The sequence below is a fragment of the Thamnophis elegans genome, chromosome 3, assembly GCF_009769535.1.
Source record: "Thamnophis elegans isolate rThaEle1 chromosome 3, rThaEle1.pri, whole genome shotgun sequence".
NCBI lineage: Eukaryota > Metazoa > Chordata > Lepidosauria > Squamata > Colubridae > Thamnophis > Thamnophis elegans.
In genome coordinates, this window is record NC_045543.1 from 119752337 (window position 1) to 120040694 (window position 288358).

The 288358-nt window shown below is 38.6% G+C and overlaps 4 protein-coding genes across 6 annotated transcripts; 2 read left to right on the forward strand and 2 right to left on the reverse strand.

The window, feature by feature from the left end:
• Positions 1–8857: 8857 nt before the first annotated feature.
• Positions 8858–114297, reverse strand: ZSWIM6 (zinc finger SWIM-type containing 6). The gene is given in 15 exon segments (XM_032213644.1): positions 8858–11319; positions 15686–15724; positions 15727–15766; positions 19361–19524; positions 23369–23526; positions 35275–35410; positions 38994–39254; positions 40498–40644; positions 43182–43328; positions 43575–43751; positions 45400–45579; positions 63162–63312; positions 65850–65998; positions 72641–72997; positions 113582–114297. Coding segments are annotated over 15 exon segments (3684 nt in total). The 5' UTR covers position 114297; the 3' UTR covers positions 8858–10456.
• Positions 114298–165634: 51337 nt separating this feature from the next.
• On the forward strand, positions 165635–170993 carry SMIM15 (small integral membrane protein 15). The gene is made up of 3 exons (XM_032213516.1): positions 165635–165682; positions 168700–168761; positions 169392–170993. The coding sequence occupies exon 3, from the start codon at positions 169420–169422 to the stop codon at positions 169645–169647; it is 228 nt and encodes a 75-aa protein (XP_032069407.1). The 5' UTR covers positions 165635–165682; positions 168700–168761; positions 169392–169419; the 3' UTR covers positions 169648–170993.
• Positions 170270–217648, reverse strand: NDUFAF2 (NADH:ubiquinone oxidoreductase complex assembly factor 2). The gene is given in 6 exon segments (XM_032213515.1): positions 170270–171691; positions 171693–171880; positions 182375–182401; positions 182404–182417; positions 190946–191035; positions 217390–217648. Coding segments are annotated over 6 exon segments (492 nt in total). The 5' UTR covers positions 217517–217648; the 3' UTR covers positions 170270–171645.
• A 398-nt stretch (positions 217649–218046) lies between these two features.
• Positions 218047–248426, forward strand: ERCC8 (ERCC excision repair 8, CSA ubiquitin ligase complex subunit). 3 transcript variants are annotated; one of them, XM_032213960.1, is made up of 12 exons: positions 218047–218175; positions 220619–220714; positions 222427–222528; positions 223809–223932; positions 227431–227512; positions 228431–228499; positions 229570–229636; positions 233199–233302; positions 234771–234895; positions 244295–244492; positions 246931–247020; positions 247650–248426. In XM_032213960.1, the coding sequence occupies exons 1-12, from the start codon at positions 218099–218101 to the stop codon at positions 247719–247721; spliced, it is 1206 nt and encodes a 401-aa protein (XP_032069851.1). In that variant the 5' UTR covers positions 218047–218098; the 3' UTR covers positions 247722–248426. The 3 variants fall into 3 exon arrangements, with proteins under 3 accessions (XP_032069851.1, XP_032069852.1, XP_032069853.1); XM_032213961.1 differs by having other exon boundaries at positions 244295–244309; XM_032213962.1 differs by lacking the exons at positions 218047–218175; positions 220619–220714; positions 222427–222528; positions 223809–223932 and adding an exon at positions 224681–224709.
• The last annotated feature ends 39932 nt before the right edge of the window (positions 248427–288358 follow it).

Consider the following 288358-nt stretch of genomic DNA (forward strand, 5'->3'; position numbering starts at 1 on the left):
CTTTCTCTCTATCCATCCGTCTATCTGCCTGCCTATCTGTCTATCTAGTTATGGTCTCTCTCTCTCTCTCTCCCTCTCCCTCCCTCATCTCATTATCATCTATCTCAGTGTTTCTCCACATTTTTATAAAAATATTTTTTTTATTTTTTTTTTGTTACATAGACGACACATACCCACAACAAGCAAAACAAAACAAAACAAAAAGAAAAAAACCCATCATCACATATAACATGTCGTTTGGTTACAAGTGTTTTAACATTTATCATTCTTATACATTTATTATTTCATTTAATAGGTTATAATATACAGTTTGGGTTGCTTTGTTTACCATCCCTTCCTCCTGTTATAACACCACCTTATTTTCCCTTTCTTTTCTCCCTTCCTCCCTTCTCTACTTTCTTCCTTCCTGCTCTCCTTTCCCTTCCTTCTTCCTGTACCTTTCTCCTACTCCTGCTCTTCCTCATCCCCTTCCTACCCTCTCTCCTCCTCTTTCTCTCCTTTCCATCCTCCTCTCCTTACCTCTTTCTTTTCACCCTCTCTCCCTTCTCTACTTTCTTCCTTCCTCCTCTCCTTCCCCTTCCTTCTTCCCTTACCTCTCCTTTGCTCCTGCTCTTCCTCTTTCCATTCCTACCCTCTCTCCTTCCTTTTCTCTCCCTTCCATCCTCCTTTCCTTTCCCTTTCCTTTCTCCCTCCCTCCCTTCTCTACTTTCCTCCTTCCTCCTCTCCTTCCCCTTCCTTCTTCCCTTACCTTTCTCCTACTCCTGCTCTTCCTCTTCCCCTTTCTACCCTCTCTCCCTCTCTTTCTCTCCTTTCCATCCTCCTCTCCTTACCTCTTTCTTCTTTCCCCCATCTTCCTTTCATTCTCTCCTCCTTTCTCCCTTTCTCCCAACTCCCTTTCTGGGAGTTGAAGTCCACACACTTCAAGTCTCCAAGGTGGAGAAAGACTGATCTATCTAATTAATATAATTATTTCTCCCTCTCTTTTTCACTCTCTCTCCAGCGCACACACGCAAATGCATAGGGCAGCCCACCTCACACACAGGTAACTCCGGGCGGCTTACGGGAAGAGGACAGCCGACCACTCACCCACGCAGGGGGGGGGGCAGGATTTCGCCAAGAAAAGTTAACTTTCCTGCGAAAGGGGCCGGCAGCCTCTCAGCTCTTCCCGGCCGGGGAGACCTCCCCCCACTTCCACTCCTGCGACCCTCCTCCCGCCTCCTCGGAGCTTCAAGCAAGCTAACTGGGAAGGCCGGGGAAGAAGAAGAAGCAGCGGCGCGAGGTCAGCGGTCCTTGGGGGCGCGGCGGAAGCCCTGCCAAAGCGCACCTTTCCCGGCCCGGCTGCTGCTGCTGCTGCTCAGGGTGGAAGGGGAGGAGGAGGAGGAGGAAGATGAAGTGGTGGGGTGGTCCCTGCAGCCGCCAAGGCGGGAAAGTGCGGTGGAAGCCCTGCCAAAGCGCACCTTTCCCGGCCTAGGTGCTGCTGCTGCTGCTCAGGGCGGAAGGGGAGGAGGAGGAGGAAGATGAAGCGGTGGGGTGGTCCCCGCAGCCGCCAAGGCAGGAAAGGTGCGCTTTGACAGGGCTTCCACAGCGCGGTGGAAGCCCTGCCAAAGCGCACCTTTCCCGGCCCGGCTGCTGCTGCTGCTGCTCAGGGCGGAAGGGGAGGAGGAGGAGGAGGAAGATAAAGTGGCGGTGTGGTCCCTGCAGCCGCCGAGGCAGGAAAGGTCTTCTTGGGAGGGGGAATGGGCTGCGCTCCTGGTTCTGGGGATTTCCCCCCCCCCAAAAAAGACCAGCTGCCCATCTCTCCAAATCCTTTTCAGGGGCTAGGAGCTAGGAACCTGGAAGTTAATTACTTCCGGGTTCACTGACGAACCGGATCGCAAGAACCGGTGTGAACCGGGAGGAACCCACCCCTGATACCCAGGTATTCCATGTCTATAAAATACTGTACATCATTTAAAAGATGTTGTGGTAGGACAGCGGCATCATTGATTTCTAGCCTGCTAATATCAGCTGAAAATATCATTTTCCTAAATAATAGGAAAAGGAGTCTTTCCTAAATGCCATACCGGAAATGCATCACTGCATCACTGAAAGCAGCCACTGGACTAGTAGCAAGAACCGTTTTCTCCTTCGGAACAAAAGCAACAGACATTTGTAGGAGGGATCACTGCTTCCCATTTGGCTGCTGCTTAAACAAGTTTGGCACAGGTTTTCAAAACCCTGCATTGTTTTAAATGCTTGCAAAACCAGTTTGCATAGGGTAACACCATGGCTAAAGAAATACAGTATGCAACCAGAGTGATAGAAGCTCTTGCAGGCAATTTGGGTTTTTAATATTTCCCCATTTCAAGTAATAAAAGGAGTTCTACCAGGTCTGGCTAAGGAGAGAGATCTTTCGTCTCACATGTCCCTTCTTTATTTGATTAGTTTACACATATACAAAGAGAATACAAAAGCAAATATTAGAGAAATTAGGAAAGGAAAAGGGGAAATGAATAGTGGGGGAAAGGAAGGGAAAAGCAAAAAAAGGCATGGACATGCAACTTCTTTACTGCAGTAAAATAAGGCATTAAGATCTACCTTCAACTTTTTCCTTTTTCATAATAATATAAACTATAGAATAGAATAGAATATTCTAGCATTCTATTCTATTCTATTCTATTCTAATAGAAACTATCCAATTGCAACTATCTAATCTAAATCTATCTAATCAGTAAAACCCAAGGTCAAAGTTTTAACTTTTTCTACCTCTAGCACAAAGTCCAGAAGTGGTTTCCAAGTTGAAGTAAAGGTGTTTGTATTTTTTTTCTTTAATCAGAGCAATCAGTTTAGCCATCTCTGCTAAGGCCCATTCTTTATTCTGAGTTTATTTAGCTTAGCCATTTTAAGATATGTGGATTTCAATTCCCAGAATATTGGCAGGGGACTTCTAAGAGTTGAAGTTTACCCTTCTTAAAAGTTGCCACTTTCAAAAAACACTGATTTAGACTGTGGGTCTGGCCCCAATCCTTGCCTTTGCTCTGAAATGAAATGCACAGCATCTGGTTTCTTTGGAGCTCTGATATTTGATACCCTATAAATTTGTTTTGTTAACCTTTTATATTGGGTTGTCACTATGGTCCTACAATTAAGCAGCCAAACTCTAATGTATATTGTGGGGCTGTAGCTGGAAAAGGTGGGATGATAACATGTTTGTGATTGTATGATCAGGTGTTTTTTGTATATTACCTTGAGTAGAACATGCTTTTGTATATACCCTTGAACTTCTACAGCAGGGTTGTCAAATTCGATTTCATTGAGGGCTGCATCAAGGTTGTATTTGACCTTGGAGGCCAGGTGGGTGTGGCCAGGGTGGGCATGGCCAGCTTGACATCACTTGTGTTGGGGGTGTCTGTGATGACCTGAGCACTCGGTCACACAGCCAGCGAAAACAGCTCCCGAGCTCCATTTTCAGCCACGACAGCCTCCTGCCACCCTCCGCCAGTGAAAATGGAGCTACATGCATGGCCCCCATGAGCTCTGATTTCCCTGGCAGAGAGCAGTAGGAGGCCAGTCCTTTGCTGTTTCTAGGGCAGCCCCATGGGCCAGATCTAAGCATCCTGTGGGCCAGATCCAGGCCTCGGGCCTTGAGTTGTTGTTCTGTTCTACAGAAAACATTCAATATAATTCTAGTGACAAGTTGAAAACAAAACAACTAAATACTACTCCAGAATGGTATATGCTCTATCACCAGTACTATTTCCAGACATAATACTGCCATTTTCAGGCAAAATCTATCCATGCATCTAAACCAGGAGTATCAAACTCACGTCACAGCACGTGACAGATCCAGCCCATGACCCATAAGTTTGACACCCCTGATTCTAAACCATTTTGATCCACAATTCTATTCTCTGGATCTGGATTTTAAGAAACATCCAATGTGGCAGTTTGGAGCACCCATGAACCTGGGTAATTTTGCTTGCCTTTGCTGACTTCTTTCCTCTTCTGACATGTGACAGATGATGTTAAGAAAATCAGGAACTGCATGAGGTAACGGACCAAGCAAAACAGTGGCCAGTATTATTATTATTTTACGAGGTCTATGTGCATCTAGGTTTTCTCAGGAAATAAAAATGAAGAACTACTGCAGCTGAATGTTTTATTTGGATATTGTTTCAGAAAGGACAAAATAGAGGTAGAGGCATCCTTTGCAATGGGAGTAAAGGGAATATCTGACAGCATTTTAATAAATTTTAATAAATGAAAAGAAAATTTAAGAGAGAATCCATAACATATTCCAGTGGGCCTGTGAGTTCATGAAAGGAATTGCTTCAGGATTCTTAGCTATCTTGACCGCTTCTCTGTAATGTAATCCATTTGTCCCACTTTCCATCAATGTGGAAAAGTGTTATAGAGTGATCCTTTGCAATGCGTGGGAGCTTGTTCAAAGCAGTTTCACTTCTTTGTACAGTTGCTTTAGAAGCCACTTAGCCCTGTTGCTGTGTAAATGCTTGCACACCTGCATTGCTAACTGGGAAAGAAAACCCAAGGGCAGAGCCCTAAGAGCTATTGCAAAACCACTGCACAGCTCTAAATTGGAAGCCATTTGGTAGCAGATTTTCCAACCATTTTTATTATAAGCTTTTGTGAGCTGCAACATACTTCATGAAAGCTTATGCATTTTAATAACAATAGTTGGTGGAGGAGATGCTGTGGACTATGTCTAATTAGGTTCTTCTTCTACAATGGCTGCATAACGCTATGCAGTTGTACAGAGCTGACAAAGATTATTGGCCCTTTCTTGTTCCAAAACTGCCAGATGAAGATAAAGAACAGTAAGGTTATTTTATCATCAGGAATTTGCATTTTTTGCAAAGTCTAAATAAAGAAGTGCATTTATAGCAATGGTTGCTTTATTGATTTATTTAATGATGGCATTTTACAGAGCGTATCTACAGATAAGTGAAATGGTTGGATTTAGTGTTTGCATACTGATAAAGGAGAATATTTGTAGCACATGGTTGAAAGGAGAAGTCCTTGGTGCTCTCTGAGCTTGGTTGTTTTCTTGCAGATGTTTCATTACTTGAACTAGGTAACATCATCAGTGTGGAAAACAATATTTCCAGAAATTAGATGCCCACTCTTATTTCCATTGGATTTTCATCTTTTCTTTTAGATCCTCCCAGAATTCACTGGCATGAGATAGGAGAAGAGGTCCAAAAAAGGACAAATATTACACATTACGGTATGTCTTTATCATCTCAGGCTCTTTTCTATTTCTGATGGTCTCCATTGGTTTAATGAGATCCGATACATCAATATTGATTCTCAGTTGTTATTTTATATTGATTTTCAGATAAACATCGTTTTCTGACATTTTTATATTTTGTTTTTGTATAATTCTTGTAAAATGGAGTGAAATCCACATCAGTGGGTATGTTTGTGTGGCCCACTAAAATAGTAGGAATAGTAGGAATGTAATCAAATTGCTTTGGAATATTATTCTAAGGCTTCTCCCCTACAACTGAGAATCAGACAAAAATGTGCAAGTAAAACAGAGTACATATAAGCAAAGCAGTACAACATTTTGGTCTAGGTTTGGAGAAAACATCACATTTCAGGTTCCATTGTTTACAGTGCTGTAGAAGAGAATGAGAAGGAAATTGAAGAGTTCCATTCTAGGTGGGTGAGGTTATAAAAATTGTCAGCAAAGGACTTGTTCCAAGAAGAGAGGGGTAACATTAAGTGGATAAAATGCAGACAAAAGGCAAAAAAAGGAAAAAGAAAATCTGAAACTTTGCCCAACAGAAAGCACTTCAAATCAGATGACAAAGAAGGGTACATTTTGGACTAGTAACCTACAAAGCCAGATAAAGCCAATAGTGAAATTACACGTAGAATTCATGGTAAGCAACGAAGTCAGCTATATTTTGAACCAGTGTCCCTTGTTACTAAAGAGTGTAAAAAGTACCTTTCATAAAGTATGGGAGACAAACATCATTATGAAATACAAAGATTGCCAAGCTACAATTTGTCCCCTAATCTGTTTTTTCCACATCCATTTATCTAACTTTCCAACTACCATTATAATATTTATTTCATGTATTTTGTGTGTCTGTAAATAGGTGCATCTTTGAAATCAGTCTTGACTCCTGGAGACTTCCTGGACAAGTCCCTGCAGTTTTCTTGGCCAGGTTTTTCAGAAGTGATTTGTGATTACCTCCTTCCTAAGGCTGAGAGACAGAAACTGGCCCAAGGTCACCGAGCTGGCTTCCTGCCTAAGGTGAGAGAGAACTGAATCACAGCTCTTAACCTAACATTTTTAACCACTGCACAAAACTTGGCTATCAACATATTATTTTAGATTTGTCCAAGTCATGGTTGGTGACATTTTTATTAGGAACAGTCAAATTAACCCAGAAGACTGTACCATGTTTCACATTACTCAGATTTATTGGTTTTATTTATGCTTTCAAAGTTGGATGGAACTAACATCACCTTTATCCTTTGCAATCAGGTATTATCTTACAAGGACACTAAACCAATTTTGTGTTCAATCTACTGTCTCCATTTCAGCACTTATAAATAGCATGGTTTTAAGTGTCCGAATTTATTTTTTTCTTCACTATGTTGCATAATATTGTGGGCTAATAAATAATTCTTGAGAATCAAGTCTACCCACTCTTTAAATAACAAATAAAACTGAACTATTTTCTGCAGAAACACTGTCAAAACAAAACATTTAGCAATGTAAACTCTTCCAAAGATTTACAAGACTATTGGTTGTTAGTTGGCAGAAAATAAGTGGCTTTTATTCTTTTTAATAAAAAATGTTTTGTTTCCATGTACTATACGGACGTATGCAGGTGAACAGAGGTTTTCAGTACATTGCTACATCTTTCTTGTCATTTTAATTATAACCATATTTATCTTATCAACTCAAGTGGAGAAATCTGGATGAGATTTGTGGGTGCTCGAAATTTCACAAAATTAAATTGGAATAGATGAAAAAGAACTCATTTTTCTTGTCTTGATCACTAACATATAGTATATAGAAAAATGCCCATGTCATTTAACTGTTTTTTTAAAAATGATACAGCAATTGAATCTGAGATTTCGATTCTCAATGTTTCACATGACAATGCTGTGTTCTAAGGCTTAACTGCATCAAAATGTTCAAAAATTTTGAAGTTCCATTGATATGCTTACTCTTGAATTAAGATGCTGCACATTGGATTGCATTGTTAATATTTTTCTTTTCTTGTTTCTTTGAATTAGTGTTGATTCCTGGTGACTGTGTGGACAAATCAACCAATGGAACAGAAGTTGCCTTTAGAAGTTGCGGGAGCTTCATCACTGGAAGCTTTCAAGAAGAGACTGGACTGCCATCCGTCAGAAATGGTGTAGGGTCTCCTGCTTGGGCTTGGACTCCATGATCTACAAGGTCCCTTCCAACTCTGTTAATCTGTACCTGTATCTAAGTCACTTAGTTGGATGTTTGCCTAAAACAGGATTAGAGCTCACATTTTCCTAGCTTGTAGTCTAATGTATTAAACACTAGATCACACTGCTAAGATTTTTCTACCGCACTTGTTTTTATATTTATCTTTATATGTCTGTCCAAGATATATAATATCAAATGAATATCTATTTGAATAAAAATGCGTACATGTAATGTCTGCAATTTTAATTATGGATCTTGTATTTGTCCAATACAGATTTTATTGATAGATGAATTACTTCCCCAATTTTCTAATGCATTTGTGAAGTTCCTCTTTTTGTAATGCAAGAGCAGACTACAAAAACCATGATTCAGGTAAAACCTGGTTTCTATCCTAGAAGCCCTACGCTAGCAGCTTACAAGTATGTGTCTGTGTGTGCACATCATATATGTACTGAATTGATAAGCTATAACTATTTACTTGGTTGCCACAAATGGTGCAAAGTTAAACCTGGGTTCTTTGGCAATTTCTTGTCTCAGTTAACTCTCTTTGCACGTTGGTTTAATGATGGCTTAGAATTTCATCTCAACACAAGTATTGAGGAGTCAAGATTGCTTTCCTAGTAACTATGAAATATTTCATTGGTGATAAGGCTGTGCTTACATGTTATGCTTATCAACTGTTTATGGAACCATGATTTTACACAAGTCATTTTTTTCTGGCTTTCCAAGATATAACCAAAATAAACCACAATAAGTTCATACTACATACTTGGTCAAAATGCACATTACTAACTTGTGATTCTAGTTTCTAACAAAGTAAGGAAAAAGGAAGTGTCCATTCAGAGAAACATTTTCAGTATCCATGCACAAGCAACAGACACATAAAGGAGTCTAAAATCAACTTTCAAAAAACTAATTTTAATCAAAACAAAAGAATTGTTGATCATTAACAAGTTTATAAAACAGTGATTTAGTTACATAAATAAATTGATATCAGTGTATCAAATCTTAATTACTTTCAACTTCATGAGGATGTTTACATGGGTGAGGAAGTACAACCTTTTTTTTCCCTAGTATAATAAATAAAATGGAGAGCATGGAACATTTTTCCCTCTAAATAAAAAAAAAATCTACAAACATACCTCTAGCATGTTCTCTAGTGAAAAGAACAAGAGACACGGGACAACTTTTGCACCAAAACGTTAAAAAAAAAATGCATTAAATGCACAAAGGTACAGAACCATCAGCTAAAGTAAAAGACACTATACTGTAACCAAAATTGGTAATAAGAATATAATGAACAGTTTGGTAGTTAGATCTCCAGTTTGGTTATTTTAAAGCATTAAGACAAGGCAAGATAGAAGGCTGCTTTTCTTCTGAAGTATTCTAGAGGAAATAAAAATACTTCGTTTGTTTGTTTGTTTGTTTGTTTTTAAAAAACTAACTGAAAAGTAGAACAGTCATACCAACTTTCTGTCCTGCACAAGTCAAATACCTATGCAGAATAAGATTAGCTTATTAATAGCTCCTGCAAAGGCGTAATGTATTATGTCAATCATTTGGAAAACACTGCAGGTAGCTACAGACAAGGATGTACTACACGGCTACCACCAATGACGGAAGGGCAACGCACACAAATCACATGGGATAACCAGGCCCTTGCAACAACTGGCTAGATGCCAAAGCCATTTTCAGTATACTGTTGCTTCTGTGATATACTTTATGAGAAGTGGTTAAACAAATCGCTTCAACAAAATAGCCAGGCATTTCAGGGACTGGAACCCAATATAATTTGCATGCATACTGCTAAGTTTACAAGTAGTAACAATGTGGTCCATTATTATCCATAGCCATCCTATGATATGAAAAAAGGGATATTTAAGTTTTCTAGGCTAGGAGGCACAAACCCCAAATCTGGCATACTGTATTCTTAATGCTAAGGCTTGCTGCTCTGGCTGTGTTGTCCCCTCTTTACTAGAGTGCCTGTTACAAGTGCACAAGTGTGTATACATATACATATGCATACACGCATCTGTATAAATATATATATATATATACGTATAATTTTCCCCTAATTTCCATCCAAGAATGCAATCCAAAAGGTGGCTCTGCATAGATGCCCAGCATGTTCAGTTCGTCACTTGAGCCAACCCCTGTAGCTAGAAGCACTTGATCTTTTTCATATGTTTCCTTGTTTTTGTTCAAAACCAAGCTACTGCAGCTTCAAGTATTTCGCATTATAGATTTTTTAAATAAATTAGTTAATGTTATATTTTTTTTCCCAATATTCCGACATATACTATAATATATATATATATACAGTACAATAAATGCTCTCATTCTTTAATTTAATTTTATGTTTTTCAGATAAATCCCTGAGAATGTATGTTGACAGTCGCTAAGTTTCCACATGCGCAAGCGTTGTGTTGTGCCATGCTTCTGGATGAACAAGCACTGCAAAGCCACGTGGGTCAGCCTTTCAAACTATTTGTTATTTGGGTGGTTGGTTCATTTAAATAAGCTGAAATGTTCAGGATGAATTACAAAAGAGTAAAGCTGGAGCCATTCGAGGTACTTATCACAGGATGGAGGTGTTTTTGTTTGGTTTTTTTTTTTAAAGCCATTGCAATATATTTTTTTCTTTTCTCTCTCTCTCTCTCTCTCTCTTTCTTTCTCTCTTTCTCTCTCTCTCTCTCTCTCTCTCTCTCTCTTTTGTTTTGAGGCTGTGGATTAGACAGAAAGAATGGGAGAGCTTGGTGGACTTTTGCCACTTGACAACATAGACTCAGTGTAAACCAAACTTCTCTTTTAAGCCTCTCAAATCTTTCATACAAAACAGAAAAGGAAGGGGGGGGGGGACACACATACTTTCACAATGTGACATTTTAGTTTTGCAAACTTAGTATAGAACTATACACATATAATACCGGTGTGGCTCTGTTTTAAGTTAAAAAGGATACAAAGGCAGGCTCAAGTAAAAATGTATTGCCCTCCCACCCCCTCCCCCATCCATTCACGCTTTTTCTCTTTTTGTCAACCAAATCGTTCGCGGACCAACATCATCAGTTTCTTTTTGCCTTTGTAGATTTGTTTTAGGTTGTCAATGAACTGGGTAAACTGAATGTGTCCATCGTGAGCCATTAAAAAAGTCTCACGGGCCTTACTCAGGAATTCTATAAACTCGCTGTAATGCCGGGGACTGATGTGCGTGAGCCGAGAGTGTGTTGTGTTAATATATGCTCCAATTGTGGCATCTAGGAGTTGCCTTAAGGGGGCTTTGTCCAAGGACATGAGTTTACCAGAGTTCCTCCTTCCGTGAAGTCCCACCAATCCAGGAGTGGTCAAAGTACATCTACGCAAGATGTCTGACAGTACTGTTGCACATTTGACACTTTTGACCACCAGAGGTATTATAGCCGCCAATTCATTTTTTCCAAGGGAGTGGCTAAGTGCACAAGCCCATAAAACATCATTAATGGCAGGGTGTGTATCCTGATTGTAACTCAGGTTGAGATGCGTCATGGCCAACGTGGCCAGTTTATAGGCCCGCACAGGGTAACCACGGTGTTCCATGTATCGTGCTATTGTGAAAAGCTGTGTGTAGCTCATGCCAGTTGCAGCGGCATCAAGAACAATTTGGTAAGCGGTCTCAAAAGCTATGTGATCCTTTTCACATAAGGTCAGTGCGGAGAGGGCGCAGTTCTGAGGATCCTTCATGGCACACTGTAGAGCAAGCGTCCTAGCACTGCTGGCCAGTTTCTCCTGCTGATGGCAGTCTAGATGCAAGCGGACTATAGTGCTGTTGGACATTACTGTGGTAGCAACAATACTAGTAGCTTCAGTTGGAGTGAAAAGTGTAAACCAGTTTTGCATGATGCTATCCAATGCATACACACCTGTAAGACACAGAAAAAAAATATCTGTTACAAAGACTGGCTCAAAAGACTGAAGAAAGAGCTGAATACTTGGGAGAACCACTTACAGAAGCTTCCAACGGTACCTGCACTTTGAAAACACAGCGTGTTCTGCACCAATGATTGAATTCAGCACCAGAGAATCTCATCTTTCTTCTCTAAAATGAAAATATCCTCTACTCCCCCCCCCCCACAAAGCTCCTTTTGGAATATACTGGCAACCCAAACAGCTTCATTTAACATCCCCAAGCCTGCTCAAAATCAAATAGCAAGCTGAAATAAGGTATTTCTATCAAATCAGTGGCTGTCTGAAGAAAAGCACAGCAACTTGAATGGAAAACTTTTTGGTACTACAGAGACAAAGGTGCTGCACCGGCAACATAAACACACATCCCCACCTTCTCTAAAAACGAGTTTGAAAAGAGCAGGGAGAGAAACAGTGGGACCAAGTGGCCAACAGAACTACCTGCTGATAACAGGAAGTGGTATGTCCAGCAACTGCTTCTGCCATCTGTGCCAGCAGATACGGCAACACCCTGTGTATCACAAGGCCAATAGCACTGTTCTTTATGCACTCTACAGTTCTCTCCAATATGCTATGGCATCTGGTGAACTTGCCATCTCTCCCACCTTCTACTCATTTCCCAAGAGCTCAGCTGCCCTCATAATGGATAGGACACAGCTGAAATAATTCACAAAACTCCTCTACCTCTTTGTCTGAAGGATTTATCCTGCAATTTGTCTGGAGAGTGGTACCTGCAAATTCTAATATAATTCTGCCTAAAACATCAAAGGAACATACACTTTAAAAATCAGAACTCAAAAGAACCTTGCCCCCAAACCCTTTCGCCTATTTTTTTTCAGTAATAATTTTCATCATTATTCCTTTTTTTTTCATAATTTTCTTGCACTTTTCATTTTGTACTGTTGAAAAACAAAATTACAGCATTTTGCTTCCCACCCCCATAGTAATAAGTAAATATTTTTAAAAATAACATTCAAAATAAATGTTTTGATCGTTCTGCAAGTATTTCCTTGACACAGCTATGAATAGGAAACAATTTTTCAGCTTCAGAAGGGACAGTTTCAAGAAACATTCCTAAAATGATTTGAACAACCTGTTTTGCACATCCCTCATGCTGATCAATGGGATGTATAAATCAGTCTCAAAGTTGAAGTTGGTAACAGATTCCCCCCCCTCTCTCCTTGCTATCTCCCTGGCCCCCTTTCACCCATCCCGCACCCTCTATCCCATTATTATGCCTATTTCTCACAGGCAAGCCTTGACTTTATTAATAGAAAAGCAGGATTGTAGGAATTCTTGCATAGTAGGTTAAAAAACTTGATTGCTTGAAAGTGAATGTATTTTAACTGTGACATACGCATAATGGATTTATGAAAGGATTTGGATGGGACTTGTGGAAGTGAATTAGGCAAACCATTCCAATTGGGATTCAGACCAGGAAACGGTACTGAGAATCCTAGATCCCTTCATAGCTTTTGATACCATCCACCATACCATTCTTCTATGCTGGCTGAAGTTTTTGTTTTGTGGTCTGCATGCTTATCCATATGTGCCTTCACATGCCATAGGAGGTCCTTGCACCATAGGACGCTTAACCACATATATGGCAGTTGGGCATCGTTCTGCAAATGTTTCCTTGACACAGCTAGAGAGGTTGGGTCCATTACTCCAGAGTGAAGGGACCGGTGGCTGCACCTTAAAGATGAACTGAGTTAAACCATTGAAGCAAGCTTCTTGAAGACCAGCTTATGGAACATTGGATGTGGGAATTGCTTATTTTTGTGGGATAGAATAACAGAACCTTGAAAACCTGTCAGAGTTTCTATCTAACCCAAAGAAAAATCAAGATTGAATTATTCTAACTTTCTTTCCTACCCTTTTCTCTTTCTCAGGACTCCTTTTCTGGAATTCTCCCCTTAACAGCTCAATTAATCCTTCCCCATTTCTGAGACCAAGTCTACATTCCTTCACACCACTTATTGTGGAATACTTTCCCCAATAAGCATGCCTGCTGCAGATCTTATAGAGTTCTCAGTGGCGAGCAAGATACTTTTCCTCTTCCAGGCATTTTAATCAATTTATATGATAATGTTTAGACAGTAGCCATCTACTGCTCTTAAGAGCTTCACCACGGTATACTGGGTAGCGTATATCAGCCTGTTATTTATTTTACCCCATTACGTTGCCTTTGGTTGTTTCTATGGATTGTGAAATGTTTTTCTTCCAAATTTTTATCAGGCAATTTCCCTACGTTGTCCTGAGAAAACACTGATTTCGAAGGCTGGCTAATAATTTTTAAAATAATTTAATTAATCCATCTCAACAGTAACTAGCTTTCCCCCTCTGTTCAAACCTGAAGTTGTTTCAAAATGTTTGCGTTCTCTAAGCAGATATGGCAGCTCTTTCCCAATTGCTCTCAATAGAAAAAGAGCAATTTACAGCCCCAGTCTCCTTGATTTGTCAGAGATTGTTGCTTGTTGCTACTTGAGCCTATTCCCCACTTAATGTTGAAGGCCTCATGTAGATGTGAATGGCTACAGATAAAAAAAAACCTCAAGACTATAATAAACTCTCAATCTAGCACTGCACATTTGTACAAACAAGTCCTAGCATCCGACATATTCCCCAAGGAACTGGCATCCTTTTACACCATTCCATCCCCCAAATAAGACAGAACATGTCTACATAGCACTGAATATAATCTCAACAGGAAAATAGAAATTTGTGTCCTGGCTGAAATACCTTCGCCTATAGTCACAGCCAGATTCCCTGTTTGAAATGAGCTGGTTTCTTTAGTGCCCTTTTGTTGTTCTGTGAGGTCGAACAATGACTGATGGGGGTCTATAAACTGAAGCTTATAGGCAGCTTGAGTGCCTCATTATTGCTTGAAATAATTTGCACACATCTGTGCGCTCAGCTAACCACACCCAAAGGTCCTCATTTTACTCATCTGGGTCCTGTTGTACTATGCGCTTGCATATACATGTACACCTTTCTCCTGCTCCATTCAATTCTTTCCTTCATTTACATAAACAAACACACCCTCATTTATTTATGAGCTTGCGTATGTCTCAAAAGTGATCTTTGCATTGCATCACAGTTTCCTTATGGAAGTGACACATACACACACAACTGTACCACAAAACAAAATTAAGCAATTTGCTTGCCAATAGGATACTGTTAAATCACCAGATATACCTCCTTTGCTATGAAGATTAGGAAAGGCAAATCTTAGAAAGGAGTAACTGAAATCCTAACAAGCTACCATTTTTCAGCCCCAGATTGGTCAACAAGAGCAATTCATTTTAGGGAAAATTTACAGTTACAATTAAAAATTCCTTTACAGTCCAAATGAAATCTGGTCTGATTTGGGCTTCTTAGAAATTACTTGCAGCTGATGGGTCTAAACTATTATGCCTATTAACAAATGTTAAATATATATATATTTATATATATATAAACAAGTAAGTTTTAGGTACATTAATACTATGTTCAGGGGTTTAGACTAGTTAGAAAACTCAGCAGAATGTGTGAAGAGTCCACATCCTTTCTCAAATTAAATTTACTTTAAGAATTTGCCCATTGTTGGGAACACTTCTTTTTCATTAGAACATCAGAGACCTATCTTAAATTCCTCAGTTTACACCCTGGTCCTTATAGCAAATCCAATATTATGTTTTAGGTGTTGTTTTTAAACAAACTATAACAAATAATTCTCCTTATAGCTATAAATGCACTGTGGATAAAATTCTAACAATGGTATCTCAGTACTCAGTCTTATTTGGTTCTGGGAGGTACCATGAGTACCAAAAACAAAGTATCAAACACATTTTTCCATAAGGAATAAGGTAGTGAGTCACAAGTTCTAGCTTGTGCATTGAGTGGCAAACAAACAATGAGTACCAGGACAAAATTTTCACATCAAAAAATGCTGAGTATCAAACTTAGTGAGTTTCACAGTAGTTGAGTGCCAAGGTACCACTGTAGTCTTATGAACTGCATTCCAAGCCATTTCTGCTATCTTAAATAGAAAAGGCACTGGATAATTTCCTTCACGTAATTAAAGAAGTCTAGGGTTACATTTCTGTACAAAATGCTACCGTTTTGTATCCCCAATTTATGTGACATTACTGGACCAAGGCCAAAACATCAAACCAGCATGTTTTTTTTCATGTACTGCTGCTACAATTTTCTCTGGAAATCTATATGACATAATGCAATCAAGACAAAAACACCATGCAAATTCTTATGCACCAGAAGTGATTATATTGTTTACCACACAAATTAAATCAGGATTCTGCAGAGATCAGTGGCAACACATACCTACTTCTGTTGCACATGTCACCAACCACCTCACCATTCCCGCCGCCGCCAATTTAACGTTGACAATGTCATGCGCATCACCTATTAAAAGAGAAATATTTCCCTTGAGACATTTTTGTTGCTTTAGAATATGTTAGCTCTGAATAGCCAACACATTGTGGTGACTATGTATAATTTTTAATCTAGATTAGCTGCAAACCATTATATCTGTAATCAATGTATCTTATGTCATGCATCGGCACTGCAAAAGAAATGAGAAGGAAATAATTCTAATTTTTGTAATTCTTTGTGCTGTATTCTTTCACTTGAGTTATGTAATATTACCTCTTACTTATTTATATTTATTTCTTGATATGGAATCAAAGCAACTCTTACAATTCAGCTTCTAGAATGAATGAGATGGAGATACACCACAAAGTTTAATATCAATTTTTCTTTGATACGATTGAAGCTTTAATTGCTTTAGATCATCCAGACTGGGAAAAACTCAGAAAATGTAGCATACATTCTACAGCAATTTTATATTTTGCTAGATCACACATTTTGTTGCTTGTTCTTCTTAGATGCCATTTTTATGGCTGCTAGGTGGATAGCTTGTGAGTATTTTCCACATTCTGGGTATTATTTGTAAACCTATTAAAAATGCTCTTCTATTTCTGAACTGAAATTACAAACATACACATAACTATTAATGTGCATTGCTATTCATCTATGTTCTCTGTATTAAGAACAGATAATCCTCGATGTATAATCACAACTGAGCACAAAATCTCCATTGCTAAACAAAACAGTTGTTAAGTGAGGTTTGGCTCATTTTAGGACCTTTCTTGCCACAGTTATTAAGTGGATTCTTGCAGTCATTAAGTGAATCTGGCTTCCCTATTGACTTCTGGCTTCCCTATTGACTCCTGAATAGGAGGGAGACGGAGAACCCCTTACAGGGTAAGGCTGAGGAGTATGTACAGTTCTTGGCGGACAAAGTTGCTCGGTTTCGATCGGACCTGGACTCCACTCCTGCAGATCCAGCCGAGACACAAGGGAATGATCTGGCAGACCATCTCTGGGTTGAGTTTCAGGATGTTGCCTCCGGGGATGTGGACAAGGCTATGCGAGCTGTGAGCGCCTCCATCTGTATTCTGGACCCGTGTCCCTCCTGGCTGGTTGCCAACAGCAGTGAGGTGACACGAGGCTGGATCCAGGCGGTTGTTACCACCTCTCTTCGGGAGGGGCATCTCCCCACCGCGCTGAAGGCGGCGGTGGTGAGACCCCTCCTGAAGAAACCGTCCTTGGATCCAGCAATTCTTAACAACTACCGTCCAGTCTCCAACCTCCCCTTTGTGGGGAAGGTTGTTGAGAAGGTGGTGGCTCTCCAGCTTCAGCGTACCTTGGAGGAAGCTAACTATCTTGACCCCTTCCAGTCTGGCTTCAGGCCCGGTTACAGCACAGAAACCGCTTTGGTCGCATTGACCGATGATCTCTGGAGAGCCAGAGATGGAGGCCATGCGTCCATCCTGGTTCTCCTTGACCTCTCAGCGGCTTTCGATACCATCGACCATGGTATCCTTCTGCGACGACTGCGGGAGGTGGGGGTGGGCGGCACTGTTCTGCAGTGGTTCTCCTCCTACCTCTCGGACAGGTCGCAGTCGGTGTTGGTGGGGGGGCAGAGATCGTCCCCGAGGCCCCTTACTTGTGGGGTGCCGCAGGGTTCGGTCTTATCCCCCCTACTATTTAACATATACATGAAACCGCTGGGCGAGATCATTCGGAGGCACGGGATAAAATACCACCAATATGCGGACGATACGCAACTGTATCTGTCCGCCCCGTGCCAACTCAATGAAGCGGTGGAAGTGATGAACCGAGGCCTTGAGGCTGTCAAAGACTGGATGAGAGCTAACAAACTGGTGCTCAACCCGGAAAAGACCGAGTGGCTGTTGTGTTTTCCTCCCAATAATTTGGCTAATGTTCCATCAATCAGGCTGGGGGGACAAAATTTATACCCCTCAGACAGGGTCCGCAACTTGGGAGTCCTCCTGGACCCACAGCTGAGTTTCGACCATCATTTGTCAGCTGTGACCAGGGGGGCATTTGCTCAGGTTCACCTGATGCGCCAGTTGCGGCCCTACCTGAACAGGGAGGCCCTCACAACAGTCACTCGAGCCCTTGTGATCTCTAGGCTGGAATACTGCAACGTGCTCTACATGGGGCTGCCCTTGAAGAGCATCCGGCGACTTCAGCTAGTCCAGAATGCGGCCGCGCGAGTGATCGTGGGCGCACCACGGTTCGCCCACATAACACCGATCCTCCGTGAGCTGCGCTGGCTACCTGTTGGTCTCCGGGTGCACTTCAAGGTCCTACTTACCACTCACAAAGCGCTCCATGGTAGTGGATCTGGCTATTTGAGAGACCGCCTTCTGCCAATTACCTCCCTGCGTCCCATCAGATCGCACAGGGTAGGCCTCCTCCGAATTCCATCCGCCAGTCAGTGCCGACTGGCGACTACGCGGAGGAGAGCCTTCTCAGTTGCAGCTCCGACGCTATGGAACAATCTCCCCGTGGAGATCCGCACCCTCACCACCGCCCAGGCCTTCCGCACGGCCCTTAAGATCTGGCTATCCCGTCAGGCCTGGGATAAAAATCTTAGTTCGTCCCCTCCCGAATGATGAATGAATGTTGTGCTCTATTTTTTAATATTATGTACTGTCTTATGCTTTTTGTCTTTGTACCCCCTTTCCCGTGTTTTTGTAAGCCGCCCTGAGTCCCCTCAGGGAAAAGGGCGGCCTATAAATTATAATAAATCTACAATCTACAAATCTTTGCTTGTGAGATTGTCAAAGACAATCACATGACCCTGGGACAATGCAACTATCGTAAATATATGCCAAGTTGCCAAGTGTCTGAATTTTCATCATGTGACCACAGAGATGCTGTGTGAAAAACTGTCATACATCACTTTTTTCAGTGTGTTGTAACGCTGAACAAATGTCTGTAAGTCAAGAACTACCCATATAATGTTATTTGAATGTCCAAAGCGTGGCATCCAATAAACCCCATTCATCAGCAAGATTTCATCCATGAACATTTCTCCCCTTTACTCTTTCAAACTCTGAACAGGACAGTTGTGTGGAAACTGTCCCATTCCTCTAACACAGTGTTTCTCAACTTCCCCAACATTAAGATGTGTGGATTTCAAATCCCAGAATTCCCAGGTAGTGTCTGGGAAAACAGATCCAATGGGAGATGGTGATCAACTAATCTCATTCATTTCTAGTTTTAAACTCTATTTTATTCTACTGCACAGAGCAGCAACTTATTGATTCAACACAGGTTAAGACAATTTCAGTTCCAAAGTAGGTAGGTAGGTAGGTAGGGGTAGGTGTGTGTGTGCCTAGGTGTGTGTGTGTGTGTGTGTGTGTGTGTGTGTGTGTGTGTGTGTGAAAGATTAATCCAAACAGGTATGATTCTTGCTGCAATATCAGCCAATTATGACTGGCCTCAAAAGATAAGCAGTTTTGGACTTTGGACTAGACAACACCAGGAAACCTCAAAGTTGAAGAGAATTTTTTTTAAAAAAACCCACATATTGAAAGAAAGCAATAGCAAGCCAGAGCTGAATATGTATAAGTATTTGTTTCCCTCTAATTTCAACATTAAAATTCCATGATGGAAAAATACCTGAAGACCCAGCTCCAGAGAGACTTTTAGAAGGGTAATATCCGGCAAACTGTCCATAAGTGTTGCTATTTTAAAAGCATCTTGGGCAAGCTTGAAAATGTGTGATGAGGAGTGAATGTTTTTCTGAATAGATTCTAACACTGTTTCAAGCCTTCGAACATCACCTGCAAGAACAGCAAAAACAAGATGAAATGAATTAACTGTGAACACTACTTTTATGACATGAAAACAAGTGAAGCTGACAGATACTGTAATGTATATTTTATGTACTTATTTCGGAGATTCTGCATATAGTGTATCACTGGTAAATAAGATAGCTCATTATGTGCAGCTAGGGGATCCAGTCCGGAAAAGGGAAATGAAATTAGTAATGAGTGAAGCACGTGTATGAATAAAAAAGGCAACTAATACATGATCTTTACAAATAGATATAAAAGCTTAAATAACCTAGATTTATATTTTCAATTTCTAAACATATACAGTACCTATATAAATCTTGTGATATATGGTGGAAGAGTTACAGATGACTATGACAAAAGGCTTCTTAACACATTTGCTAAAGTATGGTTCAGTGAAAACATGTTCAGTCAAGACTTTTAATTTTACAAAGGATACAATATACCCAACTGTTCTGCAGTGGATCAGTGTGTGCACTACATACAGGTCTGTTATCATTAGCAAATAAAAGGAAAATTTAAGGCTAAGCTGAAGTTAACAAATCAAAAGCTTTCTTAATTCATAAGGTCAATGCACCTTATGAATTAAGAGTATATTTCTTCCTTAATCAAACTTTTTGCATAGAATCTGCAAAAAAGAATTCTGAGGGTATATATGAGGGATACTTTAATGTAAAGAAATTAATACCAAAATATGGAAGGAATGAAGAAATCAATAATGTGCTAAGTAGGTAAATTTAATTACTGCCTCACAGCCTCAGAGATACCAATTCAGGGAACTAGTCTGTTTGCTTTTAACTATTTATTTATGATTGATCATCTATGCCAGGGATGTCACATTCAGAGCCCAAGGGATGGATGCGTCACGCACTGGCCACACCCATGCCCACTTTAGTGAAGGGGGGGAAAAGTCATGATATGTCATATGACACCACTGTGAAGTGAGTTTGACACCCCTGATCTATGCACTCAAATATATCTCTCTTTGAGGGAGATGGGATGTTCAGAAATGTGAAAAATAAACGAATGTACATTCTATCCTGCATAGAAGTAATATTTAGGAATGTCCTAATCTGAACCTTTTGGTTGGAATCTTCTTCCACCCTAATAAAGAGACTGAGAAAGAGAAAGAGTGTTATCCTTGTTAGTTCACAAAATTCACTGCAGAGTCCATCAGGAAAAATCTGCATAAATACTAAAAGAAGTGATAGTGTATTAGCTGACCATAGTTGCTTCCTGGTCAAGCAACAATTTCCAACTAAATAATTTCATTCTTTCTTCATGGACATTATGGATTTGCAAGCACATTTTTTGGCAGTTGTTGTATCTTAAAATTATGAGAAAGAAACAATATGCTCAAAAAAGGTGGATACTTTTATATGAAATGTGGTGAGCGAATGTGGATTGCATTTATTTGTACAAAATATTTTTCCAGTGTTCCCTGATAAATACTAAAATAACTCAAGTCAGAGACAAGATTTTTTTCTTTCTGGTTAGCTTATATATAACTGCCAAATAAAATACATTGCATTCAGGCATGTGTTTGGCTTTTAAATTGGCATATCTGCTGATGTTGGCCTTAACTACCGTATTTTTTGGAGTATAAGACTCACCAAGGTTTTGAAGAGGCAAATTAAAAAAAAAGTAGGTAGGTAGATAGAGGGCTAGAGAGGGAGAGAAAGAGAGAGAAATACAGTAGGTGGGTAGGGAGAGTGAGTAGTTAGGTAGGTAGGTAGATAAAGGGATAGAGAGAGAGAGAGAAATAGAGAGACATAGAGAGATAGAGAAATACAGTACGTAGGTAGGGAGAGAAAGAGAGTGTAGGTAGGTAGCTAGAGGGATAGAGAGAGAAAAATAGAGAGAGAGAGAGAGAGAGAGAGAAATACAGTAGATAGGTAGGGAGAGAGTAGGTAGATAAGTAGGTAGATAGAGGGAGGGAGAGAGAGAGAAAGACAGAGAGAGAGAGAGAGAGAGAGAAAGACAGAGACAGAGAAGGAAATCGCTGACAATCTGCAGCACCTAAAACTTTGTTTCTGCTGGCACAGTACTTGATCAATATAATTCTCATCGATCAGTTAAAGAGCATTCCAAAAGGAAAAAAAACGTTTTTGCACTTTGCAAACCTCCCAAAAATTTCCTGTTTTTCATGAAAACGGCCCATTTTTTAAAAAAGGCATGAATAGGCTTGTGGGGGCTTGCAGAGTGCTCTGGGGGGAGGGCAAAAATGAGCAAAATACTGCCCGTTTTTCACAAAAACGGGCCCGTTTGTCAAAAAAATTGCATGCATAGCCTTATGGAGGCTTATAGAGTGCTGCTGGAGGCTGGGTGGGGGAAATGGGCCGTTTTTTGCTCATTTCTGCCCTTCCCAGCCCCCATAAGAGTATGCACAGCCATTTTGGTGAAGGGGCGGGGCCTCAGGAGGCAAAAAAATGCTGTATTTGATGTATAAGACGCACCCAGATTTTCAGCCTCTTTTTTGAGGAAAAAAGGTGCGTCTTATACTCCAAAAATACGGTAAGTATACTTTTTAAAAAAAGATTCATGTGATAATTAGCCTAAACTATGTTTACAGGGATTTCCAAATTATAGAAGCAACTATCTCAAAGGCTCTCCATGTATTTCTATCAATTGATATGTGACTCTTACAGTTGGGAGTCCAAGTTAGATTAAAACTGAGTGGACTCATATAAGGGAATTAATTTTTTTTTAACAACCCATGCCCAAGTTGTGAAGTGATAAGCAACAATGAATGATGACCAAAAAGAAAAGAAAGAGCGAGAAAGCTGATAGCCATGAAATAAATGGAAGTGGGTAACCCTATAACCAATCTCATTCAGTAATTCAGCTTATTATTGTTTGACTAGTTTCAACTAGCTGAATTTTTTAAATTATAAGGCAGCCCCATTTAGAATGCTTTACAAAACTCCAAAAATGAATTGTAACTAAGGCAGTTGCTACCACAGTAAGATCTAACACCTTTAGGATAAAACAGACTTGGTACACTGAGAAACTGTACAAAAATAATTCACGATTGAAGTTAAGAATGCATTCGAACTGCAAACTTGAATTTTCTAGGGAAAAGAAATCTCATTCAAGATGGTTGAGTTTCTATTCTGAGCTACCTTTGTACTGACCAAGCACCCTGCCATCTTGTTTTGATAAGATGTGCTACTTTTTAGAAGAAAAAACCAAAATGGTTTCCTTGACATATTGATCTTTTGATGTGTCTCTAAACATGCCTTCCTTCAGCTTTGATTGTCTTTTAATGGTTGTTTTTCTTCTGGAATTTAGTTGCGTTTTTTAAATCGCATTTTATGATTGTTTTACTGTATGCTGCCCAGAGTTATAAAGTTTGGCAGCCTTATACATTTCTAAAACAAACAACCTGTCAAAAAACTATGTTCCTTTTGTTTTAAACACATATGGTCTGGCTTGGATGTTATGCAAACTCTCACAACTTTCTTTCCCTTGTCAGAAACTTCTGCTTTAACTTTTTGCCAAGTGTATCTTTTGTCCTGAGTTTACTCCTACCACTATGTCACTTATTTTCAGCTCTGTGATCTGGGAAGAGGAAGCTGAAGCCAGGAGCTACTCATCCTGGTTTATGGAACAAGGCAAATACATCACTTACATACTGCCCTTTATGGTTGAAACATGATAAAATGTGGCTGAATACATATGAAACCTTTTACTCTCTCTGGGGATGCAACAGAAGAAGGGGAAAGCAGACAAACTGAACATTGTTCACACAAAAATTGTTACATTGATCAACTAAATATAATTTACATTTTAGCAAACTAAAATTTCAGATGGTTCATTGTCAGGATTGTACCTTTGGCTGCTGTTAGCATAGTTGATGCTAATTCACACTGCTGAGATTCAATGTGATTCAGAGTGAACCAACGGGGATACCGGTTTGGAACAACTGATGCTATGTGATGAGGACGAGACATATCTCCAATCGGAGCTGTTGATTCCAATACTAGTAACCTGCAAGTAAAAAATATGTAATCTTACTGATCATACAAACGTAGCCTAGTTGATCCCAAGTATGATTTTCCTTCTACAGAAACTCAATATCTAAAGGCCATAGTTTGACCATTTCAGCTTTTTTTTAAAATTACCACAGTTAAAATAGCATGGTTTCTCCTGATATATATAGGAAGGGAAAAGTGAGTGCCTAATGGTTATTCTTAAGACAACAAATTATTATTATGGAGCATCAAAATACAACATTTTTCCTCTACATCTAATCAATTAATTCACTTTAGACAGAAAAACCTCAAACCTCTATAGATCTGATTTTCCTTAATATGATTTTGAACAGCAAGTGTCTACAAATGTCAACATAAACAAGGGACACACCAGGAAACTGTAGAAGTGGTCATTTGTTTAGTTGCCATTCACAAGTACAATGGAACGGAATGAGGAGACTTACAACTGCTCCTCAAAGTTGTGTCCATTGCGGCATCCTCATGGTCATGTGACCATTTGTCAGCTTGCTGCCAATTTGCAACAAGTAAAGTCAATGGGGGAAACCACCCAGAGTTGTTTTTCAGAGTGAGGTGGTAGCATTTAAATTTAATAAATAAAAGATGGTCACATGTCATTGCACCTAACCATTGCCTGGGATTTTCCAAATGGCCGTACCTAGAACTGCAATCTTAAGTCAGCAGAGTCATATGGCATTGCACTTTGTAACTGCTTTGTTAGAGACAGTTTCCAGTCTCAATTACCATTGGTAACTAAGGACAATGCTACTATAAGCCTTTCTATGTATGTACAGCATAAACAAGCCTTGGCAACCTCTTCTTTCTGCAGAGTCCTCATGACACTGCCTTCATATCATCTTCAGGCCACACCTAAGGAAGCACCATCATTAAGAGATTCCTGAATCAAATATTATTTTCCTCCAAAAGAGTTTCGGCCTGGAAACCATTTAACATACCTCACTGACCTGTTTGTTGGTGGGGTAATCAGATGAGCCTTCCCCCACCACCACCAAATGGTGGCATCGTGCCTGGCACTTATTGGGAATGATAGCTTTGTGTGAGCATTCACTTTGATATGAGGCATACTTTTTCATGCTCATTCTACTCTGAGCGGCAGGACAGTCGAGTTCTTTAAAATCAGGATTTCCCCCCCTTGTAATTCTAGGTCTTCAAGCCAATCCTCAGTTTATACTGACAATCTGTGGCAGGGCTGTCAAACCCGCGGCCCGGGGGCTGGATGCATCACGCTCATGTCCAGTTTAGTGAAGGGGGAAAAAGTCCCGATACGTCCAGGGATGGGCTTCAAAAATTTCAGTAATAGGTTCCCAGCCTGGCGTGGCCATGGTCTAGTTAGCCTCCTGCACCATGGCGTTTTGTTTGTGGGGGGGTGCGTTTTCACCTTCCCCAGGCTCTGGAGGCTTTCCTCGAGCCTTGGGGAGAGCGAAAACTGCCTCTCCCAGGCTCCAGAGGACTTCCGGAAGCCCCGTTTTTCCCTCTCCCTGAGCCTCCGCGTGGGCCCTGAACTTACCTCGCATCCAAAATGGACTGCATGGAGACTCCTGGGAGGAGTGGCCAGGGTGGGGAAGGGAGGGGACAGCAAGGGTGGGATTTGGAGGTCCTCCGAACCAGGCATAATGTTAGCTGCGGGTTCTCCCAAACCCGGTTAAACCTGTAACAGTCCACCCCTGGATATGTCACATGACATCGCCATGATGACAAGAGTTTGACACCCCTGATCTGTGGGAAAGGAAGCTTCATGGTGCATCTCTCCCTGACCTTTCCAGTGGTTGATCGGGCTGGATCAACAGTCATTCTTTGGAATAGGAAACCTTGTTACAGGTAGTCCTCGACGTACAACCATAATTGAGCCCAACATTTCTGTTACTAAGTGAGAAATTTGTTGAATGAATTTTGTCCCATTTTATGACTTTCCTTGCCATGAACTGAATTGCTGCAGTTGTTAATTAACAGGGTTGTTAAGTGAATCTGACTTTGATTCTGTTTGTCAGAAGATCACAAAAGGGGATCACACGACCCCAAAACACTGCAACCATCATAAATATGAGCCAGTTGCCAAGCATTTGAATCTAGATGATGTGATCATGGAGATACTGTAATGGTCATAAGTGTGAAAAATGGTCATAAGTTACTTTTTTTCAGTGCCATTGTAACTTTGAACAGACAGCAAACTGTTGTAAGTCAAGGACAGTTGAGAGTTGGGCTTCTTTAGAATATGAATTGAATATTATGGCACTATTCCAAAAAAACCCTTCCCTGAAAGAGCACAGGTTTGGAACACACTGCTGTATCTACCATTTTGGACATGTGACCAATCTCCCCAACCTACCATGTTTCTCCAAAAATAAGACAGGGTCTTATTTTCTTTTGACCCCCCCCCAAAATAAGTGCTTGGTCTTATTTTCGGGGAGGTCTTATTATTTTTGAGGTGCAGGAGGCAGCGAGCTTGGTCATCTCATGGCTGTTGCTGTCTTGCAATATTATCAGGGAGGACTTATTTTAGCACATGCGCTCAAAAGCCCGATTGGGCTTATTATCTAGGGAGGTCCTTTTTTTCAGGGAAACAGGGTATGTATAAAGACTGACAGGTTGAAATTCTTGCAGTGGCATGTGATTTTTGATGAGAGGGAAGGAAACAAAGTTGGAGGGGTTCTCTAATCTCTGATTAATGTGCCCTATATCTAATAAGGATCAATGATCTAATAAGAGACATCAACCTTTATACTACAATTTTTTTCGGTCAGCTCAAGGCCGAGTGGCTATGAGAAAGAACCCGATACTGAGCAAGTTACACAATACAAACAGCCCAACCAAAGAATCTCTGAGACCGCCCCCACTCACATAGACAGGCAAGTCACCAGAATATAAAATGACAGCAAACAGCACTCCTCGCTAGCACTGATGATGTTACCTAATTAGGGTAATGAAACGTCTGCAAGAAACAAGCAAGCTCAGAGAGCACCTCATTTCAATCCTGAGCTACAAATATTCTCCTTTATTGGTACACAATATACTGGAATGTAACCGTAATGCTATGGTAAGGTCCTTATACAATAAATCCTCTGAATTATTCTGTTTCTCTGTGCTTCCTATTCATATTGCACACTAGAAAAAGCTGATAAGACACACACACACACACACACAAAATGTATGTAAAGGTAAACCTGACATACTTCTAAATGGGAGTATTATTAGAGATTTAGAATGTGAATTCTATTCTTAATAATTAATGATGTATTGACCCAGTTCTGCATTTCTATTTTTCTGTACAGTTTTGACATTTGCAACCATATTCTCTGCATTATTTTTTAAAAAGCAAGTATCATCAAATATAATGGGGTTCATTCCCAATGAAATGTACATAAGATTGCCACCTATAAAGATTGACATATTTACTGTATGGGAGTGTCTGTTTACAATAGTATGCTGATATTATTCCTATACATTATTTATTACAAAAATAGTATATCCGCCTGAAGCTTTGTTTATTTTCTCAACTGGCAAGACGTATAATATGTCTTGGTATCTGAATGCAGAAACTCTGATTTTCATCTCTTAGTAAATTTGAAAACGATTATTTGAGAGAAGTAAAAGCATTTATTAGTTTTGTATTTTTTAAAGGATCAGATAAAATATTTTTATTTAGTTACATACTATGTGTTTAAAATGTCATTCTGGTTTTCTAAAACTGAAATTGCATGTGCTTGTATTTTTTTTTAAATTCACAAATCAATGTATTAGCTTCTATATCAGATTTCATGCGAATGGTGCAGCCCCTCTGCAATAATATGCCCTGAGCATCCAGATTTTCAGAGGCATGGGTGGACAATATCTATATAAAACCATCTCACAGTAGGCAGAGAAGTTATCTGAATAACGTTTGCATTCCACCATAGCTATTTTTAGAGATATCAATCCCAACAATTGCGCTGGAACTTTAACAGCTATTTGGTCAAAAGAATTGAGATGTCAAGCAATATTGTCATATTAAACAAATGCTGGTTTAAAATCTCAAAATACAGCCTCTTGAGCAAGCAGCCATTCACTTTGCTTTATTTTACTTGCACAAGCAAGTCTGTCAAAAGTAATTCCGTGCAAGATTAAAAAAAGATAAGTATGAGGACAAGCCTACTTTCAAACAGTGGTTTAAAGAGATACTACAGCTGTACTGAAAATAGTTGCTTTTTGCTGATAAGTTATTTCTATCCCTCCTAAGGGCTATTATTAGAAGAGACTACACTGTAATCTACTTGAATGAAAATAGGATGGTGGATTTTGGTGTTGGGGTTTTTTTTTTTTTTTTGCACATGAGCTTCTTACCATGATGATTCAGAGCAGCTTCAGCACTTGAAAGGTCAAAAGTGATGACACAGGACACTTCCACACAACCAACCTCCCCATTGCTCAAGTTCTCTGATTTCACAATGAAAATTCAGAAAGGCTTGACTGGTTTTTCCCCTCCTATTTAATATCACTAATACACCACAAGAGCAAGCATGTTTACTTTGTGAACTGTGAGATAAGCAGCATATAAATTAGATAAAACATGGATGGATAGATGAATGGATGGATGGGCGGGCAAGCAGGCAGGCAAACTACCACAATCACTAAGAACTGCTGGTCTATCTGAGCTCACTCTTTCTAGCAGGGTGAATTAAAAAAGCCTAGCGTAACCCCAGAGTTTAACACTGGAACAGTAATTCCTTCCTTCTTTGTAGTTTTACAACTTTGTAGTTTTAAAAATTGCAGGCATTTCGGTTGTTCCTCAGGGTGGCAAATTACCAAATGCCTTATTCTGTCTCTACAGTTCTTTTACCAGCCCTGACTTCCTGACACAGGGCTGAGACACTGGGAGTTAGAAGCTGGGACAAGCGCAGCAACCTTGCCCATGACTGTCCTGTCAACATAATCTTCTACAATCACACTGCTTCTGCAGTGACCCACAATGCCTAAAAGCAGAAGTACTTGTACCATGTTTGTAACAAGCCTCTAACTGTAGCTGGAAGAAACTGGAGAAAGGGCAATCAGCAAGTTTTCAGCAAAAAAAAAGTCAGCTAATCAACAGCACCATTCACATTAAACTTGTCCCTACAACTTTCATCTGGAAGAACCCACTGAAAATCAGCTAGAAAAGGAACTTACAAGCCTTTTGTGTTTATTTGGGGAGGACATCACTGTCATTCATATTGATCTCTACAACCAACAATGAAACATTTACATTTAATTCAGGCAACAGATTTTGAAAAATAGTCACAACATTCTGAAATGATCAGAGACACTTTAGAAGACCTTTTCCCATCTAATCAATGTCTTCTCAATTCTGGTAGCCCTTAGCAAATTTGGAAAAGCTCTTTGTGATGGCAGTAGAGAACAAGACCTTTTTTGTGACAGGAGCCTTTTCCAATCTGATGTGTTGATCTGCACTTTCCATAAACTTGCTGGGTGAAGATCAGAGGTGGGATTTAGCCGGTTTGGGCGAACTGGTAGCTCCAACAATCAGCTGGGAGCAAACCGGTTTGCTCCAACTATCAGGTTGGCCCGCCCGCCTGTGTGCTTTACTTACTTATATCCTCTCAGCTGATTCACGTGGCACAGCTGTGTTACTCCACAGAAGTAATGTGGAAGGTAAGTTTTGCTAAAACTGTGCACGCGTGTGGAGCAAAACACGCGATCACCCAGCCGGTTGTTAAACTGGCAGGATCCCACCACTGGTGAAGATCAAAGGAAAATGTACTTCAAACCATACAGACATTACCAGGTTGGGGAAGGCTGAACCAAATAGTCTAAATAGACACATGCATGCAAAGAGAACATTTTGTATTCTAGCTTCAGAACATCTGTTACTGGGTGGAAATATACAAAATGAGAAGCAAGCAATAAAAGGCAAAATAATTATGCACAGGGAAAAAAACATGAATATGCAAAAGCAGCTATCTCAACACTTTGCGGTGCTTAAAAATTCAACTCTTACAAATCCAAAATGTCTGGAAGAGATAAGTGTGGCACTAAAAATATAGCAGTGTGGGAGCCAGGCAAGTCTCCTTTGGGAGGAGAAATTCTACCAACCACTTTGACAATCGGAAAAATAGAAAACTGACTTTACCTGAAAAGAAGCTCCCATATAAGTTGGAAGGCAAGAGAAGATCTCACTGCATGAAAATCTAAACAACTACCCTTTTGTCTTTTCCTCTTTTTTAATATAGTTTTGAGCGAATGATAATTTTATCTAATCATATCAATGCAGAAGAAAAAATTGGACATAAGATTATAGCAGTTAATTGGACAATTTTATATACTAGGACTGTGCAAAACATACCAATGGGTTCACTAATTATATGAGTCTTGAGTAATACAGCAGACATCTCAAGGCATTAAAGCAACTGCTTTAATTTTGTGTGTACATGCATAAACTTTCCTACACAGACTGCCAATGAAGCCAAGTAGCTGCGCGTTTGCGCACAAATGCAGCCAGCCATGAAAAGCCTTCTAGAGGACAGGACATTTTCAGTGCTTTAAAATGCTTGTCACAGCCTGTCTGTAACACTGACATCAGGTAACATTTCTATGCCTCTTTTCAGTTGCAACTAAAACTTAAATTTGGTAGATTTATGCTACCTCAAAGATTTTGAGAGCTATATGCAAAGTCTAGAAGAACACAGAAAGCTGTACAGGTAGTTCTCAATTTAGAGCCGTAATTTAATCTGGCAATTATGGTCGTTAAGTCATGATGGTTCTAAAATGCGTCATCATAGGACCAAAACCAAAATTATGATTTTTGTGGTGGTCGTTTAGGTAGACCCACTGTTTGCTGTAGGATTTCTTTTTCCTGGATACTGTCTGTGAGGCATTGCAAATGGCCATAAATGCAAACTTGCATGGGTTCAGTCATAAGTCAAGGACTAACTCCTCAACTCACAACCATGACAATTTGAATTAAGCCTAGGAAAAAGTCTATAATGACCTAAAATAGAACTTTTGATCATCACCCTGCCTCCATGGTCATGTAATCACAATTCGGACTCTTGGCAACAGTCTCAATTTTTTTTAATACCACCTTTGTTTTTATAAATAACTCAACGTGGCAAACATATCTAATAATCTCCTTCCTATTTTCCCCACAACAACCTTATGAGATGACTTGGGCTATGAAAGAATGATTTTCTCAGCTGGCTTTCATGCCCAAGGCAAGACTAAAACTCAAAGCCTCCTGGTTTCTAGCCTTAATGGGTATAACAAACTGGCTCTCATTTACAATTGGCTACAGCATCCCATGGTCACATGACTGCAATTTGCAACAGCTTTTGCTGATTCCAGCAGAAAACTGGATTCACACTTTTACAATCACATGACGCCACTTAGGACCATGTGATTTGACTTATAATCATGGTAAAAATGGCTGTAAAATCATGTCCGGTTATGTGATGATTCAACTTACAGCCATAATGGCTTAGGATAGAAGTTCCAGTTCCCAGCTGTGGTCGTAAGTTGAAGACTACCTATATCCTAATTCCTAAAATTTCAGTTTTCTTTCTTTTTTGTTTGTTTCTTTAAAAAAGCAGATTCTCAGTTCCTATGGCTTTGAAGGAATATTTGGAATCAATGTGGGCAACACTATTTAAAACCCGGGGCTTATGAATATCTACAGACCCCTCACATCCTGGACATAAATTGTTTCAACTTCTACCCTCAAAACGACGCTGTAAGGCAGTGGTCCCCAACCTTTTTATCGCCGCGGACCAGTCAGCCTTTGATAATTTTACCGTGGCCCGCTGAGCGCGCGCAGGGGTGGGGGTGCGTTGTTCGCGATGACACATTGATTGCGTACCTGCGCGGGGCTCTCTTCCCTGGAGCCTTTGCGCACGGCCCAGGAGCTTTTGCGCACGGCCCAGGAGCCTTTGCGCTTCAGCGATCATGTCCCCCGGCCGCTGCAGCGATCATGGCCCCCGGCCGCTGCGCGGCCCGGTGCCAGGTACTCCACGGCCCGGCACCGGTCCGCGGACCGGGGGTTGGGGACCACTGCTGTAAGGCACTGAGCACCAGAACTAGAAACAAGGAAAGTTTTTCCCTGAATGCTATCACTTTGCTTAACAACCAATTCCCACAACACTGTCAATAATTTACTAAGACTGTATTACTATTATTCTTCTCTTCCTTCCTAGCATCAATCTCTCCCCACTTATGACTATAACCATGTTGTCTGTATCTTTCAATTTATATTGTTTTTATTTGTTTCCTAGTACGATTTTATAGCTTATTAGTAACCTTGACTATCACTAAGTGTTGTATCTTTTTATTCTTGTATTTTATTGTCTTATGTAGACTGAAAGCATATGCACCAAAGACAAATTCCTTGTATGTCCAATCACACTTGGCCAATAAAGAATTCTATTCTATTCTATTCTATTTTATTCTATAAGAGCCTTTGGTACTCTCTAAGAGTGGTTGTTTGCTTGCAAATATTTCACTAATCAACTAATCAACTAAGTAATATTATTAGCGCTAGTGACTGGGGGTTCAGTCCCTATTTATATACAGTAGTTTGCCCTGCAAATGGTTTCTGCTTGATCATCTATATCGGCAACATAGAGACTCATCTGCAATATACAACCTGCCACTATAACAGCCATTAGATAGGAGAGACAGGGAGAAGACTAGCAGAGCACATCATGAATACCAATAAGCAGTCAGAAGTAACCATGAAAACTCCTTAATCTCACAACACAGAGACAGGCTCAACCACAGTTTCATCCAAGAAACTCTGAGCATCCTAGAGTAAGCTAAATCGAAAAACTCTAGGCAATTCCTGGAAGCTTGGCATTCTTACAAATCAGCCATCAATACAAACATAGAGATAAACCACATTTGCACATCATTCAAGAGACAATAAAAAGGCAAAAAGAAGAAACAAACAAACAAAAAGTCCAGATCGAGAGACACCAATTGGTGGTCCATGGACCACTGGTGGACCGCGAGAACATTTTGATGGTCCACAGAAAAATTATTTGCATTTTTTATATTGCACTAAATACTATTTATCCTTTTAAAAAATCATAGTAGTAGTCTGCGGGATTTAAAATTATGAATTTAGTGGTCCCTGATGTCCAAAACGTTGGTGTGGTCCAGATCACATCCTCCTTAGCAGTTAAAACCCAGGTAAGCAGAGATTAACACCAGAGAAACAAGCAGAAAATAATACCCTAATCAAGGAATTACCAAAGAGAAAAATATACCCTCACCAACATTTATTTATTAATTAGACTTATATACCGCTTCATTATACCCATTTGCAGGGCAAAAGTACATAAACGAACAGCCAGCCCCACACTGTCTAGCACTGAGGATATTATATAGTTGGGTAATGAAATGTTTGCAAGTAAACAAAGCTCAGAGGACACCAAGGACTCCACAGTTCAACTCTGATCTACATATATTCTCTTCTATTCTGAAAGCTCTCCAGTGTCCTACACAGAATTGGGTTTCTTCCCAATTTATATAAACAGACTGTTTCATGAAGAAAAATAACACAATTATAAAGTATGACAGAAATAAATACAATTTTTTGCTTGATTTGTGTAATGCTTTCTGGGGGTAACAATCTGGTTAGCCTAATCGCATTTTGTGTATGATGGCAGTGGGGAAATTGATTTATATTTGTGTGCACTCTCTCTCTCTCTCTCAACACATAAACCTTATGTTGTGCAGAACTTTGGATTCCAACTGAGAAATGTTATTTTGTGCCCCCGTAACATCTGCTGGAAACACTTTAAAGCATCTGTGACTTCTCTTCTCCTCCCCCCAGCTTGTGCGGCTGCTCTTCACAGCTGCAACTTTATCCTGGAAAAGATGCATTTGGTTTAAGGCATTTCCAACAAGTTCTCTGTGCATGCCTGTGGAAACTCCGAATGACATTTCTTCCTTTGAGTCTGAAGTGCACTTCAGCTCTAACAGACATGAATACAGACCTAACCATTCAATGAATGCATTATGGAATTCTTCCTCTTGTGATATAAACCTGTACTATACCTACCACTGCTTCAGCTCCAGTGAGAAGTTGACTCTGGTAATGCTTCTTAATTTATTTCAAGTAATCATCCACTGAAGCCAAGGGTATGCATGAGGTGTGTGTGTGTGTGTTTTTGTGTGTGTGTGTGTGTCTGTGTGTCTGTGTGTGATTCAAGAAGGCAACCACAACCATGAAATCAAAGCCCTGTTTTACATGCAATGCAATATCCATAAAAGGGACAAGGCTTTAATCTCAGTTACAGCCGCAATCTTGACTTTTTTTGCACATACCCTGTGCATTCCCTTGGTTCCAAAGGATGATTTTCTGAAGCAAATTATAAAGCATTAGAGAAGGCAGCTTCCCCCAACTCGGCACTCAGTTATGTTGGAAATCACAACTCACAGCCTAGAGAGTACCAGTTCTCCCTTGCTTTTTCAAGAGGACAGATTTCTTTCACAATAGATATACTGAAGTGGTTGTGCCCACAGCTGCCTGCATGAGTAAGCTCAACTGAGATTCAGGATTCCCTTGGGGGCAGCTGAACTCCCAAGTGCTGAAAGAAGGAGGGGGGTCAATCAGCTGTGTTAACAGCATGACACACCTCATTTATTTCCAATTTTCTATCGTGGTTGTCCTATGATGACAGGTAATGAGGCAGACATAAGAACTGGACTGGCTTGTACAGTAGCACAGAAGCTACTGCCTTGAAAATGAAAGGGAAAAGCAACTATGAAGGGTCAGTTAAAATTCAGATTAGATAGTTCTAGGATTTACTTCCAGTTATAAACAGTGCTTGAGAGAATATTCTAATAAAAAACCCTTAATTCTGTGTTTCCAACATTAGAGCATATACTTCAGTCAATCTACATAGGCAGTCCAGTCAAGAGTCAGATATAATTTCCAGCAGCAAGGATGTCAAGCATCTTTTAGAGAGAGGTCAATCTCAGAGCTACTTCTGAAATGATTGAATCTTCAGATGGAGAATTAAAATGAAAGGCTTGGATTAGAAAGACTGTGTGTTACATAAATATAAAAGTCTTGCAATTCTTGCATGTTATTCATTCACCCACATATTACACCCCATGACCAGACTTCCAGGGTGGCACACTTCATATGCAAACTTTTATATCCTCAATTTGATAGTTTCTAAAGGTGTTGAATTTGCAACTTGCATAAATCCCAGGTAGCAATAGACCAAGCAGTCCTCCTCACTTGTTGACTCTCCAATCATGCTGGAACTGCAAGTCCCAGAATTTCCTAGAGCAGCACATCTACGACTAGGAGTGTTGTTCTAAAATACACATAAAAATCAACTGTATAATATGTACTATCAAAATCACTCTGGCAGTGGCTTTCTAAAATTAAAGTTATGGCCCAGTCTTCTAAAAGACAAAGGGTCTCATCTGACAAGAAGAGGCCACCACAAAAAAGATCTTATTCCCCTCCACCATGTTTTTAACCAGTGGTTGGGATTCAGTCAGTTCGCACCACTTCAGGAGAACCAGTTGTTAACTTTTTGAGCAGATTGGTGAACTGGTTGTTGGAAGAAATCATTAGGGCAGAGAACCAGTTGTTAAATTATTTGAATCCCACCACAGTTTTTAACCTCTGAAGGACCACATGTTTGGAATGAGGCCTCTGCAGTGACTTTAGGGATTTGAAGGGAAAACCATGCTGTCAATTGGAATTGGGCTTCCTTTATAAATGTGTTTTAAGGATACGTACCGCATTGCTCTCAGTGCAGTTTTGTATGCTAGTTCAGCATCATGAGGTAGGAGAGAGGTAAAAAGATACTTGGCAAAGGTATGCATTGGAACACTCTCCCGATGGATGATTTCACCTAGACCGCTATAGGGTCCAGCTATTGGAGAGGGGAGGCAAAAGAACAGAAAATCTTATAATGAGAACTATAATTTTACTGAACATAAAATCAAGAAATATCAAAATGCTAGAAATTTTGCACTAATTTTTGCCAAAAAGAAAACATCCACTACAAAGTAAAAACTCTCTCTGGTGAGGAGCCCTCTCAAAAAAACTAGAAGAAAACCAAGTAGAACATATTGTATCAAAGCAAAGAACTGAAGCGTGTATAGCTTTTTGAATCATATTTTAAAATGTGTTTTAACAGAATATAGTTTACAGCTCAGGAAAGTATTTGAACACGAGCAATACATTCCAATGCAAATGTCCCAATTTATGTGGGTTGGATAGTCGCGCAAAATATGTATTTTTCCTCAGAGTGTCATGCCTGCTAAAGCAGGTCACTGTAAGTAATGCCTGAATCCTTCCTTAGACCACTCACCCAAATTCACAGTCCAACTATAACAACAGAACATTTTAGGTGTGGCATATTATATCCTTGGAAGTAGCTATTCCGTGACTCTGTAGGGTCTGTATATATAATGAAGACCTTCTCAAGATCTGCTATCAGAACTGAACATATATGATGCTAGGTATATGATCTACTACTATAATATTGATAGAGAATGGTTGCCCTTAAGTATCAACTTTTATATATAGGAAAGCATTTCTGGTATCTTTGAGAGTTTTAGGAACAGATCTCTATCTTAAATCCTGGGGAATTATTGTCAGTGAGTGCAATTGAGCTCCCCAAACTGCTAGTGTGAATCAGTATAAGCTATTTTTCTATAAATCTTATTTTAAAAATAAAAGGGAGACAATCACCTTTAGAATTAAATTTCATGGAAAACATCAGTTATGACAGATTTTATCACTTTTTACCTATTAATCCCATTACATTTTTTCTGACTTAGGAGAAACCGAAGAGCCTTCTGAAAGGAAGCTAAAAGTAAATGCAAAGAAGCTGATGACCACAGTATCCTGAAAAACTGTAGCAGAAAAATATGAATTATTGTGCTTCAAAGATCCTTAATGAAAATAAACTGTATCTTTTTTATTTTTTTCTCAATGATATCTCCAGAACTACTACTTTATACAAATTAACACTATTTTGCATTTTGAACCATTTCAAGCAGTTTCCTTTTAGCATATATTTAACCGCTTCCACTCTTAGGCAATAAAATAATAGAAAGTATTTTCAGATGTTACAGTTTTAAACATTTAAATATTTGGCATTATAACTGAGGGCTGCTGTATTATTGCACATGACAATTATCTGACAATTATTGTAAAATATCTGGGACTTGTGAAGTGGATAGGTTCTTTGATGGAATGAGTTTAGTCTGCATTTTAAATTTGTGTCCATCCCATGCAGGCACAGTTGAATCTTGGCAAGGATGGGATTCTGTTAAAGGAGGCCTTCTGGATCCATAAAGATTCATTCCATCAGTGCTGATGGGAGTTGTGCTGCCCGAGGCAAAGCAGGAATATTAACAAAGAGTTTTTTGGGCTCATAGTTGTTCATGGAATATGTGTTTAGACTAGGGGTGAGATTGAAAAATTTTAGCAACTGGTTCTCTGCCCGGTTGCTGGGTGGGTGTGGAAGCGTGGCCTAGTCGGCTTCCTGCACCACAGTGGTGGTGGGGAGTTTTCACCCTTCCCAGGCTTTGGAGGCTTTCCTTGAGCCTCTGGGAGGGTGAAAACGGCCTGTCCCAGGCTCTGTTTCCAAACTTCCAAAAAGCCCGTTTTTCACCCTCCCAGAGCCTCCACAGGGGGCCTGCACTTACCTGGCATGAGGGGTGGGAGGGGTCAGCTGATCCTTGTAAATACCGGTTCAGCGAATCAGATTAAAATTAGCATCTGGTTCACCCAAACCAGTCCGAACTGGCTGAATCCCACCCCTGGATTAGACTAAGAAAACCGCAACAAACCATCATCATTTTAAATTTAAGACTTCTGCAATTTGATCTATGAGGCGGAGTGGGGTGTACATGAACACAATCCTGCAGCTGTAGCTGGCACAAAACATAGCTGCCTGCCTACTGAATGGAAAATAACTGGTTTAGTAAAACAACTTCACTGGTTGGCAATAGGTTCCTCAGTCCAATTCAAAGTGCTAATGATCGCTTCTAAAGCTCTGAATGATTTGGGTTCTTGATGCCTTTGGGACAATCTGGACGAAGTAGAATCGGCCTGCCCACCAAGTGGGGTACATGGGTTTTCACCCTCCAAGAGATCAAGCAAGCAACTGCAGCTTGAAAAGACGGTCTTTTGGGCAACAGCTGTCTCACTTTGGAGTATATTTTCCCCAGAGGCCACAATGGCAGCAAAGGCAGTGAAAACTAACCTCTTTTGCAAGGCCTTTGGGATGGAAGCTCCACAATACTGAAGTTAGTTTTGATGTGGAAAATAATCTTGATTTTAATCAAATAATCTTTGGTGTGGATATTTATCTTGTTTTTTTTTAACATACTGGATTTCATCACTTCTATCTTTTTATTATTTATAAATTGCCTAGCAATTTTGTAAATATACAAACAAGACCAAAAAGGACAGAAACCTTGGAAGGTGTGATTACAGCCTAATTCAATAAGATTCATTATATCATTAGTGATTTTAGTGCACAACCGTAGTTTTTGATATTCATCAGGTATAAAAATACTCAAGCAATAAGGCTAAGTAGAACAAATACAGTTCTCAGGGCTCTGCCCTACATTTAGGCAATACTAAGTTTAGGCCAGAGGTCTCTAAAAATTTATACAAGCCCTATCCTTGTTACTGCTCGAGATTCCTCAAAGAAATGTAATACCCGACTTTTGATTCTTCTGCTTATCTAAAATGTTGGGGTTTTGGTTTTTGGGGGAAAAATAAGAAAGATTCCCACTCTTATTTTTACTTGACTTTTTGTATTTGTTATTTTATCCCTGAAGTGACAATGCATTTTAATTCTCACAAAGTTTCAAGTATTATCCATCTTTCTTAGTTTAGATAGTATTTACTTCCAGAAAAACTCCACTAATAAAAGTTACTTTCAAACATTACAAAATTCTCATATACTTCTGGGTGAAGTTCCATATAAGATGGTCATTGAAATGCTTGACTAGAGAAAGAAACTTCTTGGATGAGAAGCAAAATGTTTTCAAAGGAAAAAAAATCTGAGAAAGTCCAGCTGCCTTTTGGAAAAAGCACTTTTGGGACAACTATAACTTGGAAGATTGAGAATCTTCATGATCAGAGAAAGCTTAACTGTATGTGTTTTAAGTGTCAGCTGAAAGTGGTAGCAATGATTGCAAGAATTTCATAATCTCACGTGTGAGATTGAAATTTTCCATGCTCCCCTAAAATAGCTAGAATTATAACAAGATAAACAAACCTATTTTAATTTCCATTCTGTAGAGTCAAGGATAACCATCTCTTCATATGTGCAATATTTAAATACGTAGACTGGGAATAGTTAGAAGCTCTCAAAACAGTCATTAGATTTGCAAGAGCTTGTTGATTATGAAATAAACCTACTTAGGAACCAGCCTTCTACTTTTGTTAAAAGCTGTTAAGAAAGAAAGTTATCATCAATAATCAGCTACCTTCTAATAGGAAGACTGCTTGCTTTTGGAAGATCTTCACCAGAGTGTCATCCAATTCTATTTCATGTAGCTTGGAAATTAGCTGTTCCTCATTTCGACAAACCTTCTCTTGTGCATACAAGCCATCAGGCATTATCCTCTGCTGACCCAATCCTATTAATGCCACTTCCACTGCTAGTGTTAAGTAAGATTCTCCTTCTTCTAAGAATTTGTGAGTAGGAAAGTGGTAGTATTCCAGAGATTTGCATGGGCCCATGTTTTCTGGAACAAAAAGTTACAAAATAAAAACAATAAAGCCACTGAAAATGGTTTCTCTGAAGTTATATGCTTTGTTTATGCCTATTCTTTATCATTCATAAGCTTCCTATAGAGGTAGCAAAAATTGGCATGGTTACATTTTAGGCCTACTTTATACATCACACTAAGCCAAACGTTTGCTTTTGTTTCAGCATTTTCTACGAATATAGCCAATGTAGTTTGTAAATCATGGCTTATGTTGTATAATGTAACATTAATCAAGTCAATTATGTTGTATCCAATAAACCATAGATAAATAAAAGATGGCTTAGGTGTGATATGTGAGTCCTGTCTTACTATATAAGCCACTCAGAACATAAAATTTTGAAACGTACAAAATAGCAAGTAAAATGTATTCATAGTGATTTGAATGGGAGTCAAATGCTGTCTTCTGAAAGCCGAAATATAAAACAGCAAAAGACTGAACAATGAATTAGGAAATCCTTATTTCTGCCATGAGTTCATTACATGGTCTTAAGGAAATCTGTGTTTCATATTCTTTGCCATCCTTCACCTGCAATATGCACGATAACAATACTGACTAAATCACAGCAAAGTAGTAAGAATCATTTTGGGAGCCACCCAGACTTCAATATAAGATGGGCAGCTATGCAAATGTTTAATATAAATAAATTATATTAAATAATTTAAAATGAAAGTAAATTATAAATAATTTATAATATGAACAGTTGAACATGAAATGCAATGTTATTAATATTCTTAATATCAAGTCAGGTAATAAAGACCACATGCTCTGAATTCAGAAAAGGTCCCAAATTCAATCCCAGACATCCTAAATTGAAAAAGAATTTGCTACATACATTCTTCCTCATATTGGTATTCTACAGATTAGCTGAGGTTATAAGTCCCTGAAATCTTCAGCCACATTGGCTGGGTACCGACACATTTGGAAGGCAGCAATTGAGTGAACGTATACCTCTCTCGCTATAAGGCAGATTGATACATTCAGTCAGTAAGATAAACCACTGATCAATCAGAACAAACTTCTGTTTCCTTAATTTCCCTTTCTTAAGCATTTTCAATATCCCTGTTTCAAGGAATGTTTTAATTATGAAACATTTTGGCTCAAACTCATTGCTAACAGTTCCAAAACTAATTCTTTAGTTAACATGCAATGACTAATAAAATGCAACTTGTTTTAAAATGCTGAATGCACATACACGACTGGTACAAGGTAAGATTTTACCTGTGAAATCTGAGAACACATGGAAGCTTTCATCGTCCACTCTGCAGGCTTCCATAAGGCTACTGAAAAGAGTGCCAATTGGGTCCAATGGATGCCCAACCCAACCTTCTAGATTTGTAATAGAGGTAACACCTTTGTGAAGAAGTTCTACATAAAAAAAACAAGAACACATATTGATTGTATGATAACAATTGTATTTATACTGTTTACAGAATTTTAAAATGCAGAATACACGTATTTCTTTTTCTTATCAGTTAGACTTTTCCAAATCAGGAAAACGAAACCTAGGAATGAGTGGCCATAAAGGAGGCAGAATCTGAATTCAGATCTCTAAAATGCCCATCAAAGGGTTCACAATGGATGAAATACGGCAATGCCAGTAGCTGAAATTTTAAATAACTATATAGCATTGCTTAGCTTTTTCAAATTTCAGCAATGAAGAGGAACCCTGGTCAGTTAGAAATAATCAAGATAAAGCAAGGTCTCATTTCCTAGGAATAAAAAATGTTGACTCTACTAACAACAACAACAAAAGCTGTCTAAAGGTTTTACTTGTTGTTGTTGTGAATAGTTTATCCAAACTATCTTTAGGGCTATTTCTACAGAATTTATAAACAGGAAGCATTCTTATGTTATTCACAGAAGAGATATTTTAGTTTCTCCATTTAAAAAAAAAAGGGTCAGTATTTTAATTAAGAATTCTTTACAATTGAAGCCAAGACACTAAATATTTGAATGGGTAACTTCCATGAGAATTTGTGTCACATGGAATAGAGGAGGTACATTATGGATAGTTCACTGCCAGTAAATGAAAACAACCACTTCCTGAGCCCCCACCAATCTTCAGAGGGTTGGCTATCTATTCAAGATTCCAGGAAATACTAACACAAATTTTAATTCTACTTAAAGAGAAGAGAACTAAAGGCAACAGCAGCAAATGGAACAGTAAAAAGGGATACTACAGATAAGTTACTTAGCTCAAGCAGCTCCTATAAATTTTTTGTTTGAGGCTCACAGAATCTATAGAAGAGTTTAGGTGCAGAGAGAATGAAGCCCATGAATACAGCTCCAGCCTTACTGTCTTTAACCACCATGTATTCAGGTTGGAAGTCTGAGAGGTGGATATATTTGTGTTCAGTTTTCTTCATGAGCCAGGTCTGGAATAAAGCTGGTCACACTGCCATATGGACTCATTGCAAGCCAACATGAATACAGATCATTACAGACCTCTCACCTGAATGAGTGGAAGCTAGAGAAAGATACAAAAGCGGCTATGTGCACAGCAAGTACTCTCCCCACTTTCAACTTTCTAGACATTCAAGCAAATGTCTGAATGATCAGCATGTGCTCTATCACTAAAGTCTTCAAGCAAAGCCTTAAGGACTCTGCCTTATGTCTCCAAGCAGTTCCACCCAATGCTGTCCACATTATGGAGGGAGAGGCGGGGGCATTGCAAATGTGAACAGGCCTACAAAAACCACCAGTATATATCTGCCTAATCCTCTGCAGATATGTAAAAATGTAAAGATCGAAGCAGTCGTGGAAGGGCTACATCATATACATCGCTCTATATTTTCTCTGTACCATATTAATAGTATTATACCCACCCTCTTTGGTTTTCAAAGACAGCTTTATTTCCATTTTCCCTATAAACAAGAATCCTTATTTGGTAGCTTTCTGATCCTGTAGATGGGGTGTTATTCAAAACTGAATTAGATCCCATCTCTTGGATTTACTAGGCAAGACCTCACCCAGTGTTGATTGACACTATCTCAAAAAAAAGAGAAAGAATCTATATCTGAACTACAATCAGTACAGAAGCATGGGAATGAGCTTCACAGTTACACATAATACTTTCAGGGAGAGGGCAGAGATCTTATCTTTTCATCCAAGGACACTGGTGTATTTTGTCACCTATGAGTGAGTGAGCAATGTACTAACAAAGACAGTAAACTGTCACAAACCCAGATTTTTAATTTTATTTTTGCTCAGATTACATGAATGTCCCAAAGAGGCTTTTTTCCAAGGGGCAATTGGACTTCCTGGTTTTTCTTTGAAGACATTTCATTTCTCATCCAAGAAGCTTCTTCAAAGTGAAACGTCTTCAAAGAAAAACCAGAAAGTCCAAATGCCCCTTGGAGAAAAGCCTCTTTGGGACAACCATGACCTGGATGACTGAGAATCTCCATAGACAAGTACATGGGGAACTTTCTCAGAACTCATGCGAGAAGCCGTATGATTTATGGATTCAGTCACGTTCCACAATCATATTTTTAAACTGTTAAATGAACAATCTTAACTACCCACCTAAATAAATACATATTTTTTTAAAAAGCCCTGAAGAAGAATGTAGATGGTGGTTCTGCTATTTTACAATTAGATCATTATAAGTAGCTTGTTTCAGGAATATTTTCCCTGTAACATTCTGCACCTTGAATTTAAGATTAAGAGAAGAGAATGAAAGAACTCTTTGTACTGTTGTCTTACTGAGAGATACAGAGGAACAGCTTTATTCCTATCAGACATTTGGCAATGAACTGGCTCTTACCCCCACCCACCCCAGCTACCGTCACTGCAAACCTGCAGTGCTATACGTTCAATCATCACTTGCTTATTCTTAGTCTCATTCCAGACTTTTTCTCACCATGCTGCGTCCTTTGGCCTTTCCTCCTGCCCACATTTACCTTTCTTCTGGAACCGGAACATTTCCTGCTGCTTCTGCTGCTGTCTCCTTAGAGTATTAACAATAGCAATTGCCAGCCGCAGGGCTTCTCTTGGGTAGCCATGAGACCGGAGTGCATCTACTCGTGCACAAGCTGTAGGCACATGCTCTGACAAAGAGAAAGGGAAGGCATTGTTAAGTCTACTGGTGTCTGAAATAACCCCAATACAAAAGACCATTAAATGATTTTAGGAATCTACCGTGGGGGGGGGGGCAACCGAGCAGCCCATCTGAAAGGAAGCTCTGTTGTTCTCACCAGATGTTTCTGTCTTTTCTCTTCAACAACAACAACAACAACAACAACAAAAAGAAAGCATTGAAATCAGGGACATGTATTTCTTGCTAGGCCACTTACCATGCCAGAGGGGCCACCCGTGAGAATCAAAGAGCGAGTTTTGAGCTTCTTCATGGTAACAGTAGTTGGTATACAGATCACTGTTAATAATGTGCTGTAAGTGACTGTCCTGCCAATGGAGATCGCATGCCTCAATAGCTCGTGTGAACACTGTCCGGTGAGACCTGTTTGATGAATCTGCCAACCCAAAGAGTTCAAAGAATTATATATTTTAAAATGTTTATATGGCCCCAAACCTTCCACATTCATTTCCTCCTTTCCATTCTCTCTTATTAACATCATTTTCACATAGATTTCATAACTTTGGATGGAATCAAAGCTACCCTACATCAACTTTCCTCCAAGTGGTTTCCTCCAATGACTTAACTCTCACAATTCCCAATCAACATCTGGGGATCATGAAGCTTGGAATAGTTGCTTTACATAATCAATTCACAAAGCTCAGTTAAGACTGAGCAGGAAAACAATATCCAAGTTTTATTATTATGATACAATTAGTCTACAAATGATTAGTTTGCACCATAGCTTCAAACCACACACATAAACAATGTATATTTAATATTCCATTTCAAGCAGGAACAATTATAGATATACAAGGATAATCATTTCTTTGATAGAGAAGAGGTTGAAGATTAATACCAAGGACACACAGATTTAAATTAATGCAAAAGCTGCTGAGGTACAGAGTTTTCTTTTTACTGTACAATGCCAACTTGGCATTTAAATGCTAACTTGGCATTTGACTGCACCCCTTCATACCACACAACCAGGAATTTGCAATGTGGTTTTAAGTAGCTGGAAGATGCTCTCCCTGCAATTATAATTTTAATCTGTTAGAAACTACAGCAGTACTGTCGACATCCTGAAGCAATTTTTGTTGGGGGTGTTACATAGCAGGGAAAGTTAGCAAATTAAATGAAATAATGTGAGTGATCTGAGAAAAATATATTAAAGAATTAGGGACTGAGTGTTTCAACCCAAATACTACGGTAGTATTGGCAGAAACTGAGAAACAGGGCTGTTTAGTACAACATTTGAACAAGGAAATGACCTATAGGCATTAGCCTCAAACTAACTACTTTCATCTGTTTTTATAAGGCACCAACATATACATTATGATATAAAAATACTGATATTTTATATATTGATTTTGTTTGATTTAAAACATTTTCATGATGCTGCAACCCCAGCAATTTAAATACACACAGTTCCTATTTAGTATAGCCTACTGGGTTTACATTGGAAGAACATCTACACAATGAAAAGCAATTCAGAACTAAATGTCAACCCAACATTCTATTAGCTGAAATACAGTCTTTGAAATGACCAAGAGAAAAATAACATGACTCGCATTACTGAAAATGTCTTGAGGTGTTGTCAGTGACTATACATACTATAGCCAGCAAAGCATGTACACTTCATCTTTTAGTTAATATTTTTCCACCAAAGGCTTGAAAAATCCGGAACACTAGCATTAGGATATTATTATGCTGAGGATGAAGGTTCATTCTCCAAGCTTGTGGGTTTGTTTCCAAACATTTCATTAGCAGGCTAAGTAAAATCTTCAGTGGAGTTAGGGTATGTCAGTGTCAGTATTCCTCTGTTTATAAGGGCTTCAAAGTGTGGGTGTGTCAAGTGAGGGTCAGGTGTGAGTCATCAGAGTCTCTTGTGATGGGTCTTGTAATAGGGAGGTTACATCAGGTCAGGGTCATTGGGAGGTGAGTGGTGGGGGTTGCATGGGTTGGTTGAGGGTCGGTGCTGTTACTATTATTATGCTTTTACAAAATGGTAAAGGTGCAACATCTTCAATTAAATCAAAGTTTACCTTGTATTCCATTTACACCCTGAGGCAGAGCATTGGTTAGACTTGGCAGGTCATTTCCATGGTTCCCGTCTTCCCAGGGACACACATCAACACTGTTCCATTTCTTAAGCTGTTTCAGCCAACTGGCTTTCTGCTCCACCTTGCAATGGGGATTTAATACTATGCACATCCAAAGAGCACCTACAGAGAGACAGACAACATCCAATTCGGCTAGATACCTTGAAAGTTATGAAAAGAACTATACACACAGGTTTTTTTAAATGGATGCATTAACAAAGCTCTGTAACAGCTCATGCAAAAGGCACCCTTGAGAGCTTGCAGGAAATTTTATTTTATTTATCTAATTTATATAACCCCTCCCCACATCTTACAAACAAGTGACCCTTGCCAGCATATAAAAAACCCAAACAAATTAATCAAAAGAAATCAACTTGAAAATAAGCACATTGAAGGAAATCTGTTATGCAAACAAATATAAAGGTAAACAAAGGTGATGATCTCCATATGCAAAAAAAACCGCAATACTTTCAGTTTACCAATAAAAACATGCATTAAATGATTTTCATGATACGTTCAATGAATTTGATCCTTGTGGACTATGCTAAAATAAGTAAATAAAAATAGATAATGTTTGGAATGAATGTTCAATGCAATGTTCTTTAAGTATGGATTATTATTTTCATTTCTTATAAATACATTTTTTCCCAAGCATGTGCCACACAAAGGATCCCCCTACCTGGATGTGCATGTGAGAGATCTCCCCACTAAAACACCCCTTGCAATCATTGCAAGTGAACCACCAACAATTCAAATTTTACATCCCCTCCCCCCCCCCCAACTTGATTAAAATCTCTGAAAATATTTGATTCCCACTGTTGTTCTATATTGATCTATACTTTCTATCAATTCTATGCGGATTTTCTATTTTCAAATCTAGTGTGCAGATGTTCTATACTTCTCTCCATAACACAAGGGAGAATAAGCAACTTCTGGTTTTTTTGCAATTATTTTTTGCCTTTTGTTAACCAAGGACAGAAATATACTTCATAAATACTGCTGCAATTATGTATGAGAAATCCTTCATTGAAATTTACAGATCTAATTTTCTGCTGACATTTAAGTCTGAACCAATCCAGGACCTCTATCTCTGACACTGCATGCTAATCGAGATATGAATAAATCAGGAACTGTTGGAACATTTTTAAATATAAAGATATTGCTCTTAAAATCAGCTATGTTGCAGACTCTTGACAAGCACAGTGAAGACATCTACAAGTACTATTTAGCAACACTTCATTTGTTCATCAAGGAAGAATTTTACATATTACAGAGACCTTCAGAATCTGTTAAAAATGAATGACAGCCTTTCAGAAAAGACATGCATGCAACTGAATATGACGGTAAAGAATGCAAATGGAAATCTGCAACTAAACCACAATCTATGCCAAACGTACTGTATCAAATCTTCAAAAGCAGTTCAAATGATTTTGTTATTTCTCAACAATTTGGAAAGTATTATTTAGTTAGTAGCAGCAAAACAAATCAAGCCAAAAGCTCACACTAGCCTTCCTTTTATTTTATTGTATAAACTGTACAGCATTTGCTTCCCGGAGAAGCTGGTAGATGTTTAACACAGAAAATGCCTGCTATTGTTTCACCGTTGAGAGAGAAATGCATTTACTGAAATATGCATTCAGAGATCTGCACGAAGGCAGGCTGGTTTTGTGCACTGCATGAAGTCTTATTTTTTCTTTAATATTTTGTATGAACATGGCACTGCAGCGGCGGGCAATGAGTAGCTCTAAAATCTGGCTTTTGGAGTCCTCTCTTGCCATTTTGAGTTGACAATCCCATGAATGAGTGAAAATCCTAAATTAGCCGTATAATTAAAACAAAGAAAGCTCTCACATTCACCCCCCTCCCCAAACAATCCTGCCCAAATGTGCAATGTGACCACACTCATCCTGTAACCCAGTGTTTTTCAACCTTTTTGTGCAAAGGCACACTTTTTTCATGAAAAAAATCACGAGGCACACCACCATTAGAAAATGTTAAAAAATTTTAACTCTGTGCCTATATTGACTATATATAAAGTAATTTTCCCACGGCACACCTTACACTATGTCACGGCACACTAGTGTGCCGCGGCACAGTGGTTGAAAAACACTGCTGTAACCAGATCAGTTTTTATATTAAATACTGCAGTTCATGATTTCAAGAGGAATTTCATCAATAAATGATAGCTGTTCAATTTCTGTGCATTTTGACATTTTTAACAAACAAGGGTGCAATGATAAAACTAAATGGTAATTCCTCCTTAATTTTAATATAACTCTGTAAAACCAATTAAAGAGCACAGAAATTTAATCCAGGCCCAAGCTTTGTTATATAAGGCATACACACATACACGGTATGTATAGTTCCTTTTCTTAATATTACTGGAACTCAACCTGCTAAGAGATTTTCCTGGCACAACGATAAGCACATATCATAAATCAATATGCAAATTCCATATTTCCCTGAAGATAATTGGAAGACTCATCATGCTGCAACTGCAATTTGGTATTAATTTCACACAAGAGAAAGACTATTAAAACTGTCACATCTTAGTGAGGTATTGTCAATTCTATTTTCACAATCATTATCTTGCTCTGAATTAGAGGTGGCTTTTCTTCATCAAACTTCTTGTTTCAATACAGACATTACAAAACCTATTCGACACTACTGTTTTATCCCCATCAGACAAACAGAATATAATCAGCAATCAGCGATAGAAGTTTATTCTTATATTATTAACCAAATAACTACATGATGGCAGTATTAAAGTCCTGTGTTGTATTAGCAGTAGGCGCTGTTAACAATATGCATCCATTTTTCCATCATAGCTATTAAGCATAGATGCAGTACGATTAATAATTGTTTCCTATAAACATTACGATATCCCAAAGATTCTTTTTCCAACTGGAATTTCTTAGCTTTTTCCTCTGAAAATATTTCGGTTCTCATTCAAAAGTCCTGAACCGAAGAAGCTTCTTAGATGAGAAGCAAAATATTTTCAAAGGAAAAAGGAAAAAACCAAGAAAATCCATTTGGAAAAAACACCTTTGAGACAACCATGACCTAGATGATTGGGAATCTCCATAGACACACATTAGGATACTTGGCTTGCAATAAAAGAGAATTATCTCAGTTAATTTACATTTCCTCCTCCCATCCAAAGATCACCAATATCAATGAAAAAATAAAAGAAGATTAACTTAGATTAAAGAGTAAATGAAACATGGCATTAATTTTAAAAAAGAAATAAACAAATATTTGGCTACAGGGTTTGGCTCCTAGATACTCCCAGGACCCCTTCTTCAATATGGCGTTTAATCCATCTTGTATTCTCATTTCAGATGGATATGCTAGGTGATAGGAGAGACAACTGAAGCATAACATTTCTCCATGACAAACTTTCTTGGAGGGTGATTGGCACCTATTGTGACATTTCTTGTGGGGTTGTTTTTTAAAATTTGGTTAGCCTTACAAATTCAGCACATTTGAATTCAAAATTTTTCCAAATGTGTACTTTCAGGAATGAAATCCCCCTGAATCCATATCTGTTTGTGGAATTGCCTCACCCTGAGGGTATCTACACATCCTATTCAGTTAGATACAGTGATACACTCCAGGTCCCCTCCTTTAAATGTTACCACATGATGGGATCTCAGAGGTCTGTTTCTTGGTGCCTCTCACCCCAGATCTGAGGGATCCCAATCTTTTAGCCTTCTGAAGAGTCATGAAGTGGGCTCTACCCCCCCCCCACTCCAAAAAAAATTGCTATGAGCTTGAGATTGACCTGGGAAGCTGCTTGGTCTAGCATCTCAGCGTAAGGTTAGTTTTGTTCATTTTTATGGATTTTTTTGAGCTTTCTAGAGTCCATTATATGAGATAGGTGGCCACATAAGTCCAGAAAGAAAACCAGTCAATCAATCTATCAGTCTCTCATTCTGTTAGCATTCCTTAAGGATGAATACCTGGCTATTCTCTTAGGGGTTGGGTTAAGACACATGGACCTCCTCACTGGATGTCTTTTCCCCCTGTATTTTTAGAAAGCCACTGAATCCCATCTTGTTTTGTTCTGTAATGTGTTTTTAAGGTTTATTATAGAGGTACACCCTAGAGTTCGGTTTGAAGTTTTTTAATTATTAATCAAATTAAACTAATTTAAATTAAAAATAAACAAATAAGGCTTTTGGGGGTTAGCTATTCCCAGTTGTTTGATCCTTAGGTTAGGTGCCAATGAATTTTTTTATTACTATTTTTAATTTAGTGTGTGTTTATGCTGTTTATGCTATGCCATACACTGCTGGGAGTTAGAGCTTATAATAATAAGCCTGCCCTCTGGGATAATATCCCCCAAAAGATCTGAATAGCTCCCAGTCCGATGAAGTTCCAAAAGCTATTAAATATTTGCTGTTTTCCCAGCTTTAGAGTAGGGTGATAGTTGAGCCCCTATCAGATAGGGTATGGTTTACATGTTTATCATTGGGATTGCTCATGAGTTGTCACTTTTTTATACTTGTTCCTATTTTTTAAAATGAAAGCTGGCCAGAGTTATTAGTAGTCAAGTGGCCTCTATATTGCAATTGTAATCTAATTTAACTCTTTTTTTTAAAGAACTGCTACTAGAATAGGTATATCATCCAAAAAGAGAGCAAATATTCCATAACATAAGCTCACCTCCATATAATCCACCAGTCTTAAAGAGGCTCTTTATACATTAGGGACAAGAAGTAGTAGAACATTATTATTCTGCAATATGGAGCATGATGCAGTCAGTATGGATCCTAAAATCCTATATTAATGTGGAAAATATTAATAATGAAATGCCGAGTTAAGGTTAAGCCATTTTAAATTCTCTATAAAGCACAGATTTTTTTCACTAGTCCAAAAATGCACTTAGGCTGCATAATTTATTCAAACTACAACTTTTGTCATGGCATTTTTTTTCAAAATGTTATTTTACCACAATCTGCTACAGAGGCAGATACTAGAAAAATGTCAAGATGGTGAATATTTATTTATGTAGACACCTACGTTTTAAACCGGTCTAAATCTTTTAACCCACTATCATGGTAATACTGACAGCCAATTTGGCATAGTGGTTAAAGGCACTAAACTAGAAACTAGAGACTGTGAATTAATGTCTTGAAAGCACCCAAAAAAGTATTTTTGGTGATGTGAAATATAAATGACATTTTTGAAATGTCATTTATGGAAAACTTAGATCTTATTCAATAAATCCCTCCCTCCTTCAAAGATGAATACTCCCAATTGTTACCAAAACAAATTCAGCCCATTAGAGATTCATTAGTGCTAAAAGTAAATCCAAGGCCCCAATGGATAATGATCTAATTAGATCAGTATCTTCATGAACAGAATATATAAGTACTCTAGTACTGTTTAATTCATGAACTCTCTCTAGGATATGAGAATATACTACCACTTTTGAGGGTTCCAGCTTTTACTCATGAACATCGCCTCAGTAAAATCCAAATCACTTAAGTAGTACTCGTAGTACTCAAGGTGCTGAAGTTCTTGGACTACTGAATGTTTTATCTTGTTCTAATTCGTTTTGTTACTGATTCAAACTTTGATATATTGGTTTTGACAAGTGTTTCACTGTGTATGATATTATAATCACTCCCTGTGCATTTCATACTAGATGGCTGATTAATGTAATAGATTATTTGCAGCAGTTACGGCAAAGGAAAACGATGTAGTTTCTATAAGCTACATTTTGTATACGAGGATAAGAGGACATATATGACAAAGGAACACAAGCATAAAGTCTTCCTTGAGAATTTTTTTTATTTCACGAGAAAAAATTCCATTTCAACTTAGACCTGTATGTAAAGATATTTAATAAGGCTATGACAATTAGTACTCAGGTGGTAGATATGTGCATATAAAATGCAAAGAAGGCAAATAAAGAATGAAAACTTAAAAATTCTATTTTCTAGGCTTGAGCTATCTTTCTTGTACTAATTGTGAGCCAGAAATGTTCTAAATCTGATGGTGTGCTGACTCAAGTGACAATTTGTTTTCCATTATTCAGGCCAATACAATGCCATTTCAATTTTATTCTGTCTCATATCAAATTATTCACAGTACAATAAGGCTACAATAATATCAGGTTTGGTGTAGTGGTAAAGACATGAGCTAAAAACCAAGAGACTGAGATGTAGTCCTGCCTTAGGCATGAAAGCCAGCTGGATGACTTTGGGTCAGTCACTCTTTCTCTGCACACAATGTCAGGCTCAGACAACAAGCTGGTGGATCAATTTTTGTTGCAACCAATGGATCAATACTTGGTTGATCCAGAAAAAATGACAACCAGATCCTACATTTGTAGGAAAATGCTAGGGAAGGGGGGGGGAGGGGAGGATAAGGCTACAATTAAAGCAAGTCTTCAGATTATTCATCATGCTGTATCTTAGCTCATTTGCTTAGTATGGAAGGAATGGATGCTCCATTCCGTAAAATTCAACAACAATGTCAAAAGCAACATGGATACTCAGATTTTGCTTTAGTTAAAAGTATTTTAATGATTGTAGATATACCATTATAGGAAATGGGGCTTTGAAGTTTAATCCAGACACCAGGGAGTAATGTTTTGTGTATTGGCTGATTACTTCAGGTTTGTAAACAATCAAAGAACAATAGGAAATACTTAGGGAGACAAGTCAAAAATAATCAACTGCAAATATTTAAAAGGCAAATATATATATATATATATATATATATATATATATATATATATATATATATATATATATATATATATATATATACACACACACACACACACACACACACACACACACACACACACACATATATGTTGGATAAGGGTTTATGGGCTAAATCACAGAAATCACTGATAACTAGCAAATTTCATTCAAATATGTTCAGTAGATACAAAAGGTAATAATTATTCATGTCTCGAAACTGAAGCCACTGTTAAGTTTTTATATTGTTTTTAAAATAAGGGTTCCAGACTAGCAACTGTGTATATGTATATACACACATATACACTCTCTTTGTGTATATATATATATCTTAAATGTATTTACAGAAGCAACAATTAAATTTATAAAATTTAAATTTATAAAATTCAGCATTTAAAACAGGTCTTTTCGGTCTTGGGGAAGATAACTGCTATCATTCCACAACCACTGATCCTGCTGAAGGAAACTCACAGAAACTGGGATTGGTCAGGTTGCCTTAAACCAATATGTAACCACAGTTTATCTTAGTCTGAATATAAATATTTGTGGTTAACTGAAAGTGAAATAAAGTGTATTTTATATTATTATACTGGAGAGTGAATCATAGGGAAGATTACAGGTACATAAATTCATGTTTTAGTATATAACATTAACATACTATTTAGCATTATAGGTGAAGTGGGCCTCCCTTAAGAATTATAAGGAAATAGCCAATAGCAATTCATGCATTTTAAGGATATAGCAATAGCAGTAGACTTATATACCGCTTCATAGGCCTTTCAGGCCTCTCTAAGCGGTTTACAGAGAGTCAGCATATTGCCCCCAACAATCTGGGTCCTCATTTTACCCACCTCGGAAGGATGGAAGGCTGAGTCAACCCTGAGCCGGTGAGATTTGAACCGCTGAACTGCTGATCTAGCAGTAGCCTGCAGTGCTGCATTTAACCACTGCGCCACCTTGGCTCTATATTTGTCCTATGCCAATTTCTAGTTAATATTGTTTGTCTAACTCCCAAGAAAGTCCTTAACTTTGCTCAATTTAATGATTTGCTCTTCTCACTGGTGGAAGAAAGTTCCAGCAACAGACTTGTACAAGAGTAAATTCCTTCCTGTCTATTGTACAATCAGTTTCACATGAGCGTTGCACTGCTGTTTTTATATGCCATGCACTAAAAGGCCTACACTAACTCATAATTGTGGTAGCTTAGAAGAGAATGGACTTCTCTTAACTGAGAACTTCACAGCTAAATTGTTAAACTGTGTTCAACCGCTATTATTGCTTGACCCTTCGATGTGCAGTAACTTTTGTGATTTTTGTTATAAATCTGTATTTTTAATTTATTATCTTAGTTTATGCTATTTGGTTTAGTATAACATTTTGCTTTGGTTTGGCTTTGTTCTGGCATGGTTTCCCAGTGAGCCTGAATGGGCCATTGTATAAACTGTTGCCAAGTTACATCTTTAAACACGATCCTATTCTGCAGGAACTCCACATTGACTGGAAAACTAAAGCACAACTATATATTATTAACAGTGTCTACCATCTTCTGTAATGGGAAATCAATGAACAATCATTGCAAAGACCATGCCAATCTAATTAGCTCTTTTTTTCTCTGTCCAGGAAAAAATAAATAACATTCCTTGGGAAACTTGGGAAAACTGGAATAATTCTACAACACAAAAGGACAAACCTCATGTCAATAATGGGAAACGAAGCTGAAGAATTTTAAATAAGCTGGTCAACAATCCATTTCTGTCTTAATGCACAAGGACATTTGTTGTCGATGGCTTCCACTCATTCTTCAGAGTGTTGACGGACGATAGATGCACATTTTTAATTTTAAAAAGCTCTCTTGCTTACATGCATGGTGAGGAAGTTGAAATGAGGATTTTGAAATGCAAGATCTACGTGATAACAGCTAGCATAGGAAACATTGTAGGATGGGAGAAGATAGGAAAGGATAATGAAAAACAGTAACTGTGGGGAAACCAGGCATTCATTTGAACCTGTAATCTATATGTTGACAAGTTGCTGGGCTCCATCATTCTACCGGGCATAGATATTTGTCTCACAGATTCTTCTGCTTCACTGCGCTTATCAGATAAAGCCTCAGAAATTTAATTTAATAGTTTCAGCTTTATTAAGCTGTCACAAGAGCAACCCTACTTTGATAACAGTAACTGTGCCAATTAGAGTTTGGTTTAGGTTGACATATTTAGCTGCGGCACGTGAAAGGCAATAAAAGGCTGTTTTGCATTTTTAGTTTTTTTTTTTCATGTAGACCCCCCCCCCCCCCAATTAATTTGGCACTTAGCTTTTGCTAAGGGGACATCTAAATTATATTCAAGGGCAAATGGGGCTTAGTTTAAAACTGTGATGCTCATATTTAAAACGGTCAGTAATTAAGCTTCTGAACCGAGAACACTATTTGTGTCGGTCCTGATAGTGACATGTGACAATTATACTCAGGGCTTGTATCTTTCAAGGTGCCAAAGGGCTTCCAATTCCATATCACAGCCAGGAATCAGCAGAAAACACCAATTAACTTGCAGATCCAACATGCTGACAAAACTTTTCTCTATAACTAGTAGCTCTCAGAATTTAATGCTGAAGCAGCCAATTAGGCCTGGAAGCCATCGTTTGCATAGGGCCTTCCGGCCTGCCACAAGCCTTGAAACAATATGGTACTTACAGAGGGCCAGAAACGCCCAAGTTATGCAGTACTTTTGGATCAGGTGATTGAAATATATAACACTGATTGGGTGAATCTAAGTGACATACAGCAAACTCCCCCAATAGCTCTCTGTATCCACAGTTAATTGACCATAAAGATAAGTCTATAAAGTCCAAGAAAGGAGCAGCAAATACTTTTATAAAAGACTGAAAACCCTTTATGGACTAACCCTAACCCTAACTCTCGAGTAGCTGGAAAAATCGCAGCTAATAGCAGGGACGTACTGGGAAGTGAAGGAAGGGTCTCCTTGTGAGAAGGAAGCAAGTTGAGTCGAGGATGGTCCAGAAAAGTTGAATCAGATCAGGAGTCAAGAATTTACAACCTCTCTTTGGCCAGACTGGATTGAAACTGGAGTCAGAGGAGAGGAGCCCAGAGGCATGGCTTCAGTTTCAACCCAGTCTCAAGGCCAATTGGCTGTGATAATACCATCTCTGCAAACCCACTCTGGAAAATGTATTTTATTTTTTGGTTTATGGTTTGGTTTATTAGATTTATATGCCGCCCTTCTCCCAAGGATTCAGGGCGGCGTACAACATTAAAAGAAACACATAATACAAAAGTTTAAAAAAATTAAATAGAATATCCCAAACAAACTCAATTAGAATTAACAATAACATTTTTTTAAAAAAATTGAATTAAAATTAACAATGATCAATAATTTATTTTGTTTTGTTCAGGCCAGGCTGGCTTGCTGGAAAAGCCAACTTTTTAGGGTGCGTCAGAAGGCCCAGAGGTTGGGGATTATACGAAGCTCCCGGGGCAGCTCATTCTAGAGGGAAGGCTCTCCCACAGAGAAGGCTCTGCCCCTGGGGGTCGCTAGCTGATACTGTCTGGCCGACGGCACCCTGAGGAGGCCAACTCTGTGGGATCGCACTGGATGGTGGAGGCTACCGGTGGCAGTAGGTGGTCTTGCAGGTATCCTGGGCCTAAGCCATGGAGCGCTTTAAAGGTCATAATTAGTACCTTGAATCGCACCCGGAAGACAACCGGCAACCAGTGCAGGCCGCCTAAAGGGGATGTAACATGGGAGCACTTAGGTGCCCCCATGATAACCCACGCAGCCGCATTCTGGACCAGCTGAAGCCTCCGGGTGCTCTTCAAGGGCAGCCCCATGTAGAGCGTGTTACAGTAGTCTAGGTGAGAAAGGACAAGGGCATGAGTGACTGTGCACAGAGCATCCCGATCCAGGAAGGGGCGCAACTGACATACCAGGTGAACCTGGTAAAATGCCCCCCTGTTCACGGCCATCAGGTGTTCTTCTAAACTAAGCTGCGTATCCAGGACACCCAGATTGCGGGCCCTCTCTGAGGGGGCTAAATAGCAATAGCAATAGCAGTTAGACTTATATACCGCTTCATAGGGCTTTCAGCCCTCTCTAAGCGGTTTACAGAGTCAGCATATTGCCCCCACAGTCTGGGTCCTCATTTCACCCATCTCGGAAGGATGGAAGGCTGAGTCAACCTTGAGCCGGTGAGATTAGAACCGCTGAACTGCAGATAACAGTCAGCTGAAGTGGCCTGCAGTACTGCACCCTAACCACTGCGCCACCTTGGCTCTCCCCCTATCATCAAAGATGGAACAAGATGCAGAAATCGGGATGACCACAGCCACTCAGTCTTGGAGGGATTGAGCTTGAGCCTGTTCCTCCCCATCCAGATCCGCACAGCCTCCAGGCATCAGGACATCACGTCGAGGGCATCGTTTGGGTGATTTGGGTAGAGATGAAAAGTTGGATATCATCAGCATATTGATGATACTGTACCCCAAAACCACGGATGATATCACCCAGTGGTTTCATATATATGTTGAACAGGAGGGGTGAGTGAACCGACCCCTGGAGCACCCCACAAGTGACGTGCCTCGAGATCAATCCCTGCCCTCCAGTCAACACAAACTGCGACCGATCCGACAGGTAGGAGGAGAACCACCATAAAATGGTGCCCCCACTCCCAATCCCCCGAGTCGTCACAGTAGGATACCATGGTTGATGGTATCGAAAGCCGCTGAGAGGTCTAATAGGACCAGGACAGAGGAGTAGCTCTTTCCCCGGGCCCGCCAGAGATCATCGACCAACATGACCAATGCTGTCTCCGTGCTATATCCAGACCTGAAACCCAACTGAAATGGATCCAGGTAGACAGCTTCATCCAGGAACTGGGGAAGCTGACATGCTACCACACTCTCAACAATCTTTGCTACAAAGCAAAGGTTGGAGACCGGTAATAGTTGGCTAAAGAAGCTGGGTCCAGGGAAAGCTTCTTAAGGAGGGGCTTCACCACCACCTCCTTCAAGATGGTGGGAAAGAACCCCTCTCTCACCGAAGTGTTGGTAATCGTCTGGAGCTAGCTTCGTGTCACCTCCCGGGAAGCCGAGACTAACCAAGAGGGACACGGGTCCAGCACACAAGTGGCAGCACTGAGTCTCCCTATAATCCTGTCCATGCCCTCGGGGGTCACAGGATCAAACTCATCCCAGATGGTCTCCACAAGATTCATCCCCGTCAACTCGCCCGAATCTACCCAGTCAGAGTCCAAGCCTGTCCAGATCTGAGTGATTTTATCCTGCAGATACTGAACAAATTCTTCAGCCCTACCCTGCAAGGGGTCTTTCCCAGTTCCTTGGTTAAGTAAGGAGCGGGTCACCCTAAACAGGGCGGCTGGGCAGTTATCTGCAGATGCGATAAGAGCGGGAAAATGTTGCTGTTTTGCCGCTTTTATCGCCACTAAGTAGGATTTAATATGAATTCTTACTAGTGTTCGATCAGATTCGGACTGGCTGGCCCTCCAACCACTCTCTAGGTGTCTTTTCCGGCATTTCATCTTCCAGAGCTCCTCGGTAAACCAGGGAGCTACCCGGGATCGACATTGGGTCAGAGGCCACAAAGGCACAACATGATCCAAAGCCCCAGTGGCCGCCCTATCCCAGGCTTCCACTAGGGCTTTGGTCAAGTTGTGAGCAAGGGATTCAGGAAAAGTCCTAAGCTCCATCAGAAACCTTTCAGGGTCCATCAGGTGCCTGGAGCAGAACCATCTAGTCAGTTCCACCTCCCTGCAGTGAGGGCTAGCAGTTTGGAAGTCAAGCCTGATGAGGAAATGATCTGACCATGACAAGGGTTGGATAGAAATATCCCCTAAATCTAGATCATTCATCCACTGCCCAGAGACAAAAATCAGGTTGAGTGTGTGTTCCCCATTGTGGTTGGGGTCTTGAATTAACTGAGTTAGGTCCATAGCTGTCATGGAAGCCATGAACTCCCGAGCTGACTCGGATGTCTCGCCAATGGAAACCAGATTGAAATCCCCCAGGATCATAAGCCTGGGAAATCAACTGCCAATCCAGCTAATATACCTAGCAGCTCCGGCAGGGCCGATGAAACATAGCAGGGAGACAGGTACGTAACAAAAAGGCCCTCCTGAACTCCAAGGCCCCATTTCACAAAAAGGGACTCACACCTGCCTATCTGAGGCACAGTGATCACCTGAGGTCCGAGACTTTTCCTAATAACCACCGCCACCCCACCGCCCCTGCCCTGGGCTCTCAGCTAGTGAAACGCCCGGAAACCTGGTGGGCATATTCATTAAGGGGAACACCCCCCTCATGGCCCAACCAGGTCTCCGTAATTCACACCAGGTCCGCTCTACCCTCTTGTATGAGGTCGTAAATGAGGGGAACCTTATGTACCACAGACCTGGCGTTAAGCAACACTAGCCGGAGACCAGGGTCCTGTAATCCCAAGCACCCAGGGGTGTGAGAAGGATGATGAGGATCGGAACCCGCGATTGCTCTTAAACAGCGAACCTGCGTCCCCGAACATAATTTGGCCCTTGGCCACCACCATATCTTCCTCTCCCACAAACAGTAGAGATGGTTCAGTTTAAATTAATTTTTTTAATTTAAACTGAACCATCACCTCCAAAAGATCCCACAATATGTATGCATACCATGCATGAACAAATATGACATAACAGCAAAAAGAATCCAATTCTTTAAGAATTTAAAATCTAAATTCAGTTTCAGTTTAATTCACCTTAAATTTTAACTTTAACTTGCTCCAAAAATGAAAGCAAATTCTGTAGCAATGCATATGTCTTGTGACAGAATATTCAAAAAACTGAAAGTGTCTGGGTTTTTGGCAGAAAAGCATTTCCATGACTCAAAGTCATCTACAAACTAAATTGATTAATAAGGGCTAGCTGATGAAATCACATGTTTGCTATATAAACATGCCCTGCCAATTCTAGGAATAATTAATACCCCCCTCCCTGGATTGTTTGGTGATTCAAATGTAAATGTATGTCTCCTGTCAAAATAGCAACTCTTCCTTGATCTTTACAGGGCCACCCTGTCAGCTAACCTCTTTAGTCTTATAAAGGAATCTAAGTTACAAAATTCCTTTTACTCATTATTAACATATTAAGTGAATGTTACCTTCAAAAGAAGTATTCTCATACCCTTCATGACTGTGGGAATCTTGCAAATATTGGCTGAACTTCAATTAACATCTTGTTACTTTAGCCTTTCTGCAAACATATTGTTCCTAGAAGCAGAACACTTCTTTTTTAACATCCTTTTATAAAAGGTGGCCTCTTCCCAAGGGAAGAAACGCAGTGAAACCTGTCTGATCTTGGGAAATTTCTATCACCTGAGAACATGCTTAAGAAAGCTTAGTAGCTGGTTGACTTTAGGGCTAACCTATAAACAGGTGTAAACCTGCAAATGAAAGTGAGCATTATTTCATTTTTATACGTGCTCAAATTGCCCAATGGCTTTCATTCTGCATTTGCAGGAGGGGAAAAAAACCTTTTATGATTTTTTTATGATTTCAAAATAATAGGTTTTCCTTTCCCTTTTTCAGATTGAAAGTCATTCCCAAACTCAAACATCAAAGCTCAAACATGAAAGTTCAAATATTTTTTACTTTGGATGAGTAAGATTATAAGAGAAAATTGAGAAGATTCTGGCATCCAAAGGGTGTTATGTCAAATATTCCTTAGGGATACTCTTTAAATGGGTAGGTTCAAAGAACTGGTGACAGTTAAAAGAACTGGAGGATTAACTTTTAATGCAAGTCTCGTGACCTTCCCTATCAAAATGGAGTAAATAAAGTCAAATTTTTACTAAGAGTAGTTCTATCGCTTACCATTAGAAACTAAAGTGTAACAGGAACATAAAGCCATACATCACAGTCACACTGAATAACCATGAGCAGAATATCTATACTGATGCTTCCAAAGATTAATGAATGTTGTAATAGCTTCTCAATGGAAGAAAGTCTAACTTGACTTATTTCCAAACCAGGCCAATACAGAATTAACAAATCTATGTTGGTCACTTTATTTGGCACTCTCCTTTCTTTCAGGTGTTTGCATGGAATCTGGCGCAAGCAATTATTTGAAAAGAGGAAAACAGAAACAAAGCAACAAGAAAACAATTGTTTTGAGGATTTTAGTCCTGGATTGAATAAAACATTCAGGAAATAATTTAACTTCCATATTGCATTAATTGTGTGGATTGAGTTTTGAGTTACTTATTCTTTTTTTTTTTTTAAATATTTTATTCAATTTTCACATTCCATTTGCAATCATTTATATACAGGGTATTTACTATAAGAAAAGAAAAAAAAGAAAAAGGGAATAAAACGAACAAGTAAAAAGGAAACACAACTCATCATTCACAACCCCACCTAACCCTTTCATCCTCCATACACCCCATCTACCCCCTCCAACTTTCCTTTCTCCCTCTAACACTCCCCTCCTACTTCCCTTTCCCCTCAAACCTTCCTTCTCCCCTTACTCCCCGGACACCCTCCTTACATTCCCCTTACTCCTTCCTTACTCCTCCCTCTTCTTTCCCTCTACCTCCCTCCTTGGTGTATGCCTTTATTCGAGTGTTGTTTAATCTGATAAAAGTAAAATGAACCAAGGAAAAAAAAAATAAAAAAAGGAAAAAAAAAAAAGAACCACCGTATATAAATACATTCTTGTTCTTATTAAGACTATGTTAACACCCCCCCACCCCACCCCCCACAATCCCCATCCCTAATCCTCCCGACTTCCCAGGGCCCACACCTGGCACTACCTTCTGTCTAAAATATCTTGTATACATATGGATTAAAAAATAAAAGTGAGTTACTTATTCTTAATCAATTTTTTTCCAGTCTCAGAGACTGGAAAAATTACTCATACAGAAACCATATAAGCTTGATTTGAGGCTTCATGCAAATACGAATCATATTGGGAGAATAAATCAAAGCTACTGGCATATCTCCTGGAGCAGAGTAATTTTTCAACGCAACCTGAAATTACCCTGCAAGGGTGGAGAAGCAACACTGGAAATGGGTGCTCGTATCTACATACACAGTCTAATGGTACAGCAAGGAGCCTGGAGAAGCCAACAGAGACACACATTCTATTTTTTTTTTTTCCAATATCAGTAATTTCATTCTTAGCCCTGGCCTGAAATCAGGTGAACAGCTGACCAGAAAAGTCAGCTTTGTCCAGAAATTCCTGAAAACAATGTATTATCTATCACCTGTTCAGTTTTAACATCAGAAGTGGAAGAACTGTAATTGATCTGGCTTTCCTTGTAACTTCCCAGAATAGAGGAGTTGAGAGAGAAAAAAATCTACCAGAGAGAAATAGCCACTTGCTTATATTAACCAACACAAAATCTAATGGTCTCTTGTGCTCTTTGGAACACATTGGAAGCTGAATATGGGTAAGTAGACAAAGAAAAGGATTAACAGTACCAAGTAGCTTTATTTGCTCAGATGTCAACACCTGAAAATTAGTTACTAACGCCAAAGAGGTAATACTAGTATTACATAGTGTTTAATTAAAACAGGGAGTTGAGGCTGCTGTGAAACTAGCAGTATTTAACATTGAAAGCATTAACTTAGAAGTTCTCAATGATACATCAGATCCTGGTTAAATTCAGTGAGAAAGACACTTGTTTTATCCTTTTTTGATCCATTGTTTAGGTTTACTCATTCAGCTGAATTATTAGAAATCTTTGAAGGACATGGAAATTATATGTTGTGAAGTAATTGTTTCCCTGAACTAGCCACTCTTAAGCAATTCCTCTAAGAATATCAAACTGGCACACACTGAGCCAAACTGTGCCCCCAGCCCCAGGAAACAGATCTTAGTAATACTGTACACACAAGGTCATTATTAAATATAGTACATCCAGGGAAATGCTGATGGAATTTGTTGCAAGGATTCCCTTACTGACTGCTTGTCTGTAAGAAAGATAAACTGAAATAGCTACAGCTCATAATTTGCTCCTCTGGAACTTTCAGTGTTACATTTATTTCATTTGGAGCCATATAGAAATACAGTACTCCTATTCCAAAATACACAACAAACCAAAATAACACGAAATATGAATTACAACTATGGTGTTTGTTTCAGTTTCAATTAAAAATTGATTAAAATACTCATAAGACTTACTTAAAGGCATGAAATACAGCTTGTTCTCAGTTTGTGTTCTCCTAATTTTCAAATAGAAAACCAAATCTGACCCAGAACAAATTTTAACACAAAGTTCACCTACTACCAGCTCAAATCAACAAGTACACACCTCACTCTTCATACAAAAAATTCCAAATTCACATTCAACCACTCATATAAACATAGGCCGTAAAGCATTTGGTTAGGATAGTAAGCTTGCAATGAATTTGATAAATGAGCCTAGTTTGGCCAGTTATCAGGGTTCCCCCCACCCCTCCAATCTTTACAGAGCAAAAATCCAAGTATAGCACAAAAAAGACATGTGTTTACACTGAGGTATATACCCAGACCACCCACTTGATTAAAAAGTATGAATGAAGGATCTTGAACTAACATTATACAGTGTTCCATGCCGATTGAAAACTGATTAGTGAAGGAGTATGCCCTTTCAAAGACATTTTGGAATCAAAGAGGTGCATAATTATGAAGGTAAACATTTACTATTAATAACTGCAGATTTAGCCCTTGTTAATACAATGGGTTACTTATTACATAGGAAATGTTTATATTCTAGCTTCTACTATTAAACATTTCACGGAGCAGTTATTTTTGGCTGTACATCCTCGGCTTTTGCAAAAATGCACTAATTTTGCCTATGAAAACAAGTTCCCAGGTTACCATAATCCCAAAATCTGGCAACAAATACAAATTCTATTGACAAGAACCAAGGATACTCAAAACACTTAATATTTCCTTCATTTCAGATTTGTTAAAAGATTTGGCAAAATTATTTGGATTTACCTAGTTCATCCCACAGCTGCCTGTATTTGTCTGTCATTGCAGTTCCTTGTTGCCTCCAAAGTGACAGCCGTGGGTCAGCCATGAACTGTTCTGTTATCAGTGTCAGCATACGAGCACCGTTTGAGTCTCTCATCTTTAACATCTCTCGCACCTACAATATAAAACATGTAGTTTAGTGTATGTATGTATGTATGTATGTATGTATGTATGTATGTATGTATATATATATATATATATATATATATATATATATATATATGTGTGTGTGTGTGTATATATATATATATATATATATATATATATATATATATATATATATATATATATATATATATAAAACTAATGAAATAATATATGAATAGAACAGAATAACAGAGTTGGAAGGGACCTTGGAGGTCTTCTAGTCCAACCCCGCTTGGGCAGGAAACCCTACACCACTTCACACAAATGGTTATCCAGTAACTTCTTAAAAACTTCCAGTGTTGGGGGCATTCACAACTTCTGGAGACAAATGAAGAATTGCCAGGGGCAAGGGAGAGGTCAGTGGAAACATGGGATTACATCTGAACAATCAATAGTGCCAATTCATACCAACAATAAGTATTGCAAGTACACAATGTTTTAAAAAGTAAGTATTTATACAATGAAGAACAGATTTTTTTATTATGAAGTAGCCCAATATTGAGAAAATGCTATCTTGTCTTATCTTGTCTGATATCAAAAATGTAGAGACTGGAAGCGGGGAAATTATTAATTTAAATTTAAAAATATTAAAAACTTCAATAAAAACATTAAAAAGAAAATAATAAATGCATTCAAACTGATGTTCCTCTAGCTTAGAGCTGTTGTCCTTGGCATTTAAGGAGAAGAAGAAGTAAATATTAACATGATGATAGACAAAAGCATGAGTGGGATAAATGAGTGTACACTCTGAGTGCCACATCACCATATACAAAATTAATTCACTGGACAGGAGGAGTTGATAGTATTTAATTCTAAAAAGAAGCTACACTTCTAAACATCTCTAATAAAGGGAACAAAGAAGACATAGTTTTAACATGCCAATTTTTTCTCTTGTCAATTAGGGAGCATGGATATATTAGCAAATTCCTATGTAGTTCAGTATAAATACAAAAGCATAATAAACTAACTTGAAAATCCCACAATTTTGGAGAAAATAAAGCATGGTAATTCAAATGTACCATATTGCAAAAACCATTCTTTACAGAACACAGTGGTACACTTTGCACACCTTCAGCATGAGAGGAGTGTATTCTATAGTCCAAGGTTCTTATGAACACTTTGGAAATAAAATTCACACACACTCTTAATAAAGATGCTTAAAATATTTACTTTTCCCCTCCCAAATTACTATAGACACCAAAGATTTTACTGATCATTCAAAGAACAAATTTAAGGAGAAATGCAAGGTAGAAGAACCACCAGCATTGTAAAAATTCAGAGAGGCACAAACTTATAATTGTTCCATTGACTGGCTATAGTACTTCAATTATAAAGCACAGTTATTATCTTATCAATACAATACAATTATTAGAAAACTTAGCAGGTTGATTGTTTCATGTTTGTCTGATGCTAAAGGTGCCCTATTTTACTTCCAAGGCACACACTGATTCAGAAATACCAAAGACAGAATAAGTTGTTATTCTGATATTTAAGAGCCATGGTGGTGCAATGGTTAGAATGCAGTATTGCAGGCTAACTCTGCCTACAGCCAGGAATTCAATCCTGACTGGCTCAAGATTGACTCAAACTTCCATCCTTCCGAGGTTGGTAAAATGAGGATCCAGATTGCTGGGGCAATATGCTGACTCTGTAAACCTCTTAGAGAAGGCTGTAAAGCACTGTGAAGTGGTATATAAGTCTAAGTGCTATTCTTATTACTATTTTCCAACTTTGCATTGAACTGGCTTTAGCTTTAAATTCATACATTTCAACATTTCACTTTGAACCATGCCAATCATACCAGTACTACCCTTGACTAAAAACATTCTAATCTTCTACCACAAGTTTCAGTTTGTTCTATGCTTCTAACTCCCTATGCAGTTTGTGTATAATTCTGATAATGAAACATGCAAAACAGATCAACCAAAAGGTGTCAATTTACTACAGATTCCATCCCACTGCTCAAGAAACAACAGAAGTATTTGCAAAGTTCCTTACTTCATGTTCTATCATTCCTTACATTAAGTAACCATTGTCCCATGGCAGTACAGATTTCCCAATTTTCTTTTAAACAATTGTAAGATGTAACATATGACATTAAGTTATAAAAAGATACCAGTCACTTTGCTTTGTATTTCCTATTGTATACTCCTTTTATACTGTGTGTGCTTGGGGTGGGGTGGGGGGGGCATACTATTATCCATGCATGTCAAAGCAATGACATTTAAAAATTCAACAGATTTGTTTGGTTGGGTTTTGGCCATGTTGATTTGTATTTTTCCCAAAGAAACTGTTTACTAATGACATCAAGTAATCTTCTTCTGTACCTTAAAATCTTCAAATGGTGGAGAATTCTGAAAAATGTAGCCCAAGAAATCCAGATGGTACCAGCCCAAGAAATGTAGTGGGAACATTACTAAGAGGCTAAACATCGTGAAGTCAACATAAGAACGAAAGGTAAAAAAGCATTCTGTCAAAATGAAAAAAATATCCCTTCTAACATACCTTTGCAAAAAGCAGATTGAGCTGTTTCCCTGATCCATGGTATCCACCCTGGGAAAGAAAGAGTTTAACTTGTTCCTGAACTTGCTCTTCATCCAAATGCCAGCAGTTTTCATCATCTATACTCGCTCCTGCTGTAGGATCAGGGGCACCTACACAGTAGAAACAAAGGCTATATGATGACTTAAATCTTTTTACCAATACATGAGGATCCAGTTGTTCCCACCTAAAATGACAGTTATTGATGATTGATTACACCTATTATGTATGCACTGATATTAAGCACTGATATGATGGTAAAATTCTGTGCATATTTAGCACTCTAAAGGAACCTATGTGTGCACAGCTTTAGATTATTATGTCAGTGGCTAAGAGAAAACTGGAGCAATAGCCCTCTATGACATATAGGTATCGTTACTCACTGGCAAAATGTGTGCTTTGCACACAAATTCCATGCTCAGTCTTCAGCTTCTGAAATTTAAAGGCTCCTAAGTCTGATAAATCCCAAGTCTGCCCCTACTCTGTGGAACATCCTGGCCCCAGTGATCTGGCAGTCCCTTTCTGGAAGTCCATCAAGACCTGATATTTACCCAGCACTGCAACAGTGTCGTGGGAGCATATGGATAGTTGTTGAAGCATCCTAGAAGATGATTGGGGCACCAGGATTTGGGTGGAAGGGTTTAATTTTATTTTTTTAGTTTTATGGTTTTATAGTTTGCAGTTTTATTATTGTTGTGAGCTGCGTACATGTTGCCCCACAAATCTTTAAATATATAAATGAATAAATAATCTGACCTTATACAATAACTTCTATCTTTCTATCTTATGTCCTCCCTATGTAGTGTGGATGGCTAGTAAATCAGAAACACTGTTCAAGGTAGTCAAGTCACTTTTTGGGAGGAATAAGATAACTACTTGCATAGCAGTTTACCGATAAAACCAGATTCCCCCAAGCCTTGAATCTTCATGTGTAGGGTCTAAAGCAGCGGTTCTCAACCTGTGGGTCGCGACTCCTTTGGGGGTTGAATGACCCTTTCACAGGGGTCACCTAAGACCATTGGAAAACACATTTTTTTAAAAAACTACAGAAAATATAAAATAATTTTACAATGGGGGTCACCACAATATAAGGAACTGTATTAAAGGGTCGCAGTATTAGGAAGGTTGAGACCCACTGTGATGATTAAGGCAATGTCATTAATTATCTGGGGTCTCTTGCAGCCTAAAGATTCCAATAAGGGAGGCAAGTACTTTCTATCCAGGCCCCTTCTTTGAGGCAGAAGAGGTATGACTTCTTGTATTAGGAAACTAGTCAATGCCATGTAGGGGAGGGCATCCCCTCCCCAATTTGAAGGAGACTGTAATATGCCTTCTCTTCAAAAGGCATTTTCTGGATCTAGCTACACTAAATAACTATCATGCAGTCTTCAATTTCTATTTTTGGAGAAGGCTGTTGAAAAGATGGTGAGGGTCAATTGCGGCACCATTAAGAAAGCAGATTTTTCTGGAGCCTTTTCAGCCTGGGATCAGGTCCAGACATGGAACCAAAATAGTACTGGTTATTCGGGTCAAGGCGCTATGTCAGGATGGGGAGGAGGTAATATATCCTTCCTACCATATGAGACTTCTCAACAGCAAGCATTCCTTCTGGAAATATTATGAGGGCTACAGGCACTATATGGCACTGGTCCTTCATTATCAGGCAATTCCAGTCAGGGGATAGGGAGGAGGAGGAGGAGGGGAGGTTGGCTTAATAGGGCTTGATCTTTTCCATCTTTCTCTTGAACTGTTCGAAGAGGTCACTTTATAGTTTGGAGTAAGGTGGCATTTAATTGGGTAAGTTGGAGACAATTGGAAATCTCAAATATCTGAACACTATTGGGCTTTGGATGGGACAAAACAGGCTAAAATTGAACACTGCTTTGGTAAGATCATACTTGGAATACTGCATTAGTTTGGTCACTTTGTTACAAAAAAGATGTTGAGACTCTAGAAAGAGTGCAGAGAAGAGCAACAAAATTGATTAGCGGGATGGAGCTAAAACATGATAAACAGTTGCAGGGTAACTGGGTATGTCTAGTCACAAGAGTAACTCACACCCTTATCACTTTCAAGATTCTTGCAATATATTAAATATACATATTGTATTCATACCTTTGAAGACCACTGAGAAACTGCATCTGATAATACAATGCAGCAGGATATTTTTGTCAATAATCATCTAATAAAATGCACAGGTTTCTAATATGTTTCAAATGCATTTTACAGTACTGCATATGTGAAGGGTTCCTATGTAGTTTCCTTTTCTAGCTACTTTTTCTAACCAGAATTGAGCCACCGAGTACATAGCTCTCAAGAAAAACTACTTGTGGTTCATCAGTATTAGAGAATAACAAAGTGGCCCTGTCTGTGGCTATTATTCTCGGTACTTTACTGTTATTATGTTGTTCTTTATTATTTACCATAGGTCTTTTGTTTTGCTGTTTTTATATTTGCTTTTAATCAGGGGTGTTTTAGTTTGGGAGATTCTTCAGAATTACGATTTAAAATCAATGGAAAAATTAAAATGTTAAATAAGCAGGCTAAAATGTTTTTTTTAAATCTGGTAAAAATTAAAGTAGGCAAATATAGGAAACAGCACTTTCTATCATTTATTTTGCCTGTTGTGTGAATGCCTTCCTAAAAATGGCATTACTCTTTAAAAACCAGGAAGGGGCAACACTTGACTATCTGAGAACAGTACTTCTCCTATTTTTCCCACAATAACAACTTCTGATGAAAAAGAGTTGCTGGCTCAGAAAATTCCAGAAAAAATAAGGTGTATCAAAAGTGTATGCATGCTTTTATTACAGCAAGTATCAAACTGATGAACCTTTCATAATTTTTCTTCTAAATGAATGAGTTTTCTATTATTTTAAATAATAATTTCAAATGATTTGAATTATAACATATATTTTGAAAATGGAATAATTAAAGCCAAGAGACTGTGACAGAATACTTTTGCTAGATGACATCAAACATCTAATCAACATATCTGCAGTTGACAACCAGGACAGCCAGACTCCAGGAAATCTTTTAATGGCTGAAGAGTTGGTAATAATACTGAAAAGTCATCTTCATACTTCCCTGACTTGCTCTGTTTCTCCAAGTTATCCCTCTTTTTTGTGACAAATATTTATTTTATTTCTTTAAAAAAAAAGCACACAAATATTTCGTCATTTGTCAATCATTAAGACGTTGAAGTACAATTTTTTTGTGTGTGTGCCCCTCCCTCCCTCCACCCCCCCAACCCTCCTCCTCCTTCCCCCCCCCGACTTCCCAGAACCCGTACACGGTATGGATTTTTAACTAACAGAGTCTAAAATCTATTGAGAAAAAAGAGATAAAGAAATTAATGACATTCTACATTGACCTTAGCTTCTTCTTACTGAACTAACTTTTAACAGTTTAAATCATTTCTGCTTAACCTTTTGGCAGGTCCACCATATATGATAATATGTAGCATCGAGAAAACCACACCTCCAAGTTATCCCTCTTAACCACAAGGAACAAATGTTTCCTAAAAGCTTAAACAGTGAACACATACTCTAAACCTCCAACTTAAGACAACTAATAATATTTGATATATAATGGAAAACATTAGTTATCCCTCACATGCTTACTAGCTAGCTTTCTAGTTCTGAGATGCTGCAATGTCACAGTTTGTCAAGAATGTTGTGAGATTCTTTCCATCAAGATTTGCTTATATCTACCCATCAAGGGCATAGTAGAGGAGGAGGCAGACTTCAAAGTTGATTGAATGTTATCATTTCAAGCCAAAACTCTTGATTTTAAGAAAAGTGACCATGACCAAATGCAAAATCAAATTCAAATAAAACCTGCTCTGAGTTAGGGAATAAGATCCTACGGTGCCTGAAGCCAACAGGAAGAGAAGCTCAAGAAACTCGCAGGTCCATATTAGAGGTATTAAAGTTAAAAAATAATAAAAAAATTATAATGAAAGCAAAAGTGACAGCAAAAGAAGCCAATGTAGCTTCATGCGTAAAAACATATATATACACACACACCTCTCTTTGAAGGTTAGATACACAAGCAACTGAAAGGCAGAAAGCAAGAAAGGACACAGTACATATAGTATAGGAAATGGATATAAGTAAGAATAGATCACAAAGAAAGAGTATAGACAGGTAAAGCAGAACAGCAGAGGTGTGTCAGGAAAGTTGAATTCATAATGAGCTGAGCTCAGGAAAGGCTGCTGAGGGGAAAGAAAAGCCTTTATACATGCCTTTATATAAGGCAAATGAAAAGAATCAGTTTACTAGCAGTCAAATAAACATTGTAAAATATTAGTAACAAAGAAACACTATTTTGGTTCAGCTCTCCCTAACACAAGACTATGTTAGTGCTGCCAAGAAATTTTGGGCAGAACTAAAGCTTGAAACTGGGAGAAACCTAGTCAGGGATTTACTCTGAGTGAATTTAAATTTCCATGACCAAATTAATTCCATCGTGGCTTGCTAAAAAAACTAGTTATCATCTGCCCAATTCCTTATGTATTATCTCTGAGAAATCCTGGAGAAGAGATGAAGTGCCTGATGACTGGATATTATCCATTATTTTCCAAAAGAAAAAGACCTAGCAAATTGGAAAAATTAATTTGATTGTACCTAGGAAATTTCTAAAGCGGACTACAAAGAAATGAATCCATAAACATCTTCAGAAAAACCAGGAGTCAGCATGGACTTCTCAAAAACAAATCTTTTATTGTTCTAGTAATAGTAGAATCAGGTAAAGGAAGGGGGGCAGGTGGGCTTCCCTTTCTTGCATGTTTTTAATTGAAGGCCAAAGAGATACCATCTGGGATGCTGGGGTTTGGATTCAATACTTTAAATGGCAACTTTCAATTTTATAATTCCGTGAAAGTAAATAATTCATTTTTGGGTGCCATATTAAATTAGTCCCAGTTACATTACATAAAATTGGAATCTGCTCTTTACTCAAATCTTTACTTAGAATGTATGCATTCTAAGGACATTTAATCTATGATCTAACCTGTAGGCATTTCCAAAGATCGATATTAGCATGGCTCATGTCAGTTCTAATCACAAACTACCAACTTCCTATTTATAACCAAATATTCATATTGGCAAAGAAACCTTGTCCTCTCCTGAAAAAAATGCTAGAAATTACAGGGATGAGTGGGGGGAGGAGGAAGAGGTATTAGCCAAATTTGAAACTATCACATATACTTTTTCATGTTGCACATCTGAAAAATTAAATGGATGCTCAAGTCTTGAAAGACCAAGACTAAAGCTTGACTGAAGTATCTATTTACTTCACATCCATTGAAATTTTCAGGCCAAATGAACTGCATCCTAGGCTACCAAAGGGACTTGCTCATGGTCTGTCCAAATCTTTATATATTGTCTTTGAACTCCTGGAAAAGTGGTGGAGTCGCTGATTATTGAAGGACAGCAACATGGTAGGATTGGGCAAAGCATTCAAAGCAGCATCTTCATCACATGGCTTTTAAAGCGCACACCCTCAGGCTTGCAGTTACTCCATGCAGCAAGCAATTTATATACACTAATTCAGCAGAAATTTGGACATCACTATATTGTCTAACTTAGCTTGCACAATACATGAATCATCTTGGGACACATCTACTAGTATACTGTAGAGTCAAATGTTAATTCTTCCCGTTTGTAGATGTTGGCGATCAAGCAACAATTGTTTGTTTGCTTGCTTGCTTGCTTGCTTAAATTTCTTGTTCATTTTAACAATAAATGGTTAAAACAATAAGTAGCAAAAATACATCCTGACATATTGTTCAGATGTTTCAACAAAGCTGCTTGTCCAAATTCCCGTGGAAGGAATGATTACACCACATAACATATTTCACCTTTCTTGGGGGGGGGGGGGAAGGAAAGGATATTCCTCTCCTACTTTCAATTATGCATTCTTGATTATATATAGCCTAATCCTCATATCACCTTTCTAAATGCTTTCAGGGTTAGGGTTTCCTGTCAATCAAGTAGTTTTCTGTCATATAACATTTCAATTAGAAATATGTTGATCATCTACAAGTGGGAGAGTTACTCAGCTGGACACTGAATTAACCCCCCCCCCAAAAAAAAATGAAACTCGTGTTTCTTTAAGCAATAACCATCTAAGTAAGTAGAAAATAATTCTGTTGTTCTTCTGACAAGTTATTAATGGTAGATATTACATTTTCTTAACAGTCTCTATGGGTCCCCTTGTTAGATTTGAGATAAAATAAATCATTGATATCTTTTCTCAATGTGGCTGTTGTTCTCCGTGGAAACATGTCATTAGACCCTTATACAACTTGTTCCTGACAGCTTTATCCAACCTGCACATGCACATAAAAATTCTGATAATGCAAGTCTAAGCCTATAACCTACTGTATATCTGAAGGCCTCATCAGACCATCTCATTTCATACCTCTCTTTTATTTGACATCACAAGCATGATATTTAGAGGGACAGCACTGCTCAATGTGATTCATGCACTACAATACATGAATGGAACTACAGTCTTTTCTGCAAGAACAGGCAGTCTTTCCCAGTTTTCAGTTAGCTTTCTGCACATTGCCTAATTAAACTAACAGGCTAAAAGTGTCATTTGTTCTAAACATATTTGGAGAGAGAACATGAAAGGAAGTCCAAAAAGCTTACGGAAATACAGTATTAATAGGATTAAACTGAAGTACTTTCCTGGGAGAAAGAAAAGGATTCTGGAGCAAGCACTGGAGAAAAAAAAAACTAACTCACCATGAACTTGATTGATCTCTGAATTCTGAGAAAGGATTTCATCTGCAAGTTTTTGAGCCGTTGGCAAAACTTCAGTATGGTGCACTGTAATCAAATACTGTACAAATTTTTGCAGTTGGTCTCTGTTCATTTGAAAAAGAGTCTCTGAAATGGGAAGATGCAGTTTGACCTGATCTGGCTTGCGGATCCGGTATAAAGAAAGGGCCACAACATGGGCACAGTAAAATATGTCTTTGTTTCCACAGCTACAGGTCACTGAGGTAATCTTGCAACGATCAAAGCTGATAGCCACATTGCAAACAGTTTCTGGCTCGGATTGCATGGCAGGTTCAGTCACGGTACCGCTCAGGTGGAAACCTGTTCATCAGAAGAAAATAGTCATTTTTAAAAATCAGCAAAATGTGTGTTTACTATTTTAAGCAAGCAAAGTTTGATAAGCCGAATGCACTTAAATAGAATTCACCATCTTAGACAGCAACTGTGGTCTTTAGCAGCAGCCACTAAAGTCACTTTAAAAACACTTATATATACCGGTAAATAGTTCTACATGAACAAAGTGGTAACTGTGGTAGATGATGACTACAGAAAAAAACAGGAAACAGGCATTCATACACCAAAATACTGAATTTGCATTACTTTAGAACCCGCACAATAACAACTTCCAGCACTACTTATTGCAAATGGTAGCTGGAAGCTTCCATCAATGGAATCTGACAACATTTTAGTGCCTCTATTTATTTTTAAACCCAATGCTGTGCTCACACATGAAAAATGTCAAAACAATAGGGATGGAAATTATTCAGGAAACTGCTTTTCTTCTCAGCTCTTAGTGTACTATCATAAAGACTGCATTAAGGCTACACTCTGGAGGAAGCTATATGGATTCCCAAATCCCAGTGAGTGTATTCATTTGATGCACACAGATCTAGAATAAATAAAACAGACTTCTATATACAACTTTTTAAAGTTATATTGCTGTGTGACATCCTAATATTTCTACTCTATGAATCTTTTACTCGTTTCTATCACATATTCTCTTTTCATGGGCTTTTAGATCCCCTTCTTCTGTTAATCTTGCTACTCTTTCTCAAACTAAAAGTTTGACCACCCAGCGGAGACATCACAACAGCTGTTGTGGAACAGCTTCAAGAACAAGCACTTTTGAATGTTTCTAGTTAGGAAATAAACTAGTCTCATGCAGAGAATAAGTTTGTTGGAATAGTATTGTTTTAGCCCATTGTTCTCTGATGGACATCCAATTCTTACATAAGCAGTCCAAATAACTGTCACTAAGCAATGTAGTTGTAAAGACCAACATCACACGACCATGCTGACTTAAACAATGGTAATTCCAGTTGCCCTGTATAGCTGTTAGGCACAACATCCCATGATCACCATTTGAAACTTCCTGCTGGCTTTCCCATTGACTGTGCTTGCTGGTAGCCAGCAGTGAAGGTTGCAAATGATGATAATGTGACTACAGGGTACTGTGATTCTTGTAATTGCGAGCCATTCGCCAAGAGCCGGATTCACGATCACATTCCTTCTCTTTGGGACAAGGGTGGCATATAAATCCAATAAACAAACAAACAAACATGATTGCAGAGATGCTGCTCCAGCTGCAACTGCAAGGAATGGTTAGAAGCCTTCTTGTTCACCATAATCATAATTGAAAGTGGCCGCTGAATGAGAACTACCTGTAGAATGCTTTTATGTGTTACTGTTCGTGTAGGGAGCATTCAAATATGTTGGTCCACCTCTTTCTCAGTATGACATATAAATACCTATGACATATAAAATACCCATGATGACCAGACATATTAAGAAAAATACAGCTGATAAGTTTAAAAAAAAAAATCATGAAGATCAACAAGGATCATTAGCGAGCAGTTTATAAGCATAAAATATTTTGCATCATTTTTTCCTGTATATTTAATAATTTCTAAAGGATTTCTTTGTAATTTTGTTTGAGACCACAGCTTTACATTAAAATGCATTTCTAATATATCCAGTTATAGTGCCAAGTAAAACTGTTGTATCAGAGATTAGACTGCAAATTAATCAGCACAAGTAATTTTGGGAGTGCTTTGTTGCAAATGTATATTAGTATTAGTTAAGAGAAATTAAAATGGAAAAAAATGGTAAATAAAAAATAAAATAAAAAAATAAAATAAAATAAAACAAAATAAATAAAATACTTTAGCTTGATAATGACACATGGACTCATTTTCGGAATGAACACAATTCTATAAAATCAGTGAGAATCAACCCATTCCCCCAACAGGCTTCAACAAAAAAATATTTCTCAAATATAGTACCATACTTAATAAAAGCAAAACTATCTTCTGCATGTAAACGCATATGATTCTTTAATAAATACCTTTTGACAATGAACTATTTTTTTTTCCAATTATCAGTACATGTAATTATTTCTTTTTAAAACACAATTTTGATATCAGAATTCACAGGCTTAGATTTTTTAAAATATATCTCTGGAAAAAAATTACTCATGTGATAGATACTGATGGAAAGAATTCTATGTATGACCAGTTTCTCTCAGTGAATGTAAAGACTACAATTCATAGGCCCACATACACAAAGAAACACACAATTCCATCTCTTTCAGCTCCTCATCAACTTTTATGCTTGATTAGATTTGGGGCAGAGCAAGGATGAGTGAGAAGGCAAGAAAAATCAGTAAAGATTACTTGCATCTTTTACAATAGGGAGATTCATGGCATCTGCACTAGTCTCAATGTTTGAGGTGATTTAACAAAATACAATTAGTATTTTTCACTTCCACCATAGTGACATTTCACTGCTGAATACAGTGGTTTCCCGGCAGCTCCAATAATTACCCTAATGAAAAGAAATGCTGAGGACCATAAGAAAAACCAAATTTGTCATAGATAATGCAGGTAATCTTTTAGTTCTGACCATTACTCTTTTTTTACTTTGGAATAATGTATTATTTATTGTAATCTCCTCTAACAATTATTACATTTCCAATCAAGACAGCAGGAAGGTTTTGCCAAAACCCACAGCAGGAAATGGCACAAGAAAGAAAAGCTACAAAGTATGCACTATCCTACCTCAACTTCAAGATCCAGACTGACCCAGATGACCAGGAAATTCTGGGAGATGAAGTCTATATATCTTAAAATTGCTGGGGTTGAGAAACGATCACACAGTATTCCCTCCTATGCCTGAGACTGATCCGGAAAAAAATTGCTTCCAAAGTATATGTTTTGCCACAAATCTTACTACCTCATTTGAACAGGTATGTATTTTGAAAAAAAAAACAAGGCAAAATGGAGTAGGTAATGTTTTTGGACTAGATCTTTTTTTAAAAAGTATACCATGGATACGCTCACCAAATGGCTACCATGAGAGACTTGCCTACTCATAAAATGACTGTGTGCTAGGCACTACCAGTCATAAAATACTAATTTGCTATAAAGTACATTAACATTCGCCACCCTCACACAGCAAAGAGAATTAAGGTGGATGGAGTCTCTATATCCAGGAGGGCTCTATAATATATTTTAAAGGTAATTAAGAATCATATTATGCTCTATCTGCTATGTTTTGGCCTCATGAACCAAAGTAATCCCAGTTAACTCTTTCAAACTATAGTTCTGAAAGTTTCCTTTTAAAAGTGGCCTTTAATTAATAGTTGTAAAAAAAGAGAGAGACAGATTTCCCCTTCAAGGATTTTCCAATAAGATCACAATTATTCCCTTAACGCATATCCTGTTCAAGCTGTGATCTGTTTTAGCAAGATACTAACAGTCTTCTGTAGAGAGCAAATTTGAACAATTTATACTACCTTACCCCTGAAGCAATATCAGGGGCAAAACCAGAGATAAATGATCAGCCACCTCAATAAATGAATCATATACAAAACAGACGTATCAAAGGCACTCATGTATTTCCTCCCCTTAAATTCACATTCAAAGTGTATCCCTTTTACATTTTCCTGTATCTGGAATAATCAAGGTCTATTTCCCTTTTTTTAGTATTTTTAGATTACATATGCTATTTTGTTAAAAAAATATTATTCTCAAATAGTACCTTATCTAGACAATAGAGATAAGGAATTTCACATGTGGGAGCATTTGATGTTTTTTTTTTACTTCCAGTAGAGTCTTGCTGTAAAATTAAATATTTGCTAACTCCATGAAAACTAGGCTACAGTATGTCAGCATGGTACCCACTGCTTTTCATTGTTACCTGCATCATGTAAATTAAGGAAGCAATTAGGCATATAATACAGGATTTATTTGTATCCCACCTTTTCTCGGTAGTCTACAGGGAGTAATCTATTAATTTTATTTCTACAACAATCTTGAAAGTGGATTAGGACCAGCAAAAGTAACCTATCCAAAATCATGCAATGAATTCCATGGTCTCATAAGAATTTGAATTCTTTAGGGACTTCATGCAAACACTTTAATCCCTACCTTATACTTGTTGTGTGGGTCAGAGTGACAGAGGACAAATGTCACACCAGTAAGCATGAAAGGTATGTGCCAAACTTGTTGTCTCTGGCAATGCCTCTCACCAACAGCCATTTTGTGATTATCAGTAGAAGTTTTATTAACATGCTACTGAAATGAGCTCATGTGCCTCAAAACCTTATGGAACCCAACAACCCCAAAGCAGACTGTTGGATTTAAGTTACTACAGACCCTTATCCTCTTTTCCTGTTTATTGAGTAGTCAAAGCCTGTCTTTACCGATAAGAATTGTGGAAGCCATCAAGAGCCTCAAACATTTCCTTTGTTTGTTTAGTTCCATCCAGGGTCACCATTTGGTTACATAGTTTAAACACATGTCTGTAAAACTACATTACTCTTTAGAAATGGGGAGGGGATGTTTTCAGGGAAATGTTTATTTGAAACTACAAATATGTCACTTGTTTTCTCCTCATGATAAATAAGTCAGCCTCTCCCAATCGAGGCTGAAGAAGGGGAGATAAAACATCTAATACTCAGTTATTTTCTCTCAGTAGATAACACTGCTTGAAAAGTAGAGGGTTTGGGAGAGGGGGGTTGACAAATGGACATTGACTAATTATGAAAGTGACACTAGACAGTAACTTTGTAACCTAGTCACTGAATGAGATGACTGAAAAGTGTAAATTCCACCAGAGATTCCTTCCTTGCAAGAAGAGATGGTTAAAAACTGCCTGCCGGTATGTTTTATTGCAACATGAACAAATTTCTGCTTGTCCTTTGCAGTAATTTGAATTTAATACAGTGTAACAGATGAGCAATCTGCTTTATAAACTAGTTCCAACCTTCCTGCCCCCCACCCCTCAAACATCCTTGGATATGCTTCCATTAAGAGCATATCTCAGCACATCCTGCTGGCTCTGGTAGCCAAAATGCCCCCACTTTTCATCTCTCTCCAGTCTCTTGTGGACCATACAGCATAAATTAACTATTCATTATGTGCGAGGAAGTCACAGATAAAGGTGCACCCTGCTGCGAAAGACTTCTATTTTACATGTCAATTTTAGAATGAAAGCATCTGCTACCTTACTAACATGTATATTTAAAGCCATCACATAATACACTGTTCATTGCTTGTTTATTCAGATATTATGAACATCTAAGTGGCATTACTCAAAATGATCTCCTCTGTGTCTTCCCTTTCCCATTACTCCTTGCAATCTGCTCCCCATACCGCAAAATGGCTTGCTTATCAGTATTGTTTCAAGATGGTGTTCAGCATATATGAGCACTTTAGATCAAAATTAAATTTTTCTGCCTTGCAATTTGAATATGGTCTCAAATAATAAGAAAGTAACACTCAAAACAAAAACAGCATCGCAGAGCCTAAAAATATTACTCGTGTCTAATTCAAAAATGTACTATACAAACACATTCCTTTCCCAATGCCAAAAACCTGGAAAACTACTAAGTTCATTTGATGTGTGTGTGTGTGTGTACATACATACACGTACATACGTACACACACACACACACACACACACACACACACACATAAATGAATGACACTGACTAAAAACCAACATTTTCACCTGGAATTGGTTTGGTTTTCCTTCCCTTTCCTTCCTTCCTTTTTCTTGAGAGAGAGCACAAATAAGTTAAATTGTATTGGGCAGGAATTAAGGGGGAGGAGGAGCCAGATATCATCAATTACAACTGGCTGAACTAACCACAAAAAGCTACCAAAAAAAAAACCATTTTAAAGCTTTCTAAATGAAATTTCTAAAACTCAAGCCATTATAACTTTCTCAGCTTTACTAGCAATCCCTTTCTATATTATGAAATGGAGACATCTTGTGCTACAATTAACCATATTAAAGCATCCCACAAACCCTAAGATAATTATTTATGTTTGTATAGAGGTAAAACATTTAGCTGCACAATGTCTTCATGGACAAGTAGCTGAAATCTCTTGCACTGTAAGAATTAATAGGCAAAAGCTGCATAATCAGACATTAACAAAGCACAACCTGATGTCTTCTAGATGTTTCAAAGTGCAATTGCCAACATCACTGAGCAAGTCATTAGAAAAGAGTAAGATCCAAAATAATCAGGATATATGAGGCTGAAGATGAGTGTGATATTGCTTTGGTTAAAAAAAAAAAAGCCCTCAAAAGAAGGACATTTTCACGAAATGAAGTAAATGGATAGCAAATATAATTCTATTTTCTCCCCCATCCAGCTTCATGGAATATCACTGATGCCTAGAACTGTTCCCTGGATATGAAATGAACTCAGATACACAAACCATACAGTATTTTAAAAATTGTGACTAGAAAAAGGAAGAGAGAGATGAGTCTCTCATGCAGACAATGGACTATGGTTTGCTTCCTTCCACCAAAAAACAAACCAGAACAAATCATTTCAACATCAAGAAAGAAGTACATTCCCATCAATTCTCTGTTTCAGTTACTCCGAATACTGTTGGTGGAGGCAAATGGTAAGATGATTGTATAACATACATAATTACATATGTTTGACTTGTGTGTGTGTCTTTTTACTCCTGGAGACTGCCTGGACTAGTTCCTGCAGTTTTCTTGGCAAGGTTTTTCAAAGTGGTTTGTCATTGTCTTCTTCCTAGGACTGAGAGAATGACTAGCCCAAGGTCAACCAGTTGGCTTGTGCCCAAGGCAGGAGTAGAATTTACACTCTCCTAATTACTAGTCCGATGCTTTAACCACTAAACCAAACTGGTTCTCATGTCTGCCTTAATGTCTGGTTAATATACCAGACTAGGTCTACATTTTCCTTCATCAGCCTATAGATTCATTTAAAAATTCACACATAAGTTTTTTGGGTATTGTTGCAACAGTTAATAATTGCACCTTTCACACTGGAAAAATTAAGCACAAATTTACCACTGCTTACTTATTTTATTTATTGTTTACATTTTTGAACTGCCCACCCCCCTCAGACTTCATGCTGGCCAACTACCAACACCTCATGTGTCCTTCAAAATACAATATTCATGCATCTTCATTAAGCCAAACGGATTTAAAACAAAATGTTTATTTAATGTTTATTTAATTTATAGCTTCACAAATATTTCTTCATACACACACACATATTTATATACATGCACACAAACATAGCCTAAAGTAATTATCTTGATTATAATCAAATCACTCCTGTTTGCCTTCCAATAAATACAATATGACAGCAGTTAGATTCACTGATCAAAAAGTATCAACTATAAATTCAATAAGCATTATTTCCATTCTGCACAATAGGGTATTTCTTGCTACAGCCCATTACAATAATAATTCAAATATACGTCCTTTAAATATGTTATTTGGTGGTGTGCAAATATTTTATTATTAAGCTCTATCACATGGCTTGTTCTTGAAGCAATTCCTAGCTTTTAAAAATTTTCTTAGGACGGCATGTTATAACCTTCTTCCAGAGCTATTTCTGACATGACAAAGGAAAACTGTTGCCTACCTACGTACTCCCTCTTCTAATATTTCTCCACAACAATTCTGTGAAGTAAATAGGAATAAGAGACACTAACCCACCACATAATTATCCAAAATGACTGTACAATGGCTTTTACAAGGAAAAGAAGGGTGCAATTGACTATTCCCTCTCACCCTCCCAGTCAAGCCTATGTTACCTTTTGGGAGGATTTCTCTGATAAAACCTAGCAATAGAATAGAATAGAATTCTTTATTGCCAAGTATGATTGACACACAAGGAATTTGACTTTGGTGCATATGCTCTCAATGTACGTAAAGAAAAATAAAATATATTCATCAAGAATCATAAGATACAATACTTAGTGATAGCCATAGGTTACTAATAAGCAATCAAATCATACTAGGAAACAAACAAAACAATGTAAATTGTAAAGATACAAGCAACATGTTTATAGTCATAAGTGGGAAGAGATAGGTACTAGGAAGGATGAAGTCAAAAACTATATACAGTATTGATGTAATACATTTTTCTTCAACTTGTTTCTTTCTAGAGGTGCTTGGGAGTTGCAATTCTATTACTTTTAGAAGGCATCATATTGGGAAAGTTATTGTGACCTAAATCTTGAGAACAATTTGTTTTATTCCATTTATTGTTTTATTTATTTATTATTGAAAGCATTCATTTATTTACCCCAAAAATCTTTTGGAAAAAGTGCACTACAAATGTCATCTTGTTCAGGCATGGATCAATGCATTGTTATCTCCAGGATTTCTAAGTTGGACCCTCTGGTTCAATTTGCCCAGCAGGTCTGGAGTCATCACTGTCTAAGCAATGATGCACAGATGACCAGTTTCTGTTCCTAAACTCCAAGCACAGCATACACCAAAGTTTCCTTTAAACTTGTTGAAAAATAGGGGGCAGGGGATGGCATCCTTGCCTTAAAATTCTCTCACAGAAGCAGACTGTTGTTTAAGAACAAACAGCAGCTTGTTTCTATCGCTCCTTTGTTTGACAAGTTTGAGCTGGCTAGAAAGGTCATTTATGCCTCAAAGCATCAAATTAACATTTGGAGGACATGAATTTAAAAATGGGTATTTGGTTCTGCTTTCTGAATTGCTAATGCATTTTCTTTACAAAGGGGAAAAAAACTTATCCACAACCTAAAAGGAAAGCAAGTACTCTTTCCTCAAGCTAAGTAAGCATTGATTTTATGTCTATGTCAGCACATGCTGAGTATCTCTTAATTAAACTTCGTTTTGAAAATAAGATTTAAGCCAGTAGGCTAGAATCATATAAAACTCATTGAACGTGATGGAGAGGAAATTACTGTTTAATTACACAGGAGGAGTCTTATGGAGTTTCACAGAAATATTAATAAAACGTTCTCTGGCCTTTTCTTTTAATAATGGTAACAGTTTTACTATGTGCAATCTATATACAATCAACATATCCTTAGGCAATTAAAATATGGAATATCAAGCCAGCCTGTTCCTACGTTGAGAAAGGGAATGGACGATGGCCTAAATCAGCATTTTTCAAATTTGGCAAGTTTAACATGTGTGGACTTCAACTCCCAGAATTCCCTAGCCACATTGGTCAAGGCCCATGGAGTTGGATAAGATCCTAGAAGCAAGAATTACACAGATTTATGGAAGATATCTTTAAAATTAGTCCAGAATTAATTAATACAGAATCTTAAAAACTATAACAGAAATTTCCCACTTTTTCATAGTGAATTACTAAATGGAGTTTTTGAAAAATTTGAAATGCTTCTTCCCAGGTTTTCTGTCAGCCAGGCTACAGATTAGCTGCCAATTAATTAGCTGCCAACACTGCTTGATTCTGCATATCTGCCTTCATTTCTTTCCCATCTTCCTCACAATCTTTCATGTTTGGGTTTCACACGTTGTACATACCCAAACGTTAAACATGTCTGAACATGTAGTTTATTTGATACAATATACTGAAATGATAGCTTATCACAAAAGTGCATATTCTTGCCTTACAAATAACAGCACCTGCTTTCCAGCTTTGTGATAAGCTGAATGAAACAAACCCCATTATGACATACCATACCATGGGAATCCACCTGAAGAGAAAAGCCCTGAGTTTACTATAAAGTTAAATGTAAAGATTCCCCTTCGCACATACATGCTAGTTGTTCTTGAATCTAGGGGCCGGTACTCATCTCCATTTCAAAGCCAAAAAGCCAGCGCTGTCCTAAGACGTCTCCATGGTCATGTGGCCGGCCTGACTAAACCCCGAAGGTGCACAGAACGCTGTTACCTTCCCACCAACGGTGGTTCCTATTTTTCTACTTGCACTTTTACATGCTTTCGAACTGCTAGGTTGGTAGAAGCTGAAACAAGTAACGGGAGCTCACTCCATTACACGGCTCTAGGGATTCAAACCGCCGAACTGCCAACCTTCTTAGTCACTGAGCTACTGTGTCCCACTTACTCAGCTTACTATAGCTGAGGATTAAAATCCACAAAGAAATACATTACCACACAGGAAGCAGAGTAACTGAGCAAATGGATCCCATAGGGCAACCTAATGCATCATGTATGCCCACCAATCTTGGTTTCCATAAATTTGGCATCAAATAAAGTCTTACAAAGATGTCTACAAATGGTATTTGCTCGAACAATACTATTCCAGCTCTTTTCTAGTTGTGATACATTTGGCAAACTTAAAAAACGTACTTTATAATATATAATCTTGCCCAAAGGCAAGAGAGCTCTTTTTTCTCAAACATGATTGAAATGGCTGCTGCCAAATTTCTTCAATCATATGCTGGTCTCTTTACCTTCATTATCAAGTACTCTAGTCCAGTAATCTTTAAATTCTAGTCAAAATTTATACTCATACTACAATGGAATCCTTCTTTAAATGTAAGTTTTGACACCACACAAAATAAGAAAACCCACTATGCAGCTATAAACATAATTACCAGTGACGTGCGGTGAGGTTTATGGCTGGTGAGGCACTGACACAGTGGTGGATTTCAAATTTTTTTAGACTTGTGGACTTCAACTCCCAGAATTCCACAGCCAGGCATGCTCAGTTCCGATTTAAAGCGAAAAAGTTTCCTTCATTCTTTTTCTTCTCCTCTCCTTCCTCCCTCTCCTTCCCTCCCGCCTCTCTCAAACAGACACACGCACACAGAAAAGTTGGATTGGACTATCCCCTTCCCTCTCTCACTCTCTCTCTCTCAAATAAACACAAACACAGAAGTTAGATTGGAGCCGATCCGAGCCTTTGATTGCAGGCAGAGCCACGTTGCCTTTTCAAACTTGTAATCAGTGAAGCTGGGCTAATATAGTTTTATCCAGCTGTTTGTGTGTGTGTCTGTGTGTGTTTGTGTGTGTTTGTGTGTGTTTGAAAAGGCAATGTAGCTCTGCCTGCAATCAAACTACACTTGGGGAGGGATCTACACTTGAGGATGAAGTTTGAATTCTTCCCCCTCCCTCCGACCCACACGTACCTTTTCCAGCTGTTTCAGAGAGGATTTCAACTCTGCTCTTGCCTACCATCATGAAAAGAAAAAAAATGTAAAAAGAAAAAGGCAAGAGCTGTGGTCAGCCTGAGCTAGTTGCTGCCAGAGTCACCTGGATGACTCTGCTTAACTGTTTAAAAAAGCCTCTAAAAAGTGCCCTCTACAGGAGGAGGGAGGAGAACGATGTGCCTCACCTACGTCAGGAATTTTTCAGCTTTTAACCCTTGCTTAAAAATCCCTGTCTCTGGACCAATCAGGCTGTGACTAAACCCAGTTGTAGCCCCTCCTGCCGAAACTACAGGAAAACATGGGATATCTCATCTATTCTCTTTCCCACATTCTTAAGCAATCTTTATTTTGAAACAGGGATGAATGTAGCATACTGAATTGTAGAAATAGTTACAGCTAAGAAAATCCTTGATGTTACTCTCCATTACTTAGCTGTCAAAATAGCTTTAAGGTCTATAGCTTATTGATTTCAGTTATTTCAAACTCATCACTATTCAATCAATCCTTGTATAACTCACCGGATGGTGTTTGTAACATGCTGTACTGTATATGTTATATACTACTATATTTTTTGGAGTATAAGATGCACCAAGATTTTGAAAAGGCAAATTAAAAACGAAGTATTTGCACTCTGCAGACCTCCCAAGTGCTCTTGGGGTGGGGGGTGGGCCCCAAAACCAGCAAAAAAACAGCCCATTTTTTGCAAAAACGGGCCCATTTTTGTCAAAAAAGGGGGCATGCATAGCTTTTAGGAGGCTTATAGGGTGCTCCTGGGGGCTGGGGGGGGCAAAAATGAGGAAAGAACTGCCCATTTTTTGCTCATTTCTGCCCTCCCCAGCCCCCAAGAGCACTCTGAAAGCCTCCTAAAGGCTATGCACAGTCATTTTGGTGAAGGGGGTGGGGTTTCGGGAGGCAAAATATGCTGTATTCAGTGTATAAGACGCACCCAGAGTTTTAGCCTCTTTTTTCAGTGAAAAGGGTGCATCTTATACTCTGAAAAATACAGTATATAACATACATTTCATAATGTCTATGAAAGAGGAAAAACAAATTGGTATCTTGGATACAGTACTGTATTGCTATACAATGGGTATTGATTTGGAATAAACTGGTTCTCAACTGTATCTCATTAATTCTCAACATTTCTCACTAGCTATTTTAGCATACTCCAACAATACTAACTCAGTTGACCTTGTCTAGCTTTCTGAAATCTTGCATTTTCTAAATCGTTTGAACTGCAATTTCAGTCACCTCTAGCAAGCATCTGTCTGGAAACCATGGGAAAATTAATATAGTTTTGAAAGACATCAGGCTGGTAAAGGCTTATATTGCCTATCTACTGGTGAAAAAGCAGGCTTGGTGTCATGGGAAATGGAATTACTGAGCTACACCTACATTTTTTCTAAGTATTATTAGAACATTTATTTGTTCTTCCCATAGCAAGAACTTAGTTGGCTTTCAATTACATATATAGAAAAGAACTTAAAGTGATTATACATAAAGAAGTATTATCCTTATTAGTTGCAATATGAACAAAAATTAACATTATTTCCTGGCTATATACAAACCTATTTCTGCCAGAATTTGCCTCTCATCTTTTTAATGAAATTAGCCACAAAACATAATAAAGATTGTAATAATGAATCACATTAAAAACTTGCAGAATAATATTTCAGTTCTTTGACCTGCATTAAAAAACCATTGTACTTCTATCTCTTCCCTTAAATCACTTACTGTTCTGAAAATATAATCTTACTTAGATATTATAGTATTTAAAATGCAGTAAAAGATGCAGTGGCTCAGTGGTTAACATGCTGAGATTGTCGATCAGAAAGGTCAGCAGTTTGGCAGTTTGAATCCCTAGTGCCGCATAACAGAGTGAGCTCCCGTTACTTGTCCCAGCTTCTGCCAACCTAGCAGTTAGAAAGCATGTGTAAATGCAAGTAGAAAATAGGGACCACTTTGGTGTGAAGGTAACAGTGTTCCGTGTTCCTTCGGCATTTAGTCATGCCACCCACATGACCACGGACACGTTTTCTTTTCTTTTTTTTAAATATTTTTTATTTCCATTTTCATAACATACACTCACATGTATACTATACATAGCCCGTATCATATAGTATTAAATAATAATTACATCAGTTCCTCTTGTCAACAATGCCCAGAAAATAAAAACCCATTATAGCTCTTCTGCTCTCCATACACCTCTTTCTTCTACCTCTCTCCAACTTTCTATCTTCCCTCCATCATCCTTTCCTACTCTACTTCCCCTTCCTTTCTACTGCCCTCTCTCTACATTCCACTCCTCCTTATCCACCTCATCTTCCTCCCTTACCTTCTCTCCTATCCCTCTCTTCCCATCTTTCTTCTCCCTTCTGTTTCCCACTCCTCCTCTCATTGGTGTATTTCCGCTTCATGTCAATATGCGTAACATATCCTAGTTTTAAAGAAGAAATAATAATAATAACGGACACGTTTTCTGACAGCGCTGGCTCTTCAGCTTTGAAACGGAGATGAACATTGCCCCTTAGAGATGGAAATGACTGGCACATATGTGGCAAGGGGAACCTTTACCTTTATTTTCTTCTTATATTGATACATTATCATCATAAAGAGCCAAGGTGGCGCAGTGGTTAAATGCAGCACTGCAGGCTACTGCTAGATCAGCAGTTCAGCGGTTCAAATCTCACCGGCTCAAGGTTGACTCAGCCTTCCATCCGTCCGAGGTGGGTAAAATGAGGACCCAGATTGTTGGGGGCAATATGCTGACTCTCTGTAAACCGCTTAGAGAGGGCTGAAAGCCCTATGAAGCGGTATATAAGTCTACTGCTATTGCTATTGCTATCATCAGGTAAACTGCATTGAAGGTAAAAACCTTCTGTTCAATTGTGTCTGATTCACAGAGACTATCTGAACAAGTCCCTGCAGTGTTTTTTCACAAAATTTCAGAAGAGGTTTGCCATTGCCTCTTTCCTAGAGCTGAGAGAAAGTGATTTGACCATTACACCAAACTGGCTCTCTACCCTATGTATATTTCTGCCAATCTAGACTCAAGTCTTTAGAATTTCTAATTCTAACATATAATATGAGGTAAATTCTGAGAAAACAGTTTCCACATAGTCACAACTGCTTCCAATAAGTACCTATAGAAATGCAAGAGTTTATAATGTACTGTGTAACCCATCTCTAAATTTTGCTCCTTCGATTACTGGCTTCACAGGTTCAAAACTACAAATTATGCTGAGTAACTGTTTTGTGTTAAATTTCAGGAACACTGATCACCTTACTGGACATGACTTTAATGTGCAAAAAGCACTGGCGTTTTTAACAGGAAAACTTCAGCATTACAAAATCTGACTCAAAATGTTCTGCTTCTGTTTCAAAATGCAGCTGTGTTTCCCATTTATGAACATTTGTTAAGATTAGTAAACACCACCTACCATCTAGTCTCCACATTTTAATGGGTTTAACAGAGATTATCCGTTGTGAAGAATTCCTGTGCAAAGTTGTATTTAAGCAATGAGCTTTCCAGTGCTTAAACAAAAGACAAGGCACCTGTTTCCTCAACAGTTTGAAAGATCATTGAGTTTGAGTCATTACAACAATAAGACTTTATGTTTTCGGAAAAGATACATGATACTACAAGACATGACTGCCCTCCATATGTAAACAACTTTAAAAACTGAGGAATCTGTACTTTGCTATCTTGCCAACTTACCATATAAGACGCATCGAGATTTTGAAGGGGCAATGTTTTTAAAAATTGTGGGTTTTTTTCAAAAAAAGGGCATAAATAGCCTTTAGGAGGCTTGTAGAGTGCTCCTGAGGGGTGTGGGGCCCCAAAATGAGCAAAAGTGGCCTGTTTTTTGTAAAAACAGGTCCATTTTCTGTCAAAAAAGGGCATGCATAGCCTTTGGGAAGCTTATGGAGTGTTCCTGGGGGCTGGGGGGCATATTTGAGCAAAAAAATGGTCCATTTTTGCTCATTTCTGCCCTCCCCCAGCCCCCAGGAGCCCTCTGGAAGCCTCCTAACAGCTATGCACAGCCATTTTGGTGAAGGAGTGGGGTTTTGGGAGACAAAAAAATGTATTCAGTGTATTAAACCCACCCAGATTTTTAACCTCTTTTTTGAGGGAAAAGGGTGCGTCTTATACTCCGAAAAATATGGTATATCCAAGAAAAATCAGCATTTACAGAATAGTCAAAAATGCTTTGAGAAGCTAAAACTATATCTCATTCAGGGCTTCTAATGCATTTATATAAAGCTTTAAAAAGTTGTCTTATACCATGTCAAAATTTATGATGATTGTTCCAAGGTGGCTTCTAATAAAATTGATAATTTTAATATTCTAAATATTGTGTCAGAAATATTAGTGAAGAAGTTGCCCAATTTTAAGATTTGTACAATGAGTTTTTTTGCAATGACTTTTACTAGGAAAAAAATGATATTTTCTTTCATTGAATTTGATTTTAAAAGTTCCATTAAAATCAACTAGAAATACATTCCCTAGCATTATCTCTTTGACAAAATATAGCATTGTGAATTAAACAGATTTAATTACACACTTATAAAATAATGGGGAAAGGTTTTGTACTGATCAAATGAATTCCACTATTACACTTGGAAAGCAGATAGCATTTTATTTCTGAGTGCTTATCATGAATGTTTTTGGACAGTCTGCATTCCCACAACAGCTTATACCACCTGGAGCATGGACGCTTTGAAGCAAGTTTTGTCCCTGGTAATTGCAAATTTCTGTATGTTTTTCATATGCCCCACAATTCTCAACAGATTGTACAAATTACAAATTTTATGATCTGGACTATGTGCTGGGAAAAGCAGATCAAAGCAGGGAACCTGAAAAGATAACCATAAAACACACAGAAATCCCTTGGATGAGGCTTTGTAATAGACACAAGATACATCTATGTCTTAATTTGAATACCATATGGCTAATTCCCAGGAGAAAATGTATAAACCTGAACAACCAGGCCTGCGCTAAGAAAAGTATTACATATGAGGCCTTTATTCAAAGTTGCTTAGCTTCCTAAATGACATTATCAGTACTGATTGTATATGTCTATTATTGATTAAAAACTGTGTAATGCTGGCCTATATACAAATCCCAGATCAAATCTCTCAATTTCTATTGATGCGGACACTTCATTCGAAGCTTTAATTCAGTTTCCTAAACAAACAATAGATCATCCCTCCTTTACAACTATTTAAACCCCTGGACCAACCAGAAAAAAAAAAACAGGGGCACATCAAATTCCAGTGGATAAATATTAGTGAGGAATAAATGGAATGAAAAGTAGTATAATAACTTAACCCATTGCTATTCTGCAGACAAATCCTTGAAATTCCATTTCAGAATGCGTAAAGTGCAACTTCTCAGTCTGAGTCATTCTCTCAAATATTATTGAATGGTCCCAATGGAAATCCTTCCCAAAAAATTGCAATAAAAAAACCAATACCGCTATGAAAAAAAAATGCTAGATCATACTGATGATGATGTAAAACTACAAAACTAAAACACAGTGGTAAAAAGGTAAAGGTTTATCCTGCCAGTCATGTTCAATTCTAGAGGGTGGTGCTCATCTCCCATTCACAGCCAAAAAGCCAGGGTCTTCCAAAAATGCATTATGGTCATGTGGTCGGCATGACGATACACCCGTAGGTGAATGGAACACTTTTACCATCCTACCAAAGTGATACCTATTTATTTACTTGCATTTACATGCTTTCAAACTATTAGGTCGGCAGAAAATAGGGCAAACAATGGAACTTTACTCCATCATGCAGTACTTAAGTTTCAGGCTGCCAACCTTCTGGTCAACAAGACCAATATCTTAACCTCTCAGCCACCATGCCCCTATGAAAAATACACAGTGATCATGGTGGAAACCAACACAATTAAAACACTTCATTCCTCTCACCTAAAATGAAAGATATTAATTAATCTATGTGAAACATCTTGATATGTGTGTTATATTTTACAGGATGGCAGTCTCACAGCATTCCTTTAAATGTGAAGAGCTTGCTACAAGTCCAACCATAGCTTTTATATCTAATATTTCCAATTCATGTTTTCATTATATGGACATAAAGTTATTTATAAATAATTTAAAAATAAGGCTTTATAAATAAACCTTAATTTCATCAAGTTCCCCGTTTCTGAATGGTGGGCAATAGAGCATGAATATAAATCTGGGTCAAGGAAAAACAAACTTTGTTTCAATAATGAACCAAATTCTGATTTGAAGGCTCCAATTTTATACAAGCATCCATTTTACAAACAAGGTTTTTCTAATCCAGTTATAAAACAAGGGGAGCCCAGCCTATGACAGCACACAATATTTTGATTGCAATGGGTGGCATTAATTTTCTAAGATACACATTAGAGAATGATTTAGAAGCATCTTGGCAACAAAAGGTAGCTAGAAGTAGAGAACGGTATAGTACTTTCTGCTTCACAAACTAATACCAAAAAAACTCAGAAAAAGATTTGCCTTTTCCCTTGCCGAACAGTACTTAAAATCTGGCTTTATGGAGTTTCATATTCTACAGTAGGAGTAAAAAAAATCAACCTTCAATGAAGTTTTCTCTAGAAAAGCTACAAAGTAAAATCTGTTGTTTCAACTGCAGTTCTCCTCCAGCCATGTCCAGCGAGAGTGCATGTTCATACACAAGTGTCTGCTTGTGCGCGCACACAACCAGCCAGCCAGCCTACTTGACGCCTCTCCCCTTTTCACCGTCAGCCTGGCCTGGCCCTCAGCTGAACTGCTGGTGCTGACGTCAGCTGGCGACTCAGGCAGCATTCCTAAACAGTTCAGATAAACCCACTGGTGGAAAGCTTAGAAAGCCCTCAGCTGTAGTGAAGAAAGCAAGCTTTGGCAGTGGGCCAGCCGACTGAGCTCAGCATTTGTAATGCATTCCTTTTGCTTAACAGCTTGCATATGGCTCAGCCCATGCCACCTTTAACCCTCTCTATACCTGATCTCCAAACAGCACCGAGACAGAACAACTGACAGGGTGGGAAGACAGAATAAAGTTAAGAGTTAAAAGAGAGAGGCATTAAGTAGCCGGCTTAACTTTCCCATTTAAAAGTTGCGGAGAGTCTGAAGCTTCCAGAGCATGCATGATTCCAAAGTTAAAGCCCTTCTAAAAAAAAAAAGAAAAAGAAAAGAAAGGTTACCAAAACCATACAAAAAGCTTTCTGAGGAAGTATCTGCAAAGCCAAGGATATCATTAGAGACATATTAGCAATTTCATAGTAAGATTCAGAAACATTCACTAAAACCAGGTTGAAAAATGTTTTCAATCTCAGCAACTTGAAAATATGTGGATTTCAACACCTAGAGGTCCCTACCCATGTTCCCCAGGCTGTTTGGGGAATTCTGGGAGTTGAAGTCCACACATCTTAAAGTTGCCAAGTTCGAAAAACGCTACCATATTTTTCAGAGTATAAGACGCACCGGAGTATAAGACACACCAAGGTTTTAAAGAGGCAAATTTTAAAAAAAGAAAATAGGTAGATAGAGGGAGAGAAAAAGAGAAATACAGTAGGTAGGGAGAGAGAGAGAGAGAGTAGTAGTTAGGTAGATAGGTAGATAAAGGGAGGGAGGGAGAGAGTAGGTAGGTGAGTAGAGGGATAGAGAGAGAGAAAGAAAAATACAGTAGATAGGTAGGGAGAGAGAGTGAGTAGGTAGATAAAGGGAGAGAGAGAAAAATACAGTAGATAGGTAGGGAGAGAGAAAGAGAGTGGGTAGGTAGGTAGGTAGGTAGGTAGGTAGGCAGGCAGGCAGGTAGAGGGATAGAGAGAGAGAGAGAAAGAGAGAGAGAGAAAGAGAGAGAAATACAGTAGATAGGTAGGTGTTTCTGCTGGCACAGCACTTGATCAATGTAATTCTCATCAATCAGTTAAAGAGCTTTCCAAAAGGAAAAAAAAAGTTTTTGCACTCAGCAAACCTCCTAAAAATGGGCCCGGGTTCCCCCCCCAAAAAGGCATGAATAGCCTTGGGGGGCTTGCAGAGTGCCCCTTGGCAAGGGGGTGGCAAAAATGAGCAAAACACAGCCCGTTTTTCGCAAAAACAGGCCCATTTTTTGCCCCCCCCAAAATGCATGCATAGCCTTATGGAGGCTTAAAGAGTGCTGCTGGGGGCTGGGGTGGCAAAAAATGGCCTGTTTTTTTGCTCATTTCTGCCTTCCCCAGCGCCCAGGAGCTCTCTGAAAGCCTCCATAAGGCTATGCATGGCCATTTTGGTGAAGGGGTGGGGCTTCAAAAAATGATGTATTCGGTGTATAAGATGCACACAGATTTTCAGCCTCTTTTTGAGGGAAAAAAGGTGGGTCTTATACTCCGAAAAATACGGTAATTTAATTGTTGTAGTACAACAAACGTTTCCAACTTAAAAAATAAAAAATAAAAATAAAATAAAAAGCCTGCTGAACACATTTAGAATCTTGGGAATATTTTGTGGGCACTTTTACAAAATGGCCACCAGGAGCTTGCTCATTCCTGAGAGAAATTCGGTTATTAAAGGCTGTCCAACTATCACCCTCCCATCCTCTTCTAGCCCCTTTTCCCAAAAGACCACCCTACAATTTTTCTTTACTTGGTTTGGTCTTGGACCATTAATTAATAAATATAATAATTCTGCTTATCGTTGGCCATTCAAGTAAAGCTCTGCAGTTATTCTGCTACTGTGTCTTTTCTGTTTTTTGCTTTACCAGATTCTATTTTTAGCTGAATAAACACTTTAAAAATTTATAGAATCAGGGGGAACAGGAGTTTGATAGGCGAGAAGATTTTTGTGGGGATATTAGAAGCCCTGGGTATGTTGAGGATCCCAGCTTGGCATTATAAACAAGCAGAAAGCATTAGTCGTTGGCCAGACCAATTCTTCTTTGGAAATCAGACAGTAGAGATTGTTCTAAAATCATGTTATCTTCTTAGCACATAGAAGATAGGCCAGGATACAAGACAGTGATTGACCCAAGAGGAATGAATATTTGGAGAAAATAACATTCTAGCAGGAATATTTAATTTAAAATTTGGCTAGAAACCAAAAGGCTATGAACTCTGGAGCTCTGCCTTAAGTGCAAAGCTAGCTGGGTGACCTTGGGCCTGTCTCTCGCCCTTAGTCTAGGAAGCAGACAATGGCAAACCACTTCCAAAAACTTGGCAAAAAACTGCAGAAACTTTTCCAGAAGTCACCAAGAGTTAACACCAATTTGGAGTATGCACATACAGACACAGACACACAGACCAGACACAGACACAGACACACACACACACACCAGTCTGGAGGGTATGGTTCATTACCACCAGACACATCTGAAATTAATCTGGCCAAGAAAATTTCTTGATGAAGGAGAATATTTGTAGCTCAGTGATGAAACGAGGGGTCCTTGGTGCTCTCCGAGCTTGGCTTGTTTTACCCAAAGTAGGTAACATTATCAGTGCTAGTCACAAGATAACCACTAGTTCAGAGAACACCAAGAACCCCCCCCCCCAAAAAAAACCTTTCTGAATTGTTTAACGGTTGTTAAACATTTTTTACTCTTCTCTTCCATCCAACTGTCATCCTGCCATCTCCCTTCTCTAGTCCTCATATTGCATTTCCTAATGGAGAACTGCATTACAGGAAACATCATAAAGAGCTTTTACTAGCTCTTGCATCTAAGCTGATCTATTATTAGTTAGACTCTATGAGATAATATAGGGCTTAGCCTTACCATGTTGTTTTAATACAGCAAATATACGCTTTTGAAATGGTCTGAATGCCAGGAAAGTGTCATACAAATGTTCTTGCTTGTTTCAATAATAATCTTGCTCATCTGATCTTCTTTTTTGACATTATACATTATTTTTGCCTTGTAAAGTTATTATTATGGTTGATTGGACAGCCAGTCAGATTTTTAGACTGGATGTGACATTTTTATCCACCGATTAAGACCTTCCCAATGACCTGGTACAGATGTTTTTGTTTGATGGTTTTAAAGGTATTATTATAGGATATAAAGTGTTCAAGTAAAACTGCCTTTTGCAATTGACTGATGGTTTGTTAATACCAGTGGTCTTCAATGGGTGCTCCAGATGGACTGGTTGCACCCTATGTGTTATTATTATTTGTACTACCTTTGCTTTCTTTTGCCACAGCCATTCTACTTGTATTTGAAAGTCTTTGTATTTTGTAATTTTCTTAATCTTTTCTTCTATTCTGCTGATTCCTCTCTTGATATTAACCACTCCAAGTCTATCACCATTGCCCACAACTGTATCTTCTACTCTGCTAATGAACTTTGCACAAAGCTTCTGTGTCTCTATGACTGCTGTTATTTCTGGCCACTTGGTTATTCAATCGTGTGACAAGGAGTTGAGTGCCTTCTTGTAAACAATCCAAGCTATATTCAAGTTGGTTTCCTTCTTCTGCAGTTGTCCAAAATCATCTTGGCCAGTTAGGAGCTGATCTTTTGTTCCTCTGCTGTTTGGGCAGTTTCCTTATTGCTCATATGGAAAGAGTTTGTTTTCAACTAGGTGCTGTGGATCACATCAACTATTATGCAGGTGGGGATTGGCGTATGATTCAAGTATTATTTTACTTTCAGACAGAAAATGCTCCAAGTGGCTGTTCAATTAATAAAAATGAGATGTTATTTTCAGGCCTGTAGGTCAAAAGATCCAACATTTAAAAAGAAAAGGGAGAGGAAGAAAAGGAAAAATTAAATTAAAAAAACATGTTGTTATTGATCCTCTTTTAACTGAGCCAGTGGAATGTCTCAGCTGTGCTATCTGTCTCTTTCACCCATATACCTTCCCAAGAACCATTATGTTCTTTTTAGATGCCACAGAGATTAGATTGGCAAATATAAAAAAGAAATCAGGTTGTCTCACCAAATGTTGGCAGGGAAGGCAGCTGAAGTTCAGCTTAAGTTTCTTGAGGGGCATCCTGATCATAGAACAACAAAATATTTTGCAATCGTAGGAAGTTTAAACTTAGGGTCAGTGTGATGGGCTATAACCAAACATAGTTTGATATCATATATATACTCTTCTCATCTAAAACTCATAATTCTGACCAATAATAGAAAGGTATTGACTACATGTAATATTTCACCTATGTGGCAGGCAATGATAATATTCTAATCGCTTGTGACATATCTCCCACCTACAGCAGCATCCGGCAGTTACAATTCACCCAATTCCCTTATATTCCTCTGCAGCTTCACATGTCAGCCCATCTATTCTAGCATTCCTGATCTAGAATTCCAACTCCATGCTAATTAATGATTAGGAATAAGTCATCTTTTGTTATCCTAACATGTTAGCCTTTATGCCATGAACATAAAGCTACTCTTAGCTTATTAAATTTGAAAGCAATGTTTTTATAATTGGCAACATGAAGAAACAGCCAGCTTAATGTTTTACCACTTTAACAGCATACTGTTCAAATCATTATTGAGACTGCTACAACTAAAAACAAGAGATTTTTGTTTTTGCCAGCTTATTGGTGGAATTTGTTCCTGCTCCCCTTTTGGCTGCCCTCTTTTATTACTTCTCGGCACCAGTTAAAGATACTATTGTTCACCCAACCTTTTAAGGAGACGGGTTCTTATCTCAAAGATTAATTAAATAGCAACAGAGCATTCATGTATAATTACAGGGGCATCTGTTTTAGTATTTACAGTTTGTTGCCATTTAGAAGCAGTATAATGGTTAAGAGATGAGGAACCTATAAGATATACAATTTAAACTAAATATCAGGAGTAGCACATAATGGTTAAAACTTCTGAAAAAGCTTCACATTGTAAACAATGTTCCTTACCAGAAAAACTACATGTTTCCCTGATCTTAGATTTCAAAGTGCTTTGCTGCTTCATTTTTTAAATAGTGTTGAATTGTTTACAAAATGTTAACTATAAAAGAAACAGCTCAATGATTTATTTTCCCTTCTAGTCTTTGGGATAGGAAAACAATCTGTTTGTTTAATGCAAACTGCCAAAGTTCATAAAATAATCTGGGCAGGCTCCTAGAAAGCTTATAATATCTTCTTTAAATTGGCTTTAAGAAACTGAATTAAGCCAATATTTCTCCAAAAAAAAAAAAAAAAGAATGAGTTTAAAGCTTCCAAATGCTCCGAGCCATTTATCTGAAAGGGTTGTCCCTATAGATACCAGAACATGCATACATCTATTATTCCTATGGTTCAGAATATTAACACATATACATACAGAGCAGACCTAAAGTCACACAGTAAACAAACATATCCTTCAGATTTTGACTTGTGGTTTCTAATTTATAATTAGCTGATGCTTCTATATTTAACGGGAGGAGGAAGCAGTAAGTTTCCAATTCAACTACTTATTTGTTCAGAAGAAAAGATGACTCTGACGACTCCCCATCTAGTATTTTCAAGGCAGAGCAATCTGGGAGGAATTTTTGACTTGACATGAGTTAGTCAATGAGTTGACTAACTCATGCAAATGAAGAGAATTTAGGAAGCCAACAGCCCATATTTAGGTTCTTTTTTGTGAGTCAAACTGATTCTTACTGTCAAATCATGTACAGGTAGTCCTTGACTTACAACAGTTCATTTAGTGATTGTTTGAAGTTACAATGGCACTGGGAAAAAGGACTTGTGACCATTTTTCACACTCATGACTGTTGCAGCTTCTTCAGGGTCATGTGATTTTCATCCAAACGCTTGACAACTGACTCACATTTATGACGGTTGCAGTATCCCAGCATTATGCAATCTCCTTCTGCGGCCTTCTGTCAAGCGAAGTCAATGGGGAAACCTTATTAGCAATAGCAGTAGACTTATATACCGCTTCATAGGCCTTTCAGGCCTCTCTAAGCGGTTTACAGAGAGTTATTCATTTAACAATCGTGTTACTAATTTAACAACTACAATGATTCACTTAACAAATGTGGTAAGAAGTCGTAACATGGGTCAAAACCCATTTAACAAATTTCTCACTTAACAACATAAATTTTGGACTCAATTGAGGACTACTTTTATTTCATTTATTTACTTGGTTAATTGGCTTGGCTGTCGATAATCATATTGCAAAGTGTCATATAAGAAATATTTAAAGCTATTTTACCCCGCCTTCTGCCCTCCAAATTTATTGGAATTAGACTTCTACTATTCATTGCTAACATCACAAATCTGAGTAAGGCTGATTTAGTGGAGAGTTAGAGAGAACTTTTTTGGGTACCAAGCAATATTATTTCAAGGGGACTTTTACCTGAAGTAATCAAAAAGTAATCAGTAATGTCAAAGAAACCATTAGATAATTATATGACTAGCCTTTCATGTTTCCATCAGTTGTAGGTTATTATGTCTTAAAGTCTTAATTTCCATATGCGCTCATGATTTCTTACAGAAAATGTTTAGTAACAAACAAATGGCTCCTTCAATTTTCCAGTTTCAAAATGCATCATGCAGTTTTATGCCTGCATGTAAAAGCAGAAGCATTTATCTAACTGGACACACTTTCCGAGTAGATTTGCCTTTATCTGTGCCTAGTTTTCTTCCAAGAATTCCAGGATTCTAACTTGCTTTCACAACAACCCAGAAAGTCAGATGGAATGAAGAAATGTTTCTACCTTGTAATGATGAATCACCTGCATTTCTGTAAACCACAAAGTTAAAAATATAAACCTTACTATGGATTTTTGAATTAGGCCATGTAGAAGTCATGGCTATCTAGGAATTACCTATGCTAGTTCTAAAAAGCAGAAAAACATAAAGCAGACTCTGCATGTACTGGAGAAGAGGAACGTGTGAAAAGACCACTCATGGATGTAAGGAAAACCAGTTTCCCTTTATTTCCATTACTCAATGATTGGCCCTAAATAACTTGTCCTGTAAAAGGGTAGACTGGTGATATGTTTGTACAGCAAGCATTTTAATATCACAATCCTTTGATCTTACCAGCATCTTAATATTTAATTCTGTTTTGAAATGAATTTGTCAGAACTAAATCTAATCTTACACTGTGTTAGTACGAAGCAGACATCAGCAACAGCCTCTCCCATTTGCTTTATGTGTAATGCAGGCTAGGGCAAATAATTTTAATTCAAAGTTGTCTAGATCTCAGCGAATCAGCTAGAATATTAGGCTAGAGTTTATCTTATTAAAATATTGCTTCAAGCTCTAGATAACAACAGTAAGTTTTAAGAATGGTAAGATCAGCTCCTGTTCTGGATTCAGTCCAATTCACTGACTGATATATTTTCAGACTAAACTAGGAACAGACTTACTGAAATCAAAGGAACTTAAGTTAGTCATGACTAATGTCAGGCATGCTGTCGGAGGGCAAAAATCTAGGTTTGAGAGTGAAGAATTCTACTGAATGTATATGACTCCTGCACACTTTCTTTAAATCTATGGCCTCTCTCACGTCCCACGTAACTTTTGAAATAAATTATGAAAATATAAGAGGATACGAAGGAGGTAAAAATGTCCCCTTTGCTGTTCTGTTACAAGAGACTGTTGCATCATCACAACAGTTTAATCGGAGCTCATCAGGTACAGTCTCAGAACAATTGTACCAAACAAGAGCACAAATGAACCACTTCTCTTCAATCAATTCAAGCAGGCCAACTCTTTTGCACAACTCTTGCAACTGCTTTAAAAGCTCTTTTAATAAAATAATAATAATAATAAACAGGCAGAAAACTGTCCTGTAAGCCAGGGGTTACCCACCATTCGGACCTCAGGGACCACTAAATTCATAATTTTAAATCCCGCCGACTACTAATATGATCTGCCTAATGACCGGCTGGGTGGGCATGGCAAGGTGATGTGACTGGGTGGCCGTGGCCAACTCAATGTCACTCACGTCAAGGGGGCGCCTCAACAGCCTCTACTCGCCACTCCCCGCCCGGGCTCCTTAGGGCCCCAACAGGAAGCAGTTGCTGGAGCTAAGCAGCCACCATGAAAAAGAGGTGGCAAAACCGCTGGCTCAGTTCAAATTGGATCTGATCAAGAAGGAGGCTCAGCAGATGTACCTCACTGAGGAGTACAAGCATAGGCTTTCAAAGTAGAGGGAAGACCTACAGGAGTGCAAGGCCAAGGCGATATGGTCAGCCAGTTGCAGACCACGATGCAGTCCCACTGGAACAAGGCACTCCAGCTCTTCGCCTCCAGCAGCACTTCCTCCAGCCTTCGCCCAAAGCCCTGCACCAGGAGGCTGAAGCAGACCCCAAGTCAGACTTTTTGTTTTTTAAATAATGACGTCAAACATAATAAAAGTCTTATTTTAATGTTCATTAGGAACTTTATTCCAGGAACACAAGGTAGCTAATCAAGAACATTTTTGCAACCTCTAAGGAGTTACTGGCCTCTGTTAACCTTGACAAATGGATATAGTAATCATTATTGTTTTGGAGCTAGTCTTACAAAAGTTTATATAGTTTACTTAGATAGTATTTCTTCTATGCCATGATTTTATAAACTGTTAAAAGACACAGGTGGTCCTTGACTTACAACCACTCATTTAACAACTATTCAAAGTTACAACAGCACTGAAAAAAGGGATTTATGATCAGTCTTTGCACTTATAACCACTGCAGATACCCAAAGTTATGTGATCAAAATTTGGGCAACTGGCATCCAGCATGTATTTACAATGGTTGCAGAATCCTAGGGTCATGTGATCATCATTTAAAATCTTCCCAGCTGGCATCCAATAAGCAAAGTCAACAGGGGAGCCAAGATTCAGTTAATAACAGTGATTTCTTGAACAACTGCTATGATTCGCTTAAGAACTGTGCTAAAAAAGATGGTAAAATCTGGTGCAATTCACTTAACAACTTATTTAACAATAGAAATTTAGTATCAAATGTGGTCATGAGTTAAAGACTGTCTGTATATATTTTGTCATTAATTATACCAGACAAAGTTCATGTAATTACATATTATTAAAATAGCTATTGTTAATAAAATTATATTAAAAATAAAATGTCTTGACTATCAAAAACTTACAGCTGTCCCAGGCTTTTAGAGTGATCTTGATAATGTAGACAGAACACTACAGAAAATAACATGTGTCTTTAAAATCATTTCATGAGGACTAAGCATATTTACAGAATTTTCCTTAGACAAAAAAATTCCAAATAACGCTGGACCGGCATAATCTAAAAGGAAAAAGTGAAGCACCTGTTTGGAAACATTGATATTAGCACGTTTGTATTTTCAAAAGTACAAAACCCATAACTCTATTTTTGCCATAACTGGTTTGGAGACTTCAGTCTTCATAAAGACAAAGTTTTTCCATCAAGACCTATTACTAATGAACATTAAAGGAAAAATCAAGAATCGAATGTCAAAATGTTCTTCTCTTGAAAAGGGCACATAAAAGGAAATGTCTAACTAAGTTTCCTTCCTTCATATGTGACCAATTGGCAACAAGCTGTGGTGTTTGTGGGGAGACAAGGCATTGCTATATTTCTCGTCATATGCCACTGTCAAATGTCATTACATAACATCACTTATCATCTGTTTGGTTTGACTGAGAAAGTCATAATTTACTTAACAGTGTCCAACAAGAGTTATTCTTCTTATTCAGTATCTTCCTTGTCTGTTCAATAGAAAAGTGATCACATAAGATGCTGCACAAGGAAGATTGCATGTCTTCCTTCAGGCACTAGTCAACACATCCAAAGCACTCTGGCTTGAGCCATAACCCACAAAACACAGTTTTAAATCACTTAGCCTTACCTAGCTACATACAAATGTAGACAATTATATCTCCCGTCAATGCTCATAAAGGCCATTGATAAACTCATAATACAAGCTAAGAAATGTCAAAATTAAACACACTAGGTTGGAAAGAAAGCAATACTGGTCTTACCTTATTCATACCACTTTTGAAAATTAAATTTATCTTCCAAATGAAACACAATCTTAAAAACTTTTCAACAATTTTAAAATTATAACTAGTAATAATTTGGTTACTTTGTTATGAATTTACATACCTATTCCATAGACCTACAATGTACAAAATAGATTGCAGATAGTAGTTTGGTCATGCCAATGAAGAGGACCAGCATCTAAATTCAGACTTTTAACTTGATGTCACTAACATTGATTAATAGAAGACGTCAGCAACACAGTGTATGATCATTAAAAACAATGAATATTATTGATCCCCATCATCAGGTGAAAGACCATAAACTGTCCATTCCTGATCTATAATAACTCTCTTATATTTGGGGAAGGGGGTGGGGGAGGGGTTGGGGGGTCCAGAAGCTGTTATATAAACAATGGATTGCTCTCAAATTCTAAAGATTTCTCATAGTGGTGATTTTTACTGATAAAATAGAAGGAAGTGATTTTTGCTGATTTTCTTTCACACCTTTAAAATGTGCTCAGGGGGACTGAGGAACAATAGAGGTAATCCTTCAGAGTTGCAGAAAGAAATGGAAAAAAAGAAAAAAAATTAGCTCCCTTGCTACCTGGAGTATCCCAAAAGAAATTACATCCAATTCATTATTAAAGAGAAAAAAAGGCCATTATATTTTGAAAAAGTAAAAATTAATATGGCAATTGTGTCTTAAATATTTGTGGCTATCAGGACAAATCATCTTCCCCATCTCCCCTTCAAATTATTAACTAAGACATATTAATTGTATCTTAGAATTATGGTCTTAGATCCTTCAGCTGGATGAGTACATTTATAGAGTATATAATAGGATGGAATCATATATATATGAAAATAGAATTTTTTTCTATTTTTCTATTCCATTCTTATTTATACATTTAAACTTAACTGCCACTATTTTTAATTACGTATATCTAAAAATTTGCTATTATTATCTAGAAATAAATAAGCATTTACAAGCTTTAGTTTTAATCATGCAGGAAATCACCCAATTGGTCTTATTCAGGAGGTTAAATGGAAGAGAGAAGTGGGGGGGGGGGGAATTCACTCCTTGGATACTCAAGTTGTTTCTCAAAGCCTGGAATCTATCCAAACCTGCCTAAAGGACAAGCTCATTTTACCCTTTGAGCCTGAAACTATGAAATTTTGTCAGCTGTTCTCAAGTAAACAGCTGACTGCTTTAATAGAAAATCCTTTTCATGCTGACTCAAGTGGGAAACACATTTTGCTCAGGAAACAGCACTGCTATCAAGTGCAGAAGAGCAACAATTTAAACATGTTCAATAAAATGAGTCAGACCTGAAATTAAATGCAGCTCAGCAGCAAGCAAAAATTCCTACAGTTAGAGAGTTGGAAAAGCAGGGCAGAGGGAGAGGGAATTCAAACATTTAGAAAATATAATACAGCCATCAGACATGTAGTTGCTATTTAATATATCTGAGACTCTAGATAAGTTAAACAAGTCTTAGTGAACTTGCACTAGAGACAGTTTTCCCTGCCAGCCAACATCCTAAGTAGACAAGCTATTTGCATAATTATTTAAAGAGCTGAAGATCAATCCAGCGGCCCATCGGGTATCTGGAACTTCCTGTGCCAGAAGATCTTCACCATTAGCTTCATTGCCAATACTTAATCTAGCCCAGTGTTTCTCAACCTTAGCGGGTTTAAGATGTGTGGACTTCAGCTCCCAAAATTCCCCAGCCAGCATGGCTTGAATTCTGGGAGTTGAAGTCCACACATCATAAACATTGGAGGTTGAGAAGCACTGCTCTTGTCCATATGAAGTGTCCTATGTTCACATCGGCCAGTGATGGCTAACCTTTTCCGGACCGAGTGCCCCAAAAACATACATATGCGTGCCCAAACCTCCCAAAGGCAATGCGTGCACACCCCTTGCGCATGCAGCCCACCCTCCAGGTGGCCTCCTGCATGCACCCTGCCCCCCACATGCACATGCACCTCCGCACACACCCCACCACCTGCGCATGCACGCATCACACACATACCTCCCTCCACGCAGGTGTAGCAGAGACCCGAAGACCAGCTGGCCGGTGTGAGGCGCACATGCATGGGCGGCAGAGCTGAACTGGGGCGACAGCTCGCATGCCCACAGAGAGGGTGCTGCATGCCACACCTGGCACGTGTGCCATAGATTCGCCATCACAGACAAAGGTGTTTCTTATTATCACTTGGTCTCATTAGGACTTGAAATACAATTAAAATCTATTTTAATATTAGACACTATTTCAAATAGCTCTTGAATTAAAAGTTTGTTCTATTTTACCTGGTTAGATATCAACACACCATTAATTTCATAGTATTTTTTATTTCTTCATAGAATTTATATAAACACATCTAGTTTTACACCATAAGCTATATAGTGCCACCACATTTCATAAATGGATATAAACAAAGTAAACAGGGTTACTTTGATAGGTTCAAAGCTCAAAGTTGCTTGACTCCAAATGCAGACATCTAGTTTGTAAAGATATTTAAAAAAATTATACCTAAAACACACCATATTTTCACACATTTTTATAAGTGTTAGTCAAATTATCCTGAACTAGCAAAAGTAAAATATTAAAAAAAATTAAAAATTATTTCCCTTGCAAAATAACATTACATTATGAAATACTAATAAGTGAAGATAGGATTGGTCACACAACGAATTTAAATATATACATAGATCCTTATTTTACAATAATTTAGACATTGTCCAGACAAAGCTAAGTCTAGCTTCCAGATTGATGAATGCGCTTACTCCTTTCCCATTCAGATCAATGGGACTTCAAAGTATACAACTTGGCTGGACTCTCTAATTTCTAAATTGCATTATTCCATGTAATGATTTTCTACTCAGAAATACATCCCACAAGATTTAGAGGTATTACAGCTTAATACAAAATGCAGGGCTCAACTGTTCTAATAATAAATCACGTTCCAGTTACTTAGCCACTATCTAAAAGTATTCTAAACATTTCAAGATGGCAACCATGACCATATATAGTTCAGGTTCTGTACTATGTCTTAAGCATTTCTTGTGGAGTAAAGAAGCTAAAATATTTAGATGTCCTAATCTTGAACCTAATATCTACAAATGCACAATTTAATAAAGCAATTATTGCACAACATTATCTAAACTTGACAACAACTAGTTTTGTCTGCAATAAATGGTTTTGCCTTGGCTTCTCTTCCATACTGGTCAATCTGTTGGAACCTATTATGGAACAGGACTAGCCTTGGGGCTGTGGCTGTAGAGTAGGGGTGTCAAACTCGATTTAACTGAGGGCCACATCTGAGTTATGTTTGACCTCGGGGTGGGGCAGCTCGACATCACTCATGTCGGGGGCATCTATGATGGCCCAAGCCAGGGGTCGGCAATCTTAAACACTCAGAGCCATTTGGATCCGTTTCCCACAGAAAAGAAAACATCGGGAGCCACAAAACCTGGGTGGGTGTTGCCAAATCAACATCACTCCCACCCAGTCACATGACATCCCCCCCCCCGACATGCCTTCCCAGGTTTCATAGCTCAATGTTTTCTGTGGGAATAAGGTCTCTCTCTCCTCTCCCCTTCCCTCTCATTTCTGTTTTTTTCTATTTTTCCTCTCCCTTTCTCTTCTTCCTTCCTTCCTTTCCTTCCCTTCCCTTCCCTTTCCCTCTTTCTTTTTCTTTCTTTCTCATTGAATACGATAGCAAATCCAAAATAAAGTTATTAATTGTAGGAAATGGCTTCTCTGTAATCTTTTCATAGTGAACTCTAAGTTGATAGAAACTGGCAAGATTGTACTAATAGCAATAGGATATATATTTTGATTTCTTTTGAGTTTGACAATATAATACGTTATCCAAAATTGTAAATCTTATTTCCAGATGCATTTTTTTTTGCCATCTCTGTTATTTTCTTTTTTAAAAAATCAGACTTGCTTCCAATTTGTACCTTCTGGCAAACTGCAGTTTTCTTGGCAAGAGATCTAGCTGGCCATTGCTTTCGTCATAGGTCTGAGAAAGTTAATTTCTTTCTTTTTCTTTCCTCTTCTTTTCTTTCCCCTTGATTTGTTTCCCTTTCTTTTCCTTCTCTCTCATTATCTCCCTTCAGCTGTCTTTCATTTCTCTCTTTCTCTCTCTCTTTCTCCCCTTTTCTCTTTCATCTCTTTCTTGCGTGTGCAAGCAAAATACCCTCCTGGGCCAGGATCACGGCGACAGGGACTCCTTCCGCTGGTGCCACTGAAAAGTGAGTAGCTGGCTGCGCTGCGCAGGAGAGCCACACTGCGCAGGAGACTCCTCAGCACCAGACTCAGGTCAGCGCCAGCCATGGTCCCCTTCGTGTTGCCTCAGGAAGGAGCCGCAGCAGCCCTCTCTGGATGCAGAGAGGGAAGAGTTCCAGAGCCCTGCGCAAGAAGAGCCTTGTGCAGTGCAGGAGAGTTGGAACTCTTCCCTCCCTGCATTCAACCAGCTGCTGCTGCTGCTCCCCATTCCCCTCCTTCCTGAGCCAACATGAAGGGGACCGTGGCTCGCACTGAGGAGTCTACTGCGCAGCGAGACTCCCCTGCACTGCGTACCCAGTTACTCACATCATTGTGCAGCAGCGACAGCGGGAGGAGAGTCGTTGTCCCCTCTGCCTTGATCCTGGCCCAGGAGGGTATTTTGCTTGCGCGCACGCACAAGAGATAAGCACAAAAAAAGGGCTGGAACTCTTCCTGACACTGAGTTGCCTGCGAAGGACACGGAATCGCAAAAGCAGGCAAGAGGTTCGTGCCTTCTCGGGGCAGAGAGCACATTGTGTGATTGGGTCAGCAGGGAGCCACAGGAGAGGAGCCAAAAAGCTTCATGTGGCTCGCGAGCCGCGGTTTGCCGACCACTGGCCCAAGCAATCTGCCAATAAAAACAGAGCTCAGGAGAGCCGCATATGGCCCTCCAAAGCTCCATTTTTGCTGACAGAGCCACCGCAGACCAGTGCTTCGCTGTGTGGCTCCATGGGCCAATTCTAAGCATCCTGGATCTGGCCCACAAGCCTTGAGTTTGACATCCTGCTGTAGAGGAAACAGCCAATGGAGGCACAGAGAACTGGTCCTGCTCAGAGCTGTGAGCAATCTGGACCTGCTGTAGGACAACCTGAGTGCTCTACCCAACCTGTACTTCATCAATCCCTGGTCTCAAATCCAGCACTGTCTAACTGCCCCCAAAAGAAAGTTTATTAAAACACTCTGTTACTGAAATAATTAAAATTTTAATAATATATTTATCATGTAATTTATTTTTTAAAATAACTTACAGGCTGCCCCTATCCATTATGGCTCTGGGAATCTTACAAAAAAAATAGCAATTAAAACAGAAGATTAAAAATAAAGAAATGGCATCACTCAAAAGTCCAGGGGAAAAAAGCCAAGAATCATCCATAAGATCAAAATACCTCATCCATTGGTGACATTCCAATTTTTTTACTACCAGTTCTGTGGGTGTAATTTGGTGGGCATGGCAAGGGAAGGATACTGCAAATTTCCATTCCCAGGCCACTCCAGGGGAAGGATACTACTAAATCCACATTCCTACGCCCCTCTGTGGCCCGTCAGAGGTGATATTTGCCAGTTCTCCGAACTACTCAAAATTTCCGCTACGGTTCTCCAGAACCTGCTGAATTTCACCCTTGGACCTATCATTCTATCCTTCCACAAGAGACTGAGGATTTGGCTCTGCCAGTTGGCCAGGAGATCAAATTGGGCGGGGGGGGAGTTCTACACAGGAAGTGGCTGCTTGACTGATGGCAAACTCCGCCCCCTCCACCCCTTTGCTCTCTGTTCTCCACCCATCCATCTTTCTGGTTATCACACTGATGTATTATTCTCATTGTGTTCCTTGCCATTGTTTATTTTATTGTTCCATTATTTTACTTCTCTTCCGTTTGCACTCCCTTCCTTTTGTTCCTTTTTATTGTTGTCAGCCACCTGAGTAGTATAAGATAGGCTGCAAATAAAATAAATTTAATGATTAAATAAATTGCCCACTCTCATACTCGAGTGGTGTAGAGCCAGGTTTAAAGGGCTTATTTAAATAGGGCCAAAAATTACCAGCTTGTGTTAAAATTAGCAAGGACCCTGTGCCTAAAATATCCAACATTTCCTGGTTTCAAACTTCATGGAATAAGAGAACTCTTGGAATTTATGCCCAATAATTATCCTCCCTTCAATCTGACCTTCCTTTTCCGCTGAGTCTTCCATGAATTTCTTTATTATCATCAGTGAATCTGACACCAATTAACAATAAAAGAAGAACTATAAAAACAGACAAGTTGCTTAAAACAAGACAAGAGGTACGGTAAATCACCTAGATTTCCAACACATTAATTTCTTAAATGAGCTTCCAGCATATCTGATCAGTTAAGTCCAGAAGGGAGAATTTAAATTTACTGACAAGTTCTACAGCATTGTTCCAATTAATGTCAGACTTCTTCATCCATTGCCCAAACACAATTTCCAGCTATTTCAAAAACTGTCACATGTACTCACTTGCAACAAGATCTTATTTTTAAAAAAATAGGTTTCCTTTTACAGATTTAGTGTTGCAAATTGTTTCAGTTTCCATTTACAAATTTAAAAAGTCATGTTCTTCATTTATACTGTAACTAAAATATGGCTGTTTCAGCATGAAATACTTGTTTCTGAGAAAAAGGCCCAATTTAGTTAGGGACTTTAACAGGAGTTCAGAGTTAGGAACCTTAACAGGCAGGAACTGGAGACAGAGTAAATGGATTGTTATAAAACAATAAACTGCTACTGGGTTCATCTTTTAAAAAATAAAACACCAACAACCTACAGATGAGACTGGGATAATAGAGAGATCAAATTCTTACAAAGATTTAAAGAATTTGTGTTTTTTCTACAGAAAACATGTAAATCATGCTTCACACACTACAGTACCTATTTTCCTACAAGAGATTAAGATAAAATCAGATAAACTGCATTATGACATATCAGTTGTGCGAACCAAAGCAATGGCACAACCATATCCTCCAGCCAGTCTTTGAATCGTCTTTTGTTTCAAAGACTGAATAAACTGAATATAAGGAAATGTACCTGATATTAAAATTGTCTTCTCTAGCAACTAGAGAAGACAATTTGATTATTTATATGCTATCTGCATTTAGTATTATCGCACTAAAATTCAATTGATTTTGGAACGCCTAGGTACAATCAGGTGGCTTTGATGAAAAAATATCAAATAAATACACCCACCTTTGTACTTACAGGTATACACAACATACAGGTGTTGTACTGCATGAACATCTAATAATTTTTCTTGGCATCAAAACTGGATTAACTAGTAGGTGAAATTCTTACCTGCTTACCCTCTAGAAATATTTTAAGTTGTGCAATCTAAAATGTTTTAGCTATTTTTGTTTTACTACTAACTTCACACATGCACAGGGTGTGGTTTATGCACACCATAGTTAGTGCCAAAATGTGCAAAACATAAAACAGTCATCAAGTATGCAGATTAAAAATTCTGCCTAGAAATGAGATAATAATCAAGTAAATCTACTTACACTTCAAAAGCCATCTGACTTCTAATATCCCAATAATATCTAATATATAAACTGGAACTGGACAGAAAACAGGCACTGCTAAAAAAAAAACATTTTTAAAAGGTAATCTTTAGAAACATATTAATGGGCAGAAGTATTGGCGCATAAAAAATAACTATAAATTGGTTTTCAAAGTTAACTATGCAAAAATTATGTAAATATGCTCTGACTGGAAGCAGAATTATTTCTCAGTCCTAAAATCATAACACAAGAAGATTAACCGGGCAACCATTTTAGGGGGCGGGGGAATGTTTATTAGGTCCTGACTTTAAGGGTATTGGAATCCTATGCAGAGAACCCCTTGGAGAATAAGAAGTCCTCATGAATGAGAAAGGCATGACAAAATATGCAGCAGAACATGGCTCAGGCTGTAGTTTAGTCCACACTTCCTTGTCACAATATTTTTTTCTCTCCAAACAATACAAAGCTTCTTTAAATTTCACCGCATCAGCTATGAAGCAATTATTACACAGATGTACAAATGTAACTACAACTGGAATAATCACATTTCAATCTACAGCTCCGCTGGCATGAGATATCCATCTCCAATATATCATGCTACATTAGCAAAGATAGATGCTGATATTTGAAAGAGCAATCAGAAAACTAAACCAAGCTATAGACACAGTTGAATTAAAATTCTTAATAAATATGTAGTGCATTATTAGGACTAGCAAACTTTAAAAACCAAGATGAGATGTTTAGATGCTCCAAATTCCATCAGTGTAGTTAAGGTTTTTATGTCCAGGTTATTTCATTAATAATGTTCAATTATTTTTTATTTATTGAAAACACCAGCCAAGGAGAAAAGTGTACCTATAGGCAAAGGGTTGAGCTCCAAAGTAACTAAATCTTTAAACTGGTTTTTTGTGTGACTTTAAGGTTTCTCATTACAAAGAATAACATGCTAATTGCTTACCTACTATAAACATTATAAAATGTTTGTTCTTAGTAGCCTTGCAAATTAGAGTGCAAATCCTGCTCTCTGAAAAATAGCAAAATCTGTGGTTGCTAAATTGTTTTGCAGGTCAAATCTAGCCAGTGACAAAGCCAGTTTAATCTCTTATTTAAAATAATAAAAAATATCTAGATTTCCGGTAAACATACCATATGTATTATGTTCCCATTTATTTCATTCTAAGCGTTAACACTAACTATGGTTTTAAAAAAAATACCGGTAATTCCCATACGTTGCTTTTATGCAAATATGTAATATGCAACTATGGTTATTTAGTAATAGCTAAATGTGGATATTCTCGCTATACATTAGATTCAAGGAACTAAAGAACTAAGAATGATATGCATTTTTTTCTTTTTTTTAAAGCAATTGTTAGACTTTTTTCCATATAGAACAAATTGGTAACTAACCTTGACCACATTTTGACAAACATATTACCTTTTATTTTAAAATTTCTAGCTATAGAACTTCAGACAATAAAATGGAAGCATAGGACATTCCATGTGAGACATAATTCTAGCCAATTAAAAACATTTTAAAATATGTCCAATATGTTTAATTATGATGCAGGTTTTTAGCAATAAGACTGACTACAGTATATATGATAGCGGAGATGGCACATAAACTGTCACTTAATACAATTCCAAGTAATTTTTATTTTGATTAGTTCAGTGACAGAGTTTCTACCTGGAATGAGAAAAATTTTCAGTTTAATACTTAGAATTTGCAGACAGATTTGTAGAAAGAGTCTAGATGGTGCTGACATTACTAAGTTGGAAGAGGCAACAATCGGAATGTCCTATAATGTGTTTTGTTAAATTTCATATAACAAAACTGAATGAGTAGCACAAAGTATTAGACACTACGGTTACATTCTTTAACATCGATGATATATTAACCAGCATTGAAAATATTTACATAGAAATTATGCCATTCTGCAGCACAGTATTTGAACAAGCTGCTATTCCAATAGTTGACCCAGGTAGGTTGGTCATCCACCGTATACAAACATTTTTTTAATCAAAGGGCTGTATTAAAGCAGCTTCAAAGGCAGCTTCCCATGAATCCAAAAGCTGTACAATTATCTAAACCAGTTTAAAAAAATATCTAAAATGATAATAGAATTCAACATCTAAAGAAAAGGATTGTTTACAAGAGTCTGCTCACCTGTGAATCTTTTTCCGTTTACTCTGCTTGTCTTATGTACAACTTTTTATCAGTCCTACTAAGCCCAGAATTTACTGCAGGAAATTATTACTCTATGCTGTTCCTGCCTGTTAGTCCTCAGAGCCCTTGGGAATGAACAGCATGCAAATACAGTGATGCATATACATGATTTGGGAAACCTCCCGATTTGTTATATTTTCTCTTACCACACCCATATAAAGTCACATTTTAAATAATGCTGTAAAAGGCAAAGTTTCCATACATTATTAACCTGGAGGTTTTCCAAACAGATCATGTAAGGAAGAAATGAAAGTACATTTTTAGCATGAAGTATTTACTGGATGTTTAACTGTTCCAAAAGCAGCAGTGGACACAAGCTGTATTCATTCATGCATATGGACTTGCATTGGCCTTTGACAACATCGTTCAAGACCCCTTCTCTTCTCCTGTTGATGTTTCACAAGGGTTCCCCCTCCCCTTTTCAGGATTTCTTAATGAGGCCTTTTCTAAATGCTGAAAGCAAGCAAAGCTAAGCCCATGCTGGGTGTCTGTCTCTCAGAGAAGATTGCATCTTTTATTTATCACCTCTTGGCTTTATTTTCACAGTGAATTCCAAGCTTAAATGTAATCAGCCAAGAAACCTTCGCTACATACACTACTGTCATTTCTCATCCCTTACAAGTGGAGTCAAGCAGGGAAGGGAGGGGGGAACTCTCAGCAAGACCAGCCAAACCAGAAGAGGCTCTGTTCTAGTGGTGGCACCACAAATGGAGAGGTGCCTCCAACTTCTGCTAGAGGGATAGATACAGAAGTCTTGAGGAATGTTAATTAGAACTTAGAGGAGTGCCCAAAGCTAAACCATTCGCAGCAAAAGCAGAAAGGCAATGAGGAGAATGAGGTCTGCCTTACAGTTCAACAATTCCATTTTGACTCAGGCTGGCCTTAACCTTTTAGCTTGGATACAGATATGAATCCCATAGTAACACAGATGGCAATTTTAACTGAAATAGCCACATGTTTAAATACCAAGAAAACACAAATCTTACACAGGAAAGCCTGAATGGTCTCTCCCCCCCCCCAAAAAAAAAATCACTTCTATGTAGCGGATGGTTAGAAAGTGGGGAAGAAGAAACCCACAAAACTCATAGATTGCATTTATATTTCCAAGAGAGGAAACTGAGCAAATCTGTGCAGAGGACAAATAGAGTTGTGCAGCTTTAACATCTCCAGATTGCCTTTCCCATTGTCAGCTCCTTGCTATTTTGCAGACACTGAAAAGCAATGAAAGAAGCTCTTTTGTTTGGCTTCCTCTTTTCATGGAGAGAGAGAAAAAAAATCTCTCTAAAAGAACTCAAACATGAAAATGAAGGATGCTAGTTTCTTCAGCGGGGAATTTCCAACAAGCCATCACAGATGTACTGACCAAATATAACTCTCGTAAAAAATCAACAATAAAAAAGGCTGAGCACCATAGAGAGCCGCGCCTCGCCCTGAGCAGGAAGTTTTAAAAAGGGAACCATCTATCCATTTTGCCCTTCGAGCAGAGGCAATCCAAACATAAGAGAAAGGGAAGTCATCTTACAGCCCCTTAGTTAGCACCCCTTTCACTGGAAGAAGTAGCCACTCCCCACCTTCACCTCCTTGAAGGGCAGAAATAGGATGGAAATCCACCTCCAAAGTTCCATGACTGAAAGAAAGCAAGGAGTTAAAAGAGGAATGGAAAAACAGCCCAAGCACCACAGGAGGAAAGTATTATTTCATGAAGGAATCAGCAGAGTCTCGCCTGCTCTGCAGCAAGATAGAATGAGAGAAAAAGAAACCAACTACATCCTGGATCTATTTGGCAGCCCTTGAAACAGGCTTTGCCTTCCTGCACAACAGTTTCTCCTTGGCAGCCCATTTTCCCCGCCCCTGCATCGCAGACAGACTTTCGTTGTTTCATCAGCAATCTGACAGCTTTATGACCCAATGACCTACCCTCACTGCCATCGATAACAAACAAACAAACAAAAAAAAACCTGGAGATGCAGGCTGGACACAAAAGCACTCTAGGACTCTGTGCCAAACCAAGGCTAGATGTTATTTCCTTCTCAAGTGCTGCTGTCCTAGAAATGTCTTTGTTTAAAGGCTCACAGCCTCTCCTGGCAAATCCCAAAGACACTCTTCCCTCTCTCCCTCCCTCCTTCCCTGCCAAGCTTCCCAGAGGATTCTCCTGCTGATTCATTGCCATTCATACTCTTTGATATTTGGGGGAGGAAAATGAAGAGAAGAAAGGAAAAAAAATAAAAGTAATAGTTATGGGTCTTTGTAGGGATGGAGGGATATTGTATAGGATAAAAGATGGGAAATGTGAGGTTCTGGAAGGTGCTGGGACAGCAAAAAAAAAAAAAGCTACTGGCATAGGATTAGAATGTTCTTGGATCCGTAATGTGCCTTATAAAGTATTTCCCAAGAAATATGAGGGCGGTTGCTTGATTGGGTGCAAAGAGACAAATTGGAATTACGTGGAGGAGCCTTAAGACAGGAGATTTAAAGGAGGAGAAGCTGCCGAGAGGGGGAGGGCCGGTGCGGGGAGAAGGAAGGTGCCCGGCCAGGCTCTATTCTTAGGGAACTGACGGTGGGAACGAGAATAAAGAAAACTTAAAGAGGAAAAAAGGTTCACGAGGAGGTTTCGGGCGGCTGGAAACAAGGGAAGGGCGCCCGACCGTACAGGTGAAGGAGCCAAGAGAGTCCGCCTGAAGAATGCGGGAGGGAGGGAGGGACTCCGACGAGACCGTGACCCGAAGCCCTGAGACGGGAAGCAAAGCGGGGCGTGGAGGAGGAAAGGGGGGGGGAGAAACGATGGCATCAACCTCCCGTCGCCGCTTCCACCCACCGTTGCCCGAATGACTCACCGACTTGCAGGACGTTGTCGACGCAGCCGCCGTCGAGCAAAGCGATGCCCCTGCGGAAGGGCAGGCGGTTCTCGTCGGCAGCGGGGTCCGTCCCGCCACCGCCACTGCTGCCGCCGCCGGGCGAGGCGTTGTTGGTCCCCCCGCTCCCGCCACTGTTGTTGGAGACAGCACTGGCGAGAGAGGCGCCACCGCCGGCGGTACCCGTGGAAACTACGGAGGCGGCTCCTCCGCCCGAGGAAGCGGCTGAGACGCCGCCGGCGGAGGAGTCCTCGGCGGCGGCGCCGGTGTTGAAGGAAGAATACATGCAGATCTCTCGCTCGCTGCGGGGAAAGGACCAGTAGACGATGCGGCGCTGCACGGGCTCCGGGATGCGCTCGAACCGCTCCTCCACCCGCTGGAAGGGCCACTTCTCCGCCACACGCCGCGCCGCGATGTCCAGCAGGGACTCCGGGCTCTGCGTCTTGCCCAAGGGCAGCACTCCGAACGCGGCATAAGCCGCGGCCAGGGCAGAGGGGAAAGCGGCGGCAGCGGAGGAAGCGGCAGCGGCGGCCGACGAAGGTCCCGCGACGCAAAGTGCCCCGCCGCCGCCGAGGCCGACATCCACGCCGCCGCCGCTGCCGCCGCCCGCCCGCTGCCCCGGCCTGCAGCCAGCACCATACCCGGGTCTGCAGCAAAGGCGCTTGGCGGGGGTCGGGAGCTGTCCGCGATCCGCCATGATCGCGCCGCTTCTAAGCAGACAGCGGAAGTGGTTTTACTCTATAAACGGCACCAGGAAGGCAGCGAGAGATTGCCGGAGCGGCAGGTCCCGCCTACCAGCGCTATATACGGGCAAAAGGGGAGGGGCCCTTCCGCCTGGCCCACAAAAGGAGGGGAGGAGCGAGGGGCGGGCATATGGAAAACTGAGCGGCCACAAACATAAATAGAACGCGCCCTGCGGCCGTGTGCTCGCCGCGTCAGCCGTGACGGGCTGGCGGCGGCTGTGTTCAAACATGGTAGGGTGGAGATCGGAGCCGGAGGCCTGCGTTCGGCCGATCCCCAAAGGGGCGAGGGGGCGGGGTTCCGCGCGAGCGGCTCTCTGAAGCACATACCGAGCGGATAGGGGGCGCGCGAGCGAGAGCGTTACGCGGCGGCGGCGACCACGCCCAAGACTACCTTCTTCTTCTCAGGCGGGCGACGCCTCCCCTGGTGGGCGGAGGGGGGAAGGGGCGGGGCTTGGAGGGGTCTTCCTCTTGTGGCGACCGTTTACGGAAAGGAATGCGAAAGAGGCGGCCTTGGGCGGACCCGGCGCGTTACTCCACCCCCGCGGGTTACTCCTCGCCACTCCCGGGAAAATCGCGGCTGGGAAAGCGGAATCCGCCCTAGGCGGGTTTAAAAAAAAAGAAAAAAACCTCTTGTCCGCGCGCCGAGGAAATACGGTAGCAGCGCTGTCCCCAGCGCGCGGGCTAGGCGTCCGGCCGCTGTCCGTTAGTCTGCGGCGCTGCGCCTGAGCGGAAACGGCAGGTCGAGCCGAGTGACCAGCGGAGCCCCAGAGGGGGGCCGCTGCAGGCCTTTTCCAGTCTCTTTTTAAAAAAGTTTTCGGGCGCGGAAACTCGGACGGGGATGTTCCTCTCAGGCGTGGACGCTCTGAGCCGGAGGAGCGCGTTTTCCGTTAGGTGGATTTCGAGTGGTTTGGTTTTTGCTGAGGTGGCTGTTTCTGGTGGTTCCGACGCTCTGCTGTTTGCCTTGTTGTTCCCCCGAAGGTTAGAAGCCTCCCCTCGGGGGGGGATGGGGGAACGTTTTGGAGAACGGATGGGACCATATGGAAGTATCCGAGATTAGGGCTGGAAATGTGAGGGAAAGCTTCCTCATGAAGCCCGATTCGGTGGTGGCATGGCGTTTCCGAAGAGGGCTTGGCGAGTTAACCCAAAGAGGATTTGCCACGCACAAAGACTAGCGGATCTTTTTCTGTGGATCAAGTTCATTTCATTAGAGGGTGTATAAACTTCTGTGAGAGAGAGAGTTTATAATCTCGGTGAGTGACAGCACCTGGCTGCCCTCGATTGATCCTGGATAGTGTTTGGATAGGAGACGGGTTGGGGATTTCATGGCTGTTGGCTGGTATAGAAAAGAAGACAAGGACAAAAATCCCTTCTAGAATGTGGCCAAGAGCCATCAAACCTTCATGGCTCTAAATGAAGGTACTTGTTATGTTATGCACTGAAGGAAGAGGATTTTTTTTAATTTAAAAAATGGTTGAAAATAAGCAAAAATGTTTAGAAGTTCAGATGTGGGGAAAAATAAAGTAGGGTGGTGGTTTATTTTCCTTAGTCCTATACAATAAAACCATTAAAACGTTGCACTGTGTGTGTATGTTGCACTAAAGACCAACAACTCCCTTATTGCATGAGATTTATAGACTTAGATTTTGTTTATTCCCCAGTACTAATTCGGAAGAAGGAAAAATGAGGAGAGCTTGCTTGGAAAATGACCAAATAAATATTTCTATTTGATATACGATTAATTCTAATAATTGGATCTCTATTGTTTCTTCTTTTCATATAGAGGTTGACTGATTTGGCTGACAAAGTATATCAGGTCATTGCTGACAGATGTTGATGTATACATGTTTGATGTTGTACTTTATGATGCTTATAAGTTTCAGTCAAAGCTTAATCAAATTAATCAAATAATATAATATATTACATTATAATTATTACTATAATATAATAATCAAATAATCAAACATATGAAGAACGGTTGCAGGAACTGGGTATGTCTAGTTTAATGAAAAGAAAGAAAGACCAGGGGAGACATGATAGCAATGTTCCAATATCTCAGGGGTTATATTATAATATAATAATCAAATAATCAAACATATGAAGAACAGTTGCAGGAACTGGGTCTAGTTTAATGAAAAGAAAGACCAGGGGAGACATGATAGCAGTGTTCCAATATCTCAGGGGTTGCCACAAAGACGAGGGAGTCAAACTATTCTCCAAGGCACCTGAGGGTAGAACAAGAAGCAATGGGTGGAAACTAATCAAGGAGAGAAGCAACTTAGAACTGAGGGGAAATTTCCTGACAGAACAATCAGTGGAACAGCTTGCCTCCAAAAGTTGTGAATGCCCCAACACTGGAAGGCTTTAAGAAGATGTTGGATAGCTATTTGTCTGGAACGATATAGGGTTTCCTGCCTGGGCAGCGGTTTGGACTAGAAGACCTCCAAGGTCCCTTCCAACTCTGCTATTGTATTGTATTAAATTGATTGATAGACAACAGGTTTTTTTCTAACATGCATACTCTCCAGCTACATCATAGGTGGGTACTGCTGCTTTTCTTTTCTTTTGAATTTCTGCAGAGTTCTCCAAGGCTTTGGGCTAGGATGGTCATTGCCACTTTTGCCTTTTGGTTTTGTCTTCTCGTCAGCTCCAGCTTTTTCTTTGAAACAGGTAGTTCTTGACTTACAATCAATTATATACTGACTATTCAAAGCTATAACAGCACTCAAAAAGTGAACTACAACCGTCACAGAATCTCCACAATCATGTGATCAAAATTTGGACTTGGGCACCAGTATGTATTTATAATTGTCTCAGCATCCTAGAGGCATGTGATTGTTATTTGCGACCTTCCCAGCTGGCTTCCGACAAGCAAAGCCAACTTGCTTAACAACCATATGATTTACTTAACTGCAGTGATTCCCTTAACCATGGTAAAAAAAGGTTGCAAAATTGGGTGTATCTCATTTAACCACCTTGCTTAGCAACCAAAATTCTGGTCTCAATTATGGTTGTAACTTGAGATCTACCTATATATGTTGTTTTCTTTTACATTTTTAAATTTTCAGCCACCCAGCATCATTGTGGAATCAAGCAGCCTAGGAATTGGAGTAGTAAAATAGATATTCATCATAAATATATCAATAAGTGAAGTAATGTTTCTTATTCGGGTTCCTGCTTTTTTGAGTGTTTCTTGTGCCAGGGAGAGTATGAGAGATACATCGATGATACATTTTGTTGAATAAAAACTAAATCTGAAAATCTGTTTAGCCTTTAAAGAATCTTTATCTGTATAAAATGCAGTTTTAAATATTTTCTGAGTATTGATAGTATGTCAAGTATACAATGAAATTAAATAAACTTACTAGTCATACTGCAATGGAATTTCTTATTAGTGTGGTAGAAAAACCAGGGTTTTTCTTCTAACAAATAATTTATAAAGGCTGTTTATTTATTCAATATTATCTTCCCATTTCCTCAAATGGCTTTCACTTTCTTTCTAGTTATCTATTTAGATGACACAGGCTGAAAAAATAAAACTGAAATACTGTATGTCTATTTTTTTATCTTTTTCAGACATGAACAATGGTCCATTTCTATCGCTGGCAAATTATTTTAGGCTAAGAAGGTATTCTACTAAGCCTGTTAGCTTTTCACTTAGTTACTAGTATGTATGCTGCTGAAAAGATGTAACAAAGAGACATACTATGGGTTTGCATTATGCAAGAAATCCATTTGTACACTGAAAAAAGCAACATATATATTTACAATACCGGATAGAATGCTACACACACAGAGATACTTTACATAAGTAAAGTTGGCTGATATAAAATATACCAAGCCATTGCTGATATATTTTATCTTCCTTTAAGCTTATAGAGAGCACGGAGGAATAAAATAATTTTAATGGAATATATATGTACTTCAAATATACCATTAGACTGGAAATCTACAGGTATGTTTGTCAATCATTTAAAAATGATTAGCCAACCAGCTCTGAAAAGTGAAACTTAGCTCCTTTTTGCTTGACCTTGAAAAACCAAAGGAACTTTCCAACATTTCCTAATGTTTGAAAAAAGTAAATCTGGATTAAAAATCTGAGACAAGTATATAATACATTTTTTGGGGGATGGGTAAGGTGATTTAGTATAATTAACTTAAGAAAATGTTAGAAACTACCTACAGCTCTTTAGTTATAAATGTACAATAAGTCTTATACGTAAATTTGTAATAGGCCCACTGGGAGAAATTATAGTAGCAGCAGTAATATAGTTAATATATTTTTTCCATATTATAGACAAATAAATAAGGTAACTGAAAAGAGAATAGGCAAGAGACACGATGAGGCTCAACTCATCCGAGTAGAATGTTATTTAACACTGCAGAGAACTATTATCAAAAATTAGGTTACTCGGTAAATAGTAATTTAGTATAAAGTTAAGTATAAATTAAATTGTCAGAAAGTTATTAAATTTCTCAAATTTTAAAAATAATTATACATAAACTGGAGATTTAAATTGGCAAGAATAAATGATGCATGCTTTTCACCTACATTCTTCTTTGTTTTACAAACAACATAGTGGTTGTCTTTCCTGCTTAATTGTCTGAGACAGCCTGATTGTCTCTGCTAGTTGTACTTTTGTGAGATTACCTTCCCCTTTTGTTTATCTTCACTTGAATAGCTTGAAGATGAATTACTTGATAGGTTAATGATTTATTTCAAAGCAAATATTGATATTTACCTGTAGAAAAGTATGTGTTTTAGTAGTTCATTACAATTTCCTGTTCTTAAATTTAAGATACTTTTGATTAAATTTGTTATTATCTTAATATTAAAAATACATTGTGGAATTAAAAAAAATAAACTGGATCAGATTAAGACAATGAGAAAGTCCAATCGTCAACATTAAAGCTGGGCTAAGAACAATTATTTGATTTTTTAATAACTGTTTAAAGAAATCTTACTGAATCTACAAGATTTCCAAACACATGTATTTGGAAATCTTGTAGGTTCATCAGTAAGACACATGTGTTTGGAAATCTTGTAGGTTCAGTAAGATTTCTTTAAACAGTTATTTAAAAAATTGAATAATTGTTCTTAGCACAGCTTTTAGAAATGCTGCCTAATACTATGATCATAACCCTCCATACTTTGGCCTCAGAGTAGCTAACTTCATTATGGCTTCTTTTGCTGTGAACTCAGTGCTTTTTTTTTGTTAGCTCTAATAATGTTTTTAGAATACTTAGAAAGGGTTTATTTTAGTAGTAAAGCTTGTTTTTAATACACAATACTTAGATAGACGAGTTATTAAAATATTATAAATAAATCATTTTATGGAAAACTAAGTTGTGTTTCCTTATTAAGATTAGACATTATTTTATAATTACTAAAACTATGCTGGTATGAATAGATCTGAAAATTCTGTGGACAACTACTCTTTCCTCATAAATGCATATTGCCTTAATTTTTAAAGCTCATTTTGACATACATTAGAGCAGAAAAGCTATAAAAAGTCATTTCAGTGTTTACAATCCACTCATGATTTTTTTCTTTCTCGGTGGATTTTTCTTCTTTGGAGTTTTCTTTCTGTATTTGTTTGAAATAGCATATACATGGAAGGGCTGAGGAAAATAGATTGAACTCCCAGATTCCTCTGCTCTTAGATGACCTTCCTGAATAATTGTAGAAAAGTGCACTAAGTTCTAACTAGTATTGGCTGGTGGTTGTTAAGATTAGTGAAACAAAAAGGCGTGAAAGACACTTCTATAAGAATAGAAACATATTAGAATAGGTAGCTAAATCTAGTTTGCTTCCGATATTTTTAAACCCATCTTAAACCTCATATTATTTACTATTTATTTTTGTGTCTTGCACAAAGGAAAGCATGCATTTGATTCAGAACTCCAAGCTCCATGCTTATACAAAAAGAAAAGCCATGTGGGTTAAAAAGAGCATATTGTTATTATTTAAATGTTATATTCCAAAATCATGTTTAAATTGTTAGTTAATTTTCTAAAGGTATGGCAAAGGAGCTATTAAACACACAAACCTATTTTTTATAAAATGGAAAGTGATAATCAATAGATTAAATAGATTTCCATCTAGATCTGAGATGGGTGAATAAGACATATTTACCAGTATATGTATGTGCTGTAAGAGATTTGTACTTCTGTGACTTGGGCATTCATATTTTCATAATCTATTGTTTGATAGATAAAATAATTCTTCAATATAAGGGCTGCACTTACTTTTTGCCGAACTAGGTACAGTAATCTTTTAGCAAGTTTATTGCCTGCCAATCTTTTAGAGATAGTAAACTTCGTACATACTTCTTGAAATATAAAAATTGGAAGGAAGTCTTGGAGATCATCTAATCTAACCTCATTGCCAGTGCAGAATCCACTCCAGCAGACAACTACTCAACACCTACAGTAAAGGAGAAGGTACCAATTTCTTCCATTGCCAAGTATTTCTTATTATTCAGAAACACATTTTTAATGTGCAATCGAAATCTACTTTGTAATGTAAACCCATTTTTTCCTGTCTTCTGGAAGAACTCTCAACAATTCTGCCCTTTCTTTTACTTGACAACCCTTCAAGTATTTGAACACAGTTATTATGTCTCCCCACACTCGGCTTCATGCTAAGCACACCCCGCCATCCCAATATTAGTATGGGAATCTGTACGGTAGAAGCAAACATTTTAGGTGACACCTGTGTATCAAGCAGTTCTTAGGTAGCTATAGGTTGCCAAAGGAACCTTATTTCTACAAACAGATACCACTTAAATTTAGATGAATATAAGCTCACTTAGCATATGGTCCAACTTAAATAAAAGTGGGCACCCTATAGTGAAAAGCTTAATGCCACCATGCTAACAAACTGGATAAAATTAAAGCACTTAATGTTTAAAGAAAACTATATTGGTACTAACCATCTGCTCTGGTTAATGATTACTGAACAATTTTAATTTAATGTATACTTCTCAGGTAACATTAAATGGGATCCAGAGAACCTGTTCTATGCAATTGTTTATGAAAGCAATTGAACTTGGTACTGACAGTTACCTTTCAATAGATTCTTTTTCAATCTAAAGAAATTATGGATTTAAAAAGTACTTTTAGTCTTGACTAAGGATTTGAGTCCACATTTCATGCAATTCTTTGAAATGAAACCAAAGTTAACATAGAAGGACCTTGGTTCTTTATCTGAAGCTTTATCTATCTTTATACTTTATCTAGTATCAGTTTTCATGCTATTATAGCTATCCAAATCAGCTTTCTTTGGGAGATGGGGGATGCAGAGAGAAAGAAAACTTGCCATTTTAACATCATCCAACATCAGAAGCAGTCCACAGAGTGCAAGTATAAATTCAAATGAGACAACCAGGAAATTTTATACAACAGCATTGATTTCCAGCTTGCAAATCAAATTTTGTTTCTAATATACTTACATGAGAAGTATTAAATTTTTATCAAAAAGATGCTAAGAATTTAACACAACTACTATACAGCAGTGTTTCTCAACCTTGGCTACTTGAAGATGTCTGGACTTCAACTCCCAGAATTCCCCAGCCAGCGTTCGCTGGCTGGGGAATTCTGGGAGTTGAAGTCCAGACATCTTCAAGTAGCCAAGGTTGAGAAACACTGCTATACAGCATAACTATTATAAGAAAATATGCATGAAGCAATTACGAAGATGAAGCAGAGGGCTTGTTGGTTCTAATCTTTGGGCTTTTTCTTATTTGAGAAAAGAAAGTTTTATAAGAAGTACAGTAAAAATGCTACCACTGGAACAATGCTCTGAATATACATAAGCAAGATGAAATAATAAAATTCATTAAGAAGCTTTCTTAGTAAATGAACATATGCATGAATGTTTTTATGTTAAATTTAGAAAGATTTTTCTAAACTATTATGTGAAGATATCAGAGATAAAGAAGCACATTCTATCTTATCCTTCAGTTCAGAAAATGATGAAATATGTATCACTTGTCTTGTGTCATGTTTTTAGAACTGTTCTGTGTATATATATAAGGACAAACTCTGGAAAATAACTTGCAAACTAAACTAACAGCATATGACATGTAAAAGTAAAGAATAGCAAAGTGATGGATTTCTGGACTCCATCATTTTACCATCAATTTACCTCTTGGCTTTGAAATGGACATTAGTTTAAATTATAATCTTTGTCTGGAATTTGTCCTTTGTAATTTCCTGTTAATTTGAAGAAAATGAGTCTGACTTAATCTGTTACAGAATGAACAGAAAGGGAAATCTCAAGTAAAGTAATAAAGATTGTAGAATGCATTTATATTCACACACAAGCACACAAAAAAGCACACAAATTGATTTCCTTTATTGTTAACAAAAGATGCACTACACGTGCATGGCAGTTCAATTCAAGCCACAGACCCAATGGATCTTAAAAATTCTTGACACAGCACATATGAAAAACGCACATCCTGAAAGCAAAGGTAATAAAATATATTTTTATTATTCATTAGTTCTTTTTGACTAGGCATTGAGGTATTGTTCAATTGGGAAGGAACAAAAATCATTGGCCATGCTAATACCCGCCACACACATAAATTTATTGAAGCCTGGTATTCTACTAAAGGAGCAATTAACAAGCATATTGATCTAGATCCAGCATATGAATATGTAAGAAACCAGGCCATTTGAACAATCAACGAGAACCAATCAGCTGCTCAGAATTTAAATATAGCTCCAAACAAACAACCAATCAAACAACCAACTGACCACACTGGCACACAAGACATTTATAAACTAAGGAGAATAGGACAAGAAAACCCTGCTGATGATACCTAGTCTGGCAATGAAAAATTCAGAAACTAAATTTAAACAAGTTTGGAGAGCAAACCACTGCCAAAATGAGGTATTGTTCCTATATTGCAAAAATATTTAGAATTTTTTTTCCCAGTTGCAATATATGGCTGTGAAAGTTGGACCATAAAAGAGGCTTAGCGCCGAAGAATTGAGGCCTTTGAACTGTGGAGCTGGAGAAGATGCCTACGAGTCCCTTGGATTGCAAAGCGATCAAACGGGTCAGTCTTAGAGGAGATCGACCCTGACTGCTCTTTAGAAGGTCAGATCCTGAAGATGAAACTCAAATACTTTGGCCACCTAATGTGAAGGAAGGACACACTGGAGAAGAGCCAAATGCTGGGAAAGACTGAGGGCAAAAGAAGGGGACAACAAAGAATGAGGTGGCTGGATGGAGTCACCAAAGCAGTTGGCGTGAGCTCCAGAGGATGGTAGAGGACAGGAAGGGCTGGAGGAACATTGTCCATGGGGTCGCGATGGATTGGACATGATTTCGCAACTAACAAGTTGGGAACAGATTTTGTATGCCAAAATAAGTGGATGTATAGAAAGTAAAAATTGTTTTAGCACAGGCAAGGATAACACATTTCGGCCAGTGGCGTTTTTGGAAGTTTTATCCTGCTGCAATTACTAGAACATAACAATTATGCTAGACTGCTATGGCAAATGGATACCATGATAGTACAGCTGATTATGAGCCATGCATTTAGCAGAAAGTGGACAAATTCATAAGCTAGGATCCCATATTTGTAGGATCTTTGAGGTCGCATGACATTGCAGCAAATAAATAATTGTATTGATTGATATTTGTAACCCAGCAGGAAAAAATACTTGTCCTTATAGCCACAAGTAAATTTCCTATCTTAGGTTGAAATTAATATGTTTTTCAACTCATGATTTGGCTATTTATTCAATTTCTATAGCCCCTCCTAACCTAAATGACTGGGTGGCTTACAATTCTAAAATTCTAAAACAAAACGATTTACATAAACATTAAAACAATACACCACAAAATATATTATACATTTTTCAACATGATTTCACTTTTTTCCTTTTTTTTAAAGGTATATTGACTATATTGAAATACTAATGCATCTATTACCAAAAGTGTTATTTGCCTTCAGTTATATATGCTTGCATCCACAATCTAACATATCAGCATGTAAAATATTTGGTGCCTTCTGCTCTATTTATCTCTGGCCCAAACCTTATATGGTTTACTTCTAAACTAAACTATAGTGAGAACTTGATCTGGAAATTTGAGATTCCAACTGCTTAAAAAAAAGAAAGAAAACCTGCTGTATAACCACACAGGTTTGTTTCTTGGCTTTGAATATACTCCAGTAAATTCAGGATCTTGTTGATTCATGTTACGAGATAGGTCTGATACTCATTATCATCTTTGGTTCCTAGCAATTTTTATTCTGAATTTTAACATAATTTAATTATATAACATAGCTGTTTGTAGATTAGGTTTACCATATCAGGTTTGTTCCAGTTTGTTATCTTTTTTGGCTTTCTATAACCATTAAAAACTTTCCTTCAATAGACCCCATCCTATTATTTATATTTAGCAATAGATTTTGGCTGTGATTGGCAATACACAACTCATTTGTCATTATATAACCAGTTTTAATGAAAAAACTTTCTATGATCCATGTAGTAAAGAGGATATTAAAAATAATTATATTTTGAATATTTAAAACTCCTTTAAATTATAAATGTAGTACTAATTGGGTTTTTTTACCCTTGTCATTCTTTCCTCCTTTCTTTTCTGATAATATTTCTTTAAAATTAATTAATTTGTGAGAAGCCAGAAAAAGTTTAGGGGGAGCAAAGCAGTACACAGAAAACCACTGGTAAACCACTTGCTCAGTTTGTCTTACCTTCTCTGTCATATTCCATTTAAAAGGAAGTTCAAAAATAAGCTGGAACATTTTGTTCCCCATAAATTACCTCCATTTTTACCTAGACATTTTTTGGGGAATTTAATAATCTATGCAGAAAATTAACTTGGGAATAGGTAAAGATTGTGCTAAATAAGCAATAATAATAATTTGCTATATTCATTGCCTCCTTATTTTTTTCTCATCTAAATTCCTCATTGGTCCTTTCCAATAATTATTCCATGTTTATTGTTCTGCTGTTTTTTTTACAATTTTCTCCACTAGTTTTACTTCTTTAAATTTCCTTTGTACTTCTGCAAAACCTCCAGTTGCCTTTATACCTTCCTTGTGCATTCAGTAGATGACTTGACCACAATGGTAATGGCAATGGTAGCCTAAACATTAGAAATTAAGAGAATAATGACAAAGTGTTTTCTTTAAAAGAAGAAAGGCAAGCAAAATCTGAAAGTAAAATACATTTTCTTTGCTTAATTTGTGAATTATACTAATGGGATGAGAACCTACCTAGATGCTTGTTTTCTGCCTATTCACCAGAAAGACACAGTCTGCTGTATAACACCTGGTTTAATGAAAAACTGAATGCAGATCCAATTTGGATCAAAAGGTTTACATGAAACTCTAAGGAATCCATAAAGTTCTTGTTACTGATGGATAGTGTGGTGCTCAGGTTCTGTTATATTATTTAATGGCAAGCATTAGCATTAAGCGCCTTTTTCCAGGTCATTAAGCATTACATCACAGATTAATACAATCAAAGTAAAAACCTAAGAGTATTTATTATATTAATAATAAAATGACTGTCCTTTGCAACAGACTACCCACTTAGAAAATCTAGGAAGTTCATTTTGCCTGTAGGAAAGTTGAACTGCCTTGTTAACAAGTAAAATAGTATTTTTAGTCACAGTGCTTTACTACACTGTTACACAAGAGTGAATTCAAGTATGAATGTTTTGTCCTGGAGCTCTGGATTTTAGACACGGAGTCATTAAGCAAAATTGAATGGACCTGAAGAGTCTTCCTTCAACTTTTTCCCTAAATCAGTCTCACTGGAAAAGGCAGACATTATATATAAATTGTATGTGTGTGCGCTTGCGTCTATGTGAATGTACACATAATCTTCAGTAATTGCTAGAATTTATGTATCATCCAAGGTGGCCCAGGTAACCTCCATCCAAATTATCTCTTAATATTGTACCCCATCCCTCCAATCAACCAAGGTCAGCTTGTGTTCAATAAACCTTTTATTCCATTGCAAAAAGGTTAATGGTCAATTTATGGTACAGTTGTAGGAAATTGCATATGAGAACTGAAATTGTGGACTCTGAGCACCAATTAGTGAAGCAGATTTTCTAACTACAGTGATGGATTTATCTAAGGAAATACCTGCTTGAGAGAGGTAAAGCCTCCCAGGAGAAGAGCCACAATGCATATACTTCATGCATGCATGCCTGAGAACAAAGGCAGAAGGAAGTGACATGAAATTAACAATATCTTAGACAAAGAGCAAGCAGAGTGACAAAGAGAGGACATAGTAAATTCTTAACTATTTACACCCACTGCCCCCTTCTGGTCAGTAGATTATGACATGATGTGTCAATGCCATTGAAACACTTCGAACAATAGCAGATGTTTAGGTGCACCAATGCGAGGGAGAGCAGCTTTTTTCCCCAAAAGAACCTATGAAATACTTGAGAGTAGCAGAGTCACAGATTTTTTTTCCTATCTGCCACACTCCAGAACACCCTGATTAAGAATATGATGCAATAGCTTCTAGAATTAACTTGCTTACCCAATAGTTGACTCCCCAATTAATCAAACTAGACAAGGCAGATTGACTACATGCCTTGTTCTCTGCATAACCGACGTACTCCTACATTTTGCTAAGTTCAGATGCAGCACTGTTGTTTCTCAGCTGGTTGATACAAGCTACACTGCAGGCGCCATTCCTATTAAAATCTGCAAGATACTGCATTCAGGTATGGCTCTCTGCCATCTCATTGTGAGGGTGTTCAGTTCTGTTACTGGAAAGTTATCTTTTTTAGCTTCAGCTACCCTGCCAGCCCTTTTAAAGATAGCCCTACTTTATCTGGGTATGGAAGTACACTTTACTGCAGCATTTCAAACATTGAGAATAAGTTTTATTGGGCAGATTCTACCCATCCTATGTACAGCTGACCAGGAGTGGGAATCTTTCCCACCTATGTACAAATGATCATCCATGTAGCTTATTGGTGCATGAGTCACATGATCTTCAAATTCAAGATTCACAAATGAACTCAACCTATTAATCTCCCTAAAGATGGGAGTCCCTTCCATTTTTCCGGATTGAGATTGGATATTTAAGGGAGGTTCTGTATGGAATCTTGTTTTGAGCTCCCCTGCACTGGATGTATTCAAGCAAAGGCTGAACAAACACCTTTTAGCTATGTCTTCATTTGGGTTTCTGTAATGAACCAGGGATTAAAGCTGGTGGCCTTAAATTCTGCCTGAAAGCAACATGCTGGGTGAGGAAGCTATATACTGGCTCAGCCTCAGTTGTTGATCTTTTTCCAAAAAGATGTGTTTGTTGTCTGAACTGCTTTGATGCTTGTTCTCTTTGTCACTATGGCAAAACCTGATAGGTTTTTTTTTTGTAAGCTCAGGGCGAGGAAAAATAAAGCAAAATGGTAACCCAGGGCTGATGATTATTATTATTATTTTGCCCTACTACAAGCAGTGTACGTGTGGATGGGCAAAACAGAAGCTCTTATAGCAATAGCAATAGCAGTTAGACTTATATACCGCTTCATAGGGCTTTCAGCCCTCTCTAAGCGGTTTACAGAGTCAGCATATTGCCCCCACAGTCTGGGTCCTCATTTTACCCACCTCAGAAGGATCGAAGGCTGAGTCAACCCTGAGCCGGTGAGATTTGAACCACTGAACTGCCAACTAGCACTCAGCTGAAGTGGCCTGCAGTACCGCACTCTACCCACTGCGCCACCTCGGCCCTTCTACTTTCAGCCTTGGTTGTTTAATCATTAAAAACAAATCATTTTCCTCTTTCACTCTATTTCTCTCTAAAGAAAATAAATGGAAAGGTGGCATTTAAAAAAATTAAATAAAAGTAAGAGTTTGAAAAACTTTTTGCTCCTTATCTGGCCATTGAATCTACCCTCTTGATTGAAAGGAGATTCTATGGCAAATGTGGAGACTTCCATTCTGGATTCTAAAGATTTTACGATAACCCTGTAAATCAAATAAAGCTATGTTAATACAATCACAGGGTGCTTTCCATACACTCCTTAATAAATACAGATACTAGCATCGCTGAACATTGGAAAATGCCAACAGGAAACAGACTTTTTATATGCAAGAGTTTCTGGAGGGAATTGGCATTCCAGTTAGAGTGAGAATAGAGACACTTGGTATCTCAATGGCATTGCTACTGGTGAAGCCTCTGGCTCTTTTTTATAGGAGACGTTAACACATTATACTTATACTTTATTGTCATTTTATGTATATACACAGTTTACACATACAATGAAATTCACATAACACCCAGAGACCAGGCCCACCACACATAACAATCCCCAAACACACCCCCACCCACAAAAAAATTCTCTGCCCCTAAACCATCCAAACATCCACACAACAGACCAAGTAGTGCTGTCCAATAGCTCACTGATGGTGACCCTTTAGTTCATTGTTGAGTGCAATTACAGCTCTGGGGTAAAAGCTATTCAGAAGATGTGTGATCCTAGTTTTAATTGTTCTGTATCTTCTACCAGAAGGCAACAGTCTAAAAAGATTGTAAGCAGGCTGGAAAGAGTCTCTGAGAATGTTATGCAACTTCCTCAAACAGCGAGATGCGAAGATGTCATCCAGGACTGGTAGCTGGAGCCCGGTGATATTCTGGGCAGTTTTAATGATGTAGAGGGTTTTTTGTCCGCTGTAGAGCTGCTCCCATACCATGCAAGAATGCCGTATGTCAAGACACTCTCAATAGTGCTGTGATAGTAGGACAGAAGTAGATGCTGAGATAAATTTATCTCCCTTAGCATTCTCAGGAAGTACAGCCTCTTCTGTGCCTTCTTCACAAGCATGTTAGCATTCATGGTCCATGAGAAGTCCTCTGAGATATAAATGCCCAGAAATTTAAAACTACCAACACTCTCTACCTCCTCGCCATTTATGTACAATGGTTAATGTACATCTCTCTTCTTCCTGAAGTCAATTATAAGTTCTTTAGTTTTTTTGGTGTTAAGTGTAAGATTATTTTCTTTAAACCACAAAGTGAGCCCTTGTACTTCCTTCCTATAAGCAGACTCATTCTTATTAATGAGCCCCACAAATGTCCTGTCATCCGCAAATTTAAGAATTGCGTTGGTGTTATACAATGGGGTACAGTATGTGTGTACAAGGAATAAAGGAAGGGGATTAGCACACAACCCTGAGGGAGGGCTCCTGTGTTTCGTATCAGAGTAGAAGAGTGGTGAGATCCCATCCTTACTGACTGTGGCTTATCTGTCAGAAAATCCTTTATCCACAAACTAATCCTGTGATTTATATCCAAATTGGATATTTTAAGAAACAACCTATTGGGTAGAATGGTGTTAAAGGCAGAGCTATAATTCACAAATAGCAACCTTACATATGTTCCCTGTTGTTCCAAATGATTTAATACAGTATGGACAACAATAGACATAGCATCATCAGTTGATCTATTTCTCCTATATGCAAATTGATATGGGTCCAAAGTAGATGGAAGACTAGCCTTAATATAGTTCACCACCAGTCTCTCAAAACATTTCATGACAACAGATGTTAAAGCTATTGGTCCATAATCATTAAGAGATATCACTACTGTCGACTTAGGGACTGGCACTATAATGGATGTCTTCAGGCAGGTAGGGATGGAGCACTGCAACAGGGATAGATTGAAAATATCCATGAACACTCCATCTAGCTCTGCAGCGCAGTCCCTAACAACCCGTCCCATAATTCCATCAGGCCCAGCAGCCTTCCAGATGTTAACATTCTGGAAAGCGTGTCTCACATCAGAGATCTGCAATAGAAATGGTAGGTGTTGGTAGTGTACTATCAGTGGTAAATGCTGGAATGATTGTTGTTCCTGTTTCCACCTCAAAACAGCTGAAGAATTGATTTAACTGTTCCGCCAAAGAGTCATTATTGCTGAACAAACTATTTTTATTGCTCTGCCTCGTGATTTGTCGCGGACCTTGCCATACCCGACGAGAGTCCGAGTTCTCAAAAAGATGTTCAATCCTCCATCTGTACATAGCTTTAGCGTACCTGATACCCTTTTTCAATTTAGCTCTTGCCTCGCTATACTCTAGCGCATCACCAGAGAGGAAAGCAGCATTTCTAGCTCTTAATAAAATACATACTTCTCTATTTATCCAGGGCTTATTGTTACAGGTGGCAGTAGCAGCAGTAATAGTAGATTTCTGTCATCTCTCATGCAAGATGAATAGAGATCCATGCAGATATGCTGTATTTGGATGTACTACACACAATGAAGTAGAACTGCAAGAACCTCTAAAAGCTTGGAACTGGCATTCATAACTACAGTATTTGTTGCATATTACTAATTGTGTGATATTGAATGGTTTTATTTTAAATTCAAATATAAAATTGTCAACTGTGAGCATTGTATTTGCATGATCAGAACATGGTAAATGGTGAAGGTGATATCGACAGAAAAGCTTCTTCAGAAAATTATGATTGTGTTTTGAAATAAAATTGCAAGAATTGTGTATCACAGTACTATACTTTTCCTTGGTGGCAATTCTATCCTAGTTAAACATTCATTTTAAAGCTGTTTAAATCTTATGCAACTTGACAGTAGGACTTGAGCTGTATACTAGTGCCATTTCCCAACATCAATAAATATCAGTCATGCATCACTTTTGACGCATTCCCACACTAATTATACAATATATACTTATACTGATATCACATTTGGCTTAGATAGGCAAAAAAAATATGGTTGGGAAACAAAGGTAAAATACCTATGATCTTCACAATGTGTATCCAAGAGATAATTACTTGTTTGGATTGTGATGGGAATGAATGGAGTCAGCTCACTGAGAATGCCTCTTACTCACTTATAATTTGTATTTTGTATACCTGTTACCACCCTAGGACTATATTTTCTCAACACCGTTGCTCTGAGAGAAACTAGGCAGACATGACTCTTGTGACAGCTAGAAACAAGAGAACCCTGATGCTTCTACCTGGTTGTTGTGTACTTTATAGTTTTCCCTCCTGCCTGTCCTGCAAAGGAGACAAAGGAGTTGCTCCTGCAGCAACTGAGCAGAACTTGAAAACTCGACAGTCCAAATACTGTGATTGCAACCAAACTCTGACTCTTCACAATGCTTTTGGCAGCTGTTCAGTCCCTCCATTTCCTTGAACTCAACGCTTCTTTATTTACCTGCTTCTTGACAACATGGTACTTAGGGATAATACTCTGGAGTGAAACTCATCTTCCAAGTATCTGTGATAAACTATTTATTTTATTTATTTATTTCTACGATTTATAAACTAGCAACTTACTGTAGTTTGTTTGAATTCGCACTATTCTGAAATGATATAAATATACCTCATTTGAATCTTTTGATTCTTTTTTTATCTCAAAAAATTTATAACACACTTTTTCTAGTCATTTTTTCCTCCATATTGTCTGTGTGGAGCACAGCACTAGTCAAGCTTTGCCCCATTATTGAATCATAATTGGGGAAGTTCTAATACCTTACATTTAATTTCTTGTTTATGTTATTGATTTTTGGAATAGTGGCCTGTTCAATATTATGGAAAGGATAATCAAGATTTTCTCTTCCATAAAATGCTTTTTATGTTTCACTCTACTTTTTTTTTTAAAGCATGGTTAATATCACAACTCTGGAAAAATGCATTTGGGATTCATTAGAAGTATATGTATAAAATCAAGTTCATCTCAAAACTTTTACATTCTTCCCTCTTCTCCATTGTAGAAAGTGAAATAATATTTTAAGTCAATTTAAAGCATTCTTCTTGGATTTACTGAAGTTTGTTCTTCACTCAATGTAACAAACTGATAATAAATCATTTTCGTTGGAACAAATAAAATTCAATCCATGGTTTAAGACTACTTGACTTCATGAATTCCTACAACTGTATGTATATGAACAGTACAATCTTTATCTCTGATATATTGTAGACAAGGATAGACTGAAGCCCACTCTGTACATTTTGCTTCTTTCTTTCTATCCAAAATAGTCTGGAGGGAAGAGTATAATTGCCCACTTTATTTTTTGTTCTCTTTGTTCTCCAGTACTTGAGATTATTGCTCCTCAATTCTATGTTGTGAGAAAATTTGATTTTATAAACAATTTTCTGAACTGCATAAATGCAATATTGTGAAGGCAATTAGTAGTGATTCCTCTGGGGCAAAATTTTTGTTTACAAGTCCACAGCTCTGTAGTGCAACCACAAAATTAAGTGTCAAGGAAGGAAGAAAAAAAATCAAGAGAAATGAGAGACTAGTGGAAGAAAGTTGCTGAGGCCACTAGAAGGTATTTAACCAAGTACCCCTAATATTATTGAAAAATATAACATTGTAGTGATATAATCAACCCACCGTGTTGTTGATCCCAAGCATTGCACATATAGTAATTTTATAGCACATTTATTTAAAACAAGACTTACCAGTGTGTCATTTGTACTATTTCATTAAAACTCCAGCCTGTCATTTATCTGAAGTTGTGATACAGACATAATTTCAGGTGACAATGTTACCTTCTTACCAAGAAGAAATACACCAATTATTTTTGTAGCTATGTCAATATCTTACTAAAACAACTTTATGCATATTATAAACACTGAGGGTTTTTTCCCCCTCTAATTTTTGCTTATTTTTCTTACAGGCATTTTTAAAGCCTTTATCACAGCTTGCAAGACTCCTAAAACTTGCTGTTCCAGTTTTCTTTAATTTTGCTATTATACCCCACATTCAACTCAATTACTGTCTACAAAGGGTGGAGACCATTCAGACTGTGTTAAAGGCAAAATGTTTGCTTTCATTTCTAATAAGTTATTTCAGTTAATTTCTAAGGGGATTAATCTGTGATACAAACATGCATTGGTGAGCCAGATTGCCTCTTAGCTTGGCAGGTGAACTGAAAGCAAAGTAAATGAAATGTTACTGTAATTAATAAATAATGCAGACTTTAAAAAACTAATTATATTAAAATCCTGACAAAGAAACTGAATCTAGAATCTGATTATATTGTTCTCTAAAAAAATTGGTCTAGCGCTTTTTCAAAAGAGCACTAAACCCTTTTATACATGTTGGAGAAAAGCAATAGCAGAAGCAACTTAAAAGTGGTGTACAACGCATATTTGTGGGATGTTTAGAGAGAGATGAGGATGAGTGCTTTTATGCAACATGATTACATATTATATAATTCGCATATCTTTTGTGATTCAGTTTGATTCCTATCATTTTGGCTGCTTTACTTTGTGCAAGCAGAAATTCATAAAATCCTAAGGTTATAGGATGTAATGGTTGAAAGGGGCTTTGGAGATCATCTAGTACAAGTGCCTATAGCACAGACTTTAGTCCCTAAAGTTCAGGAATCAACCATTACAGCATCTATGACAGATGACCATCCAGCCTCTGTTTAAATACTTTCCAAGACAATCTGTTCTACTGTTGAACAGCTCTTCCTGTTAGGATTTTTTTTTCCTTTTGCTCAACTAAAATCAACTTTCTTCTGTCTTATAGATGATAGTCCTTCACATATCTGAATATTTGACTGCTATCACCCAAGCCAGTACAATTCATTTGCAGTATTCATTTGGGTGCCATGTTAGTGTCAACCCTTACAGACAAATGTCTCTTTCCATGTTAATCTGTCCCCAATTTTCAAGTCTTCCAGCTGTGCATCCATCACCACTTGAATTAAGCATTTACCTTCGTGGCTCATCCTTTTTCCTTCCGCCTTTTCCACCATTATAGGTTTTTCCAGAGTGCTAGGTCATCACATAATGTGTCCAAATTATGATCATTTGAATGTGGTCATTCCTGCCTTGAGTGAGAAATCTCAGTTGGTTTGTTGGCCATCTATGGTATTCTCAGGAGTGTTTTCCAGCAGTAAACGCCAAAAGTACCCATACCCTTTCTATTCTGCTTTTTCAAAATCCAATTTTCACTTCCATAGACAGCGAACGTCAATGCTTACACCATTTTGATCTTTGTAGGTTCAGACACATCCCCCAGCAATTGAATCTCTTTTCCAAGATCTTCACAACTGCTCCACCAAGTGACTATTGTTTCCTTTATTATTGATAGTTGATTCTAAAAGGCAGCACCTGTCTATCACTTCAGTATTTTCATTTCAATTCTAAGGTTGGTAGCCATACCATGTTTGATCTTTATAGTTTACCTTAGTGCCAAGTTTTCACTTTACTTCCATTCCTAGAGCTTGCAGACCATTTTCAGCTATATCTTTCTCACTCCATTTTTTAAATTATGCTCATCTTCTTCCAGCCCAGTTTTGTTCAATATGCATTCAATATATTGGATGTGGATAGATTCACTGCATTCTCGACTTATTACTTCCAGGATCAACCCCCTACCATGATGAGGCAGCACAGCAAAACTTCAGAAAACCAAATTCAGTGTAATTCCTTCTACATGGCTTTTTTTTACACAGAGGAGACTTCCTGCTTAGCTTGCACTTAATTCATGATCCATGCTCCTTTGTGGTTAGGTAATGATGTTCACTGGATGGGTATACCATTATAGAGAAAATCCACTCTGCAATATGAATGTGTATAGATCAGCAAGGGAAAGCTTCTTACTCTTGACCAATCAAAAGAAGATTGCTGACAAAGAAACCTGATCAGAGAGCAAAATGAATCACTGAGAAATTGGATGACTAGCAAATTAAGAATCATTCCTCATTTGCATCTAACTGCAACAGAAACGTATATCAGCAACTTTCACTTTTTATTTTGCTGGGTCCTCCTGATACCTTCCTCTTATCCCTAAATCAATTCCTAAGTCAACCTTAAATTCTACTGGTGACAATATTTTCCTCTGTGCATAGCAACATGACATGTTTTACCAACCAGGTGATATGGCCCCTAGGTCAAACTAGCCCAGCATCAGTTGGCTATTCTTGGCTGGACACACGCTCCTTCCTTCCAGTTCCTATCACCACCTCCCAGAGCATCTTGCTTCAGATGGCAGGTAGTATCTAGATCTTTCAGATTGGCCTCTGCCTCTCTGGCCATCCAATCTCTGAATCAATTCCCTGAGTGGAAACACTGGCCAATAGTAGTAGTGGAAGGAGTTCATGGTAATGCGAGGCAGAAAGTTCTTTCTCCCACTTCACTGCACAGCTATCTCCTCAGCTGCTAGCTCTCAGGATGATTTTTGAACCTGGGTTTAGCCCTCTCTTCTGGAATAGCAGTAAAACAGAATGCGAAAGGACACTACTCAAAGTACCATTCCATGCATCACATATTAAGGACAGTGACTGATGGATGGTTTTTCCATCACTGGTGATGTTGAGTGGGAAAGTAAGGAAACCACTACGGAACAATCAGACTTCTATCCCTGCCTGCATACCATAAAGAAGGACAGAGCCATTTGCCAGCATTGTACTTTCAAGTAATAGGGATTTGCTAGAGACTGTAGTATTTTTATGTCAGCATATAGTTCTTCTGGCTCAAGGACTATTGGATAGTCAGCCAATATGAAGAGTCCCAGAATCTGAAAGGTTTGCTCATTTGTAAGATGACATTCCCAGCTGCAGGGAAGAAACCTAGTAAAACAAAAGGAACAGTAAATAAAGAGTCAATAACAAAGACAGGAAGGAAAAGCAGAGTGGTAGCTTCAGCCTTTCTTTGCTGGTGTACTATTTGTGTAGTTTTTACTTGAAAGCTTCCTGGTTTTCTTTTTCATTTACATTGAATTATTTTTTTCTAAATTAATATTTAACTTCAATTATTTTTCCATTTGAGATTAATCGTGTTGGCTGTCTTACTAATTGGTCAGTATAATGTAGTTTATATAGCATAAAGATAAAAATTACAAAAACTAGTAAACTAGTGAAAAAGAAAGTAAATAGATGTCATATCCCCATTAAAATTTTACAGTTGACTAACCTGCAATACATTTGTCTAGTGACTCTAATGACTATCTAACACTAGAAGTGTTATTTCTTGCTTTATGCAACAGATGTATGGACCTTGCTGTGCTTTAATACCGTAGCTAAAATTTTACACCTCGTGCATATTTTAAAATCAATACAGTGTATCAGATTTTACCCAGATTCACTTTCTTTTGAATAAAGTATGTTATATTACAGAGTGGTATCAATCAGCTTAACAACAAAGGACAGCATGTTGATGAATTATGTATTTTAGTTGAATTTTCTGCTAGCTGATAATTGACAGGTATCATGCCTCTTTCAACATTTTTTTTCTAATTATGGATCACATATCAAAGGTAATATACACTGTCTGTCCTGATATACATACATCTCTCATACATGATTTCATGTTTTATTTAAAACTGAAAATATTTCATGCACATCATTCTAAACTGATTTAGCATTTTTGAATTGGTAGAACTTCCTTAGTAGATATTGGAATCTGTTATATTAAGTGTATTTTGTGTTTTTTGCCTCTGTGGTGCAAGACATGAAAAACAATTGGAAATTAATCAGAACATAGTTTAGTTAAAAAGTGGACAACTACAGTAGAACCTCTGATCACCACCATAATTCGTTCCATAATTTTGGTTCCAAATCGATTTGGTCAAGACCCGAACCTAATTTTGGAAATTTGGTGCTTACAAAATAATGGTGCAGAAGGGGAAATTGACCATGGGGGGGGAGGAATGAGGATTTTTTGGTTGGAAACCAATTTGTTCGTGGTCAGAAGCATTTATGACCAGATATTCTTCTGTAATCTCAAATTTGAATATACAATTATTTTTCAAGGAGTCATATATAAATAAAATAAATAAACATAAATAAAAATATGTATCTGAGTAAGGGAAATATACTATACATTAAATATACAATATGTTACTACTTGGCAAGCTGAATCTATTAATTCTAACACTATTAAATAAACACAAATCAAAGAATACAGACTCAAATTAGCAGTTCTTTTTTCTAACTGAAATCAATTGGACACAAGAGGAACTGATTAATCTGAAGGTCACTAAATAAATAACTAAAATATGTCACTAGTGTAAAAAACAGATTGCAAAACATTATTATTAGATATTATGATTGATCCAAATGTAATATCTGTCAGATAGTAATGTGCATTCCTTTATGACCCTGGCTATATTTCAGCTTTTACTTTCAGTTTTTCTTCAATATTCTTCTAATTTATGTATCAGCTCTGTTTTCACTTTCTGACAAATCACTCAATGTATGGATAAACAAAACAACTGCAAAGAAGAATCAAACATACGTTCCATGCAATAACACAATACACTCACCTACAAATTTTTTGTTTAAAGTCCAACGAGTGGATGAAAACTTCCGGAATGGTACCTGGTACTCCCAGCAGGCACCGGTACACCCGTACCAGGGCGTACCGGTCATATCCCACCACTGTGCCTCAGTGGTTAGAATGCAGTATAGCACGCTAAGTTTGCCGACAGCCAGCAGTTCCATTTTCACCAGCTCGACGTTGATTCAGCATTCAGTAAAATGAGGACCCAGATTGTTGGAGGCAATATGCTGACTCTGTAAACCTCTTAGAGAGGGCTGTACATCATTGTGAAGTGATTATATAAGTCTAAGTGCTATTGCTATTTATGTCATAAATTGTTTTATAAAATTTGCATATTTCAATTCCATGGAGTCATAGGTCTTGGATTTTGGATGCGTTCTGTAGGTTTGGATGCATTCTGTAAGTAGTTAGGTACCTTGGTTCAAAAGGTTTTGCTCTAGAGTGCATTATTTTGCCCAGTTAAAAGGTTACAGGAATCCCAGTTTTAGTATATAGATAGAGAAACAAAACAAAGCAGCACCCAATAGGTGATCTGGCAGGTCAATGCATGATTGTGGTCCAGCTGAGTTCTTAAGACTGGAAGGACTGGAAGTCAGTTGGACAGATGTAGGTATATTCATATCACAGTTGTAATATCATCTCCTAGTAAACTACATTGCTTGCTGCAAGTAAAAAAAAAAGACTGTTGATTTAATCAGAGCAATGGTTTGATCCTCAGATATAGACTGGTGTTTTTTTTTTGGGGGGGGAAACTGGAATAAATGCAGGGTGCTCAGAGTTGTGATTAATTTGAGTGATCCATAAAATAAAAGAGAGCGGGGGGGGGGGGCAGGAAGGAGAGAGGGGGGAGGGAGGGAGGGAGGGGGGAAGGAAGGAAGGAAGGAAGGAAGGAAGGAAGGAAGGAAGGAAAATGTAGTTATGTCTCTATAAATCTGCATTTGTCTCTGCTTGAGCGCTGGTGAATTAAGATGTGATGAAGAAAAGGCAATCTCTGTTGTTGAACCCAAAATTCTTGCACTCTTCAAAATACTTTTGCATGGATGTGGGGTTTGTGTGTGTCTTCTTTTCTTTCTTTGTCTCATGAAAGTGAGACAGAAGCAGACAAATGGCACGCAATCAGTTCATTACATGCCTTGACTCCGCCTTACAAGGAAGAGGACATGATGATCTGTCCAGCTGTTCTCTTTCAGCTTTCAGGCAGAACAGGTGCAGAAGTTTGCCAGGGTTAGCCAAGACAAAGAAGATGCCACCCATGCTGCAGGCATTGTTCAGCCACATTTGCCCGTAGCATTTGCCTTTTCTGTTTATTTTTGACATCAAAGATTATCTGAAAAATAGTCTCACTCTGGCAAACTGGCCTGGCATGGAACAGAGTTGCAGAGCTTGTTTTGTGTTTTATACGAACCCAGAACTCTGCCCGCTTTAACTCAAGAATAAAAAGTTAGAACATGTTAATAAGACATCCAGTCTAGCAAAAGGAAGTGCAATCAACTTCGTCTTATCTAAATTGACCCAACTTTGAGGGATACAATTCTAAGGATCTTTTAAAAAGTTTCTTTTGCTATAAAAACAGCTGTGCTTGATTTGATTCTCTGGTTTCTCTGTAGGGGGAAAAAACTTGGTTGTGTCATCTCAGGGTAATGAGCACCTCTGAGATGGAGATACTCCAATCAAATCAGTCAGAGCATCACTTTCTTTTTTTATTTTTAATAAGACAGGCAGGTTTGTGCTTGTTTATTGCAAGTTTCTAATTTATTAGTAGTGGAACATATTAAATGTAGGTACAGATAGCTACAAACATATAACCTGTACTCTGATGGACTTATGGCAGCATCCTATTTAATGCTGTGTGTGCTCTTTTTGAGTACTTGGGGTGATTTATAAAGAGCATGGAGATGATTTATGAAACCTTGTCTGCATACTATACTTCCTTCTTCACATCCCTACGTGAATTCTTGAATCAATTGTCCTGCTCTTCGCAGAGATCACTCGTCATTAAGAAATCCCTCTGCCAAACTTTAAGGCGCGTGACAGCCTGTAACAAACAAGATGTTTTGTGATTGAGATCTCTTCTTTCCAATTCCTTCTACAGTCAGCAATTATTTTTGCATAGCGTATTCTTCAGAATATAGCTGCTGCCGTGATTTCACCTTTTAAAACATATGAAGCTCAAATGTGACAAGGCATGTAAGGCAAAAATATGCAACTTGTAACTAAAACTGGTAGTTTTTCCAGATAGTTAAAAGGGACTTTTAAACCTTTTAATACTACTAAGAACACAAGTCTGTCAGCTATAAAATTACAGAATATGCTACGGTTTACCACTAAGAATGAAATACACCTACTTGTGAAAGTCACTAAATAAATTAGAATTATGAAAACTGAAGTACAGAAGAACTGGGCAAGTGAGATACAAATATTAAGGATATAAAGTATTGTACAATGAGTTAAAAAGAATTCTAAAAGATATATATCTTCATGTCTGATTGGGTAGTGACACTGCAATTAAATGTAGGAAATCTATTATCAGTCAATCAGTTAATCTTCTAACAGTCAAATTGTGGTTGTGATCTATGGTGTATATAAGTTAGGTAGGAAGATAAAGGGCTTTCCTAATGCTTCTTTAGTGATAACTCTGTCCAGAAAAGTTAAGTCAATTCAAACCAAATGTGAAAAATGCTTTTGTGAACACAAATGTACACAGGACTTTTGACCCTGGGCAAAACCAATATCTATTTATTTGCAAGAGCATACATTATATTCAGCAGACTTTGATCAGGAATTTATGAGCACCTAAGGAATTTCACTGTATTTTTAAAAATCATTATAAAATTAAAAAAGCAAGCAGCTGCCCTGAAATGTTTTTTCCCTTTTCTTGAAGGTCCTGGGCTTTGAAAGTTACTCCCTATAGTGGCTTTCAATAAAAGAATTTTCTCTGCTTTGAGAACTTAAGGGAAGGGGGACTGTATATACCATTCTGATAGATTCACAACCATGGGGGAATGGATTAGATTAGATTTTCTCAGATTCTCCATTTTCAGATTAGGTTGTAATTTTGGACATTGTTGTCATTTTTCGAGAGAAATAACTCCCAAGGACAGTTTGTAACTTTGAATAGATGCAATATTGCCAAGAAATTCTCTGTTATTAGCAGTATCATTAGGCCCAGAAATAGACTCTAGACTATGTTTGGTTTATTACAGAGTATTTTGCTATTTTTGCTTTATTTGGTTAATTTCCTTCTGTCAGAAAATGAACAAACTCTCTCCCAAGAACTGGAAAAGCATCTAGAAGCAAGCAAGGCTTTAATCCAGAGATAATGCAGACCAAAATGTCCATATGGAAATTTGAAAGCCTCTGGGACTATTTGCTCCTCGTTGTGCATCTAAGAAACAACTTTTTATACTTGCAGACATCAGGTGACCCTGAAAACCCCAAATGGTCACCTGCCCACAAAAACCAAATTATAGGTTTCCTCAGATTATCATCCAGTCTATTCAGAGGTGGTATTCAGTAGGTTCTGACCAGTTCTGGAGAACCAGTAGTGGAAATCTTGAGTAGTTCGGAGAACCGGTAAATACGACCTCTGGCTGGCCCCGCCCCCATCTATTCTCTGCCTCCCGAGTCCCAGTTGATCGGGAAGAAATGGAGATTTTGCAGTAATCTTCCCCTGGAGTGGAGAGGGGATGGAGATTTTACAATATCTTTCCCCTGCCACGCCCACCAAGCCACGCCCACCAAGCCACACTCATCAAGCCATGCCCACCGAACCAGTAATAAAAAAAATTGAATCCCACCACTGCAGCCTATTGTTAGGTAAATGTATGTGTATTAGGATATATTAAGAGAAATGTGGTCTAAGAGAAACCCTTTTGGGGGGTGGGGGAAACTTAAAATCCTAAACTATAGACAATGAATTATTTTTTAAAAAGGTCTTTCAAAATTACCATCTCCTAAAGCTGCCTTCTGCAGCCATACCTGCTTAGAAAAACAAAGTTACAATGCACCATTATTTTATCCCCTTGAAAACTTGACAAACAAAACTAACAGCGATTAACACAGATCCCATCATTTAAATAATTTTCCATATCAGGCAAAGGATTCAAATGTTACTTCTGTGGATACCAGAAATTCCAATGAATTGAAAAAAAGAGGGATCTACTTTTTAAGAGAGCAGGAAAAAGCTCTGGATGTAGAATTCCTTTTGTCAAAATAGGAATAGCACCATTTAACCATTAGAGGACACATTTCAGGCAACCAGAATGCCTAACAATTCAAGTCTACCACATTTTGCTTTTTGCTTTGAGTTTCATTGGAAGAAATGCAAAACTATGTTAAAGATCATTTCATAATGATCAAAAATCGGAGTCATCTTGTTTTTGTTTCTTTTTGCTGAATTGGGCATGCCGTTAACTTGCTCCATATAAATCCTCCCCACTCCAACGTAACTAGCTTGTACACCTTTTTGGCTCTCAGCTGCACATCCAACTCTGCCACACCTAATTTAGGGGACTTTTAATTATTCCCCCATCTCAAGGCAGGGAATGGGGCTGGGATGAGGAGAGAGGCATTGTCAGCCAGATAGCTGGAGGGAATCAGAATACATATTACCTAAGGGAGTGGTATCCTCAATCTTCATCTACTTTAATTCCTCCACCAGACACATCAAACAATAATGCTGTAGGGCTTGAAAAAATTGGAGCAAGGCAGTAAGGGGCAGTCGGGTGCAGGAAATGACAGCCTGTCTTCATACCTGAGTGGCAGGCAACTGCAGGAAAATAACTTTGCTGTGTGGCTACCAGAGAAAAGTACCCTGTGGCCTTTTATTTTTTTTTGGAGTCTTGCTTTGTAAGCAAAAAAAGAATAAAAATTCGAAATTCAGATTACACTGCCATTGAGCATTTAGTGAGCTCAAGAAAAAGAATTTCATAAGTGCAAGGATTTCTAAAGTTGAGAAAAATCACTTTGCTCTCTGATAATAATTGGTCTCCTGGCCAGTTCTTCCAGCTTGGCACCCTCCAGGGGTGTCCTCGAGGTATGGTTAAAAAAAAAAAGTCAAGATGGTGACTACAATCAGAGCTTTGATCACACTGTTGCAGCTGCCATCTTGATTTTTTTTCACCATATTCTGTGGACATCCCTGGCTCCCACTCAATATGTCGTGAGTATTGTTTCCTAAACTCACAACCCATATAATCATTGCTAATTGGGAATTCTGGGAAATGTAGTTCCAATAAACCCAGAGTATCAGACACCCTGGAAATACAGATACAGCTGTTCTAAGCTAAGGGCATATTCTTTTCAGTACTGGTGACTGAAAACTCTACTTGGTGTAGAAGAAAATACTCCATTTCAAAATCGTTTCTGGATATCCATGTTTGTTCAAGAAAGCTGGTTTCAGAACCTTAAATGGGAAATATTGTAAATCAGTTCTTCAGGCAAATACTCTTGGGGATTAAATCAGCGAATATAAATTATTTGATTTTAAATTAGTTTCACTAATTTAACTAAAAGCAGGGAACTAAAAACAAAAATTTTAAATGAAAATGTCACATGAAAATAAAGGCAGGAGATGTATTTTTATCTGCCTATAGAATAAAAGAACAAAAGAGGAAGAATAACATGGTTGCTTTAGACCTACCTACCTACCTAAACTGTTCATAGAAATCTACTGAACTTGGAAGAGGGATTTCCAGGCATCACCATTAACCTTTCAACTGCTGACAGAGGCTACCAGTCTATAATATCCACACCACAGCTTTTAGATAGAAATAATAAAACTGCAATATCAGATATTACCTGTAACACATGCCGTAGGCTACATTTTGAACAATTAAATAGATAGATCAGCTTTTAAAAGCTTTTAAAATAAAATGCATTTTAATTATCTAATTTTATTATTTATTGCTCCAGCAGACAGTAGGACTTCACCAATCTTAGCGGATCTTGATAAATTTGAATTGGATCAGAATTGATTAGTACTGGGACAGGAAACTATTCATAATCCTTGGGCTGTAAATGAGAAAGGAAGCTGCAAAACTATCCCAGGAGATTGTGATGATGTGCCATCAAATCATTATTGATTCTTAGGACCAAATAGATTGTCTCTGCAATGATTTGTTGTGAACCTGGCTCTTCAGGTCGTGCATAGGTTCACTCATTGCCAGTGTAACTGGATCCACCCATCTTATTGTTAGTTGTCGTCTTCTCTTTCCTTTCACCTTTTCCAGCATTAGAATCTGCTAAACATTACAATTTTCTAAGCTGGCGGCCCCCAACTTATTGGGCAGCAGGGACTAGTTCCTTGGAGAAAGGTTTTTCCATGGACTGGAGAGAGCATGGTTTGTGTGCTGCCTGCATCCCACAGATGGGGCTTTGCTTCGTTGCATGGCTCGGTTGTTGCCATGCCAATTTGGACTTGGGGACCCCTGTCCTAAGCATTATAATCTTCTAAACCTTATACCCAGAGAACTAAGTCTTTCTATTTTAGGCCATGGGAGCTGTGAGCGCCTCCACTTGCACGCTGGACCCGTGCCCCTCCTGGCTGGTTGCGAACAGCAGGGAGGTGACACGGAGCTGGATCCAGATGATTGTTACCGCCTCTCTTCAGGAGGGGTCCTTCCCGCCCCTCTTAAAGGCGGCGGTGGTGAGACCCCTCCCGAAGAAGCCGTCTCTGGATCCAGCCATTCTAAATAACTACCGTCCAGTCTCCAACCTCCCCTTTGTTGGGAAGGTTGTTGAGAAAATGGTGGCCTCTCAGCTCCGGTGATCCTTGGATGAAACCAATTATCTAGATTCGTTTCAGTCTGGATTCAGACCTGGCTACAGCACAGAAACTGCTTTGGTCGCGCTGACTGATGATCTCTGGAGAGCCAAGGATAGGGGTCATGCCTCCGTCCTAGTGCTCCTTGACCTCTCAGCGGCCTTCGATACCATTGACCATGGTATCCTTCTGCGGCGGTTGCGGGAGGTGGGAGTGGGAGGCACCGTTCTTTGGTGGTTCTCCTCCTACCTCTCGGACATGTTGCAGTCGGTGTTGGTTGGAGGGCAGAGGTTGACCCCTAGGCCCCTCAAGTATGGGGTTCCGCAGGGTTCGGTCCTGTCCCCCCTCCTGTTTAACATCTACATGAAGCCACTGGGTGAGATCATTCGGCGGCACGGGATAAAATACCACCAATACGCGGACGATACACAGCTGTATCTGTCCGCCCCGTGCCAACTCAGTGAAGCGGTTGACGTGATGTGTCAGTGCCTGGAAGCTGTTAGGGTCTGGATGGGTGTGAACAAGCTTGCACTCAATCCCGACAAGACCGAGTGGCTTGTGTTTTTCCCTCCCACTAATTGGCCTTATATTCCATCTCTCAGGCTGGTGGGTGAAATTATACGCCCCTCAGACAGGGTTCGCAATTTGGGAGTCCTCCTGGATCCTCAGCTGACCTTAGAACACCATTTGTCAGCTGTGACCAGGGGGACATTTGCCTAGGTTCGCCTGGTGCACCAATTGCGGCCCTACCTGAACCGGGAGGCACTCAGAACAGTCACTCATGCCCTTGTGACCTCAAGACTGGACTACTGTAATGCGCTCTACATGGGGCAGCCCTTGAAGAACATTTGGAGACTTCAGCTTGTCCAGAATGCAGCCGAGCGAGCGATTGTGGGTGCCCCTCGGTACACCCACGTTACACCTATCCTCCGCGAGCTGCACTGGCTGCCTATTGGACTCTGGGTGCGTTTCAAGGTGCTGGTCGTTACTTTTAAAGCCCTACATGGTATCGGACCTGGGTACTTGAGAGACCACCTCCTGCCAATTACCTTCCTACGAGCAATTAGATCCCACAGATTAGGCCTCCTCTGGGTTCCATCAGCTAGCCAGTGTCGACGGTCGACCCCCCGGGGGAGGGCCTTCTCTGTGGCTGCTCTGGCCCTCTGGAACGATCTCCCCATGGAGATTCGGACCCTCACCACCCTTCTGGCTTTCCGCAAAGCCATTAAGACCTGGCTGTTCCGGCAGGCCTGGGGGTGATGAGTTCCCAGCCCCACTCGAATTGGTGCGCCTGTTGCGGCGTTTTAATATGTTTTTTGTAATTGTTTGTCTTGTTTGCTTTCGTTGTATTTCCCCCCCTTCCCTATGAGTTTGTTAGCCGCCCTGAGTCCCTTCTGGGAATAGGGCGGCATACAAGTTTAATAAACCATAACCAACCAACCATATTTCCATAGGAAGCAAATGATGTTAGCGCAACTTGCAGAAGACTTTATTATATTTCTGCAAGAAATATTTCAGTCTATTTCCTTTATAGCCTGAAAATATGCTCTTCCTAAAACTTAATAGAAACACAGTAAAAAAAGGTCAAACTGATGTATCATTTCCAAAATCTTAGCTAAAGCCACTGCAATTCCTCATATCCCTAAGTGTTGCTTCATTTATTCTTCTGGCCAAAGCAGCAAGGGTTTTTTTCCCACTTTCCCTTTTTAAAAGTGAAATCTCCCTTTTCTTTAAAAAAAATCTGCATTGATACTCTCTTGCTTTTATTGAATAGAGTTCTACGAAACAATTCTATTCTTAAGTTTTTTATGTGAAATCATGAAAATGGTCATTTAGGGAATCTTAAAATGGGCAATATATTTATTTCGGGTTTTTGTTGCTATAGTCTTGCAGCAGAATCAATTTCCAATTAAGGTCAGCACACAGGATAATAATGAGGCATGTTGCTCTCAGTTGAAGCTATGTATATCTTTACTTCATTGCAAGTGGAGAGGCAGTAACAATGAAGCAGGACTCACAGTGATGACCAAAATTACATTGAGTTAGCCAAGTCAGTGTGGATGAATGTCTTTTCTCCCATGCCTAAAGAGAAAGCAAACATCTTTTTTTAGAATAACAGTTGGAAGGGACCTTGGACGTCTTCTAGTCCACCCCCTTGCTTAGGCAGGAAATCCTACACCACTTCAATCAAATTGTTATCAAATATCTTCTTAAAAACTTCCAGTGTTGGAGCATTTACAATGTCTGGAGGCAAGTTGTTTCACTGATAATTGTTCTAACTATCAGGAAATTTCCCCTTAGTTCTAAGTTGCTTCTCTCCTTGATTAGTTTCCACCCATTTCTTCTTGTCCTGCCCTCAGGTGCTTTGGACAATAGCTTGACTCCCTCTTCTTTGTGGCAGCCCTTTAGATATTGGAACAGTGCTATCATGTCTCCCCTAGTCCTTCTTTTCATTAAACTAGACATACCCAGTTCCTGCAACCATTCTTCATATGTTTTAGTCTCCAGTCCCCTAATCATCTTTGTTGCTCTTCTCTGCACTCTGTCTAGAGTCTCCAATCTTTTCTACATTATGGCGACCAAAACTGAATGTAGTATTCCAAGTGTGGCCTTATCAAGGCATTATAAAGTGGTATTAACACTTCACGTGATCTTGATTCTATCCCTCTGTTTATGCAGCCTAGAACTGTGTTGGCTTTTTTGGCAGCTGCAGCACACTGCAGTCTTCAGCTCTTAAAAACCTATAAGGATTATAGGAGCAGTCTCTGGCATTGTAAAACCCCTGAACTACATCTCCTGTCATCGTTCCCCATTGTGACTGGTACCTGATCCAAAAGATGCTTTTCTCCACTCCATATTCTTAGCAAGGAGAATTTTAGCATGTTGCTTGACCTCTTATGGAGACAATGGAAGATGTAACCATAAATTGATGCCTGTTTAACAACTGGTACAGTCCAGGATGTGACTCTTAAGAGACAGGCTATCAGTCCTAAATTTCTGCTTCTGGAGAAGATCTCAAGAAGCAAAGCTAGCTTACCAGATGTGTTTATTTAAATTATAGCAAGTGAAATTGCTATAGAGAAATTGACTAGAGGGAAAAAAGGTGTGGGAAGTGGGCAGGAGGCCAATTTAAATCATTGATTTATATTGAAAATTTCCATTTTTTACTTAGGTACCTACTAAATAAAATACCTACTAATGGTTGCTATAACCATAAAAAAATATTGAATAATAATTAAGGTGCTGACTGTGAGGCAGTTGCAGAGCATAGGTAATTACAAGACATAAAACAGAAATAACTGATCGATCTCTGGCCCCAGTATTAAACAAGAATATAAATTCATGAACTATTATGCTATTTCCTGACTGACAAATAGTTTCTTTCATAAAGAGCAGCAGGTAAAAGCTTTCCAAAGAGGGATAGTTACAGTAAGACCAGGCAGCATAGCTATTTTTTTTCCAAAGATATGGACTTGGAAAGCCAAATCTTGTTGAAAATAAAGTGAAACATTTTCTTTTAAGTCTTTGTTGTTCTGATTTATAATGTTAAATCTCTACCCCAGAATTGGCATGTATGTATTATTATTACAAATCACGTTTACAGATTTCTAGTGTTATTTAGAGTTGCACATTGGTATGATGTGGTTTACCTGTGGCTTCTGTGAAGCAGGTTCATGTGGCTTAAACTGAGACCCATTTTCAGTCCTACAGCTCAATTTCAAAGCCTGTACTGTTTTTAGAAGCCACTCTGATTTCGCTCAAAGTTAACTTTAACTTTATTATGGATGAATCATAGGCAGTAAGTACCAAATCAAGGGTAAGTGGATACCCAATTTGATCACACTGACTGATGAAGCCACCTCTCCCCAATGCATTTTAGGATAATTTGGAAGACGGATAGCAGTGGTACAAGAGAGGGGTGAAATCCAGCTCCAGGGGTGAAATCCAGCAGGTTCTTACAGGTTCTGGAGAACCGGTAGCGGAAATTTTGATGTAGTTCGGAGAACCACCTCTGGCTGGCCCAAGAGTGCCACAAAGAAGAGGGACTCAAACTGTTTTCCAGGGCACCTGAGAGTAGAACAAGAAGCAATGCGTGGAAACTAATCAAGGAGAGAAGCAACTTGGAACTGAGGAGAAATTTCCTGACAGTTAGAACGATTAATCAGTGGAACAGCTTGTCTCCAGAAGTTGTGAATGCCCCAACACTGGAAGTCTTTAAGAAGATGTTGGATAGCCATTTGTCTGAAACGGTATAGGGTTTCCTGTCTAGGCAGGGGATTGGACTAGAAGAGTTCCAAGGTCCCTTCCAACTCTGCTATTGTATTATTGTATTATTGTATATTGTATAAGAGTGGGGTCAGAATGAGGATTTTGCAATATCCTTCCCCCAGGAGAGGGGAGGGAAATGGAAATTTTGCAGTATCCTTCCCCTGAAGTGGGGAAGGAATTGGGATTTTACAGTATCCTTCCCCTGCCATGCCCACTAAGTCACACCTGCCAAGTCATGCCACGCCCACCAAGCCAGGCCCACTGAACCGGTAGTAAAAAAATTGAATTTCACCACTGGAGACTCCCAATGGATGAAGTGTCAGAGGAAATAACTTAGGAAGTCCCTGTCCTAATTGAGTAGTGGGTAAATCGGACAAGATACACATCTAGATGAACTTTCTTGTGAGGCTACATTAACAGAATTGTACAAGTCTGAAGGTACAGCGTTTCCACCTCTACCTTTAATGGCTGAGTCTTTTAAGGTGGGTCCTCTCTAAGTTTCTTCCCTTGACTGTTAATCTATTGGGGGCACCTCCCCCTCTTATCTAATTATTCCTAAGTAGCAGTTGGTTGGTTGGTTGCTTGCTTGCTTAAATTTATTTGCCCCCTTTTGCTTTAGGGCTACTCTGGGCAGCTTGCAACAATAAAACAGGGGAAACATTATTAAAAATATAAACATAACAATAGCAAAGGAATACAATAATGGAAATAAATGATGGAGATACAATAATATGAAATGAAAGAATATGACATTAAAGAAGATGGGCAGAGGGGAGCAGAAAAAAGCAAGGGGGAAGTGGAGTCAGCTAATTAGTCCAGTAAACACCTTCAGTGGTGTACTTCCCCATTAGGAATCCTGTTTTATTTATTCGGTTTCTATGCATCTTTGTCCTTCATCCTCCAAGGTTATCCACACATTCCAGTGCACTAAGCCAGTGCCTATTTGGCTTTAGTCTGAAGACAAGACTAAGGAATGAAGGACTGAAGACAACATGTGCAGACTTGAACTCCAGCTTGCCTGGAGATAATATTCTCACCGTCTCTGCTTTTACCATATTACCAGTTCTTCTGGTCCTGATTTCAGAATCCCACCCCCTTCCCTGTATATATTAATATCTACATCTACTCTTTATTGAAGTGGCTTATGGAAAGAGTGTGGTTTAAGCTAAACAGGATTCGAATATCAATTCAAATAGAAGACAACTTTACATTAACTTTTATTTGCAGAAACAGAAATACGTTGGCTTCAAAATATAGATTTAATCTCCTCAGAAATATATATATATAAATATAAATATAAATATAAATATAAATATAAATATAAATATAAATATAAATATAAATATATATATATATATATATATATATATATATATATATATATATATATATATATATATATATATATATAATTGCAAGTGTGCCCTTTAACTCTTTTTATTACAAATTCTCTTGAGCTACTTTCATTATAACCAGAAGACCAAATATGTGCAGTTTGATTTCTTAATTAGCTCATTCAAATAATTAGCAACCTGTATCATTTGAAAAACATCTAGAGAGACACAAATCTACTCTGACTGCGCAAATACTGAATTCTCTTGTTAGCTGGTTTTATTCCTCCAAGTAAAGTTTTGTTCCTATAATCAGCTATTGAGACTGTCTTTTCGGCTATCAATTAATTTTTACTTAGCTTCCATTCTATAAAGTATGAGTAAATATGATAAAAAGTATGAGTAAAATATGAGTAGAATTCTACTCATATTTGTCTTTAAATATACTTCTATTTCTTTTTAAATATGGAGTGCTTGTTAATAAGGGGCTGCCAAGTATGACAGAATGAATGTCATGTATTTCTCAGTATGCAGAAGCAGTCGGAATCTAGCAAATATTCCTTATTCCATTATCAAATGAACCTGATAGTATATCTCAACTGAATTGAAATAATGCAATCTAAAACGAAACAGAGGAAAATCATGTGATGTAATAAAGGCTTCTCAAAGTATGTGAAGAGCATTTATTTCAGTCAGGAGTCCTGATATCCAAGGTTGGAGCCAAGGGGAGCTTTGAGTTTCTTGATGCGTTCAAGCCACTTAATTCCTTTCTACCAATTACAAACACAGCCAGTATATTTGAACAGAATCTCTTTCTATTGATATAAATCTGTCTGTCAAAATCCTCTGTGCCTTTCAGTAAGGCAGTTGCAGCATCCGAATTGTGATCTGTTCAGGGAGAGGCCCATACTAATCTCCCATGGGGGGGGGGGGCATGGGAGATTAGTATGGGCCTCTCCCTGAACAGATGCATAAATTAACATTTCATCAAGCTCTTAATGTTTGTCGTTTTTCCCCAGTGTCATTTTTCAGACATTCTGAATGCCAAAATCAGTGGTGTATTTTTTTCTTGTTCGTCATGATCTGTGAATTGGGTTTCCCTCTTTAATAAAAACAACATTCTTTCCCACTCAACCCAGCAGGTAAATCAGAGGGAGGTTTTGCAGATTTTAAAAAGGAAAAAAACTCATTATCTTAGTCATCTAGAAAATGCCCACTAGGGAATAATCTCTCTCTCTTAATGCCATAAAATACTCAAAGAAAGACTCTGCAGTACTTTTGACCACAAATTGTTCTAGTCTGTTGCTCCTCATTAACTGGTATTAAGGTGTTCTGGGCCACAGTGAAAGAATGTTTCTACCAGGAGTGACTCTTCATCCACTCATCCTTGGTTAGTATCAGGATGAGGGCAAAATGGCCTTAATTATAAAGCATCCAAGACCAATAATCTTTTACATTGGGCCTTCAGGCCTGTCACATTTTCTACCGTGGGAAAATGGGAGGGGGGATTATATGGAGTATGGGAGATATATAGTCAAAATAACGTTCTTTTCTCAGAGAGTCAAGGACGTCTTGCCCTGCACCTGGAGTGGTGTGACTGAGAGGCATCTCCAGTTGGGATGGTGCCTGATTGGACCATGTGATGGACATGTGGGTGCTGGGCAGGGACTTGGAGTTTCATTTGGGTGGGGAAAACCTGGAAACTTCCAGATTTGGGGGTTCCCATATGTGCCAATATGACGTCTCTAATAAAATGGAACTTTGAGGAAACTCGCGTCTCGGAATCTTCTTTCATTGGAGGCGTTACTTGGAATCCTGACACAGACTAAGAGCAGATAACAGCTTTGTCCTTTTAGGAAATCAAAACACAGAGAAGGGTCACCCTTTCCATATGGGGGAAATCTGAGACTAATGTTATTAATTGATATAAATAAAAAAGAATTATTATTCTTCCACCTTGCAAATGGGACGTTCTCTGAATTTTTAGAATTAGACAGGACTTCACTTTGTGCTTTAAAAAAAAGAGCGAAAAAAACCATTTCATTCTTATAGTTTCACTTGTCACATACAGCTAATTGCTTTGCATCCCATTGCATCCTTTCTCCTCTCAAACCTGATCAGCAGTCAAAACAGCTAGGCATGTTTTTTTCTATATGTTTAACACTTTAAGCATACGTATGTCCAGATGATGGTGCCATCTTAATTCGTTTGCAGCAGTCTATTCCTAATGTTACCCAACCTTGCTTAATTTAGCATTAAGGTTGGTTGCAATTTCCTTTCAGTCAGGTTGGCAGCTAGCTATTTTCTGAATTGTGAAACCTTTTATCTTTTTCTTCCATTCCTTTCTGTTCCATCTAGAACAGTGGTTCTCAACCTGTGGGTCGGGACCCCTTTCTCTTCCATCTAGAACAGTGGTTCTCAACCTGTGGGTCGGGACCCCTTTCTCTTCCATCTAGAACAGTGGTTCTCAACCTGTGTGTAGGGACCCCTTTCTCTTCCATCTAGAACAGTGGTTCTCAACCTGTGGGTCGGGACCCCTTTCTCTTCCATCTAGAACAGTGGTTCTCAACCTGTGTGTAGGGACCCCTTTCTCTTCCATCTAGAGCAGTGGTTCTCAACCTGTGGATTGGGACCCCTTTGGGGATCGAACGACCCTTTCACAGGGGTTGCCTAAGACCATTGGAAAACACATATTTTCAAAAAAAATACAGAAAACATAAAATAATTTTATGGTTGGGGGTCATCACAACATGAGGAACTGTATTAAAGGATCGTGGCATTAGGAAGGTTGAGACCCACTGATCTAGAACCTTTGGCTTTAGATAGATACATGCCTATAGTGCTTCATCCCCTTCTAGGTTTCAGCACATTTCTGGAGATCATCACCAACAAGTCTCTTCTGCAAGCTTCTCCAGAACTGTCCTTGAACTAACAACCGAGCAATGCAAACACTGCCTAATGCAATATATATAGGTTTACCAACCGCACATGTTTTTTTTCCTAAAATTGTACATTTTCCACAGCCAATTCATCTGAATTGCCAGCTATTACCTTCATTCCAGACGTCTTAAGATACACCTCAAATGCCAGCCCTTCCACAATTTTTTTCATTCTCTCTTAGAGAACTTTTCATATGAAGGGGGAGTGGGAGAAATATGAAATCTAAACCATCTCTGCTATCTTTTTTCAAGAAAAGATAGAACATACTACAGATTTGTTTTCTCATACTATCATCCAACTTTTAGAAATTCCCATCAATAAAATGAGGCTTGCTAGAATTTAGGAAAAACATAAAGGCCTTCTATTTTGCTGTCCAAATATTAATAGACCTTTTCAAAGTATAGTTTTGTACCCTGCATGTATATGTGTTAGATGGTCCACAAAGTAGCAAAATACTTCACATTTGACACTACTTTGGTCAAGTGAGTCTGCTCACAATTCCCTGAAATCATGGGCTCTACATTCAGCCCATTAAAGAACCTCCAGCCCACAAGCAGTAAGTTTCCCACTATTTTAAAGCAAGAATTCCACAAAAATGAAGAACATTGTTGGTTTACTATTCCATTGGAACGGAATTCAGATATTAAGACTTCCAAATCCAATGAAATAATGATAGATTGAGATCAGAAGAAGCTTGTAGTCAGTGGCAGGATTCAAACGTTTATATTCTGGTTCTGTGGGCGTGGCTTGGCGGGCTTGGCAGGGGAAGGATACTGTAAAATCTCCATTCCCTCCACATCAGCTGGGACTCAGGAGGCAGAAAATAGATGGGGACGGAACCAGTCAGAGGTGGTATTTACCAGTTCTCTAAACTACTCAAAATTTACACTACCAGTTCTCCAGAACTGGTCAGAATTTGCTGAATACAACCTCTGCTTGTAGTGGTCCATAAAATTGGGACAATGTCTATTCTCCCAGTCTTGCCACAGATGCAAACATTCCAAGTTCATCTTTCTATAAGAGAGATACTGAAGTACTTTACCCAAATAATGAGGAACAACAAATAATGGAGCTCTGACTTCTTAAATACTCCCAAACTCTCCTGTTAATTTTATAAATACATTTTATTTATTAATAAATATAAGTATATTTTACCCCTTGAAGGAGGGCTGCTTCACATTGTCATCTGTTTCTTGACATGGTTACTGACTTCCCTGGCACTAATCACTTGTATTGAACTGAATGACTAGACACTCATGGGTATATGTAGACAAAATTATTTATTGTTCTCAGAATTTCTAGGATTTTCATTATACTTTGCTGAAAAGCGTATGCACTGTGTTACCACCATCCACCTATTAATGGTTGCAATACATTCATTTGCTAAGTACTAATAAAACATTGCACTGAGTGCCACTTACAACTTTATACAAAGGTTGTAAACAGGATTATAAGCATTGTGGCTTGGGATGAACAAAAGAAGGAAATATGCTTTATTTCACGTGTATTAAACACTGAGATATCTCCTTGCCTTCTTGAAATAACATTGTTACAGTTTTATTAGTTAATCGATAAGACGTAATACAGAATATGGTTATCAACATAATTGCACCCCTGAGAGCTGTGATTACCTTTGGATAACAGCCCGCATGGGAACTGCTTTATTCTCATTATGAGACAGTTTTATGGAAAGGAGGGAAATGGGCCTTTTTTCTGAAGAAAGATATAGCTGGCTATTTAAAATTAGCAGCCATTTCGATTGAGCTGATAAATTAACTTCTCCTTGTAGATGTCTCAAAGTCAGACAAACCTCCTCCTCCTGTCTGTTCAATGACTGGGGAGGTGGCATATTTATATGCTTTAACTGTAAACATTTAAGTCACATTTCACTTAATGGGGATGCCTTGAGGATAATTAAATTGCAGAGATGAAGAGGATGTGCTGCAGCCAAATGAACAAAAGGACAGCAATACCCACTGCAACACTCTTGTTAATGCCTCACATTACATGTGAAATCTTGAGTACATCCACAGTATCAGGCTGCAGTTTATAATTTTTCTTTAATTATAGAACCAGCTAAAGCTTTTAGAGAGATTTAATTTATTTATTTATTTTTTGATTCATATTTTTTTTAATTATTGTTTTAATTTTATCAATTTCATATATACATTCACAATTATATGATCTCATAACTGTTATTAATAATATGTATTTATAACAATTTTTCTCTACTGTTGACAATATACTTGAAGATTGCTTTTTTAACATCCTATAGATCCATCTTATCTTACAACGGTCCTACTTCTTCTTCCCTCCCTCCCTCTTTCCTTCCCTCGTTTCTTCTCTCCTACTCCCCTTCCTTCCCTCCCTCCTTCCTTCCCTCCTTTCTTTTCTCCTTCTCTCCTTCCTTTCCCCCTTCCTTTCCTCCTTCCTTCCCCCCTTCCTTCTCTCCTACATTCCCTCCTTCCTTCCCTCCTTTCTTCTCTCCTTCTCTCCTTCCTTCCCTCCTTCCTTCCCTCCTTTCTTCTCTCCTTCTTAGAGAGATTTAATTTAACAAAATAGATGATATACTTTAATGGAAATGATGAGGAGCTAGTGAAGCCACAAAATGTGTGATCAAGTTAAAAATCAAAGTTTTATAAGACACAGAAGGTGTTATTTTATAGATCCAACAATTATCCAAAGCAACAATGCAACCTATAAAATTTTTGTTCCAGCAAATGCCCTCTGTTACATACACTATACACTTATCGTGGCAAACAAGAGAGGGAAGAGAAATGAGCTGTCACGATACAATCCAAATGGTATCATTTATATAAATATTTGGGGGGGAGAGAGAGAGAGAGAAGGAGAAGAAAGAAAGAAAGAAAGAAAGAAAGAAGAAAGAAAGAGGGAGAGGAAAGAAAAGAAACAGAAAGAGAAAGAGAAAAAGAAAGAAAGAAAGAAAAGAAAGAAAGAAAGAAAAAGAAAGAAAGAAAGAAAAAGAAAGAAAGAAAGAAAAAAAGTTAAAAGAAATTTTCTGATGCTACTGAGTTTTCAGCCATGGCATAATTCTGTCCCTCCAAGCCAGCAGGAAGACCCTGAATCAGAGCTCTTTTGAGATTGTGATTTACAGTAATTAAGTTCTTTAGACACAGGTTGTAAGACTACATGACATCTGCTTTAATATGTTTCCAGTCTAATGCTATCTTAAACAATAATGTATGGACAGATGTTGGCTCACTGCAAATTCCAGACATGGTGTAATTACATCATTGAAATCAATGGCAATATTACAGAAATTGATTTTCAAGGAAATCTTTCTTTTTTCCTAAGCGTGTATATCAGACACTAGAGTTACAACCCTACAACCACTACCTTGGAATGACTATCATTATCTGTGCAGCTATACATAAAAAAAATCAGTTCAAAGTACACAAATGTAACCAAACATTATCTGTCTCATTCAGCCCAAAGATATTTTACCTACTGTATTGCATAGGTGATCTGAAGACATCTCTCATTTTTCCTGAAATCTGTCAAGCTTGGATTGAATCTCAGGCTTCATTCCATAGAAAAGGTTTCTTTCTTTGGATAATTAGGCAAAGCCTGTCAGAACTCACATTCTTATTAGGGGATTTTTTACACAAGGCAGTGCAAAATTAAAAAGTTTTGCAGTTTTAAAGTAGGCAAGTGGAAATATAATACAGTATATCTAAAATGTATGGAGCATATGAGAATTATAATAAATAAGAGACATCATATATCATATAGCTCACGCCCACATAAAAAAACCAGTAATATACAATGAATAATGTTTACAAATGGAATAAAAGTAGCCTGTGAAAAGTACACTTAGGCCAAACACCACCATTTTCACAATTTCCCTGATGACCAGAAGCATTATGGTAAGTGATAAAACAGGAAATGGAACAGCTTTTTGCTTTAAGATACTTCTTTCAATTAATATCTGTGAAACATCGTGATCTGGGTCAAAAGGAATTTCTGTTCAACTGGAGCTCTAAGTTTGACAATAAATAAATAATAAAGGATATCAGGTGGTTTTACTACTATAATAGTCAATAGTTTAAAAATTGTATTATAAGGAAACAAGTAAACCACCTGTGTTTTGAGGATCTGAAACAAACAAAAGCTATTTCTGTTTCTTCCAGTTTGCAAAATAAGTATATTTATTTCTCAAACATTCTGCACGAACTATTTCGATCTGTTTTGCATATCTAATTTGTATTCGAGTTCCTAGTTTCTACTACTCTGATTGATTGAACATGAACCTGATAAATGAATCCTTTTATAACAATAACATCAGTTGTAGGATTCAATTTTTTTAAATACCTTTTGTGGGCGTGGCTTGATGCACATGGCTTGGTGGGGGTGGCAGGGGAAGGATACTGTAAAGTCTCCATTTCCTCCCCACTCCAGGGAAAGGTTACTGCCGATCAGCTGGGACTCGGGAGGCAGAGAATAGATGGGGGTGGGGCCAGTCAGATGTGGTATTTATCGGTTTGCCACTGGTTCTCCAGAACTGGTCAGAACCTGCTGAATACCACCTCTGAATAACATACTGAAGCATTTTCAGGAGCCACCTTTAAGGTGGTGCTATGTGCAAACATCAAACTGAGTGTTCAGTTAGGTATGAATGAATGAATGAATGAATGAATGAATGTATGTATGTATGTATGTATGTATGTATTTATTTATTTATTTATTTATTTACCCAATTTAGAGAACTTCCCATTTCATATATATCACCCTGTGTGGCTCACAAACATAAAATCTATTTTAAAACCATCAGAAAATTCATAGCAGAGGTAATCACATCCATCCATAAAACTCAATTCAGCTACTGCACAGCCTGTATCAGAATCCCCAAGTCCTTATGTCCATTGACAAAGCCAGGTTTTCAAGGCCTTGCCAAAAGCCAACAGAGTCTGGGCCAAGGTGATTTTATTATACTGTGGTCAATAGAGAGAGAATTCCTACACATCTGGAGGGGTGGAAGGTATAAAATACTGTTAGCCCTAGGTTTTCATTATTACAGAATACAGTAATGGAATATAATATAATTTAAATAAATACACATCAAAATTGTTACTTTAGCCTGGATTCTGCGAGAGAAAGATTGATGAGTGGAATCGTGTGTTTCGATCACTTTCTGATGATACATCTTATCAACCTAATGTTCTGTCCTGTCCGTAGGAACCCTTGAATTCTTTATTTTGAAAAGTGGTCAGGACTGGGAAGTAGATGTCAATCGATACCTCCAATCGATACCTTCCTTTCTGAATCCAGAAATATTATGGGAAGGTTAAGAAGCGATGTGGATATCCAGTGCTTAGCTGTGAAATGTCATTTTTGAGCTAAAGAAAAATAAGGATGAATACAGAGCCCCATACATCCTAAGAAAAATATCTAAAGCACTTGAATTCACCTAATGCCATGTTGAAGTATCCAGCTATATGGATACCTCATGCAGTATACCAACCATCTGATGTAACATTTCAAAATCCATTATAAAATCAATTATTGGAAAAAAATATGCAAGAGTTTCTGGAATAATGTGCAGATTAATGCTAATTCTTTTTTTTATTAATGCTAATTTTCTTTTACCATAAATAAATCGATTACGTTTTTATCATCAACTTCCTATCACTAATGCCTTTTGTTTAGTAGCTGTGGGGCAGGTTCCATGACCTAAACAACTTTGAAAACCAGGATCTGAACCATGGATCTCTATAAATGGTATGCTACAGTCATGTCAGAAATTACATTTCCCCTAGTTCTGGAATCAAGTCTTTCGGAATATGGAAAGTTAAAAATATAAACATTATAGGATGCAGCATCACCTCCCACATAATCTCCTTGTGAGTTCCAATCTAGAGTGGGCTGCTGGGGGTTTGCAGGGGTTTGAGAGAACCTCTAGCTAAGATTCTGTGCAGAGAATCGCTAAATCCCACTCCTGATTGTCCCCTCTCACCCCGCCCTGCCCCACCCAGGAGTCCCCAGGCAGCCCATTTTGGATGCAGGGCGTGCATGGAGGCTTGGGGTGTGTGTGTGTGAAAAATGGGCCTACCGGAAGTTCGGGAAGGCCGGAAATGGGCCCGTTTCTGGCCTTTCTTCCAGAGAGCCTCTGGAGCCTGGGGAGGCCGATTTTGCCCTCCCGGAGGCTCAAAAAAAGCCTCCAGAGCCTGGGGAGGGCAAAAATGCCCCCCCACCGGGGTGCAGGAGGATGACTAGGCCACGCCCACCATGGCCACGCCTACCTAGCAACTGGGCAGAAATAATTTTTGCTAACATTTTTGAAGCCCACTCCTTGTTCCAAATTGTTATTTTCTGTTATTTGGTTTGTAACTAATGCTGTGACACCTTCTCACATAAGGCTGTGAATATGTTCCCTATCATTAATTTAAAATGGTACTTCTTCTTATACCAGAAGAACACCTACCAGTAAGAGCCATTATTGTCTCAGAACTGCATAATCCCACTTTTTGAACAAATGAGGTGGTGTTGCACATTAAATGTGCTTAGTTAAGAGACTTTGGAGTCAACATTAACAGACTTTCATTTTACATGCAACGAAAATGCTGGTTCACTACACTCCCCCCCCCTCATTTTAGAATTGCTAGATAACAAACTTGCGAAACAAAGGAAACCAATTCTATCTATGTAGAAGAATAAATGAATATTGCTATCTTGTAATCCTTTCTCGAATATGTTTGTTCCAAAGGCACCAGAGATGAGAAGAGCAGCACATTCTATACTTCTTATCTCGGCTTTCAAGGGCAAAAATTGCAAATGAACCTGTGCTCAGAGTCAGCAGGTCGTGCTTTTTGTCCTCAACCAATCTACCGTAACAGCATCCTGTATGGTTTTGAATTGAACCAAGTAGATGATGTTACCTTTTTCAATAGGGAAAAAAATATTGCAATTGAAAGAATCTGTCTTTGGAATAAGCTAGCCATGTGTGTCAAGGATTTACATATGTCTAAAAGCACAGTGTTCATTCTGACAGTTTTGCTTCACACCTGATTGTTAACCAGGACGACAATCACTATAGTCTCCATCTACTGTATGTGGAGGAGTTGGTCATTCTATTCGTAAAAGATTTGAACTCACCATAATCACTCTGCCCTTGTCATATAGATCCCTAAACATTTGGCCCAGTGGGCATTCTGGGAGTTTTGAAAGCATGCTAAAGGCATTGCCATAAAATGGCTACTATAATAGGCATAACTTATCACAAAAGCTCAATTTATTAGGAGACAAACTTCCTATAACCTCCTCCTATGTCAGTGATGGCGAACCTTTTCGGCACTGAGTGCCCAAACCGGAATGCCTGCGGGCGTCCGTGCACTGGAGTGCCAGAAACCCAAAACCCAGTTGGCTGGGGCGCATGACCCTGCTGGCCAGCTGGTCTTTGGGTTCCTGGCGCATGCATGCACGCTGGCCAGCTGATCTTCCTGTGCGCCAGAGCACTGGCTGGTCTTTGGGTTTCTGGAGCTCCAGTGTGCACAAAGACCAGCTGGCCAGTGCACATGCGCGCACCAGAAACCAAAAGAGCAGCTGGAGATGGCACGCATGCCCACAAAGAGAGCTGTGCATGCCATCTCTGGCACACGTACCATAGGTTCGCCGTCACAAAGTTATGTCAACTAGATTTCTTCTAGTACTTCAGCTTGCTTTCTTCAAGGGCACTTCCAAATAAAGCAGACAGCTCTCTTTGTTTTTGATTTCTGATGGTGTCTACAGAAGACGAAGTCCTCTAAGGGTGCTCTTTCAAAAGGCAACTGGACTTCCTTTGTTTTTCCTTGAAGACGTTTCACTTCTCATCCAAGAAGCTTCTTCAGTCCTCATCCAGCGAAACGTCTTCAAGGAAAAACAAAGAAAGTCCAGTTGCCTTTTGAAGAAGCAACTTTGGGACAACCATGACATAGACATGAAGGCCTCCAAAGCATTCTTAGAACTAAGTGAAGTGGGTGTTCTATTTTTTTTAAAAACATCTTAAAAATTAAAAGAATGTGATACACAGAGCCAGTTAATGGGCATAACTTAGAAAAGAAGGAGAACAGCAAAGCAGTGTTGAGAAGCTGAAAAACCACAGTAGCCCCCAACTGGGCAGATGTTGGATTTCAATCTCATTTTTTTCATAATGTAAGTCACAATGACATGTAAAAGCTCTCAATAAACTCAAATGTAGCAAGCTTTTGATGAAAGGTTTCCTGTTCTTTCCTGCTCTCTACAAATAAATCTCTATAAATAAATAAAATCCTATTTATAAATAGCTATTTCTAGCTTGGAATATATTTTGAATGTATACCAATTAAAATATATTCTCTTTAATCTAACTCCACATATGAATCTGGGAATTTGTAGTGATTGCCATCTATTCTGATCTCATACACTGGCTTGAAGAGAGAGATCAGTTAAGGACTAGCTGTATTCATTTCATATGGTCAATTATAAAGACATTGTTCAAAACATTAAACAGTGATTCGGCTAGCATTTAAGTCAGGAGGTAAGGAAAAATTATTGCTTCCAGCAATGTAGCTGCAGGCTAAGGATTTTTCTGATCTCCGTTTCTCTTTCAGCAAAATGTAGCTACTGTATAACAAGAGGCAGATTTAAAGACTATCAATACAATTAAACCTTACAGGCTATATCAACGTTTTATGATCGTGTGTGAAATGTTCATTGCTTCTGAAAAAAAAAGTAACATGCTTGAAACTGGAAATCCATGCAACCATGCTGTCTTGCATTAATCTGAGAGGTATCAAAAGCTTTAAATCCTCTGGGTAATTCTTCTTTGCAAGAGTCATCTCCAAGTTTACAGTAGGGTAGAGTTTGAACATCTAACTTGAACTCAGCTAAGGAGCCAAGCAATGAAACAAAAAAAGAGTCATTTATAGAGAACTGGTTGTTCAGAATTTAATATCTTTTCTCTTTGTGATGATTCTATTAAATGACTGCTGAAATTCTCCCTTCTTTTGTATGATTGTTTCCTAGACAGCATCTCTTCCTCCCATCCCCCGATGTATCTACAACTTCCACTACATCAGCAGTCTTTCTCATTCTTGTTCTGTTGGACAATTAATATCTACTCCAACCAGAGGTGATGGGTGTTGTAGTTCAATATATACCGTGTTTCCCAGAAAATATGACCTGTCCTGAAACTAAGGTCTTGCCACATTTTTCTGGTGGGCAAAAATATAAAAAAAAAACCTTGAAAATAAGCTCCCTGGATAACCCCCCTCCAGCCAGGCAGAGCACCACTGACCAACCTAGCGATATCCCGAAGGCGCCAAGCTGCAGGACCCGGGGGAGGGGAGGCAAAGGCGCTCACATTGCTTGCTGGCTTTGGGATACTGCTAGGTTGGTGAGTGGCGCTGTGCCCAGCTGGAGTGGGGGGTTGCCGGGCGACTGTGCTCACGCGTCAGTAATCCAGAGTCTTCCAACAGCCAGCCCACAACCATACAGCGTAGTCCCGGAGTGGCCGCTGCTGGAAGACTTGGCAGCGGATCTCCGGAGTTTGGAAGCTGGTTATGCTTGGAGCTCAGTGGCGGCAGTGGCAGCGCAGCGCCAGCAGTGCCCTTGACCTGCAGGGAGAGCTGGGCCAGGGCATGATGAGGCTGGGAGGCATGCGAGCTGGGGCGGAATAGGTGCTCGCGCAACTTCCCTTTCCAGCTGGGCAGATGGCTACGCAGCTTAGCGCCTTTGGGATATTACTGGGTCGGTGAATGGTGTTCTGCCCGGCTGGAAAGAGGAGTTTTCAGACAGCTGTCTCATGAGTGTGGTCACCTCATGGCTGCTGTATTGCGCTGCTGTGACAGTGCAAGACAGCTGTTTGCCGCTGTGGCTGTGCCTGGTTCTTTGGGCGCCCGCTCACAAGAGAGCAGCCACCCAGCAACCCCAAACCAATAAGCCCTCCCCCCAATAATAAGGCCCAAGCAACATTTGGGGGGTCAAAAGAAAATAAGATCCTGTCTTATTTTCGGGAAAACATGATATATATAAAGCACTGCATAGGAAAAGACTCTAATCTAGATTAGGAATCGGAAGTGAAATCTGGGAGTGAAGTCCATGGACAAATTAAGACCCAGTTTAGAACTTTATGCAGACAGTAAAGAAGGAGACCTTGAGGAAGATATGCAGGAACTGTTACCTAGGCTAAAGAGACTGAAGCATGTTAAAGTCCAGAACAATGAAGATAATAGTTGGATACGGCTCAGATATATATCTCCCTAATTCAACAAACCATACTAAGGAGGAAGAGGTACAACACAGTCAAACTTGCAAGACTTTGTTATTGGGCTTCAAAAATTTCAGCAAAGGGTTCTCTGCCTGGTTGCTGGGTGGGCATGGCCTAGTCAGCCTGCTGCACCACAGTGTGTGGGGGTCACCTTTCCCAGGCTCCGGAGGTGTTCCTTGAGCATCTGGGAGGACAAAAACTTCCTCCCCTGGGCTCCGGAGGCCTTCTGGGAGAGAGAGCATTTTTCCTCCACCCCGAGCCTCAGCGCAAGCCCTGCACTTACCTCGCATCCAAAATGGGCTGCATGGAGACTCCTGGGAGGGGAGGGGTGGGAGGGGCCAGCCGGGGTGGGATTTGTAGGTTCTGCGAACAGGCCATAATGTTAGCTACGGGTTCACCTGAACTCAGGCGAACTCCTAAAAGCCCACCCATGATTATAACCAATCTCAATAAAAGTAAGGGTAACTTTCCTATGGAACAGATTTTCTGGAATGAACTATCTAGTGGGGCTGACATTTTGATAGTAGATATTGGCTATAGTGTCCCAGGCATCCAATTGTTTTTTTTTAATAAAAGAAAACCACTCTACCAACAGGAACATCTTAGTCTGAGATCATCAAAAGATTGTGATTTGGTACTTTTTATTTCTGATCCAAGATCAAAAATACGGGCAATGAATTACAAGAAAAGAATGCTAGGCTTGAAACCAAAACTTTGACATTTTAAGCTCCCTGCTTTCTAAAGAGGTAAACGCAAAATTCTGGGCTGAAAAGAATTAGATTTGGCTTGGACTTTAGGTTGTGCGTTCCAGTTGCTTGACCTGAGCTATTTAGAGTCAACTTCGTATCTTCAAGGTTCCTGTTAAAATTCAAAGCACATCTGCTTATAATTCAAGTTTCTTGATTTGGTTTGAAGGCTAGCCTGCATCCTGTAACTGATACATATCTAGACAATATGAGAGCTTAAATTATAACAGAATAACTTGAACATCCACTGGGTTTGTGTCTGAGGATCCACAATATTTAGAATTCAGAATCAGAATAGAGCTGGAAGGGACCTTGGAGGTCTTCTAGTCCAGCCCCCTGCTCAATATGGAGGGCACAATAACATGATTAAAAATTTGCCTCTTTTGCACATCTTTTGCACTTGCATGCTCACAAATATTGACCCTTCTTTGCAGATGTTGCTGGTTTGTAGCTATGCAATACATACCATGCCTGCATGTTTAAAAAACAATTTAACTTTTAATAACATAAATGGAGTTTGGTTATTTCTAGTAGAAGTGTAAGAAAGTATAAGATATATTACCTATTTGGTGATGTGTAAATACTGGATGTATGTCATACAAGGCTGACAAAGTGCTGATAGAGCACTTATTTTACTAGCTGGAAAAATAAGCACGAGGAAAAAGAATTAATTCTCACAGCCCTTCAGAAAAGCGTCACCAATGTAGAACTGCAGAGGAAGCAGCATAATTCACCCAGAAACAAGGGGGATATTACTCAGCAGGTAGAATACAAAAGAGTCAAGGAATTATGCCAGATAAACAGTTTGTGAGGAAGCATAACAATAATTCACTCCTGGGGACAATTCTTTACAGAGCAATAGCCTGAAAGTCATACTCAATGTAGCTGAATTAAAATCAACTGTGCTACCATTAAGATTAATCTTTAGAGGCAAGATGCAAGAGGACTAAATGGTTCTAGGCACTAGACATATTGAACGTGAATTGTTTACTAATAGTAGACAATTATTTGGGAAAAAATGAATTTATTAAACAGCCCTAGAGTGGCAGTACAGGAAGTTGCTATTTTTTTCCACTGCTTTTTCCACAGACTTGGGATTTAGAAAAAGTGGAGAAAGACGGTTATTTGAGCACTATCTGAAGAGCTGCCTTTGTTAGTCAAAAGGAATTTTCACCGGGCTGTGGTTTCACTTAGCCACAATCGAGGCGACAAAAATGCCAGATGACCAAGAGACGGTCCGTTTCTTCAGCTCCCAGAATTCCGCAGCCACCACGGCTTGTTCTGGGAGGCTTCCCAGCAATCCAATCGCACCCCGACTATTTCTCTATTACAGAGGTCTTCAAACTTGGCAACTTTAAGCCTTGTGGACTTCAAGTCCCAGAATTCTCCAGCCAGTATAGCTGGCTGGAGAATTCTGGGACTTGAAGTCCACAAGGCTTAAAGTTGCCAAGTTTGGGGAGCCCTGTTCTATTATTTTCCATACTAATAGTATTACCATGAATACTAATGATTACTATGGGTACTCATAATAGCATTAGTATGCGTTTATGCCTGACGCACCACAAGTCTGATTTTGGGTGTGTGTGTGTGTCAGGTTTTCATCCTTCTCTGTTTGTCCCAGGAAAGCCCCGTTCCCTAAAAGGCAGAGAAGGCGGGGTTTCCTATCCGGAAAGGAATGGCGTAATTCCTCTCCACGTCCGCTCGGGAATACCGGTGAAGGCGGGCTCCAGTCGGAAGTTGGCTTCCCATTACTTCCTGCTTCCGGTTGGCGGGTGAGCGAACCCTCGAGCCAAGATCTGAGTGGGGGGTGGGTGGGTGGCTGAGAGGAGGGGGAGGGTCAGGCGTCCTGCATTGAGGGAGGGAGGGTGACCGCGCGCGCTACGTAAGGCCGAGCTTGGGGGGGGGGGGGGGGCTCGTCGTCGGGCGCGCGCCAGATGCACCCGCGCCCCACCTTTGCTGTCTATTCGCTTGGGTGGTCCCGCTGAACTTTCCTCAGCTTGCCGTCCGAGGGGGTGGGCGAGGGAGACAGCTACTGGACTTCCTGAGTCTCAGGCGACCTTCTGGTGCGCCTTGGTTAGGGTCGCCAATGTTTTGTGGTCCCATCCTACTGCCCTGCAGAAATTCAACAGATGAAGTCCTCCGCACGCAGGCGCAGTACGGAGCAGAAATCCGTGAGGCAAACGCCCCGTAATTCCTTTGGGTCATTCCCAGCCCCGCCCAACTCGCGCGCATGCGCGCGTGCGTGTATATGTGTGGTTGTGGGGAAGACAGAGTAGTAGTATTTATTTTTATTTTATTTTTTTATTTTATTTATTTCTATTTTATTTATTTTGTCAAACGTATTAGACAACTATAAACATTCTTTTGAATACATGAAAACGCATACAAATAAAAAGGAACAGTAGGACAGGGATGATAGGCACATTGGTGCGCTTATGCATGCCCCTCTTAGGAATGGAGTGAGGTTGGTGTAAGTAAGATGTGTTCCTCACCTGGATGGATATAAAATACAGGTTTGTCAAGAACTTCATTATCTTTTTTTTAACTGCGAGTACACCAGCCCACGTTAAAAATAAAAATCCGTTGCCTGCTCTCCAGAGAAAGTATGAAGGTGTGTGAAGAAAGACAAAGGTATTAAGGCTGCATTCACGTAGCTGCTTGTAAATCCTCCTAAACTCTGGGAAGTGCTTCCCAAGAACCAGCCTTTCTGTCGCCGAAAAGACCTGGTTTCAGAATGAAAAAGAAAGCAGGGAATGATGGTTGTTCATGTCGCTCAGTAGGCACTAGATCAGGGGTCTCCAAAGTTGGCCCCTTTTAAGGCTTGTGGACTTTGAGCTACGCTGGCTGGGGAATTCTGGGAGTTAGTTCACAAGTCTTAAAGTGGCCAACTTTGGAGACCCCTGCACTAGATGCAGGGAGGCTGTGTCAGTGGTGTTTAATCTTGGCAACTTTTAAGACTCCAAAACTAGCACTATGGATATATATTAGAATTTTCTGATGGATAGAGATTACAGTGGGCACAGTGACTGATACAATGTAGATTGGAAGGTTGAGGTTTTTTTGGAAGATTCATGGATTCTTTTTAAACTCTGGTTAGTTTTCAAGATTTATGTACAGCCTAAGGCTTTACCATCTTGAATGACAGGAAAGTATGCCACCACTTTTCAGTAATTGTGATCACTTTCTTAAGTGGCCTCAGACTAATTTTCCTACCCTACCTGCCTCTTGACCTTCTTCTACTAGAACAATAAGAGTACCTACAATTTATTTGTAGTGAAAACAGTGATGACTGTAAAATAGGGGTAATTAGTGGCTACTCCAACTTCTTCTTGTGTCATATCCATCATTGGACATTGGCAATCACATTGACAATCCTATTTTTGTCAACAGCCGCATGAAAAAGTGCTGCTGAATTTTGTCCAAACTAATCCATTAGGTTTTGAAGCCATGATGTTCTTCTGCCTGGACCTCATTTGCCTTCAATTTTTCCCTGGATGATTAAGTGAAGTATGCCATATTTTTCTGTCCAAAATATTCTAACCTTCACTTTTTAATGGCTTTGATGATTTCCCTTTGCTTTCCCAAGTGGCTTATCACCTCATTATTTGTGATTTTGTCAGCCCAACTTATACGTATTACTCCTACTAGCTTTGGAAAATAGATTCAGTAGAATTTGAGCATAGATCTGAGAATTTTGATATTATTATTGCTACTTTATGAATCTGAACAGAAATAAAGAGGTAGCAGGTATTTTTTTTTCTCCCAAATAAGAGGTATTAGATTTAGAATTTTAAAAAAATGCTTATTTATAAGCTTTAATACAAAGTACACGAGATGAGAAAAAACATTTTAATAGTAGTCAATTTCCATTTTTAACAACTGGAAATTATTGGCTTTGCTATCATCTCATAGTTTCAGCATAGATATATATGTCAAAGGCCATTTCACATGAAGATGTACCAGATATATAAATGACACAGAAGCTGTATTTTATTTAAATGGTAATATGATTGAGATAGAAATTAGAATTTCAAAAATCATTTTGCATGCAGCTTGATGTACCATAAACAAGTCTTAACATTGGTTCAATTCACTGCCTTGATGCAGACTTGCTTATGCAAAAAATCTATTTAGAATTGCTTTTAAATGTTATCCTCAAAAAAGGATAACGAAAAATAGTTGCTATAGTCCTTTTGTGCTAAATGACCATTTTATTAAGAAAATATGCAAATTTGCCTGAAGGGGAAATGTTTATTTTCCTGTTCCATTGGATCTGTTTTTTTCTTTTCAATTCCCTTATTTAATAGATGCCATTTATGAAAGATTTAGCAAATTACTATATTAATCAGTTCCACATTTTTAAGTAGTACTTAAAAATATTTTAGAATTTATCTGAAACTTAGCAACTGAATCTTTGATATGTTGACATACATAGCCTTTGACTTACAACAGTTCATTTAGTGAACATTCAAAGTTACAACGGCACTGAAAAAAGTAACATGGCCATTTTTTAATACTTACGATTGTTGTAGCATCTCCGTGGTCATATGATCAAAATTCAGATGCTTTGCTTAATAACTGTGGCAAGAAAGGTTGTAAAATGGGGCAAAACTCACTTAACTGTCTCACTCGGCAACAGAAATTTAGGGCTCAATTGTGGTTATATGTCAAGGACTACCCATACAGTATGCAGTATTATTTAATACTGCAATTTGAATTGCTTTGTATTACTGTACAACCTCTACAATCAAAAGCTGCTGCTTTAAATGTCTCAATGTTTTTCTTGTAGTTTTTATGACAACAATAGCCAGAGTTGCCGTGTTGCTACACTGGAGTTTCTTGACCTCTTGGGTAAGTTGTGACATCTTTTACATTGCTGGAAGAATTCTAAACATATTTCTAATGATGAAAATTATAATATACAGGATGTCAACTCACGAAGCATTCCTGACATGCTTTCAAGTTGCTATAGGCAGGGGAATGGGGAACTGAGCCTCGCAGCTGCAGCGAGGAAATTGCATCTAGTAGGCCTCCATGAAGCCTCCTGAAACCCAAAATGGGCTGTGCAGGAGGTGTACCACACACACCCTGCAGCCCATTAGGGTCTAGCAGGCCTCCCTGAAGCCTCCTGGGACCAAAAATGGGCCGCTGGAGGGGGGGTGGTTCACTGCCTCCGTGCATACTTGTGCAATACGCCCTCCCATGCGCACGTGTCTCACATGCGCAGCAGATACCCAAAAATCAGCTGGCCAGTGGAAGGTGCATGCGCATGTGCGGTGGAGCTGAGCTGGGCGACAGCTTGCATGCTCACAGAGAGGCTCGTCATCACAGGTGTAGGGTTTTATGCTGGAGCAGAGGATTGGACTAGAAGACCTCTTCAAGGCCCCTTTCAATGCTGTTATTCTGAATTTCTTTCTGCATTATTCAGTAGGTATCTGTTTACTTTTCTGTGAAATAATAGTATTACTTTCTCTTTTTTAGGATTTTCCCCTATTAGGTAGCAAGAAGGATGTTTGAAAATATCAAATCTTGGGCTGAGTATATTGTGGAATGGGCTGCAAAAGATCCATATGGATTCCTTACAACAGTGATCCTTGCTCTAACACCTCTATTCTTGGCAAGCGCGGTGCTATCATGGAAACTGGCGAAAATGATTGAAGCTAAGGAACGGGAACAAAAAAAGAAACAAAAACGCCAAGAAAACATTACAAAAGCTAAACGAATAAAGAAGGACTAAGACTTCAATTTCACTGGGCCGAATTTTTTTTGGCAATGCACTGTTACTGTATGTGTACCTTTTTTTTGTTGTATCCTTACAGAAAGATGACAGATCTTTTTCCTGGAATAATGTATCCTTAATTTGTGCTATTAAACTTCTGTGGTAATGAACTTTAATTGCTTTTTTAAGAAGTCTCCTCCCAATTTTTTTTTCTAACCTGGGATATAAGCAAAATGTAAGTTTATAATACATGTGAAATAACTATATAGATACAAATTATTATTTCCATTAAAATCTGTCTTATGATTTTATACCATGGAAAATAATTGTTTAATAATTTTCATATAATTTTGTTGTATTGTAAAATTTTCCTACATTGTGAAGAATCCCAATTTCACACACTGAAAACCAGTATTTTCACTATTCCTTGGCATAATGGTTTGTAAGAACCAGATTGTTTCAATTATACAATCCATGATAGCTTAAATTATCATTCAAAAGATTCTTCTTGTTAAATGTAACTGAGAGCAACCTTATCTACAAAATGTTTTGGGGGGAAAAGAACGTAAATATGATTACTGGAATAGTCTGTGCATAAGCCATGGTGTTGGATATAGTTTTTCATTTGTGTTACATTATATTCTTGGTGGCTACACTCTGAGGACAAAGCAATAGTGAATGAATGTAGGCAATCACTAAGTCTTTTAACAACCAGAATCAATGGTTACAAATGCCCTCACATGTTTATTAGTTCAGCTAAAGCAGACTGAAGGCAAATTTTAGGGAATCTTGGCCAGTTCAGGCCAAATGACAAGCATTATTCTCCCTGTAGCAAGCCCTGTGTGGCTGCTGTTACAAAGTTGCTACAGAGGCTTCTCATTCTAAATTATGGCTCCCTATTAAGTCAATACCTTGCCTTTGAAGGCAACAATTGATGTCTGGTGGGCAAATAATTAGCACCCTGAAATTTCTTTTATATATTTCTAGTCAATTCCTGTTTTCAACTCTTCAAAAACCAAGGCTTCTTAGGCTCATCTTTGAAAATCTTGTAACATTTTGAAGCCTATTTTTTTACATCCAGTTAACTTATAACATAAAAGAGGTATCTAACCTATAACATTGGTTTGGTGAAATTATGACTACAACATTGGTTTACTGGTATAAAAATAAAGTTAGGGATTATGTAGGATAGGAAGCTAATAACTCTACTAGTGACTGCATCGCCTGATGCAAAGGATGTCAAGCACAAATATGCATTTTAAACAAAATTATAGGACATTTAAATATGCTCATGATTGCACAGTTACTGATTTGTTAACTATGAAACATTAAATTTCTACTTTACAATAACAATGTTTAAATTAGTTTTGTTAACTTGCACAAGTCCTGACATTTATTTACAATGGAAATTTTTAACTGTAATGTGTCCCGTCCTAATAATTATTTATTGTGTTTAGTGACATTTAGAACCTTGTCAAAATCTTATTAGACAAAATAGCAAATAAATATAGCTTTTCATAAGCACATTTTGGATCTTCTTCCATAAACAAATCATTTTAATATGTTAGGAGAAGCTGCGAACTCTCATGAATGACTAAATTTCATTAAGCAGTTTGGAATATGAGAAGTTATAATAGTTTGAACAGGTTAAAGAGAATACTGCATGCATAGCATTGCCATACATACCCTCTTAACATTAATTAACAGCTAGAATATATACAGTCATGTAATACACCATCTGTAATGATTATGGCAGCATTAAATTTTATTGAAGCATAACTTCACTGAAAACATTATCAAATGATTTAAGAGGCAAAAGAATTAGAGATGGGACATTTTATAAAAAGCAATTAAACATTTCCACAAGAAACGGCAGAATCTAAGCATTTTGAAAATGCTGCTAAGCTTTTAAGTATAACTTGGAATTTTTAAGGAAGTGTCTTCATTCATGTTGCTCATTAACCAAATGTTGCCTCTTTCCTGATGCTTTGCACGGAGTGGGGGGGGGGGGGGCTTTTATTTTTTACGGTCAGGAGGCATCCAGGCTCCAGGCTGAATGTTTTGCTGTACTAACAGGGTCTTCTGAGCGTTCAGGCTTTCTGTAGCTGGAAGCAGATGCATGTCCTGTAATCTGTGTTTGAAGTGGCCCTACATCAAGATCCTCTTTGGCCTGAAGGAGGCTGCTTTTTTCATCCAAATCTTCAACTTTAGCTTTCATTTCTTTTCTGTAGTTTCTATTCTGGATACATTCCTGGAGGGGAAAATGTAACACATTGAACTGACTGAAAGAAACAATGAATGCTAAGGAGATGCACTTTGCTTGAGTGCGTAGGTTGTGTTGCTTTCACTTTTCACAACAAGAGCTTGCCTCAATTCAGCAAGTAGCATTTTAAGAGGCCAGGAAAAGCATCCTCCAGTATAGGCAACTTCATCGAGATTCAACTTATTGGAGTATAGCAATAGCACTTAGACTTATATACTGCTTCATGGTGCTTTGCAGACCTCTCTAAGCAGTTTATAGAGTCAGCATATTGCTCCCAACAATCTGGGTCCTCATTTTACCCACCTTGGAAGGATGGAAAGCCGCGCCGGTGAGATTTGTGTATGTATGTGTATGTATATATGCCCATTCCCATTCCATTGATGAGCTAATTGTGGATCAAACCCCTTGTATCAGAAAATACCAATAATAAATTATAGACATACATTTTTAATAAAAAAATTAAACATCAGGATGGCAGTACTACAAACTAAAATATTGTAGGGTCAAAAGAATAAAGAAAAACTAAAGATGCAAAAAGAAAATGTAGCAGAAAAATAGAAAAGAAAGTGATATAAGGAAGTGGCTTCTGATCTTCTCCACAGCAGCAACTACAATTTTAAACTGACCTTTTTCTATCTCTAAAGTTATATCGTAACTTTCTTCATGATCTATCCTAGCTAATCAAAACCATAAATCACAATTTCATCTATTCTCTTTTAGACAAAAAGTCCATAAAGAGTTTCTAATTGCCAATAAACATAGTGATTCAGAGGACTTTAAACATTTCAGTGAGACCATGAAGGAACTTGTTTAATTATGAAGATAGTTTGAAGTAACTAAATTTTCTATTTTTCATAAATATTTAAAATGTGCTTGTTTCATCAACCCAACAGTCCCAGTTGTCTTACTACGGCTTGGAAAACATCTCAACCTATGCTCAAGCTTGATTTCAGTTTGGGCACCTTTCCATCTAAATCTACGGCTGGATTCACAAATTATAACTAAGCTATATAGCGTGTTTATTTTTAGTAGTACAGAATAAAGACCAAATGACTGTCTGTTTATGAGCCATGGCTTATAAGTAGCACCATGTGAGAAGCAGCCTACTACTTTGTTCAATCAACTGCTTAAAATGCATGCTTCAGAATGATGAGTTACCTCATATGGCTTTGAATGTATAGACTTAAACATCTCTTCCTCCAGCTTCTTTGTTGTGAACTTCATCTTCCCTTCCTGAGAACTCGAAAGTACTCTCATTTGTACTCTTGAATTGGCTTAATAAAATACTTTATCCTAATACAGTTGTCAGAATTTTGCTAACTTAAAACTCTTTTGCTTTTTGTTTTAAATGTGTGTCCAAGATGATCAAACTCTGCAAGCTAGAGGCTGCCAACCACCATAGTTTCTCTTAGAGGCATGCAGTACATTAATTTTTCTTGGTCACTATTCTTTCACAAAAGCATTCAAGGTACATTTAATGTGACCTAAGGATTCCTAGAGGGACGCAGTTAAGACACTGAGCTTGTCGATTACAAAAGTCGGCAGTTCAGCAGTTTGAATTCCTAGTGCCACGTAATGAAGTGAGCTCCCGTTACTTGTCCCAGCTTCTGCCAACCTAGCAGTTTGAAAGCATGTTAAAAAAATGCACGTAGAAAAATAGGAACCATTTGATGGGAAGATAACAGCGTTCAATGCGCTTTCGGGTGTTTAGTAATGCCGGCCACATGATCACGGAAAAGTCTTTGGACAACCCTGGCTTTTTGCCTTTGAAACGGAGATGAGGACCGCTCCCTAGAGTCGGGAACGACTAGCACATATGTACGAAGGGAACCTTTACCTTAAGGATTCCTAAGTCGATCCCCATCTAGGCCCTTAACAAAATCAGCAAGGTATCCTATATCCCATGTCTTCAAGTTACATTATTCTAATATATGCACCATGCAAAATCTATGTGGCAGTATATATAATGTACCAAAATGCTGCAATACTTTTTCAAAACATGGATTTAAAATATTGACTGCCCATCATTTAAATTTATAACTATGTATTTCTTTAAAAAGAGAATGGAAAAAGAATACAGAGCAAATGTATCAAGTAGTTTTACAAAGACATACAACAAGATTATAATTTATTATCTGTGTATAATCAAAGGACTATTTGCCAAACGCAAGCTCAAAAGGAAACCAAATTCCCATATCAAAATGAAACTGAGATTGAACAATAATGAATCTCTATAATTACAATGTAATAAACCTTCAGGGTCTCTAATGCTAGCTGAAAACAATTCAACTGACTTCAATTAACTTTCTAATTTTTCTAGCATTCAAAGGTCAGACCCACAAGGAGCACATATAAATTTAACAAAGCTCCTCCTCCCTAACATTTGGCCTCCAGGGGAAAGATGGTACTGACCAGATATTACAGAGGAGCAGCACAGTAGCATAGAATGAGATTCTATTTCATCTGTACAGCTTATATAATTATTTCCTATTTGTTTTCATGGGACGGATGGAAAATGCTGCAAGGTGGATTATTGGGAAAATTAGCTTGTAATGGCTGATGTTCCCCTAGCAAATAAACTTACCCAATTTACTGGTTCCGAGATACAGAGCATAATCACAGTATAAAACCCAATCCACATATCACACTTGGAAGCAGTATGGATTTGCCATTGTCACTGCCTTCTTTCAAAAATATTGTTAACTTGCTCATCTAGCCTACAACCATGCCTCTTGGTCATCCATCCAAGTATTTATCAAGTCCAAACCTTCTTAGTTTTTCCCCTCATATTAACTAAGTGTTGCTATCTGCTGCAGAAATTACTTTTTATAGAAAAAAATTATACAACGTAAGATGTAGTTGTTCCCTGACAAAACATGTCGCTATCTAGGATTGTACTCTCACCAGCATTACTGTCATAGCTTAGGACCTTGATGGCGAACCTATGGCACGTGTGGCACACGGAGCCAAATTTGGTGTCACAAAAAACGGCCCCAACAGGCCAGCCGGAACTTCAGAAATGATCTGTTTCCGGCTTCCAGAGGGCCTCCGAGGGGGCGGGGGGAGGGGGTTTTCCCCCTCCCCAGGCTTCAGGAAAGCCCCAGAGCCTTGGGGGGGGGTCACACATGCATGGGGGGGGGCACACGCACATGTGCGAGATTGAGTGTGTGTGTGTGTGTGTGTGATAGTGCGCACGCGTGGAATTTTGGCAAGCAGTAAGACAAAGGCTCACCATCACTGGCTTCTGAGTTACTTTCACACAGAGCTGTCTTTTCCTGCTTTTTCTTCAGTGATGACTGGAGAAATCCCAGTTCCCCTAACCCATGGTTCCCAATCAACATGGGAGGCAGCCATGGTAAGCTATTTCACCCTGCATTTCCCCATTGGTGAAATCTTACTGGAAATGGGAGTCACATTTGAGTGTTGCTTGGGTACAGAACACATCCATGTATGCATATATATACCTTCCCCAAACATCTCTAAGCATAATTGCCCACAAACAGCCAAGCTTAGTTCCTTCTGAGATGAAACATGTTATAGATACCTTCAGAAATTCATACTGGTTTCAAAGACCATTTTAAACTGCCTGGGTTGTAAGTGTAGTGGAAGCTACATTAACATTCCTTGATTGTATGAAAGCTGGCATTTACTTTTAATATAACTGCCCTATTGCAATACAAGCAGCATGGGTGGCCTGGCGGGTGAAGATGCTTGTCTCTCACTTGGAAGGCTTAGAGTTCAATCCTAGTAATGACAGATGTTTCTCTTCCTATGAAAAAAATATTTGCTGTGAAGTCCAGATAGGTGTCAGGATGGGCATCTGATCAGTAAATACTCAACATTATCCAGTCACCATGACTCTACCCCAAATAGGGATTATAAGGTCATAAAAAGGGAGTTTGGGCTATTGCAATAATATGTACAGAATAATTATCTTGCAAAATACACAGAATGATATTTCTGATTTGGAAAAAGAGACGTTAAGCAAGTCAACACAGTTCAAAGTGAGGAAGCATGAAATAAAGCAAATCAAGGAAAAAAGATGACAGATGCATGCTGATGGCTTGCAGCAAGAACCTGAATATGAAAAAAATCATATATGATATGATCATTGTTATACTGAAAATGAGTATTATAGAGGTGAAAAAGGTTGATCCAAATAAGGCACTTACAAGAAAAATTACAAACATCTTGGTCATTTTGATTAAATAATCAGGTAGTCAATGATGGTGGGAAAACACTAAAGACATGCTGAATTATATATAACCCCATTGGCTATATGAATAAACTTTTTTTTTTCTTATCTTTACAAGCAAGGACTAAACCACTGAAGACTCAAGATGGATGAAGTCATTCTTCACATCAAACACTTTGAGTATAATGGATGTTTGTGACCAACTTAGCCAGCTTTAAAGGATGATAATGTATGAAAAATTCATGTGAGATAAGATTATTTGCATCTAATCAGGTATATATTGCACTTAATATCAAAAGCCATATGCCTCTGCATGGTGATTGCTGAACAATGTTACTGCCTTCCCATCATATTTTAGCCTCCCAAAAAGCAACTGATCAACAACTTTAAAAAGAAAAGGATTTGGCTTGCTTGTGTCTTGCAGAGCTTGTATATTCTTAAGTGATAATGCATTAGAAGACATTTTAATAGGCCCACAAAAAAAAAAGCATTGTTCAGCAAAACATTTGCCACCATGTTCCAATACCAGTAAAAGGACTTAAGAGACAAAAGGACTCATCAGATTTAATTTCAAAGTTAAAAGGCACTGAACATAGCTTATTTGTACCAAGAAAAAAACCTCTGACCTAGCATTGTATTAGATTGCAATATTTATTGGCAGCTTATTGCTTAGCATGTAGAAACTCAGACAATTATTATTTATAAACAATAGTTAAACAAACTGTAACTTAGTGTAATATTTGTGCCATTTCAAACAGTTTAAAAGATAACCTGAATAAGAACAGAAGTTATATGCTCTAGGCACCATCTTAGAAAGGCACAATTTCTTCATTCCTCTGCCATTCTCATAGGTGATTCATTGGAATTAAGAAAATACGCCTGCTGTTTTAATTACAGAAAAATTATAAAAAGCTTTTAATTGACTAATCTAGTCATTAATCTACAAAATGTTGCATGCCTACATTTAAGAAACAGAATATATAAACAGGCAAGCATAAATAAAGTATGCGGGCAAAGTATGACTGAAAATATAATTCTTAAAGCATCCTGCAGTTGGATAATAGGAACTTAGAATTCAATGAAAATGAATCACCATGATTGGAGTGAGTTTCTCTCCTGCTATTCCTGAAAGAAATAATATTCTTACACTCAAATAAGGAAGATGAGCATACACTATGATAACTAAACATAATGTAATTTTCAATTTAATTATTCACTTCTAGGGATGATGGTGGGGAGATAATAAGTGAACTTTATGCTTATTACTACTCAGTAAAGTACATTTTCCTTCCTTGACAAGAAGGCTGTCAAAACAATAATTAGGAAATGCTCGAAATAGTTTGAAACAAGACAGGAGCTGTCACAAAAAGTTTCTTCTCTTTACATTTCACCTTGTATCCAACTGTGCAATTCAAAGCCACTTAGTTTTTATTACTGCAAAGCAAACACATAGCACATTAGAAATGAAAAATAGTTCTTTACCATACTTTTATTTTTAACCATTTTCAGACCTCCCATACCAGCTAAGAAACACATTAATGAATTCAATTTCATATTAAAACCTATCTCCTCAGGATATTTCCATTAAAAAAAACAGTCTTGGGGAAAATCAACAGAGTATTTTTACTCTAATAAGCTCAGTAGTCTTTAACTCACCTAGCTTAAAGTATTCCAATGAGGAAACAGGGAGTCTAACTGAACGTAACAGTCCAGCAGACTAACAGAGTTTAAGGCTCAATATGCATGGAAAGAGAGGAACAAAAGACATGAAAGAAGTCATTGGATGCAAAATCTTTTGCCTCTGTCCATTTCTCAACTCCAAATATTGGTCTCTCCAAAAAGAAGGGCGGGTCTTATTTTCTTTTGACCACCCAAAAAACGGCTAGGCCTTTGTTTTTGGAGGGTTCTAATTATTGACTCACCTCATGGTGGTGGCAACCGACAGTCCCACCCAGCAGAACCCGGTGCTGGCCCACTTCTTCTGCGGCCATTTGCCACCACTCGCACGCATCGCCCCAGTCTCTGTTTTGCCCTTCAGATGCCTGCCAGAAGGTTTCTGCAGCCAATAACAGGGCTCAAATCGATACGGAGCTCTGTTATCGGCTGCAGATGCCTTCCAGAAAGTCCTCTGCGGCCGCAGAAGGCAAGGCAGGTGTCGGGGTGTATGAGGCCTGGTAAGTAGGGCAGCTCCACACACACACCATCCCCATCCTAGCTTATTTTTTACCTGTGTGCCTCACCCACCCCCTGCACCCCAGGGTGGGTGGGGTCTCAATTAGGGCTAATTTTGTGGGTGGGGCTTAATTTGATTGCAGACGCTCAAAAACGTGATAGGGCTTCTTTTCAAGGTCTGTCGTCTTTTTGGAAAAACACGGTAATACCTCAAGCCACTGGTGATTTACAGGGATAACCTGAATTCTTGGCATTCCGGGAAGTATTATGATGTTTGGGTAGCACAGTCTGCCAGATGTTTAAGCTGGATATTTGGGTTTTTATCCACTACTGAGTCCTTCCAAAGAACTCGGGATAGGGAAGTGTTGTTTTCAGGTGGTAAAGACAACCTCGCAGTATAGAAGTTGTTTCAAAATCTGTCTTTTGCAATAGTTTATTATTAGCATTAGATGGAGCCCATTTGATCAATTGTTTCTGAACCTTTTTTGAAAAAACATATCCAAAGAAAAAAGGGATGTGCTGTCCTAAAGTTAATAGCTCATGAAAGATATTTGTAACAGCCAGCCCAAATCCGACAATTTATTTATTTATTTATTTATTTGTCTTGTATGCCACCCACTCCCGGAGGACTCCGGGCGGCTCACAAAAGACAAGGGAAAGGGGGGAACGAGACAAGACAACATATTAAAAACAAAACCAACATTCACAATTTCCGTGAAGGTAATGCTTCTCAGCTTCCCCCAGCCTGCTGGAACAGCCAGGACTTTGCGGAAGGCCAGGAAGGTAGTAAGGGGCCGGATCTCAACAGGGAGCTCGTTACAGAGGGCCGGAGCTGCAACAGAGAAGGCTCTCCCCCGGGAGGTCGCCAGCCGACATTGGCTGGCAGATGGAATCCGGAGGAGACCAACCTGTGCGATCTAATTGGACAACCCTCTCAATGTGTTGGACAACTATTCCTACCTGTCCTACCTCTTACAGTCATTGTTTACGGGGACAGGACATGTTGGAAAGCAGGAGACCAATAAATCTATTTTAGTTTTACGCAAAACACAGAAGAAAATTAAAATTGAACACATCTATATTATTTTTTTGAATTGTACTGAAATAGAATTACTGCTGGTTGCACAAACTTTTTTTTTTTACAGTTTCCTCTTCTTTCTTTTAATTCTGCTGGTTTTTTTATCTTTGGCTTTTCTTGATTTAATAGCATTGCTATTTTTAATGTGGCAGGTATCAGGAGAGAGACAGTATTGGGAAAACGTGACCCGTCAAAAGCGTGAGGACAAAATCGCGCTCGACGAAAGCGCGCATGTGACGTCATCACAGCGCGACGAAAAAAATTAAAAATTGAAATAAAATTAAAATTAAAGCAAGCCGATTCACATAAAGGTAAGCGTTAGGGTTAGGGTTAGGGTTAGGTTAAGGGTTAGGTTAGGTTTAGAGCGTTAGCGTTAGGTTAGCGTTAGGTTAAGGGTTAGCGTTAGGTTTAGCGTTACGTTAACGGTTAGGTTTAGGGTTAGATTTAGGGTTAGGTTAAGGGTTAGGTTAGGGTTAGGTTTAGGGGTAGGTTTGGGGGGGTTAGGGGAAGGTTTTAGCTTTATTTTACATTTTTCGATCACAGCGCGATGTTTTCGTCGCGCTGTGATGACGTCAAATGCGCGCTTTCGTCGAGCGCGATTTTGTCCTCCGCGATTTGTGGTGGAACTTTGGGAAAAGCCTGCAATTGTCACTACCAAAGCGTTCTTCAATTCAACCAAGTGTCACAATCACACTAAGCTATATTCACTCATCTTGTCTGCTGGGTTATTTTGGCTTAGCATAATGTATGACATTCATTCATCCATTCTTTCTTTCTTTCATTCTAATTGTATTCTGCCAAGTCACAGGCTCATCCCATTTTACAGGCAATCTGATAAAAGCATTCAGCCAATTAAAACATTCACAGTAAGCATCACTTACAATCAAAATTGCAACAAGAGTAGAATAACAACAATAGTAGTAAGAAAAAAATACCACAACAAAAGTGCACGATAAATAAAACAGTTATATTTAAAATTCAAACATGCACACAATCAAGTAATCATCACATGTTTACAGAAGAGCAGCATCTCAAGTAGCTTCTGAAACACTAACAGAAATGGCTTGAGTTTTAATAGCAAGGAAAGGCTTTCCCCTATTCCTAGTGGCGCAACTGAGAAAGCGCATCTCCTGGGCTCTCTTTTCCCTTTCCTTGCAAAAGTAACATACAAAATAACCAGAAGCTTCTAAGAACCTACCAGAAAGGCTATTTCTAATGGGTGAAGGCAATCCTGCATATACCTTAGCACCAAGCTGTATAGCACTTTATAGACCAGTTATTTTGAATTATACCTGGAAACCTGCTGGAAAATAATACAGGGCTCAAAGTGCAGTTGCAAAATTCTCTTGGAAGGTAATACCCACCAACAATTTACTACAACTGCAGTTTCCAGTCGTCTTCAGAGGCATCCAATGAGTTGAGTGCATACAGCAGTATGAAGAAGTGATTAGGGCATAAGTCACTGTTAGTGTAATGCGTAAGGAAAGCCACTACAGCTTCCTAGTAAGTAGATGTAATTTCATACAGCCAAGTATTTTAAAATATGTTGATGATGAAGCAACTTGAAGAATGCCAGATTTGGGAAGTATGCTGTAATGGATCCAGTACTCATCCATTAAGAGGGAGATTCTAATGTATTTGGCGCCATCCTTTCCCATTCAAAACCTTTGCCACATTTATAGAGTTTTATTTTGTTGTTTCTTAGCCTGATTACATGGTAAAATAGTTCTGTGGATTTTACTCCGCTAGTCGCTGCTGACAAGAGGGGGAGGTGCTCCTCTCTGTTTCAAGCCATTGAGCCAGTGCTGTCCAAAGACATTTTTGTGGTCATGTGGCCAGCATGACGTCACAGATTGCTGTTACGTTCCCACCAAAGTGGTACCTATTTATCTACTTGCATTTGCATGCTTTCTAACTGCTAGGCTGGCAGGAGGTGGGGTGAGAACGTTGCATGGCACTTAGGTCTCGAACCTGGGCTGCCGGATTTCCAGTCAACAAGCCCAACATCTTACATGGTACAGATATAGGATTGCAAAGATAGGAACAGAAGAGAGCAGGAAAAAAGGAATTTCTGTTTTGTCAATTCATAAAGTGATATTCCCAGGAAAACAGTGTTAAGTATAGTGGCAAGATTTGGGAATGACTCTGTTGTCGCAATAAGTGAGACAATAGAATAAAGGCTCAGTAAAATACAATAACTGACATTTCAAATTCTTTCCACATCTCCCAAAAAGTGGGATCCGAGGGGAGGATATTTTGTCACTTGGCTCAGTGAAAGATGTGGGCAGGGAGATTTGCTATAGAACAACTTCAACAAGAAATATGGTCCCAAGCCCCCCTCCATTCAATAGCTGTCAAAGAGCATTTACTGTATCAGCAGGTGTTGTCAGAGGCTGTCTAATACAGAAACCAAATCAATCTATCTGGCAGCCATTTTAGGAAAAAAATGTCTTAATAATAATATCAAGATACAAATGGCCTGCCACACAGATTTACACATGCCTTAGAGAAGGAGGCAGGGAAAGGAATAGGTAATTTCTTTGAACTAGGTTCACCATTCAGATTTTAAGATCACATATGCTTTAAATTCAGCAACCACCACCACACACACACATACATACACACTCTAACACACTTCCCCTATATTCCAGCCCCACCTTTCTCCACATTTTTGGGGACAAATGTATCTGGTAAAGAAGGAGCAGTATTGCTGTTAGCTGCAAGATGAAAAAAGTGTCACTTAATTATTCCAGCCATTTCTCGCTTTAAGGGTCTTGAAGAAAAACCTGAGAAAATTCAGCAAAAATATCCACAGAATTATAGCAGTACTAGAGGATCTTTTGGGGGCCCTCAAGAGACAGAGATAGGTATAAAAGCTAGGGAATTATCTTTATTGAGCCAGTTAAAAATTAACAACCACACTGGGATGATAGTAGAGGACGAAAGTTTGAGTGAAAGAGGCTGGACGTTCAGCATGGGATACAATAAAAATAGAGGTTAAAACAATCAATACAGTGTATGTAATAACACACCTTACCTCAAGTGTAGGTGGATTGTTTCTTCTTCTTTCTTCATCCATGCTAAGAAAGTTAAAACCAAAAAAATATTAAATATTTCCCATTCTTATATTTCCTTTGTACCTACTGTATATTAACAATATTTTATGAATTTATAAGCTCCCTTTCTATATAACTTAAAAAAAAAAGTTAAGTTATTTTTAACTTTTACAAGTACTGTATTTTTCGGAGTATAAGATGCTCCGGAGTATAAGATGCACCCAGATTTTGGGGAGGAAAACAAGGGGAAAATATCTGCCTCTGCCTCCCAGCAATTTGCCTCCTTGCAACAAACAGTACAGACAATATACACTGTTTGTCGTGTTATATTTCAGACTATACTTGTACGGATGCTGTTAAAATGTGCTTTCTGGAAGTATAGTTATTCTCTCTTATGCCATGGTTCTTAAGTGAATCATTGCAGTTGTTAAGTAAATCATGTGATTGTTATGCGAATTCAGCTTCCTCCCTTAACTTAGCTTGTTGGAAGCTGGTTGGAAAAGTCTCAAATCATCATTAAATTTGTTTGCCACCCATCTCAGGACAATCATGTGTCCCCAGAATGCAGCAACTCTCATAAATACATGCAAGTTATCAAGTGCTTGAAATTTGATGCTGTGGTGGTCGTAAGTGCGAGGGCCAGCCATAAGTCACTTTTTCACAGCTGTTGTATCTTCAAATAGTCACTAAATGAATGGTTGTAAATTGAGGACTACCTGTGGCCAAAATTATGGGGGGAGGGGGAGGAATCAACAAACAATAATATAATTTCATTATCATCAGTGAATTTAGCACTAATTTTAAAACAGCTACAGAAGCAACATTATAAAGTCCTAAATTAAAAAAACAAACTTTAAAAAAATCCAGAACAAATCAGCCCTATTAAAAATATTCCATCAGAATAAAACAAATGTTTTTTCATTACCAAAAATTAAAATCTTTCACCAACTTTACTATAGGTTTGGTAATAAGCAGCACTCAATATAAAATGTTCCACATGATAAAAAAATTCTTGGATCTAGTATAACAATATCAACAAAAAAAGAATCTGAGTTTGTTTCAAATTCCTCTTAGCTCTTTCTAACAGAAAAGTTAAAGCAGACTCTCCCAGCATAACCATCCAATTTTCTCACTCCTTTGTGGCAGGCAGTACTTGTCTTTAAAGCTAGAGAAATATAAATCTATTTTTTTTACCTCTGAGAGCAAAAGGCATTGTTTCTTCTTTATAAGATTAACAGATAAACATCCTAGATAAGTTATCTCAGCTAGGACATCTGATGTGAGATAAGGAAGGCTATTACTATACATAGTAGGTAAAAGAGGTAAAGAGTAGCGAAGTCTGTATTGGAGCTCTATTAACAGCAAAAAGACGAGCAGGAAAAATATATTTGGGTCTGTTCTATTAACTTTCTAGTGCTAAACTAGATTGCTAAACTGAGCTCTTCTACTCAAGATAACAGAACAGGACACTAGTGGAAGGGATAAATCTGATTTATTCTGGAAAATATGCTTCAACTTTTAATTATACAAGAAGACAGTTATTCTCTGCTTTCCTAAGATTATGGTAAAAATTGATGTAAATTAATTTACTTATCAGATCATAATTATATCTAATGTAGTAAAACTAGTATTGGACTTTAGACAGTTAGCTATTTCTTTTATTAATCATAGTTTCCCAACATTTAACTATTCACATCCCCACCTCCTAACTCCACTTTGCTTTATTTTTACAGCCTTAAAATATATTGATGAGTTTATCATTTTCATGATCATAATCAATTAGATTTATTATGGCCATGGGCTCCAAAATAATTATGTTCCTCTTGTATATCATTTTAGTTCAACATTTGTATCCTGTCTTTGAGAGACAATTCAGCCTAGCAGTTAAGACACCAGGCTAGAAACCAGGAGACTAGGAATCCTAGTTCCATCTTAGGTATGAAAGCCAACCACCTGACCTTTAAGTTCACCTATCTGGCTTTCACACCCAAGTTCAACAACAACTTGGGCCAGTCACTGTTTCTCAGTCTGTGATGTGGGGCAACTCCTGTTGCAACCAATGGGTCAATATTTGGTTGATCTGAAAAAGAAGACCCTGAATTTGTGGGAAAATGCATACCCTGTTGTTGTTGTTTTTTTAAAATCATGCTTAGAATGCAGTATTGCAGGCTACTCTGCCAACTGCCAGGAGTTTGATCCTGACTGGCTCAAGGTTGATCAAGCCTTCCATCTTTCCGAGATCGGTAAAATGAGGAGCTAGATTGTTGAGGGCAATGTGCTGACTCTGTAAACTGCTTAGAGAGGGTTGTAAAGCACTGTGAAACAGTATTTAAATCTAAGTGCTATTGCTGTTATGAAATAAATGGAAGCATCTCTACATTAAACAATCATCATAAGTATTCAATAGCAATATATTATAAAACAATTGTCTTCAGTATGATTTTAAGGTGGGCAGGGGATGTGCAAGCCAGATTATTATTTTTTTTGCAGATCACTGAAAAATCTATGAATATGAGAAAATTTATTACATATTTAATTTAGATAAAATATATAATAAGGTAAATTATATGAATGAGGAAGTGAGAGACTGAATTTACCTAACAAAAGGGAGGTAAGAAACACATAAAAAGACAATGTGTGAAGATCCTTTCCTTCTTTTGTCTCTTATCGTGTGCTCTAGTGGGCGAAAAGCTGATTGGTACAAAGAGATGATGTCATCTCCAACAAAGGAAGATGGGAGAACATAGCCTATTGCAAAGAATGAATCTTAGTTGAAATAAGTGAAAATAGTTGTGTACAAGAATGTAGTTTTGTCCGCTTTGATATATGGATATGAAAACAGGGTGTTGTTAGAAGAAACACTGAAGATGAATGTCGTGGGAATTGATTTCTTAAGAAGCAAATGTGATAAAACAGAAGAAATAGGGTCAAGTATGAATGGGAGAAGAATTGGATAGCAAAGAAAGTGACCATTTTGAAAGTAGTACACTGAGATGGTTTGATCATACAGAGTGAAGGACAATTAACTCAGACAAGAAACACAGAAAAGAAGTGTGAATGAGTCAAGAGAAAGAGGAAGAACACAATGTGGTTTCTAAAAAAGGGATAAATGAGAAGGCAATGTATGAAGTATGTTTACTTACAGAAAACAAAGAGTTTGTCAGGACCAAAAGATATAGAGAAATATGATGAACAGCACTGAAGTAAGGCACACTGAGTAGTATTTCTTTTATTTTCATACCTACAATATATATGTAAGTAAAGTAGTTTGCAATATTTGGATCCAAACATGCTGAGGTACTTTGGAATTGGCAGGGAGACCTTCACAGTACTTAACCAGCAGCTATGCCTTTTCCTCACACAGTAACTACACAGGCTTAGGAAAACATGTTTTAATTTTTAAAGTTTATATAACTCGAGCAATTGCTGACAGGTGCCCATACCAGACCCAAAGTATCTCTGCACACCCTGAAACAGAACACGGTACATCTTTGTATGCTGAATATTTTCATCTTTAATATTTTTCTTCTTTTTTTTTGTATTAGAGATCAAGGTGCATTAATTGAAAGACTGAATCTAGCTGAATAAATATCCTAATCAACAATGTATTTCTATCCTAGACTTTTTAAACCACGATGTCCAGTTGTAAATATATTAGGGAGCTATGTTTTTTTATAAAGCAATTCTAAAAAGTGACCATCATCTGCTTAAAAAGTGATGACATCGTTTAAAAAGGCCAAAAGGTGAAGCACCGAAGCAGACTTTTGCAAGAAAAATTCATATACATAATTGTCTTCCATTTTAAAACAAATATTAAAATTATTTTATTCATCCAAATTATTTTAATTTGTTCTGACTTAAAAATGCCAACCTGAAGGAGATAGACTTGGGAGCTTATTTAAAAGAAAGCAAATAATTCAAAATAAACTCCTCCAATAAAATATTGTATCGTTCAGATCACTATTTTCTTTACTATCCCCAAGAAAAGAAAATAGTGATCTGTTTCCCAGCAGAAACTGTATTTCTGCTGGGAAAGAGACAGTGAGACTGACGATTATCAGCATAAAATGAGATAATGAAATGATAAATAAATGGTTTTAATACTAGATTCAATACTAAAACAATATTGATGCCTATTTTTACTGTTGAGTTCTCTAATATTAATTCACACATCTTTCACGATCAGCTACAAATGAATTTAAAAATGAGTAATAATGCAATTCATTATGCCAAGAAGCTATCTCAGAGATTTTTTTGCTTCCTTATTCTTCAAAAACATAGTATCCCAATATATACTACTCAGTATATTCTAACTTGGCTATTATTGTTTGATTATCTGTCATCAAGTCATTTTTTACTCCTAGCGACCACATAGATAAGATCTTCTCCATGATGGTTTATCCTTAACTTGTTCCTGCATGCATTCCAACGGTACTGATTGTGAAAGCTATTAGCCTATATAATCCACTAAAATAATAAATCTCTCCCTCCCCCCATGAATAAATCCTTTTATTGGAAGTTAGTAATTCTCAAAGAATTTCTGTTACAGCATATGAATTGCACAAGAAATTTCTACTTCAGTTTAGAAAAAAAAATGATGAAATAAAAGCAGAGCCAATTTTAGTAATTGTTAGAACTGTCCCTTGTTCTTCAAATTTTGAAACATAGCCAATGTGTCATCTGTTTTTAGAAAAAAAAACTTTGTAAATTCTACCCTAACAAAACAAAGCACTTTTATGGAACTGCAGCCAAAATAGTTTCTAAGTGGAACAGTACCCTTCCACCCAAAATGAACAAAGAAAGTGTAGAAATGTATAGACAGAGTACAATTTTGAAACATGCTCTTGCACAGTTTTGGAAATCCATTGTAGTTCAAATCATCTAATTAAACAGTTGCCTTTAATTGTAAAAATGGTATAGCATTATCTGCAACATATGCTCATGATAACACTACCATTTTCTAAGCAGAATGTAAGCAAGATAAACTGGACATATCATATCTTGAGACCTTGGCATTCTTTCATTTCAGTGCTCATCTGCATTCTCATTAGTATGCATGAAATTTTCATTGAACTTAAGACTCCTAGGGCATATAGCGCATTGTAATAAGCGTAAAAGTGGGCATGTAAATTAAAACTCCCATTAATCACTAAATGTTACCCATTAAACAAAGAGGGACCAACTTGAACACACAGACTGTAAATACAGCATGAAAAACACAAATGCACACATCTCCAAAGACACTGAAAGTGACTATATTTTTTACGAAGACTAACAATATGGAAAACGGAAATAGCACCTTCTAACTTAAGATACAATCAGTGTCCACTGAAAATTAAAAATCATAAAGGTTATGACCATTTTCTGCTCTGGAAAAATAATGCCTTGCATTTTGTCTTAAAAAGAAACCTAGGCAAAGTAAATATGGATGTTCCCTAGGTATGAGTTCTGACCCCCCCCCCCCCCCCGACCTGCGAATCACCCAGACACAGGCTTGGATGTTTGCCACTCTTTAATCACTGAGTTATCGATTCCTTTGGCTGAAGTCCCAGACAAAACACACATGCAAGAATAGTTGGCAGCAACCCAAAACCCAACAGACACGGATTCAAGACAGACAGAGTTTTCCAATACTGTTTTAAACGGTTGTGTCCTGCAAATGTCCCCTCCCAACTTCTCCACTTATATACTCTCTTGGGAGGGGCCAAGACACAACCACCTGGGCTTAATTATCGTCTATGAGTCCGCCTCCGGAGCTGCTGCTTCCATTTCTCCGCCCTTCTTAATCTTGTGTCAGGGACAAACTGCCTTTGATCCTCCCCACTGCTCCATGCCTCAGGTGTCTCCTGGTGGCCAGCCAGCCTCTCTGGTCCCTGCTCTGAGTCTGAACCCTGCTCAGGGTCTTCCACATCTTCCCTGACAGACTCATCTGGTTCCTTGCTATCCAAGTCCATCAGCAGCTCAACTGGATCCTGCTGGGCCACAACAGATATGTAAGTAAAAGCAAACCTAATCCTCTGTTATTATGTTCCTGGTTTGAACAAGGAAAACTCATGTTCAAGATTCCAATGGAAGTTGGGAGTTTTGTGGGAAATCGGCAAAAATCATCAGCTTACTTTGATTTGAAAGGATTGGTAAGTAAAATATACCCAGATTTTATAACACAAAATATATCCACATTTTATAGCACACATACAATGGAAATACAATACAAAATAATAATAATCAATTGAAGTAAATATCCTATGGTAATTTCTATTCATCACAAGCAGAAAGATGAATCATACATTCTTTGAAGAATTCAGTACTGTAGTTGGCTATTATCTATCAAGAATGTCTTGAAATCGGTAAAACAGTTATAAGTGCTACTTCATAGAAACCCATGCTTTCTGTATCAAGTATCAAGTCTAACCTGTGAACTATTGAGATTCTTACTATTCTATGTTTATTGTATTTTATTTTATGGTACGTTATATGTTATGACTTGTGGTTACAATACAACTATAAACTTAGTTATTAACTTAGTAATGGGAATCCTCTGGCCATGAATTAAATACTGCTTAAAAGGTCTGTAATAATTAAGCTTGAGAAAAGCTTTCCAAACTAATCAATTGAGAAGGGAGTGTTTGCAAATTTTTTGTTCGTGCCTAGTGTGTCTGGACCAGATATAAAATATGTCCACACCTGAGTAGATTATTTCTTCAATTTACAGCTTGCTTTTCTGTTCATTAAATTCTCAAGATGCTTACTCCATTAAAGAAATGCACAAAAATTAAAAAGAATTTCATCCTCAAACATGTGCAACTTTAGGTTCTTGTAATGTATGCCACAGTATATGCAAAAAGGCAAAATTCTGTAATGCATGTAAACTGTAATGGACGCTCCACATTAGCAAGAATGGAAAAAGATAAATTCCCACAGCTTCATATAGGGAAAAAATTAAAAACTGGAATAAATGTCTTCATTCATTGGAACTGATGTAGTGAAATAATGTTTTGAACACAAAGTTATATAAATGCTGCAGCATTTAAAACCCAACCTTCTTCTCTTATAGAGAAGAAGGCCTGCAATTTTTTTACATTACAATCTCTAAACAGAAACATTTAGCAGTTGAAATGTTAATTTAAAAAATCCAGTTAATGTTGCTCTTTGTGTTTAAGCACCTGGGTTCTTATCTGTTCTCTTTGCCACAAACAAAAATACATTGTACACCTTCTTTGCCTAAATGGATAACAAAACAAAGCACTTTGAAGTTCACATTCCCTAAAAGGAGCTGTGTTTAAAGAAAAGAAAAAAAGACTACAGCTTATTCATAACACTTTATTTCTATGCTCTTCACAAATCCTTTCAATTTAGTGCCTTGGTAAGGCCACACTTGGAATACTACATTCAGTTTTGGTCACCACAATGTAAAAAAGATGTTGAGACTCTAGAAAGAATGCAGAGAAGAGCAACAAAGATGATTAGGGGACAGGAAGCTAAAACATATGAAGAACGGTTGCAGGAACTGGGTATGCCTAGTTTAATGAAAAGAAGGACCAGGGATGACATGATAGCAGTGCTCCAATATCTCAGGGGCTGCCACAAAGAAGAGGGAGTCAAAGTTATTCTCCAAAGCACCTGAGGGTAGGACAAGAAGCAATGGGTGGAAACTAATAAGGAGAGAAGCAACCTCTAATTTCTAAGGAGAAATTTCCTGACAGTTACAACAATTAATCAATGGAACAACTTGACTCCAGAAGTTGTAAATGCTCCAACGCTGGAAGTTTTTAAGAAGATGTTGGATAACCATTTGTCTGAAATGGTGTAGGTTTCCTGCCTAAGCAGGAAGTTGGACTAGAAGACTTCCAAGATCCCTTCCGAGATCCCTCTGTTATTCTATTCTTAGTGCCGCAATAATCACAAAGGGAAGAAAATGCTATGGTAATTATAAGAATGCTTAAGTAAAAAAGCAAATGCAACTAAAAGTATATCTTGCCACACATGATTTATTTCCTAGGTAATAAGAATCTTAGATGTGCAAATTTATCCTAATCTTGCGAAAACCATATAAAAAGATGTTTAGCTTATATGCATAATTGTCAAGGCTCATTTGATCAAAACTGCTTTTCTTATTTCAAAATGCACTCAGAGCGGAGTCTTGCATTTTTCTATCCAACTTTCTATCCAACTTTCTATCCAACTTTCAGACATTATATTAACTTGCTCAGTTTCTTTCTTTTTTTAAAAAAAAAGTCAATACTTTAGAACTGAGGTTTGAATCTAAGTTTATGTATCTAAATCTATGGATCAAGTTCACATCTATCTGCAAGTTCCATTTTTTGGGGGGAGGGGTGTATCTACTAAAATGGAACAGCACTGTACAAGAGGAAATGATGCCTGGACAAACTGAAAAGACAAAATGTCAAGAAAGACAAAATTGTGCCTTCTTAAGTATTCTTACATTAATAAGGGCGGGCTAGAAATGTTGTCTTGTCTCTCTTCTGTACAACTTGGGGGAGGTTGAGGTTAGTAAGTCATGCTTTTCCCCAACAATGCCAATGATGTCTTACCTTCCCATTCTGTTGGAATGGCTCCAGATTCATACTGATATTCTTCTAGATTGACAGCTTTCACAATTCTTCTCTCTTTAATGTTCTGACCTGTTTCAAGGGGGAGAAATTGTGGATAATTAAGAATGATTCCATAACTGATATAGAAATACTTTTATTATATTTTTCCAATAACTTGAGAATTGTAGTATGAAATAGTATATACATATACTATGTATATACACTCAATGAAGCGGTGGACGTGATGAACCGGGGTCTGGAGGCCGTTAAGAACTGGATGAGTGCTAACAAACTGGTACTCAACCCGAACAAGACCGAGTGGCTGTTGTGCTTCCCCCCCAATAATTTGGCTAATATACCAACGCTTAGGCTGGGGGGTCAAATTTTATACCCCTCAGATAGGGTCCGCAACTTAGGAGTCCTCCTGGACCCACAGCTGACTTTTGATCACCAGCTGTCAGCTGTGACCAGGGGGGCATTTGCCCAGGTTCGCCTGGTCCGCCAGTTGCGGCCCTACCTAGACCGGGGGGCTCTCACAACAGTCACTCGAGCCCTTGTGATCTCTAGACTGGAATACTGCAATGGGCTCTACATGGGGTTGCCCTTGAAGTGCATCCGGCGACTGCAGCTAGTCCAGAATGCAGCCGCGCGAGTGATAGTGGGCGCACCGCGGTTCGCCCACGTTACACCTGTCCTCCGCGAGCTGCACTGGCTACCTGTTGGTCTCCGGGTGCGCTTCAGGGTACTGATGACCACCTTTAAAGCACTCCATGGTAGTGGATCTGAGTACTTGAGAGACCGCCTGCTGCCGATTACTTCCCTAAATCGACCAATTAGATCGCACAGACTGGGCCTCCTCCGAATCCCATCTGCCAGTCAATGCCGACTGGCGACCACACGGAGGAGAGCCTTTTCTGTTGCTGCTCCGACCCTGTGGAACGAGCTCCCCATGGAGATCTGTACCCTCACCACTATCCAGACCTTCCGCGCAGCCCTCAAGATCTGGCTCTCCCAGCAGGCCTGGGGATAGGCTTCCAATTCACCCGCCCGAGTGTTTGATTGTTGAATGAAAGTTGTGTTTTACTATCTTTCTTTGTTCACATATTGTTTTGTTTTTGACCTTGCACCCCCCCTCCCCCCCCCCTGTGGTTGTAAGCCGCCCTGAGTCCCCTCAGGGAAAAGGGCGGCATATAAATCCCAATAAACTGAAACTGAAACTGAAACTATATGGTACAAGGGTACCTGGATATTCAACTGCTTTGAAACTCATCAAATTTAGTATTCAGTGCATTTTTATGCAAAACTTTTGTCCAAGGTTGAGGAATTCAAGAAATTATATATTAGTTATAGATTACACTTTAAAATAATTTGATTCATAAGAATCAAATAAGTGTTCTACATATTAATAATTTATATATAGTAATTGCAGCAAGTTGGAGAACAACCCTGCTATATACAATAATAGAGGAATGAATTGTAAAGATGGCAGAATTAGCAGAAATGGCAAAACTGCCCTCCCTGGTCAGAGATAAAACAATAAGTACTTTTATATAAGACATAAAGAAATCTTTTATGGGTCTTTTACTGAAATAGGAAAAAAGTGAAATCATGATTTCTGGATTTGCTGATTGAAAAAAAGGTTGAATATAGGACATAAGGAATCTTTATATTGTAATCTTAAAGAGGGAAGAGGGATAATAAGCTTGTTTGTAGCTGCTGCAAAGATTAGAAGTTGCTTCTTTATCTTTTCTTTTTCTAACCAAAACAGACCATTTATTTTATCTTCTTTTTCTAACTAACCTTATCATAAATAAAAATTCATGATTTTACATAGATAAATATTAACATGTACACTATATTGCCAAAAGTATTCGCTCACAACTGCTTCTGATTATGTGGATGGGTGAGCAAATACTTTTGGTAATATAATGTATGTATCTCTCCCTCTCTCTCTCTCTCTCTCTCTCTCTCTCTCGTATGTATGTATGTATGTATGTATGTATGTATGTATATGTATACATAGTTTTTGGAAAGTTTGAAATTAAGGAAGTTGTATTCTCTTAACAACTACAATATTATAACCATAATGCCTAATGCCTAATTAGAAAAAACACTTACATTTTCCCTTTTCCTCTATAGGAACAGTTTGTAAATGCTTCATTTAATATTTCAGAGCATGAATAAATCTATACAATTTGTTTTAATTTATTAATTGCTTTATTAGTATTAGAACATCAAAGTAATCTCCTTTTTTTGTTTACAGGTTTTAAATAAGCTTTTCCCCTGCTTCCCTGAAAACCAATTTCAGAGCTGAAAGGGAAAGAAAAGGCAGATGATGGGGGGGGCGCTGGGTGGGGGGGGGGAGAGAAGGGTTCCTATGAAGATGGCCTACTTTTGTGTGAGTATAACGTTCATCTTCAAACGCAGGACATTACTATAAAATAAGATTATCTGTATGACAAATTCTCTACCTGCAAATGCTTCCTTTTTTTTCCTAAGGTGAGAACATTTCTGATTTGTGGCTGCATTTAGCATATCCTGCAGATGACTAAACATATATTTAGATATCAGCTCTAGATGGTTTTAGTTCAAATCAATTGGGGGGGGGGGAAATAATTCCTTTCTGGCTGCCTATATTTTTCATTTAATCCTGGTCAGTGTAAGACCTTATTACAAGTAATTTGTCATTATAACTCTGAAGAAAAATGCTAGCCTCACATTTTTTGTCATTTCCCCCCAACACTTCCCTTCAGGCAGCTACTGTTGATGGGCTTTATGGAAATATAAATTCAATCAGCAGCTGCAAATTTCATGAGACGTCCATCTTCATGCTGAATTTGTAACTGGGTGTCAAAACAATCTGTGAATTCCTCCCTGATGAAACACACATTGAATTGTAAATTTCTGCAATTTTCTCATGTTTGAATTTAAAGGGCACTAAAATAGAAGTAGCTCATAGAAAGCATCTATCAGTTTAAGACAGGTAATTTCTTTCATTACTTCTTCATAGCTTTCAAGGAGTTAAATCATAAGAACTGGTGAACGTGACAAAATTGAACTATATAATATTTTTAATGTATGCAGAAATAAAATAATACATTAAAAAAGCTTTCAAATAAGCTTTTTAATCTACCCTAGTTTCTTTCATTTTACGCAATCCTGCAACAATAACAGTTGAAGAATTAAAAGATTCAGTAACACGAACACGATCCAATATTTGGGTTTTTTAAAATTCTAGTAAAGATAATAATAGCAGCTATCTCTAGCCCCTTGATATGAATTTTATTCTTATTATTACATATTGGTAAAGAAAATTATACATAGTAGTTTAAATTGCTAAAAGAAAAGGACAATTGGCTCAATGTTGTAATTCAGACAGTTTTCTATTCATCTGCAGTTTTCTATACATTTTCTTACACTAGCTTATAAAAATGTGCAAGAGACACAGAATAATACATTAAGTGAAATATTTTATTTTATAAATGAATTTTCCTTTATAAAAATTCATGCCAAAATATTGTCCCATTTCTTTTTTCTCATTATTCTCTACTCCAACCACAGTGCATTCCTCTAAATGTAATTTCAATGACGTTACTTGATTCTCTCCTGCGTCATACCTCTGATTTTTCTTCACCCAAACCACCCATCTCTTGCTTTTTAACACAGGGTGGAATGCTGTTCTGATAGCTCCCAAGTGGCACACTCACACATCTCTCTCTCAGAAAATCTCTGCAAATACTACTGTGTTATTTCATAGCATCAACAACTCAAATATAGAACCAGGCACATAAATTTTTCAAATTCTTTTGCTGTTTTCCATTCAGCACAAAATTTCTTTTTAAGTTATCTTTATTTTTCAACTTTACCCCATTTTTCACATTTTCTTCCTATGTGACAGCTCACTGTCCCTTTCTGTACCTTATCCTAAAATTTCTTCCATGAAAATTGTATTGCTTTTTCTTATTACTTCAAATTCCTCATTCAAATGTACCATTCTAACAGCTGTTGGAAGGAATGTCCATCTGGGTTCAGTTCCAAGTGGGGAGAAAGACACTGGAAACATGGAAACTGCTTGGAAAGATGGTTTAATGGTGGACAGGACCACATGGTTTGAGATCCTGGGCAAAAAATAAAGCATATGGCTGAGAGAGAGAGATTTATGCCCTCTTGCCCTGCCTTGGAGCTTCCTGTTCCTGTGTAAGAAATGTATTCTGATTGGTTATCAGACTCCCAGGGGGCCATGCAGGGGTAACTTTGTAGTGTCTTGAGTCCGGGTAAAATACTCTGAAGTCTGCTACTGGTTCGCTTCACACATGCATACGCACCACAGGCACCAAGAAGCCTTTTCTAAGTCTGCAAAGGTAAGTAGAACAGTAGGGGGGGGGGGGACAGCTGTGCCTCGAGTCCAGTGGTGGGTTTCAAAAATTTTTAGAACCTCTTCTGTAGGTGTGGATTGCTTTGTGGGAGTGGCTTGCTAACCATGTGACTGGGTGGGCGAGGCCAACTTGTAAAATGTGGTGAAACTCACTTAACAACGTTCTTGCTTAGCAACCAAAATGTTGGCTCAGAAACTCTGGCATTTGAAGCACGCAAGTCTTAAAGCTGTCAAGTTACAAGACCCTTGCACCCCTAACCCTTTAGAAAAAAACCCAGGGGTGTTCAAACTTGACAGCTTTAAGACTTTAAGGTTTAAATAAGACTCTTAGAGGTGGGCGGGGCGATTGGTGAGCCAGCCAATCAGTGAGCGGCGGTGGGACAAGCGTGGTGCAGATGGACGGGGGGGGGGAGAGCTGGAACCGGTTCTAAATGGCATGGTAGATTTGTGGAGCCTCTTCTATAGAAGAGGTTAGAACTGGCAGGAACCCACCCCTGCTCGAGTCTACCGGAAAATTTACTGCTTTTTCTTTTCTTTCAGCATCCAGTCACAGTAGATTCTATGTTAAATGTTAAATTTAATTGATCACTTTTCCTCTTTTTGCACACTATTTTTTTGTCACTGAATGTATGCTTTTGTTTTGTTTCATTTTGTTTTACTGTTTTGTATTTTATTTTTTATGATAAAATAATATTAAAAATGAATAAATCCTTGAAATATTAAAAATAAAATCATATACATCCCACTGTCATACACCATAATTGTTGTATCTCAACAACATAAAAGGGATGGCCTCGATATGAATTTATTAACATCTGTTGCATTACAATCCTGGGTTACAGATTGCATTAACACGAGAAGCCAAATATTTGACATTTTTTTCTGTTGAATTATCCAGTAATCAGCATATATAAAACATGTACACAATGATATCTCTCCCTCATTTCACCTCTTGATCAGAAAACATCTAATTTGGCAAAGATCATTTTTCAAACTTAACTGACCCAGGAGCAGGGAGGATAGCTTTTGTATAACTGTATGCAGAAACATTTTGAGAGAATATGAAAACTATTTCCCTGTTTCCCTGAAAATAAGACCTCCCCAGATAATAAACTCAATCGGGTTTTTGAGCCATGCACTAAAATAAGCCTTTCCCCCAAAATATTGCAACATAGCAACAGCCATGAGGTGATCACGCTCACTGTCTCCTGCCCCTCGACAATAGTAGTAAGACCTCCCCGAAAATAAGACCAAGCACTTATTTCGGGGATCAAAAGAAAATAAGACCGTCTCTTATTTTTGGGGAAATACGGTAGTGATCATTGTAATCCAAGTATAGTTTAGTGAAGAGAATGCAGATATAAGGGAAAACACGTATTATATTTATTAGGTGCCTTTCACCTAGTCATTATGTAAACTTCTCTACATGGTTACTATCATAGAAGAACATGAAAGAGTAACAAGATGAAATTAAATGCTGTATTTTTTAAACAAGACACTGAAATCATTCTTGACTAATAAATTCAAGTGTTTTTTTTTCATTAAAATCTTTTTGGCCTTGCATGCCTCTTTATGGCACGATTTGCATACCCTTAGTCATCAATTTTAGTAAAAGAATGAAGTAGGTCGGAGGCTACAAAACACCTTTAATTTCTCTTCAGCTGCATTCTAATGTATTAAGAATCATTTAATAGAGAAAGATTCTCTAAGTAAAAAGTGCTTTTTGGTCACGTCCTGTGTTAGAGCTGAATGATGATGTTAGAACTAACTTATCCATTGAACCTACTGCCTGTATCACAAATCATCAAGTCCCTGCACTTGGTCACACATGCTCTGGTCATCTCATGTTTGGACTACCGCAATGCATTGTACATGGGACTGCCCTGAACAGTATTCAGAATGCAGCCAGGAGGACAGTTCTAGAGGCTCCTAGGATAGGCCATATAAGACTGCTGTTGCATAAGCTGCACTTGTTGCTGGTCTGCTTTCAGGTCCAATTCAAAGATGTTATACACTTTACAGCCATTTATGGATGGGCCCGTTACCCAAGGAACCATATCACCCCAATGGGATTGGCCCACCCCACTCATTCCAGCAAAGGGACATACTATGGACCCTGTTGCTCAAGGAATTCGTTAGGAGAGTCCAGGACAAGAGCCTTTTCTGCTGTGGCTCCCACTCTCAGGAACATCGTGCCCCCCCCCCCCCAAGGGAGAGATCCAACCTTCTTGGCCTTCCATAAGAACCTCAAACCCAGCTCTGCTGACTTGCCTGAAGCCCCATTGGGAGACTTCCATGTTAGAGGCAATTATTGGACTGGGAAGAAGATCCCATTCCACCCCATAGTATTCTGCTTTTTTAACTTGAATAAGTTCTGTGAATTTAATAATGTTTTTTGTTTTGTTCCTTTGTTTTTTATGTTTGTATGCTGACCAGAATCACTCGACAGTGAAATGGGTAGCACATAAAGATAATGAAATAATTAAATAAAGTCCAACAGATGAACATCACAGTCAATTAATTGCATTAAATGAAACAAAGATGGTTTCAGAAAATGGGGTACTTTACCAAATCAGGAGAACAAAAAGCATAACAAATTCAAACAAGTTTAGATCTCTGTCTGTCTGTCTCTTTGTCTGTCCCTCTCTGTATGGGTGCCTACATATATACATACATACATACATACATACATACATACATACATACATACATACATACATACACATACACACACACACACACACATACATACATACATATATATATATATATATATATATACACATATATATATACACACACACACACACATATATACATACACACACACACACACACACACAGACATATATAAAGAGATATAAAGGTTTCATTGTCAAGTCCTGTCCAACTCGAGGGTGTGGTGCTCATCTGTTTCTTGGCTGTGGGTTCATTCATTCATCATATATTCATTCATTTTAAATGCATTTAAGGATGCTATTTATGCACTTATTGTAAATGCTCACTTGCAAAATAGAAACAAATAAATCATAATGCAAAAAATAAAAATAGATCACACAGGGAGGAACTTGACAGTTCATTATTTCTTTCCCAACTCAAATCAATATTGACACTTTCTTCAAGCTAAGCACACATCTTTTTTCTCCTCTTGAAACTGATGCAAGCCAGCCTTGTCTTATTTTATTTCTTTTTTTCTACCCAAGCCTTTGCCAATGCATTTTAATTTTGTTTTATAAATCACTTTAATTAAAAAAAAACACCTACTTGCTCATATCCTACAATTCAAGGTAATTTCCATATATCGTGAATATATGAGTACCTTATACTCAGTTTACATGTAGACTTTATATAGAGCGTATAAATTTATACTCAGGAATGCAGCTTTGTTATTTTCATTGGGCTCCTCTGGCCAAATTCAGGGTAAATGGCCATTGGCTTACCTGAAGGGTCATTCTCGGTGCACTGCAGGTGTCCAAGCAAGAGTTAAATTCGGTCCCAGTGAAAATCTTTGATCATGCCCTCTGGCTCCTTCCATCCTCAGTTTTTCAATGAAGACATGGTCCATCTGAGACATCCGTCAGGCAAAGTATCCTCACACGGAAAAGCAGGACATCCTGGAAATAATACCCCAGGGTGGGGTTGGACACTCCTGCAGTGCACTGAGAACAACCCTTCAGGTAAGCCAATGGTCATTCTCCGGTGCACTGCTTGGAGTGTCCAAGCAAGGGACATGCCCAAGCAAAATGTCACTAGGGTGGGTGCCTCCAATGGGGTGCACAATCCACATCAAGATTCGGCAGAAACCACGCTCTGCAAGACACATCTTCCGAAGGCAGCATCCGCAGAGGCGTATTTGTCAAGTTTGTAGTGCCTAACAAATAAGGATGGCATCACCCAGGTTACAGCTTTGCAGATCTCCTCAATCAAGGCCTAGGTCGTCCTAGACCTGGTGTTCATAGGCAAGGGAAATACAAGTCTTGAGCCAGCGACTGGTGGTGGAAGATGAAACCTTCCTCCAATGGCCACCGGTTGAAACAATACAAATAAGGCCTCCGAGCGTCAGAAGGAGGACCTACGCTTAATGCACCTCTTCAATGCTTTCCGCACATCGAGGGTATGCCAACGGCATTCCCTAGGATGCAAGGGCCTTGGGCAAAAGTTTGGGAGAATGAGCTCCTGGGCCCTGTGAAAGTAGGAACTGATCTTTGGGATAAACGACGGGTCCAGCTGGAGAATGACCTTGTCTTTATGGATGAGGCACAAATCCTCCCTGACTGACAGGGCTGCCAGTTCAGACACCCTCCTCAACGAGGTAATGGCGATGAAGAAGGCCGTTTTGAAGGAAAGGTGCCTGATAGAAGAAGAGCGGAGAGGTTCAAACAGTGGCTCTGATAGAGCTCTGAGAACAACAGCAAGGTCCCAGGACAGGTGCGATGGATCATCTGCGGCCGCAGGTTCGATGTGCCCTTAAGGAAGGCCCGTATGCTGGGGTGTCCCTGGCTGAACCCACTGACATTGCACAAAGTCCTTGAATAACTTAGGCAAAGGCACCAGGTCTTGAACTTGGATGGTCTCATCAAACAACACCCCCTGGGGTCAGCAGGGTCTGTAGACTCCTGAGTAACAGTGGGGGTCACCTCCTGGTGAGTAATGACCTTTGCCTTATATAATATAGATTTAAATAAAGAAGGCTTGAACAGGCCGCTAAAGGCGGGCTTATCAGTTACCAAACCCTCATCCTCAGATAGATCTGGTTCAGCCAGATCCTCCCCCTCCGAGACTGATTCAGCACTAACCACGGAGGGTGGAGGCGAGAACGTCTTGGAGTCCTAGACTTGCTCTTGTGACCCTGGCCCGATTTTTCAGCACGTTCCTTAAGGCCCTGGGCAATGCCCTGGGATATCGCGGAATCAATCACCTCCCTCATTTCGGCTGAGAGAGATGGTCCCTGATCCTCCACTGGGCAGGTCCCCACCCCAGAAGTAGAACTTGAGGCTGGCCTACAGGGCACAGAAGGAGGGTGAGGGGGAGAATCCTTCTCTTCTTCCCCTATCCCACAGTCAAACGGATCTGCACCCCCATCAATAGAAGGGGAAGGGGTCCTGGACCCTCCATAAGATTGGTCTGAGCAGAACTCTTGTGGTATTCCTCCTGCAGGAGGATGGGGGAGGGCAGGTTGGGAAAGGCCCTGGCTCCCCAAAGACTCAGGTGGATCCGCACGATGGACTTAAGCCACCATGATGGTTTACCTCTGCACCCTCTCAAATTGCCTCTCTAGGGCTTTTTGGCGCCTGGCATCCACTTTATCCTGTCTGGCGGCCTCCTTCCTGGAGTAAGGACACCTGCCAATCTCCCTTATAGCTTCCCTGGCTGCCCTTCTGCCTATCTACCCCAATGGAGGGCCCTTGTTCAGGAGCTTCGACAATGGAATACGTGTCCATGCTGCCCGAGATACCGACAGCCGAGCCTGAGGAAAACTTGCTCCTGGAGGCAGGTGTGATTCTGCCCATGGACTCACTCAGGCTGAGGCGCTGTGGTCAGGAGAAGGGGCAGGGCTCTGTTGGGCCGCAGGCGGAACTTGCTACTGGCAGGGGAAAAGGGCCATGGAGGATGGCAGCTGCCAAGTTCTCCGAATGCCCAAGCACCTGCTGCAGGGAGAAGAATGGCCACTCCTGGTCGATCCCTCGTTGGGCAGCTTCTGGAGTCGCAGGAAGTGCCTCCTGTATGCCGGATGGGCTGCCAAAGCTTCGGACACTCCTGCCAGTGAAGATCAACTGGGTGATGGCACCGCGGAGGTGACGAGCCACCCGGGAGGCTGAGAAGCACGTCACTCTATCCAGAGCGAATCCGGCTTCTTAGGGCAAGGCAAATGATACTGCTACAGTAAGGAAGGCTACCTAACTGAAAAGGGAAGGTAAAATAATAAAAATCTAAGCTAAGGAAAGATAGTAATTGAATTTCTATCAGCTAAGGCTGTTAAATACGTCCGATGGGCTTTGGACTGAATTAAAAAATTGAGGATGGAAGGAGCCAGAGGGCGTGGCCAAAGATTTTCAATCCAGTCCTTGGGCAGTGGGACAGAATTTAATCCTTGCTTGGACACTCCAAGCAGTGCACCGGAGAATGAAATGTTATTTTTTCCTGCTTGTACAGCAACATTTTTCATTTTGGTGGCATTACCTAGTCCAATATATCTTTCATTATGAAAAAAGATATACAGCCAGAAAGAAATAATAAATAGAAGCATGGTGCTTACATTACAAACTTTTCATTGAAACGCAAACTAATTAACTGTTTTATACTGTAATTTATTTCTGTAATTTCTTAACTCTGTTAAGCCTGGGACTGTCAGACACATATAAATGTCTTTTTGTTTATTAGGTTTCCACTTAATTCACGAATCTTTGAAGATCCCTTTAAATTTCTTATGTAAGAGAGTTTGGAAAACACAGTACATCCTCAACACAGTAAAAATATGGTTTTTCTAATCATCATCTAGCTTTAAATTTAATTGTAAACCAAACACATTCCTTTTCTATCCACATCTTGACTACAGCAAAAATCATTGACTCTCTCTCTAAAGTGAACAGAAGAGAATATATTATGGTTGATTCAACATTACAGCATTACTGTACATCTATAGATCCAAAACTAGTGAAAGAATCCATGGCAGTAGAACTATAACACACACATACACACACACCCCTAGCCAAGTACACTAAGATAGAGGAATCCAGAATAATGGACCTCATCAACCTCTGCCTCACTACCTATTTTCAGTTTGATGGACAAATATACCAACAAATCAGAGAACAGCCCCATGGGATCATCACTCTCAGGGCTCATAGCAAAGACTGTAATGCAGCATCTAGAAACTACAGCATTCCCACGCATACAACCAAAAGTATAGATCCAGTATGTAGACAACACCTTTGTCATAATAAAAAAGGAACAACTGGAGAAAATACATGAAATAATCAACATCATTTTCAAATGTATAAAATTCACAAAGAAAGGAGAAAACCACACAGCATTACCATAGCACACCGATCAACAAAAGCCTTCCAAGTCATCTTAAGAAAACTGAAAAACCCAATAGCCGAAGAATTAGAACTTATCTACAACTTATAGTATAAGAACTATGACGGCCACTATGTGGGTTAGACAAGTAGAAGATTACCAGAACAATCTATGTATGACCAACTAACAATCAGAAGACTTTTTTCCCTCTGTGTCAGCAGGACCAAAATGCTTCCATGGAGAAAGGATTAGCCAGTGTTATCACTGCTGCCTGAGAAGAGCTCAGTTGGGGGCTCCTTTCGTGTCCCCCTGAAGTTGCCCACTGAAGTGGTAGGCATTAATCTACTTACAGTTGCCCGCTTTCAAACTGCTGGGTCAGCTGGAGTGTGTGATGGAAGCTCACCCTTTTCACCGGCAGCAACATCTCAAACACGAGCCTGATAATCGACAGCCAGGCATTCTATCCTTATGAGTCACTGCGCTCCTTAAAAGATATGATGAAAACTCCTTAATCTCACAACATGTGGACAGACTCAACCATAGTTTCAGCTGGGAAACTGTGAGCATTCTAAATCAAGCAAAACCCCAAAACTGTAAGGAATGCCTGGAAGCTTGGAATTCAGACAAATCAGCCATCAAGAGATACATAAAATATACAGTATTTATGCACAATTCAAGAGACAATAAAAAAGCTAAAAATGAAAAATAAACAAAAAACCACCACCACCTCCACCACTCAAATAAGCAGGGATTAACACAGACAAACCATCAAGCAGAAAACAACACCTTAATCAAGGAATTACCAAGGGGAAAATCACTCCCCTACCAACACTGGCAGGCTGAGCTACTGTATACAAAGTTTGATAATGAAACATCTGCAAACAACCAATCTCAAAGACCATGAAGGACTCCAGTCTCTCTCTGAAGTCTTCAATACCGCCTGAGTATGTGTACACAGTGACTACTAATACAGAAATTCTTTCTCCAGGGGACTTATCTCAGACAGATTAGAATTTCATTCACACACATTTTCTTGATTTCTCCTCCTATTTAACTTCTCCCACTATAGTGCTTTGCTCAGATTTCTAGAACCAGAGGCCATTGTCATCTTACGTCCCTTTTAAAACATCCACTAAGGCTTTTAGCGATGATATGGTACAGTTCTGCTCAAATACACTGCAAGTCGAATCCTCCTGTCTAGAATACTGAAAAGCTTTCCCTTCTAAGCATGCATTCAGAATCTTGGCAATTACTCCTACCAGGCCTCTGCGAATCACAGGGAGCTGTGTTTCACATTGGATTATGTAAATATATATAGCCTATTGGCCTTAATTCCAGTATTGTACTCCCCCCAAAAAAGTGAATGCTGGAGCTGGAATTACTTCCAACTTCCTGAAGCTTCTCCTTGGAGTTTGCTTGTGGGAAGCTGTCAGGGAGCATTAGAAATCAACCTACTTGCTCCCCCCATTGTTCCTGTCACTCTGTTCCCCCACCCACCCTTCTTCCCTTCCTGGAATTTCTGCTGGCTTCCCAATTTACTTTGCTTGTGGGAAACTTGCAGGGAAAAAGTCAATAGGGAAACCAGCAGGGAGTTGCCAAGTCCAAGTCCAGCAGGCAAGTAAGTGGGAGAGAGAGCCAGAGGGTGTAGGTCAGAAAACATAGGTGGGGTTGCATGAAAGATGTTGCATGGGTTGGGAAGGGTGTGTGAATGACTCCTAGAAATGCTGTGCAGGTCAAGCAGGGTATGCTGGTGGGCAGCATAAATCAGCAAGGATGGCCAGACTGTTGTGGCACTCAGGTCAGGAATTTGGGGAGGGGGGGCAGGCAGGGGTGGGTTTAAATTTTTTTTACTACCAGTTCTGTGGGCGTGGCATATTTTGTGGGCGTGACTTGGCAAATATATGTTTCAGATTGGAGATGGGAAATAAAATATGCTGTAACCCGAGCTGCGCCAAGCTGAACGCTTGAGAGCTGGAGGGTCCGAAGTGTGTGTGGTTTGGTTTGCTGCCTGTGAGCTCCGGTGGGGGGGGGGGAGACAGCAGCCAAGTGAGCAAGACAGCAATCTGCCCGCTGCCAAGCACCATGCTCATGAGTAAACTTCTCACAAGTAAACTGCAGATTAGAGGCAGCCGGCACATCCTGGCATGCCCACTTGGCTGTTCACCCCCCCCCCTCCCGGGAGGTCACAGGCAGCAAACGAAGCTACTGCTTCCTGCCTCTGTGTATCAAGGAGGCAGGGATGCTTGATCCCACTTAGGAGGCGATGGTTGCAAAGCCTTGGGGCTCTCTGAGCAGCCCATGCTGCTTACCTGTGTGTAGGCACTGGAGGCAGTTGTGTGGATGCACACGGCAAAGACAAGACAGGGCGAGCATCAGAGCGAGCCAGTTCGGGAGCATGGCCAGCCAGCCATCCATCACTACCGGTCCGGTGACCCATGCCCAATTACCACTACCAGTGTTCCCGAACCGGTCCAAGCCGGGAGCAACCCACCTCTGGGGGCAGGTAAAGGTCAAGAATGATGCATGGGGGTCACAGGGGTGTGTGTGAGGTGACACATTGGTCATGATGCATGAGGGGGTGTGGGTGTGAAAGGGTGCTGGAAAGTGTACAAGACATGCTATGCAGGTCAGGGAAGGCACACGGGGAGTAGCGTGTCATGAGAAGGGTGGATGGTTGCTACACAGATCAGGGTAGGTACACAGGGGCTAGCATTGGTCAGGGAGAGTCCATGGAGGTGCACAAGACGTGTGTCATGAGTCAGGGAAAGCACACAGGGATTAGTACAGCATAGGGAAGGCAAGCAGGTGGCACAGGTTGGGAAAATGCATGGGATGGTGGTGGCATGGGTTGGAAGTGCGTGTAAGAGTTTCTTTTTCCAAGTTCCTCTCCTCTCCCCTTCCCTTTCCAGTAGGCAGGTAAGTGCTCAATCTCAAAGTGCTTGTTATTTTCAAAGGTTTTATATCTCAATCATCTTTAACAATACATTACTCCTCCACTCTGAGCAATTCTAAAGATCAGCATTGTATCTTTCCTTTTCCCTATCTTTATTGCATTATCTTGAACAAAAGGCACAATGAAGGCAACAGAAGGGCTGTCAATATTCTTTACATTATTTTGCACATTTGGTTTATGACAGCATTTACCAGGTGAATGGCTTCATTATACTGTATGCCTTCCTGTGTGAATCAGAATCACACAGTTCTATTGTCAATCTATTAAGTAAAAAGGTTTTCCCATTTGAAATATCCTATATATCATTTTATTTAGTGTCCTCTAACATAATTTTAAAGATGCTGATATTGTTTCCATTGTATTAATTTTACTGCCTACTTTTGTTTACTTTGTTTATTGCTATAAGCCATCTTGAATACTTACATAAGCAGAAAGCAGAAAATAGTAATTCTAACACTGTATGATCCTTTCAGCTGTTGTGGATTAAATGTTTTGTATAATTTCTTATGAAAAATGTTTTACCTCTCTCATCTCATGACGACTTTATGGCCATTTAACTTTATTTTTTAAACTCTGATTGAGTTTGACCACATTTTACTTATGCATCCTGCCTTATTTTTCTATACATTTGATCTTTCTAAACTAGAACAGTATCCCTGCCAACGTCCTGCTTCAGTAACCAACATGCAACAAGCCATTATAAAAATGTTCAAGATTACAATTGAAGTTTGTTTCAGAGATTTATAATTTTCAATTATATTCCAGTCTTACTTCAAACTAGAAACATTACTCAAATTATTCCATTTAGATGATGCAAATATAAATTTTGAATTAAAAGAATTTCCCTGTGAATTTTAGAAAAATTAGACAGGTACAACATTCAGAGTGTGAAGTATTCATTTCTTTGACAAATCAGCCTCATCAACAATGTTAATAATCAAATTTAGCTGTTGCATTACAAAAGAAGACATGTTCAATAGCTGTCCATGTTTTGCTGAGCTACTATATTGTCAGGAGCAAACAACCAGACCCACATGTAGAGAGTTCAAACAAGCTGCTTTATTGTTGTCTGTTTATAATACAGGAATTTCCCCAGATGACAGTTGTCACCTGGGAAAGACTAGATAATGTTCAAAAGCATTCAGATGGGTGGTCAGACCTTGTCCTCATTTGTTTACATAAGTGAGTCCATGCTAAGTTCCCACTTGACTCTCCTCCTGACTGGGACAGATGCTCTCCAACATGGAAGGCAATAAGAAAAGTGCTAAGTGAAAAAAATGTTATTTTAAGCATTATAAAGGATTTTTATTCCCTAATAATATTAATAGCATTCCCAAGTTCTTTCTCCCAAAATACATGAAGGTGAGAGAAACAGACAAGCTATTAATTTAAAATACACCTCCAAAAAGCAGTTTCATTGCTAAAATGTGCATCTCTGTGAACAGATGGAATTTTTGTTTGTGTTGTTTTTGTTGAAAAATGGGTCGTCTAAATGAAAATACAACTTAAGCAAGATCTTATTTCTAGAAAGAAACATAAGTTTTATATAAAGCAAAAAAATAATAATTCATAGGCACAAAATGGCTGCCGAGGACCACAGCAAACAATACACAACACCCATCTCACAGGATCCCTTAGCTTCCTGGCCCACATGCCCAAGAATCCAGTCATGTTTTCTTTCTAGAATGCCAACAGTGTCAGAGCCAGCTGGATCTCAATGGGTATGTCATTCCAGCAGCAGGCACACTAATAGAATAATAGGCACTGCAGCCAAAACAGAATAATTATATTGGAAAGGATAATTTTTCAGGATTATGACACCTTCACTGAGTCTCTGGCATCAGCAATTCCCCTCCATTCCTAAACAATTTCAGTCCCTTCTTTTAAATGTTGTCATTTTGTCAGGCAGAGGAAATGTGCCTTCTCTCCCATCGTATTCCCAAATGGCATGTCCCCCATTATTTTTCATTGTTGTCTGAGGGCATTGTTTGAATCTTTGCTTAGTACAAAATCATTCTCCTGAGATTAAAACATTCAAACACACCTTAAATTTCTTGTTTTAGTTCAGTCAGCTGATCTGCTCCTTCATAGATCAATAACTATATTGAGCATTCTTAGACAGTGCTTTGAAAGAATCATGCAGGAGCTTACCAAAACATTATCAAGAAAGTAATTTCCTGAAGCAATGGAGTGCAAAAATTAAACTACTAATTAGGAATTTAATACAGTATTAACTTGAATGGTTAATCAACTTATAAGAGTTAAATTAAAAGAAAAGTCCAGAAGAAAAACTACTTTGTTGTTCTGTATTATCCCATTGTAATATAATTCTGAAAACTGGAAATACAACTAACTGGAACAATGACATTTTTGGGCTAAGAATTTGTATCATGTACATACACACTTCTGGAACCTAATGCTTTAAAAGTAAAATGAAATTGGTTTTGTTAAGAAACCATTGCACTTAATCATGGAGAACTTTAACAACAAAACAGGGCAAATAACTTTGCTTACAGCACATTTAGTACCAGGTAAAGTATCAGAATTGTTGGAAATTAGAAGCAAATTACAGAAAAGAACTTCCAGCAAGTGTTCCTTTGCATCTATCACTTATAAAGAGAAAAGGCAATTCCTTTCCTATTTGCAAACTTAGATAGTTCCCAAACTTTTTTTAATGATTCACCTGGAGAAGATAGGGGAAAAAATCATCCATTGACATTCAAATGGCAAAGTTGAGATGCTATATTAATTCCACTAGCATTTATTTATTTATTTTAAATGGTATATAGGTTTTCTGAACATAAATACTGACAGTAGCCCATATTTTGTCAATTCTGTATGCAAGAATACTCCACAAAGTAGCTAATTTTCAGTGACACCATTTTTCTTTTTTGTCCTTTAAAAGTTTGTAGTAGGTGTGGAAACTGAAAACCATTTCATAATTTACTAAAAAGAAAAAAAATAAGGCAACAATACTTGCCAATTGGAAGGGCTAAAGTACCAGGTTAGTGGACAGATCATCATGGAGAAAATCTATGTTGCAGGATCCAATCTGGATCTGTCACCGAGACAAGAGATTTAGTCTTCTGAGCTTTTGGGCTTATGCTAGAGCCTATCCTCAGGAAACTCTCTACTGAAATGTGTGCTTTGGGCTATTCTATGCATCCTACTTATAGGGTGCCTTACTATTGGTTGATTGGTGGTTAGCTTCCTCCCTGTCTGTCCTATATAGTCACAGGGGCAATCCATGCAGGAAATCCAATAGATATGTAAATAAAAATCTATGTTGTCCACAAGAGTAAACAATGAGCTAATAGCACATAATCATCATCAACATTATGTGATATCATCATGAAACTGTGCAAAGCTGTTTGTGGCCGTCAGAAGACTAAATAACAGGAAATAATATGTGAACACTGGCCAAACCAACTGATCTCCATAACATAACATTACAACCCTGTAGTTATTTTATCATGACAAAGATATTACCATTGTTGGTAAACAGGGATAATTATTACAGATCAAATGAAACTATCAAATTTTCTTTATATTTTGGAGGCATAAAGTTGCCAGCAAAGAACTTTTATGAAGTCATGGTTATACTTAGTAGCTATTAGCATAGATTTGTCCACAGAGAAAGCAATATAAGAGCATAGCAATTCAAATTATGTTTTATTTAAGATTAAAAAAATGGGAGAATGAAGACATTTGACCCTAATGTGAAATTAAAATAATTCATTTTTAAACAGCTGGCTGAAATTTTGAAATACACAAGTTTTTAATGTTCCTGTCTGAATTTCTAAAGACTTGGAATTCTTGTAATGTCACATTTTGGATGGACACATGCACACAGATACACAAACTATATATAAACCAAATTTAAGGACAATGAGTTGTCCTATAGCAGCTTACAAATTAAGAACAATGATGCTGAGATAAAATATTAAAAAATGAACTGCAATTCAGCTAAACTGTCAGCTTGTTTTGACCCATGAATAAGTTATCAACATTTGTTAGACATCAAAATTAACAGTATATCAAAATGACTGGCAGCAGCTCATATTCTAAGAGCTATGTTTAAGATTCCCTGTGCATTCTTATGAGTGATTTGAGGTTTTGTTCCTAACTTTGAATTTTAAGCTTCCATGACAACTCTTACTTTAAAAAAAAATAAAACACATCAAAATGAAGAAGAGAGTGGGTTTTTTTATAAGGAGGTAAAATTTTCGTTGTTCCTACTCAAAAAATACATAATGAAATTTCTATTTTTAAAAAGTTATTCAGATATAAACCACATCCATAAAAAATGATCTGTAAATGAATAAGAACAAAAGTATAGCATTAATATACTGTGCAATTGTGGATTTTCACTGTTTTTAACAACATATCTCTAAATTAGTAAGAAAAGAGTTTGATTCTCCAACTGAGATAAGCTTATTTTCAATTTTTTTTAAAAAAATGAAATAAGGATCAGAGTATCTACATGTTGTGTACACCTTTTAGTTGGTGTGATGTTGTCTACACTATTTTGATTTACAAGGTGGTTTCTAGATTAGAAGTCCACCTTGCCTATAATAAAATTAGCATACGAGAAGTAAAACTGGGAATTGATTGTACTTGTCGAGACATACTGCCCCAAACGAGCCCAAACTGTCTAGTACAGCCTTTACCATTAACAGAGTAGCATTTGGTATGGATACAATGAACTCTGGTAACTTAGTCAACACTTTCTTTCTCTTACTACAAAGCATTATGTAAAAACCTTGACTGATCAAAGCTATGACAACAATGGTAAACTGTGACCTGGAATCTAAGAAGAGCAAATATAATGACATAACATGTTGTGTAGCAGTGGGGAAGGATATAACAGAACTCAATGACTTCTGTCTGTTCAATCATGAATTTAAAAATTCAGTAAGTTTTGCCCCATTTTACAACCTTCCTTGCCACAGTTGTTAAGTAAATCACTGCAGTTGTTAAGTTAGTAACACGGTTGTGAGGTGAATCTTGCTTCACTAGTCAGAAGGTTGCAAAAGGTGCTCATATGACCTTGGGACACTGCAACCATCACAACACGAGTCAGTGGTCAAGCGGCTGAATTTTGATCATGTGATCCTGGGGATGTTGCATCGGCTGTAAATGTGAAAAATGGTCATAGGTCAATTTTTCAGTGCTGTTGTAACTTGAATGATCACTATGAAGTGTTGTAAGTAGAGGACTTAAACTATATATCATTGGGAGTTGGGCATTAAAATGATATTTTTTTTTAAAAAAATATCAACATTGGAATATCTGCAAGAAATAGAAAGAATTTGAAAGACCATAAATTAGATCAAGTAACAGAAAATGAAGAAGCTAAAGTGCTCTGGGATTTTAGAATCCCAGACAAGCAGACAAGCACCTGCCACATATCCTAGATTTAACATCTGTTGATAAGAAAGATTTAAAAAAAGGCTGTATAGTGGATATTGCAGTACATGGAAACAGCAACACAGAAAGAACTGGGCAGAGGTGGGGGGTGTGTGTGTCACAAAACACAAAGACCAGCAGATAGAAGTACAACAACTGTGACAAGAGAAAGCAAAGTGAATACCAATAGTAATATTAATAATAAAATAGTAACAATAATAACAGTAGTAATACTATTATAGTATATACTATACCAATAGTAATAGTAACAGTAATAATAAAATAATATTAATTCTAGTAATAACAATAGTAATAATAAAAATGCCCAAGCCAATCTAAACATTTTGGCCTACTGTGCAATCACCCATAATAAGCATAATAAACACAAATGGTAACAATAGAAAGACCAGAGATGAGTTTTAAGAAAAATTGTGCAATGTTCCGAATGAGAACAAGAAAAAGTGAAAAGAAAAAATGTCTGGATCAGACACTCAAAAAAAAACCAAAAAAAACCACCCAGTGGTAACAGATGAATCTTTAGAAAAAGGTCAATATCAATGGTTTAAGCATTAATCTATTCAGATATAAAAATGACAAAGAAATAAATATAAACTTCAAAGCAAGATTGGTTTGATTGCTCATGAAGTACTAAGAAAAATGGTGATGAAGATATGAATGATGAAAGACTGATTGTGAGGCAGATCCTTACTTGGTAGTGATAAGAGTGGATCTTGGGAGAAAAATGAGAGTGAATGAAAAGAAGTGAAAGATATTAACCTGAAGGAACCATTTGTGGCAAATATTGGAGTAAACTGTACTGTGCCATAAGAACTAGTTGCCAAGATGTAGAAAAGATGTAGAGACTCTAGAAAGAGTGCAGAGAAGAGCAACAAAGATAATTAGGGAATTGGAGACTAAAACATATGAAGAACGGTTGCAGGAACTGGGTATGTCTAGTTTAATGAAAAGAAGGACCAGGGGAGACATGATAGCAGTGTTCCAATATCTCAGGGGTTGCCACAAAGAAGAGGGAGTCAAACTATTCTCCAAGGCACCTGAGGGTAGGACAAGAAGCAATGGGTAGAAACTAATCAAGGAGAGAAGCAACTTAGAACTGAGGAGAAATTTCCTGACAGAACAATTAATCAGTGAAACAGCTTGCCTCCAGAAGTTGTGAATGCTCCAACACTGTAAGTCTTCAGGAAGATGTTGGATAGCCATTTGTCTGAACGGTATAGAGTTTCCTGCCTAGGCAGGGGGTTGGACTAGAAGACCTCCAAGGTCCCTTCCAACTCTGCTATTGTATTGTAACTAAAGAAATGAAATTCCAAGTAATGTAGACCAAAGTAGTTGGGTTTGACAGAAGAAATACAATGAGAAATTGCAAATAATACAATGGAAGAAAAAACAGAGCAAGTAAAACAAATTTGAACCCCTTCACCTTTGACATCTTGCTTTGGTACTTATGAAGAGAGCTTAGAACAAACTTTGTCCCTGGCCCCCAGATATAATGGGCTCAAACTCTGCATGCCTTTAGAAAAACTGTTAAAAACTTTTTCTCCAGGCCTGTGTGTCCCCATTTCATTATCTAATTATCCTGTTTGGTTGCTATTTTATATGTTCTATATTTTTAATATTGCACGGTATTTTTCTTTTGAATTATCTGGTTCTATTGCATAGTACCAAAAGTCACATTGAGTTGAGAGGCTCTAAACATCCATTTACTAGACAGATCCTTACTAAAGATGAAGAAATGTTAAGAAAAACAAATCTTGGTAGAAAAAGCGTCAGCATACATGGTCTGCTGAAAGGACAGTTTATCTAACTATTGTATATACTCGAGTATAAGCCTAGTTTTTCAGCCCACTTTTTGGGCTGAAAAAAGCCGCCTCGGCTTATACTCGAGTCAGTGAAAAATTTGCCCGAAATGGAGGAGAAAAAGGGGCGGGGCCATGCCGCTGGGTGACACTCGTGAATGGCCCAGTGCCCCTGTGAGTTTCCCCTCCCTCTGTGTCAGTTTGCCGCGCAGCGCGCACCGCACCATCCCCCCTCCTCACGTTCTAATGTAATGCAGGGCTGTCTTACGATTCCCCTTCCTCCCCCTCCTGCCGCTCTGCAACGATGTCCCACCTCCTCCTTGTTATGGCAAGCAGCCACATAGCGATGTCCCACCTCCTCTGGTACAGTGATCCAATGATAGGAATCACTGTGCCGTGTGTCATAGGAGGCGGGACATCGCTCCCGCGGCTGCACGGGACATCATCATCACAGCGGGACATCAGCATCATGAGGTGAGTGAAGTATTTCATTGAATACACCGCTAGTTTACTGTTTTTCTTTGAAATAAATATTCAAAAACATTATTGGTATCTATTTTTATTTTTGAAATTTACCGGTAGCTGCTGCATTTCCCACCCTAGGCTTATACTCGAGTCAATAACTTTTCCAGTTTTTTGTGGTAAAATTAGGTGCCTCGGCTTATATTCGGGTCGGCCTATACTCGAGTATATACGGTAAGTAGAAACTGTTATGCTATAAGAACTTATTTCTGTTCATTTTGTTATATGCAAGTCAGAGTTGGTTACATCAGGATCCTATGAAATGGGATATATTTATTCTTCATACTTCTAGACCAGGGCTGTCAAACTTGCGTTGTCACAACATTGTCACGTGATGTATTGGGACATTTTTCCCCTTTGCTAAACTGGTAGGGGGCAGAGCCAGCACGTGATGCTCCGGCCCACGAGTTTGACACCCATCTCACCTAAGTGGCTCCGGGTGGGTTTAGAAAGTATGTACAATAAAAGAATAAATGTTTGATTAGTTAATATGGATTGAATACAAAAGTGAATAATCTGTACAACAGTTGTATATTAAGAGAAGTTGAGGTTAGGGCTAAATAAAGAAAAGTTAGTGTATGGATCGGTGTACTGATATGGTAGAGCAAGTATTGTTTTCAAGGAGAAAACGATAAAGAAATAGTGTTAGTATAAATTAGATCTAGCCATATTCCTTCTCCTCCTCCCCCATTATCTCAGGCCTTTTAATTTCTTTGTCTTAGCATTTCTTATTCCTTAGTCTACACTCTCCCTAATGTTGTTTAATTAATGTTCCTCAGTTTCATATATATGAAAGATAGGGAAAATTACAGAAAGAAAATCTATAGTGAGAAAATTGTGATTTACTGGAATACTATTATTCAATAACTTTTCTCCAGCAGACTATTGAAATTGTATGATCTGTCAACTGAGATCATACTCTATGCATGGCCTCTTTTCTTATACATAATCATTGGATTACATCTACTTCATGCTGTAATTCTAGCTAAGTTTAGTTACCATCCTCATGCAGCCTGACAGCTTAACCATTCTAATTTTACAAGCTCAGAGTTTCCTGAGCCACAAGATGGGCAGCAAATAAATTTGACAAATAAAAATATTATTTGTCATAAATAACATGAGATAGTTTAATCATATATACCAGGCTTTTTCTTTCTTCCAATGTTTTCATAAAAAATGAAAACAAAAAATGGAACTGTAGCAGCTATAATTCAGTATAGTGTTTGAACAATACTACAAGAGCAATTACTTTAAAAAGAAAAAAATGTGTGAACCAATAATATAGTATATAGACTTTCCCCCCAAAAGTATTCTCCACATAAGCTTACCAGCATAACCTGTGAAGAAACTACAGTCTGTCCTTTGCACAATGCAGGGTATATAAATATGATGTTTATATAAATCTTTTTCAAGCCACACTGCCTCCTTCTGGACACAAATAGTACGTAAAAGTTTTAAAGAACAATTTGCAAATTGAAGAAGCATATCACCAGTTACCAGGAGACAAGTTCAATGTGGGGGGCAAATCACTTTACTATAAAAAATAAATTAATCTAACATGTATAAATTGTAAGCAGTATATCAGATCGTGCAGTAATTTGGGAGTACAATTCACAGATTACAGTATAGAGTTCTGGAATTCTTTACTTCTCTTTCAACAGTTTGGATGTTGAGGGATACAATTCTGAAATACTAAAGCTAATAAAATACTAATAATAAAAATAATAAAAATAAAATCATAGCAAGCACAATGAACTTATATAATTGAGAAATGGTAGGAGGGAGAAATAAAAAGTGATTGGTTAATCAGTGATCAACAAATGAATTGACTAATATCATAACTTTGTAACATTATATACCTTAAATTGGCTAACATGTTTATGTATAATATTCCCTTTAATCCATCTCTATAAACATCTGCTTATTCCAATAATTTTAATCATTTCAATAGATTGTGCACCAATATTTATGTATCTTGTAGCTGGTAGAGAAAAAGCCAGTTCATGCAAGTTGTTACCTGTATCCTGTTTCAAATCTGTACTATCATTTGTGTAACTCATTTTATATAGAGAGTGAAAACTGCTTTCCAAATATGGGAAATGTCTATGAAAATTTAATGCCTTTTTTTAAACTGCACACAGATTTTGAAAATAGATAATAGATTTGTGATTTGTTAACTATTGCCCATAATCTGCAGTCCTAGAACTGCCCTTGAGTTGTCCTTTAATATAATAAAGAACTTTATCAAATACATGACCAAATAAACATAAAATGTATTTAAGCAATGTTCCTTAAAAATAAATCAATGAAATTTGCATTCTGCCCCTATTTGTTCTTAATAGAAGTAAAGAGCAGTGACACTTGTCAGATAATTTGTTTGAATACACATATTATGCAAAGTGTGCTTGGTTTGGTTTGAGAATAACATGTTCGTATTTTAAAAACAAAACCATTATGAACCACAGTATACAACTTGATGTACCATCTCAACTCAATCTTTGGCTATTATGGGTATTCACTAGATGTTTCTTTCTGGTAATGAAACTAGAAGGCACCAAATGGAAAAGCTATGAACTCTATGCCTGGTCAAATAATTTACTATTATCAATGAATACTATACTGCCAAAATTAAGAATATAAATAATTTTATACTTCACTTTCCTTTCCATTAATAAATCTTAAATCAAGACACAAGTCTATTGCTATTTCAAACATGACATTATTTACAAGACCAAAGTGATTTACATTTTTAGCCAGAATTTAAGCTTTAGAGCAATCTATTTTATAGCAAAAATATTGTAGAATATTATTAATAATGATAGCACATTATAATCCAGGTAGTTCTCGATTTACAACAGTTCATTTAGTGACCATTCAAAGTTACAAAGGCACTGACTTACAACTATTTTTCATACTTATGACCGTTGCAACATCCCCACAGTCATGTGATAAAAATTCAGGTGCTTGGGAACTGACTCAATTTTATGAGTGTTTCAGTATCCCAGGGTCATGATCACCTTTGGTGATCTTCTGAGAAGCAAAGTCAATGGAGAAGCCAGAATCACTTTATAACCATGTAAGGAGTAGGTTCCGACAGACATTACTTTCGGTTTGCTCATGTGCGTACTGCGCATGCACTTGATGCACACTGCACCTGGATGCATAGTGCGATTAAAATTGTTCTGCACATGTGCAGATTCAAAAAACAAGATGGCAGCACCTGTGGCCGAAGAACCAGAAACCCAGGCCGCCAAACCGGTACGAATCGATAGGAACCCACCACTGAACCATGTTACTAACTTAACAACTGCAATGATTCACTTAACAACTGTGGCAAGAAAGGTCATAAAATGAGGCAAAATTCATTTAACTAATGTTGTGCTTAGCAACAGAAATGTTGGGCTCAATTGTGGTCATATGTTGAGAATTACCTGTACGCATTAGCTTAATAAATACTTAGCAATTTAGCATAAACAGCAGAACACAGATTTCAGGTGAGTCTTAACTTAGCCCAGCGTCCCCGTTTCTTTTATTATGCTATTTATCTATTATTCTGGCTCCTTAATTTTTATTTTGCTTATAGTTAAATTCTATAGATTTGACTTTATTTCAGATATCACTGTGACTTTTTCTGATGTACAGAGCAACAGATTCCAAATATTACTCTTGTTCTTTATCCATAAACTCACATTCCTCAAAAACCTAACTCAACATTTGAATTTTGTGACCATGGCATATTAAACTCAGCAGTAATGTTCTATTTGGAATTTGCCACGGTTAATTCCCTGGGGATGAGAGACTCCACTCCTCTGCTTCAGTATTAGAAAATAAACAGATGTAAGAAGTAAAAAAAGAATGGATAACATCTTGGTCTTCAATGCCATGGGGTATATGAAAGGACTTCAGTACAAGTCCTTTCCCCATTTTCTCCCTTAACAGTTTTCAGAAATGCTGTAGCTCAAGAAACAAATCTTCTGTCCTTCCATAAAGCCTTGAAAACCTCCTTCTTTCCCCTGCAATTTGGCCAGCATGGAGAATAACCACTTTTCTATAAAAAAAGATCTTGATTGAGATAGGTGTGGTTAATTTTGGTCAATTCTAAGGAATTATAAAGTGGTATTATTCTACCACGCTGTTTATGTAGCCTAGAACTGTGTTGGCTTCTTTGGCAGCTGCTGCACACTCCTGGCTCATATTTAAAGGATTGTTCACTAGGACTCCAAGATCCCTCTTACAGTTTTCACTTAGTATATATCAGGTATAGCCATTGTAATTCACGAACTATAGTTTATTGCCTAAGTGGAGCGTAAATACGACCGGCCTCGGGCGACCACCTCGTCTCGCTCACCTGCCCAAGTTTTGTGCGGCGGGATCCGATAATACTTGTTTCCAAAGTGGTCGATGCCTACAAACTCGCTCCCTGGCCCGATAAAGCGCTGCTTTAGCAAGCGCAGAAACCGCCCGACGCCGCTCATGGCAGACGAAGGGCGCTGCGAGGCCGCAAACCACAATCGCGGCTCCCCTCGCCCTCCTCCCCAAATGGGACCGGCACGCGAGGGGTCCCACACGCGGTGAGATGAATTCTCTCCCCGCCCCTTTCCGTCAGAAGCCACGCCCACATCTCCCTCAGGCTCAGAACGTGCGTCCTGTTTATTAGAGATAATAAAATTGAAGAAAACACATTCTGCATTTACACACACAGGCAAACGTATTTTATGCCAAAAAAACCAATTTACTAATGGCTGAATGGCTCTCTGTTAATAACATGAAAAGATATCCTCTGGACAGCGTTTTGGGAGAATGGAAATATTTCGAATTTACACTAGAAGCTCAAAGGAGAAGCCGCTTTTGCCGTATCTTTTCTTATACGTTTCTCTATATTCTCCTGAACCTGACGCGGTCGACACTTGAGGCATTCTCAGCCGGTTCTTCCCCTACCGATGACGTTCCAATACCAAGGTTTCCTATTGGCTGAGAGAGCGACTCTTTGAGCCAATGGGCGCGAGATAATTTCGCGGCGTGGTGGCGTCCCCGCCGCGGGTTCTTCTTTCTTGGCTATGCTGGGTTTTCTTTTCGCTCGTCAGGCAGGTGTAGATGACCCGCTGAGGTTCCGACGAGCGGAGGCTACGAGGAGGTAAAGCCGCGTTCCTACTACCCGGAGCGCATTTAGTCTCCTCAGGCCACACGTGATCACGGAGGGTGCCGCAAAGCCTCAGCATCAAAATAAACGCCTCAGACCCGGGTTCGTGGGGTGTCTCTCTGGATACATCATCGCGGCCTTTAAGTCAGGGTTGACTTCTGGCGACTCCCTGGCCAGGTCCCTGCAGTTTTTTTGGGAAGAGTTCAGCAATGGTTTGCCAATCTCCTTCCTTAGGGCTGAGAGAGGGACTGGTCCACGGCCAACTTTGGGCTTATTTATTTTATTTGTTTTATTTTATTTATCAAGCATGTATAAGATAACAAGATATAAGTATAAACATGATTATGAATACATGAAATGAATAAAAATACAAGGGAATATTAGGACAGGGATGGTAGGCACGCTAGTGCGCTAATGCACGCCCCCTTATAGACCTCTTAGGAATGGGGTGAAGTGAACAGTATACAGTCTAAGGTTAAAGTTATGGGGGTTTGGGAAAGAAGCCACAGAGTCAGGTAGTGCATTCCAGGCGTTGACCACTCTGTTGCTGAAGTCGTATTTTCTGCAATCGAGTTTGCAGTTTGTATCTATTGTATGCTGGTGTATTGTTGTGGTTGAAGCTGAAGTAGTTATTGACAGGTAGGACTTTCTATAGCAGATAATTTTATGTGCTACGCTTAGGTCAGATTGAAGGCGGTATAGTTGTAAGTTGTCTAAGCCCAAAATTTCAAGCCTAGTGACATAAGGGATTCTGTTGCGAGCAGAGGAGTGGAGGACACTTCTTGTGAAAATATCTCTGGACTCGCTCAATTGTATTAATGTCTGATATGCAGTACAGCTTCCAGACAGACTGAACTCACAATATTCCAAATTTCTACTTGATGCCTTAACTATGGGGATTCTCAGTCATCCAGGTCATAGTTGTCCCAAAGGTGCTTTTTTCAAGAGGCAACTGGAGTTCCTGGTTTTTCTTTGAAGCCATTTCTCTTCTCATCCAAGAAGCTTCTTCAGCTCTGACTGCAAAGAATATCTATCCTTCCATTCCCCACCATTCAGTCGGAGCTGAAGAAGCTTCCTGGATTGAGAAGAGAAACAGCTTCAAAGAAAAACCAGAAAGTCCAGTTGCCTCTTGAAAAAGCACCTTTGGGACACTGCTTTAAAGTAGCTCTCTTTGCTAGTAGGTCCTGATAAGAACAACAATAATACTGTCTTTCTAATAAATCTGAAAGGCATGATGTGGGAGAGAATTGCAGAAAAGGAAATAGCATTGATTATAACCCTCCTTGCAAGTATACAAATTGGTAAGGAAGACTGATCGTGAGTTAGATTCACTGTGTAGAGGGGAGCCAAAATGTCCTTTCTAGTGCCATTTCTAGGAAGTGGAAGAATTGTATGGGCACAATAAGCAAGAAAGCTTCACCTGTATGAATGTGCCCTTGTTCAAGCCTCATTGGTTGTACATATACTTAGCTTGTAAGTCATTTTCAGTAGGTTCATTTTCTGCTTTATTTTTTTGGGGTGGGATGGGTGGGTGTTGTTTTATTCTGAAATTAGGAACTGATGCCCCTAGTTCCATCAGTCTAGCTGCAGATTCAAGAATGGCATTTGGATGGGAAAGGGTACATAAGGTCTGTGAATGCAGCCTTATAATGAAATGTTTAAAACCTGGTACCATGAGATTATACCATTTTAAAGAGAAGAGCATCCAACAGTTACCTTAATTATTCCAGCAAAATTTGGTTCACCATATCCCAAGGCACTCAGTTTCACTGATAGAGTTTATGTTTACTTTCTCCTTATTAATGTTCAGGCGAAATTTATGGCTCATTATTTTCCACCCCTTAGTTCTAATCTTGCTTCAGGAGAAAGAGTACATTGTATTTAATAGATAGAATTGAATAATCAATTGTATATGTACTACCTGGCACAGTGTTAAAGGTGAAATGGAGATAATTTATTTGTAAATCCTAAAATTATAAGGATAGAATCCTTTTTTACAAAAAGTGTATGTGATTTTTAACATAAGTGTTTTAAATTAAAAATCTAAATTCTAGTTTTGCCAAATCAGTAGGATTTTTTTTAAAGATTCATTTTTATTTATAACTTATAAAGCTTACTTAGAATAGAGATAATGAAGTAATTCATTTAAAAATTGAAATGCTATTTGATAGATAGAAATGCAATACATAAATATTGTATTGAAGTGTTATTTACCTATCTGTGCTTGCATTTCATTGCATAATTTAGAAACAAATGTAGTATACTGACTACATTTAGATACTGACATGTAGTATGTCAGCTTCCCAAATTTTGAAATTGACTACAAAAGATTTTACAAATGGTAAATAAATGTAGTGGATTAAAGAATTTGATGGGATTTCAGTAACAAAATATTATATAATTTTAATTATGTTTATAATGGCTTCCTTTTTTAAAGGGTATTAAGCTTGGAATTAAATAAGAACAAAGATGTTGAAAGAATTCACGGAAGTGGAATTAATACCTTGGATATTGAACCTGTTGAAAATCGATAGTATGTATATTTTATTATGCTTTATTATGAAATATATTTTACTGAACTGATTTGAAAGTATTTCCATTTTTAAATTCATGGTAACTTTTTTTCATAGAAGCATTTTCTCAAATTTCATGACTCCATGAAATTTCAGAAAATTTCCTTGCAGCATAATGAAAAAATGCCAAACTGAATAATTTTGAAACCATAATTAACAATATTCAAATGCCTGCCCCAGAATGAGTGTGTGTGTGTGTGTGTTTGTGTGTGTGTGTGTGTGCCATATGTACATACCCAGATTGTTGGTGGCAATATGCTGACTCTGAAAACCACTTAGAGAGGATTGTAAAAAACTATGAAATGGTATATAAGTCTAGGTGTTATTGCTACTGTTTTGTTCAGAAGTCCTTTTGATTAATCTCATATGTTCCCCTCAAACAGCTCTGGGTGCATTTTCTAAGAATTCTTGTGTTGGTAACTTATTTATTACTTACTGTATAATTGACCTATGTCTTCTACTGTGTTTCCCTGAAAATAAGACCTGGTCTTATTTTCTTTTGGGGTCCAAAATAAGTAATAGGACTTATTTGGGGGGACGTCTTATTTTTTGAGTGCTGCTGCAAGATCAGAGTGGGCTGGATCTACCCCACGAACCCTGCACCCTGGCCCCCCAGCAACCAGCCTATCTATGATCTGATCCCTACCTCGCCTCGCAGCAGCAACTCCAACAGCGTCATCCAGCAACACTCTGCGTGGCCACTGGCCCACTTCTTCTAGCAACTGACCTGTTTGTGAGGGTCCTGAATTGAGCCAGCATGTGCATGGGGCAGCTCCACCCACCCTTGCCTCACCTCACCTCATATCGGCAACACCACGAGCAACCAGATGGAATGGGTGGGCAGCCAGCTGAGCAGGGCTCAGCTAAGTAGGGCTTATTTTAGGGGTAGGGCTTATATTGGGTGCATGAGCAGAAAACATGCTAGATCTTATTTTGGGGATATGTCCTATTTTCGGGAAAACACAGTATGTGCCACCTAGAGGGATCAATACAAAATTAGCTGTGGGTTAGTTTTTTGTCTGGCTAGTGAAAATGGAATGTGGGCAGATAAACAAAACAAGCAATAACCAAGCCATTTTAAACCAGAGAGACAGACAGTCAACTTAATGGAAATAATTGTTATTCCATATTTGGACAGAACATCAAGCTTAAGTAAACCTGAAACTAGGATAAAGGTCTGCATAGAATTGGACCTGGAGCAGTTGTGGGCAGGGAGGTAGTAGACTCATGCTTTCTTTACCAGATTCACTATCTTAGCAAGTCATGTGAACATGATTAATATGAAGAATTGGGTTGTGCCTTAAAATATTTGCAGATATGCCAATAAAAATTTTAAAAATTATTTGTTTTAGGACAACTTTTAAACTATATCAAGAACACTTTATTATAAAAATATTATTCATATATTTCAGTCTTAAATATTTTTTGTTTGGAGGGGAGATGACACAGCACATAAAATGCTACTCTAAAAGAAGAATATATATATATATATATATATATATATATATATATATATATATATATATATATATTAATTTTTATATTAATTAAAATGTTCTACTATTTTTAAATTAAAACAAATTTTCAAATATTTCTAAAAGAAAATTACATGTTTGGTGGGGGGAATAAAGTTTACAAAATCTGAATTGATTCATAACTTGTTTTCTTACAGTATGTTATCTGGTGGTTCTGATGGTACTATTGTATTGTATGACCTTGAGAACTTTAGCAGAACGCCATGTTATACCTGTAAAGTGATTTGTTCTGTGGGAAGGTATGTATATTTAAAAACTTTTTATGAATATGTTACCTACATTATATGTTTATAGTTCATTGCTAACTCATATTTTGTCAACAAAGTAAATGAAATATTATTTAAGAAACTATTGTTAGCACAGTTTGTGCTATAGCATAGTTAGCATATATTTCTAATATTATGATCTTGTACCAAGTTCAACAAGATTGATCGTCAGATTGATCTTTGGGGATTGTTTAATAGACCAAAGTTACAGGTTTTTATTTTATTTTTCACTCCTACTTAAACATTTAGAGAAACAAACTTAAATTCTTTGTGGTTGGCATTAAGTTCTAAAATTGGTTTTACATTCAGTTCAAAGTTCCAAAGAAAATTAGTTATATAAAATGGAGGTGTGTTTTGCCCCATTTTACAAACTCTCTTGCCATAGTTGTTAAGGGAATCACTGCAGGTAAGTTAGTAATTGGTTGTTACATGAACCCCATTGACTTTGCTTGTCAGACAGTCTCAAAAGGTGATCACATGATCCAGGTCACTGCAACCATCATAAATATGAGTCCGTTGCCAAGCATCTGAATTTTGATCATGCAACGGTTAGCAACAGTGTGAAAAATGATCACAAGTCACTTTTTTCAGGGCCATTGTAACTTTGAATGGTTAACATAACTTTGCTTCAGAGCTACTACAGAGCAATAAACTTTGGGCTCCTCTGCATTGGTCCACTGTTTCCATGTTTGCCCTAATGGCTCCTAATTTTATACACTTTGATTTAGAGCAAAGTTTGGTTATCAACCATTGTACTGCAGCACATTGGTATGCCACAATAGGTTTGTAGTATGCCACCTCAGCCACAAACCTACTTCACCAGGTGGACTGCCTCCATTCTTTTTGTGATGCCATAGGATTTCCAGTTTCAAGACCTGGAAGTCCCACCTTTGTAATGTGTGCTGTGAAATGAAACAGATTGAAAACAGCTGGTTAAGAGAGATGGCCTTCTTTGTATCTTCTTTGGAAGGCTTTTATATTTTTGTATTTTTTAAAACAACTGTGTGATGAAACACTTACCCAGTAGGTGGCAGAGCCAGCTTAAGTTGTTCTCTGTTACATTAAACCAAGGTATAATTACAGTTCCTATAGTATTTGAACTATTTTAATCTTTCTTTCCTGTTTAAACTAATCTTAGCTCTTCCTGCAAGAGGTTTGCTACTTAGATTTTGAAAGAATTAACATATTCAGATTTGTTGAGCATTATTACAGCAAATCATCCCTAATTTTACTTTTCTATGACAATATTATAGGAACCATCCTGGTGTTCATAAATACAGCGTAGAGACTGTTCAGTGGTATCCTCATGATACTGGCATGTTTACCTCAAGTTCATTTGATAAAACACTGAAAATATGGGATACAAATACTTTACAGGTAAGTTTTCTTTAATAATTTGATCTTTATATGAAAGAGAAACAGTAGGATTTTTAACACATCCTTGTTTTTATAAAGGATTGGCTAATTTTTGTAAAGCAACTTAAATGAGCACACAATACAATCAACCCTAATGTATTATTGGTCTCAAGAGTTGATGTAGGATCACAGACCAGCAAAGAGTCTGTTCTTGGTATGGAAAGTTGATCATGGAAAAGTAGCTTTTAAATCAGTAAGTTATATTACTTGTAAATGTCAGACACAGGCTTATACATTGCAGTAAACCATAGATTATATAACCATTCTATATTAAAGCAGGGTTCCTCACATTAAATTGTAGTTTATAAACCATAATAGCTAAGATAACAAGCATGCCAAGTTAAAACCACAAGCTACATTTTGGCTTGTTACGTTGAATGAGCTTAGACAGAGAAAATGTCCACACAACACAACATGCCACATTTGGTGTAACTGGATAATTTACTCTATGTTCTTTTGTATATGACTGATAAACCAGCATTGTCCAGGCATTTATTTAAAGGGGGGAAATGTCCAGACAAAATGTAATTTCTAATGTTGGATTTTCCCCCTTACCAGAGGGAGCCCCCTTGTGGAGTACTGTGAAGCCGTTACCATGGCAACTTCACTGCGCTGTACAATAGAAGCCATATAGGACAATACAGTAGAAGCCATTTGAAGGCACAACAGGCTGTATCGTAACAGAACACACACGGGTGTTAGGGGTGTCTTACCCCCCACAATATTTGTTTTCAGAGAGTAAGTTACATGTTTTATGTGTACCAAGTTTGGTTGAAATTGTTCGAGGCATTCCAGAATTATGCTGGAACATACACACACACACACACACACACAGCCATTTATATATATTACATACATATATATACATACATATACATATACATATATATATATATATGCACAGATATATATATATATATATATATATATATATATATATATATATATATACATACATACATACATATATACATATATACATATACATATACATTTATTCATATACACACACACATATATACATACACATACACACATTTACACACACACACACACACATCTGTCCATCTGTCTGGATGGTCTCTTATGACGAGCCGATGGACAGAGAATGGAAGCAGTGAACTTCCTCCCATATTTGGGCATACCAGGGGTTGTGACTTTAAATATACACAAATACAACACAAATTATATATGCAGACCAGTTTGCTATGGAGCTGACATCTGAACTGATATCCCAGTCAACTTTATAATAGTCAGCTAAAATATTTCCTGCTTTTTAAAAAAATATTATTTTTTAAAAGTAATTTAAAATAAATTACCATATTTTTTCCACTATAAGATACACCTCACCATATGACACATATATGTTTAGAGAAGGAAAACAAGGAAAAAATATCAGACAGAGCCTGAGAGGACCACAGATAGGTGTCCTCTAATGTGCCAGCTCTGCCTATTGACTCCTGTAGTGCAAAAAAGAGACAGAAGAGGTGGGGTTCAGCACAATAAAAGGACCCTGCCACCACGGCCCAGCTGCTATTTAGCCAAAGGACCAGCATCACCTTGCGGAGGGGGAGTGCATCTTATGGAGCAAAAAACACGGTACTTTAAAAAAATAATATTATCAATAACCTGTTTGGCATCAAATCAGCCTCATTGGCTATCCCTAACACTCTACTATCATTCTGGTGCCCAAGAAACCCTCCATCAAGTAGTTGAATGACTACAGACTGGTGGCTTTGGCATCCATAGTTATGAAAACCTTTGAAAGGATAATGTTGGCCCATCTGAAAGCCATCACAGATCTGCTGCTAAACCCCTTGCAATTTGCCTACCATGCAAATAGATCAAGCAGATGATGCTATCAATATGACACTCCATTACATATTACAACAACTTGAATCACCAAAGAACTATGTAAGGCTTCTTTTTGTACTTCAGCTCAGTATTCAACATTATCCTGAAATCCTGTTCTATAAACTGACTCAGCTAGTTGTGCTTGATGGTCCTGACCACACTTGTAGATGGATTATAATCTTTGTAACGAATTGGATGCAGTAGGCGAAACTAGGGAAATCATATAGAACACCCATTCGATTAGCACAGGTGCCCCCAGATCTGTGTGTTTCCTCCATTACTCTTCTCTCTATATACCAAATGACTGCATCTTGAAGGATCCCTCTGTTAAAGTACTGAAGTTTGCAGATGATAAAACCGTCATTTGTCTCATTTGAGATGATGATGATAAGTCTGCACATAGACAAGAGGTAGATCAACTGACTTTGTGGTGCAACCAGAACAATCTGGAGCTGAATACTGTTAAAACTAGAGATGATAGTAGATTTTAGAAGAAGCTGTCCTATTCTACCACCTCCTACAATATTAGGCAACACAGTATCAACAGTAGATACTCGAAGTTTCTAGGTTCTGTTATCTTCAAGGACTTGAAATGGACACCTAACATTAGAAACATTAAACAGGTATAACCTGTTTATAACATGTTCTTTTTTAGTCAATTCATAAAAAGTTTTACAGAGGAATTATTGAGTCTTATCATTTGAACATCAATAACTGTCTGGTTTGGCCCACATGTTTAGTATGTTATCTAAACATGATCATTGTTTGTAGTTTGACATAATCTTGCCAAGTAGATATTAGTAGTTGGAATCTACAAGCCAAATAAGAGAAGCAGCACATTTTAGAGACATTTAATCAAGGTAGATATTTTTAACTTCAGAGACCATGAAGATGTCCTCTACCTCTTCAAAATTGTGGAGAAAATGTTACTGCATTTTCAGTGTTGAATCACGTCTCAGTGCAGCCATACTTTCTCACAAAGCAAGAAATCACTTGGATTTTCATTTGAGCATATCAACTTTAAAGCCAGATATCTATAGTTAAAGGGCACCAAGTTCAAAGGTTGCATTAAAATGATAATAGAAAGTAGTAAATTATTTTACTACAATGTTATTTTAAGCACAAGTTTCTATGAATAAGGAATAAATGTTAATGCCTTATGTAAAATAATAATAGGTGTTTAAAATTTAAAGTTCAATTTTGCAGATATTAATAGTACTGAAATTTAAATAATTTATTGGTGAATAATATAAATGTATAAAATTATAAAATGTAAAAATTTGTGGAAATGTATAAAAATATAAAAATAAGAAAAATAACTGTAAGATATAGGGGGTAGATGAACATAATATAAATGTAGAATGGTATGAGGTTTTTTTTTCTCTTTTATAGTTGAAAACAGTATTAAAAATGTTGAAGTAGAAGCTGTTTAATCTTGTATAAGTACATGTATCTTTGTATTATGTTGATAATATATGCAGGAATAAAATGTGACACTATTTTAAATTTGCTAATGTATTATAAATAATAACTGTCGTCTATTGCTTCTGGTTAAGATTTGAGTTGGTCCAAGTATTTAATAATGTATTGTTTTTCAATTAACAGCCTGCTGATGAATTTCATTTTGATGGGACAGTTTATAGCCATCATATGTCTCCTGTTGCTACAAGACATTGCTTAATTGCAGGTTTGCATTAATTGTAACTATATTTTGAATATAATAATCATATTTTAACTGTCTTTCATTTTTTAAAATAATTCTTTTCTATATTCAAGATTGCAACATAACATAATTTAGAGTTACAAATGTGTATCATAATTTCAGTGGGGCTGTTGTTGGTTTCTGTTTATAATTATTGGTCTCTACAAACTTTTACACTGATTGTGTAATGTGTTTTCGAGATATTTACCATATTTTTGTGAACACATTGGGGCTTTTTTTAAATAAACATGCACAAATTGTACTATTAAAATATTTCTTGGCCAGCAAATAATAATCTTAAAATAAAAAAATCAATCATATTTGTTACATAATGGGGTCACATATCTGACTCATCTATCATTTCTCTTCCCCCCACCTATTTTTAAGGATATTCATAGTTCACATTACTTACTTAGTCAAAATGGGGTGATCTGAATTATGTTTCAATGAACATCCACCACTATTTAAATGTAACATATAGTTTACCAGGCATTGTCACTAAATTTTGAGTTAGAAAACAAGAGCATCTCATGAACAAGAAATGTATTATGTCAGCATTAAGGGCTATCCAATTGAAACTCTGTATCGGGTGATGTATATAAAGATGTGCTCTACACATGCTGTTTAAATGTTTCCTTTATTATAATACACATACCACTTTTTTTATAAAAGAAAAGGTATAATATCTTTGTTGTTCTTTTTTATGAAAAAGATGCTGTGTGCAAATGCAAAATATAATTATCCAAAAAGTAATTTTCTAAGGAACCTATGTGAAGTTTAAAGATATTAAAACTGCTATCTATTTTGTACATTTTATAGCAGCATTTTGTAGATTTTTTTAATATCAACATGCAGAGATTGTGTTTGTTTTCTGTAATGTGTTTTTGTCTTTTTCTCTTACAGTTGGTACCAAAAGCTCCAAAATACAGCTTTGTGACTTCAAGTCTGGATCTTGTTCTCACATTTTGCAGGGTATTTCTTACTCTGAAACATAAATGTTAGACAATAACTACTTTGAGTATACCACACTGTGTAAAGAACTGCACTGAACAATATTTTCTTTGTAAGTAATAGGACAGATGTGTTTAGTGCCAGTTGTCAAAGAAACACAGTGAGAAGAGCTTTCTTTCTTAACATTTTTCTGATGATCTTGGCCTGAAGATATATTATTGATAATTATAAAAAATGCTTATGTCTACTTAAGGTGGACTCCTTGAGTTTTATATCGTTGAGATGTAGTTTTCTAAACAAGTTGAAAAACTGCCTTGGTAATATTTGTCCAAGTACTTTAGATTACACTTGGTTAATTTAAATTATATTTTTAAATTGTAAACGAATTCAGTTAAGCCATGAAAACATCTATCTTCTGGTATCAGCTCAGAATCTGTGATATGAAAAGTGACAGCTTAATAGTTGGTAAGAATTCAGACTTAATACATTATGAAATAAATTTAGAATCCTGAGCTATATAATTTACCTATATTGTTTCAGGATGTAAGTAAAGAATTCCATTTTGGATGTAAATCTTATAACATTGAAAATTGTTGTGTCCTCATCCTGTAATGGCATAGTTCCTTCTAATTTCTAATAACAATACCCTTTAATTCTGCTGTACTTATACGTATTATCACAAATTCTACTTTTCCTCCATTACCAGAATTACATCTGAATTTATGTTGATACATAAAGTAACATGATGTTTCACTCTGCATCTTCTGTTGTCCTCAATAGTGCCTTCAGAAAACTAGTTATTCTTATAAACTGAGTGACACTTGATGCTGGATCTCTATAAGAATTAGTGTTTATATAATTCGTTTATGCATGTTAATTTAAAATTGAAGTTATTTCTATTATTTGCATGAGCCTTGCAATTTACAAAGTTTTCATTTTGTTACAAAAATGCAAATTTAGGTTATTATTATTTTTTAAAATATACAGTAGTATTGAAGTCTGTACAAAAATTTGCAATATAATTAATATAAGAGAATAATAGAAAACAAACCAGTCTTAAACCAAAAATATTTATGCTTTTGTATTTTTAGGTCACACTCAAGAAATTCTAGCAGTATCTTGGTCACCACGTTATGAATTTATTTTAGCAACTGGAAGGTAAAAAAAACCCAATAAAATAAAGCAATGTATATTAAACTCAGTCAGTGTTCTAAAAAAACTATTCCAAATTTCTTTTACAATGGCATCCATACAAAGTGCAATGACGTAAAAATTACATCTTGCACAAATTACACAATGACATAATCGTGCAACTGCCCTGATTACATACTCCCTTAAATTACCTGAGCCATGGCACTTAGGTAATTATCACTTCATGCCACCATATCCCCTACCTCTGACCTTAGATGCCCAGGTTGGCAGCATTTCCTTAATTGACTTTTTTTAAAAAAAATTAAATTTAAAAGCAGAGAAATACTTTTAAACCATGAATATAAGTCTTGGTATTGAAATGTAAAATTAGGGTTAAGTTTTAAGATTTACTATATTATTACTGAATGAATATTTTAATAGTCTCTGTTCTTTTTAAACTTAACTTTTTTGATACCTACATCAGCAATATTCATTAAATAATGACAAATTTATGATCAATGGTATTTTTATTCATTTACTTAATTTGATAATAAGTGTCCCATTAGAGTACTTCTAGGAAAAGAAATAAAAGAAATAAGTTGCTGCTTTCCAAAATTCATCACATTTTGTACCCTGTACAGTTCCTGAGCATTTAAAAAAAATTCATTTTTTTAATCCCTTCAATAAATCTCATTTTCTGTTCATGTTTTTCGAGTCATAGTTCTTTCAAAACTTTTAACACTGTTATTTTGCATAATAAAAAGTTATATATTTCCTAGTTTAATATGTCTGTATCTTTCTTCATATTCTTATTATATCTAAATTCCCTTTCTAGATAATTTCAAAATTATTCATTGTACTTGTTCTACAGCTTCATTACAGCATGCTGCATCCATCTTATCAAGACATTTATTTATCTTATCAAAAGGTTTGGTAGAGAAATATCTGCTCCATTCTTCTTCTTTTTTACTCTTTAGTTCCCTCTAGTGCCTAATCTTCAAGGTCCCCTTATAAAAATTGTAAATAATGACCATTTTTCCATGATAAAATTTATTCTAATGAAATCCGATTCCAAATCTATCTGGACCCTTAATCTGTTAACTATCCAAAATTCATATTCTAAGCACCCTTTTGCTGCATAATCCGAAATGTATATTCAAAGCAGGTTCTGACCATTTCTGGAGAACCAGTAGCAGAAATTTTGAGTAGTTCAGAGAACTGGTAAATACCACTTCTGACTGGCCCCGCCCTCATCTATTCTCTGCCTCCCGAGTCGCAGCTGATCAGGAGGGAATGGGGATTTTGCAGTAATCTTCCCCTGAAGTGGGGAGGGAATGGAGATTCTACAGTATCCTTCCCCTGCCAGGCCCATCAAGCCACACCACACCCACCAAGCCACGCCCACAGAACTGGTAGTAACAAAATGTGAATCACACCACTGATTCAAAGGCTTTAAAATCAAATTTACATCATATTTCTCTAAAGAAATGAGGACTCACGTAATGAATACAAAACTTTGCCAAATAGGTTCTCTCTCCAGTACTCTAAAAAAATATATCCAAAAAATGATTAAGAAATTGATCAAGATTCATATCCATCAAATGTGGTTTTATGAGTGTGAGCTTGATGGAATCACAGCTCCTAGCCAATCATCTCATAAGCTGACTGCAAAACAGCAGCTTTTATGATCTACTCATGAAGACTGGCTGTCCGGAGTCAAGTGGATAATCTCAACGATCTCTCCTCCCTCCAGAGTGATTTTAACAGTCTGGCTCCAGCATCTAGCCACAATTCTTGCAAATGTCCTTCAGCTACACATGGCATTCACAGGAAGTCCCCACGTTCTTTTCTAATCACTTTTGGAAATTGCTTGTTAACTGTTTTTCAACTGTTAGGAATTTTTGGATCCTCAAGGTTTAGAGCACCAGTGACTTTTCTAGCAAATAAATAGCTACAAACAAAAGAGTTTTAGTATTAATTATGGGAATTCTATGGGAAAATACTTTTATTTTGAGTTCTTTAAAAAATACAGAACAGAGAGGATTTTAAAGGTTGGACACTAGGAGGAATTAAAAGTATCTAATCATAGTTAAAGGCAAATAACACTGAAATTTGACTTAATGTAGAATGTAGCAAAATATCCTAACATTGGAAATATTGAAGGATATTTTTGAATAATGGACCCAGAAGTTAATTTTAAGAGTGTCTGCTTCTATAGATTGACTTTCTTTAAAAGATATTATGTAAGTGGAACAAGACAAAATTGAGACAGATTTGAAAATGGAATTAATAAAAAGCTCTAAGAATAATATAGAAAAAGATGGTTCATTGAACATAACAAAAGAAACTGACTTATGCCTTAATAATAACTTTAAAATAAATAACAAACTAGATAATCTTATATTGGATTCATAAAAGAGGCTGGTTAAAGCTTTGAAAAATGCTGTAAGGGACAAAAAAAACCCAAAGAGAAATGTATTTTAGGACATTATTCGAAGAAACTAAAGTTAAAGATGAAGGAAGGAATGCAAAGTTGATTTATTTGATCAAGGTTAAAGTAGATGCGTTATCTCTGATAAGCCTTAATGGACTTTGCTGCCTAGGACTAAACAACAAGGTTTAAGGATTCATTTGTAGGTGAGAGATGAAATATAAGCAAAGATCATTTCTATTTTAAGACATAAGTTTCTGAAATTATCTACGGTATATTTGTGATGAAGGGAAAGTCATTTATTTATATATTTCTTTTATTATTTTTCTTTTCAATAGTTTCTATAGTCTTTTTCTTTATCTTCTACTTTTACTTTTTATACTTTTTATAGTTTATATTCTTTATCATTGTAGTTATAGTTTTTAATAAAATTACTATTTTAAAAAAGCACACTTAGGAATATGTTAAAAGTCCTAAAGTAAACCAGAACTTTCCTCATACCTAATTTGATGGTTTTGGTAGGTACTAAGATTTTTGAAAAACCTTTAAGAAGACAAGTCTCATCTTTCACAATAACTATTTTTTGCTAACTTTCCTAAGAGTTTAAAATACACAAAAAATTTTATGATTGGGATTGGAATTTCAGTTGTATATCATTGTGGTCATAAGCAAAGGCACCCACATAATCAGACACAATTCTTCAACCATTTTATAGTGGTTGTTAAGCAAATCGTGGTTGTAAGACTGAATAATTGGTGGTCATTAAGAAAATCTATTTTCCCAACAAAAAGCACTAGAAACTAGCAAACAAAAATCACATTTGCAGTCATGTGACTGGGATTGGTTATAATGGAAGTTGGTTGCCAAATTATTGAAATATGGTCGTGACAGCAGCGTGTTAAAGCGTGTTAAAGATTATCTGAGTCAGCAGTGGTTTTGAGGAGAAAGTTTTAGAGTTTGTTTTCAGAATATTTTGGGGATAATTAGAACGTGGTTCCAAAAGAAACTGTCAGAGGTCATTTTCTGCATTTATAAAAGAACATGTAAATATGTTTAAGTTGAGAGAAAAATAATTAAAAATAAAATAATAATTATGAAACTATTGAAAGTTCATTTGTATTGCTCATACATCACCTCAGAGTTTTGTTTTTCTTTTAGTGCTGACAGTAGAGTGAAATTGTGGGATGTAAGGAGAGCCTCTGCCTGTCTACTCACTCTTGATCAGCATAATGGGGAGAAGTCAAAAGCAGCTTCTGAAGCAAGTAATATATTTCATACATCAATATTATAATTTTATTCTGATATAAATTCATATTAAACCATGCTATTATATAGCCCAGGATAGATTACAGTGTCAGTACTAAATGCTATATGAAAGGTTTCATGACCTTTTTTAAAAAACATTAGCTTTTGTCTTATCCATGGTTAGCATATGACACCAATATATTATATAGTCCCCCAAGAGACTACAACTCTTGACCAAGAGTTGTTTTAAATCTGTAATTATTATTCGTAGTAATTTAGAATGATTCAGACAATAATTAAATATGATTTCAATGTGTTGAAATGGATGCTCTGTTGAAATCTCCCACACTGAAACTTTAGAATTTTAAAGGGATTAACTAACTGGTTTAAGACCAGGTATCTATTTGTTAACTATAAAAATAATCCAGGATTATAGGAATCCTGATGACCTTCATATCTTTCCTAGGATGCAAGTCGCTTTCCTGACTCTTAACTCATTAATTTTAATTGGGGAGTAGTATGGAAATGTCTTTCTGCTTGACACCCCATCCCCCCTTCTATGGTGTGGCATGCTAGTAAATATGCCAGAAGAATATATAAATGACTCTGTGAAATTAAGGTGGTATAACATCACCTTACTGCAGAAAAAATATTCAAGCATAATGGTGCTGTTAATGAGCAAAGGAACAATAAGCTGTCATTAAATTTGCTGTACAGAAGCATTGCATTGGGCAGGGAGCTAAACCAAATGATCTCCAAAATGCCTCCCAGCCCCGGCATTCCATGACTCCACACGTTGCAACTACGCAAGTGAGGAGATTGATGGAAATATCAATGACCAATGTCACAAGAGATCTAGAAATGACCCTCCCTTAAGCTCCATAGAACATTATCAGTCTGTTTCCAGGAGAAGGCTGGTAGTCTGAAGAAACTCCTGTATAATAGGCAGGATATAATAAAGTAGTTGGCTTGAAGCTTACAACTGTGGATCTGGTTGCTGGCACCTAACACCAGCCATTACTCCATTTTTACTCCAAGTGCACACAAGGTGAACTTCTTTTAGGTACAGATCTGCCTAAAGAATAGCCATTAAAAGTGATATTAGAAGAAGAAAAATAAGATGATATCTTCACAGTAAAAATTTGGACAGCCACATTCCATAATAAAACAAATGAAATGAAATAAATTGCTCAATCATATATTTCATCTAGTATTACTTTTTTTTTACTTGATCCTTCTCCCTTTTTCTTTCAAAAAGAAAAATAAAATGACATTGGTATCTTGATGTAGATATTATTCTAATAATGCTACCAGTACATCCTTAAATACAGTACTTACCATTTCCATAATAATGCAACAGAATATTTTTATATATTTTTTAAAATTTCAAAGCACAATATTTTTATGAGATAATAATAATGTTTGCAATACCAAGCTATATATATTGCGGTAGAGAATTTCAAATTGTGCATCTTTTCCTTATAGTAAATACTGCCCATAATGGAAGAGTCAATGGCTTATGTTTTACCAGCGATGGGCTTTACCTTTTAACAATTGGTACAGATGATCGTATGAGACTCTGGAATAGTTCAACTGGAGAGAACACACTGGTAAGACGTATGTGGTTAGAAATGTGGAATTGTTTACATCTCCAGTCTTTTAAAACAATCTGGGTGATTTGTCTCCATCAAGACAGGAGGATAAACAGGAAAATTAAGATGTGTTGGTTATGTTCATTGCCTTGAATTATTTGTAAAAATTATAAAGATGAGATATAAATAAATAAAAACTTGGAAAAATAAGAATTAGAACTATTGATTGATTATGACTACAGAAAAGGCAGCTCAGGTTTTGGATTAAAATTATATGCCACTGACATCTAATGTGTGCACAGTTTGTTTAGAAATCCTGTTTATGGAAGTTCTATTATCAAGGTAATATTTTTGCTGCTTTCTTCCTTTCTTTCAGAATATCTCAGTTCATAAATTGTGAGAGAGTGTGAGAAGATGGATATTTCTTACATAATGGATATAAATGTATCTTTTAATGCTAGAGAATTGGAAGCTTACATTGAGAATAGAAAAAGTGTAATTATGTGAATTTGAGGAAGAGAACACTAGGGAAATAATGGAACGGAAACATAATGAGATTTTTAAAAGCACCCAGCATAATTAGACCTCTTTCTTGTAATTAACGGGCTTCATCATATTGAATGTTGGCCATAACATTTTAATTAAAAAACTATTAACTTACTAGCCTGCACTTAAGTCTTATAAACTCTGCCTTTCCAGCCTCTTTGATAGTTATAAGAGAGCTTGCTCTACAGTAGGAATCTGTAATTTGAATGGCCTATGATCGTAGCGTTTATTTAGAAAAAAAGAAATAAACATATAATATCATGCATTAGTTAACACAACCAGTTTATGGAAGCAGTTTGCAAAAGTATATTAAGAAGTAATGTCTGAACAGGTTTTGGGGTGGAATATGGACACTCGGGGATATATTCTGACTATACTCTCTATCTTGAATCTTATTTGGAGGATTGGTATGAGGCAAATACTATAGAGTATTACATATTGGAGAAGAGGAAAAGGCTATAATAGAGAATATATCAACTGTTGGATACACCATAGTCAAACTATTCTTAAGGCTATTTCTTAGCTATGTTGTTTCTTAATAATACAAAGTATGGTAGGGACACGGTGGCTCAGTGTCTTAAGATACTGAGCTTGTCAATCAGAAGGTCAGCAATTTGGTGGTTCGAATCCCTAGCACCACCTAACGGGGTGAGCTCCTATTACTTGTCCCAGCTTCTGCCAACCTAGCAGTTCGAAAGCATGTAAAAATGCAAGTAGAAAAATAGGAACCACCTTTGGTAGGAAGGTAAGTGTTCCGTGTGCCTTCGACATTGAGTCATAACCACGGAGACATCTTTGGACAGTGCTGGCTCTTCAGCTTTGAAACGGAGATGAGCACCGCCCCCTAGAGCCAGAAAATGACTAGCACGCATGTAGACATCTTCCTTTAAACAGAGTATTTCTAATCCAGAAGCATATATGCCTTGAAAGCTAAATATATAAATTCATAGACTATGAGGGCTGGAAAGTAAGTTGGAGCTCTTATAGCCCAATCCCTTCCATATTGTAGTTGGACATTCACCATCCGTTTAAACAGTTTCCACAATGAAGAGACTCACCTTTTCATATAATCTATTGAGTAACATTATTAGAATTATTTTCCTTAATTCAAATAAACGTCTTGATTTCATTGCACAGTTTCTTTTCCTATCTTCTGGAAGAACTCTGAACAATTCTGCCCCATCTTCTACATGACAGTCCTTCAGACTCTGGAAGACAGCTATCATGTCTCCCACAGACTTTTTATCTCCATGCTAAGCATTTTATCCTCCAATCGTTTGTAACTATATCTCTTCATGTTCCTCATCTTAGCTGTTTTCCTCCAATTTCTCAATGTCTTTCCTTAAATATGATCAGAACTGGATATAGTATTTTAGGTACAGTTGGCTAATATAGAATAGAAAGGAACTGTTTGCTTTTGATCTTGATACTACTCTTGATACGATACAGCCTAGAAACCATCATTTGCTTTTTTTTGCAGCTACCTCACACCATGAATTCATTTACATCTTGTGAAGCACCAAAAAGCTCAAATCTCTTTTTCATGTGTTGTTATCCAGTACATCCCCTCTTATATTTTATTCTTTTCCTACCCAAACATAAAACTTGAGTTACACAGTGTTTGCCACATTTAGTCAGCTACACTAGTCACTTTATTGAAAAAGGATATTGTGTTGATTTGATATGGTTTACTTTCGATAAACCCATGTTGGCTTCTGCCAGGTTTCACCCATTTCTTTGAAATCCTGCTGGTAGGATAGTAGCTTTCCAGTTCTTTTTCTTTCTCCTTTTTGAGAGCAGGAACAACATTTGACTCTCCTGAAATACTATACTGATTTCTGAAATAGGACAGAAAATAACTTCAAGATGACATCAACAAGCTCTAAGAAATAATAGATCTGATCCTTGAGATTTAAACTTGTTCATGGTAGTTGGTCTTTACTTGCATTAGGTTATCACACACTCCTCTTGCCCATTGTTCTGCTTCAGTGCACTTAATTATGTTTCCCCTCAGGGTAGAAGGATATGAGAAGTTCTGCCTTCCCTTACTTGTTCTGCCTAACAAGTTATCATCCTGAATCATTCCTAAGCAGCAAGTGCACCTATTGTCTTTTCCTTTTCTTATTAGTAAAAAGCCATGCATAAGAACATTCAAACTTGTTCCTTCTAACTTTCTGCAGATATTATCAACTTCCAAATATACCTACTTGATTATCTTATTTATCTTACATTTCTTATATACTGTGTGTCCCTTTTAGCAGTTAGTTCAATCAAGGGCTACTATAATTCCACAGTGATTCCCCATATTGTAGTTGTATGTAGCTAACTTCCAGCATTCTTTTTTGAGAAACTCTCCTGTATTTCTTTCTATAAGATCCTATATAGTATATGTATAAAGTTTTTGACTTGTTTGTTTAATTGGGTTCTCTTTATGGTACAGTGTCTAATTTTAAGACATTTGGAGAATATATCATATTTTAGGTATTTGTGCAGAAATATTGAAAATCCAAAAGATTTCACCAACTTTTAAGCACCACTACAGATTTACATTTGTATTAATCCAATCTTAAAATCATAAGGCACCAGTCCGATATTCTTTAGAACATGAGATGATGGATTTTGTAAAATAAGATATTCAAAATTTGTTTTAAACTTTGATATGATCTTTCAAAATTTGTTTCAAAGTGGGTGTAAATTCTCAGTGTTTATTTTAGTAACACTCTTTAATTGTTTGTACTCAATGAATTATAAGCTTAAGTTCCACCAAAATATTTTCTAATATAAGCCAGGATTTTAGTTTTGACTAAGTTGTTTTTTTAGGGTACACAGTTTTGGGGAGGAGGGCTAAGGGCTGAATTTGATTTTCCAATAAACGTTTGCTGGCCACACTTCATGAAATGAACAGGTCCTGGATATGGACTAACTTTACATTTTAACTTTGAATTAGTTAAATACAGTAAGGTTTCATCATATATTTCATTCAGTAACATTCAATCTAATTAATTTTGGAAAAGCTTATGGATCACTGTCCAAGGCTATTGAAAATCACAGGTAGCCTTGGGTCATCTGGTTGGGCAACTCCCTGTTTTGTAATCACAAAAAGTGTAGTTGAATAAGCCTCTATATTTAAAAGGCAGTATTCTTTTGATGCAATATATGTTAATGTCTATAATAATAGTTGTTTTATCCATAGCAATTAATGTGATACTGCGTATCACTGTGTAAATGATATTTGGAGATAAACTTCTGTTTTGCAATTTAGTAAAACTTTTTCCCATTGCCACACCTTAGACACTACCAGAAGGTTGTTTTTCAGTCACAAAATGAGAGAGTTAAAAAGATACCTTCAGCCAGTTGTTGGATAATTGTCTCAGTCACAACAATATGGCAATTATACTTGTCATAACTTGCCATATTGTCTATTACATGTATAGTCAGTACAAGTATTCAGTTAACTTTGGTGTCCTAATGAAACCAAAGTCCAGTTGCTTTTTTGAAAAAGCACCTTTGGGACAAGAAAAATGTGACTAAAATAAACTTTTGTCAAAGTGGGCAGAAAGTGCAACTATTGCCTTTTCAAGGTACTACTGATTATCCCCTTTTGAAACCTTCCCTAAGAGTCACTACCCAGTAGAAGAGTGCTGGCAAGATTACCTACATCTATCTAAGGCAAGTTTTAATTGACATGAACCTTTGAAATTCAGAGTCAACAGTCACTGCAAGAGCAATCAGCATAGAACACAGAAAGATCAAAGCCTAGATAAAATGTAATACTCCTTTATCCTCCCAGTTCACTATGTTCTGAACTTTTTTCTATTAATTCTCAGCTGGCAGATAGAATACAGGGAGCCCTTGACTTACAGCTGTTTGTTTAACAATGATCTGGAATGATGATGGCTTTGGAATGCATGCTTCCAACTAGTCTAAATATCGCACCACCCTGCAATTACATTACCATGATCTGAGTGCTTGGCATCCTGTTTCTCCTTACAACCAGTTGCCAAGAGCCCTGAAATTGTATGACTGCCATTTGCAAAACATTCCCTAGAAACCCAGCTACAAAGCTGCTGCAGCTACAAGCTGCTACCACTTGCCAGGAGATTTCCTCTCATTTCTAGGGACTCACTGAAAAGAGCTGCTTACTGACGGACAAGAATTCAGCTCTGTTCCTGAAAGGAATAACTTTCCATGCATGGAGGAGAGCTGAACTCCTTTGGCAGGGTGCGGAAACAAAGATTTCAGCTCTTGTTCTTACACCCAAGCAAAACAGTTGCCTTCCATGCATGGAGGAGAGTTGAACTTCTTCAGCAGAGTGTAGAAATGGAAATGAAATCCTGAAAATTTCAACTGCATTTCTGCACTCAGTTGAAGGAGTTCCTTTCCATATCCAATGGGGAGATGAAATTCTTTGGCAGGTAGTTCTTTCAGTTAGCCCCCAGAGATGAGAGGGAGCAGAAATACAAGCAGAGAAGCAGCAAGGTGAGAAAAGGAGTGTATGATGCCTCAGGTGGGTAGGGGAGGATCTGGGAACACCGATACATGCTGTGCATGAATGATTCTTCACTTATGGGCTGTATTAGGATTTTCAGCTACTTAGTGGAGCCTCCCACTGTTTCCCCCACTCTCCTGAGGCACCCCATGCTTCCTGGGTGGGACTTCTTCCACAAAATTGCTTAACAACCACAGAATCAGGATTGCAGTCATTGAGAGAAGCAGTCACATTAATTACTGCTTTGCTTAGTGACCAAGATTCTGGTCCCAGCTGTGGTTGTAAGTAAAACACTACCTATAAGGAGAAAACATTTCTGCTATTAAAGTAGCAACAGAATGGTAGATGTGCAACAGAATGGATTTCCCAATTTTCCAGATATTTTGAATAATACTTTCCATCAGTCCTAAAATAGTTGATAAGTAGTCAGAAATTGTGTCAATTGTAATCAACAATAGAGGTGATTTACACTGGGCATCAATATCCTGTAGTGGAATAGGACAAGATAAAATAATGCCCTATATCAGTGATGGCTAACCTTTTGCCATCTCATGCCAAAAGCGGGGGAAGCGCAGAGGTGTCGTGCGTGGGCATGCCCACATCCATAATTCTACGCGCACCACCTCCATGGCCCAACGCACAAGCTGGAAGTCTGTTCCCAAACTTCTGATTTGCATGTGAGGTTGTTTTTTGCATGCATGTTGGAGCTAACAGGGCAACGCCTCACGTGCCCTAACAAATGGCTCCATGTACCACAGGTTCGCCATGCAGGCCCTAAACCATTCTTAGCCCAATACGAAGTAGACCCTATGCCTTCATAATGTCCCACCCACTAAGATAATTTCACTGAACACTCCTGGCAAAATGGCAACATTTTAATTTTTAGAAAACTCTCAACATCCACCCTTAACATTTCCCCCCAACCCCCAAAAAACAACTCTTTCAAATAGCTTCAAATCACTGGTTGGAGCAAATTTCATCTTATTTTTCCCTTTTCAGTGTTCTAAGGGTAGGGATAGGAGACAAAAATTCAAATCCCCTTCCTTAGCCTACCAACTCAGTGAAAAACAACTTGACAGTGTTAAGAAAATTAGTATCTTGAGGCATTTTAGGTTTAGAGGAGTTTGCCTCACAAAGGCCTTCCTAAAACCAAGCAAACTGCACATAAAGCACGTAAACACACAAAGTCAGTACATGCTGAAAAACTTTGATCCCTTTCTGACTACACTGCCACATTACCAGATGACTTCCTGAAGGTTAGGAGGCTGAATTGAACCTCTGTTCTATCAAATGCCCCCTTATCATGAGACATTCGATAATAGTTTTTCAGTATTTCTCAGCATAACATTCACTTGTACTCAGGAGGAAAATAGTATTGGGACAATAGGATGAGGGATAATTTTCTACTGTCAGACTTACTTTTGCACAAGCTTGCATACAAAGTTGATATTGTAATGGATATCATATTTAAAGTAATAAAGCAATGGTAGTCACTTTTTATTTTACTCTTCCGTCATTCTGCTAAATATATAGACTAAAGCAGTCTTTATTTAAATTTAATAGTTCAGGATATTTGCTTACCAAGGCACTCTTTATCAGTTCATTAATCTTTTCATTCCCCTCCAGTTTCACATTCTTAAAATATTTGTGTTGTACATAAAAGAGAACTAGTTGCAGAATTATCTCTTCTGTGTGCCTTAGCCACACTTTTTAGTGAGATGGTAAATTATTAAGCTTTGGTAAACTCTCCTGACTAATGCTGTTCTTTTCTTAGCTACTACTTGTAGAAAGAGCAGTTGCATTTTAACCTTCCTTTGTATTGCCAAAGTGTTCTAAGTTGATGTGCATTATAAGAAACCCCCCCCCCATTTGTTTAATGAAAATATGCATTTCATTTTAAATTGTCTCTAAAAACTTCAACTACATAAAAAGATTTATAAACTGGTGAATAGTTCGTATGCATGAAAATTATCTTCAAGGCTCCACAAGGAAAAACATTTATTTCTTCATGCCAACTTCCACTTAGCTTTTTGGTTAAGACTCTGCATGTTAGTTCAGTCTTGGAAAGGCTACTTGTTATAAACTGAGTAGTGCACTCCTTTTGTTTTATTCACTCATGGACATTTCTGGGTTTACTAACAGTTGTAATGTAAATACATATTTTTGTCAATTGATGAGAAAGTATTTTTAATTTTAAAAAATGTAATTACAAATAATGTAGACAAAGAAGTAATTGTTCTCCTTCACTTTTCATTTTGAACATTGCATCCATTTTTAGCTCTGACACTTTCAGAAGCTAAAAAAGAAGTTGATGAGGGTGATCATAATAAAGTTGGATAAGTCTTATGAAGAGAGCTTGAAATAATTGAGAGTGTTTAGCTTTGGAAAGAAAAGATTGCAGTAGACATATAAAAACACACTTAAGTTTTAGGAGGGGTGCCTGATAAAAGAAGATGAAAACCTGTCCTGTTCTCTGCCATCCCAGTATATCAAATAAGCATAATGTTCTTAAGAAACAAGACGACCAATTTCAGTTGATGTTAAGAAAAAAAAATCTAAAAGATTTATTCCAAATCTGGACATATGTCTAAATTAAAACGGATCCAGATAATCAGCTTCATCCAAGAAAACCTGAGATTTTGATGTCACCACACCAATAAGACTTTATTCAAAAAGATTTGATTTGAGACTGGTCAGAAATGTACACTGATGATAGTTAATGACTCTTGTTTAAAGAAAAGTTTTATTGTTACCTTCTTAAAGGAGCTGAAATAGGTTCCTCTGACAAAGAAAGATTTCTAATATGGATTTAGACAAATGTTCTCTCGTATACCAAGATGAGGGTTTATCCAATGAAGTTATCAACCTCTAAGCTACTTACTTAACATCATTGGAATTGGAAATAAATTTCTTTTGTCAATCCTTCCCACTGGTATTATCCAATGTTGAGTTTAGATCTAAGCAGCTCTGAATTGCTTTATCAGGAAACAAAATACCCTGCAAACATATCCTTACAAAATGTCAAAAGGTTCCTCACTATAGGGGTTTACATATAATAGATAACATAACCCAACACTTAAACATTTCTGATTTGCTTTTCCCACATTAGTACATCTGCTGTTGGTTCCAAAAGTTAACATTCAGAACTTCCAAATAAACATATATAGAATGCACCCTCAAAATAATTAATGTTTATATTTTGAGCATATCAGTATCTACTTAGTAGAAAGCGCTATTGACTTAAGTGGAAGTTTTCAAGTAACTATATATATGATCACAGCCTTATTTGTGCTTTGTGCCATTTAAATGTATACAGTTATAAAAAAGTTAAATAGGCACCAAAGATTTTGATTAAACCAAATGTAATTATGTAATAATATTATCAACAGATTTAAATATTAAACATCATCATGCCAAACATGCTTAACATCATTATCATAGCTTCATCCTACATATTATGAATAAGTAAGTTATACCATAAAGGACATTCTAGTCATTCTAATATTCATAACACGTCATATATATTTATTCAAACACATATTTTATTGCATTCTATTTGCAGAGAAAAAGAATTCCTGAATGTCATAGATGTGGTAATAAGATGAAATAATATTCTTAAAAATATAAATTGTAATGCAACTGTAATGAATTGCTATTTTAAAAAGGAAGCCACATGCTGCTTACAATTCTATAATTTTTTATCAGATGTAATCTGCAATATTTGAAATTTTAGGACAATCCTACTGCAAATGATGTAATAATCCTCCAAACATAATGACATTAATGCAAGATTTTATGCTGGGTGACAAGCCTTAAAACCTGGAGAACCATTGGTATCCAGGTTCCTATAGATTCAAAATTGGGCTTGCTTAATGTTACTGAGAATCATCATGCATAAGAGATGTTACATCAGTATTAGAGAATACTAGTGTATCTTTAGTTTACAAGATCTGATGAATTAATAAATGGTAACATACATGTTTCATTAGTCCAAGAATAATTAACAGAGAAAATTGTGAAATGGCCACCGCCACAAAAAAGAGGGGAGGGAGAAACCCCCACCCCCAAAACATAAAATTATCTATTTGATTCTTCTTTCTGTTCTGAGTATCACTCTTACCAATTGTAGCCTTTAGTTACCCAAAGGCTACCGCTATATTTTAAAGAGTTATCAAGTATTTATGAGTTTTTCAAGTTTAAAATTGAATAAATGTTGTTGTGGAGTAGGAAAGGACTATATTCTTTTCAGCAGTATACATTCAATAGGAAATAACCTTTTAAAATTTAACAAACCAAATTTTAATTTTAAGAAAACCAAATTTAACAGAACACTTGCTTTGTGAAATTGGGAGGGCTAAATTTTTTATCTTATATCTTTACAGGTAAATTATGGGAAGGTGAGCAATGAAAGTAAAAAAGGACTCAGATTTACTGTATCACATGGCTGCAGTTCTGAATTTGCATTTGTGCCCTCCGATAGCACTGTTGCTGTTTACACAATTTATTCAGGAGACCTAATAACTACGCTTAGGGGACATTATAGTTCGGTTGACTGCTGTGTCTTTCAACCTAATTTTCAGGTAAGTGAAGTCATCTGGAGAATTTTAGGTTATTTAAGCATGACACCAAACAGGTTTTACTTAAAACACTCAGCTATATTGAGTACATAGTCCCTATAAGGATTATATGCAATTCAAGTGTTCTTCAGTTTAAGAAGGCAAAGCCTTTCAGCTTTTCACTTTGAGGTTGAATATGAGTCTCTCCATGTGTTTCTCTAGCGTTTAAAGTAAGAGAATGACTATTTCTATGCATGGGACTTCAGTTGTTTAATAGACAAATGATGATGTATTTCTTTAAGATTATCCCTTCCCATTAGCAGCATGTCTCATTTGTGCAAAAAAAAATTCTGCTATGTATTTAAGAGGTTATAATAGGGAATTCAACTGGTATATATATTGGGGGATTCAACTGAGAGCGGCATGGTAGCCTAGTGGTGCCTCCCACTCAGAAGATTGAGCGTTCAATCCTAGGTAGTTGCAGGTGTTTTTCTCCTAGGGTGCAAAGAAAAAAATACTTGCTGCAAACTCCGCGTAGCATCAAGAAGGGCATCCGGCCAGAAAATTCTCGGCTTCATCTAGTCACCCAAACTCTACCCTAAATTAAGGGATTACAGGATTTTTATGATTTTAAACTAAATATATTGAAGGACCAGGTTCTTTGGGACCTTTGAAGTTGCAAAACAAAACAAGTATGCTTGAGATCCCATCGAGTGCTCCTAGTCAGATCGACTAATACTGAACTAGATGATCTAACAGCCTGATCCGATTTAAAGCAGCTTCTTGTCTTTACAGCAGTCTATCATGTCAGCATTACAATAATGCTAGTACACAAATTAAGGTGAGGTTCTCAGTTAGGCAAATGTATAATAAAAAACTATAAGCTTTGGTCTTATAGCCATTTGGTCTAGACAATTGAACTTTTGAATATATTTTAAATAATCCTAATGACACTTGATTTATTGTAATAAGTACATTATGAAAGTTAATATTCATGAAATTTTTACAAATGTTAAATTGCATTACAATTGAGATAACATTAACTCTGTAAGTCATTGGAGATCAACATCTCAAGCTTACTTATTATTCATGTGGATTAGAAAATGTTGGTAGAAGCAGGATTTCCAACACTTTTACAGCCAAGAACAGTTCTTAACAAAACATCTTTGAAAACTGTTGCAGCAATTCTTTTGCAATGGTAGAGGCATAGCCAAAGGAGTGGACAGATAAAGAGACAACATAGGCCACAGCTAGATAGAAAGCAAGGCAAAGGGCTCAGAGGAGACACTCCTAAGTAAAGGAGATAATGGGTGGTGGGAGGAATTCTAATTTAAATTGTTTGTAATATTGATGATGACTCCTGCATGGTTTATCCTTCAAGGCCAACATCTATGGAGCGTGAGAAATAATATTCTAAACTTGTTTTGTGGACATAGCTTGAAAGGTCTGTCCCATTGGTCATTAAAAAGTAATTTCTTTAAATGGAATAACCACTTTCCCCTAGTTTAGGTCTTTCAGTAATGGATTGTACATTTTATAATTCTAGAAGTGATTGAAGTTGTAATCCAATATAACCAGGGGGGCTCTGCTACTTCAAGACAGAAATGAATAAATGGCCATGTTTATTTTAATTTATTTTAATTCATTATAAATATATTTCAAATTTATTAGCTTTAGGTATAACCTTTTCACCAACAAATACCACAAGATAGCTAATAATAATATTTTAAAAACAATTATCAGAGTTTAAAAATTGATATTTTTAAAGGATATAACTGATTACCCAACCCAGCATTCAAGCCACTTTATACTCTGATAGCAATAGCAATAGCACTTAGACTTATATACCACTTCACAGTGCTTTACAGCCCTCTCTAAGCGTTTTACAGAGTCAGCATATTGCCCTCAACTATCTGGGTCCTCATTTTATCGATCTCAGAAGGATGGAGGGCTGAGTCAATCTTGAGCCTGGTGAGATTTGAACTACCAAATTATAGGCAGCTGGCAGTCAGCAGAAGTAGCCTGCAGCAGGATAACAGAGAAATGTGCTTTCCTTAGCCAAGTGTTTCAAAGCCTGGAAGAAGATATCAAAAGGTATTTGCTCATATTTCTATTAAACAGTGGTGAGATAAGAGAAGGATGCCTTCCAAATTGTTTGGCAATACATGTTACAATTTTTAGATAGCCTATTCTTAGCTTACACTGGCCTTTATATAGTCTCTGGATCAAACCAACCCTCTTCCTTCTTTTTTGCTTTGTACAGTTGTAACTTAGGAAAACACAAAATCTGCTTATTATGAAGGAAGTCTTGTTGAGCTTATTGGAGCTTATTTCTGAATAATATTTCCCTGTCAGCCCAATTGAAATGGCTAACGTAGCATGCTGAGGTGCCCAGATGCAAGGATAGTGTATTTCCTTATCCAGCATTGCTTAACATTATTTTGTTTGTTTCTTAATGACAGGAACTTTATAGCAGTGGCAGAGATGGCAATATTCTTGCCTGGGTGCCCTATTTGAGGGAACCAGAACCTGATGATACTCATTCTGAAAAGGTAAACAACTTTTAACCTTAGCAACGTTGGAACTGGAGAATTTATAGATAAGGACATGAAAGGAAGAAATGCTTGTCTGTTTTTTTAGTAAGCAACACGGACTTGTCACTAATAGTATGATAGCTAATTATAGTTCCTTATGGCAAGTTGCTGTCTCATCTTGTACTGATTTGAGGTGTGATTGGATTGATTCTATAGGTTCATTGTATTTGTACTAAGGCAAGGGAGACAGACTCAATATTTAGAAATGTGTGTCCTTTACATTCCAAACAAGGGCATGGCTTCTATTTCTTATCCTTTCAGTATGTGAAAAAGTTAAGGTATGGGATAAAACACATGCAGAATGAAAAATATTGGCTGAAGCATGACTTGTTTGTAGCTTCTTAGCTGCTGTTCTTAAAGAAAGAAATTTAAAGCAAACAAGAAGGATTTTACTTTCAGCTAATTCACATGAGTAGCAGTCTTGGTCATAAGCCTGCCTTTACCTATATATAATTATTTCCATTGAGCTGTACAATAATATAGCAGAATTATTTCCAGTGATGGTAGTCATGGGGATTTATAGAGATAGAATCCATTCACAAGTTAATTTTCTATAATTGTAATCACTTTTTTCCTTTATTTTTTAGTTGCCTTCTAAGCAGTGCTTAAATTCTGCATATGAAGATGCATGGAGCAGCAGTGATAGTGAGGCTGGATGAATTCTTAAATGACTGTTAACATAAAGATGATAAATAATCACACCAATTTATTTTAACGAAGGATATTGACTATCAAGGCCAGATACAGCTGTGGCTTTCAGGTTCTTAACATAAGATTTCATGAATGCTTTCCTTTTTTCTCTTTCGTCACTGGCAAATTTTATCCAACCAACATGTTTTCATTTACAGTGAAGTAAGAATGGATTTATTTGTATGTATTTGCTCTCTTCTGTAAAAATACAATGGACCTGCTCATATTTTGTTCTTCAGTAGACCTCAGTTACATTGTTACCCATTCATGTGACAAAATCTTTGTCTTAGGATTTCTTATACAGAGTTACACTTTGTGTAGGTGTAATATTTTCATGGTTGGAAAAATAGGATATGAATAAAAGCCAATAATCTTTATTTATCTTTATAACCTTTAAAACTAATAATCTCAATTGTCAAATTAAGAATGACAAAAATATGTACATAAGAAGCTTATAAAAATGTAACTATTTGCCTCTATTAAGGGCAATCCAATAAATCCATTTGATCTCCAGTTCATATGAAAGTGTCTTTAGATAGAAAAGATTCTAAGAGGACCTCAATCTCTTAATCTAGTCAGATACTGTTGAAAAGATGGATAAAACTGCTTTTTTGCATTGTACTTGACATCATACATTGAAGAGTTGCTGACATATAATAAAGTTGTTACCACTAGTTTGGTTTTCAGATGCATTGATATGCAAGATGTAGCTTTAGAGATGCTATTGAATGACAGCTTCCAAGACAGTAAATGACAGTAAATTCAAGTAAATGAGGGCAGATACGATATTGTTGCCATTACAGAAACTTAGTAGGATGAAACCCACAAATGGAACATACAGCTAGAAGGATTTAAATTATTTAAAATAAATAGACCAAATAAAAGAGGAGGTGGAGTTGCACTATATATAAGAAATAACTACATCTCTTCAGAAATACAGCACAAAAATGATGAGAACTATCTTGAATGCATTTGGGTCAATATTAAAGGTTGGGGGGAAACGACATTGCCATAGGTCTATACTACAGGCCATCCAACCAAGCAGAAGAAGTAGATGAACTTTTTGCTAGTCCGCTAACTAAGGTATGTAGGAAGCACACCACAATAGTAATGGGGGATTTTAACTACCCTGACATTAACTGGGAAACAAACTCTGCACCAAGTGGAAGATCCAATAGGTTCCTAACGAACGTAGCAGACAACTTTGTTTCCCAAAAAGTAGAGAAGGGAACAAGGGGATTGGCCATATTAGACTTAATTCTCACTAACAGAGATGAAATGATAAAACGTGTTGAAGCCATAGGAACCCTGGGGGCAAGTGACCATGCAATATTGGAATTCAACATTATGCAAACACAACTAGTAGAACAAAGTCAAACCGGAGTCTTGGATTTTAAGAGAGCTCATTTCAATAAACTTAGAGAGAGTTGGGGAGAATTCTATGGATGAGAATCCTCAAGGGGAAAACAACTCAAGAAGCTTGGGAAATTTTGAAAAATGAGATTACAAAAGCTCAGTACAATACCAATGAAGAAGAAAAATAACAGCTCCCAAAAGAAACCAGCATGGCTGCATAAAGAACTCTCTGACAAATTGAAAGACAAAAAAGTTATGTATAAAAAGTGGAAATGGGGAAGAAGGCGGGGCTTAGCAGTGAGAAGACGGAGTTTCAGGCTATTCCTGAAATTCCTCTATTCTGAAGGATTTTTGGACGGGTTCTTTGAACTCTAGCTGTCCCGGAGACGACAGTGAAGGTGAGGAGAGACCCAGGACCTCAGAGACACCCGCAAAGTCTCGGGGGGGGGGGTATTAACTCCTCGTGCCAATTCCTTTCTGGATTAGCTGCGTGCTAACTGAAACTGCAGGTTGCCCCTAAGAATGGCAGAAGTGATGTCATCTGGTAAGCTGATTTTATTACTCAAGAGAGACTGTCCGCGTTAAAAGCCTAAACTAATTGAAACCATAAAATAGAAGAATCTAGCGGCGAATTGGTCTTTTTCTAATGGATTTATGGCTGGTGGCTACCTTATTTCTTAAATACTTCAAGGAATGCTTCGGCAACCCCCCTCACTGACTCTTTTTAAGTGGATCGTAAAGTCAACTTTCTACTAATTAGCCTGTCACGATCTGACATTTTTACTACCTGGCTGTGTTTACGATCAGATAAGATTGCACAGTCTTCAGCGTGTTTATATTTGGAATTTCTAACTACGACACATCATGGCGTCCGAAGCCTCATTTCAGATTCTTCTCTCCGCATGTCAAGAGCTTTTTGACTCTTCAAAAATTGGAAAGAAAACTGGATCATATGATTTTAAAATATGAAGGAAAAACTGAGATTGTTGAATGTTTGAATGTTCCTGAAATACAAATGGAAAATGTGAGAAATGGCGTCTGGTCTATCTCAGAGGAAGAAAGGAGGGGGGGAGCCATAAAGAAGATTCATTTAAAGAGACAGAGTGCAGGAGAAATGGAAACTCCACCCTGGAGAATTAAAGTCAATCTGAAAAATTTTACAAGCCCGGGACAACATCATTATTTCATCACTGACATTCAGAGCTAAAAGGTGCTAAGATATTTTTGTTTGGACTTGCTTATAAAAACATTTGGTAAATTTATTCAACGAATGGCAACTGGATTAAGAATACTTTGCTGTTGGAGGGACACAGGCTGACAGATGCAAGAATATAACTTAAAATTAGCTAAACCTGATTATTTTAATTTGTAATAGATACAGCTGAATAATAATTGATATTGATGGTAATGTATATAATGTGGAATTGGCTGATAGATTGAAGAAATCTAGCTAATCTAATTGCTCTCTTTGTAATAGATATAGCTGAATAATAATTGATATTGATAGTAATGTATATAATGTGGAGTCGATATGATAAATAACAATTGGATATGAGAAAACATTTTTGGATTATACATAAAGAGTATTAATTACAATAACTATCACTATTATCAAAACTAAATAAAATACATACAATCAAATGTTAATCAACACTGGGAAAATGTTATGATATATGATATAACTAAATATTATGGATGTCCAGCTAAAATAGGATATGAGGATTTGATGTAAATAGAGGACTTTATAAGTAGTAAATGAAATGTCAGCATGTGTTATGGATTAATTTTCTGGTATAGCTAAGGATGAAGGATATTTAAATAACTATAGGTAATTAAAACTGGAGGTATAATGATGTTAATATGGTAAACATTTGAGTTAAGATATTTGAATTAATATGAATTAATGGAAGAGAAGCACCAAAGCATGTTGTAACCAGCTGATATACTTCTTTTTTTTTTAATAGATACCTGTGTTTTGTTCTTTTCCCCTGCCTGTCGTGTTTGTTTGTTTTTTTTGTCCTTTTTTTTTTTGCCTTTTCTTTTTGATTTTTTCTTTTCCCACTGGTGTGGGCAGGTATTGTTCAAGATTATTACTTGTATTAATACTTTTAAATAATAATTACAGTCAAATGAAAATGGATATATAATAATGCTTAAGTTAATATGAGTTATGTTTGTTGACCGTGGAGGATCTGTAATCGATTGATACACTCTCTACAGATGTAAAGAAAGATGCTGTACTTGTTTCAATTAAAATTAAAAAACATTTATTTAAAAAAAAAAGTGGAAATGGGGGGGACATAACTAAGGCAGAATATCAGCAAAAAGCCTGAGCCTGTAAAGATGAAATGAGGAAAGCTAAGGCTCACAATGAAGAAAGGCTTGCCACAAAAGTAAAAAAAAAAAAAAGCTTCTTCCAACATGTTAAAAACAAGAAAAAGGTTAAGGAAACAATTAGTCCATTGCTGGGAGAAAGTGGCAAGAAGGTGACAAGCAACAGGGAGAAAGCAGAACTATTTAACTCATGTTTTGCATCTGTCTTTACACAAAGGAATAAAACAGTCCAACCTATTAAAAACGGCACCACAAAAATCAGATTAGGAACACAAATTGAAATAGGGAAGAAAATGGTAAGTGAGCACCTGTCTATCCTAGACAAATTCAGATCACTAGGACCAGACAGATTACACCCCAGGGTTCTGAAGGAACTGGCAGATGAGATCTCAGAACCATTGAACTATATCTTTCAGAGATCCTGGAGCACCGGGGAACTGGCAGAGGACTGGAAAATAGCTGATGTGGTTCCCATCTTCAAAAAAAGAAAAAAAAATAGATCCAGGAAACTTTAGACCTATCAGCCTGACCTCAATACCAGGAAAGATTCTGGAAAAGATAATCAAGCAACGAATTAGTGAACACCTAGAAGTAAACAAAGTAATAGCCAAAAGCCAACATGGGTTTGTCAAAAATAGATCATGCCAAACTAATCTTATTGCATTCTTTGACAAAGTGACAAAATTAGGGGACCAGAGGAATTCCGTTGATATAGTTTACTTGGACTTCAGTAAGGCATTTGATAAGGTAGACCATAACCTACTACTAGATAAAGTAGAAGAATGTGGGTTGGACAGCATCACCACCAGATAGATTCGTAACTGGCTAACCAACCACACTCAATGTGTAGTCCTCAATGGAACTGCATCTACATGGAGGGAAGTATGCAGTGAAGTACCCCAAGGCTCTGTTTTAGGCCCCGTTCTCTTCAACATCTTCATCAATGATTTGGATGGGGGAATAAATGGGGAAGTCATCAAATTTGCAGATGACACCAACCTGGCAGGAATAGTCAACACTCCAGAAGACAGGCTTAAGATATAGAAGAATCTTGACAAACTTGAACATTGGGCACTATCTAATAAAATGAAAACCAATGGTGAAAAGAGTAAGGTTCTACATTTAGGCAAGAAAAACGAAATGCACAAGTACAGTATAAGTGGTACCTTGCTCAATAGTAGTAACTGTGAGAGGGATCTTGGAGTCCTAGTGGACAACCATTTAAATATGAGCCAGCAGTGTGACGCAGCTGCCAAAAAAGCCAACACAATTCTAGGCTACATAAAAAGGGATAGAATCAAGATCACATGAAGTGTTAATACCACTTTATAATGCCTTGGTAAGGCCACACTTGGAATACTGTATTCAGTTTTGGTCGCCACGATGTAGAAAAGATGTGGAGACTCTAGAAAGAGTGCAGAGAAGAGCAACAAAAATGATTAGGGGAGACTAAAACATGAACGGTTGCAGGAACTGAGTATGTCTAGTTTAATAGAAAGAAGGACTAGGGGAGAAATGATAGCAATGTTCAATATGTCAGGGGTTGCCACACAGAAGAGGGAGTAAAACTATTCTCCAAGGCACCTGAGGGTAGAAAAGAAGCAATGGGTGGAAACTAATCAAGGAGAGAAGCAACTTAGAACCAAGGAGAAATTAATCAATGGAACAGCTTGCCTCCAGAAGTTGTGAATGCCCCAACACTGGAAGTTTTTAAGAAGATGTTGGATAGCCATTTGTCTGGAACAGCATAGGGTTTCCTGCCTACGCAGGGGTTTGGACTAGAAGACCTCCAAGGTCCCTTCCAACTCTGCTATTGTATTGTATTGTACGACAGTATAGTAAATATAGTAAAATATGTTTACTATTCAGATTTTTCTGAATGAATATCTTGGTTAAGATATTAGTAGCTTTACTATATTCGGTAAATTCTTTCTTTTCCTACTTCAAAACTGAATGTTAGGTGCTATACACATGGAAAGCTCACATGAGATCTAACACCTTAAATGTTTCTATCTTACATATTTTTCGGAGTATAAGACGCACCAAGATTTTGAAGAGGCAAATTAAAAAAAACTTTTTGCACTCTGCAGACCTCCCCAAAACAGCCTATTTTTTGCTCATTTCTACCCTCCCCAGCCCCCAGGAGCAGTCTGGAAGCCCCCAGGAGCAGTCTGGAAGCAGCCATTTTGGTGAAGGGGGCAGGGTTTTGGGAGGCAAAAAATGCTGTATTCAGTGTATAAGACGCACCCAGATTTTCAACCTCTTTGAGGGGAAAAGGTGCATCTTATACTCCAAAAAATACAGTAATTCTCAGTTTACAGCATGTTTTAAAATCAGTTGATATATGTTTCAGAACAAGATTAAAATACATGTCTCAGAGATAATTTCATGATTTCATATTGCCAGGACATGTTTTTCTACTAGTAATACTGTGCAAAAGTGCTACTCCTGATTGTCCCAAAGGTGTTTTTTCAAGAGGCAACTGGACTTTCTGGAAAGTCTGGTTGCCTCTTGAAAAAGCACCTTTGGGATAACCATGACCTGGATGACTGAGAATCTCCATAGACATACTCCTGACTGACAACGTGAAAAATGATTATCTCTGTCTGCTGGCAGGGCAAATGAGAAAGGCAGAGCTAGTATTTTAATTCATTTCCTTTACTGGAACTTGTTTACATTAAATATCTAGTACTTATTTGTTGGGGGCTTCCTTATGTCAGAAGCTGCAGAGAGTATAGGAAATGACCTTGACAGAGATAAGCAGGAACCATTGTCCAGGCAAAAGGGCTTAAAGTGTTTTTTAAGTCCAGAGCAAGGAATTAATATTTAGGAGTAAATTAGGTAAATGCTTCCCTAATTCACTGAACTACATGAAAGAGAAGTAAATAGAGCACAATAAGATTTGCAAGTTTCTCTCATTACAGTCAATTTCAATCAAAGTAATTTTAGGCTTCTTGTGGATTGATTTCCTGATCCAGTCTATCTAACGAGACTGATAGAACTACATATAAGTTTATAAGTTTAATAACATTTATATGCCGCCCAATCCCGTAGGACTCCAGGCGGCTTACAGTACAAAAATAATAATAAAAGTAAGACACAAGGAAGAAAAATAGATATAAAATACAACACACCATGCACTCTATTCTGAATGGGTCTGGACTGTATTTTGGGGTCAACAGCCCCAGGTCTGCCGGAACAGCCAGGTTTTAATAGCTTTCCGGAAGGCCGAGAGAGTGGGAAGGGTCCGGATCTCTGCGGGTAGGTCATTCCACAGGGCTGGGGCAGCTACAGAGAAAGACCTCCCCCGAGTAGTGGCCAACTGGCATTGCCCGGTCGACGGTACCCAGAGGAGGCCCAGCCTGTGGGATCTTATGGGTCATTGGAAGGTATGTGGCAGGAGGCGGTCCCGCAGATATCCAGGTCCCAAGCCATGTAGGGCTTTAAAGGTAACAACCAGCACCTTGAAGTGCGTTCGGAGACCGATGGGAAACCAGTGCAGCTCGCGGAGGATAGGTGTAACGTGGATGTACCTAGGTACACCCAATATCGCTCGCGCAGCCGCATTCTGGACCAATTGTAGTCTCCAAACACTCTTCAGGGGCAGCCCAAGTAAAGCGCATTGCAGTAATCAAGCCTAGAGGTGATGAGAGCATGAGTGACCATTTAAAGTGCCTCCCGGTCCAGATAGGGCCGCAACTGGTGCACCAGGCGAACCTGGGCAAAAGCCCCCTGGTCACAGCCGACAGGTGGTATTCTAATGTCAGCTGAGAATCCAGGAGGACACCCAAGTTGCGGACGCTCTCTGAGGGGTGAAGAGTTTCTCCCCCCAGGCTAAGAGATGGAATATCTGGTCCATTCTTGGGGGGCAACATCAATAGCCACTCGGTCTTGTTGGGATTGAGTGCCAGCTTGTTTACTCCCATCCAGACCCTGACAGCCTCCAGGCACTGGCACATCACTTCTACTGTTTCGCTGACATGGGGCGGACAGATACAACTGGGTATCGTCCGCATATTGGTGGTATTTGATCCCGTGCCGACGAATGATCTCACCCAGCGGCTTCATGTAGATGTTAAATAGGAGGGGGGACAGGACCGAGCCCTGAGGCACCCCATACTTTAGGCGCCTAGGGGTCGACCTCTGTCCTCCAACCAACACCGACTGCGACCTGTCTGAGAGGTAAGAGGAGAACCACTGTAAAATGGTGCCTCCCACTCCCACCTCTCCCAGTTGTCGCAGAAGGATACCATGGTCGATGGTATCGAAGGCCGCTGAGAGGTCAAGAAGCACCAGGATAGAAGAATGTCCTCTATCCCTGGCCCGCCAGAGATCATCGGTCAGCGTGACCAAAGCAGTTTCCGTGGAGTAACCAGGCCTGAAACCCAACTGAAAGGGATCCAGATAATCTGCTTCATCCAAGGTCCGTCGGAGCTGAAAGGCCACCACTTTCTCAACAACCACCACTACTACATATAGTAAATATGTATTAAGACTAGAAAAATGGTTTAGTCACATATATAAAGGATAGGAGTATTTTCAATTCAGATATTAAATTGGCTTTGACAAGCATTTTAGAGATGTTCCTGCTGTTGATTTAAAACTTCCATTGACATGTTTCCCCATCACATATCTTGGTACCGTAGTATACTTAATTTTACACTTACAACTCTATTATTAGAACACTAGAACTGCAAATCAACTCCACATTCTTGCCATGCTCCGAAAAACTTCTCTAATATTCTGCCAATATTGATGCCAATGGGTTTTTGGAAGACCAAGGGATAACTTGGTTGGAAGAAGCAAAAATATGGTCAACAGCAACCGGTGCAGATGAATCTGTGGGTATTCTCTTGTTTTGGGAGTGAGACACATCCCTAAAGGTGGATGAATCATCCTGATTTGGTCAACAGTGTAGAACATGGAAGAGATCAGGGCACATCTTTCTATCTTAAAAAGGTAAAGGTTTCCCTCGCACATATGTGCTAGTCGTTTCCCAACTCTAGGGGGCGGTGCTCACCTCAATTTCAAAGCCGAAGAGCCACCGCTGTCTGGAAACGTCTCCATGGTCATGTGGCTGGCATGACTAAGCGCCGAAGGCCCATGGAACATTGTTACCTTCCCACCAAAGGTGGTTCCTATTTTTTCTACTTGATTTTTACATGCTTTTGAACTATTAGGTTGGCAGAAGCTGGGACAAATAATGGGGCTCACTCCGTTACACGGCGCTAGGGATTTGAACTGCCAACCTTTCTGATCGATAAGCTCAGCGTCTTAGCCACTGAGTCACCACGTCCCTTTACTTTCTATCTCACAGTTAATCAAAACAAACACAGTGGAAACTCATGTCAACGTCCCGGGAAGGTAGAGAGATACTCGAAAAACTGCCCTTGCAGTGTTAGAAGCAGTAGACTCCCAATAAAGCAGCCAGCCTTCTTTTCACTCCTTTCTCTACAAAAAATCTAAGAATATGACAGTCTCTTTAAAGTAGGCCAGCTCTTACCAGCTATGGATTGCCTTCCTACATAAAGTTTCATCATTGTTCAGAACTAGTCCCTTGTTGAAGCAGATGTCAACAGCAAGCTCTTCCTAGCAGCTTGACATAGGGTCCACTATACTTAGCTGAAGCTGAAGTGCTGCTTTTGAAAATAGTTTATATTCATGAGGAACCTGTCAGAAATTATGACCCTACTAATGTTATGTCAGACAGAATGTGGTCCTAACTTGGATATGTGGTGCAGTGGTTAGGGTGCAATACTGCAGGCCACTTCAGCTGACTGTTATCTGCAGTTCAGCGGTTCTAATCTCACCGGCTCAAGGTTGACTCAGCCCTCCATCCTTCCGAAGTGGGTGAAATGAGGACCCAGACTGTGGGGGGCGATATGCTGACTCTGTAAACCGCTCAGAGAGGGCTGAAAGCCCTATGAAGTGGTATATAAGTCTAACTGCTATTGCTATTGCTATATGGAAGTATAAGTTATTTATGTAGGTATCTGTCACTTGTATGTATATATGGAGAATATTATTGCTTGCCAACCAAGCAACTTGGTATAAAGATCAAGCAGCAAAAGTGGAAGAAGTAGAAAAAAGTGTGTGTGTGTGTGTGTCTGTGTGTGTGTGTGTGTGTGTGTTAGGATGGGACCGTAGCTATTTGCAAAGGACACCAGTTCTGACATTATTTATGTGCTTGAAAATTATTTATAGCCAGATAGTAAAGTTATTTTTGGCTTTGGAAAATAGTATATTATAAGTTCTGAAGGCACAATTGGAACTAATCAAGTCTATGAGCTGAGGTAGCACTGTACATTTGCACTACCCAACCTGCAGACTAATTTTTCCAACCCAGAATGCTTATCTGTATACCTTTTGCAATCAATAAAGAAGTTTGACAACTTAAAAAAAAAGTAGGCCAGGTCATGAAACACTAGAGTACCTGTTTCTCTCATCTAGTACCAAACAAATCAAAATGGGGCTATTTTGAAATTCTATTCCATACTTACTTCAGTCTCTGGAGCAGGAGGTGGGCAATTAATTTTCCCAAGGGGCCACATAAGAAACTGGGACTGCAGTGGATGGCCAAATCAATGTAACCTGATTTGATGTCCTCAAACTGTCATTTCAACTCCTCTTCCTAGGAACTAATGCTGCGCAGGCGCAGAAAAGCACTTGCTTTTCTTGCCCTCCTACGGCTACCAGCCAACTAAAGGAGTGCACAGCAATTGCACAGAGTTGGACCTGACTCAGTGTCTTTTCCCACTCCTCTGCTGTGCAGTTATTTACATCTGATTTCTAATTTCCAATTGACCCCATGTTGGCCAGATAGGCGCAGCCAAAGGGCCGGTTGTGTCCTGAGGGGCGTAAAATGCCCAGGTCTGCTGTGGAGTATGTAATCTCTTCTCCAAGTCCAGTGTGTTTCTTCAAGTTCTTTTGAGATGAGCAGAAGGCCAAGTAACAAGTGACCCAAAAAAGCATTCTCAGATGTTATCCTATTCAACACTTTAACTAGAGTATGGGTGAAGTTATGTGTGTCATAACCACATAACCACTCATTGTTTTGTTTAACATTAAACCAAACTCTCAACCTGTCATGCAACTAGAAATAACAGAATCTGTTCTGTCATGCAACTAGAAATAACAGAATCCACAGAATGTTGCTTTTACAACAAAATAAAATTTCAGTCCAATTCTATCAAAGTGATTTTTTTAACAAGAGACTTGAAATGGGCAGAAAAAGTGGGAATAGATTATCTTCCTTTTACAGTAGTTCTAATCACTGCAGTCTAGAACTATTAGAATGACTGAATTTGACTTCCGGGGGAGGGGCTTGCCGCCGTCGGCAGCTTAATGAAGCTGCCCTCAGAGTTCTGGTTCGTATATCTATTTAAGATCTTAGATATCTCTTTTTCCAGGCAAGGAAAAAGTAGGGAGGGACCCTCAGCCAGTTAGAATCCTCTTTGGAGTTCGCAGCCCTTTTTTCTTTTTGGCTGCGAACGAAAGAGAGTGAATCAACGAAAGCTGAGTCATTTACTCCGGCCAGATCTTCTCAGCTGTTTTTTTTCAGCTCTAGGCGAGTTACTTCCCCCCTCAGAACAAGCTTTTGTAATTAACCCATTTAAGATTAATCCGGGCAGTGACCATACCTGTGAATTTTTCTTTTTTCTCTATTTAAAATACCAGCTTCAATTTTATAAAAGACTCCTTTTGTTTAACTTTTTTTTTTAAATGGCGATTTTATAACTTCCGCATTTGCTATAACGATATATCTTCAACTTCCTGGACAGATTTAAGGGATTACAAACTAATTAGCCCTGTTCCCTCGAAGATTTCTTTTTATTAATTGCCAGGGGTTTGTTGAAACTACCTTATCTCAAATTAACGTGAGTAGAGACTCTGTTTGCTTCCCTTTTTATCATGGCACCGAAATCGAAACCCAGACGCTCTTCTATATCTCAGGCAAAGCCGCTGTCCTTGCCTTCTACGCCCTCTACCGGAGATTTGCTAACGAAAGAATTTCTTTTTGAAATCCTTAAAGAGTTCAGAGAGGAAATGCAAAATTTTATTTCAGATTTTTATGACAAACTTGATGCCAAGATTACTCAAACAAAGGAGGATATGATCGAGGTTATGAATGTTATGACAGATTATATTGCTGGAATGGAGGATAAATTGGAACTTTTGGAAGAAGCTAATTCCAACCTGACATCTAAAATTGAAATATTACAACAGGAAATCCAAATTGCGCAAAAACAACTTGTCATGATAAATTATAAGAAGACTGAGTCTGCAATAAGAGTTAGGGGATTGCGTGAAAATGAGCAGGAGAATTTGAAACAGACCTTTTTTGAGGCTTTTAGTCGCGCGGTGGGAAGTCCGGGACTTAACTTTGATTGGCAGATCCAAAAAGTCTATCGCCATAATTTGTACGTAACAAAACAGCGACAACTTCCGAGGGACATAATCATATATTTCGCCACAAGAGAATCCAGAAACGCGATAATACAGGAGTTCTACAATAATAGGCTGCGAATTGATGGACAGGATTTGATTGTTTTCAAAGAAATACCACCTCAAATATTAAAAGCCAGAAGAGACTATGCTTTCTTAACTAAGGAACTCAGAAACTCTCAGATACAGTACAGATGGGAAGTGCCGTTTGGTATTACAGTTACATTTGATAACCAAAAACATTGCCTCAACTCTGTTTGGGAAGCCCGAGATTTCTATTACAAGATTCTGAAGGCGGGACTTCCTGAATCACCCGGACATGGAGAAAGACAAGGAGAAGGAGAAGAGAAACAGCGGAACACGTGGCTACAAGGCGAGAGGCATTGCTTTCCCCCTCCGGAGGGGCAGAAGAGTAGAGAATAAGGACTTAGTTATGCTTCTAAAACACTTGCTTAATTTTTAATTTGAATAATACTTTGTGATTTCTGTCTTGGGTAAAACAGCATAGCTGCATACTGACGAAGAGACATTGAGACTGAAAGAGACTGAAAGAAGTGGCGATGATTTTGGAATATATATTGTATGGGATTTAAACAGGACTCGATGGATAACTTTGAATTTTTACTTTAATTGTTCATGATTTACTCTTTAGGGTGAGGAGAGCGGAGATCGTGAACTTCTTGGATTGTGGTTCGGGTTGAATGGAGCTGGGAAGTGTGGGGTAGATGGGAGGGTAGTGAAGGTTTAATTTGAGTTTATTTTGAGCCAGAAAGTAAGCTGATCTTTGTATAAATTGTTATTTGAATATAATGTTTGGAAAGATATACCCATAGAGTCTGCAGGAAGGTGAAGCAAATATAAGAGGAGTACGGATGAAAATAAAATATATATATGGACACGGGTAAAGGCAGGATGGGAGGAGTTGGAAAAGGAAACCGAGAGAAGTATTGGAATGTTTAAATGGTTTAATAGAGAAGGAGGTAAAAGAGATAAATTAAAGGTTTGGATATTTAGATAAAGAGATAAGGCCCTTAGCTGGAATTCCATTTAATTAACTTACTTGGTTTCAATATAGTTTGAAATCCTGCAAGTAATAAAATAACTGAAATTAGGAATGAGGTACATTGTTTAAGATTTAAAAATGATGGGAAGCTGAGTTTAATGTAGAGAGTTTGTTGATTTTTCCCGTTTTTCCTTTTTTTTGTGTGTGTGTGTGTGTGTGTTTTTTACTATTTCCTTTTTTTTTTTGTTTTTCCTTTATCTTTTATCTTTTAATTCTAAAGTTATTTGATTTTAATATACTTCAGACTGTGCTTGATAAAGAGTTATGCCGGGTATGGGACCTGGGAAGTCGAAAGGGGGTTAGGGGGGGGGGTTTATGGGGGGGAGGGTGGAGGGTGGAAATACAGTCTCAATTTTCAGAACAATAAGAATGCACTTGTATACTGTTGCTCTCTTTTCTTTTTTTTTCTTTTTTTCTTTTATTTTCTCCTCTTTTTTTTCATTTTTCTTAATTTTAGAGTAAAATATAAACTGAATAGATTAATGAATTGTAGAGATACACCAAAGTGAGGAGTAGAGGGAAAGAAGAGGGAGAAGTAAAGAGGGAGTGAGAGGGGAATGTAAGGAGGGTGAGATGGAGGGAAGGGGAGAAAGGAATGTTTGAGGGGGAAGGGAAGTAGAAGAGGGGAATGTTGGAGGGGAGAAATGAAAGTTGGAGGGGGAGAAGAAAGGGTGTATGTGGGATTGAAGTGCTATGTTGGTTTTCTATGGTGGAAGATGAGTTGTGTTCATTGATTTTCTTTTTTTTTAAATGCACAGTATATAAGTGATTGTATAAAATGAAAATGAAAATGAAATAAAACAGTTTTAAAAGAAAAAAGAATGACTGAATTTGAATACTATGCTCATACCATTTTCTCCTCAATTCCTTACTGGAGCAGTTCTGTTATGTGAGCAGAACTTCTACCTGTGGGGAGTAATGGCTCATCTATGAGAAAAATTGGGAAACTGATAAGAAGTGTCTTAGGAGCAACATAAAATGCTGGGAAACCATATTTGACTCGCATGTAAAAAAAAATCTCTCTCCCTAGAGCAGTGTTTCTCAACCTTGTCAACTTGAAGATGTCTGGACTTCAACTCCCAGAATTCCTCAGCCAAAGCAAAATAAAAACAATTTTCAAAAAGAAAATGACCATCTATGAAATTGTCACAGAGGAAATTTGTCCTGTTCCATGCTGAATTCACCCAAACAGTTTACTTTGGTTTTATGAATAACTACAAGAAACAACAGGGAGACAATGCAGCAGTAATATTTACAAAAATATAAGGGCTTGCATAAGAAAGAGGCTAAAACCAAAACAGCACAGATCACCATAGTTCAATCATAGTTCAAGGCACAAGTATCATGAAAAGTGGGTTTGCCAGTCAATTCAGACAGCAAAGATTCGGGATATTCAAAAGGTTCGAACACATGGAATTGATGTTGGAGCAATTATTCCCACAGAAGCCATGGATTGACAGTAGCTCCAATATGGGCCAATCACTGGGTAGACCCAGTTAATAGTATTGCCACCAGTATTTTGCAAGAGGCTATACAGAGCATTGTTTGGCTGTCTAGAATATGCAGTAATTCTCAGGCTGATCACAAGCCCTTTTAATTGCTAATGGGAAGTCTTCCACACCTAATCTTGTGTAGGGTTTGCATTATGTTAAAAAGCCTGGGAATTGGACAAGAGTCCTGCAGAACATCTCTGGCACAGCAACAGAACTTTTCAATACCTTTTCAGAATATGATGTCAAGCTGCGGTGGTTGAGTCCGTTTCATTAAGACAGGTGGAAGGTTGCAAACGTTATAGTTGCAGTGGCTGGTTTTACATTAGTACTTACTGCATACCTGTCACCCTTTGCTTCTCTTACTTGCTATCGGCTGCCATAGAAATGGGGACATGGTATCTGGGATGGGAATAAATGGAATGAGAAACGAGGTAATGGTGCTGTTGCGGCAAGGGTTAGCGGCACAGGCACAGCAAAGCAATGGGTGTTGGCAATCCATGGCTCATTTGGCCCCCTGCTGTGGCTTCCTGTCAGCTGAACCCACCACTGTCTGGGCTCACCCTTGCCCTCCCCTCCCACTGACTCCTCACCTGGCCTGAGAAGGAAAGGGCAGGAGATGGAGATTCACTCCATATTCCATAGCAGGAGCGAAGTTTCATCTCTTGCTGGCTCTCGCAAGTGTTTCTTCCGGCCCCTGGTGCTGCGCGACTGGGAGACACGCAACTTCCTCTCCGACCCAAGACACTGGCTGGCCTGCAATATATGAGAGAGAAGGGAGTGGAAATAGAGATGAGAGAGAAAAGGAGATGAGAGAGAGAAAAGAGAGATATGTGAGAGAGAGAGAAAGAGAGAGATCAGACATCTCAGTGTTTTGTTTTCTGTGGGAAACAGGTCCAAATGGCTCTTTGAGTGTTTAAGGTTTCAGAAACAGGCGGCCAAGCTAAGTGCCTGAAGGACCCCATCCCGTCACTGGGAGTTCAGGCGCTTCAGCGCATGGCGTGCTGGATTCATATTAGTGATCCATAGGATTTAAAATTATGAATTTAGTGGTCCCTGAGGTCCAAAAGTTTGGTGACCTCTGATCTAAGCTCAATGAGCCAACTGCACAATTACCCCAATTACACATGGGATTCAGTACATAAGTGCAAGGAACCCAGATCTTCAACTTCCAACCATTTATTTAGTGAGTGTTCAAAGTTACAATGACACTGAAAAATGTGACATGTGACCGTTTTTCACATGTCAGTTGCAGCAACCGTATAGTCACATGATAAAAATTCAGATGCTTGGCAACTGGCACATATTTATGATGGTTGCAGTGTCCCAAGGTCACATGATTACCTTTTGCAACCTTCTGACAGGCATAGTCAATGAATAAGCTAGATTGATATAACCATGTTACTAGCTTAAATGCAGTAATTCACTTAACAATGATCACAACTGTCTTGCTTAAGAGCAGAAAATTTAAGCTAAATTGTGGTCATACGTCAAGGACTACCTGTAGTGAGCTGAAGGCCTATGTTTCTAATATGGGCTGCTGGATTCCAGTTAATGGCATTGCTGTCTCTTGTTTTGCAAAAAGTTGTATGGAGCACCTTTGCTCAAATCTTCAGAGTACACAGCACATACTCAGACAAAGTGGCCATCCACAGTCAGAAACTCCATCATTGTCGGCCTCAGGTACTAATTATTCCTTTCCAAAGCATGCATGCACACACACACACACACACACACACACACACACACACACACACACACACACACACACACACACACATATATATATATATATATATATATATATATATATATATATATATATATATATATATTGGAAGTATTCCTTTGCATCAAAATCTTTCCTCTTGGAAGAGACCCCAATATTAGATTATAGCAGCAGTTCTCAACCTCAACCACATGCCGAGGCTCTGGGTGTCCGGTAATGACTCCAGAGCCCATCTGAAGGGGTGGGGTCCCCATCATGTTCCTTGTCTTCCCAAATGGGCTCCAGAGTCATCGCTGGCTACGCAGAGCCTCAGCGAGGCTCTACACCGTGGAAAACATAGGCACGCGCACCCCTCCCTGCACAATTATAGCCTTGGAGTCTTCGTTAACGGCAGGAACGTATTCTCACTTGCCCGGGCTTCTGCAGAAGCTTCCCTCCAAAGCCCTCCAAAGCTCTCCGAGGGAGGAAGGGCCAGTTGGAAGAGGGGATTTGGTCCTGCTCCGGGCTGTAATTGCGCAGGACGTCTGTGCGCCTATGTTTTCTATGGTGTGGGGTTGCAGCCAGAAGATGAACGTGAGGGAGTCCAGCGGGGCCTCATCCTTCTTAAGAGGACCTGTCCCCAAAGAGGGGAGATGTGGTGGCACCGGTCTTGGGATGTTCCCCCCCAGGGAAAAATGTTGCTGCCAGGTACTTTTAACCATATATTTTGGTCCTATGACTGCAGAATGCTGAAAAATATCATAAATGCAGGCCAGTTGTTGCGTGTTTCAAATGTGATTGGAACACTCAACAAGGTGACCACAGTATGTGTGTCTGTGTTTGTGTTTCTGTGTAAGTGAGAGAGAGAGGGAGACAAAGAGGGCGGGAGGGAATCAGAGAGAGACGGACAGACACACACAGAGAGAAAGAGAGAGAGTGATTAAGTGAGTGAGTGAGGGACAGACACACACACATACACACACAGAGTGACAGAGAGAGAGACAGACATTTGTGCCTGAACTTAAATTCTTTTTCTTTAAGGTTTGGTTGTTGTTATTTTTTATCAGTGCAAAAAGCCATTTTCTGTATTATAAGCAATTTCAATTAGCTGTTTAAAATTCTGCAATTTTAATTTAATTTACTATGATTTCTCTTCCACTTTAAATAAATAAAAAAAATAATTTAAGTAAATAAAACTGGTCTTTATTTCCTCCACTGTTGAAGCGCAAGCATTTATTTTCTCTTCAGGTTTATTAGCATAAATATTATTGTGAAATGTTCCTATTCTTTGTCTTGTCCTTTCATCTTTTGTTAATTATAGAGGTAAAAGTGGTACACAATTATTCACTGCTCACTAATTTTCATGCTCAAGGAATGAGGCTCAATTCCCACCATCTCAAATTAGTGGTGGGAGTACTGCCTGAAATGCTGCTGCCAATGGTTGTATTTTCATGACATGCTTAGTCACAGTTTATTTAGTTGACATATTTTCCTCTGTTTGCATCACATACCAAACCATAAAATAATTACATGTGGTTCACATGATATAATAGGCTAAACAAACGGTTGTCTGACTTGTGCTTCAGTGTGCCATGCAAACAACGAACTGATACTCTTCTTATGCACTGACTTTTAATTCCCGTTGCTAATTTAATTCCCAGCATTTCTTTTATTTTATTTTGGTAAAGTAAGCCACAGAAGAAATGTTTGCACATGCATTGAATGGATTAACAGAACCCCATAAATCACAAGCATTATCCAAAAGGCGAAAAAAATATGTAGAAATTCTAAAACTTTGATCATATTATTCAAAAATTGGGAGACAGAAAGTTAGCAAAGGAATTGCATTAATAGGAAATAGAGACAGGAAATGAAAATTTTGGAGCTAGCAAAATTCTTGGACCTTGGAAAGAAGCAACCATAAGAAAATGGCTCAAAGTTAACCCACCTTGATTCTACCTGTTTTAAAAGAGTATGATCTTATATTGTGGTATGTATATATTACACACTACACTGGCACCAGTGAAATTTGTCATATTAATCTGTTTGTGGTTCTATATTGTGTTTAGGAGTCTGACAGCCCATGGGTAAAAGCTGTTTTTAAACTTTTTTGTCCAGCTGGCTACACTTCTATGTCTTCTGCCCCATGGTAGAAGTGAAAAGAGACACTGGCCAGGGTGTGTTTCAAAACATGGCTTTAAAGGCAATCCTTCCCCCCCCCCCCCAAAAAAAAAAACCCTTAAGAATGATAGTGGAATGCATCATTGTGTGTGCTATTCTTGCTGATTCAATATCAAAGTAAAACATTCCTGGATTGAAGGCCCACATCATATGTTGTTCCAGCTGCAGCATGTCAGACTGCAAAAGAAGGCAGTAGGTGCTGTTTTGCCAACTGTTCAATGCTCAGCATGGTAGGCTTTCACTAAAAGGTTAATCCAGACACTCTTGTGTTCGGATGACATTCAAGAGAGGAGAGCAGGTGTGCAAAAAATCATTGACTTGAGGGGTGCAGACAATGAAATGCTGGGAGATTTTTCTGTACATGCAAGAAAAGAGCCTTTAATCAACACCAGAGCATCCACTCTGCTGGAGCTGAGTGACTGATCTGATGGTGAGCCACTTTTGATGTGCAAACCGACTACAATGGAAATAAAGAAATTCATTGATGAATCAATGCAAGTACCACAATGGCCCTCTGATACATGCATTGGTTCATCATGCCCAATCAATGGGGAGATATGTGAAACAGGTCACAGAGGCAGCAAGCAGAGTGTATACACATGAGAAACATGAGGGTTATATCAGGCTAAGAAGCAAGTTGGCTGATGTCAAAGAATGAATCAAAACAAGACTTGATGAAACATTACTGTAACTCAGGTAATTGCTTTCTGATGTTATTTTATGATTGCATGGATTATTTTTTGCTTATCTAGATAAGATTCATGCAGAAAAATACTTTAATTTTGGTAACACAAGGTGTAATATTGAGAAGATGAAGTTAACAGATTACAAGAGTTACAAGAGACTTTTGTGGGTATATGATCAGATGTAGATTCACCATATCAAGCTACATAGCAACCTGCCATACCATACCAATTGTGCAATTGCAATAATAACAGCAGTTTTGAATTCTTGGTGTAAAATCACATATTTTTAGAACACCTCACTGAAAATAAATTGCAAAAATTAATTTTCACCCCATTAAATGTCACACCCTACTAGGGCTTAAATATTTTAAGTATACTTAGGCTTTGCCAGGTGTGCAGCATGTGTCAGCAATACTATTTTGTGTTCCTCAGCATTTTCTAAAGCCAACTTGAACATGTGGCAATTCTTCTTCTTCCATGTGCATCATCTACATTGGATGATTCTAAGCATTATTTTCCTAGCCTGTGAAATTAAGAATTACAATTGTAAAATGATGGGTTGGGATGAGAATGTAGGCCAAAGGGACCATTTTGTAAAACAATGGTATAGGCAGCAGTATCTGGAAAGACTAGCAAGCTGAATGCCCACATAAAGTCCTGTTTTGCTTAATTGTGGTTTGTTGTATAATAAAGATGAACAGGGATCAAACTCACCTTGAATATTTTGACATTCAATTACAGTATATACTTGTTTATTTATCTACTTTGGTTTCTCCTTGAATCTCAAGTTCTATCCTAGTATATGCAAAATACATATGCTTAAAGAATATTTAACCTACAAGTTTGTTGTTGATATGGATGGAATAAATCCTCAGGATGTCTTCATATCATTGCTATAATTTACAGTGGTTGCTTTTGTATTCATTTCACCACTATAATTTAGAATGAAATAAAGCTTAATTCTTGATGTTTCCTGGTAGTATTGCAGAAATGCTTTGTCTCTACCTTTTTCTAGGATCCCCCCCTCCAACTCCCCCCCCCAAACTGTCTAAGCTTATCTACCACTTTGGAGTTATTTATTTGTTTGTAAATTTTATTGGTAGCCCATTTTACCACAGGGGCAGCTCTGGGCAGCTTACAATCTTTTTAAAAAACCTATACAAAAGCTTAAAAACATAAATAAAATACTGGGAAGATCCAAATACTGCACCCTAGAGGTGGGTTGCTCCTGGTTCGGCCCGGATCGGGTGAACTGGTAGTAGAGGTGGCGGGAGGCTCCACCCACCCACCCGGATATTTCTGCACATGTGCAGAAGCATCACGCCCAAGTGAGAGGTACACCCAAACTGGTAGTAAAAAAATTGGCAACCCACCACTGTTGCACCTCAATTAAAACATAGGGAGGGTGGGAGTAGGATGACAGGGAGGGGGTGGGATCTTGTTAATCACCACTCCCAGGTGAAAGTCCTCCATTGGAGTCCCAAGCCAAGTGGCAGAGCCAGTGTTTTAAGCCCTCATGAAAAGTCAGGAGGGTTCTTAGGTGGTCTTTCATCCGAATATTAATCAGGTCCAATGCTGCTTAGCTTTTGAGATGAGCCAAAAGAGGGCTGCACGAAGTTTAGATTACATGACAAGATTTTACTTCAAAGCAAGCCAGTTCAATTGTGCCTTTGAATTGTAACTTTGAATTTAATCACTACATCAGTCCTATGTTTCAAATTGAATTAAATTCTTCAAACCTGGCAATTCAATGAATTGTCACAGTTGTGCATTCACACAATGTATCTAATTGACTGTTCAGTCCAAACAACTCAATTCAACAATTTAAATAATCAAATTGAATCAAATCACCCGCTTAACCAAATTGATTTCTATCCAGTGTTAGGTGTTATATAGCAGTGAGCACATCTAATTCTTCCACAGTGAGGACTGCAGGTAGTCTTCAACCTATGACCACAAATGACTGAGCAAAACAGCTATTGAGTGAGTTTTGACCCATTTTACAATCTTTTTTGTCACAGTTGTTAAGAAAATCACTGCAGTTGTTATATTAGTAACATTATTATTAAGGGAATCTGGCTTCCCCATTGACTTTGCTTGTCAGAAGGTCACAAAAGGTCGCAGCATGACCCTGACACACTGCAACCATCATAAATACATGCCACTTACCAAATGTCAGAATTTTGATCACATGACCATGGAGATGCTGTAACAGTCATAAGTGTAAAAACAGTCATAAGTCACTTTTTTCAGGGGCATTGCAACTTTGTTAACTAAATGAATGGTGGTAAGTCCATTCAAGCACTACTTGTACCAAAAATTCAGAAATATACCAGTTGCTTATGACAAATCATATATCGCAGAAGTATTACTCATCATATTTTTAGGGGGCTGACTACTATGAGTATCCCAATTGTATCCCCAAGATATATTACTTCAACTGGCATGTGACAGAATGAAAAAACAGAAGTCAGAATACAAGCAGTCATTTAAACTATAGATATATATTTATTGCAGTGACTAACAATACAAAAATATTTAGCAAGCTTCCTGTTTTAATAGTTTTTGCTAGTTCAAGACCTACTCAGATTAAGCAGCAAAAGCTGAATTATATCACCCAACAGTTACTTTGACTCACACCCTTTGATATCATGTCCTACATTATCTATATTTATCTAATATAATGATTTCTATAAGAAGAGTAGGACCAGGAGAAACATAATATATTAGAAACAGAATACTTCTCGCAAACATTGATTGGATGCAATGTCTATTTGGTCATTGGTCAATGATGCAATGAAATCAATTTTAAGTAACTTTTCTGGTAGTAAGTACTCATAGAATGCAAGTCATTTCCAGAATTAAAAGTGTACTGACTCTGCATTCCCTAAGAGGTTACTTTTTACTTTGATAGTATGATTGTGTGTTGTCAGAATTACTGGTATCTGTGTGGTGTTGACTAGGTTAGTAGATGACTAATTATGGGATTAGAGCCATAATGAAGTTTACATGATTTGGGCTCATATATTGATGAGTTCATTTATATATTTTAGGAATCCTATCGTTTAATAAATCATGATTCATGGCTTGACAATTGTACTTCATTTAGTAAAACTTATATGACTTTATCATATATGTTGTGTATATATATACAAGCTCGGTCTGTAATAATGTCTCGCTCATCTGTGATGTAATTATCAGTGAAAGGGGCAAATTGGTATGTAATTCCAAGACCTGGCTGGCTTTCCTTGAGTCTCTGGGAGAGTGAAAACTGCCTCCCCCTGGCTCCAGAGGCTGGAATCAGGCCCATTTCCAGACTTATGGAACTTTCAGATGGTCTGTTTTTCACCCTCCCAGAGCCTCCATACGAACCCTGCACTTACCTGGCAAGATGAACAGGGTGCGTGGAGACTCCTGGGAGGGGAGGGATGGGGTGGGTGAATCCAGGCAGTCCTTCCAACTACTGTTTCAGAGAACCATGGTACAGAATATGGTACAGTCAAGACTCTTGATCAGAGATAGAGTTGTGGCGATGATCATTCAGGAATTATTTATGGCTTTCAGGAGTGCTGCTCCACATGTTACTGGATGTGAGACCCTGTTCATTATGTTGGACTCTAGGGATCAGTTGCAATTGTTGCTGTTGTGCCAGCCTCCCTGCTGCATAGAAACCTCCCTGCCTGAGCTTCTTGAGTCTGTTTCTAGATTGGCAGTGGCGTTCCCTAGATTTATGGTCTTGGTTGATGTCGATTTGCCTTTTCTAGGGTAGTCTGTGAGAAGGTTTGGAGGTTCATGGTCACCATGATGATCATGGACCTCGTCATGTAGCACATCACATGGCGAGTAGTCACACACCTGATCTGATGTTCCTGTTGGAGGAGGGCTATGTGATCTGATATTAAGGGAGCTATCGGTGTCTCTCTTATCCATGTCAAATCACACTCTGATTACCATGGGATTATTTAGCACCATTATCCATGGGATTATTTAGCACCATTATCCATTGAAGGATGGCTAGATATAATAGATTGGCCATTGCCCAGCAACTGATGGACCTAGATGGGTTTTGGAGAGTGTTGGGAGTTGTTCATGCAGATGTGCTATGTCTAATCTGAAATCTTGGTTGCCACTTGGAATAGTATAGTGACTGTGACTTTGGATTAGATCTCTCTCCTCTCATAAATACCACCACTCCCCATGATTCATGGTGGAGCTGAGGGAGATTTAAAAAAAGAGACATCTAGATGTCATTGTTACTCAACAAAGAACAAACTTGACTGAACATGGATTAGAACTGCTACTAAGGCATAATTTTTGGCTATAAAAGCATCAGAACTTCTCTTCCCTTATCAATGGACTGCTGTCCTGCAGCCTTGTTTAACATGGCATGGGTACGCTTGGTTAGAGGGAACTCAGAGAAGTATATGCAGGGATGTGTGGAAGAATTGTTCAATGTCTAACAAAGAAATTAGCTTGACCTTTTTTGGAACTGGACTCCAGCCTTGTTGCAGGTCCAGATCAGATACCTGGGGATGAGTCTTGCCTGGTTATTAGGGATCAGTTTAACTTGTTGGACCTGAATCAGTAGACAGGGGCCTTAGGACTATAAGCTCAGCCACATGCTCTGTAGATCCATGCCACTCCTGGCTTGTTAAAGTGGCACAGATGTGATAGAATGCACACCTAAAAATCAGTAGTGAGGAGTCTTAGCAACAGATAGCTTTTCCAGAGAGGAGGCAGTAAATCTCATTAGAGGTAGGCCCAGATTAAGAGACTGTGCAGTCACAAAATGGATGGGGAGGAGGGGTAGAGAGGTTCAGGGTAGCCACACCCTAGAATCTCAGAATATATCTAGTAGGTTAGAAGGTTACAGCTTTAATTTGGCAAGATTCTGTCCACTAGGAATAAAATAAAATAAATGATTAACTTCATTGGATTTTGCTCTCTACCCTGATCCTGCCAATCAATTTCCTGGGTCGAATTCAAGATGATCATTTTGACCTTTAAAGTCCTCCAAGACATGGGGCTTGGTTATTTGAAGTGCCATCTCCTTGGATTATATCTTCTTATTCCATCAGACTGGGAAGAGAGGAATGCTACGAGTCCCCTCTCTCAGGAAACTATACTTAGCAGACCTTTTATGCCATGGCATCAGCCTTATGGAATATTCTCCCCCCTGAAGTGAGGTCAGTTCCATTTCTCCTTATTTTTTTGAAGTCCCTCAAGACCTCACTTTGTCATCAGACTCGGAATTCTTAGAAGTCCGGTGAGATCTTGAGGTGGCTTTGTTCCTGATCAAATCTTTTGTAGTGTGTGGACTGTCTGTGTGTCAATGTTCCCTCTAAGCTGTATGATCACGCACATGGCAAGAAAACGCTGCACAGCAGTTTCCAACTGCCATGCAGTGTCGCGTATTTGCTGGACACGGACTGCAGAGCGGCCGTGGAATCATGATCGAAACCCGCTGGAGGTAAACCTTTCCTACTGCACATACCTTGCCAAGCAGGCAGCCTTCTCTGTTGGAGTCTTGACTCTTGAGGTGCAGGGCAGTAAAGTGACTGGGTTGTGGTGGCTCGGGCTTCCTGGAGCAACTATTTTACACCATACTATTGGGACTTTCTAGGTATTTGGCGCAGCTTAGAGGGAACATTGGAGGTCACGTGGCATTACGCTTTGTGATCACATTGCTGAGTGATAAAAATTCCAGTCCCACATTGCTGTAATGAAAGAATACCTATATTTGATAACTCATTGGTATTTTCAAAGTCATTGAGAATATTTTTGCTTTTAATCTAATTAAACTTCCTATCTGTCAGTTTAAATTAGTGACTTCCATAGTTAAATCATTTGGAGCAAACGAAAATCACTACTTTATAAACAAAAGGAAGGTGTTTTTTTCTCTTATTTGATATGGTAGAGCCATTTTAACAATCCATTTATATTTGCAAGTAGTATGGAATTTAGAAATTTTTTAGAATTAAAACCTTAACTACAATATAAATACGTAAAAGTCATCCACGCAGTTCGCTGGGTTGTAGGAGGAGTAAGATTTGAAAAAAGTGTGGCTAAAATATTTTTCACTTCATTTTTTAGAGTTTTGGATAATGCAATTTCCTATTCTGTTTAGCTATTCATTAGAATGTACTTTCTCCAATAGCAAGCAACTTCTGGGTGAACATTCATGAAAAAAAAATAAGATTTTATGAGTCAAATTATTTTTTATATTAAAAATGGATAATAAAATTTAATGTTTTGCAATTTTGGGTCATTAGTTACTATCACTAGTTATATGCAGAATTGTCTCCCAGAGTTCAGTAGTAGTAGGTTACTGAAACCACCTGTATAGAGAGGAACAAATTGTCACAAATTTTTAAACTATCAGCAAGCACTGTTGAACATACAAAGGCAATAAATCCTTGAGTTTACAAATTAATGATGGAAGAAAACTGTTAGATGTGAATGAGACTTTATGCACGGGGATTTTAATCATTTTACTCATTTAAAATAGCTAATTGCATATAATACAGCTCTTTTTTATTTAATCCAAAATGAATTTGAAAAGATAATTGTAGTGAGTTTGCTTTTGAACAAATATCTCTAAATTTATTCATTTACAAACTGTAAATTTTATTAGTTTGATCTGTGCAATCATTTCTGCTCTAATATAATTCAGTTTCTTTTCATTGAAATAATCTTTTTCTTATATTTAATTTTGTGGAACAGCCTGTCATGCCATTTTAGAGCTGCTTATCACCTTTGGTTCCCCCTGGTGCTCAGGTCTCACCTGTGTCTCCAAGTAGCTATAACGTACACAGCGTGACCCGACAAATGCGTGCCCAACAAATGCGCACCGACAAAACCGCCGTGACAAAACGGCGATGTTGAAAGCGTACCCACTAAAGCGCACCAACAAAACCGCGCCCACAAAAGCGCGATTAGGGTTTTTAGATTAGGATTAGAGTTAGGGTTAGGGTTAGGGTTGTTAACATTTTTACCATTGTTACCATTGTTTTTGTGTTTTTTTCTATGGCATGCTTTTGTCGGTGCGCATTTGTCGGGCGCGCATTTGTCGGTGAACCCATACACAGCAGTCACACTATGGGAAAATATCTCAGCAGAAAATCCCGGTACTTTTATAAAATAAAAATTTTGATGTGGTGCTTACAGTTTCAGGTGCTCAGGCATGAAAATGTGCCACTCAAACACTATTCTTTTCCACCCACACTGAAAAAAAAAATAGAGGGAACATTGGTGTGTTTAAATATGACTATGTATTCTTTTTATACTTTCTTTTGCTGTATGCTGCTCAGAGTCACGTCTAGTGAGATGGGTGGCCATGTATATTTGATAAAGAAATGTGTTTCGTAGGTATCATAGCTCAGCCAACTCAAAGACTTTGTAGAGGTTATATGAAATTAAAATTACATGCTCAATGAAAAATAAATCACATTCATAAAAATAACAAAATTATAAATAATCAATAAAATATTAAGTAATGTTAATAAATGAAAATAGAGAAGTATAAAATTGAAAGGAGAGCAGCATTTAGTCCATTGTTTTGCAACTTCAGCAATTTTAAGATCTTTGGATATCAATTGGCTGGGTAAATTCTGGGAATTGTAGTCTACACATAAAGTTGGTGAGATTGAGAAAAGCTGATCTAATTAAATTCACTTCCCAGTAGAAAAAGCTATGCGGAATATCCTCAGGAGACATCCAGTGTCTCTTTACAAAGGAATGTCTATGATTGAACAGTTTTTATTGTTGGGAAATGTTCCTGGTGTCCAACTACAACTTACTTATCATTTAAACCTGTTTGTTTTCTCTTCTAGAATTACCTGAGGGATTCAGTCCCACCTTCTTCAGGAGTCTTTCAGGTGACTTTCAGGTATGTGAAAACAGCTATTCTATCTCTATGTAGCCTTCTTCTTGATAAGCATTACCTTATTCCTCCAATCATTCCTCTTTAACTTTTCCTGTCAGGTTTCTTATCATCTTGGTTGCTCTTCTGAACATACTCCAGTCTATCAATTTCCTTCTTAAAATATGATGTCCCAAATTCAATTTGGTATTCTAGGTTCAGTCTAAGTGAAACAGAATAGAGACAAACAAGTACTTCTTTTTATCTTGATGGTATTTATTTATTAGTAAATGTATAGGGTCCTCTATTACAAATAACTCTAGGCAGTTTTACAGAAATAAAATAACATTATCTTACAAAACAACTACAGTAATAAAAACAGTGGCATGGATCTAGAGAGCATGTGGCTGGGAACAAAACCTCTATTTATATTCCTTACCACCAGGGATGGGTTCCTGCCAGTTCTAACCTCTTCTATAGAAGAGGTTCCACAAATCTACAGTGCCATTTAGAACCGGTTCCAGCTCTCTCCCCCCGCCTATCCGCACATCATCAAAATGAAGAGCGAGAGGAGGAATTCTGGGAGTTGAAGTCCACAAGTCTTAAAGCTGTCAAGTTTGAACACCCCTGGGTTTTTTTTTAAAGGGTTAGGGATGCAAGGGACTTGTAACTTGACAGCTTTAAGACTTGCCTGCTTCAGTGCCAGAGTTCCTGAGCCAACATGACTGGAGGAGAAATTCTGGGAGTTGAAGTCCAGAAGTCTTAAAGCTGTCAACTTTGAATACCCCTGGGGGTTTTTTTCCCTAAAGGGTTAGGGATGCAAGAGTCTTGTAACTTGACAGCTTTAAGACTTGTGTGCTTCAAATGCCAGAGTTTCTGAGCCAACATGACTGGAGGAGGAATTCTGGGAGTCAAAGTCCACAAGTCTTAAAGCTGTCAAGTTTGAACACTCCTAGGGTTTTTTTCCCTAAAGGGTTAGGGGTGCAAGGGTCTTGTAACTTGACAGCTTTAAGACTTGCACACTTCAATGCCAGAGTTTCTGAGCCAACATTTTGGTTGCTAAGCAAGAGCGTTGTTAAGTGAGTTTCACATTTTACAAGTTGGCCATGCCCACACAGTCACATGACTGCCAAGCAACTCCCACTCAGTCACATGGCTGGCAAGCCACTCCCACCCAGCCACATGGCCAACAAGCCACTCCCACAAAGCAGACCACACCCACAGAAGAGATTCTAAAAAAAATTTGAAACCCACCACTGCTTACCATTCACTGAGCCCATATCTCTCTCTAATCCAAGTTTGCAGGTAAAACTAGATTTTTAAAGACTGCTTAAAAATGGACAGCTCTGGTAGCCAATGTTCCCTCTAATTTTTTTTCAGTGTGAGCAGAAAAGTATAGTGTTTGAGTGGCATATTTTCATGCCTGAGCACCTGAATTTTTTTCACAGATGTCACCCAAGACAACAACGAAATCAGTATTATTTGAAACTCAAAGTTATGTTTATTCAAGGTACCCACTTAATTAAAAGTGTTATATAATATCAGTATCACTTAACAACGCTCCTGCTTAGCAACCAAAATGTTGGCTCAGAAAGTTTGGCATTTGAAGCACACAAGTCTTAAAGCTGTTGTTACAAGATCCTTGCACCCTTAACCCTTTAGAAAAAAAACCCCAGGGGTCTTCAAACCTGACAGCTTTAAGACTTGTGGACTTCAACGCCCAGAATTCCTCCTCCAGTCATGTTGGCTCAGAAACTCTGGCATTGAAGTGTGCAAGTCTGAAAGCTGTCACGTTACAAGACCCTTGCACCCCTAACCCTTTAGAAAAAAAATCCCAGGGGTCTTCAAACTTGACAGCTTTAAGACTTGTGGACTTCAACTCCCAGAATTCCTCCTCCAGTCAGGTTGCGGCGATGTCATCGGCGTGGATCTGCTCCATCTTTGGTTTTTTTCACAGGGGGCAGGGCTGCCGCTGAAGATGCCGATGAGCCCCCGCCGCCACTAGAATAACTGCTGCCACCTCCTCCTCCTCCTCCTCCTCCTTCTCCTCCTCCTCCTCCTCCTCCTCCAACAGCACCACCACATTTGCTGCCCAGCGTTGCAGCTGAGGTGAAGCCACCAAAGCTCCCGCTGGCACCCCTGCCCATGGGAGCGGCGGAGGTGCCTCCCCCTCTGCTCGGAGCACCTCAGCTGGGCTCTGGGTTACCCCTGCCACCACCTCCACCTCCGCCGCCTTCCTAGTAGCTCCCACAGCCTCATGGCTCCTGAAAAGCATGGCAGAGGAGGAAGGGGGAGGGATAACATGGGGGCCAGCTCAGGTGTTCCGCATGGAGGGAGAGGCACCACTGCCATGGGCGGGGGTGCTGGCAGGAGCTTTGGCGGCTTCACCTCAGCCGCAGCGTCAGGCGGCAAATCCGGCAGTGCTGTTGGGGGAGGAGGAGGAGGAGGAGGCAGATATTCTGGTGGCGGTGGGGGCTTTGGAAATTCACTTCAGCCGCAGAGCTGGGCGCAAGCGGCTAGGATTGGTCGCCCACAAAGGACCTCCCTGGGCTTGCTTTGCTGAACACGGGGCGACTGATGCTAGTTTGAATGGCCGCGGCTGGCGCAAACTACCGTCAGTCGCTCCGTGCTCATCAAAACAAGTCTCGGGAGGTCCTTTCCGGGCGGCCAGTTCTAGCCGCCTGCAAAGGACTTCCCCGTGTTTGCTTTGCTGAACATGGGGCGACTGATGGTAATGAGCAGCGCAGCCGGCGCCTAGGAGGTCCTAGGAGACCAGCTGTGCCGCGTAAGCTCCTGCCGCCGTCCCCGCACTCGTGCTAACCCTAGATTTTCTGAGGCCCCTGCGCGGCAGTTAGAAACTGCCGCGTGGGGTTTTCTTGCCACGTGCGCGGCCGCGCACCCGCGCACCTTGGAATAGTGCTGGTAGCAGCAATGAATTTATAGTGGTATAAAAGAATATGTGAAAAAGGCTTTTCACTTAAACCCATGCACACAACATGGGAATCAACTCCCCTCCCCTTTGTGTTTCATGTTATAGAGATCATGGGGGAACCTCCTCTAGTAGCTCCAAAAGTGAGGGCAGCTGAGAAAAAGAGATGCCTAGTCCGATATACAGTTGGGAATACATCAATGAAAAATCGAAAAATCAGTGAGAAGCAGGTTAAGACAAACAGTAGACAAAAATAACCATCCTGTTAGCCCCGTTTCTGTTTTTTTTTGCATGCGCACGCCCGTGTGCGCACGCACACACACACACACACTTGCAATGTCCTTGGATTTAGATTCACAGCCTTCAATGTGCTCCTGCAAAATTCCATTGGAGATTTCCCACCATCTAAATCTCAAATATCTCCAAGGAGGTTTGTTTGGGTGAAGTGGACACAGTGTCAGGTGCAAGAAATCAGGAAGCAAGATTGTTCAAATGAATACAGGCTTATTGAGTGCTAACACTGTCTGCAAGAATCCGAACTACTAACAGTCAAAGGAAATTAGATAAGAATTAAGATAAGAAAGACAATCAACAGAATTCACAGTGGACTTAGATCTCTTGCGAATGTGAAGAGACTCGAGACATATATGCTTGATGCCTCCCTCAGACTCAGTCTGGTCATCTTCTACCCAAACGCAGGAACCATGGACCTCCAAAAGTGACAGGTGTACCATAAATAGTGACCTGCCCTTAACCCTGGTCCTGCCATCTACACCTGATGGTTGTGGTAAAAAAAAATGCCAATGGACATACACAAATGCAGTGACCACTGGACTCCTGCCAAAATAACTCTGAAGAGTCCCTAAGCCCATAAGGTTACAAGTTATATAATCTCCAGATGATATATAGGACTTAGAAAAACTGCAAATTATGACACCACATCTACTATAGGAATATAGTAACTGACAACAACATGGAATGACCTTGTTGTGGCCTAGCTAGGTGTCTCTATATTGAACTCTTCTAAAGAGATTCCCTCTGGAAATAGTCTTGAAAATGACTTGTGGCAGCATCAACCTAGCCTACAAAAGTAGGCAAGGCTTGGGACTCAATTTAAGATAGCTTTCCCACAAAAATGAGATGTTTCCATTTTTCTAAGCACATTTCATATCTCAACACATAGTACAATTAAAGGCCTTTCTATAATCAATGATATGCATACTGATTTACTTTCGTTATTCTTTGGTTTTCTTGATTATTGTATTTTTTGGAGTATAAGACGCACCTTTTTCCCTCAAAAAGAGGCCGAAAGAGGCTTGTTAAAATTTACTCTTCCTGGTGATGTTCATGTATATAGGCAACCCTAACCCACTTCTGAATTTTGGATTTTTCATATCTAAGGCATCTTATTTACTTACTAAAGTAAATGTTTAATTACGGTATTTAATTACTAAACTAAACTGAAATAAGGTCATTATAGCATAGTTCCACAGTTGCCTTCAAACTCACCACAGTTGGACAAAATTCCATTATAGGTAGTCCTTGATTTATAAACAGTTGCTTAACAACTTATAAAAATTATGATAGCCTCAAAAGGGGTACCTATAGAGCACTTCTACCTATCATAAAACATTGCAACCTATCCCTGCAATCAAATTACATTAGAGTACTTTGTAACTGAGACACATTTATGACTGGTAGCAGCATCTCATGATCATATGAGCACAATTTTTGACTGTTTCCAGCTTTCTGGGATTTTTTGTCATTTTCAGAAAAAGAAAAGAAAGACCTACCGTATTTTTTGGAGTATAAGACACACCTTTTTCCTTCAAAAAAGAGGCTGAAAATCTGGGTACATCTTATACACTGAATACAGCATTTTTTGCCTCCCAAAACCACGCCCCCTTCACCAAAATGGCCGTACATAGACTTTAGGAGGCCTGCAAAATGCTCCTGGGGCCTGGGGAGGGCAGAAATGAGTGAAAAAAAGGCCGTGTTTTGCTCACTTTGGCCCTCTCCAGCCCCCAGGAGCACTCTATAAATCTCCTAAAGGCTATACATGCCCTTTTTATGACAAAAATGGGCCCGTTTCCATGAAAAAAGGGCTTTTTTCTCATTTTGGGGGGGCACCCCCCCAGGGGCACTCTACAAGGTTATTCATGCCCTTTTTTGAAAAAAAAAATGGGCCCATTTTTGTGAAAAATGGGCCATTTGGGGGAAGGTCTGCAGAGTGCAAAAACTTTTTTTTTTAATTTGCGTCTTCAAAATCTTGGTTGCGTCTTATACTCCAAAAATATGGTGTTTGGAAGAATGGATTTGCTTAACAACCACTGTAAAAATGGTGGAAAGATCAGATTTGGTCATGTGAGTAACTTGACTTGTGATAACAATGACATGACTGAATTTCTGGTCCCAACTTTCATATACTACCTGTAATATTATTAGCTTTCCCTTATTTATAGTAACTGAATCAGATTTCAGGTAATTTTGGAACTATGCTAGAATGAGAAATTGAAAGTGATTTTAATGAAGATTGATATTTAAATTCTGACAAAATATGAAGATGCCTCCAGCTTCATGGCGACCGTGGATAAAATTTCTTTAATGCTTTCTAGCGTTCCAAGATCTTATCTGGTTGAATCAGGTTTCAGTGTCGTCAACTGTCTTTTCACAAAAGAAGGAAATTTTAGATGTGTGAGAATTTAATTTGAATCTATCAAAACATGAATCTGAGTAAGGTGCCAAGCACAAATGTTGCAATAAAAAAAATATGAAAGGAGATGAATTTCATATAGTTTCATATTTCTACAAATAATGCATTTATATGTGTGCTGAATATATTTTGCTTGAAGGAAAATGGTCTGATATTCTATTTTGCATATTTGAGTTTAGAAGTTAAATGCATTAAAAATACAATTATTAAGAATACCAAAATGTAACACTCAACTCAAGAGCAACTATTTATATATGTGGACATTTGGTAATTGTATTGAGAATGTAAGGCATTGGTTAAAAAAGGTTTAAGTTCACTAGACTACCTATAGAAGAACCCAAATCGAGTCCTGACATTGTCTAGCATGTTGCTTGATCCTAAACATTATTTTGCTAGCATATGAAATAAAGAATATTATGCAATAATTTATTCACCAGTACTTTGTTATGTCTACTCCATGTAGTGATGTGCATGTATATAGGCATCCTTTTGGTTATTTGAAGACTGTGTTAGCAATGAAGAAATCATTGGATTGGTGAAAGTTGGTAAATCGTACTCCATTTCAATTTCCTGGACTGTAAAGTCTAACTACATTTTCCTCTTTAATACTTCCAGCATTGGCATTCCAGTCTTCAATAAGGTGACCAGATTTTCAGATTGGTAAAGAGGGACACCATTGACCGGGGGGGGGGGGGGGGGGCTTGATTAAAATTTTTATTTTTTGTCAAAAGGTCACCCCAGGACACTGAAACCAGCATAAATACAAGTCTGTTGCCAAACAAAATTTTGATCACGTGACCATGAGGATGCTGCAACGGTCGCTAAGTGTGAAAATTGGTCATCAGTCACTTTTTTCAATGCCATTGTAACTTTGGTCACTAAATGTTTTCCCCCTCCTTGAGACTCCTCACTTCTTCCTTCATTCCTCTTGCTTATCTACCTTCACCTTATCCGTCTTCTGCTCTTTCCCTCTCTTCCTTCCTTTCTCCTTCCATCATCTCTTCTTTCCTCACTCACTCCCTTCCTCCTTTTTTCTCTTCCTTCCTCCTTCCATTCTTTCAGCTTCATTTCTTTTGCCTATCTACCTTCTCTGTCTTTCTGCTCTTTCCATATCTCTCTTCCTCTTTGCTTCTGTTCCTTCCTCCTTCCCTCCTTTCCTATTTCTTGCTTCTTCCTTCCTTCTGCCTATCTACCTTCACCTTCTCTGTCTTTCTGCTCTTTCCCTGTCTTCCCCTTTCCTCCCTCCTTCCCTTCTTTCCTTTCTAGTTCCATCCTTTCTTCTTTCCTCTCTCCCTCTTTTTTTTCCTTCCTTCCCCCTTCCTCTTGCCTATCAACTTCATCCTCTTTGTCTTTCTGCTCTTTCCCTCTCTTCCCCTTTTCTTCCTACCTCCTTCCCTCTTTTCTCCCTCCTTTCTTCTTTTTCTTCCTTTCTTCTTCCATCTTCCTCCTTCTCCTTCCATTCTTTCTCCTTCCATCCATCTTTTCTCCTTCCATCTTCTCCCCCCTCCCTTCTTCTTTTCCTCCCCCTCCCTCCTTCCTTCCTCTCCTTCCCTTTCTCGCACACAGGAAGGGGAGGGGGGGGCTTTCTAGTCGCTTTCACAGCATAATTTCTTTATCTAACTTTTAAAAAACAGTGTGCAAATCAAACGAGATTTTCGTAACCTGCGAAGCACCAAGTTATATTATGTTATTACAAATTCGCAGCTACTCCATTCTTTCCGATAGGGAACTGCATTTCCCAAGATGCCTCAGGTCCTCAAAGCGCTGAACACAGTTTTGCAATTGACTCCAGCGAGGCCCGGTAGCCGCCGGCTGGGGTGAGTGTCAGGGCGCTGCGGAGCGGACGCGCCGTTTGTTACTGCTTCCAGCAATCAAGACGGACAAGGGAAGCGACTGAAACGGACGCTGGCTGCAGGAGAGCGAGGCTGCTGCCGGCCGTTTCACCTCGCGCAGAGAACTTCCACTGGGTCCCTGGGCTTCTGCCGGGCGGCACAAGCCCGGGAAGCGAGTGGAAGTTTTCTGCGCGACTGAAATGGAAGACGCGGCAGGAGAGCGAGGCTGCTGCCGGCCGTTTCACCTCGCGCAGAGAACTTCCACTGGGTCCCGGGGCTTCTGCCGGGTGGCACAAGCCCCAGAAGCGAGTGGAAGTTCTCTATGCGACTGAAACGGACACCGCGGCAGGAGAGCCACAGGGGAGGGCGGCGGGACGCGACCACGCCTCACGGACTCGCAGTGTGGTCGCTGGGAACCGTGCAGCACAGGTGCCGCCACGCCGGCAGAAGCTCCGTGAGTCCATGACCGAGTGGAAGTTCTCTGTGCGAGTGGCGGCAGCTGTTTCACTCATGCAGAGAACTTCCACTCGGTTACGGAGCTTCTGCCGCCCATGGCGGCGCAGCACAGGGGCTGGCTGTGACGCGAGGAGGTGAAATGAACTCCGCAAAGGGGGAGGAGGAGAGGAGGGCTGTCTCCTCCCCCCAGCACCTCCCGATTCCCACCCGTACCAATTCATAACATGATTACTCACTAGTGAGTAAGCGCAGCTGCAACCCCAAAAGATGAAATGAAATGGAGACTCGTGCAGGCGTGCTCAGCTAACGGAGTCCAGCCAATCAGTGAGCTGGTTGGGATGGAAAATTTTCAGCATGTGGCATGCTGAAAATTTCCCATTCCAGCCAGCTCACTGATTGGCTGGAGTCCAGGCCAATCCAATCAGTGAGCGGCAGGCTGGGCTGGCTTAAATTTGTAGGATAGAACGGAACGATGAGCCAGCCCAGCGAGCTAGCAGCTGATGGGCGGGGGAGGGCAGCGGCGGCTGTTTTTCACCTTGCGCAGAGAACTTCCACTCGGTCCCGGAGCTTCTGCCGCCCATGGCGGCCCCTGTGCTGCACTGCCACGGGTGGCAGAAGCTCCTTGGCCGAGTGGAAGATCTCTGCGTGAGGTAAACAGCTGCTGCCGCAGGGGAGGGTGGCAGGACGCGACCACGCCTCGCGGACTCGGACGTGGTCGCTGGGAAGCGCGCAGCACAGGCGCCGCCATGCCGGCAGAAGCTCCGTGAGTCCGTGACCGAGTGGAAGTTCTCTGTGCGACCGGCAGCGGCTTTTTCACTCCTGCAGAGAACTTCCACTCGGTTCCAGAGCTTCTGCCGCCCGTGGCGGCGCAGCACAGGGGCTGGCTGTGACGCGAGGAGGTGAAATGAACTCCGCAAAGGGGGAGAAGGAGGAGAGGAGGGCTGTCTCCTCCCCCCAGCACCTCCCGATTCCCACCCGTACCAATTCATAACATGATTACTCACCAGTGAGTAAGTGCAGCTGCAACCCCAAAAGACGAAATGAAATGGAGACTCGCGCAGGCATGCTCAGCTAAGCGGAGTCCAGCCAATCAGTGAGCTGGTTGGGATGGAAAATTTTCAGCATGTGGCGTGCTGAAAATTTCCCATCCCAGCCAGCTCACTGATTGGCTGGAGTCCAGACCAATCCAATCAGTGAGCGGCAGGCTGGGCTGGCTTAAATTTGTAGGATAGAACGGAACGATGAGCCAGCCCAGCGAGCTAGCAGCTGATGGGCGGGGGAGCGAGGGAGCTGCGAGCGCCAAAAAAAGCATGTTTTTTAAAGAACCGTGCAGGACGCGGGAACATTTATGAAAAAGCGTGGCTGTCCCACCAAATGCGGGACATCTGGTCACCCTAGTCTTCAACCACATTTTGCTTGTGTGCAAAGTGCACACTCAGCGAACCGATTGTTAAAACGGTAGGATCCCACCCCTGGATGATTTTCATGTCTTTGGTAACCCTGCTGGGATCCTATATCCTTGGCCTACATTCTCATGGTTTTTGCTTATCCTTTCTGAAATATCTCCCCAGTAAGATGAGACAACATAGCAGAGTAAGGGTGGAGAAGGCATTGAAATGGCAGTAGAAAAATAAATACAAAAAATGAAATACAATATTAGAAGAAAAAGAGCAACAAAAAACAGAGGTTCGTAATTTCATAGATAATAGTAGTTATGATTTTAAAGAATTAAAATTATATTGTTAAACTCATAAAAGAAATAAAAGGGCTGTCCCTCTTCCTCTCCCAACTAAAATTTCCCATAATTCAAAATAATCATTTCATAATTACAGTTTACACATACTACAGTTTGCATATGTCCACTGAAAGAAGACATAGGCATTCCATCTGAAAAATATTTTAGTTTGCAATACTATATAAAAATGAAAATTTTTACTCTGCCAACAAAAGTGCATATAGTCAAAGCTATGGTTTTCCCAGTTGCAATGTATGGCTATGAAAGTTGGACCATAAGGAAGGTTGACTGGCAAAGAATGGAAGCCTTTGAACTATGGTGCTGGAGTCCCTTGGACTGCAAAGTGATCAAACCAGTCAGTCCTAGAGGAGATCAACCCTGACAGTTCTTTAGAAGACCAGATCCTGAAGATGAAACTCAAATACTTTGGCCACTTAAGGAGAAGGAAGGACTCACTGGAGAAGAGCCGAATGCTGGGAAAGATTAAGGGCAAAAGAAGAAGGGGACGACAGAGAATGAGGTGGCTGGATGGAGCCACCAAAGCAGTCATGGTGAATTTAAGTGGACTCCATAGGATGGTAGAAGACAGGAAGACCTGGAGAAATATTATCCATGGGGTTGCGATGGGTCAGACACGACTTCAAAACTAACAACAACAATAAAAATGAAGTTGGGAAGTAAGCTTTTCATTATTGCATTTTGCCCAACTTTTCAAATAACTATTAAAGAGATAATCCATTATGCTTATACCAGTGGTGGGTTCCTACTAGTTCGGACCAGTTCGCATCTTGTTTTTCAGTTCTGCACATGTGCACAACAATTTTAATTGCATTGTGCATGTGCGCATATTCCTCATGGGCATGCAGCGTGCATCAAGCGCGCACACTAGCAAACCGGCAGTAGTGCCTGCGGAACCCATTCCTAGCTTATAACTTTGAAAAATAACTCTAACCCTATTAAAACTGAACAACCTGATAGTCAGGCTTTTATGAAAACAAAGTTCCTGCAATTGCTAGCAATAATCTTGAGAGTGGCTATAAGTAGGTGGACTTATATTTAAAGTCATAACTGTTTTATAGTGAATTTTAGCAGAGTCAGTTGTGTTTTTCACACTTGATGATTAGTTATCGAGATGGCACAGTGGTTAGAGTGCAGCACTGCAGGCTACTTCAGCTGACTGCAGTTCTGCAGTTCAGTTGTTCAAATCTCACCGGCTCAAGGTTGACTCAGCCTTCCATCCTTCCATCCTTCCATCCTTCCAAGGTGGGTAAAATGAGGACCCAGATTGTTGGGGGCAATATGCTGACTCTGTAAACCGCTTAGAGAGGGCTGAAAGCCCTATGAAGCGGTATATAAGTCTAACTGCTTATCATTCTGAGAAAAATTCATACCCCCAAAATGCTGTTTTCATAAAATTACCACATACTGTATGTATATATGTTCCTGCATCTTGGCAGCCTTAAAGGGTAAGTTGTTTTGTGAATACAATACAATACAATACAATACAATACAATACAATACAATACAATACAATACAATACAATACAATACAATATGAGAGTTGGAAGGGACCTTGGAGGTCTTCTAGTCCAACCCGCAGCCTAGGCAGGAAATCCTAGACTGTTCCAGACAAATGGTTATCCAACATCTTCTTAAAGACTTCCAGTGTTGGGGCATTCACAACTTCTGGAGGCAAGCTGTTCCACTGATTAATTGTTCTAACTGTCAGGAAATTTCTCCTGAGTTCTAAGTTGCTTCTCAATAAGGGTGGAGATAGCATCTATGCATGGCTGACATTGTCCATGCTGTGATTGGACTGAGTCTGATTACTAATTAATTAACCACTATAAAAACCCCTCCATTAGTGGTACTGCCCAGTTTTCCGACTCAGTCCATTCTGGGACAGTCGTGTTACCCTTGTCTTCTTCTACAACTTGTGAGAGGATAAATACTGAAGCCTAAATTCTAATCTGTCATCCTGCTGTCCATTGCGGTGAGCTCTGAGGCTTCTGGACTGGAGAAATAAGGATTGTTGCTCACAGCCTTAACGCTCTCCCCCTGCTTGCCTCAGTGAGTGCTCACCTCACCTGATCCTTGTGGCTGACCACTGCGGCAGCTGGAAATGGCGGTAGAGGTCTTTGACAGCCACCCACACGGGGAGAGCGCCTGAAAAGCCGCTCAGCAGATGGCAGCGTACGCAGACTTGCCGGAGCACCCCAGGGGCAGTTGAAGGGCAAAAAACGTGGCGGTGAGCAGAAGAGATGTGGGAGGCCACAGCCCACTCCGTGCTTCTCACAGGCCTTACAGAGGCCTAGCGCAGCACAAGGGGCCTTGATTCTGCAGTGGGGGAAAAAAGGCGGGAGCACCATTTTGAAAAAGGGGCGGAATCAGGGCTGGCAGCTAGTCGCCATTTTGAGGCCCACTACAGATCCCTGGTCAGCATGGCTGACAGCAGCATATCAGAGTCAGCCTCTAATGTGGGCAGAGAAGTGGCACTGGGGGAGCCTGGCCTTCTGGCTGTGGTGGAAAACCCGCCCACACCTCTGAGGCCTCATCAAAGCCGGCACACAAGGGATCCTCTGACAAAGGCTCCAAGGCAAGGAAGGCTTCTAAGGCCTCTTCAAAGAGTAAGCATTCTGAAAGCCCATCCCAGCACCACTCTGATAAAGACCCATGGGTGCCACCACTGCCCAGCTCCCTGCCCCCACTTCAATTAACTTTGGCTCAGGGGCCATTTAGTCCAATGCTGCCAATAAACACAGCAGGCCTTTGGGGCACCCCTGGCATGCAGGGACAAGGCAGGATGATTGAGGCCACATTCACCCCGACCGCAGCTGGGCTCCGCCCAGGAGAGACTAGCGTGCCCACTCTGTATGCTCCCACTCCTATACAAAGCATGCCCCCTGCTTGTCAGGATATTATAACAGAGGCTATAAAGCAAGGGATCGCAGCTGGCCTGAGGGAGAAAGCTTCGCTTGCCACAGCAGCTCAGGGGCCTGCACATGCAGGAGGCTTCCCGCCGACTTCAGATTCTGCCCACATGCTTGAACCTGACCACTGCTCATCCCCCACCTCTGAGGAGGGCGAGATCACAGATGTCGAGCTATCAGACAAGGAGGGGCCAGTCGCAGACAAGCCCTCTTGTACAGGGCTCTTTCCATCCAACCTGTTCACACCGTTACTCTGCAAGGCCAAGGTAGCATCTGAGCTGGGGAATCAGACAGCAAAGGAGACCGCGCCTCAGCCCCAGTCTGCCAGTGTTTGGTTACCGAACACAAGCTGGAAACCGACCCAATTCCGGCCCCACAAATTTTTGTCAACACTGTCCAGCACCAGTGGTCTATGCCTACATCAGGCCCAGCCCCATCGGCCAATGACAAACATTTCTACAACATGACAGACAGCCTCAACAAGGCATTGTTATGGCCGATTGACCCACCTGTGGAAGCCTTCTACACCAATACCACCATGCCGGGTGCACAGGAGGATATCCTCAAACCCCAGGATCGAAGGGCCGACCAGGTCATCCAGCGGGGCCATCAGGCAGCTGCCTGGGTGGTGCGGGCTTTGACAGCAGCTTCCTTCTCCCGTTCCAGCCTCAGCTGACTGCAGCAGTCCCAGTCGGGGATTCATGGTCCCACTAGGTACCTGAACAAGATTATTGCCACTGTGCAATTCACAGCGGACGCCACTCTGAGTGCCACCCGGTTCACCTCTAAAGCAATGGCGTCATCGGTGGCATCACGCAGGCTCTTGTGTCTGCGACAGTGGCAGACAGAGGTCAAACATAAGTGGCGCTTGGCGTCTGAATCCTACA

Bases quoted from the DNA above. Each gene is read 5' to 3' on its own strand.
- ERCC8 (XM_032213960.1), top strand. From the start codon at position 218,099: ATGCTGGGTTTTCTTTTCGCTCGTCAGGCAGGTGTAGATGACCCGCTG. The intron at 218,176-220,618 runs GTAAAGCCGCGT...CCTTTTTTAAAG, and splicing joins CGAGCGGAGGCTACGAGGAG to GGTATTAAGCTTGGAATTAA. The intron at 220,715-222,426 runs GTATGTATATTT...GTTTTCTTACAG, and splicing joins GAACCTGTTGAAAATCGATA to TATGTTATCTGGTGGTTCTG.
- SMIM15 (XM_032213516.1), top strand. From the start codon at position 169,420: ATGTTTGAAAATATCAAATCTTGGGCTGAGTATATTGTGGAATGGGCT.